Source organism: Pomacea canaliculata, linkage group LG2 (genome assembly GCF_003073045.1).
Source record: "Pomacea canaliculata isolate SZHN2017 linkage group LG2, ASM307304v1, whole genome shotgun sequence".
NCBI lineage: Eukaryota > Metazoa > Mollusca > Gastropoda > Architaenioglossa > Ampullariidae > Pomacea > Pomacea canaliculata.
The window spans coordinates 37,553,916-37,757,817 of NC_037591.1; the positions used below are offsets into that span (position 1 = coordinate 37,553,916).

General features: G+C 40.8%; 6 protein-coding genes and 1 pseudogene across 14 annotated transcripts; 6 read left to right on the forward strand and 1 right to left on the reverse strand.

Annotated features, from left to right (window-relative positions):
- Window positions 1-66,596: 66,596 nt before the first annotated feature.
- LOC112556710 lies at window positions 66,597-118,552 on the forward strand. Its single transcript, XM_025225957.1, has 3 exons — window positions 66,597-68,846; window positions 110,034-110,511; window positions 112,112-118,552. Exons 2-3 carry the CDS (start codon window positions 110,192-110,194, stop codon window positions 113,274-113,276), a joined length of 1,485 nt encoding a protein of 494 aa, XP_025081742.1. The 5' UTR covers window positions 66,597-68,846; window positions 110,034-110,191; the 3' UTR covers window positions 113,277-118,552.
- Window positions 118,553-142,915: 24,363 nt separating this feature from the next.
- Window positions 142,916-153,068, forward strand: LOC112556706 (endoglucanase 4-like). Its single transcript, XM_025225949.1, has 10 exons — window positions 142,916-143,905; window positions 144,238-144,396; window positions 144,923-145,107; window positions 145,910-146,069; window positions 146,577-146,688; window positions 147,979-148,129; window positions 148,614-148,758; window positions 149,590-149,755; window positions 150,261-150,451; window positions 152,347-153,068. The coding sequence occupies exons 1-10, from the start codon at window positions 143,521-143,523 to the stop codon at window positions 152,829-152,831; spliced, it is 2,139 nt and encodes a 712-aa protein (XP_025081734.1). The 5' UTR covers window positions 142,916-143,520; the 3' UTR covers window positions 152,832-153,068.
- A 1,329-nt stretch (window positions 153,069-154,397) lies between these two features.
- On the forward strand, window positions 154,398-162,765 carry LOC112556711. The gene is made up of 10 exons (XM_025225958.1): window positions 154,398-154,551; window positions 154,924-155,074; window positions 155,694-155,823; window positions 156,850-156,926; window positions 157,353-157,463; window positions 157,804-157,929; window positions 158,339-158,430; window positions 159,129-159,271; window positions 159,435-159,524; window positions 159,853-162,765. The coding sequence occupies exons 1-10, from the start codon at window positions 154,546-154,548 to the stop codon at window positions 160,262-160,264; spliced, it is 1,338 nt and encodes a 445-aa protein (XP_025081743.1). The 5' UTR covers window positions 154,398-154,545; the 3' UTR covers window positions 160,265-162,765.
- A 794-nt stretch (window positions 162,766-163,559) lies between these two features.
- On the forward strand, window positions 163,560-166,486 carry LOC112556716 (m7GpppX diphosphatase-like). Its single transcript, XM_025225973.1, has 4 exons — window positions 163,560-163,912; window positions 164,473-164,618; window positions 165,616-165,840; window positions 166,200-166,486. The coding sequence occupies exons 1-4, from the start codon at window positions 163,585-163,587 to the stop codon at window positions 166,467-166,469; spliced, it is 969 nt and encodes a 322-aa protein (XP_025081758.1). The 5' UTR covers window positions 163,560-163,584; the 3' UTR covers window positions 166,470-166,486.
- Window positions 166,487-167,067: 581 nt separating this feature from the next.
- LOC112556717 lies at window positions 167,068-171,558 on the reverse strand (annotated as a pseudogene).
- Window positions 171,559-171,634: 76 nt separating this feature from the next.
- On the forward strand, window positions 171,635-179,770 carry LOC112556714 (GDP-fucose transporter-like). Of its 9 annotated transcripts, XR_003097808.1 has the most exons (4): window positions 174,355-174,542; window positions 175,356-175,529; window positions 175,836-178,015; window positions 178,751-179,770. XR_003097808.1 is itself a non-coding variant. In XM_025225970.1 (3 exons), exons 2-3 carry the CDS (start codon window positions 175,412-175,414, stop codon window positions 176,708-176,710), a joined length of 993 nt encoding a protein of 330 aa, XP_025081755.1. In that variant the 5' UTR covers window positions 171,635-171,760; window positions 175,356-175,411; the 3' UTR covers window positions 176,711-179,770. The 9 variants fall into 9 exon arrangements, 8 of the variants coding, with proteins under 8 accessions (XP_025081755.1, XP_025081751.1, XP_025081757.1 ...); XM_025225970.1 differs by lacking the exon at window positions 174,355-174,542 and adding an exon at window positions 171,635-171,760 and having other exon boundaries at window positions 175,836-179,770; XM_025225966.1 differs by lacking the exon at window positions 174,355-174,542 and adding an exon at window positions 171,768-171,911 and having other exon boundaries at window positions 175,836-179,770.
- A 10,556-nt stretch (window positions 179,771-190,326) lies between these two features.
- LOC112556718 (caspase-2-like) lies at window positions 190,327-199,906 on the forward strand. The gene is made up of 2 exons (XM_025225975.1): window positions 190,327-192,642; window positions 199,050-199,906. The coding sequence occupies exons 1-2, from the start codon at window positions 192,448-192,450 to the stop codon at window positions 199,281-199,283; spliced, it is 429 nt and encodes a 142-aa protein (XP_025081760.1). The 5' UTR covers window positions 190,327-192,447; the 3' UTR covers window positions 199,284-199,906.
- The last annotated feature ends 3,996 nt before the right edge of the window (window positions 199,907-203,902 follow it).

Below are 203,902 nucleotides of genomic sequence, written 5' to 3' on the forward strand. Positions count from 1 at the left end.
TGTTCGTCAAAACGCTGGCATCCTGGTTTTGAACAATTTCAAACCAGAGAACACTGATGAAAAGTTGAGACAATTTGATAACTTTGGTATGTCCGTGGATAAGGTTACAAACAGTAACAAGCAATTTAAAATATTTATTCATGCATGCTACAAGATGGCAATCTTTATGGAAGAGTAATTCATATTAACATACAATCATTTATTACCCAGAAAAAATACTGTTTTAGTGACTGATCCTTTATAAGAGTCGTGGAGAGTTTGAATACAAGTGGAATGAGCCGGATTTGTGATGGTAATGGTGGCTAAGATGTAATGAAGGACGGTGCCAGAGATTGATGGTGGAGCTACGGAGCGCACACAGTGTCTGGCAGAGATGAAGCACGAGCGAACAATACACTGAGTGCGCCCTCATGGAGTGTATACACACTGTCCCATGAAAGATTCACTGTGCCTGGACACTGGACATAAAGCTCGGGGGAAGGTAGCAGAACCACTTAATGCAGACGACAGACGCACAACGGTCGCCAAGTGTCTCTGGTTGTCAAGAACAGATCGTGTGTTCTGAGCTCCTCCCGTTACACATTCCAGAGATTGACGATGTGTCCTCGGCGTCGTCTGATGAAGCTGGCCCGCGGTAGATTAACAGAAGAGACAGTTCGTATTTGATCGCTGGTATTTTATTCTGAGTCAGCAAACTGAGGCAAAGACAGGACGAGGTAGTCCAGGGACTAAATCTTGAAAAAAATTATGTGCGGCGGTGAGATACGAACCAGCAACCCATCATCGCCAGTCTTTTGACGAGAGCTTTTCAGGTTTACCCATCCTAGTGACAAGAAAAACACGTCTAGCCACGCAACCAGACAGACAGACAGACAGACAGAAGAACAAAGGAAGACAAAGACCTCCTCCGTAATCGATATCAACAAGGAGGATGCACAGAGATCGGACACTCGAGACCTTCCGTACCTTACCACTGGTTTTTTCCCTCCTCTGAATTGTATCTACTCCCATCCTTTTTTACGATGTTTGATTTTTTGTTAAGGAGTGGGTTGAGGATGGGCATGCTTGCCAAAGGACTGTATCAAAAGAATGGTCAAGCGTGAACAAAGTGATCGTCATCGCTTCTGTCATCGCTGTCCTCGCTGCCACCGACCTCTCGTCCCGGCCTTCTCCCTGACTGGAGGGTTGTTGTCGCGGTGGCGAGAGGTGGTCTGAGGGCCTTGCGTTCACTTCACTTCTCTAGGGGAGCATTCTTCTTTGATGCGCAGACATCCAAAGCTGGGTGCTTTTTTAATAGTCGTTACACTGACCTCCCTGTGTGTCCCGGTCTATTTTTCGCTCCCTGGAGTTCGGTAAGACAAGCCGCCACTTTGATGCTTCTGTTCCCCCCAGGCTTCTTCTTCTCCTCCTACCATGCTTCCCCACCCCGTCTATCATCTCTACCAAACCATTCCCCTTCCACCTCCTTTGGTGTAAAGTACAACAAGCATGGAGGAAATTGCTCTTCTCAAGGGTGAGTCGCTCGCTGTTGGCATCCCACCGACCTGAAGAACCGGTCCTTTCAGTTGGACTGCTCTCCAAAGAATATTCTGTCTCTTATCACACTGTCTTGTAGATTATTTGCTTTGTGATGAGCTCTTTACTCAGTTCTGTTGCTGTTATGTGTGCTTTATTGACGATCAACACTGTTGTTTGCTCCCTCTATGCTTTCTAACTCTGACAATCAGAAACTGAATAGCGGAAACCGAATGGAGGATATTATTTTTACGCGGTCGTCGATATTGTCAGGTGCCGTTTCGAGCCTTTTATCTCCCTTCCATTGCATTCTCTTTGTGAAAAATCTGAATTTCCTCTCGCGTTCCAGACAAAACACAGGTTAAAACCAATGCCAAGCTTTCTTTCGGTTCACCTGGGGTCCAGGGTGAAGACGGAAGGAAAGAGCAACGCCATCCCGTCAGCCCTGACCCAAAGAACAGCAACACCACACAAGGGAGACAGCATCCGTGCCCCAAGAGTGGTCTGCGCCTGATACAATGGCGGACACTAACAGTCCTTCGTGCAGCTGATACCAACACTGGCAGCTGAGAGTCTCAGCCGTTCCACGAGAAAGAAGTGCAAATAATTTGTAGTTTTGTGGTTAATTTGCGATGGTGTAAGAATTTCTGCCTTGTGCTCGGGAGCGTAGGTCGCCCGGTAAGGGAGACGATGACAGGAGACACAGGAAACGGGTAAAGAAGAGACACAGACAGGCAGATGGTCAGTTCAGAAAGAAAATGGAGATGAAACAGTCCTAACGAAAAATCCACAGGGGCGTCAAGACATCGACTTTCCTGTTTACTCTCTGTAATTCTGTACACTTCCCTCCCCTTCTGTTTCCACCGCCATCTCACGATATCTGATCAGAAAAATGAAAGATGGAAAAAGGTTAATGAAGACTTTTTCGTGTCATCATCAGATCGATGGCGAAACAAATCCAGCGGCGTCTGGACAGCAAGTGATTCTCCGTATGTAATCGATCTAGGATTAAAGTTAGCCCCGAACTCTAGACCATAATATTCAGACCGTCTCACAGAGGACGTGTCAAATGTTGCTCCAGACGTTCTGATGACCAATTATGACAGTAGTATATTTTTCAAACGAGACCTTATTGAGGTTTCCGGATTAGGAAGGATACAATAAAAATGTGAAACATCTTTGTGAATCCTTTTCAGGATATTGTCTGCTAATGTTAATATTACATAATACATCAGATATTACATATCTCAAATAATGCATTACATATAAAAATAGATAGAAAGAAAAACCAAGAAAGAAAGGGAGTTCCGGGAGCCAGCTGTGTCAGAACCTTCACTCAAAGACTCCTCTCAACTTTTCTCTTTTAAGACAATATTAATAATCTCTCTCCGTTAATTTCTATCCTCTGTAAAATCCTCGTGGTCAAAGCGAGAAAAGAAAGTATTTACTTTATATGTGTACTCCTTGTTCTCTGTTTTCTTATCCAATTTACCACCTTGTTTACCCTGGTGACTACTCATTAGTTTGATCCCTTCCCACATTTTCCTCCTAGTTTGCTTTTGAAGAAAATGCTTTGTCAGAAGAGGTTATTGAGGAGGAGGACTAAGGACAGAATGGTTTGTCAGGAGAAGTAGCTTCTGAATGCAAACGACGGCGACACCAGCAGCGCAGCTACTGCACGCGCCCGCCCGCGGCTACCTGGGATGTCGTGGTCAGTAATCAGGATGTCTTGAAGGTCTGTGTAAATACCCGCTAAAAATACACCAGGACGTGGACATTGATAAGTGCCCAGGGTACCACAGGACACAGACGGGGTCGATGTTCTGTTGTGTGTGTGTGTTTGGGGGCAGGGGGAGGTAGAAATCGAGAAAAAGAGAGGGGATACAATCCTGTGTGTGTGAACCATGCATTTCACTCACCACAAAATACACCAGCACATCATTTACTTTGGTTCTTGTTTCCATATTACAAACCTTCTTTCCATCCCAGCAGAAAGCTGTCTCGAGGTATGCAGCAGCACGTGCGCAAGTCGATATGTCAGATCACAGACAAGCAAAGAAACAGATTTATGTCTTCATCTCATCTTAGCTCCAGCCTCCTGTGACATCCATAACAAACTCGTAAACGCCAAATACATTTTTATTATCGAACTATTACTTTTTGTAAGCTCAGGAGGTGATGGCATTTTGTGACAAACTCTGTTATTCTTCAATGGCTAAAGCACAGACTTGCACAGACCGCGCATTCAGCGCAAAGGTCTATGGCCGCCATGGCGAATCCTGACTTCCGGTACATTGATAAACGATACAAAAACATTCAGGTACTGGTTACATAAACACACAATCTAAGCTCTTTTTGCTGTAGTGTAAACTCCCCTTGCCGAGAAAATCTTCAGTCCAGAGATCATAGAAGTCTGTGCTCACTTCTCATCCTCAACAGAAGCTTAGATGTGCCGAGCGAGAAAGGGAGCAAACCAAGATTTTAATTTTGTATTTAAATGTTTTCTTTTTCCACCTACCGCAATAATCGCATGGACATCTGTAGTACGCCTGTGGATATTTATATGATCACTGAAAAGGAAATTACTTCCTTGCTAAACTATTTCTTTAGAAGATTATTCCAGCGACTACCTCCGGGCGCAAGGGAAGCAACAGAAAAAAGTTGACCGGAAGTGTATAGCTACTGAGCACACAAAAGTAAGGACGACTGGACTCCAGGCATTGCATCATCAAAAATAAATATATTTGAGAGTTTTAATCTTTCGTTTTCTTTTCATCTTACAAGGGTTTTAAACGCCAATGTTAAAATTAGCAGAAGTGTTATTATTTACTAATATATGATTGTGTTTCCTGGTTACAGACGTCCCACCGACACTCAGCAACTGTGGCGAAATATCACAGAATAAACAAAAAAATACTCATTATTTCTTTGTAAGAGATGCATTTGAAGATGCATCGGTCAAACTGCTCAACAGGGGGTTCTTTGCAAAACAAGATAACACGTGCACCATATGCCTACCACGTGACCTGCATTTACTACATATAAATATATATGAGCCTGTCTCTATCTCAGCCAAAATCTTTCGATTGGAGCCGTAAACATTCATTCAGGTTGCTACATTTTATTTTCATTTTATTCTGTTCAGACAATTACTTGTAATAATAATAATAATTTTTTGTGCTGCTGATATATAATTGGATGAGTCGTTAATTTAATCAAGTGTTGAAAAATTGTGTAGTGTACATCTGTCTTGGATCTCTCCTAATCAAAGTTTTTTTTAATCGACTTGAGTTGTCAGCAATTGTCCCAATAGAAGCGGCTAACTAGCAAACATGGAAAGTCTAGTGGAGTGAATGCTGCTGAAAAAAACCCAAATGGAGTTGAAATCTTTGGGTGGTGTGGGGGAATCCAATCACAACAAATTTAAAAAAACAGCTATAGAAACTCATTTCATTGCATTTTCAACACTCTCAGAAACCGACAGCTGTGACTACCTTTCTCATTATCAGATTGATTTCTGATTCGCTGGAATAAAGGTCCATCTTTTGGGGTAATGATGCCAGTAATCGGGAGGCACTGATACTAGAGGTAGGGAGGCACAGCATCCATGGCCTGTGAAGCACCGCTCACTTCAGTCTTCAGCATCATGCAAGTGGCCTGTCATGGGGCCCCAGTCAGTGTATGATTGTCTTGCTTGCTGTTCACTAAAAGTGTCTGCAATGTTTCTTCCTTATGAGAAAGGGAAAGGGGAATGTATGCAGTTTTCTTGTGTGTGTGTGTGAATGCAGGAGGGAAGTGATGACTCCATGACTCAGTGGTTTCTTTGCGCTGCATAACATTGTCCTCTCATATAATAATAATAATAATAATAATAATAATAATAATAGAATTTATAACGCCTGTCATCACGCCAGTAAGAACTGGTTGTTGTATTCAGGCTCCAACAAAAGTCCCTCCTCCTCCTCATCATCATCATTTAAATTTCCAATTCATTTGAGAACACCCAAGATTTGAGTTTTGTCTCGATGGGTTTCTCCCAGATGTGTTCTTTGGTCTAATTCAATGCAGTACGAGCAGTAATTCCCATCTTGAGAGATATTTCACAGTGATATATGCATTAACTCTTTCTCATTTTGCTTTCCATTTTGGTCTCCGGAATGGACATTTCTAGAATAAAAAATAGAAGAACTAAACAGAGAGTAAAGTCCAATTTTTCTTCTGGACGCCATGTGTAAGGTAAGCAGGAGGAAAGTGCTGCGTGTCCATGTCCCATCGGGTGGTGTCAAAGGCCACGGCTCACCCTGTCGTTTGTCTCAATCTGGGAGGACAGGGGCGTTGCGACTGGGCCGTTCCTGTCGTCTGCAACCCCCGCTGGGTGGAGGAAGTTAAGTCACCTGATATTTCTGAATACCATGCAGTTGTAGGCGTTTGGAGAAAGTAAAGTTTTTTTTTTTCTTTGACATGCGCATTTCCAGGCACTTGAAAGTCAACTTAGAATTTCCTGTTGGCTTCCCACCAAAAGCCAATAATCTGTTTTTGTCAATACTTTGATGTAAGCGGATATTAGAAAGTTCTACTTTAGTTTCTAGTTCTTCTTCTTGTTTGCATAAAGTGGCCATGTTTTTCACCATTGTCCTTTCAGACTATAAACCTCTTATTTTTTAACCCGCTGTCCTCACGTGTCAGGCTGTGTGCTCATCCGTATATTTTCTGTTCTGTTTTCTTGTCCTTTTCTCATTTCTTTCTCTACCACCTTAACTTTTTTGGTATTTCTTTTCTTCCTTTAATTTAATATTTACACTTCTTGATTTCTCTTCTTCCCTTTATTCATTCTTTTTCTCGAGAAATTAGTTAAATCTTCGGCTTTAAAAAGATGGTGATTACATTTTTTAAAATGTTTGAAACAAGTATTGTGAACCTGAGGGTGATGTCATTACTGGAATCAAATTAAATCATCCAAAAATAATTCAACTCTCTTGTACACCTTTAAAGACCAGAAGATTGGAAGCCTGCTTTTATTTATTTATTTTTTTTTGCAGTCATTAACTGCTTCAGCTTGCGAAGCAGACTTTTTTGAATATTCTTGAAGAAAGCATTGACTTCAACATCCGAGTACAGGGTCCCCCCTACCCTTGCACTTGAGTTCGTTTACTACGGGTCCAGATTTAGAATTTTTATAACACTTGTTTTCAAATAGTTCATTAGCCGAGACCAGTGCTGGTGGGCTGTTACTATAGCTGCGGGACCGAGTGTAAATTATTTCAAGTGTGGGCAGACCGGTCTCCGCCCACCCGAAAGAAAAGTTTGCAGTTCTGAACTGCAGCCTCTCGGGTGACTTTTGAAGTAGCACGTGGCGATTCCTTTTAATCTGCCAACTTCATAGAGGTTGTTTGTTCGCTCGATTTACAGAGGTTGTAAACAGTCAAACTGCAGTCTGGACCTCACAAAATCTTTTGACGAACATCTTATATGTTGGTCACATGCTGCTGGGGGTCGTTGTGACCGAGAATTCTGCTTCATTCCCGTCACGAGGGCGTTGGCAATAGTTTTCCCAGGCACACAGCCTTGAATAAGCAGGTAGGACAGGTAGGACAGGTGTGCTTCAATATTTAGCTGGTGGAGTTAAAGGACAAAGCAAGTAAGAAGTTTGGCTTAAAGAATGAAAATCAATGTTCATAATCAGTTCCGCTAGAATATAATAAAATAAAATTATCTTTTACATGCAGCTCTGAGATGTTTCGAAAAAGTCATCATGGTGTGCTCTTAAGTGACATCATTAAGTCATCAGGCGCGAGAACAAGTAGTCCATACCCTACGTGTGAATCGTCCCGAGAAAAAACAGTCAAAGCAAACTGGAGAATACTGGCATGTAAAAAGATAAGATCACATACAGTAATACAAAGTCGCTACTGGGCCAAGGATTTCTCCGTGCGAAAAATACACAAATACCATTGCAAACGTGGAATCACTTGAGACCAGGTGTACCGGAAGTATAATTTTTACCTAACCTCTCCCACAAACGAAACAACTGCTGTTAGGAAGCAACCAAGACATGTGTGTTTTACATCCGTTTCCCCAAATTGTAAACTTTCCTGCTTCTCGCACAGTGCAAGATGTAAATCAAGTTGGCGCTGGCCAGTCGACAAACAGTTAACAGTATTGCAGCATCGTTTGACACCTTTTGTTATCAAATAGCTTCATCGCTAAACGGCTGACTATTTCAGCATCGCGAGACACTTTCTTATCAGTGGATTCGCCTACATTACGCGGTTTAGTCAGTTTGCGAGAGAGTATGCGAAAGAGTAGAGTATGCGAAAGAGTATGCGAAAGAGTATGCGAAAGAGTGCGCAAAGATGGCGAACTTCGTGACTCGTCCCAAAGCTATGTTTTACGCAGGGTTGTAAGTAAGGGATTCATTTGCATCCCAAAATCTTGACAGGATACAATTCAGGATCAATATTTATCACTAAGGCTGAACTTGCTTTTCCCTTTAACCTATACTGATCGAGAAAATTCTGCACACCTGCAGACGTGCACCAAACCAAGGAGACCAATGAGTACACTCTTATTACACTTGCGAGTTATATTAACAAAATAGTAAAAAAGGGGTAAAAACTTGCCAACGAGAAGTTCTCTCCACGTGACCTTTAACTTCAAAATCATTGGTTGAACGAGTCTCGTTGAGCTCATGTCTCTGTCCCTCTCTGTATCTTCTTGTCTCTGTTTCTAAGAAGAAAGTCATGCATTCATGACCATAGACAAATGGCAGTCACATATTTATGGGGCACTGTGATGGGAGGCTTTACTGAGTGCAATTTATGAATAATTTTTACATTTTCGTCGTAGGCTCACACACTTCCGCTCCTATAGCCCTGTGACCCAGTGGATTTCCTCCTTTGACCCAGCTATTAAATCAGCATCGGAACCCCTGAAAGGCCTGGGGACAAGAAGGACACGAGGGAGAGGGAGAAATAAGTGCAGTTTCTGACATCTTGCTTCTTACGACTGAAAGGTTACGGGGTACACTATATAGTTGTTTAATTTTGTTTTCAGTTTACCATATTTAGGTAAATCTTATTGAGCTTTAGGTAGCCAATGTGTTCAACGGTCAAGTTGATTTACTCTATGTTTCTACCTCTTCCCCTCTGCCTACTCTTTGTCATCTAAGCAAGTACACTTGTTTATACCTCCCTGAATAAACCGAGCATTCCCGACTGATTCTGACAGAATTCCGCCAATAAAACTCTTACCGCCATTGGCACCGAGCAGACGCCAGACGCTCGGGTGTTGCTGGTGCGTACACACACGCGTGCAATGCGGGTGGATGCATCATTGGCAGGTCCACCAGTGTGTGGTTCTGGCACAACAGCCCCCAGAACTCTCAACCCCCGGCGTGGGATAGTAGACACCGGGCCTCCTGCCGAGCAGAATTAAAAGACAAGCTCCCTGAGGCGATCTGTCAGCGCCAGCACTTAAGAACAAAGGAAATAATTAGCTTCAAAAGGATTTTGAAATTGTTTCTTAAGAGAACAGCTGCAGGTAGTTAAATCGCCATTTTATCCGATTCATCAGCCCGTCTCATTATTGGTGTTCGGTCACAGATGCAAGCTGATCCAGCACCTGAAGAGTTTTCATTGATGATGTTTCGATTTTGGACTCAGTGTATGTGTGTCTGCCTGCGCGCGTGCGTGGGTTGGAAATAGCTATTAGCATAATATGTATGTTTGTATCTATGTATGTGTGATATCAATGTGTAAGTTAGAATTGTATTTTTATTACTGTTATGATGATGATGAGGAGGAGGAAGATGAGGAGGAGGAGGCGGACTAACATCACCATGAACTAAAAAAGGTCAACACCAATGATTTTATGATACGTTTCTGTTTTCAAATCATCAGCCAATGAGACAGATGAAACCACAATTATTTCAATTAACGGCATCTGCGTGCAAGTGTGACGTCACGAGCTTAGCCTCTGTCTGCGCATGGCTCTGTTTGTATCTCGAGATCAAGGGGTTGTTGGCCCTGATTTGGGATATAGCATGTTGGGCTGTGTTTCTACCCAGTCATGAGAAAAATGCACCCGACTAGTACTTGGGTAATGGCCCGTCCGCAAACAGCTTCCTAATCTCTATTCCAGTCTTGCGACCTCGTCTCTTACAAAGTAAACGAAGCCTTAATGATATTTATTAATTCCACCAGCCTCGTGCGACAGGCTGCCGCCTGTGATATAGGGAGGGTGTAGGGGGAGCCAGGGTCACTACGGATGAAGTAGAGGCCAGCCTTAAGTCCAGCCTAAGCATTTTGTGGTCATAAATCGGACTTAGAGCCGTGAGCCGCGTTACATGCAAAATCCATAGCAGACGTCACACACGTCAATAGATCCTCAGCACACAACCGTCCATGTAACGGCAATAAGCTACAAACGTTACAGGTGACGTCACACTGTAACAAGAGCAGTGGAGTCAAGGTTTAGTTCAAAGGAGAAAAGTTGAACTACCTCTACTACAACCACAACTACCCAACGGGGACAAAATAATAGCCATACTTTGACCCTTAGTCCCACGTACAAGGTGATGGGGTGGACAAGAAAGACTAATAAATCCTCCCCCGTGTCATGTTGGTAAGTTTTTTTCAGCCAGGTGCGAGAGAGCCATCAGGTGTTTCTCTCTGGCTAGCCGTTTGGGAAGGTCCATCGGCCACAAACGTCGTTAACACCTCCGTTGGCCAACTGGGGATGCTTGGCTGGCTCTAACCACTTAAGGTCGTCTACCTCACATAGTTCATCTCTAAATCCCGGAACAATAACCCCTTCCCCTTACTTACTTGAGTGGTCTGTGGCTTGTGGGTGGGTTGAGAGTTCCAGACTAACTTTACTTGTGGGCGATTTTATGTCCAGCTTAAGGTTAGCAAATGACTCATGACCCATGCCTACAAGTCCAGTTGGGCGAACAAGTAAGGAAACTTAAGCGTTCACTGGATAGTAGGAGAAGAACGAAGATGCGATCATTCTGAATGAACAAAACTAGGAATCCAAAGACTGTTGGAGATCCTGAAAGCCAGAGCAGACGGCTCCGGGCAAATAACTCAGAGGGCGAAGTTGACTATGTAGTGTAATCTTTAAACAATCAGACAGCTTTATGTGCGGTTATTTCCCGAACAAGAGGGCAATTGCCTCGGTGTCTCAGTCATCCATTTCCTGAAAATGATGGTGACTCTTGCTCCTCTTTGTCCTAACTAATTACGGCTTCGCTTTTCTATTTGTTTGTATTTTTTGCTGCTTTATATATCATAAACATCTCATTTCGTGACACTTTTCGACTCCTATATTATTTAAAGCTGTATTTTACTATTTTACACCGAAAAAAAATATTAATTTTTACATCTTCAGAATGCACGTACAATCAGGGTTATAAAATCTGTTAATCGAAAATCAACAAACCTTTCTTTCTTCCCCTTCACGTGTCCATTACAAATGTAAACATTTACGAATGATTTAAACAATTTAATTTCGATTGATTAATAGGATTGTTCTGGTGAAGAAATAATTAAAAGCTAAAATGTCCACATGATCATTTGCGAGTCTGCACACAACATGTGGTTGTTAGCCACGAGGTTGGATGTTCCAACCTCGGACAACAAGTGCAGACCTCAATACACCACGTCCCGATGACGACCACCACTTTGCTCAGGTGTACTTTAGACAATCTGCACTGCGCATGCGCGCTCCATTTGCACGGCAGTTACGGTTTACGCAGTCGCCAACCATTAGCCAATGCACACAGACGGGTCTGCGATTCCAGACCAGCAAAACCCTGCATCTGTCTCGCCCTGCTGGTTTGTTGGTTCTGAGCTCAGGAATTTCTAGTAAATGATTAGGTACGTACGATAAGACATTCAAACTTGTGGCCGCGGGGCTGAGGGAGAAAAGCACTCAACAAACACCAGCATCCTCAATCAGTGCAGTCCGGGTATACCTCCAAGTGGCATGCTTATACATTTTCTTTGTGGTTCATTAGCACCACTTTCATTTTACTCGCTCGTTGGGCTTGTTTGTGTTCTAGACAAACCTTGTTGTTTGTTGTGTGTTCCCAGTGGAACCGAAAAGCGCTGGTCTAATTTTTGTTGCCAGAGTGTTTGATAATACATTCCAATGAAAGTTTACCTTTATAAAGGTCTTTATTAGTCTGGTCAAACTATGTATCTGTGTCTCTGGGAATGACAACACCTGGAATTCTATCTGCGAAGACTGTACCATCCTTCTTCTCTCCCTGAAAAGTTGAATCATTTTGTACACTTACGAAATGCTGAATTTAAATGCTTTGCATTTGATATAAAAGTCATCAAAGATGCTGTAAAAAGAAAACATCACTATAACTTAAATTCTTTATTCTCCATATCCATATTTGTATTCACTTTCTCATCCGCCATTTTCTGGATTTGCACTTTCTGCGATTCAGTTGACCCCAGAGAAAAAAAAATGTCGGTAATCATTCAAACTAATTTTTGGGTTTTAAGGAACGGTCTCTTTTATTGAAACACTGTTAACACTGTTTTTATTATGTTGTTTTCTTTCTAAAGACTCATTAAGCCTATACCAAGGTGCTCAACTGACTTTACACTTCTGTCAGCAAACACTATTAGAGATCAGAACAAGAATTCTATTTTTAGCTCGCAAAATTTCCGGCCCTCTTCGCCTCGTTTTAAGCTTTTTTGCTTTTGATTTTGTGAACTTCCCAAACATCATACATTTGAAAGTGTGAGAAAAAAGAGCACTGTTAGAGGCGCACACACATTCTGTGCCAATTGCCTCAATTTACTTCCGCGCCTACTGTGGACATTTGAAGAGCGGCGCCGTTTGAAGTCTCTTTAGCGGCTGTGGCAGCAGCAGGACATGGTTAATGGTTAATGCAGGACATGGTTAATGCAATATCGACTCCGTGGTCGGCCACGTAGCTGCGTTTTTCAGCGCCGAAGTTCGAACCCCGCCCTTTCAAAGAAGGTGCACCTTGATCTGAATGTTAATTCAGTTTCCGAACACAGTGAAAGACTTTTCATTTGGCTACAAACGTGGGCATACATGGCATGGCAACATTCGCTCTTTGGCATGTCCATGGCCGCATGAAAGAATGCAGGCAAAGCAAAAGAACCATACCCAACATAAATTAAAAAAACAAGGACAATAAGAAAAAAGTTAAACTAATTTGTAGAACCAATAGTTTGCATGAAAAATAGTCAATAAACTTTCTAAAAAATAAAAATAAATTACACACTATTGAGTGATTCGTAGATTTTTTTAAAATAGATATTTCACATTTCCTCACCAAATAAAAAGTTATCCTTTGGTCCCAACATCACCCCATCTCCTCTCGCACTCCGGATTGCTTTAATTCACAATACTGCACAAACTAGTGACAGACTCTGATGTCAATCTTCTTTATCTTAATTTTGTGAAAAATTTATTTATTTCTTTTTTCTCTAGACATCGAAATAATTCAGAACAAGTGTAGTATCAGGAATGTCTAGCCATAGTTCTAACAACAAACAAACAAAAAAATATGACAAAGTTGGCAAATTCAGCCAAGGTGTGGTCAGTCAATAACTTTCTTAAAACAATAGACGGAGGGAGATGGCGTCCGGAGGCCAAGTGCACGGCTTCCTCAGCTGGATGCTGAAGCCAAGCAGTCAGTTATTGTACTAATATTTGATGATAATCTCCACTGACTGCCTGGCGGTAGCTCGACTGTGCACCCGGCCCCTGAACTGAGTCATTTACCCGACAACATTCATCATACTAAAACTGGGTGCGCGAGTCGCGGGTTTGTTTAGTGTCCATCGTTTTCAATTACCCGCCCGATCACTCAAGTGATAATCGGAATTTGGCAAACACTCCTGTCATAATTTAAACTAAGTCGCTCTAACATTCTTTTTTAACTGTCGAGGAAACACGTAAAGGAAAAAAATTAAATCTGTCAACACAGAGAGAGAGAGGAAGGGAGAGCCATTGAAGCCTTTTATCCAACTTCTAGAACTCAGGAACTGGTTTTGCTTATGCAATTAAAAATCCTCACATAAGATAGATAAAAGATATTCAGGCACCGATGATAGATAATAAAACTACCTAGAAAGCAAGCGGGATTGATTGTTACCTGAAATATTGCATGGATGCCTTCCCATTTCGAGAGTGAACCCTGGAAACCAATTGATATTAAACTTCGAATGAATGTCAAAATACATTCAGATGTCCCTCCATGGAACAACATTTCATTTCTTCTCCTTCCTGTTTTGGAATTCGTACACCAGCATCACAAACCGTAAAAAATGTACAAATATTTATATCTTTAATCCCTTCTCATTCCATGGCTGCAATGAGCTCCTGAAAAGCAGGGTCAGAAGACAGGACCACTCTATCGTTTCTGAGAGATGGAACCTCAATTGCTGTGGACAGAAATGTTACAGCGCCTTATTTAGAGGATGAAGCCCAGCGAAATATATTCGTTTTGTTCTCTAAGAAAGAAACAGAGCCGGAAGTAACGCCAGGGGGAATAACTGTGACACACTTCAAGGGGTTCATTGCACAACATGTGTTTTTAAAACTTAAACCTGTTCTGAAGAAACAAATATAGAAACTGTCTTTTTTATTTAAAAAACTCGCTCCAACACCATTTAGATACATTAAAAATTATTATGACTGAAAACAAAGTCTGGCTTAAGTAGTTTTATCTAATTTAAAACAGTTTTAGCTGCTGAAAATTGTAAAAATGTGTTTGAACTTTGTTTTTATCCAAATAATATTTCAAAAGATTGACGCCCTAAAGGTGCTTCAATCAGAAATGTGTTGTGCAACTGGCCACGAAATGTCACTGAATAAAAGGTTGTTTTTCGGGTGAGATGCAATGAGCTTAAACGAATTATACCCGAACTTTGCTAGAACCGGACTAAACCGACCCCAGAGCTATTATTAGTTTCATAAAAGTACATCGTGAATTTGTAATTAATTAATAGGAAAGCCTGGTCTAAATTCGTTTTCTGATGTTACTGAGGGCCGCAGTCGGTGTGAGGAATTCGATGATGGACTGAGTTACCCAATCAGCACACAGACATTTGTGACGTCAGGGAGGTCATGACCTTTGATCGAAACCCTGGGAAGGGCAGCGGTGTTCTTGTGAATGGAATTTTTCTCTCAGATTTTGGAAATCGTTACAAAAAATCGGTTGATTTTCCCCCCTCGGCTTAACCTTTTTATGTGGTTCTAGAAAAATGGTGTCCTTGTAACTGTGAAGAAAATACCTCACTGATTACCTAGGTAGGTGAAGATGCATGACTGCACTGACATGTTTAAACGTGTTCCAATATTTACAAAGCATATAGCTACAATATCTTACTTGTTGAAGATGTAATATTTCTCTATTCATATTTTTCATAATGATATTTTTCATTACTTTATTGCTAAATCTTGCTTTCCCCTCCTAAAGATATCTTACCAACCACATTCGTAAACAGCTAGCCATTATTGGAAAATGGAATCTAGGTGATTGCCGGAAGTAGAAACATTCCAGCACGTGACTTTCAGATGCGATGTACCCTGTCATTTTCGATTTACGAGTTCACAAACCGCCGCTACTGATATCAATGGTGTCATGGGAATGGAGCGATAGGCCTGCCCTCTGACCTCAACACTCGTAAATCATTTTAAACAACGGAGGTCGAAATCCCCAGCCCGTCTGCTGCTGCAGCATCTTTCAACGGACAGGGTAAGGGTACTTCCTCTTCGTCTTCCTCAGCCATTCAAATCATCAGTCAGACATACCAACATAAGTAGGGCCACATTGTCAGAATTTTTCACTCTGATTCTGTTCCTGAAATAAGTTCATTAATTCCGGGAAAAATTCCGCTTGTATCTGTTCACTTTAAGCTTGATTTGGTGATCATTTTCAAAGATAGATATAATCACAATAAACTTTTTATGATAGAGCAGATACATCTGTTTTTGCTGAAACACTTCAAATAAGGGAGTAAGCTGTAGACAAAAAAAGCCCCATAGCCTAGTAGATGTTGTAAACGTAAGTGGTTCATCGTGTTTAGATAATGGCATATGTGAAGAGAAACTAATCCTCTCCTTAATTTCACCTTCCATGAAAAAGTCAGCTACTTAGTTTCAAGTCACAGGATCAGGAAAACTTTAACAAAAAACTATTATAAGTTGTTTGCACTTCTCACCGGGATTAATCGTCTCTCCTTTCAACTCTATACTGTTGTGTCGCTCATGGATTATCAGAAAACCCTATTTACTCTGCGAATGGGCAAGAATCTGTCATCCGTACAGAGACACTTGAACAAGATAATCTTTTCCCCGCACTCTTGTGACTATAAATACACTCTTGATCCTTGTGGGTCAAGCCCTGTCTTGCCATAAATGCACATCCATATATACATACAGATGAACACTGCTGTACTTTTCTCTAAAGCATCTCTGGAGTTCATTAAAAGTCCAGCATTCGTTACTCTTTACAATTAAAGGATAATCCAACAAACAAACACAACATTAAGCTAAAGGCTGTCAGGAAATCAACAAAGCCAACAGCTATTTCTAATTTTTTTCCGAAAGTTCATTGAGATTATTTTTTAAAAGAAACTTTTTTGACGATTGACTTTTTACACGAGATTTCTGTCGTGCAATATTTTTTGTGTCTCGAGAGGCAGACAGACAGTGGAAGATTTTTTATCATAAAAAAAAACAAAAAACAACAACAAACTCAACAACCAGTGTTTTGCATCTTATTTCTGTTTATTCGCGGTTCATTCCAAGTCGATGTCTCAGAACGATGACTCAAGTAAGGGTTGAGTTGTTATGGTTAGGGTCAGTATTAGAGTAAGGATTTTATTTTGGACAAAATGGCAACAGAATGACTACAAGATCGTTGTTTTTAACAAACGCCTGCATAAAACTGGTCAGTTGCCGAACTCAATGCAATTAAAAAAAAAAGGTGATTATCATAATGAACATAATGATAGCGTCGCATTTTTACAATTTAAAAAAATACTTCTACAATTTACATTTTTAAACAGGGAATAATGAGAATTAAGCACACTTTGCTTCCTTATCACCTCTCTAAGAATCTCTCTAAATTAATTAACCTTTTTAATAATTAAAAAAAAAACCTGAACGAAAGGAGGAAAGTAAAATCTGTTTTCCAATTCGCCAGGACCGAGATTTGCTGACGGACAGATAATGACATCGATCCCGAACTAAAAGGTGCATTGCGCAGGCTGAAATGAGAAGGCCGGTTGTTTGTGTGGAAACGGGTGAAGAGTTAAAGGCACTAAACAATACAAGAAAAAAAACCAACCCGAAAAAAGAACTAGGGGAGTGAAATCAATGATCGTAAGGGGAGACAACGTCAGGCCGTATTTCGCTGTGGAGGACAAGTTCTGAACGCGAAGATCCCTCTTGTCGTGAGAGCTTTAACATCATGAAACAGCTGCCTGGAATCATTCAGACAATGTTAAGGAGTAAAAAAATTACACGCAGATTCCAATAAAATTAGGGGAAAATCCCTCGTCTTGTCTCATCAGAGTTCTACTCACGAAACCGTTCATTTTTTTGTCATCGTGTTTCTGGTTGGTTTTCTTTCCATTCAAAATTTTGCTATTTCCATTCTCTTTGTGGCTGGCTTATGGCAGGTCTGGAAAGTATGATGATGAGCGAGATGTATATGTAACATTGACATCCAGGGTATGTTTTCATATATACGATTCAAGATTTTTTTATGTATCCGACTCGAGATTTTTTCATTTACACGCGTTGAAGATATATTCTCTTTGTTCGGTGTTTTTCAGACACTATTTCTAGACTGAAGCTTATGAGTGTATACATTCTGTCTTTGATGCTATGGACTGGCACAAGGGCGTTCAACTCTTGGGTTTTTTGTTTTGTTTTGTTTTGTTTTGTTTTGTTTTTGTTTGGTTTTTTTTTTTGTTTTTGGAGGGGAGGTTGTTTTTAAGGTCGTGGAATTGAGGGACACTCCACTCATTATCGTATCTGCCCACCCCGCTATCCGCCATTTTGCGTGTAGAGAGCTTCGATTCGCCTCGGGTCTCTCAATACCTCAGAGGTAGTCCTCATTAATTCAATCCATACATTTGTAAATGGACTTGGTTTTTACATGGTGGCATGTGAGTTTTCACTCTTGGCTGTAGGTAAGCGATGCCTATATACAGGACCAATCGTCACCGCAACTCATTCATTCCATGCCATTCACTCGATAAACTCTACTGGCAGCCATCTTGTCCTAGCCTGAGTTCATCGAAGATCATCAAATGTATCTACTGTTGCTTGTACTTTAATCTGTTCACCTTGAAGACAGCGATATGTGACAAGAAAATTTCCCTCCTGGTTGTTCTAGTCCATGCTGGTTGAGAAATGTTACCGAGTTCTTTAGACAAGCCCAGTGTTATCCAACCGCTGGTCTACTTGGGACTCTCGGGACTTGGAGTGGTGCTTGACTGCCGGGTCCCGTTGTACCCACCCCGGGTGTAATCGATGTTGCTGTGTTTGTAACGGACAAGCGCTTTTTTCCGTCTGCTTCCTTCAAACAGTTCTCCCTGGAGTCTTTCTTTCGCACCTGCACTCTCCAACAACGTATGTTTACTTTAAAAAGAAGAATTATTGGGAGTAAACACACTTTTATCAGGAATAAATACCACGAAGACCTTATTTTGAGGATGAGATGCATCAAGGACAGACATCTTTTTAACAAAACTGCTTTACATGCTCCCTTCTGTTTAACTTTCTCACACTCTTTGCTGATGATAAACACAGCCTTGACACAAACCGGTTTTGCTAGTTTGAATTTTTTTAAACCTAGTGAGGTATGTAGACAAGGGTCGCCTCACTGATACGCAAACAAATAAACTTATATATAACATTTGTTTGAATCCAGTTAAATTGTCTTTAGATAGATGCAAAAGTCGGTTATGAGGTCTTGCAGACAAACAGGTGAGATATACTAATTTTCGCTATCTTTAATGTTTCATTAAATCATTTTCATTAATTTTTATGAGGATTAAATGGATTAGACAGGTGTCTGGACAGACAACAAACCTTACCTATCACACACCCAGGTGAAGACAGAACATTTCGTGTGCCAGCCTCTCCACTTAGTTGTCAGCTGGCTGCACAGAGGAAGTGGCACACCCAAGAAAGAAGTGGGTGGTCACAAATAATTGTCGTTCCTATCCAGCTGCTGGCTAATCACATTACCTCCCCCTGCTGTGTAAGTGATCACAGCGCCATCTCATGCGTGACTTCAAGGAAACGCCATGCAAAGTGTTCTGACATCCTTCAACTAAGCAGTGAGAAAAAAATAAGTCATTCCAGATTTTTGTCTTTATTTCCTCCTTTCAGCATCCTAGCAGGATTGAAAGAAAAATTGTTAGATGCCACGACGATGACGAATACGATAAAAAAAAGGGAGGAAGATAGTGTAGATGTACGAAGAAGTCGTGTTGCTAAGATAAACTTTACGATTCCTCGATGTCAACTAATACTGTAAACTATACATCAAGCTGTTTATTTGTCAGGGAATTATGTGAAGAAACCTTCCTCTACTCGGGGCTTTTCCCGGAAACAATAAACTTGGTGTCTGTCAAATTTTCAAGTGCTACACACCAACGGTCCCGGGTCTCAGAATTTTAAAACTACATTTCTCATGTCTGGTCACATCCAAAGCTTTCTAATACTGCTGAGAAAGTGTCGGCTTACTCATTCATCCACATCGTTTTCAAGCTCAAAGTGCAGAAAAGCATTGAATTCCGCACCTTACTCGTCAACATTTTGAGTTATGCTGATTCGCAAACATTGAAAGCATTTCTAAAGTTCTTCTTCACACATCATTAACATATATCTTAAGGGAATACAGTTTACTTAATTTAAAAAAAAGATTATGATCTTCTAGCATTACATAGAATGCTTTAAACAGATGCTATCCATCTATGCGGGTGGAAGTTTCCTCTCAATGTAAAAAATTACCCCAGGAATATGTTCTCAGTGTTTACATCATGACTTGTAAACTTCTAATTGTCTTGCGAGCATCGCACCTCAACATTTAATTTTCCTCCCAACCAACCATATACTCTTACAGCTTCAAGCACATTTCTAAATCACACATTACTGACTGGTCCTTTAAAACAATAAAGCCATGAGTTTAGAAAATAAATGAATAAATAAACATAAATGAAAAACCTGTAATCAAAGGAGAGAGCTAAGAAATTGTCAAATAACCCGCTCTCAAGAGACAGACATGCAGAGAGATAGAGAGATTGAGAATAGAATTGCATAATAAAATAACACAAATAAAAAATATATGAACACATTCAGTTTCATTTCACATCTTAAGACGAATCACATAAAATAAAACAAGAAGAGATATAGAGTAAATAAAGGAAAAATGTAGAAAAAAAAGATGGACAGGGTGGTAACTATCTCTAGGACCGCTAACATCCAAGACTCGTTCTTGCCCTCTGACCTCTACTTCGCAAAGCAAATTTCTTTTGTAGCGGCTGACCTCTCTTTATTTGTGGAGGAGGAGATTTACACAGTGTAATTAATTGTGTGGGGGAGGTGGAGAATTACACAGTGTAATTAATTGTGAGGGGGAGGGGGAGAGAATTACACAGTGTAATTAATTGTGTGAGGGAGGGGGAGAGAATTACACAGTGTAATTGTGTGGGGTAGAGTCTTTTTCTCTAATGAAACTTAACTCTGAAGAAAAGTAGCTTCACTAGAGATGGAAAAGTGATGGTCAGTAGACAGCTTGGTCAACACTCGGATGGTGTGGAGGACTAGGGATGTGAAGCCACAGTCTCCACGAGAATCGATGATGAAGCATCTTGTGTACGGGCGGCACTGGGATGCTTGCCAGGCGCGGCCACTTCTTATCTCGTAAAGAGCAGTTTCAACGGAATAACGTCCACCAGGCCACAATGTTGGGGAGAGAGAGAAAGAGACACAGAGAGAGAGACAGAGAGAGAGAGAAAGCAAATCTACCACGAAAGAATTTATTTGAACAAGAATTAGTAAAAACGAAAACATTTTAAAAGCAAACAATGTTATAAAGTTATAGAAGCGTCTGACTGAAATAATTTTTGTAATAACTTTTTTGGTTTCTTGAAGAAACGACAGAGACATTTGACTGACATTTTCTTATGAATATATCTCCTCCTCTTACCTTCGTCACTCGCTCCCTCTCTTATCCTCTTTTTCTTCACGAGATTGCAGTTATCTTTCTTTTTTCCCTACAGTACATAAGTGATTCCAGTTGATTCGGTATTCAAGAAATATTCCTCAATATCTTTAGCTTGAAGGTTTTAAGGCCGTGTTATTTCCTTCAATCACTCGTTATTATCATTCAATTTTCGAAGTCTTCTCAAACAAGCGAAGAAGAATGACAGTGAACATGTAAAAATATCTCCAAGTGGGATTCCAGTTCAAGAATTTTGATAAGATATTACGAAACCGAAAACAATAACTTTTTTCAGTAATGATCTTGGACAATATTAAAATATTCTCCATCTGTTTGCATCACTTTCTATCACTGTCACCCTTAAAGCAATGAAAAATAAGTCAGAAGACAACGAGGAGTGAAGGTGGATGAAGTAGACAATAGCTTTCTTGTCTTCATATCTTTGTATATTTTGTAGGTTCTCAAGGTGTAAAAGCGAGCCAGGTGTGTTTAGCACACGTACGTCCAAAATTTCGAGACTTAATTAGCCATGTTGTTGCATTTATAATTGTGGATTTTTTTTTCGAATATTTGTCTGCCACAAAATGTGAGTTTTATAGGTTATTTAGATGAATACTTTACACCTGTCTAAACAAGACATACTGTTTGCCCAGCTTGAAAAGAGTTTACAGCTAAGTCTGTTTACTCATCTGGAAACTAGTTTAAGGTGATTTTGTCAGCAGGTCTTGTCTTCAAGGATTTTTTCGCATAATTAACACCATTGTTTTTTTCCATCTCATGCCTCCTGCTTGAAAATTTGTTTCGCATCCAACTCTTTTTCTTGACTTTTCCAGTGGACTGTGGGTGAAGAATAATTTTGGGAGAAGAATAATAGAATAATTAGGCACACTTTCAAGGGCTCTGCTGGAATCTGCATCAAAATACAGCAAATTTGACCACCGAGGTTTGGTGGCCAAAGAAGACAAAAGATGTTTAAGCTGTTTTCCTTCTCTAAGTCTTCTAAACGTCCTGCAAAACTTGGCACTGAATACTCCAGGAAGAGCACATTGGCAAGAATATGCACAGACTGAATGAGAAATTCAGTTCACTGCAGGAGGTTAAGCCAGGAATTCCGATCGCGCTCTCTTTGGATTTGCAGGTGCCGGTCTGCAACTCAATCATAAACGGGATGTTGGAAAAATTTATACTTATTTCATAACTTTAGAATTCTGCACGAGTCCCAGCCCCAATCAGAAGAAGAAATAGTTGCTAGACACCGGTCCCCGGGGTAAGCTGAGGCTTTGCCTTGCGGACTTAATGGAGCCATCCAGCAATAATAGCGAGAAAAATGTAGATGTTTAGTGTCCGCTGCTGCCAAAGACATCCACTCGAGAACTTTCACCTGGAAGCAGATGGCCGCGTGATTAGAACACTAGCGTCTGAAACCGGAGGCGAGACGGTTCGACACCTGCATGGCGCAGTGAGCTTCGTCATTGTCGATCTAGTAGTATGAAACGAGTATCTTCCGTTGTATGAACCAGATCCTTTATATTGCTCGGGTGCAGACCCACCGAGGTCAGCACACAATGTAGATATTGAAATTTTGTGTTTTGAAGCTACTGCTTGAGGACGGTCTCAGGCCTCTGAGGCAGCTCCATACTCCAAGTTTATATTTCATTGGTTTTCAATTTTTTTCTGGGTCGGGGGTAATTTTTTTTTTTTTTTTTTTTTTTTTTTTTGCCCAGTAATTGTGTTCCGCTTACACCCACACGTGTTCAGTTATTAATCGAGACCGTGGAGGTTCTCACGAAGTGTGCAGCAATGGCGGCATGACAGTCCTGCAAGATGAACTGCGAGGGCAGATAAGGCGCTAGTTACCTGACACCTGCCTTCTGACCTGTCTCACGATACCCGGATTAAAAGCTGCTTCATAAAGCAAGTGCTGGTGTATCCTGGCAACCAAGTAGCGTGTCAGACGCTGTTTTAACCCTCGACCCTTGAGTTCACTCTTTGTTTAGTCTCACTAACAGCGCAGGCATCGGGATGTAAGGTGTGGCTCGTTTTGCACCTGAGTTGAGGTCAGAGCACCGAGCAGCCATAGATGAATTGAACTTTAAATGGTGTATCTTCTCTATGATATGCCATGTAGAGGCGAGGCCCGCCTCCTTTCACCTTACCTCTAACCTTTAAACTAAATTAATTAATATTCCAAACAGGCTTTTTTCCGTTAGCTTGTCCAAGCAAGACCCTAACTAGAGACATTTTTGCTCCTAAGTCGAGAACCCTACACCTCTGGTGCTTCTTGCTCACGTGATGTACAGTTTAGAGAAAGAGGACAAGGACCCCATAACCCTTGACCTGCTCAGATGAGTTCAAACTAAGACCACAAGCTTTGAATTTTTGGATGAAACATTTGCCAGGGTGAACAACGGGGCGAGATCCAAACTGCCGATGCCAGGTCCAAGACATACAATCATTCTAATGGTCTCGTGCCTGGCGTCCCGCTCGAAATTGCAGCTCCGTGCATCTTGTTGAAAGGCCTGGCTATGAACTTGAGTTACTTGGGCTCTAGTGTCTTTCTTTCAAAGGTGTCTGTAAACTCCCCAATACCTGTATTTGTACCTGGCGACTTTGGAAGTACCTGCTGCAAATTGCCCGATGAGCAATTATTCAAGAAGATAGCATCACAAAAAACCACCGCGTCCTCCCTGTACCTCCAGACATTGTCATGAAGGGTTCTTCTTGTGATAAAAATAATAAATAATAAATAATAAATGTTTGTTTAACATGCTTTGAATTTAATTTTATGACATTATTCCATATCCATTTATAACCAAACCACAAAAACCATCTAGGTATAAATACTCAAAGTGGAGAGTAAGAGTGAACACTTCTCACGTGTTTCTATTGACACGTGCTTGTACTCAGTCCTTACCTATGTCAGTGTGAGTTATAGTCTATAGAGATTGATGCCTTGTGAGTGCAGTATCGACAATAAGCTCACTACAGGCCTACAAATGATACGCCTGCTGCGAGCGGATACATTAACGCCATTTGTATTTCTCCCGTCATGCATTCCTCCAAATGGTTCAATCGATGGATGCAGGCTGTCAGCTCTCCATCTCACGCGCTCACGTAATGGCTGGACAAAATACTATTGCTGCTATTTTGAAAACAAAATACTGATTAGGGAGCGATGGGGCAAGGTGTTCTGATCTTTTTGTGGATGCTTGATTTTTTTGTGTGCTTTCATCTCCAGCACGCTAACATGAGAAAGGTAAAGGTAGCCCCTGACCTTTAGCTCGTTGACGGTAAGATGTTATAAGATTGCAGTTTTTTTTCTGTCCAGATATTTTGAGGGCTTCAGCTATTTTGGAAAGGCGATGGCCAACTATTTGGGGAAATTTTGAGGGTCATGTCTAGTTATTTTATTAGGGCGAGGCCCAACTATTTTGGGAGGTTGTATTTTGTCGAAGCACTGTCCAGGTATTTTGTCTAACAACTACTACTAGCAATAATAATAATAATAATTAAAAACAATAACAACAACAAACAACAACAACAACTCCACATACTATCGTCCTTATTTTATGCCTTTTGTGGCCGACGGGCTTCGGATGGTAGAAAAGTGACTGCATTTCTTGGAAGTGGTATTAATATGTCTACATGTCATGGCGACTGCTGCCAAGTTTAGGAGGATCCCAGACTGCTTCTGTGGGAATTTGGAGAATGGTCTGTGCCCGACCGACACGATTATCGGAATGGAACAAACGAGTGTCGGCGGTCGTGTATCAATCAAACCTCGGTCCAGAAGACTCTCACTTTTCAATTTATCTTTGCTTTCCTTAGTCTTACTAAGTCCCTTACAGATAAAAAAAAAAAAAAAAACAAAAAAAGACAAACAAATTACACGCTAAAGCTCTATAAAAGTAGACAGTCGCATTTGCATGATAAAAAGATTCAAAGCTTCGTGCTTGACTTTTTCCCGAATGTGTTATGGAGATGAGTTAATATTTAGTTAGCGATCGTGATAAAAATAATAATATTTGCAAATTAATTTTTATGTGAAATAAATACAGTAAATTTAATTGTTCGTAGTTCATTTAAAGTCAATCTTCCCTCGCACTCACTCACTTTCTCCACTCAACCCACCTTTTTCATCCTCCCTCCACGGTGTTTCCGTTTCCAAACGAAACATCCTCCTGCCCTCAAAACCCTCAAAAAAGTAAAATAATCAGTAGACTAGTTTACCCATGCCATAACCATGTTGGCTAATTGCAGGAATGTCAGTCAATGTTCTTTAATTAAATGCTGTTTGTTGTGCCATTTAACAAATGTAAACTCGTCAGGAACTCGTGAAATGACGGCGCCATCTATGTTGTTATTTAACTTGCCTACAGTATCTCCATGAGAGTCTTTGGCTCAACTCCTGACACTTACTCCTATTCCTTGCACTCACATGGCATCGACTGTGTGAGGGAGGGACACCATGTAACTAGTAGCAACACATGTTGTTACAGCAGATGCCATCGTTGTGGCCGTTTGAGGAAATGGATCTGGCCAAATGCTGGAATTCAATTTTGTTTCTCTAGGAGATAAGAATTTATGTGTAAATTTCAAACAGTTTTGGTTCCATTGCGTTCAGAAGGTGGAAATTAAGTATTAGAGGTAAAAACGAATTCGAAGATTAAATAAACGAAGCGCTGGAGGACGAGATTTAGCTAACAGGAAGTGGCAGAGAAAGAAAGAAAGATAATAGAAGAAGAAGATTCTAGCAACGGAGGAATTAAAAATAACCAACACGACAGGTTTAGAATGTTGGACAACTGACTAGATATAAGACAAGGTCGTGCTCTGGAATTGGTCTCTGTAGATAATCAGAATCCAAGGCCCGACTGTCTTGTTGTGATATAAGCATAATTTACTCAGTTATGAGAAAACCACATCCCATTAGACATTTCAGATTTTTTTTACTAATCACATGTTAATGCCTATGTGATTGTGTAAAGCTTATTATGACGGTCATCTAAACATTTGCTAAATATTGGTACATATTTGAGAAAATGCCTACAGTGTAGAGGACCCTTACAGTTTCCCAAGGAAATATTTAATATTTTCTGGCATAGCCACTTTTCATGGACATCCATTTGACACTTGTAAATCGAAGTAAACTCATCCAAATATTCTCCAGGTTTTCTCTAATCTTACATGTGGCATCGACTGAAGTTTAATAACCACGTCCACTAACAAATATGTTAACATGTGTTGCGTGCTCGGAAAGTATTTTCATCAGAAGATTCTTTTGCATTTTCTGGACGAAGAGAGACAGAACACAATACAAAACAAACACAGGAAGTCATGCTGGAGACTTAAGGTCCTTAGGCATCTGCGGATTCATTTTACTGTCTTCTTAAGAAACCTGTTGGAGAAAGCAAACGACCATTTCTATCTAAGAGTGCGCAGAAACAGCGGATGTTTTAAAGCATCTTGTGGAAAAAAAGAATAATCAGACTTCCACGAGAAAAGAAGTTTTCTTTGTTTTGTCTTGCGCTGTGCTCTGTTGCCCTCGTCACCAAACAGGGTCCTTATGTTCTCCAAGCAAAGTCTTTGAACTCACCAAGCAGAGAGGTATTTATCTTTTGCTTTAAACTACGCTAGCTATTCGAAAAGTCGAACATCTACATTCATCTCTCACTCCACCCCCACCACCACTACACCTAAACACGACAACCCGAACCCGAAAGCGATCTTCAGTATTCATTAAGAATTCAGCACAAATGCTGTCTTCCGTTAACAGTGTGTCCATAGAAGAAGAAGGAAGAAAAAAATTTACGCGAATGCTGATTGGCTGGATAAGATGTGGGTCGGGTTCTCAGTGACCTTCTGAAAGTGTTTGCCAACAGCGGCATCGGTTTGACATCAGGCGATAGGAGCGCGCACACGCCGGCCAGCTTATCCCCAGGTTCCGACCCACCTACCCTCCATCCCACCACCACCACCACCTCCTCCCCTGCTGGAGGAAAGTTGCCGTCGTTAATGTCGGTGTGAGAGAGGCTGGAGAAGGAACATTAGTCACCGACAACTCAAGTGATGACAACGATTAAGCTGTTTCGTATTACAGCAGTTTGTAGTCAGGCATGGAATGGTGGCCTGGTCTTCTCCTGCCAGTCCATTAGCACACTTTGCTGCTGTGGTAGCTGCCAGGACATCAGGGATCGAAACACAGACATAATCCACTGGGTGCGCCTGGTGCAGCCCGATTTGTTTTCTCTAGAGATAATTTTTGTCGAACTTCGTGATCGAGATTTTTTTTTTTTTTTGGCAGTTAAGCAAAGTTAACCTTTAAACGTTTACTACCATAAAGCAAAAGCAAATTTAAAAAACAACAAAAGTAAATCAAACCTAAACAAAGCAAAACAAAACAAAGCACAATATAACACAAATTACAAAACAGAGCAAAATAAAACCAAAAAAATCAAAATAAACAAATACAAAAACACAACATAAAAACAAAAATAGAACATAAAATCAAAACAAAACAACGCAAAAGCGAAAGCAAACCAAACCTAAGTAAAACAAACAAAGCAAACCAATACAGACATCAAAACGCAAACCAAACATAAAACAGAGAAAAATTCAATACAAAACACAATATAAGCCAGCTAAAAAGGCAAAAGATCAAGCAAAAAAAAAAAAAACAAAAAAAAAAAAAAACCTCAAACAAACCTCAAACCTCAAAACAAACTCAAAAGGGACAACATCCATCTATTTATGACAGTCATCACCAAGTTTTATGTTAGAGAAACTATACCACACCTACAGAAAATATCATCGCCATTGTCCGCCAGAATAACTGCCACCTCATTAATGTCTCTAATGTGATTTAGTGCTTATAAACAGTCTCGGTCACAGTTATATTTTGCTCAAAAATTCGATTGGAAAATGTCAATAGTTTACAGTAAAAATCTGAATTATTTTTAGAAATAAAACAAGTCTGAAGTTAGAATTGTTCCTACTGCTTGAGACAGACATGTGCCGTTAGGTTGGGAGCTTTTTAAGTGGCACTTGAGGGTGTCTAAAATCTCTACACTACCCATAGAACACTTTCAGTGAGAATACAGCTTGATACAATATTTGACATGAAAGTATCTCAGGAAGACCCTAAATTAGAAATAAATGTGGGGTATAGCAGACGACAGAGGACGATGAAGACTCCGGCCTCTTGTGTCCACCCCGACCATTCCGCGACCATCGAGGTCAAGAGACCAGCCACGTGAATCTGTAGAAATGTAAAAGGAGGTTTGGTAGCCTTGTGGCCATTCAGGAAGTGAGCTGTAAGTGGCTTACCTTGTCTAGAGTACGGTAAGTGGAAAGCGAAGCTCAACCCTTTTCCTTCCGCAGCCATTTACCTTTCCCGATAAATGAGAAGCCATCGCTGCTGCCAGAGAGTTTCCCAGTCACTACCCCAACTTTGACTGAGAGACTTTAACCACACAGGAAGTGGTGGCATGAAGAAGCCATATGTAAAGTGAGGGACACAATAAGAATACTTTCAGGCAAGAAACAAAAAAAAACCCCTGAAATTAAAGTCGTTTCCTGACTCTTTTCAGTCATTGTGGGTGGAGTGTTCGAGCTTTGCCAGTCTCAACTCTTTCTCTCACTTTCTTGCTTCCAGAACTCTGTGTGGAGTCAGATAACCATTCTCCATAGCTATATCGACTGCATCATTTCATTTTTCCTACTTTTGATTAGTGGTTTATTGGCTTCAGGCAAATCTGGTTATTTCGGCAGCAGAGATAACTTTAAGAAATAGACGAAAGCAAGAAATGTTAAGCGAACTGAGTATTGAGTTCAGAAACCGAAGAAAAGGAAGAGGGTATGTTAATGAGATTGGATGTAATCGTGAAGGCTTTGCTTGAGATAGGTTTGAACTGTGACCACTAACAGACAAAACTTAGCACAGAACATCAGTCAAGTTAAAGACGATGGTCATCTCTGGATATGGTTGAGGTGGTCATCTTGCAAAATAGATGAAAAGAGACAAAGAGAAACGTAGTGTAGACAGTTTTGAAAATCAAATAATTTTGAGAGATTTGAGATCGTTTTCAAGGTGTTTACCAACAGGAACAAATATAATTTTCATGAGCAATTAAATAAATGTTCAGACCCGACCCTTAGTGGCGAGAGTCCAGAGCCTAAGTTGCAGTCTGTGTGAGTGAGCACCTGTTGACCCTCTGGCTTTGGTGAAACTCCCGAGGAAAACAAAATAAACAATAGACAAACAACTCCTCCCCAAAGAGGGACCAAAGGGAAAACATAAGAAATGGAAAGAATGACAAAAAGTAAAGCATAAAATAGTGATAAACAAACAAGAACAGAACATCAAGAGAACAATCTCACAGCCACCACAAAGATAAAATCGCAGACTTTGAAAAATTGCGGAGTGATTATTCTGTGGTTGGGTGGAGACGACCGAGCACAAAAATATGTGAAAATTCTGACATTTTTAGTAATTTAGTTAAATTGATCCATAAGTCATCGTTTCAGCCACCTCCCGTGACCCAATGAACACTATTCAGCCGAAACGACTTTTGATATGTGCTCTGGGGTCAAAGATCAACCCGTATCAGCGCTCTTAATGACAGGCTAATCAAATAATATGTTAATCACTCAGCTTCGGGACCTGACACTCGACAGGAGGGCAACAAATGCAACCGATCCAATATTTTTCTCGTTGCCTGCTCCTCTCTCGTCATCATGGAGCCGTGTCTTGCGAGACGGGGTCGCCGCCAGTTGTGGCCGGCTGGATGTCCGAGCTGCAAACGATGATAAATGCCGATGTCAACTCATCTCTTCATCCCTCTCGATGGGAAAACCGTGTTTAAGGCTGCTGATATCGACTAAATGTGTGTCCCGGCAGAAAGGGGGCTTGAGGTTTGTTTGGATTTCTGTCGAGCTTTGTTGAGGAAGGGTGTGGAGTAAAATAAAAGCACTCACGTGTGGAGTAACTTACCTGTGTGCAGGTAGCTAATGCTTAGTCTTTAGTTAAGCCAATGATTTTCTTATTATCTCTTTGTATAAAGACATTTCAAGTACCTACGCTGTTTGTAACAGGACTGGGACAAGTAAGGGGCACCTCAGTAGTTGGTATCATGTGATCTTCACACAACTTTTTGTAAAACATGGTCCAACTTTCAGTATTTTTTCGATTTCCTTGTCAATGAACCTCGCGAGGCTCACCTTTCAGATGTTTTAGACATGGACAAGTTCCTGTTGGATTTCTGGAACTGAACAAAAATTATCGGAAGGAAATCGAAAATCTTCTGGTCAGACAAAGACTTCTGAAGCGCTGTACAATTTCCGGAGTACAACTCTTTTTTTTCTCTTTTTTTTTTCTCTTTTTTTTTTTTTTTTTTTTTGGATGGTGGGGGACGTGGAGATAGGAGAGAGTAACACGAAAGTGAAATTGTGGGAAGATAATGGGAAAATCGAGTCAAACAATTTTTAAAGGTCTAGTAGGAAGCGCTTTTTTTCTTGACGGTGACACCTCCGATATGGATGTATAAAACCATCTCAACATCTAGACAAGTGCAAGAGGTTTTAATCTCATCACAACATCGATGTGTTTCAATATTATTCCCTACCTGTTGCTCCCTGTAGCTCTACCCTCTCTACACTGGTCCACCTCTGACCTCCTGGTGAAGCAGGTCCGCTGTGAGGCTGATAGTCTCCTGGGGTTTCCCCCATCAGCAGCTACATCTGTTCTTTGAAACTGTAACTGATTTATCAGCCGGTCAAACCGATAATTTCTGGAAGTGAAGCTATGATCAATATTCCTGTAAATTCTCTCTCAGTGAGACTCACTCTTTAAGACATCGTTCATCCGGGGAACTCTTCTGCTAATGTCTGAATTTTCTCTTCTTTATTCCTGCACTTTGTTTATATCGTCATCATCATCATTTGTTCTTGCTGCCATTTCTACTACCACAGAGATCGTCCTCACCAGCGGTGAACATTTCAAAGAGCAAAAAATAAACCTGTTTATTTCCTTATCTCATTACACTTTCCAATTTACTATCAAAGATATTTATCATCACTCAAAGGCTCACACGACGCCGCGTTTATCATTGAAATAAATGTAAAACATCAAACATCCACATAAACAACACAGACATGCTATCTCTTTGAAAAATAAGTTTGTGAAGTCTTTTCCTCGATTGTAGATAACTGGTGAAGTGCATGATCATTGAGGCGATGCCAAAACAAAACATGGCGAGACTGAGAGCTGAGTTCTACAGTTCTAGCTTTTTGAAAAGGGAAGCCACTCACAGGGGGAGACTTTCTCGTCTTCTTGCTATCATGGAAAGGTAAGTGTAGATACCAGATAAATCTGACAATAATTTAAAGCCATCAACTTTTTTTATTTTTATCTTTTTTTTATTTATTTTTTTTTATTTTGTGGTATTCAACTTGTCCCGTATTTGTAAACTTTTATATTTTTTGTTCAGTTTTCTTTTCTCTCTCTTTCTTGAACGTCCTTAACCAGTAAAGAAGGAGCTAGGAGGTTATGCCCCTTCTCTGACTTCTTTCCCTCGCTGTTCTCGTGTCGGTAAAGCATCTTCTCATCCACATCACCAAGGAGACGATTGCTTGTTTGTATGCAGAGGTCCTCGGTTGCTCGAGCGATGCCAGGCCGATCTCCTTAATGCCCGCCAAATGAGCTGGCGGCGTCCCGCTGGCCCTCGGATACATCCTCGTCCAGACTTCTTCAAGAGGTGAGGCGGCTGGTAGGTAGTCCAGACGAACCTTGCTTTTCACTTTGGGCTTTCTCCATTTATGATGGTCGTTTAAATATTTTACTGCGGTATGGTCCGCTGGCAGGCCCCGGTTACTGCTCGCTCTTTTGTTCCGGCGGGACCCTTGCTTGCTGATTAGCACTGATCTACAGGGCCAGGGTGTTTAAGCAGCCAGACATCCTTAAACAGAAAGTCTTGAAGGAGGGGCCGCAATCAGCCGACTGTTTGCTGGTCGTCGACCTGGGTCACCCGGCCGTCCATCAGGCCCGCGAGGAGAGTATTGAAACCTGTCTCAGTCTATCCCGGGGAGAGTGGTACCCGTATACTCACGTCCTCAGACGGTGATAGTCTCGATAGACTGTCTCACAAAAGCTTGTCACAAAGGGCTCTAATATACATGACAGACTTGCAGCATCTTACGCTTGGAGAGCTGTAGCTATGGTGACACTACTTGGGAGGATGGAGCGAAAGGGAGAGAACTCGAGAGGATATCAAACAGACCACCCTGTGGGGGACAAACTCTAAAAGTTTTGTGAGATTTAGAAATATGATGTCTTCTTTCATGGCGGCTAAATTAAAAGAGATGAGCTGATGGTCGTTTTCTTTCATTTTTACTTTTGTCCCTCAAGCCATCTCTTAGGCGACTCCTGATTTCTCTTATCATTACTGTTTTTTCGAGTGCATTATCAAGCTTCGGTAGAAAGAACGAAAGAAAAAGAAGAGAAGGAAAGAAAGAAAGAACGAAAGAAAACGAAACGAACGAAACGAACGAACGAACGAACGAAAGAACGAACGAACGAACGAACGAACGAAACGAACGAAAGAAGAAAGAAAGAAAGAAAGAAAGAAAGAAAACGAACGAACGAAACGAACGAACGAACGAAAGAAAGAAAGAAAGAAAGAAAGAAAGAAAGAAAGAAAGAAAGAAAGAAAGAAAGAAAGAACGAACGAACGAAACGAAAGAAAGAAAGAAAGAAAAGAAAGAAAGAAAGAAAGAAAGAAAGAAAGAAAGAAAAAGAAAGAAAGAAAGAACAACGAACGAAAGAACGAACGAACGAACGAAAGAAAAAACGAAAGAAAGAAAGAAATGGAAATTAAAAATGGCTGTTTGGTGGTTGCAGTACCGGGCAACGTCCTCCAGTTGTCAGGCTCTGTGCAATATTTTTCCCTGACCTCCGATGGTGATGGTGGCGAAACCTGCCCTGCTTCTTGTTTTATTGAGCGGATGAAGATTTACACGGACGACGCTGCAGTCAAGGGCTGGGGGCTGGGGGTGGGGTGAGGTGAGCCGAGGGCGTTATCTCCCCTCGGTGCCGTAGACCTTCTCGCTGCTCGCCATCTTTAACATGCGGAGGAATGTGACGAATCTTACGAAAGCGATATTGCTGGCGCCCGTAAATCCCAGGAAAATGGATAATTTCGATGCAGGCAAGTTTTCATGTGCGATATGCGACACGTGCAAGCAATAGTAAAAACTCTTTTGGTGTTTTTTTCTTTTTTTTTTTTTTTTTTTTTTTTTTTTTTTGTCATCTGCTTATTTTTCGATGAAGACGAGTGCGGTAGCTGCCTCTATGCTTCTCTCAAAGTAATTTTTTGGTAGGTTCCATTCGGTAGCAAAATTAAAACAGAAAGGCGAGCGCACGCACACACACACACACACGCGCATGTTTCAGCACACCTTTTAAAGGGTGTCACATTATTTATTGTCATTTATACACCATCTATCAAAATCTATAATTATCATGCTGATTGAATATATTTATGCTTGATGTCTTTTTCAAACCCAGACTGCTTAAAGTCGGCAGAAATCAAAGTAAGTATAACTTTGATAGCGGTTTTATTATAGAACGGTTAAAGCAACATCCACTACCAAGATGGCTTCTCTAGCTGTCTTCCTGCTGAAGATGGTTGAAAGGAACAGCTGGGATTGGTGCATTTTTATGTGGCAGAGATACATTGTCAGTCTATGCACACTTTCACCAATTTTCCCCAGCAGTAACTTAAGTATTTAATTGATTAAAAAAAACTGAAACAAAGAAAATCGGGAAAGGGGATGATTTATCTGTGGGAGGAAAAAAATGCAAATCTTTGCATTACTCACATCTGTCTTTTGTGTTAATTTGTTTATTTTCTTTCCTTTGTGGAATTTGTGTAGCTTTTGTTTTATTATTTGCTGTTTTTTTGTTCTTTCTGTCAGGATTAAGCTCCGGAGATGAAGTCCTTCATGACAACAGAATTAAACTAACTATTCAAATAACTATTCAACACGGGCGTCTAGATGTATACCTTCCTTTTCATGGACTGTCCACTTAAAAATTAGAGTGTAAAAAGTTTTTTTCAAATGACTGAGTTGAAGTCAACACATTCTATTATTTCTGCAAATTTAAAGGAAACACCCAGCCATCTACTTACCCGCCCGCCACACACACACATAAACATCAGCATAGTCAACTCTGTGACCTCACAAAAGTCGACTGATACAAATATCTTTCCACTTGTCGCACTTGTCCCTTATCAGCAAAAATAAGTAAACAAATAAATAAAACCTGTTTCAGTTTCGTTCAAAGTAGGTAGCAGCCCTCCAGCTAACGGCCTGTTGTGTGACCGGTCCCTGGGGCCAGAGTCATGAAAGTCGGTGGTCGTCCCGAGTAAATCAAAGGAAGTGTGGAGTTCAGTTTCAGATGTTCCTTTTCTCCTTTGACCACAGTTACAAATCAGGGTGAAAGGTTCCCTGGGGGCAAAGAAAAGTAAAGCAGTCTGGTAGTCTGGAGTCTGGATAACTACGGCGACAAGACTTTTTTCTTTAATTTCCACATTTTGCCCAGGAGTAGGGACTTACCCTCGCTTAATGAATGTGGCCCCTAGTTAGTGACATGGGAAGAGGGTACTGATGGAATGATAAGGACTTCCGGACGATGTCTCTCTTTTTTAAAACTTTCCTGGGAAAAAAAAAGAGCTGAGGTATGAAGACAGCCGGAACATTGATGTTTCCTTTTTTCCCCCTCTCGAGAGTAACTTTTTCAGAATAAGTCGGGTAACCGTCTAATTGAGCATCAAAATTTACTTTCCACTACTTTTTTTTTCAAGTTTGTATGACAAACTATTTTTCATGTTGAAGGTAAGACATTAAACTATTGAAAACCAAAGAAGTTCAAAGGAAGACAAAACAGCATCTGAAAAAAAAATCAGGAAGGAAATAATATCACGAGAATTGAGATCTTCACAAACCTCAGAACTGAACGCGACTCATCACATTTAAATACGTTTCAGATACCTGCAACAAGTTGACTGGTTTATCACCAAACCAGCCCGGGATTTATTTCATGAGGTTTACATCGAAGCCCCTCAACACGCAAATAATAAAAACAAATACTTCTCAAAGGCGCCTGCTCGCTAGACTAAACGAAAACAAGCGTCCATAAATACAGGAAGAGCAAGCGCTGGGCGACTGACCCACAGATTAAGAGCGGGCATAGAGATACAGTGATGGGCCCAGACCACTGTTAACTCACACAGACTTGCTGTCGTTGGCAATAGCTCGCCTTCGTCCTGATAAAGACATCAGATAGGTCTGCAAGCCGCCACGTCGCATCCCGGCTTGCCGTTCTCATCATCCTGATGATTGATAAGATGGCCGTCCTGCGGCGACTGCCGGACTCTTCCAAGACAACTTCAGCGACCAGCGGCAATTACAGGTATTGTCCAGGGTACGTCTAACTCGGGAATGGGTGAGTCTGGGACTGAAGGACTTTTGCATATTTCTTTATATTTTTTATTTTTCGCTCATTTGTTTGTTACCCCAAGGAAGGACCATCTAGGAAACCTTTGCAGTAATGTCCAAAAAACTGGCTTTTATTTGTTTATTTTTGTTGCTGATGTTTCTTTCTGTAGTTTTTTTTAATTTGTTTACTTATTTCTTTTGTGGCTTTTTTCGGTCATTAATTAGCTGGATGGATGGCTAGCTTCTTGGTGTGATGGCAAAAAAGGAAAATAACATCTACGTTTCATGACTCGAATCATACGAATGAACGAATGAACAAATGAGTTTATTAAGGTGTATACCGTTGTTTGAATCCTAACACTACATTTAAGGACTAATTACAGAACCATTTCATCGCTTGTATCATTCTGGATTCATAAACCACGGAGAACCTACCCAAGTTGGGTAAATCTGTTACCCAAAAACCATTGCCTGCGGATAAGCTTCCCCAGCCCTTCTTTCCAACGGGTAATTTATCAGTAAAGTGTCTTACCTATAAACTGAAAATTGCAGTGGGACGATTAGCATGATCCCTTGTATAAAAGTTTGCTGAATAAATCGGTCAGGCTAACATCCAAAAGCTCTCTTTAACCAGAGTAAAACGTGGACGAGCGGTTGACCAAGTATGCCAAAGTTTTCATAAAACCATCATGTCAAAACTGATGTTAAAACTTTGGCAAACTTGGTCAAACGATCTTCTACATTTGCCCAGTTAAGACCGACCTTTGGATGTGGGGTGTGGACATTCTATGTCGAGCTTCAGGGAACCCTAGACCCATGATGTAGGATTACTTCTCGAGGGACAGAGGATTTCACGTGTCTAATCCTTTCCTTGCAAGACACGGAAATGACTTTGGTAAGATCATACTTTGACAAATGTTCTCATGTAACAGACTTAAATAAAACCTACCATAAATATGCCTCGCTTTCTCACATTTCCCCTTCAATAAGTCCTGTTGAAAAGCTGGCCATAGCGAGAAAGCTCAAGAAGAAAGCCAAATGGAAGCCATCTTAGGTTCGTGGACTTGAAGTTTCCTTTTATTGATTCGGTTCTTGGGTTGTATATTGTGCTCCTCCATTTTACTTTTATTTTGCTTTTGTGTTTCTGTTTTTGTGCTGTTAATAGATCTTTTTCAGTACTTTTCATTCGTTTAATTTATCTATCTACACACAGAGAGACAAAAAGTAAAACTTTCCACGAAGACTCGCTAAAATCCACAAAAGTCGGGTCGTAACTCAGTGGAGTCGTGGAGTCTGCTTTCATTCCACGACCCATGTCTTCAAGGGCCTAGAAATTCATTTAGTCAAATGTTCAAGTAAACCATGTAAAAAATATAAGAATGTCGATGTCACTCCGGGATGTAGACATGAATGGAGCGATATGATTTGGGTCGAAATGACCGATGACCTTATAAACAGTCTTGTTTTTGTTGACAAAGCTCCCCAGATACGTGAAGTGGTCTGTTTCAGGATGTTCTCTCTTGAAGTTGGATTGGGAGTTCTGCTTCTTGTTGATTCTCATCACTTCGGTCTTCTTTTTGTTGACCTTTAAGCCAGTCTTTTCTGTTAGCTTTAGTCGGTTTGGTTTGTGCATGTTGTTGCCGATGAGATATGAGACTGATGTCATCTGCAAAGTCCAGGTCCTCTAGCTGTTTGGTGAAGGTCCACTGGATACCGGTGTTGTTCTCTTGTGTTGTCTTGTCCATAATCCAGTCTATGACCATCAGGAAGATTGTTGGTGATAATATGCAACCCTGTCTTACGCCGGTCTTCATTAGGAAAGGTTTAGTGAGTTTGTCACAAAAGATTGTTACAGACCACGAGGAAGACCACTGAAAGGTAATGACAACACCGCTGCAAAAGGATTACCTTCAGAAAGCAAAATAAGAATCAAAGGAGTTTTTCTTTTTTTAAAAAAAGACAATTAAAGGCAATAGAATACAGAAATCCTTGAAGTTGTTTTTTTTTTAAAAATTAAATGTTGATTTGTAGCTTTTATGGCTTTTGTTTCTCAATTTCTGTTTCTCAAATGGAATTCTGTGCTCAAAACGAGTCGGTTATCTTCAACAGAAGCTATCAAGTTCATCAGTTGACAAAAGGATTTCTTTTGAAGTCGACGAATGCTGCCAGGCTTGCATTAAATACCTAATGGTCTTAAACATGCGAAATGTTACATCGTAAACTCAGTTGATGTGGACCCGTGTGGACAAGAAATCGTTGTAAATGTCCAAAGCAAACCAGTCAGTTATCAGCTAAATATTTATATACATTTATTTGCATTTTAGACACATTGTCGGCACCAGCTGACGCTTAGGGACCTGCTGTGACCTCGCCCCGGGATTTTTTTAGCCCTTCTCTAGGTTAATGTGATGAAAACTAGTCACAAAGTGAAAACAAGAACGAACAAGGGATCGAAAGCTGATGTAGGTTTGTAGTTTCATATGCAAACAGCAGCTTAGGTGTTCACCTCACACCAACGGAAAAAAATATTCAGCCCTCGCAGCTGGCACTCTTTTCCCACATCGTCTGAACTGCTGCATCTGATGACAGTTGATTTCTCTTCTCTTTCATTGTATCCTTCCCCACCTCCCATGTCCCCTTCGCTTTCTTGAAGAAACCGACTGACCGACACGACCAGAAATAAATTCAAATGCAGGGATATCCGCTCCACATCCATCTAGCGGGCACCAGCGAAAATGTGTGTGATATAAGGCTATTTAGGCTTATCCTGGGGCATGGCAGGTATATAAGTCATTGCCAACATCGCTCGTCATTTCGTCGCTGACGATTGAGGGCGGTTGGTAGTCCCGTCACGTGCTGCAGGTCAAACGAGTTTTCGGGATGGCAAATCTCTGTGACATTAACTTTCTCTTCCTCTTGACCCTTGGGTTGTCAAACTGTAATAGAAATGCCTTTTACTGCGCATGCGCATGCATATAAATATTGTTTTGTGCACATGTTTGTGTGCGTGTTTGTGTGCCTGTTTGCTTGCACTTATTGAACTCACGGAAAAAAACCTCACATGTATTGTGAAGCTAAGATTCTCGACTTTACAAAAAGACAGAAAAGAGTACTTTCATCTAGAGCCACATAATATAGGAGTTTAAATAAACAATAAAATAGAGATGTGCCAGAGAAAAATGCACGAACCAAAACAGTCTTTCGGACTTCCTGCTGACAAAACTAAAAATCCTGCAGAAATGGGTAAAGATCCGATAAATCTTGTGGTTTTGCATAGCACTTAAACATAATCTTTCTTACACACACACACACACACACGCACACACGTACGCACCACCCACATCATCATTCGCTCTATCCATAAATTTTTCCTACGCTGATCATGAATCATGTCGTACCTACTTTTTTCATGATCTTCGCAATCTAAAGGCCGTTAACTACAGAATAGATATATATATACCTTGAGCTGAGTTTCCAATCTGAAGGTAGAGCCCCACAACCAAGGAATCAGGAGGTTTTCGATCCAACACATCGCTACACAGCAGGAAATGATGACCAGACATAGTATGTACCACGATCACTCATAGCAACTAAACAATTAATTCATACTCAGGGTTTCGAACACGAAACTGTTTGATGCCTGTGTGACAACTTGTTTAATGGTGGTGTAGGCCATGGACAAGGAAAACTTTGTTGAAGATGTGCATAAACTTCGATTGCATGTGAAGTTCAAATTTGATCACGTGATTGCACGTCACAGTCCGGTGAAATGCGGTTGCGGCCCTTGTTATTACCCATGATATCACTTTCTGGAAAATAAGAGTAGAATATAAAACCCGCCCAATCTTATATTAATCATTAAGACGAATTTTTAAAAAAAATTTACGTTATTTGCAAGCACTCGTATTTCTCTGTAGGAAATGCTGCATGTTACACTTGTGCCGAGAGTGAAATCACAGATCATCGAAATTACACTCATTTGGTGTAATTAAACATAAAAAACTTGTGATTCAAACTTCTTACTTCAATGAAAACAAACACTTCAGTATTCCCTGCAGTTCCCATTCTTCAAATACGATGACCACGATGTTGCGAGGTATTGTCTGTATTAGATATGTCTAGACATGACACCAAAGGTATTTCAAGAAATAAAACTTACATGCGAGTAGCCGACCGATGGATTCAAATCATTGAAGAAACAATACTTTTGACAGGGGATATACATCGTGAGATCGTGGTCCTTGATGTTAAATGTTACTGTTGCGATATAAAGAATTTACATAACAACATCCACAAAGAACACAATATGTAATACTGTGTAAGAGATTTTTACACGTTAGTTTTAGGAGAGGAGGGCAACAGTGAGGACCACAAACGAGCGACGATCGCTACCTTCTCCAGGGAGTGGAGACTCGGGTCTCGTAAAACTGAAGCCAGTGGTTGTAAATCAGCCATCAGCCTCCTACACACTCATAAATCATTGCAGTGGCTATATCTTTGCCCTTTACTAAATCTGCTTTCTGCCACACCCCACATTGCCAGCAACACTGCTGGTACCCGGGTACCCCTTCCCTCAACTACTATTTTAATCTCTTGAGGCTCGGTGCAGGCTCAGTGAGGCTCCAGCAGCTGCAACTGGACAACCTTCACACGGCCATAGCAAGAAGCTACCCGCAATGGTAAACATCGGTGTGTACGTGTATGTGTATGTCTGTGTCTAAGTGTATGCATGTGTAGGTGTATGTAGTTGTGATTGTGTATGTGTATGTGTGTGTGTGTGCGCCTGCATGTGTGGGAAAGTGTATGTGACAGACAAAACATAGAATTGTGTGAGAGAGAGATCTTCAAACTGCAAAACATGTGAAGATAAAAGTTGATTATTGCATGTGGCTGCACAAAAAGTTTGGATGATAAGACTGAACCAAGTGATTTCAATTTTCCCTTATAAGATTAGAGTTCATCAACCTAACAGCAGGAAGGGGTTTAATTCTAATAATATAATAAAAATTGTAATAATATCAGCCTCGGCTTAGCACCTCCGGCTTTTAGAGATGTCAGTTTTGTGTGCAGGCAACAATCCTGTAAATTATACAAGAACTCAGAGGTCCCCTTTCTTCTCTAGCATCATATGTGGCATGAAGCACACGACCATCGCTATGAGAATTGACTGAATTTTCACGACAGTGATAATCGTATTCATGGCATACCTACTCTGATATAGCAACCCCATAATAATCACTACCACATGCTGCATCGTGTTGGGGAATTCCTTTGTTCATACCCTCGATGTCTATACTCTCCAAACCCCGGTGAGTCAAGGCTGTAAAGGGTTTTTGTTTGTTTGTTTGTTTTGGAAAGTTTTTCTCTTTTGCCATTTCCGTGAAGTGGATGAGCGAGATTTGTTATGCGGTGCATGGGTCACGTGACACTATCGATTTTAGATCACAGCTGATCAAATACACCAGGAGTGCCTCCAGATGAAAGGGAGGTAAGCCGCTTGCAGAAATGTGACCAGCAGCATGTCACGTGTTTTTGCCACGTTCGTATTACGTGGTCGCGCGGTGTGCCAAGAGGACAGTTTCTAAATGTAGGGAAGGAAAAGAGAAAAACGAGACTCGAGGGCTTTATGCTTCCTTCTTATGAAAGCTTCATTTACAACTTATTTTTCAGGTCTACAGTTTCCTCCTGCCCCCTTCTCACCCGTTTCTACCCCTTCTGCAGCTTTACAGGGGTACAGTGAGTTGGGATGCCAAGGGCAGGACTGCAAACATTTTTTAACACGAACAGTTGCCAGTGGTTAAGTTCATGTTGGTAACCATAAGCAGACAATTGTGAGTAGCGTTCAATCTGTTAATCCATAGACAGATAGATGATTAATGTTCAAGCTGAATTAACGGATGAAATATACAGCGAAGTATTTGTGTGTGTGAAAGACAGGCCTAAGTTTGATGGAAAAATAAAGATTTCCTTTTTTTGTAGTACACTCTTCCCCAACTCTCTTCATAAGTTTGGCGGATCCTGTCTTCTTTCCAAGTCTTTCTCTTTTCACCTCCCTCTAGAACCACCCCATCTCTATCACAGCATACACACACATGCACACGCCTTCTTTGATGTGATTTTCTTTTTATTGGAGGGCCACAAGTTCACACATTGAAGCTAAATATCTTGTTGTATATCTTGGTGTGTTTCACTCATACACCTACACCGGTCCTTCCCTTTTTTTGCAACATAGAAACACTGAAAATGAGATTAGGGGTCTTTTATGTCTGGAAGAGATGGTTGTTTTGAGCTCTTTGGCAAGAACTACACAGCACTGGCATGGAATCTTTTTGTCATTAGAAATTCCTGTATTTATTTTATTCTATGTGCAAAGGCCGCTGCCATCACATTAAATTCTATGAGTTCGGCGCTCTCTCCCTCCCTCACCTCAAACAGACACGGTGAAGGTTCACCATTTTGCCCGCAAAACACTTCTGGAAGTTTCTGTGAGAGTATCATACAACTAATGCAAGGTAATCATATTTACAAACCTTCTATTTCACATTGCAAAAACGCAAATTCCTAGGTAAATGCACAGGAAGGGGGAGTGGTACTTCGGAGAAAATTTGAATTGCTTCAGAGGTGATGCTGTTGATTAGTTTATTAACTTCATTAAATTAATTATATTTAAAAGTTTGATCAACGATACTTTTTGTATTTTATTTCATGCTATCATTAAAATAAAATTCAGGTATATACAGTTTACATGTTTTTACCTCATCTGCGTAGACATATGTGTGTATGCCTGTGTGTTTTTACATTTTAAATCCGTTTTTTAGTCCGAAAAGTTCACCATACTAGAATAATATTTAATTTTTTCTCAAAACACATCCATAATTTACTTCATGGCGCTTTTCACAAGGATTTACATCTGCCCCGGTGAGATCAAGTTTGCTTTGTACACAAGCTCATGGTGTGATTGATATGTAACGACTGTCAAATACCCGCCATGAAGATCGAGTACTCGTTTTATTTCTTGTAAAGCTCCCTAAAGAACTGGTCCCTGACTCCATGATTGAAAATAACCATAAATATTTTATACTTACTCCCAGCAGTCAAGACACTTGTTATTAAAGATGTGACTTATTTTGTGGAGAAACAAGGGATTGGAAGAGTCGTGCAGAACATTAATGTGTCAAGAAAGCTCCACCTTCTGGATTTGCAATTTAGAAGTTTTTTTAATGGAGCATTTGATGGTTATCTTATGGAATTAGCAAGGACGAATGTTGCTCATGATAGTAAAGTTTAATGAGTTGACAAATCCTTGCATCATTTCTTGTAAAAGTGCTGGCAAAATGGAGGGGAGCAGACATAACAACGAGAACCTGTAAGTGCTGGTGTGATTTGTTGTTACACATTCGCCGCCTGAGTTTATTTTCAATGGCGGCGAATACCGCCGAGTGTTATCACTCCCAAGCCTCAGCTTTTGCCGGAACCTGGAGGTCGACCCCGAGAGAAGAAAAGCTTGGCCCTCTTGATGCTCGAGAGACAAGATAGTGAGGAAGGCGGGAGTGAGGTTCCAGCTCTGCACACAGTCTGTGAACTGTGTCAACGCCGAGTCTTTGATGCCGGCAACCGCTGGCGTCGGTCTGGCGGGACGAGTGGCTCAGGACCCTCCCCTTGGCCACCCACGGCACCCGACCTCACCCAATTTTTTTATTTTTTTTGTGGAAGAAGCGAAGAAATAAATAACCTGAAGAACAGTGGGTGTGAAAAGTCTCTTCCCCATCAAAACCGTTACGAAGGTGAACGTAAGGACCGGATACATTGCCCGGATGTGGTGAGGGATGTGTTTGTCTATCTGTCCGCACGTGTGTGAGTTTGTGTGCGGGTGCACGAGTAAATTTCGATATGAAAAATTGTGTTACTTGAAGGAGGACATCTGTAAAAATTGGTAATGTTTGAGAATCTCACACACACACAGACACACACACGCTCACACACACACATATATTTTGCACAGAGATGTTTGAACTACCCTTTCCCTTTCCGAGACGGGTAAATACAAGAAAGTAAAGAAAGAATATTAAATTATTCTTTCAGTCGTCTGGGCGGCAATCAGTCTAAAACAAAAGAGAGTTACGCAATCTTCGAACAAAAAACAAACTGACAAACACTTCGGTCTAATTACCCAAGGCCCCCTGTTGTGAGGATGGGAGGGGTTTATTCCTTCTTCTATCGTGTAGTGTTCTGTGAATAAGATATTTTAAGTGCAGCTCCCAAAGCTCACGTGAAAGATCGAATGTAGTAAATATTTGTTACCTCTAGGGTCCGCAGTGAGTGAGTGAATGAATACTGCACCATTCCCGCCACCCGGCCTGTATTTGCCCTGCAGGGCAACCCTACCCAGGGCAACAGATCCTTTAGGGTTGTCTTCCTACCTTCAGTGTTCTCCTTTGTACATGCGGAAAAGACCCTGTGCTTTGCCTCCGATTGATTTGTTTCCGTGATACCGGTACCTCGGAGGTAGTTTTATTTACTTCCTTCTACCTCCTTGTCTTACAGCTTTCCACTACAGTTGTTAAGGTTTCTGCCTCCTTCCTCGGAAATAAAACGCCCTGTGGCTAAATAAACGGTAATAGGATAATTTTAAAATAAAAATAAATAACGCTTTTTCCCTTCATCGTCGCTGAGATCTGAACCCACGACACCTGATTCTCATTGTCGAATAACAGGCACTTAAGCCACACCCACAGTATATTGCTCTAGTCATCCTCACAATCTTTCTCAAAACACTACAAAGAAAATATTTGTGATCTTGTTTCTCTGATCGAAGTGCATCTGTGCGATATCATGGCAGCTTTTTAAAACATTTGTGAACACTTCACACTTTGCCTAGTATGTCTACAGCTCCCAAGGGCCTTTGAGGAAGGGACTCTGGTGTTTCAATCCAGTTTTTTGAAAATTTTCTGGATGTTTTACCTAGATATTTTACTGGACTAGTCAGCCCTAACTATGACTATTATTTTCTCGTTCAAACCCTTTACCCCTTCTTTCCTTTATTCATTTGTGCGTTCAATTTCTTCTTTTATAATGTCCAATCCTTTAGTTCCTGCTTCTGCCTTTTTTTTTCTTTTGTTTATTTCATCTTTCAGTCATTCTTTAAGTGTAATTTTCGTTCTCTCTCGGTTCATTATATTTTCAAAAATTCAATCTTTTCTTTTCTTCATTTCTTAAATTTGTTCTTCATTTTTCTATCTGATATTTTATTCTTTCCTTCTTAAAAGTTTATACAAGTGAAGTGTCTAAACAAGTTTTTGTTGACTGTTGTTCGTGGGTGTGCAAACTTACTTGAAATTCCAGGACTGACTGGTGTTTCGCCGTTTGATATCCAGCCAACGAGAAGTCTGGTCAACAGTGAAACGAGGCCAAGAAACTTCCTGTCGAGACTCTAGAGACTCCAGGTAAACTCCACTTCCGCTCTGAAGCATCCACGGAGCAAACCGTAACGCCGACTGCAATGCTGAGTCAGCAAGAATTCAAAAAACCCAACAGCATCTACTTTCTAACGGCTGTTTGACATCTTCCCTCCACAGAAAACTGAGACAAGTAACCAGCAACTGAGGTACATAAACTGCAGATGTTTGCTAAAAAGGTGAACAGAGAGAAAATATTTTTTATCGTATGAGAAATTTTAATGACATTGTCCATGTGTACTATCTTACAAGAAATGTGAGTAAACAAGCTGTAAATAAGTACTGCCTCAGGAGAACTGTCAATGTTATTTTTTTTCTCTCCTACTGCGTTGTTGACTTCTTTTATTGTTATTTAAAGCCGGGCTTTGCTTTGAGCAGCCACCCGGTGCGATTGGTCGGGTGCGCCGCGTGGGTGGACAAGGCAGCAATCAAGCAAGCGAGACCGGGGCGACAGGAACACAGAGTCAATCCATATCCTGGACTCCCAGCTACGCTCCACATCTTTGTTTGAAAATCTCTCAAATGCTCCCCTCCAAGGCATGTTCAACTTTTTAACATGAGAATTAATCATTCTCGATTGGCAGAACAGTTGGCACTACTGTCATTCACAAAGAACACAGTTACAGTTGGGCTCAGAGCTGAGAGGTACTGCTTTATCATCCAGCAACTCGCTCGTAAATGTTCCCAGCAATTTCTCTAGTGGAGAAAATTAGTCCCGCTTTTATTTGAAATAGACTTTCACAACAAGAAAAGAAAAAAAAAACCAACAACAACAAAAATTATGCTTATTGCTTAGTGAATTATAAAATTTGGAAAATGTTTTACAGCAAAAATCTCAACAAGTGCACTTAAGGGTAGACACCGGTCAAAAAAAAAAAGTTTTTTGTTTCATGGGATAGCGCGGATTTTTTTGTATCAGCTTGTGTACCAGAATGAAGGGACCCCCCAAAACAATACACAAACTGTATTAAAGTCCAGACAATGTTGAATGTTACCATTATAAAAATTATAAATAATCTGTTCCTCAAGAAAGTCCAAAAAAAATAAAATAAAATAAATAACACACCATGCCTAAGGCCTTTCCCTTCGTTCGTATTAAAGCAGAAGATTAACTTAAATTAACATCAGGATAAAAACTGAGCACTTGATCCACTCCCTGATCCGACTTGCATGTTGTTGACGATGAACATCACTGACGAGTATTTTACAGGACAATCGGTCCTTAACCTTGTAATGAAGATAGCCAACAGATGTAAGAAACTCGCCGAGAGCTATCACGTGATAATAAGGCTGAACAAAGTAGGAAACGAAAATAAATCCTACTCACGCAATGCACTTTGACCCTATTTCTATTCAGTACCGCCCACAGATCGCTTGAGGCAAGCAGAAAGGTATAATCTTTCCACATTCGTCCTGACTTTTTCACTCGGAATAGGATTCAATTTCTTCCTTACCTTGTTTCTGTTATTCTCCATTAATCACACCACAACCTTCATTCTTTATGCTGCCACGTCCTCAAGATGCACTTTTCACCCCCTCAAAAATTGTAGTCGGTTTCCAGAAGGTTCTCAGGTCGCCACCTAAGCGCACTCTACATTTGAAGGAAGGAGGTGCAAGATAAATAAATGGGAAACTAGAAAATAGAGACAGTGAGAGTGAAAGAGAAGAGAAAAATCCTCTTGGCACGAAGTTGCCAGGCGTTGTTTAACTTCTTGGATTGAAGACAAATTTATGACAGTTTCCATGGAGATCATATATAGTTACCAACATACGAACTGTAAGGTTGCCATCTTGTTTGACCAGACCATCGTCAGCATCTGTAATGTTTTGAATGTAACATCTAAAGAGAACAGCGAGGAGTTTAATACAAATGTTGTGGATTACTGACCAGCTACACTATGTTGTTATTCTTGAGTCCATCTTGTAATCCTCAGCATCAAGTGTAAACAGGAAGACACGCACATATCGGAAGAACCTTGTCCTCAGTCCTTTTGGAATCTTCTTTATTCCTTGTTCCCTCTTTCATGCCAACTTTGCTTTTATTTGCTGTAATTGTCTCTCCATTGCGAAGAGGGTTCGCAGGTATCTTTGAAGAGCTCATCTACACAGCTCAAAATTCTACAATAAGTTACATCCTTAAAAATTGAACATAAAAGTAAGAAGAGAAGGACAGCTTCAATCTGGCCAAGATGTTGTCTTCAACATCGCTCGTCTAGGTTGTATCAACAAGCACTTGAGTATACCTTGAGACCGAGCCGTTATGTTGTTTTTGATATGGCTGAGAGCTAAAGATAGATGCATATGTTGATCTTTCTGGGCATCTGCCAGCTCGAGAATGTTTTTCTCCAGTGTCGAGTCTGTCTCGTGGTATTTCACGCAAACATTTATATTGTCATATTATCAAGCAGTAAGTTGTAGTTCAGCACGGACATCCAAGTTTTTTTTAACGATAAGTTTTTTTTTTTTCTGGCAGCTTTATTCCATATAATTATATAGTTTGTCTTTTGAATGACGATTGATTTTAGTGTACTACAATACTAAACCCGGTGCAATACACAGGACTTACTCTTCCTTCTCTCTCTCTCTTTCATTTTTACGCCCTCTGTAGGCTTGCTAGACTCTCGAAAGCAACCCTCAGGGTTACACTTTACTCCTGCCCTCTTGCAGCAACATGTTAGGAAAAGAAATTCAAAGCCAAAGGAATTGAGAATAAGATGGAGATTATTTTTCAAATATCACAGAATCGTCACCATTGTGGTCTGCAAAAACATCCTGTATATGTTTTGATAGGGTGGGGAGCGACCACAGATGTAATGTTCACCCTCATCACGTTTACCTCTACAATAGATGTTTCAGACATCGGAGGTTGATGAACGATTCCAGTCCTGCTCCAAGTTTTTCATTCGCGTAAAACCTGGGCTACCTGCACATTATTACACTCTCCATCCTTCAAGCCTTTCGCTCTACTTAACCCAACCCCCGTCTTCTCACCGCCTCCAAAGATTATCTTTGGACATTTCATAATCATTAAGGCGTAAAAATAGGCAATATTCTGTAATTTTAAAAAGCAGTTGGGCAGAATGTAGCACGAACATCGTGGACAAAACACGAGGACGAGAAAATCCGGGAAAGGATTGAGGACCGTCACGCAAACGGAAACAAAAAGTTGCGCACGGCACTGAATACCACAGACATCTCGTGCACTGCGATGAACTGCGAGAGCACGCAGTCCTATGTTTGTATGTGTGTGTGTATGCATGTGTGAGTATATTTTTGCATGCGTTCGCACATGTGTATGTCTGTGTATGAGACGCTAAGCAGAAGTTTCTAGTGGCAAGTCGTGTTTCCTACTGCAACCCAAGAGTACTACACCCTACTCCAGTCTCGCGATTAGTGCTGCCATAAAACTGCTATGAAAGGGTTAAAATAGGATCAGTCTGTGTGAATGTTAAAGCGAAAGTTAGGAAGATTTATTGTAGTCGACATCCGAGGCAAACTCGCCGCTGCAAACGAGGAAGACGACAGAGCCAAGTGTTCAGGGTGGGTACCACCGCTTTCCCCTCCACCACCCCTGTCATTTGTTTACCAATACTTTACTCCACAGTTTCAAGCTCTGATAAGGTTTGCCACACTTGACTTAAACTTGACTGGCCACCCAATACTTCCTAGACGAGAAATTTATACCGATACACAGTCATCATCGATACACACTGATACCCATGCCAATGTAAATAATTACCAATATAAAATCTAACACTGCATTTATATTTTTTTTTATTAAGTTATTTCCATTTTTTCCAAATAATTTAAAACTTAAGTTAGAGATAAGTTATAAAAAAAAATAAGATAAGTTATAAAAAAAAATGCGACATTCTGGAGTATGATCCACAAGTGCGGCGGACAAGAGTTATTTAGCTCGTTTCTCTTACACAGTCAAATCTGTGACTTAATTTTATTTAATTATTTTTAAATTTTCATGTAATGCCCCGCCTGTGGTCCGGGTACATTTCAAACGCAAAAACTGTCAGTTGGCTCTCAAGCCAAAGTTCGCTAAAAGACAACATTGTGGCTCGTACCAAATGGCTACAGAAACCTAAGAAAATAGGGAAAAAAAGGAGGGTGGGCAGGAAATGCAGTGGGCAACACATTTCCTTTTCCACACCCTCAAAAGATGCGAGCAATCTGTTGTCCAGACATCGCGCCCTTCGTAGACAATCCGCTTGTCACCCACCTGCTGGAAGCTCCGGTCCTCCGGGAGACCTTCTGGTCACGCGTGAAGATGCGTCATGAAGGACCAATCAGCGCCCGGCTGATTTAGAAAGATCATTAAATGCTTTTCCTCTTAAGGTGGGAGAAGAAACGGCGGGTCTGTCGCTAGTATCACTGATTAATGTGACCGCAAACCGCAAAAAAAAAAAAAAAAAAAGAATAGGGGAGAGAAATCCTCTGTTTCACCCGAGCTTCAGGAAACGAAATGCTTCTTTTGGCCGAGGGAGCAGAAAAAAGCGGTCTGGAGACTTTACACAAAGACATATTTCGTCTTGTGCTTCCTGTTCGGGTGCAGACAACGAGACCTTAGCTCCCGGAAAATCGTGGAGAGCTTAAGAGGGTAGAGAACAGCCAGTGTGATTTTAATTTAAGATCTTTACAGTTTCATTATGTTGACAACTTTCCTTTCTTGTTACTTTTTATGTCCTATAAGCTGAGGTTATTTAGTCTACAAAAGGGGTTTAATCACACAGGATGAGAATATTCTAATGCTTACTGCGACACCTTAAAGACTTAAAACTCTGAGCACAAAAAGTTTCGTTTCTTATAAAAAAAATTGACACTGCAGAATGATATTTTTACAATATAATAATAATAATCATCATCATCATCATCATCATCATCATCACCATCATCATCATCATCATCATAAGAAAAAAAAACGAGAACAAGAAGAACAAAGATAACAAGATCAAGAAGAACAAGAAAAACAAGAACAACAAGAACAAGACCATGAACAAGAAAAAATAAGGACAAGAACAACAAGAAGAACAACAGCAAGAACGAGAACAAGAACAACAAGAACAACAACAGCAACAACGAGAACAAGAAGAACAAGAACAAGAAGAACAAGGCAAAGAATAAGAAGAAAAAGAACAAGAAGAACAAGAACAAGAAGAACAAGAACAAGACCATGAACAAGAAGAAAAAATAAGAACAACAAGAACAACAACAAGAACAAGAACAAGAACAACAAAAAGAACAAGAACAAGAAGCACAAGAATAACAAGACAAAGAACAAGAAGAACAGAAATAAGAAGATTAAGAAAAAGAAGAACAAGACCACGAACAAGAAGAAAAATATAAGAACAAGAACAAGAAGAACAACAACAAGAACAAGAAGAAGAACAACAGAAAGAACAACAAGAAGAACAATAACAAAAAGAAGTGAAGGTAGTATAACAACAAGAAGAGAAAAAAGATTACTGTTGTAGGTAAACTAAGTGAAAACAAAGGACTATGTGAAGTAATGTTGACTTATTAGACTGGCTACCATTCAACAATATTTGCTACCCACCCCGTGTTTCACGAGTTTGTCATCACAAAACTCTTGCCACTCCATTCAATGAGAATTCTGGGTATTTTCCAGAAACTGAGAACTTATTTAACACCAGACGTAATAGCTTTGTCATATCTGATGTACCCACAACTTTTTTAAACTTATATGAGGCGATAAAACAACGCTGAAATCTTTCATCTGACATTTGCAGAAAAATGGAAGAACGAAGGAAGACAAAATATTTCTTTATCTCAAACATAACATTATTCGGGAGGCTTTAGTGAAGTTAGAAGATGGCGTTTGGAAGTAAATTTCAGACTTGCACTAGCAGGTGCGCTTGATTTACAATTCTAAATTTCGAAGAGGCTGGAATAGGTTAACCTGAGTACAGAAAGGAAAACAAAACTAAAATTGTGTCTAGAAGTGTTTTTAAAGTTGCATCAAGCTTATCTTTTATGGCCTGGGGAGCACCCACTCGTGTGTGGATGGAGACTGAGGGTGGAAGAAGCAGTGGAGCGGTACATGTAGCTGTCTTTTAGTTTAAAGATCGACAGATAATCTTTTAAACCTAGTGACACTGAATCTTCCACAAATTGGTTGAAATTGCATGTTGTTTGGTTCTAGAGGAGGTACACGAGTAGCAAGGGTCAACGGAAACTAATCTCTTTCACGAAAAGTCGGGGACTAATGAAATTGAAGTAACTTATCCTACATAAGGGAGAGCCAGGAAAACTACAGCGCTGGAGGGAACATTTTGAGTCGGTTCTGAACAGACCAGATCCCCCTCAGCTTGCAGACATCCAGCCAGCAGTTATAGACCTTGACATCTGCACAGAACCACCAAGCCTGGAAGAAGTGACAGCAGCAGTCAAGACAATGAAGAGCGGCAAAGCACCAGGGGCAGATGGAATAACAGCAGAGATGTTGAAAGCAGATATAAATGTGACAGCTCCCAAGCTGACTGAAATCTTCAGGCAAGTTTGGGAATCAGGGCAGGTCCCTGTTGCGTGGAAGACAGGGCTCATCTTCAAGTTACCCAAGAAAGGAGATCTTGGAGACTGCAATAATTGGAGGGGCATAACACTTCTTTCCCTCACCAGCAAGGTCTTCAGCAAGATTGTTTTGTCAAGACTGACGGCAACTCTTGAGAAAGACCTCCGACCACAGCAAGCAGGATTTCGTCCTGGGCGATCCTGCTCTGAACACATCTTCATTCTGCGACAGATTCTGGAGCAGAGCAACGAATGGAACACACCGCTGTACATCAATTTCATCGACCTGGAGAAGGCTTTTGACAGCATCCACCGCGAATCCTTATGGAAGATCCTGAGGCATTATGGAGTCCCTGCAAAACTTGTTCAGGTCATTGCAATGCTGTACAGCGATTTCAAATCCCAGGTTGTCTGTGACACGGAGCTCACAGACCCCTTCAACGTCAGTACCGGGGTGAAGCAGGGCTGCATTCTGTCGCCGTTCCTCTTCATCCTGGCCATGGACTGGATCATGAAGACTTCCACCGACAGTGAGAGGAGAGGGATCAGATGGACCATGACTATGACAGCAACAACAGCGCTGGAAGACTTAGACTTTGCTGATGACATTGCCCTGCTGTCACATCGCCACCAAGACATGCAGGAAAAAACAAATGCCTTCTCAGAAACAGCTGGAAACCTTGGCTTGAAGGTCAGCACAAAGAAAACGAAAAGTATGAGAGTGAACGCCAGAGTCCAAGACAGCATCAAACTAAATGGAGAAGAGATTGAGGAAGTTGACAGTTTCACCTATCTTGGGTCCAAAATGTCAAACACTGGGGATGCGGAGGTGGAGATTCGAGCCCGACTGGCGAAAGCCAGCCAGGCCTTCGCCTCACTCAGGAGCACATGGAAGGCAAAAAACATCAGCCAGAAGATCAAGCTGAGAATCTTCAAGTCAAATGTGATCAGCACCCTCCTTTACGGATCAGAATCTTGGAAGATGACCAAAACCATCAGTAATAAGCTTGACGTCTTCCAAAACAGATGCCTCAGGCGCATACTTAACATCTTTTGGCCAAACACCATCACCAACGAAGAACTCCACCGAAGAACTGAAACCGAGTCCATCACCACGCAGGTTCAACGAAGGCGTTGGCGATGGATTGGACATGTGCTCCGCCAGCAGACAGCAGACCTTTCCAGAGTCGCCCTACGATGGACTCCAGACGGCCGAAGAAAACGAGGCCGCCCAAAGGAAACTTGGAGAAGAACAGTGGAAAGGGAGATGAAAGGAAAGGGCTGGACATGGGGTCACCTAGAGCGGGTTTCAGCCGATCGACATCGGTGGCGGACTCTGGTTGAGGCCTTATGTGCAACCTGATGCACGAAGAGGAATAGATAGATAGAGATCCTACATAAGTGCTCACTTATCTCACAACCAGACTCTCTGTAACTTCGCCCAAGAGACATCGGCGTTTATGTCGGAGGGAGAAATGAGGAGCGAGATGTAAGCCTTTCCTCCAGGCGACCCTCGTGAAAGTGGACCGACACGAATTTCAACTGTCTGAGGGTTCAGGACCCGACCTGCTGTTACAAAAGAGTTCATGCTGAAAGCTCTTCATCTGCTTCTCCTTCTTTTATACATTTCTCTCTCCATCACTTGTTTTGTTTTTTGTCCCTCACTTTGTTTCTTTTTTCCTCCGCGTCTCAGTCCTCCTCCTCTCTATGTTTTCAGTCTACACATGATCTGATTTTAAATTTATCATCACCCTCTTACCATCCTATACCCCACTAACACATCCACCCATCCAAGAAAGGTCAAGATGGACATTTTAAACAGGGGTGAATGAGTCGTTTCCTTCAATGGTCTGTGCAAGATTAATGTAACAATGGAAGGAGTGTCATTAGGAAGTGATCTGGTCTGGAGGCGAGGCTCTTCAGCGGCGAGCTTTTCTTCCTCCATAATAATCCCTCCCATGCGCCGCGAGTCGCTCCTCTCCGCTGGGCAGGCAATTGAATTTTCTAGACCTTGGCGCCAATACCAATACATCAAACCAGTCTCGGCGCTTCCACCAATAAACTTTGATGGACCTCGATGGCTAAAATACGCCAATGGAGTTGTCTGGTCTCCCGGTTCTCTGAATGAGATAGGGAGAAAATGTGAGCGAGCAGTGAGTGGCTCAGCGTGGGACGAGCCAGAGAACGGTCCGATCCTATATCCTGGCAAGGCAAGAGGTCTGCTTAACAAAAGGAGGCGACCAGCTGACTTTCCCCCTTCCTGCTATGTCAGGTAGAAATTACCGTCTCCAAGGAGGAACTAGACTCTGCCACCCTTTCTCCTTCATTCCCCGGACTACCTCGTGACTGTGTTTTTTTCAACAGGGAATCATGCTGAATAACTGTTGTTGGTTTATCAGGTTTGAAAGACCTTTTCTTTACAAACATTTGCTAGCTTTGATGGTCCTTCTGCTTGTCCTCCCGTCATCAACTGTTTTCCTATATGTCGTTGGTCTTGTCCTGTGTTATTTGCTTCAAAGTCACGTGAGTCACGTGCAGATGCATTGTAAACAAACATATTTCATGAACAATTTATCGAAAGCAAATTCACCCCAAATGTCAAAACTGTTCTACCACGCCATATTCTTAAAGGCCTAGTAGCGGGCAATTTATTGGTATGGTCAGTTCAAGGGACTATTTCCCAAAAATCTGTCGATGCCTGATGTCGATGGATGTGTACAGGTGGACTGCTGTCTGTCTGCCAAGACCAACACTTAGCCTTTGCGAAGTTCTTCACTGTTAGTCTCGGCGAGCCTAAACAATGAATGTGACTAAACCGGAAGCTTTGTAGTTTCATGCCTCGTTTTAGTAGTTAACTGGAAAAATTCGTCTGCCAGCAGTCCAGTAATACAAGTTCGTGCTCTGACTATCTTCGTACTTCTTTGTCGTGACAGTTGTTTAGCATACGCTAAAGACACTAGCCTCTTTCTACGACGATAACAAAAGCTAATGCTCCTTCCTCGCGTGGACAACAGCAACGAATGGCAAGACGATATCGGCGATGAGCTGGAGGACGTGCAGACGGAGGGCAACTGTCAGCTCGCTGTCGCTGACGCTGGCGATGTTGTGTGCGGCAGTGCAGCGGGCGTCGTCGGGCGATGAAGTTCCTGTCAACACACCTTTCTACTCCTCCGCCCGCATCCTCCGTGTTTTGCGCGTGTCAGGCACGTGTCTAAACAAATCTCTGCGCCACAGTCCACAGAGGCACGTGCCAGAACATGATTTGTCCACGATCTACGCTCCACAGGCTTCTTCTCTTTCTGTCTGTAGACTGTGAGTAAGCCATAGTGCCAGCCTACAGTACTTTCACTATGGTTAATAACAATAATAAGACGATGGTGGTCATGAAAAAGAGAGAAATATATATAAGGAAAAAAGAAGAGATAAAGACACAGGGTTGTCCATGGGACATATTTTTCTATCCCGTCCCATCCCGTCCCATGGCAATTTATGCCTGTCCCATCCCGTCCCATCCCACGGGGCATTTCCCATGGGATTCCCATGGTATTAACAATCCTATGGACAACACTGAAAACCACTTTTCGGCTTTTGTTCTATAATTCCTGCTACTTCACATACAATAGATGATTCAGAGGAAAGATTTAAATCCTTGATGAATGAAATAACAGTAAATTTATTTTGCAATATCAAGTATCGACTACCATGGGAAATACAAATGTGTGCTGTCCCGTCCCATCCCATCCCATGGGACGTTTCCCATGGGATTCCCATGGGATTCCCATTCCTATGGACAACACTGTAAAGACAAGAACTGTGAATAAAAATATGAATAACTAACCGGAGGATGTAGGCGCTTCCAACAAACCCATTCACATTAGTCAGGGCAGACACAAGAAACCTAAAAGTAACACGCAACAACAATACTGACAAGACTGCAAATATTGTCGGCAGAATATTGGATATTGAACACTGAGTTTAAGGTAGAATGTCTGATGGAAGGAAAGACAATTCGAGAATGAGGTTCATAATATAACTAAATTAGGATTTGGAAAATTTATTTTAGAATATTTCAGAATACTAATAACGAGAAGATTAATTGCTGACCAAACTGAGTGAAAATCTTAAAACAGTTTGACCACATTTTACCACCTTTTGCTTTTCCTTTCTTATTTTCTTGCCTTTGTTTTTTCCCACTTTGTTTTCTCTACTCTGTTGAAAGTGCTCTCTTACACAGATGATATTATCAGATAATCATTCAGCAACAAGTGGACACCAATGGTAGAAACATAAGATATCAAATACCTTGAAACTGTCTTCCTAGTAAGAAAGTCAACAGCTTGGGTTGTGAGTTTATTATGTAGGACACCCAGAAAGGCGCATACCCTCTTTGCCAGGACATCAGGGTATGCGCGGAATTTCCATTTCTTGGACTTTTATAATTTTTACTAACCATATACTTAGCACCCTAGATTACATTCATCAGAGCGGACCTGCTGAACTCTGCAGGAGTTGATATATGTAGACCAACTCATGGCCTCTCTTTATAGAAATGAAAATAATTTTGCACGAGCATCACGAAACAGGAAGAAAAGTGGATCAAGGCCTTGTTAAAAAAATTCATCTTGTACTCTACACCAACAGGAGCTTTTACACTGCCTCTGCCACTGCAGTGAACTCCTGGATCTTGTGAAACAAGCAGGATGAGTTATTGCCCTCCAATCTCTGACAGACATGTAGACAGTTGTTGTTCAGATTGCATGTCTAGAAACAACGAGCTAAGTACAACACAAGATATCCCGACATTACTTTTCAAGCCCGCAGCATGTACACTTGAGGAGCTTTGTCGGTGAGATAAGACTAGACATGTTACACTGGGTTGGAGAAAGGCAAGAAAAAGGACTAAAGGATGAGAAGGAGGAGAAAAAAAAAAAACAGGCAAAGATGGAGCGAGACAGATCTTCTTTGTCTCCGACATCCACCAGCACCGAGCAGCTGAGTCTTGACGATGATCTGAGGTGGTGTCGGGATTACAGCTCAACCCTTCCAGTGGCTAGACACCCTTTGGTTCTCCACTTTAAGCATTTCTACAACTGAAAGCCAAGATTTTACTTTAATTCTTCTACCAGTAGCCTGTCAGTATGTGTCTAATACTCTACAAACTTTAAACAAAAAACACTTTGTGATTTTTTAAATTTTTAGTTCTGCCTTTTTCTCTCCTTTTTTAATTATAAATGAGCATTACTAATGGAGGTGAACATACATTCAAGGACATGAAAAAAGAAAAAAAAATCCCATATTCAATGGAGTTTATTGAGATTTCTCAGACTTTGAGAAATGCGCGATTTTTCTTCAAACGAATCAGGCGATAATAAGAAGGATGTTAAGGTGTCTTCTCGATGGCAATTGATGGACAAATGTTCTTTTTATCGTCGCAATGATTGTCTTGCGGACTCTAAATAACAGGACGGCGGACAGGAACACAAAAGACATCTTGAGAACGGGGACTGAAAAAATGCCTTACAACGAGCCAAACTGTTCCCTGACCCAGACTTAAAAATGGCGCCCACAGAGCAAGACAAAGCACAGGATGACTACCAGGGGCAAGAGGAGGCCCGCACAATGGGTTCTAAGGAAGTGTGTGGGGGAGAGGGGAAGAGGGGAGGAGGAGAGGAGGGAATGGTTTCCTCTGTAGCTGAGTTGACAATCTCGCAAGCGCTCGTGAAACTTCTACAGTCTCGAGTTCACAACGCTCACGAGAGTCACGCGAGACTCTAAACAGTGGGTAACAACAGGATGTTGTGCAGGACATTCTATGAAAACAGAACTGTAAAGTAAACAGTTGGAGAGATGGAAAACTCTTTCGAAAGGAAGATTAATGTTTGGTACATTTGGCTCTGAAGATGTCAACCACATCATTCAAATCTTTGTGTCTGGCAAGTTGCTTAGTTAATCAGTTGGTTTATTCGATATTGAAAGCGCTTTCGCCTAAAGATGACTTTGCGCTAGAAAGAGGGATGGATGGGGCGCACCAGAAATTAAAGAAAAAGAAACTCGGAATACATCAAGAAAACCCCAGACGGCCATATATCCTGCAGATATGTAGACGGCCAGGTGTGCAGGTGTGCCCCGAGACAAGACCTGAGCCCAGGACTTTACGATCTGTGTTGCTGCTGATGACAAGCAAATGTTTTATGCTCTGGATTCTCGTACCACCATCCAGCCTTATGGTAGACAACGATTTTTTCCTATAGATACATGAGAAACAAAGCAAAACTGAATTCTTTTCTTTTGAAAAGAGGCTGGTAACATAAAGCAAAAAAAAAAAAACAACAACAAATTCCATGCCATACAAGAAGGGCAGTCATCCTTAAACCACCTTTCAACTTCAATAACCCTGTCGCTGTCAGTAAACAGTCTCTCTTTTGACATTCTCTCTGGTGTACACATTTACTGGTTTATGTGTCAGTTAATCAAATCCATATTGTAACCTTTCTTGTATACTGACATAGCTGTTGTTACCTATTGATATTGGCTGATAATATTTCAAATTACTAAACTGCTAGTTTGTTATGGTCCTGCACGTACAATCGGCAGTTTCACTCTCTCTCGTAGGTCCAGTCAAAGCTCTTTCAAGAATAAATAATTGATTGTCAACGTATTCAAAGCCCACAATGCAACTCTCCCTCGCCGGCTGCCACGCTTGGTTGCTTGCGCGGATTCACTGAACCGTAACATCGTCTGGCGTGAGTTCCTTTCAACATGGCAGACATCCACACAGTTGCTGTACCTCGGATAATCATTCACCAAGCTTCGCCATGCATCCTGTTCACACGCTCCTTCACACAGCTTCACCAAGCACCTGCTCTTCCGCACGAGAACTCGATGGTGATCGGAACAATGTCCAGACTTCTGGCAGCTCCTGAAAGTTGAATGAAGTCGTTCCTGTTATTCTGGACTTGGTTAATCGTGAACAGAGTTCACTACAACTGTAACCTCGTCTTCATTAACAATACACTAACTGGATGTTGTTTTAAAGTTACCTGTTTCATTATTTGTTGTCTTTACAATAAAGAGTTTCAGCAATCTTTCCCATAAATGATCGAGTGTGGGAAAGAAGGGGAATCCTACTTCATTAATCCACATTTGACAACGAGTTCACTCACCGATTATTTTAGCTCTTCGATTATTTAAATTAATTTAACTTTAAACGTAATATATTAAAAATATTTTTTTCTATTTTAGTTTGATGTTTTTGTCTTAATTACTATTTCCACCAAGTCAGCTTATGCAACATTTGTAAAAAAAAAAAAAAGTTGGCTAATTACCTTTTTAAAGAAATGGCAATGTCAAGAAATTTAAATTGTTTTAAATCACTGAAATCTACAAAATTGGTGAAGTTAGATGGATTTGCCTTAAAACTGTAAAAAAAACCCTTGAATATTCAAGACACTCTATCAGCAATGTATATAAAATATGAAAATTGAGTGGGATGACTTAAAGCTCTCAGGTCGTATGCTATTTGGATATTGTTAATGCTCTAGCAAGGCTGATGAATAATTTATATGCGGTCATTAATTATCAGATTTTCTACTCAAAGCACCACTGATGTTTGTCACGAACATCATTTCAGTGTTTTCAAGGATATAACTGTCAAGGGTACTCTCGTGCGCCTAATTCACTCACGCATTCATCCAGACATTTGTGGGTTTTTGCTGGGTTTTTTTATTCGTACATAAATACAGATTTGTCTCCTAGGTCTTGTCCAGCTTTAAATACATGACACAGATTCCAAAAGGGGAAAAAAATCACACCTGTTGACCCATTTCCAAACCAAAAATAACCTTATTCTCCTGTAGACACGTTTGGTAACAGTGGCTCCCGCCAACTAAGAATCTTTCTTAACCAGCTCACTGACTCATTGACTCATTCACTGACTCATTAATTCCAAAGAACAGAATTGCCGTCTGTAGTTGACGAAACTGGCGCTGGTTTCCACAGGTAGGCATCATCTCTGGGAACGAAGGACTCTCTGCAAGGCTTTAAGCCTCTGTTGTTGTCTTCTCTGACTTACCAGATACATGATATTCCTATTTAACAATTTTGAAATAGATTCATGTGTGTCTTTAAAAAAAGTAAATAGTTTTTACGACTCGAATTACAGTTCTTTCACTGAGCAGGTGGCTAATTTCGAACAATATCCATCAATAAATTAACAAAAAACTTTTACCGAAGTTTGGTGGGAATGCAGGGCTCCACTCCTAACACACAGCTAGTCTGGGCAGCTGCCATGTCTCCTGGTAAGATGCTGGCTGGCATCAGTTGTATATATACACACACACACGCTCGTTACCCCTTCTAGAAACCTCCTAAATATTGTATCAGCTCAAACCAAGTCCACTATGTCACCTGTGCGTGACAGTAATAAGCTTCTATACACAGTTCATTGTCAGAGAATTAATTGCCGCCGTCAGTTGCTAATTAACTATCAACATCATATGGTAACAGCAAAGCGATGCAAGCCTGTCTGGTCTGGCCAAAGAAAATAGCAAACACTCTGAACCAGACTGTCCGACTGGAGGGTCAAACACTGGACTGGACCTAACATCCGGGACTTGCTTACCGCCTCTCAAAACAGGTTCTAAAGGTGAGATTGTCTGCCGCTTCATCTGTCCAGTTCGCCCAGAAAACATCTTGTATTTGTCAACAGCTAATTCCGACAATGAGTCAATAAATGAATAATGAAGCAACGGATGTTTAATTCATTCTGAGCACCAGGTATTCTAAGAAAACTTTGATAATGTAATTCTAGTTTTTCTTCAAACTGTCCAGATCATTTCTTTAGGAAAAACCCTGATAATTTGGATATCTTACTTATTCTGTATTCACATTTTTTAAAATTAGAAATTAGAATCCATATCCATGTTTGGTGTTATCGTCTGTCTTCAGTTGAAAGTTGAACAGGTCTGTAACATTTAGTCTATGAGTTGAACACAGCAATGCTCTCTGTCAGAAGGTGACCAATACTTTCTTTGAATGTCGCCTGTCGGCTTTCTTCAAATCATCCCTTTGGAGCTTCGACCCAGTTCTCCCTAGATGCCTTCATTCATTTCGTGACGGTTCAATTCTTCGCACTTGCTTCGGGTTTCCTTTTCCTTTCTTTCTTTAACGTCCTCCTTTTGTTGCAGAGATCTAGGTTGTTATTCGTGACCCAGGGTTGTTTCTTCTTCCGTTGATGTTCTAACACTTTCTGGGGTTTCGACAATATAAGCCCCTTTCATGTTTCCAGAAAGGGTGTCTATATTAAATCCATTATGGTAAGTTCGGAGATTTGACCTCCATCTTTTGTCTTAGATATTTCTGCAATGTTTGGGCCTCTCAACCTCTCCAAATCAAAGCGAATTCTGGGGATGGTTGACCAGCGCTTCATCCACATCCAGGGTCTTTAAGACAAAGGTCATGGCCGCTGCCTTTGTCAACGCCTGGATATATCCTCGTCTTGGGCTTGCTGAACTGAATTTGAATCGTCTAGACATCAAGATGAAGTCGATTCGGTTATAACTATCCGTCCACTCGAAATACTGAACCGGCCACCACCAACAACCACTTTGGACATTGCCCCAGCCGCTAACAGCTCCAAGTGAACATCAACCCACCAACAAGGCAGAAATCATCAAAGCCATCAAGTCTTTGAATTCTGGCAGGGTGGCAGGCCCAGAGGCTTTCTTGAGTACTGCCTTGATAGCCTTGTCTATCTGTTGGTAACACTTCTGCTCTTCATTGTCTTCGTGCGTGGAAGTCGGAACATATACGAGGACAATGACCTTTTTTACCACCTGGACAATAAATGTTCTTCTTCTTATGAAAAAAACATGCAGCCAGGTCGTCATATTACAGACCTTTTATCCCAATAAAAACCTCGATGCACACTTTTTGAAATGTAGAAGACAAGCGGCTTCACAATTTGCGTCAGCGATCGAACTTGATACAAAATACCCGAGCTGGGCTCAGCCTGTGGGTCTCCAGTCTCGGGTGGCGTGAGTCTGGCCAGAACTTAGAGTCGATTTAAGACCATGAAGCCACTGACTTGTGGCCTTTTTTTTTTTTTTGCCTCCCAGTAGTAGTTAAATGGCATTCCTGTCCATCAAGCATTTCTTTTCTTTTGTCTAGGACCGACTGCTTTTAGCGCACACCTGCAGGCTGATTTTTTTGTTCGGGGCCTGGTGGGATTTATGTGTGTTTAAAGTTTACCTGACTCGTGTCGAGAAGACTGCAACAAGGCTTTCGTCCATTTTTATTACCTAGCGACTTGGTCTTGTTTCAATGACCTACAACTAACAGCAACTAAAATAGTTTTTACCTGCAAACAATATTATTAATTAATCATGATTAGCGCTGCTAAGTCTACCCATACCTAGTGTGGTTACTGCTGTTGACCCTGTCTACAGGGTGTGAACTATAGTCAGAGTTCAATCTGTCCAAACACTTTGTCGAGTAAGTGCTGTTCAATCTATGTCTTGTGATTAGTGAGGTAAGTGGATAACTTTGTGGTCAGTTCAGGTAGATACCCGTGTGACGGAGTGTAGTATTTTCCGTGCTTGTAGACAAAGTACACAGTCTTTCTCACTTTCCAAACACTGGTTAAGAGGAGAAGCATCAGTGATGGTAGTGAGATTAAATGCTAGACAACAACCTTCTGATTGTAAATAAACAATTGTTAAATCGGATATGATCCAGAATGTCGCAATCTATCATTTGAGTTAAAATTACCATTTCACTGACTTTTTTCTTTAACCATGCGCCAAGTTTCGCATGAAAATCTCTTTTAGAAAACACCCGAAAGCCAAGGAGCATCACCCAAATGTCACCCACCCAGCCGCGCACGTGCAGCCAGGCAGCGCCGAGCCAAGGTGATTGGATCTGGAGGGTCATTAGCAGGGCGAGGGTAGAGGGTGGCGGAGCGCGCAAGGGATGGACGACAGCCATGTTCCTCCGCGCCGCGCGTGCGTGTAATGCGTTTTAAAGATCACAATGTCACGAGGTCACAAGACAGGAACCGCGCAGGCGCAACATGGCGGCGACTCATCACGTCCCTGAACACGTGCGGTCATGCGCACCATGCAGTCTCCCACCCCACCGCCCCGCCTTCCCCACCCTGTTTATCGAGGGTAAGCAGCGCCACCTAGCAGCAAGGATGCGGCTAATCCCCGGCCATCACTCGGGTCCCTGCCTCGTGTTCTTGAAAAAAAAGTTGCGGAGAATTTGGACGAGGGTGTGGGAGTCGGGAGGTGCGAGCGAAGCAGAAAAGGGACTTGCAGTAATGTCTTGAAAATGAAAGAGAATCATCCAATTTTTGCTGCTGCCTGAGGCCAATTACACCAGCAATGGCGTGTTCCCTTTGCAGGACAAGGCTATATTTTACGATTGTAACATGCCACCACCAACTTTTTCCCTCCCCAACATGCTGTGGGAGTTAGCTCGGTTATTCATCATCTTAACACTTTTCCCCACAAACATGCTTCAAAGTCGAAACTTTCATGTCAGCTTCATGTACATCACTAAACATTCATGAATGACATGACAAAGGCGATAATAAGTGGAGTGGTTTGGATTCTTTTACACGCAGTTCAAGTCTCGCAATGATCTTCAATTTTTTTTAAAAAAAACGACTTATTTGCTGTCAGAATGTTTTAGTGTTTTTTAAGATCAAACAATGTGAGAAAGAGATAAACTATGGCAAACCAACTCCCTATAAGCTATTAATCAATGCAAACTCTAATTAAATACTAGAGACACGTAAACAAAATTTTTATCAGAAACAACACAGAAATGCATTATAAAGTATAAAAGGATTAGCATAGGAAACCCTGGAACTACAAGTCCTAAAAGAAATACCAAATTTTCAAAAATAATTTTCCAAGGCCTAAACCCATTTATGTGTCATGTCACCTTCATAAAATTTTCAACCTCGTCTCTCGTTTGTGAGTTTTCAAATTACATTTCCTGTGAAGTTTATTTTCTGCTAACTCATACAATAACTTACAATATGGAAGTCATATAGTCGAGTAATGTTTGAAACCTTTTCGGTCGAAAACATCACCGGACGAAAAAAAGGAATAAACTTTTCACTCCACTACCATAAAACCTGAAAAAAAGCGATTCTTACAAACTTTAAGCTCCTGAGAAAAGTTCCAAAGAGGAAAAGCAAAAAAAGAAAAGTGTGGAGGGAACATAAATCATGGAAGCTTGATGTGTAGGTGAAGTGAACTACCAGACATATTGGTGAAGGATGGTGGCTAAGGTGTAAGTCTAGGGATTTAGGGGTTTACCCACCTTCTCTACAAGATGCTAGGAATGCATGTGATTGTCTGTACACATCCACACGACTTCTCTCCCTCTACTTTCTGATATTTCAACAACCTGGCTTTTACTGCCATCTTTTTTTTCTTGCCATTTTAATTAATTTTTTTAAGTGGTTACATTTTCTCTGCCTCTAGCATCCAGTTCTAGTTTTGGCATTGATCCGCTCCAGTTGTTGTTTTTTTTTTCCAACTGGAACTCGTTTTTCCAGGGAGCTCTTGGCTTTGGAAGATGTGTATGGTAATTGCAACTTTGCGAAGTTATCGCCTTTTCCATTAAACCATTCAGCAGTTATTTTGGAAAATGTTAGTGCTTGCCTTATCTGAAATTGTTGTCTTTTTGTGTACACTACAGGGCCCTCAACGAGCATGTACCCGGCCTCGTGCCCATTGTCTAATGAGAGGGACACGGCCCTCGTGCTCTCCCTGACGTTTACGACGAGAGAATAAAGACAGACCAGAGCGAAGTCGTCTGCAGCTTCATTGGCAGAATCATCTTTGAAGAGCCAAAGTTTGCTAACAAACCCTCTGGCTTTTCACTGTTGTCCAATGGTTGCGGTGGCGAGGCTCTGCCGATCCCCTGAGAATTCCAGGTCGAGGCTTGTTTCCCCCGAGTGTACGTACTGTGTCCTACGATTTCCTGTTATGTTGGTTTCCTGATGTTTGTTGTTGTTTTCCCCGTACCTCACACGCAATAAACGGTCGGCGCATGAGAGGAAACGGGCCCGGCATCGGCAATAAAGTCTCTCAGATGTGACTCCATGGCAGAGAGCCACGTGAGGGGCTGGCGGGTCCTGAACATGAATAACATCAAAAAATGGAGACGGGCGTCGTCGGCTCTGTGTTTTTTTTTTAATTTTTACTTTTTTTTAAATGCTCAAAACATCGTTACAGTGAAGAGAGTGCGAGAGAGCGGAACTGCGTGGAGAAGATTATAGATCATGCATGTGCATGTGGACATGTGGGGGAGACAAGCAGTGAAGACGGATTGCTTGATGCGCATGTCTCGCAACGCCGCGCGTGCACAATTGGAGGAAAGAGAGGTAGAGAGATAGTGTGAATGAAAGCCAAGGAATGATCTTGATTAAATCGTGCTTGTAGCCTAGAGAGCTTCTGAGGTAAAGATGAGCAGATTGGAATCTTTACACCTGAACATGGAGGTGTGCGTGCAGGTAGTGAGCTCCTCGAAATCAGCATCTTGTCTGAGTGCAAACAGAAGGCAGACGACGGCCAATAAAAGCCACATGCTGAAGAAATAAAATCTCTCGTACGAATAAGATTATGAAGAAAATCTCCCCCCAACACACACACACACACATAAACACAGAGAGAGAGAGCTCAACAGAAAGGAAACCACAGCCACTGATTTCACAAGGCGGGTACCGCTATTTTGGAATATACTTCAAAGCTTTGAAACGAGAGTTAAAAGAAAAAGCGAGGGAAATAATTTCCACCTTGGGGAGATACAAGACCACAGCGGGTGTGAGGTAAAAATATACACATTCTTCCACACATTCGTACATAATTTCCATTCAGGATTATTGAAATATCTGCAAGGCGCAGTCCAGAAGGATAAATATACTTTCACACCTTCAGGGGTCATAATCACGAAGAAGAGATACATTCGTACACCTAGGGTTTGCTGTACTTTCGCTCAGTACCTACAGTCGCTAGGACCATACACAAGACAGGGTCAGCACCTCGTAGGTCTCAACCTCGCAGGTCTCTGCCAACATCTGAGGGTGACTGCCAACCCCCGGGATAACTTTGCGGTCCTGGGAGTTCCAACCCCAGGAAAACAAGGTTGCTTTCGGTTGATGACTGCCGCAGCGGATGTCATTTAAAATGTCGCTAAAGAGTTTTGATCGTGCTTTGATTTTAAAATTCTTCATTCTGCGACTGTGACAGATCTCTGTCCTGTAAAAAAACTGGTTGGCTTGGCCTGTGTCATCAGTCTCAATGAAGAAAGCTCTCGTGACTGTCACTGACGCCATGCGCCGTAAATGGTGGCAACATCCGATTCTGCTGAAACGGCCATCATTCAAATTCTGCGCCTTCCAGAACTTTCACAACTGGGTGCGGCACGCTGCTGCCAAATTTCCGTTGGCTCTACAAAACAGCGCCCTCTACAGTCGAGAGACGCATGGCTCCTATCGCCCTGAGAGATAATCAACTTTACAAAGGGGGAGCTATCCTCCTCCCAGTTTAGCATCTCACCCAAAATCGAAAGATCACTCCGCGAAGCCTTCATCGACGCATGCGCATTGAGGCCTTGAAGCCGAACAAGCGTGGTAATAGATCGACAGCGGTGAGACACGAACCCGCGGCCTTTTGTTCACCGCGCTACACGTTCAGCGTGCAAAGCCAGTCTCTCTATTTCTTCAACGTTTCTTTCTCTTTCTGTCTTTCATCACTTCAGATTTTTCACAGTTTTCAGCAGCACTGAATGTGACATTGGTTTATCTAAGATTTATTCTTTCGTCTCTTTTTCTTTTTTTGTTTCTCACCCCTGGCAACTTCACATCTCCACTCGAATTTAACTTCAAGAAAACACCTTGCGACATGATGGATTCTCTACGAAAAGGGAGCAGATGGAGCATCCTCCTACAGGGGTCAGAGATCAAGTGTTACCTGTATGTTCTTACTTTCCCGCAAGCGCAAGTGTCCATTGACATACATTTCTTTAAGTTGAACAGAAAGTAAGTTCCTATTCTGTATTATAATTAGGCGACGAAATGATGTACACAAGTTTCAAATGTGAGATTATCTAAAGTATTTTTTATTCTAAATAGTACAGCTTTTCTCTTTCCTTCTAAAAGAATTCCTGATTCTTTTATTTTAATATTTCACACGATTCTACACGATTCTAAACATTTCTGCGATTATAATTCACGTATGAACTTGCCTGGTATTAATCACAAAAAATTAAGGGCCACAATTATATTAATCATGATCATTTCAGAAACATTAAGGTTTATTCTAGGGGCTGAAAACGTGAAGTGGTCAGGTCAGGTCAGGTCAAGTCAGGTCAGGTTCAACAGCTGGGTCAGCTAGAGGACATCCCTTCACAGAATACATCATCATCATCATAGTGTGTTCGGTGTATCCCAGGTTGACTGGCAACATGCTCCTTTGAGAAACTTGCGCATATTCAAGAAATCAATCTCCCCTATCCTTTGAGATGACAAAAGATCAAAGACTCACGCTTGTCTGCCCTTTCTCTCTCTCTCTCTTCTTTTTCTTTTCTCTCTCACATCAATGCAGACAGATACCAGGAAGCAAGTGCAGACGATCTACCCATAATTGTCTCAAAACATCCCCGACTGATATTAGCTGAGAAAGACAAAATGTCGCGGGTAGACGTCAACCTTAGCGTCTAGGGGTATGTCATGCAGCTGACCACAGGCCACAAACTGCAGGTTGTTTTTTTTTTTTTTTTAAAAGCGAACTGCCATACTTTCCCAACATATGTGCTCAAGGAAAAGCCATTTATTTATCAATTGTTTTACAAAGCTTTTCCGGCGCCGTCTAGAAACAAAGAACGTGTGGTCCTCTCTCCCCCAACCCCGGCTCTCCAAATATTTACCTAGCTACAGAATGTAGCTCGTGGGATCGGTTATTGCACCGACAGAAATAGGAATGAAGTCCCCCAGTCCCATGCAGGACCCAGTGCAAGTTTGTGGTTACGAGGCTAGTTTCCCAGAAGGATGATGTCGAGCCCCCAACCACAGACAGGGAGGATGTCCCTACGACTTGATCCTTGCTCATGAAGAGCTCGACACTCACAGGACACGGAGGTAACGATGTCCTGGCCACGACCGTCAACCTGATCTCTAGTCTTTAAGTACGTGGGGAGGGACACCTCAGAAAGGAAAAGGTCGACTAATAAAACCTCGACCGCCGGCCACAGCCCCTGACTACGATTCTGTCTGTCTGCTCGCGCGCTCTCAAGCTGCAGCTGTCATGGTGGTGGTGGAGGTGGTGGTGGTGGTGATGGTGGTGGAGGCGGTGATCGGCGCCGACGTGGGGCTCGAGGTTTATAACAGCCACTGAGCGCAGGCCCTGGTTGACAGACCTTCCTCCCCATCCCCTCCAACCTCCGTGAACACACGGCGTGCATCAGACCCGCTGCAGCAGGCGGCGCACAGCACCGCAACGCCACGCAAGCGCAACGCCTTCCACGTCGTGTCCGTATCAGCTGCTGTTGCTGCTGCTGTAGCTGCGGCGGACTCCAGGACCGTTATAACCATCAGTATCGGCACTACCTGCCGGCTCTCCCCAATCCATCCTTTCTCACCGCTCATCGTCGCCTCGTTCTGGCTTCGGTGCCGAGTCGGCGAACTGTCTCCTGCTAGGACTTGAAGTGTATGTCGCGAAGTTACACAGTTCTTTCTTCTTACTTTTCTAGGGGAAAAACTTCGTTCGTCAGATGTTCGTGGAGAATTGTCTTGGAAAGTTATGCACGCTCAGTCTATCTGACAGAAAGTAAATGTGAGAAAATTGGATGATGAGACAAAACAGGTTTCCGTCAACAAAAGACGACATTCGACTCCATGCAGTGACCAGAGAATGAAAATTTCACCTTAGCAAGTATAAATTTCATTTAAGAACATCTTCAGTTAAAAAAACTGTGTGAAAAAACTTTATTTTTTTTAAAATTCCTCTTCAAAACCTGCTGACTGATTTAATTCCTTTTATACTTTATTCTCGCGGAGGTTCTTCGTGGCATTGTGGTAAAGACTCAGGATCAGATATTTCCTACAACAGAAATTTTAAATATTTCCCAATAAAGTTTCCCCAAACTGCAGATTCGACCAGAACAGTGATGCTGCTGGACCTGGCCTCCCAGTGATTTACTTGTAACCCCTCGACAACTGGTGCCAACGGCTTCTTTCACGTCCTCCATCTTCCAACGGCATGTCTTCTTGCTAACCACGTGACTCTCGACTTTCACGAACTTTCTGATGTACTTCCCTGAGCCTCGAGCTGCTCTACAGCCATAGGACAAGAAGTTTTTTGTGACTCCGGACTTTTTTTTCCCCCATTCTGTCAGATTAACTTGGTTGTGCACGAATGAGGGAAAGGTTTGCGCCAGGGAAAAGAAAGAACAACAGGTCTATGACAAATCTCATTACGGTGGCCATTCTTTTCCCACGAGCGCGGAAAGAAACTTTGTGCGAGGAGCCCTGGAGACATCCGAGGGTCAGAGGTCGTCCTTCTGAGATTCAGGCAACAGCGACGGTAAGAAAATTCAATCTGTTGCTCAAGTCTGTCCTCCCCTTTTTCCTTCGTTTTCTCCTATTTTTCATAAAAGTTTATTTTGTGTCCTTTTCTTAGCTTTCAGAAAATTTTAGACTGATTGAAATGAGTTTTACTGACGGATGGTAAGTGTTGGTAGATTGGGTTACATTTTTCTTGATTGTGATGTCGCAGTTTGGTGTAATGATTTAATTAATAAAATATTGAGCCACAAGAAAGTAAGCGGCAAATAAGCTTGTTCTTGTCTCAAACCCGATGGCTGGAAGATTTCCCAGCAGGACATACAGGGAAAAGTTGACAGCAATCGACTCGGCGGGTCCCCTGGCACTTTCAGCCTGTTTTTATTCCACATGACTGGGTTTCACTCAGTTCATTAAGACGAAGCAGCTCATCTATTCCCCAAGCGTCTAGGGGGAGGAAAAAACATCTGACGGTTAAAATTAGGCAGGACTCATAAAAAATTGGTGGTCCTTCCCTCTGATAGACAGAAAATGCCTGTCAACTGTCACCAGACGCACAGAGCGAGTAAGGGGCGGTCTGGAGGAGATAATCGGGTAGATAATCAAGTGACACCTACCCTGTCTGAAATCTTATATGAGGAAGACCCTGAGGGTTCTACTGACTGAGAATTGGCCGTTGGGAAGTGCGTGTCTACTAACAGAATAAGTTAGAACAAGTGACAGTAAATAGGTGTCACGGAGACAGTAAAGAGACCTCAGAGAGGTCCCATCCTAATATAAGCATTTCGAAACTCAGACCTCCACCTACCCTTAATGTTTCGGTCCTATAAATATTTTTTAAATATATACCCGCTTCACACAGGAAAAAATTCGTTGTTCTTCTTTGACTCCAAGCTGCTATTTCCATGGTTGACCATTTATCAAATTTTTGGCTTGCAGAGAATAGAGAAAAGCTTTCCACGCTTGTCTTAAGGGTATTCATCAGACCGGGTGCTTGGTAACGAGCGGTTTACCTATGTCCACAATACAGACATAAATTGTTCTTTATTGGGTGCTTACATAAGTGACAAGCTAAAACAAAATACAGTCACACCTCATAGTTCTACCCACACTCGGTGGTCAGGTGCACACCATGATAAATGTTAGTGCCACACACACACGTGCTGAGCATAATCACAAAGTAAGTATTTACTAGGATATCATCACAAGTCAAATACACACCACAAGATATAGATTACTCATATCGATGAGACATAAAAAGGTGAACGTGGGAGTCGTGTAATGGGTGCAGAGGAATGTCGCATACCCGCCTGAGTGTTTGAATTGTTTATAACACCGGAGTTGTTTATGGCATCTGATGAAACATGCGGCGACCCTCGCGCCAATAAACTGGAACAGCGGGTCCGAGGATCAATCGTCATCGGTATGCTGCTCTCGCTAACGGTTAGCACTTTTTAAAATATTTTTAGTGGGGTGGGAGATGTTACAAACCACACCTTTCTCGGGACTATTTTTAGTGTGAGATTGCTTCTCGTGTCACTCTCGTTGCTTCACAGTTTTCCCAATTCACTATGGAGTCAGGTGACCAGTCCAGACAGGTGTGTTGGCTGCATCACACAGGTAGCAAACCGGAGTGCTTTTTGGTGCTCTAGTATTCTAACCAAATAGTCCATTGCTGCTCTTATTATTGTCCAACAACTTAAGACTGCTCTCTTAGTCTGCCTTTCTTTGGGTGAAAGGCTTGCTGGACGTTCGTCTGTTGGTTCCCCGGTTGGCTGGCTTGTCGAATAGTTTTGTCGTTTGCCGTTTGTTCATTTGTTTACTGGGCTCCATCGCTGGGTTTTATTTTTTGTTTGTTTTGTTTCTTGTTTGAGGGGGATAGTAGCTTGTTTTGGTTAATTCTCTGTTTTCTACCTTCCATCATTTAAATAATTGCGTTGTTGTACTTCTAAAAGTGCGGTTATCTCCTTGGTGAACATTCTTGCAAAGGAAGAAAGAAATCGGTGAGGCTTGCATAAAGGACCAGCGAGAGTTAAACAGGAAGTCGGCATGTCATCTTAACATCTTATCAAACTCTGTTAACTGCCTTAAGTACACACACGATGCTCTCAGTTCATGTTCCTCTTTGCCAAACATTTTCTCTGGAAGCTGATGTTGGCCTGCCTGTGTCGGATGTACCGCAGTCAGCGGGCGTCAAGGATTTTGTTCCTGTTCACGGAAGAGGCCCGTCGTGGAGACAAAGTGAGATGTCAAACATGAGAAGGCTTTACAGTCTAGAACATTCTTTTGAAAGAACTTTTTAAGAGGCCGATGAGCTCAGTGTGTTTATTCTTAATGTATTGGGTCCTTTAGACATCTTCCATGATACAAAAAGTAATAAAATAGTTTTTTTTAGATTGACAGTGATTGAACTGCGTATCTCCAATATCTCTTGTTCCTATAAAAGGGGTAAAAACATATTCCTGTACTTGAAAATAGCTGGGAAGGAGATATCTTCACGAAAGCAGCAGTTCCGGACCTTTAACGGCTGGTCCAAGACCAGAAGATGACAGGGTAGATATCCTCGGTAAGCACAACATCCTCGTCTAGACCGAAGCCGTGTCTCAACTGGCGACCTTCAACACTAAACCTTGATAGAGATGCGAGGATTTTGTTGTTTCCCTTTCCCGAAGTAACAAGGTGCGCCAGAGACAGTGTATAGGGCCGGGTTTGCAGAAACAAGCTTATGGCCTGAGCAAGCTTTCTTAGGGCCGGGAGGGTCTTATCGTCCTCCCACCTCCGCCGATCGTCTTCTCCACAAGCGCCCTGAGCTCTTGTCACAGGCTGTTGTTTCTGTCAACAGTCAAACCACCACCACCACTTCCCAACCGCCTACGTAGGTGGGGGAGTCGGAGGATCAGAGCTTGGTGCAGCTTCCAATGTCTCTAAGAACTCGTTGTTTCCCTTTTCTTTTGATGGTGGTGTTAGGAGAGCAACTCGTCTGGAGATCGTGTGTTCGTGAGCGCGTGCACGCTCGTGTGTCAACTTCATAAATGGAGTGTTGCAATCCTGTGTAATTATCATTATCATATTCTATTTATGCTTGTGTGTGCAGCCTTCTAGTTCATACATCAGTTCAAACACCAATTCAGAAACAGATTCACTCAACATTTTGTAGAATAATAATAACAACAATAACAACAATAATAACAACAATAACAAATACAACACTGTTTCCCAACCAAAGTAAGGCTCGAAGAGCTCCACAGAAATATCCTGCACAAGATAGATATGGTTAGGGTTATGGGTGCTGCCTGGTGTAATAACCACTCCCTCCACTACAGACACATCTCTACTGTCTAAGGAAAAAATAGCATAGCAAGCCACACACAGACACAGTAAGTGCTCGGTGGAAAAGAGTTATCGTTTTCATGGTCTGATAATTAGGGATAAAGAGAGAGAAACAGAGAGGAAAAGAAACAAGACAGGGTCTGTTGAAATTTTATGCATGGAATCACAATGGACGATGAAGCTGTTTGGACTCAGTGTCCCTCCCTTCATGGCTGCTTGGCAAAGTAAAGATGAGAGGCTTGTGTCCTGTAGATGTTCACACCTGGAAATGACTTCATTAAGATAACTGGTGGTCACGAACAGTAAAGTTCTGTGTCAGATGGTGTTCAGAGAGGAAATGATCAACCCCTTGACAGTGAACACCACAATTCTAGTTTCAAGAATTCCAGGTACCACCTTCTACTGGAGTCAGCAACGAATCCCTGCAGAGTTTGTTCTTTTTCATTTGTTTTTTTAAGCCTTGAAGCACTCAGCCGAGACGATCTCAAAGTGGAAATCTCTCTACATGGTTTTCAAACGACAGACAGCCGCTCGTTCTTTGTGGTTTAAATGGGCTTCTTGTTATTTGGTTTTGTTTTACATTATTTCTGCTACTATCAACTATTGACGAGAGAAGAGAGAGAATTGTATGTGTGTTTTTTTCCTTCACCAGGGGGTTCATTCCATGCCTCTTGATCCTGTGAACCCACCTTTATGTGTTCTGATTCCACCACACATGCAAAAGAGTAGATAGTGGAGTGAAGCAGATGAACGAACACACCAGGGAGAAGGATATATATACAGATACAGCCACACACGCGGACAAACATGTAGTATTAGTCTCACCCACAAGGATGGAAGCTGTAATGAGACAGTATTTCACGCTGTCAGCTTGGTTATTAATCTCATTTCCCTGAGCCAAATGGAGGTCGTTTGCTGAAGACACTGTTTGCCGAAATTAAGCAATTCTATCCTCTTGTTTATCACCGCCGCGTGCGCTCACGTGCCGCGTGCATGCTTTTGCGTTCTGTGTGAGCATGCGTGCGTGCGCTTGTGTGGATATGTGAGGGTGTGTCTGATTGTGTGTGTGTGTGAGGTCAGGCAGCTTCATATATCTATGCCATCACTGATGCTAGGACTACTTTGTGAGGAGGTTTCTCTGGCAACAGCAAGTAAACCATGGAAATGTCTCAAACAATCACTTCCTCAACCACGCTTTGAAATCACAAGCAAAGGCCATATACGGGTGGAGGAGGTGGGAGGGAAACCGTAGACTTCAATGGCGAATAGGAGGAGAATGTAGCTCGTGTTTACTTTTTTTTTTCCTCACTAACCAAAACATCTATCGTCTGCTCATGAACAGAGCTAGAATCTTCCACAAACAATAAAATGTGGTGTAGCCTTCTCGAGCTACTTTACCAGACAGTTTTTTTTAAATATGTTTCCTTTTCTCTTTACCGATTTTCCTTTAAAGTTTTTCTTCATAATGGCTAGAAATCTTGCAAAAATTCGTCTCGCTCATCAATTAATGTCATGTAGTTTGTCGATGAGCAGGTGAATATTTTCGCCAGTAGCATCCCTCGAAATGTATCAGACTTTCTCTTCCTCAGACTTAGAGAGCGATTTTTTATTTATTTATTTTTTTTTTTTTTTACTCTCCCTGACTAACTTTCTCGATGATAATGTTTGGATCTTCTCCTCTGCTCCTTCAAATATATTCATCTTCAACAGATCTCACTTTGAGAGAAGGAAGCAACAGCAGTGACAGAGACAAATCGCTTTTGTCAATAATTTCACATTGGATGAGACTGGTCACACCCTCATATGTCTGTTATCGGGATTTCTTCCCTTTTTTAAATATAGAAAGGCAACACGACCCCGTGGTGTCTTGCCAGGCGAACTCGACCCGAAAACCTTTGCGCCGGCGTTGGTGACCTTTCTGCCCTGATGCTCTCCGTAATGGCTGCCTTCTCTCTGTTGTCTGCCAGCTTGGCTTCTCTCATGTTACAAGTGGATGTCTTGCTTTGAAGCACGGTATCTGACTTTTTTTATTAAGTTAAAGACTAACCCTGTCAAACAGGAACCTGAGCTCAAACTTGTTGACAAGAATTGTCATTAGGTTGTTGCAAAGTGTGAATTTTCATTATTCACTATTCTCACTTTCAAAAAAATAAATATGCGTTTATCTGTATGACAATTTCCAAGGTCCACAAACAATTCGTAAGTTTAAAGCACCGAGTAATGAGGAGCTGTTCAGTCAACCAACCAACATTGCGGAAAATGATATTTTGACTCAAATCCAGATAAGAACTGTGATGTTTAAAGTTTTTTTCAACCTCTTACTCGAAACTCTTTTCCACTTAGAGTTTGATAATCAATGCTTTTAGTAAATTTAACACTTGGTTTGAAAATGATTTTGGGCTTGGGTTAGCCTTTAAAACACCTCATAGACAGTTATCTCCCTTTCCTGAGTCCCAGATACTGGCATCTCCTCCCGCTCTAATGAGGCATAAAAATGTTGTTTTCTTTTATGAAAAATATCACCTCTGCTTTTATCAGTGTTTCGCACTGCCTGAGATTTTTTAGATACTTCAAGGATATTAATTTTCTTAACGACTAATCAGTACAATTACAATTACACAAAAATGGGGTTTGGTCCGATGGTTGAACATGATTCATTACATGAGATGATAAAATGGACTGTTGACTTCATCAAAGTTTTATTCTCCATATTAATGATATAATATGAATGTGTTGTGACTATTATCACTATTAGCAAGAGGTTGCTAATACATAAAACAGAGATCTCACGAGGAAACAGCAACTGAGGGAGTTGTTAGCGACTTCATGATGCTGCCGGAGGTGAAGTGTTCCAGCTGCTAACGACGACAGCGATGACAGATAAGGTGGGATCAATGGCTGGTGGACTATGTTTATCACATCTAACATCTCGAAAGCACTGTAACCATGATATGCACGCTGGCGTCTTGACAACAGCAATGAACATTAAGCAAACAAGCTTACATTCCGAGAACTACTACAACAATATCTAAATGTTCAGACCACAAGCCAGTAGGATGTTTCCAGATAGTGTCAAATATTTTTGGCTTTGTGTTGAGCGATAAAAGATACAGCAGGAGAAATGTTTGAATGAAATGGGACAAAAATAACAGGAAGGTGGGAGCGGGTGCAAACTCGGGTGGCAAGGGATGTATGGGGTATGAACGTCAGATGCTGACCAAAGTCTGGGAGCTGATGCCAAGCAGGTTGTGCAGGGACTTGGCACGCCTTACCGCTCCAACTGAACACTCCACCTGGTGGCTTACACCTACCTACCGACCTCCATACTGCCACCCGGCACCCACATGAAAGGAAGGGTAATCAAGGTTCTGGTCTGAAGGTTGTAAATCATCACCGCTGGTTGTAAAAATATGTTTAGCACAGCTGAACTTCACCTTTCTTTTTTTAACAGTGTAGACATATCTAATTTTTAGAAAAAAAAATTTCCAGATACCGTGTCGTTAGGAGGCAGAAAAAAAACATTTACTCAATGTAAATTTTTCTCTTAAGAAAGATTTTGTGTGCTTTGTGTTTTCAAATTAAATGTTCATGTGAATGCTTTCTTTCTATATTAAAATGACATTTAAATATTCTGACAGACATCAACTTGATGTTTCAAGGAAACAATATAAAAAATACGGCGCCATAAAAGATTTTGCGAAGGAAATATCATCTGAAAGAATGTTGATGGCAGAAATGCATCGTGTGTCACACATCCCGGAGAGTAACTACATATATTGATGTAAGCCCTGCCAAAACCCATTCAATTCGTTGCCAGTGTTACCTTAGCCTGCACAGTGCAAGTGGTGAGCTGTCTGCTGAAGGCAGGTCTGGGCGGCCGCTAGAGCAGTCGAGCCACTTTAAGGGAACATGGCGGCGCTTACACGTCCTTGCTAAAACGTCTTCCCGACGTGGACGTGTTTCAGATTTATATTTAAAAAGAAGTAAATAAAACGAGAGTTTATCTAGGTATATTCAACCTTTATGTAATAATATAACACACACACACACACACACACACACACACACACACACACACACACACACACACACACACACACACACACACACACACACGCGCGCGCGCGCGCGCGCCCTAAAATGCAAGAATAATCTACTATCGCGAACCTTGTGGAGTACGCAACAAATTTTCTAACATGTATCGCCTTCCTCGACTCAGGACCTCTTCGTAAATAAAACACGAAACTGCACTCGCAGATCTCGAGAGTAACCTGAGTAACCTGATTAGGAATGCTAATTAGCTTCTATATTCGTCACCTGTCCGTTCTGACTGTATACCATACACCTTGTCCAAAACAAATCATTGCAACAAAAAAAATCTGTAAAAAATTTACGAGTTCCATTCTTAGTATTCTTTCTTTTTATAAAGTTATATTGACTCTGGAAAGCAGTTTTATTTCAGAGGTAGCTATAATCCGCTAGTAGCTTTGTCAGGGAGGATATCTCCGGTTCATTCTTCACTTGAACTTCCCTGGTTGACTCTCGGTGAACATCGTAGCTGACATAAGTCTTCACCAGCGATACCTGGTGTCGATCTACCTCGTTGTCGCCAATATTATGAACCTCCACCATCTAGAACACGGAATGGCTCGAGATGTGAATCAGTAACTCAACCTCAACATTTGATACTTTTAAAAGAAAAAAAAACAACCAACAGACTGCAAACCGAGAGAGGAAAACAGTCCATGGGGCCGCCATGACAGCAACGCTTCTGCCTCTGGAACTTTCGTCTGCTGCTCTTGACATCCGGAAGTCTTTTGTTGGGCGGTTTCATCAGCAACTATTTGCTTTCAGCGCCTCTTCAGCAGCAAATGCTTCGTACTCCAACCATCCACCACCGCGAGTAAGAGCACCGCCAGTGGCAAAGCTGCAGCCAAGAGTTTGTGAAGCTCTTGCACTGATTTTTAGCTTCTCTACTTGGCTTCTTCCTCTTATTTCTACCTTCTTTGTATTCTCGAGAGATTTCTTCTTGTGCGTCTCGAATACCGCGGATAAAGTTTGAGAAGTCAAAGGTCACAACAAAAATGACGATGGTGCGATTTGTCCGGTCCTTGTCGGATGTTGTTGTGTCTGTTTTATCGATGCTCTGAACTCGAGAGTATGAATTATGCTGGTGAACATATGTGTCACTGTAGTAACAGTGATCGATAGGTGATCGCTGGGTAATGTTTCAAGTAGACAATGAAACTGTGCACACGTGTGTGCGAGTGTGAATTATTGCATGTGTACATGTCTTGCTTATCTCTCTTTGCAATGATTTACATGTCTTAGGTATGCTGCTACTCTTTACTGATTGTTAATACACTGATGATAATACACTTTCCCTCCTTCCCTTATTACATCTTCTTCCCCTTACCCCTTTTCCTTTAGTGAAAAAACACTTATCTATTATATAAACCATATATCCATCCAGCAATCAACTCACGAACTCACTGACCGTCAAGTGTATAACAGTGCTAAAGAATTGAATCCTTTTCTTTCCTCGACAATCTCAAAGTTCTTGAGCTTCAACGAGGGAAAAAGCTTCCGCGCGAGCATTATAGGCACAAAAGAAAAAGCTTTTATAACTGTATCGTCTGCAATTTTACTTTACTATTATAGTTTTATAGAAGGTAAGTCTGTCTGCAATGTGTTTCATTTAAAATGCACAAAGAGAAACAATTACTTGCATTGACAGACATTAGCTTGACAATACTGCGCGGTCTACGACAGACGAATGCAAATTATAATTTTTAAATTGAAACAGAGGGAGTTATTAAAATTGTCCTCAGCTAAGTCTGATTTAATAAGGAAGCAAAATGCAAGCTGCATGATGAAAGAATTCAGGACAGCATTGACGATGGAGGGAGCAAGTCAGAACAAGTCAAGCCGAGGCTCCCCTATGTACACTTGTAATCAATCGGTCGAGAGCTTTGAAGTTTGAATGATCGATGGTAGTAAAGTTTCGCTATTTGCCACCAAGTCTTAGAGAGCAACTTAAACACTCCACAGGTCCCTCTACCGCACGTACCTCCCCATCTTGGTCAGATGTGACAGCCAACAGAGCAGCCAAGTCTGAGTTAAACAGACTTGAACCACTCTCTTCTTTCTCTCGAATGAGTATCTGATCTCTTGATCCGTCCAAATGTACTTAAAGGAAAAGAAGTTTCAAAGTCTTAACCAGAGTACAGGAAAAAATTATCGAAAATCATTCTTTTCCGGTCTTTTCAACAAAAGCCGCTCTACGATGTGGACTGGAGTTTTAGTTCAAGACCAATAAGTCCTCAGGTAGTGAAATTGCTGCAATCGTTAACCTCAATTTTTTTATTTTCAAATCTCTCTTTGATGAACTCTCTCTCTCTCTCTTTCTTCCCTCCCTCCCTTTTATCTTACTTTCCACCCTCCCCTACTCCACCCTCCTCTGTGTGTTGGAGCTCTTCACAGAAATCGCTGTCTAAATAAGTCGCTGCTCGCATAATCAAAGCCCATTATAAAGGCAGAACAACAATAATTATGCAGAAACCGGAAGCTAATTGTCCTTATTAATGCTCAATAATGGGGGACACTGCTCTGAGACCCACAAAAGGTCCGTGTTAAGAAACAGGGCAGAAAGAATCATTCGCAAGACCTTATCTCTGTTACCTTGGTGTGACCCATTCTGGGGAACTCTTTGGCGCCATTCGACTGAAGTGCAAGAAGACATGGCGACATTTGGAGAGAACATTTATACAAAGTCAATGTTCTTGTCCTTTGACACATCTGTTCCAAATATATTTCAGACATTAACAAAGTTGTAAAATCACAAATATTTAATTCTTATTATAATTTATTCTTCTTTGAGCAGCGTGGACAGTTTCAAATTTGTGTCAAGGCTTTGTTAATGTCGCTCACTCTTATCAGTAAGAAATCTGAAAGTTGTCGACGAAATGGACCTTTATGGTTTTTTAAGCTAGCATATATAATAACATCTGACGATAATACTGAAATACTTCGTAGATAATAAAAAGAAAATTTAGTTTCCATGACAGATTAAACGCTAAATAGACTTGAGGAAATATTGTACGAGTTAACTTCTGGTACATCATTGATTACACAGAAGAACCTTCTCGAAAGAAAGTTCTCCTTTCCCTGGCCTCTTACAAAGTGAATCAGACCGCTTGTCGCGGGATGTGTGTGAATTCTCGGGTATTCAGCAGCTGACTCCAGTCTGTTTTTCCTAGGCAAGCTTTTCACAGGCTGACATAACTCTCGGCTATACAGACATCAATTTGACGATTTTTATAAGCTTTCAGGGTTTTTACATCTTTCGTACTTTACAGAAAAAAGTCCCCACAGAACTCATATTAGAAGTCGTAACATAAAAAAGTGTGTGACGGGGATTCAGAAAATGCATTTAATATTTAAAAATTCCATTGAACAAGAAAAGTTCTCCAGACCACCATTACCAGTAACTCCAATTTTAAAGTCGCCCTTAATGAAACTTGGTAAAGCTGATTCCTGTCGTCCTCAAAGCTGGCAGTCTGAGGTACTTTTCCTTATATTTCTCCAGTTCTCAACAGAGAGGTGAGGTCCTTATGGCCAAAGTCTTATTTCAAAGCCAGTCGGAGTCACTGGGACTTTCCTGAACCTGCCTGACCTCCTGGAAAGTGCGAGTGTTGCTACTAATTGCATGACCTTTGCACCGCAGCCAATATTGGCCCAGTGACTTCTGGGATGTCTTCTGTCTCCATGGATTATCGTAAGGTGACAGGACAGTCAGTTGTCTCTCAGGTTTACTTACATAAAAGCAATTATATGTCCACAACCTCCCCCTGACAACACACACACACAGTCACGTGGATGAATGGGTGACATTAGTTTTTGTTAACCAATAGAATTCAACATTCAATAAACCCTGATTTTTCTTCGAACTAGGTTAGGATTATTGTTTCGCTGTTGATAGGGGTAGTGTGCATTGGTAGTGTAAAATGTATATGTTAACTAGCATTCAAGTGTGAATTGTAATGAAAATTCTTTTTTATGTTCCCCACTTGCCTTGTTTCTTCTTGCCTCTTCTCCATAGTTTATATAGATAAATTTGTTTTAATGATAATCTATACATTTTTTCAAACTATGATGCAATGGTGAATTGCAGAATACTGACTTTCTTGAGCTTGCTTTCTTTCTTTCTTTCTTTCTTTCTTTCTAAATAACCACACTGTTAACTATTGAACTAAGGGAAGATGAATTTGGCAGCGGATGCGGGGGATCAATTTATAGTTTTCAGGAGATCAATAAATAATTTATTGCTTTGCACACTTGAAGGCCAATGGAAGTCCAGATTGAATTTCCATTTCTCCCTTTCCTCGTGTGTCTCTCATTCTCTTTCTTTCTATCTCTCTTTCTTTCTTTCCTTCCTTATCATATTTGGATTCTTAGGTCCCGGACCAGCAAACATACAGCATCTGGCAATGTGTTCGGCCTATAATGAAGTTTACGTTAGCCTGGTCATCTTAGCTTTCATCTTCCTTAAGAAGAAAGCAGCATTTTAATTAGCCACAATTAAAATAGTTTGATGAAAGAGGACCTTTGATGACACTAATGGGTCGCACGAGAGACTAAACTGTAATACTTCGTAAAGTGTTCAGTTTTGTGGCACAAAATGAAATAAAGACATTTTCTTAACCTAGCACAACTTTGAGAATTGTCCCGCCTGTCCTGTAGCCCTTCTACTTCCCGAAATGAACCCTGACTACATGCCTGTGACCCCTGGTGGCCTTACCCTAACCCTGCTTGCATGGCTGTAATAACTCTGACTACTTGCCTGTAATTAACCCCGATTGCTTTCTTGTAACTAACCCTGACTGCGTCCCTCTAATTTCCCTTGGCAACGTCTCCATAATTAACCCCGTCTGCGGTCACTGTAATTAGGACTAATTAGCACTTGAGTAGTTCCCTCTATTTTTGTTTGTCCTCCTGACTTGACCTGCGTCAGGTCACAGCTTGGCTGGGGATTTAGTCATCTGCCTTTTGGTCAGTCTCTTACATGCTTTCATTGCATGTTAAATGTTGATGGTATGAAAGATGTAGACGACAACCTAATCTCAGATTTCTCGGCCTCTGAGAACAGGAGAATCGAACTCTGCATGTTGTTCCTTTAATTGCATTTTTCGTACCGTCGCTACGAAAGCCATTTTAGGGTTTGTAGGAAAACAAACAATTGTTATCAAGCCTGCAACTGTTTGAATTTAAAAAGGTAAAAGTAGTCCTGTGCCTTTAATGGTGTATCGCGATTTTTCCTGAAAGCTGTATCTTTGTATTACCTAGGGTATGCTACAAGGCAGAGTGTTACCATCCCATTTCTTTCTTTGTGTAGCGAACTGCAATAAAATTTCTCTCGAAGATAATTGTAACACGCCTCACTACCATACCTTGATTCCTTTAAAAGTGTTCATTTCCTCGGACTTCCTTTTGTGTGGTAGAAGTATTTGGTCCTGCTATCCCCACCAACTATCAAGAGTCGTCGTAGGGATTTTCTGTAATTGGCTTGCAGAAGTTTTACATCATCCAGAAAATGACAATCCAATTACAAGCGCCATCTTTGACACCAAGGTGACGTTGAATCTCGGAATTGCTGCGTGATGTGGTGAGATTTTCTCTTTCTTTCTTTTTGGATGTCTTGACGTCTTCAATCGCAATTTTTTTTCAAATTGTGGCGCCCAAGCTGGTCCTTGGCGCTGTGGAGATTAAGTGCGAATCTGAGCATACCAGGCCATTTCCTCGCTTGTGCCGCAGGGCGTCCCTTTGTTGACTCTGCGTGTAATTTAACATCCACAGTTTACTCTCTCCACCGACTGTTGAAAAAAAATCCCGATAATGCTACGTCAGTTTTTCCTGGGAACCAGCTTGTTCTAAGGGTCGAAAGGGTTATATCAAATCGCAGATGGGATAATTTTTTCGGTAGAGCAAAACAAAAGAAATCCTTCACGAATGATTAGCATATTCATGACCTATGGTGAGAGCAATTTCCGCTCCGCGGGGCTGACTTCTCTCCTCTTCTCATATTGCGAATATCCGACAAATGCAGTGTGTAGGATGTGAGCTGTGTGTATCGTCAGTTCACGCGCCTAATAGTCAGGGTTAGGCTGAAGATGGATTGGAAGGTAGGAAAGGGGAAGGGAGGAGAGAGAAAGAGAGGACGGAGGAAACAGTTTACCCAGGATCGTTCAGTCTGGTTTTGATGGTTTGAGTTAGCTGGATGCAACATGTGGTAAAGAACTACCGTCTGGTAAGTCCGGATCGTCTGAACAAAAGATGGATTTAATTTTATCGAAATTGGATGAAATCTTGTGTGCCGACGGAGATTTCCTCTGCAGACGCGTTGAGGAGAAGTCGCTAGGGAAATCTTGGTGTACGAAATTGGATAAGTGTCACACTAGTTCTTCGCCACGAGTTTCATTCCACTCAGATTAACCCTGTGAACCCACCTTTATGTTCTGATTCCACCACACGGAGAAAGTGTAGGTAGCTATCTAGAGAGCTGATTTCTTTATTTCATAAGTAAGCACACAGTTTTAATTTAATTCTTTATGGTAAGAGATGAAAAAGATTGGACAGGAGACATAGCATGAGGAAGGAATCAGTAGCATTGTGAACAGGTGAGAAACATACCTTATCATAATTAATCTTTATCTTCCACCAAAGATCTTGCCTCACCCTCATGTTCATCCCTAGTCACCGCTCCATGTAGATAGTAGGGAAGTCCTTCTTACTTATAATGATTTCTGACTACAAATTTATCTTCCTTTAGCATGCACTGTCTATACAAGGTTACTCTTCACGTTTGAACTTACTGCAATCTTCAAAACTAGAGGATAGGTGATTTATTAACCGAGGGGCTAGCAGGACGAAGCGAGTGAGATAAACCTGTCAACTCTGTTTACAACCAGGCGGATGCTAGTATCGCACAACAGCAACTTCCCATCGCTAGGAAACTGCAGAACCTGTTGATTTATGTCCCCCCCTTGGGATGCTACACCCACGCCACTGATGGCCCGCTGATAGGAGCTCACCATTCATTGGGAGTTAACTCACGCATGCGCACTCGCGCGAGTCCTATAGCGAGGCGTAGGGTGCGGAAGAAAAAAGAGCAGGCAGGACAAGGAAGGGAGAAAAAGATAAGGTTCACTACAGAAGACTAAAATCAATTCCTCAAATGTTTAAACATCGATTTAAAAACTCTGGCTGTTATTCTGCCCGAGGCGATGTTCTCGCGCTAAATCTCGCTGCAAATCACTGAAGTTAACCCTGAAATGGAAAGCCGAAAAAAGGTCATGGCCGTTCTCGTCAAATAGTAGCTCAATTTTGTAAGAAAAATGAGAAAAATTGTTTATTTACTAATTTTCTTTCAGCCTGAAACGGCACTGACGACGAGTTTGTGCACGCATGGGAAACTGACCAATCAGTAAACGTGTCATGATCACGTGATCTTGACGAGAGCGGAAAAACAGAGAAATAACGGAGCTAGAGGCGGAGATATAAACCTTCACCAAATGAGATTTAAAAAAAAAAAACTCAATAAGAAATATCACAGTATTAAGCCGATCACAACTCTGTTCAATAATCTAATATGTTTATTGGTCTACGCATACAATATTCTTTATGACAAAACTCTATGGTTGGATGAAAACTGTGTATGTCAGTCCTTTGGATGACTTAGTGTTTTTGAAGTGCCGCACGCGCACATTTAAATTAAGGGCACTCGACATGGAGAAAGCTCGTGTAATGGTCCTGGCTTGCACGTCATCAAAATTCTACTGCTGTTGCCAAGGTAAGAACACCGCCAGCCATAAACCATCGCCTTTCGTTATAAACCATCAACCCCCGGGGCCGGAATAATTTGCTAGCAGTCGATATGACAAACGCTTCTCGCGTGACACACAAGTTGAGAACCGTGATATTGGGGTATGATAAATGTTGAAAATAGTTGCAAAGATTACTTCCATGGTGTTAAATATTGAGCGAATGAAAGATGATTTTGCCGGCGGTTGCGTGGGATTAATTTATAGTTTTAAGGAGATCGATAACTTATTTATTGCTTGGCACACTCCTAGGAAAATGGGAAGCAGGGCTGAATTTACATCTTCATCTCCATCTCTCTCTTCCCATCTCTCTCCGCCTTCTCTTTCTATTTTTAATCTCCTGGAGTTGGAAAATGTTGTCAACATTTGTTTATAACTCTGAATTAATGAATCGTTTATCAACTTCTTTTAGAATCTTGGTTTGGAAGTATGTTAGAATTTTAAGCTAAATTTTATTTAGTGTAGCTATACAATAGCCACACTCTCTCCCATGTATCTCTCTTCATCTTTATCTCCCTGTGCTAGAATCCTGGTGTCTAAACATCCCCTTCTGTGGCCCTTGTTTTATCAGACAACAGTGGAAATGCCACTCATCAATCACCCCGAAGAAACCAGTCGCACTCACCCGATCATCGCCATCTACACGGGTATTCTCTAATGACAATGGACACGTAATCAATTGATGATTGCCACTGAAAGCCTCCTTTTGACAACAATGCTTTAGTTCGACATCTGCTTCACACTGGAGCCCTAAAACAACCCTGTCAACCATCCTGTCCATGCTGACAGAAGGCATCAGGAGCAGTTAGCACTTACATCCGGTCCCACAGGCCGTTCATCTTGTCCTGAATGTTGACATTTGTCTTTTAGAACATCATACTCCTCCTGATGTTATTTTATCGCCTGGGGGGCGGTTGGCTCGGAGAAGCAACTGTCAGAGTCTGCGATATAACAATGAACATGTCCGAGACAATTTATACATGAGGGTAGCAGGCAATCATAGCATCTAGCTCTGTGGATGAGTGAGATCGAAGTCCAATCGAAGGCTTGGAGTTTGATTGCCTCTTTCATTGTCGCAGTCTGTGGGTAAATCCTGGGATCTCATCTTCATACAAGATGAGTTGGGGAGGAGGAGGGTAAGAGAGAGAGAGGACAAGGATGCTGATGGACCCACATCGGGGACTTTCATGACAACCGATCAGAAATAAAACAGGAGAATTTTCGGGTACTTTTAGTGCATAGCAAGTACTTGCTGGCTACTGATCCATACTGCTGATGTTTCTTGACATGGCTGAACATTTGCGAATATTTGTTTAGACAAACAAATTGGAAGAAGGAGAAAAATGCTTATATAGATCCATCCGCTCAAATATAATTATGAAGAATACTCGGAATTGTTTTTCTTTAATTTTTTCCCCACATTTTTTCAGCATATGCATGGTTACATAAACATTACATTGATGTGGTAACATGGATTATTCCCACTTTCCTTCTTTCTTTGTTTTTCTCTTTTTTATTTTTTTTCCGTTTTTCAAATCTTTTGTTGCCGTTTTTTTTTTAACATTTAACTTTATTTACTGCTTAAATTTAGTTAGTATTAGGAAATTAACTGGTGAACTGCTATTAATCCCCTTAAACGGTTTAGTTCAGCTTCAAGGCAATTTAAAAATTAATGTCAATAAAACGTTGGCTGTAAGAAAATTTTTCTCCTTTGTAGTTGTGAGGTCTTCTATTTTTACACAACTAAATTTTTAATTCCTTCATCCACTCCCTTCCCCAACTCTCGTCGGTTTTTGTACAAAGATAAAGCAGGAGGACAGGGTCACATGTCTGTCAAATGCCATCGATGTTTCCTGCAGAATGTGCAGACCACACGACCAGCAGTTTCTTTGTTCTTCTTACATTCAACATCGGCTCCACTCCAGGTCCAGCTGAAGCTGCCATCTTCCAGACATGGCGACTGGTTCACTGGGTCAGTTGGGTGTAAACATCTTGGACAAAGTTCAAGAAACAAGAGACAAAGTAGGCCTCCGGTGGAAAGAACAATGCTCGGAGATGGACATGACTTGATTAGCCAAAGACATCGATCTGCGAGGCGCCACCTACCGACGGTTTCTAGCATCGTTGATTCTCGGGAAACCATCTGCGTCTAGCCGTGAGCAGGGAAGCAGGGGTTTGTCTGTTGGACCATTTTCTCTCCTTTCCATCCAGATTTGACGATTTCTACTTTAATGGTGGCATTAGCGGTGATGAGGAGGGCTGCAAACAAGGTGTGGCTTTCGGATGAACCCTATTCTTCTGATTGGCCTGTGAAGTGACCCCGAGGTATCTACCAGGTTCACAGCACACGGAAAATTGCTTTTATTGTACTGTACTTTAGAGGTTACTGTGTTTCAGAAGGTTCCTAGGTCGAGACCCTCTTGGGTGAGCAGCTGAAAATTACTTCCTACAAGAAAAATACGGATGGCAGAAGGAATGAATTGGGTTTCACCTTCAATAATCGTGCTAGTGTGTGTGTATATATAGTGAGTAGCTTCTACTTGATATTATTATTATTCCACGTGTGTATTACTATTCTTCTACGTGTCATGCTCTAGACACAGTGAACCACTTATATTTACTACCTCCACTTTTCCTTCTTTGCGGTACGCCCATTTCAGAACATTTTAGTCCTCCTTTAAGTACTTCCGCCACCTGTGGATAAGATTATCGCCCTTTCCCACCGGACATGATGCAACAGTGTGGACTGGGGTGGTGTGTAGGGAAGGTTTGACACGTGTGCACCTTAAACAGGACATGGTTGTGGTTTTAGTTGATGTCTTGCAGTGCTTGAAAGCTTTCTTTCAAACTTTCATCTACATCTTTAACAGATCCTGCGATCCATCCTTCCTAAAGTGCTTCTGAGAAGAACAAAAACTTAAATCAGATCAATGGCAGATGCAGCAGTTGTTGAAATATTTGTCGAGCGGAAAATGGATTTCACCCGACCCCAATTCGAGGTTAGTTTACTTTCAACACATGTTCACTGTATGCCACACAGACTGTCCTCCCCCATCTTTACGGTCTATGCACTTACAGAAGAGGATAGTCTGTCCACAGTTTCACAAAATGTCCATTATATTTAGCCCATATCATTTTATCTGTAAGCATTCGCAAAGAACCAAGCCAGGTATCCCTACATTAATCATTTCTGACATCTGGAATAGCTGCAGGTCCAGATTCGAAGAATCTGTTTCGGAATTTTAGTAGAAGAAATCCATTTTCCAATTATACGATTAAAGTAGTAAATGGAAGATATGCAGTTAACACTATCCTCCGTCCTTTTTCCACTCGTCAAAATTCGCTCGATTCCAAAAGTAGCGATCCATTTGTGAGTCCACTTGCTCGCCCCTTCCCGTCAGCCCTCGCTCCACTGACGTCACATCCGCTTTCCGGCATCTGCCATGCATGTACTCGTCGGGAGCATTAAGCTGGGGCCGTAAAGTGAAACGCTCTCCGGCAGCAATTCTGTTGAGCCGAGCCGGTGAAAAGGTGCCTGTGAAGTTCTTGTCTCCTCCCACGCTCCCCTCCGCGCAAACTCTTGCCTGTAAATAGTCCCCTCGGAGAACTGCCGCCTGCCAACCGAAGCCGTAAATAATTTGCTCGATGAGATGGCCACAAATTAGAACTCGCAGGCCAAGCTCCTGTGAAAACACAGTGTAGAGGGACGCCATGTATATCTTATTGCTGGTTAACCCCGCGGAGGTGGTGGTGGGGAGGATTTTTATTATCTATAAGAAACTCATGAAAGTGATATTTCTCTTTCATCTGGATGTTGCTTGCTATGAAAGACTGGATTAGTTTTAGTTGGATGTCTTCGCAGGTTTATCTTTTTTTTTTTCAAACATTATTGGCATAGGTGCGTTTGATGGCATGTGAGGTGTGAAAAAAATAGGATTTTAGAAACTAGTCCTGAAATTTGGAGATTATTTCGTCCTTCTAACAACCTTCCCTGTCTGCTGGCTTCTCCACGAATTCTGTTGATGTTTCAGTTTGTTGGCATGTTGTCACATAATCATATTACTTCACTGGCAGACTGTTTTCATTCTTCGGATTCTTCACCTGACTTTCCTCGCGATCTTGTCTTTTATGTATATTTTCCAGTCGGCTGATGGCGAGCTTTCCCATAATATTGGTGTTGTGTTTCGTGCTTGCTTATATTGTTTGTTCGTCTGTTTATTGGAGTGGAGGCTAGAGTTCCAAAAATATTGTTTTAATGTTTTAAGCTCGTTTGTATTGTTTGCTCTCACTCTTCCTACCCTGTACACACATCCTTTATTGAAATTTATTGGTTCATAAATTTTTGTTTGTAAGTGTATATTTTGCATTGTCAACCTACTGTAAGTCATGTAACCTGATTTCAGAGATATTTCTCGTCAAACAGCTTTTATATTCTTCCCTCCCACTCCTTTACCCTCTTCCTTCCAATGTCTTGTCCTTGTCAATGTCTCTAAATTCGTCGTGTGTGTGTGTGTACATGAGAGAGAAATGAGAAAGTGAGACAAAATACTGTTGCCTAGCTTTTGAAACTTTCGAAGTTTTTTAAACATTATATCAATCTCTGAAAACATTTTAAACCGTTCTTGGGAGGAACGTTATATGGATTTTTTTTATCTTGATGTTTCCCGTTTGTTGCAATGTAAGACTTGTTCCAATCATCCTCAGCATTTTTAAGATGTCTTCACGAGGTATCGCCAACCACTTTGTTTTTGAGACGTCTTCACGAGGTTTTTAACACTCGGTGTTTTTAAGACATTAATTGCATCTGTCTTTCAGAGGGCTGGGTGTTTAACATGCCGGGACTCCTTGTTTTAACACATTCTCTGAAGTTTTAAGACATGTTTCTAGAAAGTAGCAAACACTGGCATTTCTGCCAAATATTCCAGGAAGGTTTTATGTACGTGCGCGTGTGTGTGTGATCGCGTGCCTTCGTGAGATCTGTTATTACTTCTGCAACTTTTCACCCACTTAATCATATTCTTCAGCTCATATTTTATTCAATCAGCTGTTCTTTTTCTCACAAAATAGGAAGCAGCAATAAATTTTCCTCCACACTGAACTAACAAAACAAACTAATTTAAACACTAACAACAAAATTAATACCACAGAAATAGCATTTATGACAACAACACTGTAATATAACATCTCAGTAAAACATGGCAATGATCTCAATGTTTGCTGAAGGCAATAAAGGAGTTAATGAAATCCCAGTAAGTAATGTTGGGACACCAATTTATTTTATTCACTCTTCTCCTTTTCGGTTTACTTTCTTCCCTCTCGCTGTTTTCATTCATTGCCTGATCCCTGGCACTCCCTCGCCCATCATCCCACCCCGCTAATTTAGTCCTGAAACACAAAAATAATTAATAGTTTTTGAATATTATTACGTCCAGATACATCAGTCCTTGGAGATAAACTCTACAAACGACTGTCAGCAACGGAAGCTAGCCGCGAGGTTGTGATTGGACTATGTTCTGCTTTCCAGTCCACGTTGTTGGCCAATTGAAGATCAAGGGTCTGAGGGACTCTGTCGCCGGCTGTGATTGTCTGCACGAAAGTCTGTCATGGCGTGGCCTGCAGCAAACTGTGGGGCTCCTAGGGACTATTTCCATCACCCTAACACCAGGGCGCTGTCCCAACCTCCTTCCTCCCGACTCTCCTCCTCCCGACTCCTCTTCCCTCCATCCATCCAACTCTTCTTCTCACCAACCCCACTTTGCTTATAGCCTAAGGTACTGATCGTCGAGACAAGACGTTTTCTTGTTTTCTGACGTCAGTAACGAAACGGTTCTGAGTAAAGGCCACGTGCAATCTCACGTGACGTGCAGGCATCTGAAAGGCGAGCTTTTTTACCGAGAGTCATACGAGGGCTACTTTGCGTCACTAGGGTTTTTTTTTTCTTTCCACTTGACGCAGTCTTGTGACTTCAAACTGAAGATCGAGATGACGTAGTGTGCTTGCGTCAGTCTGTCAAAAACTGGGCCACGTGATTAATATGGCGCCTGAAGATGGGCTGTAATCACGGTTGTCCTGCATCGTCTGGCTCTTGGTGTCTCAATGTTATAACCATGCATGACGATAGATTAAAGTATTTTTAAAAATTTAGTAATAATGGCCTGGACTTCTGGAAATTGTATGGCGTGCCTGCTGGGTCCCATCTCCTCCTTTGAGAACATAAAGTTATTGCAGAACTATGAACATGGCGGTTCATTGAACGTAAAACTATTGAGGCTTTATGAACATAAAACTAAATCATTGAGCAGATGTAGTCTGTTATTGTGTCTCGTTTCCAAACACCATGGTAAAATAATTTTAATTTGAGATATGATCAGACTGTGGCTAATTGCGCCTTGTCCAGATATTCCTTGTGTTGTGATAGACAATTTAATCTTCTCTAAAGAATGCTCAATCGCTTCTGAGTCTTAATATTCAAGATTTTTCTGTCTACCATGTACACTCAGCGTGAAGTCTTAATATGTCTAAAGTCGAACATTTAACATTGCTTTCGTTTTAAAGTGATCAGAAAATCCTACAGGTAGATCAGCGGGTTCTTTTGATGAAGATCAAACCACACAACCCTTAATCCTTTCATCATCTGCTTTATTTAATCGTCTTGAAAGTTTAAAAATATCATCATCGTCATCAGTACAGTACAATAACAAACAAAAAGACAAAAGAATAGAAAATTGAACAAAAAGAAGACTAGTAGTATGCAGAATATGAAGGTTGGTAACATATATGAACATAACCATGGCTTTTCCTACGTAAATATTGAGAAACATCAAATTAAATATAAATCTTTATGAGTATCCATTATGCAAGTTTACGTACAATGTGTATCCATTTGCAACAATGTCCTGCATTCGGTCCTACTAAGCTTCAGTACCCCTTCTTCCTCCCCTCCTCCTTCCTTCAAACAGAACTCGATCAACATGTCGGATAGGGGCGTGGGTGCTGGAGGGCGTAACCCCGTCTACATCAAGAGTAGTATCTCTTTAACACGCGAGGGTAAAGAAATCTTCAAATGACAATTATAAGATGATGCTCGTACGACCCACAGCAATTTCTTGGCTGCTGGACATGTAGATGCCAAGTGGAACCTTTTTTTCCCGATTGCAGCAGCTGATATCAGTTTCTGTGTGTCTCATGGCGCATCTCTCCTGACAGCACTCAGTCGCTGGCTTCTCCGGTCCATCCACTGTCTCGCCTCCCATCCCATCCCCCGTGATGCTGCTGGTCGCTGAGGGCGATTTGACCGCCTTCCGTGCAGACACCCACTTCCGCCGGATGTGCTTGGCATTTACCCGTAAAGTGTTTGATATGGGAAAACAAAACGAGTCGTTAGAGTCAATGAAGGGGTAAGTGAAGACCTAGAAAAGGCAAATGAAACCGAGGTTAAGATGCAAGGAGGATTTCTTTTTTTTTTCTTCTTTTTTTTTTTTTCTTTTTTTTTTTTTTTTTGTAACTATTTTTTAATTTGCATTTGTAGGCCTCTTAAAACTTTTACTTGCCTAATAAGATACTTCAATTCGCTTTGGGTTCGTAGAGACTGTCAGCTCCACCGGCCTTATCCCATGGCCTGCCAGTAGTCCCTGACAACGGATGGCAGTGATAGATACGAAATGGTTGATAAAACGACGTTGAAGAGAATGAAAAGGCTGAGCTTGGGTGGAAGAAAAAGGGAAGAAAATGTCTACAGAGGGATAAAACTTATTTTTGAGAAACAAATGCTGGACTGTACTCCGAGATGGAGAAAGGTGGTAGTGTGAGGGGTTTGATTAACTAATGAACATTTGAAGAATCAGGGCATAATACTCCAAGTAGAACTCTGTGAAGATCAGTGCTACGAAAAGATTGACTCACGGGAAGTAAATTTCCTTCTTGTTGTGTCTTCATACATAAGAAATGTTCTCTATTTACATACCTTGATGCTTCCCACTTATTGAATTTATATTTTTTCTTCCATTATATGTCAACGCTGAGGAGCGGTGGTTCTGAGCAGACACCCATCTTACATCATTGCTAGAGTTTCAGCAACTGCATGAAACATAATGTGATCTCGTGGGAAGGCCATCAGGATGTGGAGTCTGCTGAACTCATGACATTTATCTATCAAGCTATTTAAACGATTTACCACCAAAGCTAGTTTCGAGAAAAAGGCATGCCGATAGTGTGACAGGCATCCAGGTCGACAAGAGGTGGATCTCTGATCTTTTCCACGATCCTTGCTGACGAGCATTTCACGGGGTCGTAGTTCACTGTTCAAGTGTTCAGAGCGGAAACAGTGCACTCATTGTGTTGGAGGAGAAAAACAGATAATTTCCTAGATTATGAATCCACGTGAGGACTAATGCTTCATTGCTCTTTTGGTTCATGTAGGAAAGGTTGACAATTTCTTCCCAGGTGGCGCAAACACATGGGAGCGTGAACAAACAAAACCTCTTATCACGTGACCATAATTGTATTTTCAAAGGGAGATAATTTGTGTTGTTTTCGTTAAAATGGATTATACATGGATATTCTTTTTACCCATCAGTGTATTGAGAATCGACCTCTGTATCCTTTCTTTCAAACTACCTTCAGCTCAGGACATAAACTACTTTTCCCATGACGGGGGAGTGGATGCGTCTCTCTTTTTGCCAAAGGTTGAGATCAGCTGCTTTCTTTGAAAAGCCTGGGAGACTTGGAGTAATCTCTGCTTGTCATTCCCATCAGCGTTTTATACCAGAGTTGATTTCTGGGCTTGTTTTTCTTTCAAGTTCCTGCTGAAAGTGAATGTGGTTGTGTCGATGGGATTAATGTGCATTGGCTGGCAAGTGGGTCCTCAAAGGACTTTTACTCTAAGCATCCCCTTTATTGAATTTGTTGTAAACTTACAGCTGGACTTACACTGGGAAAATCCAAACCGTACAGGTCTGTACTCATATTTATAGTTTATGTACATGTATGCATGTGTATGTGTGTCCTAGCAAGAGAAGCAAATACTGAAACATAGCAGGATATAAACTTAAATAAACAATATAAAGAAGAAAGAGAGAAACTGTTTCCCCCTTCAAGAGCTGAAGAGCCCATCAGATGATTATGTCTGCTGCATTAGAGCTGCTCTTTTCATGCTAAACGTCAACAGCAACCCGTGGGCGGCGGTGGGGGGGCGAAGAAATGTTCTTGGGAGGACGACTGAGACACGGTGCGGCCGGTTGTCAGATCGAGATCAAAAGCCTTCTCGAAGGGAATTCCGTTTCTTAGACGGTGAAGAAACAAGCTGGACATGAGCCAGCACATAGATTGGAAAAAAAGGGCAAGAGAAACTTTTGAGATGAATTCCAGAGCAGTTTGGAGTGCGGCTGCTTAGCCTGATTGTTATCTCGATGACACTTGAGGATGACGAAGAAGACCAAATGACCACAGAGACATGAAGGGTTCGTCACACGGACCAGACCTGCCACTCTGTGTCTATAGTTATTCCCATAATACTCACGGAGAACATTAACCACAACCTTTCCAGATTGAAGCACTCATCGGTGAATCTGAAAAATTGACTGAGTGGTTCCTGGTCCAGTTACAGTTCTGCTCTAGTGGAGAAAATGTGGGACAGTGTGTTGACCATTATTCTTTTATTTATACGTGGTCTACCTCTCCTTCTGTCTGTTTATCAGTCTTTTTTGTCAATCTGTTTTTAGTTTATCTGTGTGTCAGTTAGTCTTTTTGTTTGTCTACTGTTATTCAGACTAGCTGAGTAGGTAGTCAGACAAGTCAGTAGGTATTAATGGAGGTAATAAGGTAGGTTTTATACATCCATGCGAGGGTCAGCAAGCAAATTTTGTGATCTTTCCCTTATTTCACGGCAGCTGTGAGCATTCATTGTCATTCGTAATCACCTGAAAGTCTACATCCTCGCAGACATTGGCAGGAGACTGATAAAGAAAGTGTTTGAAGACAGACTTTCAAGTTTCCATCATCTTCAGTAAACACTTCACTACAAGCTACCTGAGACAGGAAACACCTCACGTGATTCGATGATAATTCACGAGCTTTGAACATTACCTACCTGTGAATATTTCTATGAAACTAAAACCGCCAAGTTCGCATCGTCTCCAAACTTTATTTTCTCCTGTTTCCCATGACTTCAGACGGCCGGTCCCATACAGTGGGTGGTCATCAGCATTTGTTATCTAGCAAGAACAGCAGCATCCACTTTGGGTCCAACGCCTAACAACTGTCCTCCAGATTGCAGACTGTCGACGATAAGAGAATTAGTTTTCCAGCTTGGTATTTTACCTCCGAGTAGAGTTTCAAACCTTTATACCAGATGATCAGGAAAAGGTCAAGAAAAGGGAAAGGACTTTGTGTTGACTATTACAAAGTTCTGCACACCGAGCTACACACACACAGACTTTCTCTCGTGTTCACACACGTACACACGCATTTACCTAAGCACACAGGTATTTACACAGACCAACAAAGTTACTACAGGTGAAAGCTTTTTGGTGGAGGACTGGCTGACAGACTGTTGCCACACACCAGATACCAAAGTACAGATAAATGCTTTTAAACTGGCAAAGTGATTAAGTGTATCATCCACAGAATTCCACAAATTCTTTGCCATCCCTGTATTTCTCCCCGCGCACAGCCGACAGGTTTGCCTGTTGGTAGATGGGATTTCACGCCTGAACTACCTGGAACCTTACCCATAGAAAAAAAACACACAGACACACAGACTCTCACACACATACACACAAACTATCTCTGGCTCCAAGGTGCGTAAATTTCATCATGGAAAACTAACCAAGATCGTTTTAACTGCTTCGAGAATTTATTATTATCACACGTGAACAATAAACGCCCTAAAATTAAAGTCATAATTTATTGGCGACACAATAGTCCTGTAAGTCTTCATTTACATTTTTCTATCTCTTTCTTCCTCATTCCACTCCCCTCGCTTGCTCACTAATTTTTCATTCATTTGCTTTTTTTTCATTTTCTTTCCTCCTCTCTCTCTCTCTCACCTCCCCTCGTAATTCTTAGGTGTGCTGAGAACTACAGGTCAAGTCAAAATATTCTCGGACATTTGTCGCGACCTGAGGAATGAATAGTCCGTGATGAACAAGACAGACAGATGTAATGCAAGCAAATGTCCATGGCCGGCGGGCAAAGACACAAACTCAACATCCTGCAAAACTCATTCCTCAATGTCCCACCCGAGCACAGAATGCGAACCTGGACTTCGAATAAACGAGATGAAGAAGATAAGGAGTTCAAATCCCTTTTTTGACTAAAGTCCTCTCAAGAAAACTTACTTTTTTCTATTCATTAATTTCTTTCTTTTCGTCATCATCTTCTTTCATTCATTCTCTTTCTTTCCGTATCATCGTCGTCATCGTCATTTTTTCTTTTCTCCATTCTTTCTGACATTTTTAGCACAACATTTTTTTTAGTCTTTTTTGCTATTTTCTTCTCCCTCATTGAGCTACTGGAAATAATTTTATTTGCTACCGCTCTAGTCGGGATATGTTTATAAGCATATTATCCTATTCTGGTGTAATATGATCGCACCGTCCCTTCTGAATTCAGTGATCTGTTCTCTAACGGTCGTGGTTTCAGTGATTCGACGGTTAGTTTCATTCAGTTATTTCAGGGGTAATTCAATATTTGCGAGCGCTGTCTCCAGGTAAAATTTATAACCCCCGGGATCTCTCGTCATAAACCTAACTACAACCGTTCTTCTCTTTCTCCTGCCGAAGAAAATCAGGACCTTGGAGTCCATCGCCTCCATCTGAACCCTGGCTGACCTCAGCGGCAAACTTGTTTAGTGTCACGAGGCTTCTTTTGTGTCGGGAGGAGAGAAATCTTGGCCGTCAGTCCACATCCTGCATCCATGATAAGAAGGACAATTTTTGTCACATGACTTCTCAAGTGATATGTTTGTGTATCTGGTCAAGTTGTGTGTGTGTGTCAGTATGCCCATGTGTTCACGCCTTGCTCATCTGTTTCTTCTTCCCCTGAGCGTGGGTTGGGATGTGTTTGTTAATTCTGTGTCCTCGCTTCCAATAATCTTCTTACATACGCCGCCCACATCCTCCAGGTGCCCTTCCGGCTGTGATGATCAATGTGTCCCATGATCAATATATTCTTCTGCTCCACGAGACTGTGGGCAGTCGCCATGCAGGCTAACATGACGAACCATGGCCAGCACATGCGTGATAGCGGTGGTTTCCCTTTGTGTCCCCACTTCCTGCATGTTCACTCTTCCGGAAACACAATTTCTTTCACTGTATTCCCCAGTCGGCTCGGTAAGAAAAAAGTACGGCATGCCGCTCAAATTATATTTTCTTTTTTTTTTCTTTTTTTCTAATCCTCTCCTCAGACCCTCTGTGTCAAAACGTCATCATCCTTCCAAAAGTTTTGTCTCGACATTTTCCGCAAAGGTAAACCGCGTTCATGCAAAGCTGTCATCCCATATAGTGCCTGGGTTCCCATTTCCACCCGAGGCCCAGCACACAAAGAAGCTAAATCAGCCCCACGGCTGAGCGACCTCACTGTATTACGGTTCGTGGACAAGTTTCATCTGGGATGCTGGGACCTGGCCCCGGTCAATTTCGTCTGATCGCTCATCTCCCTCCACGTCCTTCCCTAACCTCGCTTGAAAGAAATTTCTGACTTGGCGCGAGGACAGCGGCCTCTGCATTACCGTTGTCAGCATTATCTTCCTGCAGGAGCCTGCCAGCTCGGGAAGAGGGAGCAGATTTGGGTCAAACGAGTGTCAAAGCAAATTCAGAGGGAGTCTGGGTAACTTCCGCAGGACCATCCACAATCTCCCTCCTGAGGACAATGGTGCACTCAGGACCTTCAAGACTTGTTAGTTCGGTGCTACATAACGGTTGAAGGTAACTTATCTACATTTGATGACCCACCCACCACCACCACCACCTCCATCTACTTCATCTGAAACACCAAATCCATGATGAAACATCACATCTTGAACTAATGCCAATGACAATGATTTTTTTCGACTACATCTCCATGATTCGCTTAAGATTTCCTTTCTTCGATTCTCTCTTCTGTGAGATTAGAACAATTTTAAGCCCTAGCAGGTAGAAATTTTCTTTTAAACCGAGTTCTTTACACGATACTGCTTTGATCTTTTTGGTTGCATTGTGGTGTTTGCATGCTTTGATCTTGAGAACGGAAGGAGTTAACTCCGGGGCCGGTGCCAGTGCGTGTTGCGCCCCGGGGGTAGACATGATGCTCCCCTCCCTAATGACAGGCACTTATAACACATTCAGCAATTAGTTTAAATGTTCTGGTCATCGACTTCAGTCTTAGCATCTTTCTTAGGTTTTTATTTCTGTTTTTATTTTAGTTTTAGTTTTTGTGTGTAAAAAGTTATTCTTTCCGATCTGTTAAATTTCCAAGTCGTGCTTGATAGAGTCAATGGCCAGCCCATGCAATCTTTATGTTAGTTTTCGTCGCTTTAAACATCAAAGACCATCTCTGCACCTTCCCCCTCTCAGTCTTTGCCCCCTAATCTTTATTATGTCGTTAGGGGTGATAGGGGTAAGTGTTAGATGCTACATTGTTCTCAACTCCAGTTTTGTTTTAGGGCAATGCCCATTTTCTTTCCTTCTTACTACTTTAACTTTCCCCAAGCCCTCTATGGAGCCAGGTATCATACCCAGGTGTGTCGACTTAGGGAAGTTCGCTGCGCCACACGAGTATCGAACCGCACACCTCTGCTTTCGAACGCTGCGCTCTATTCCCTCTAAAAGAATCATGTACACAATGTCCTAACATCATTCGTCTCCTTAGAAAAACTCGGACTTTCTATGTCTTCTCACCTACTTTGCTTAATTGTAGAACTGAAGCTGTTACTTTCTCAACTTCGTGAAAGTCACTTCAATGGAGAGAGCCTCAGTTATTTATATAAAGAAATTAATAAATGATTTTTAATAAATATTTTGCACCTGGTAAATAAATCTTTAAGCCCAGCAACTGATGTTTGATCACACCTGATTGCAAAGCTTTTCACATCTCAGCTGCTCACAACTATGCTTCAGGGAGCATTACAGGTTGGAAATGTTCAGTGAACTAATTAACCCTCGACAATTCGAGACTTTGACCGGCAGTTGAAAAACTTTCTAGAGGAAACAGTTTGCTGTATTTACATATCTGGAATCTTCCTTTTTGTAGCCTTCACACTAGTTTTTGACGAATTATTTCAAAAATGTATAACATCACTAGCACTCATAATCTTAAAAACTAATCTGAGATGAAAACCAGAATGACACAAGGATGCTGATGTTGGGAGTAAGGAGGTCAAAAATCTCTCAGCATGCAGCTCCACCTATCTCAATAATGCATCCACTTTTTGTGGAAGGAAGAAGGAGAGAATGGATGGAGGAAACCTGATTGCTCTTGCCTTCGATATATGAAACCAACAATTTCAAAACTTTGTTCCGATGCCTTTCAGAAATAATAAAAGAATGTGATAAATGATTCCTGAAATAACCGTCATGAGGAACGAATGAGTGAAGCATGATTCATAATTTACATTCCAATATTCTCGGCGCATTGGGATTGCCTCGTAAAAACGAAGATGGTGTTATTATGTGTGAAACTAAATACTAGGAATATTTTAATTTTCTTAACTACTTAGAGACTTTGCGATACAAATTTATTTTTTTATTTTCTTCATTCTCTTCTTTATCTCGATCACACTGCTCTTTGTCCTTCGCTCATCTCTCTTTCTGTGTTTTTCATCTTCACACATGAACTTATTATAAGATACACTTGTCGCTACAAAATGTAAGATCTTAATGTAAGACCTCTCCAAATCCAGGTGAGAATTGCGATGTTTAAGCCTGATTGTATTGGGACTTTTTGCTGAAACATAGGGAAACTTTAGCAACGAATTCTACCCATTCTTGAAACGAAATTTGCACTCGGGTAGGCCTTTAAGCAATGATAGTTTATTCTAAGAAACACCCGTGAACAGAGCGTGTAATCCATCACAAACCAGCTCCTTCCTGTGATGGTGGTCCACCCACCCCATCCATTGCCCTGGCGTGTGACACGATGCCACGTGATGGCGGTGCAGCTCATCCGAGTTGTTTCTCAATGCACCACTCACTCCCTGGCGATGGTGGCGTGCTGCAGGTGATCAGACGTCCGGAACACGGAACCTACTTTGTTTGGAGGCCGTCACGACTTCCGCTCCAAGTGATGCAAGATTCATTCATGTCCATGGTTTTCATGAACCTGCTTGGTGAATATAACAAATTGTATGTAGTCTGGTTACGGGGCCCGCTCTGTACAATTCAGAAAGGTGAACTAAAGCCGACATCTGTCGGCTGGACTCTAAGGACCAGTTCAAACAAAAGGAATAATGGAGATGATGGAGGTGAGGACTGCAGAGGAAACGTCATGGGCAATGGATTCCAATGGCTTATCTTCTACCTTCATTTGCTTCAACCAGCTACAGGGAGTTGTCCACCACAGCGGAAGTTTTTTTCTTTACAAAAGTATTACAATATGATGTAGAAAAAAGTCAAGCAAAAGACTAAAAAAATCTCCTGAAAATGCTCGAAAAACAAGTTAACAAAAACAAGAAGTATAAACAAATAAAAAAAAACAGAGGCTAATAACCAAACAACATATGGACACAGAAAATAAACAAAAATATCAACTCAAAATAAATACTACTATTTCTATTTCTCGGAAGCGAATATTGTCCACTTGACTCTTGGTCCACAGACTGTTTGAATACGAGCTCATATCTCCTGTTTCTTTGGCAACAAGAATTACAAATCACCTGTATGCCCTTTCAAACTAACGCCCTCTTTTAGGGGAATGGATCGTCAATGAGAACACTTCAATAGCTTGCCAAGGTCCAGCAGACTCCATCAACGATATCAATCACACGAGGCGAGAAAAACAGTCCGCGTTAATTAATTTTATTAATTTTTCTGATCACTTCGATTGCTGGCCTTCCAGGACCAGTACAGCCACACTGCTGTTTACTGTCGATTTGTGCCAGGTGGGGCGTGACGCGACATCACGTGTGATTAAAATGTCCATGATGTGAAATGTTATATCCTGCTACCCGGAGAGTGGTTATCGGCGACTCGGGTGGCAGTTAGCACGGGCCCAGTGAAGAAATAATGGACCACGTGGACGTGTTTCATCATTGCCAGTCAAGATGGACGCCGATAATAACTTGCCTCTTGCATTGCAGCTTGTGAAACTTTATCGTTTGACAGGTCCTTGTGATGTTGACACATCTAGCGAGAAATTAGAATACAAGCCCTCAAATGTACCCACCAAAGGCAAGAGGAGGTGGGTCGGAGCAAGAAATCAATGTTCTTACATGTTCTGGATTTATTGCACGCTGGTGGTGTGTACATCTGGAAATAGAAACATTTTCGAGGTTTAATCCGATGGAAAGTTCAGCTGATCAAGACCTTGACGAAGGAAATAGAATGTTTCATTGGCTGCAGGTCATTTCCTTTCCCATGTCTGTCAAAGTACTCCCCCTTGTGGGATATTCTCTTTAAAAAATGGATTACTGAAAACTAGATTAGAGGGCTATGTCATGACCTGTGTCGCTGACCTTTCTCAAAAAAACTGTGTTGAGTGGAAAATAAATGAGGGTAAGGGGGAGGAGAACACCAAGTCCCTGATGTCAACATGAGAATGACTTTGCTCGATTGAGTTGCTTAATAGATTGGAAGAGACTGTTGTCTGCAAGAGGGAGGGATGGAGAGAGAGAAATACAGAAAAACAGGGTTGACTGAAGAAGTGTGGGATAAGTGTCGTCTGCGTCTGTCGCATGCTAACATCTGCCTGACGATCTGTTTGGAATATCTTTCTTGTTTTTGAAAATGTGAAAAAAGTGAAAAATGTGAGAAAACAGGAGTGTTTTGACAGTGGCCTGCTGGTCAATATGTGTTCTGGGTAAATGCATCTGTAGTTGGCGGTCTTTGCAGCGCTGTACAGAGACCACGAAATCCATACTGGACGCAGCCTCCAACATGGCGACCAGATTTGCCTGATTGGCTTCACACACGAGTGAAAATTCCTTTTGGCGGATTCTTGATGAAAGTTTCAGCACTTGCGTGTGTTCGCACACATGTCACGTACATTTCTTGTCTTCTTCGTCAAGCAGCGTTAATCACGTGATGCAAGAACTTGAATCTCCTTTTGTGAGGATACAATCACGTGATACAAGTACTTGAACGTAGCTAAGGTGATTTTTTTGTTTTGTTTTTATTTTATTTCTTTATTTGTTTTTTTTTGTTTGGTTGTTTTCTTTTGCTTTTGTTTTGTTTCTTTTTTTGTTTGTTTGTTTGGTTGGTTGGTTGTTTTGTTTTGTTTTGTTTTTGTTGTTTTTTCTTGTTTATTTTTTTCGATGTTTTTGTTTTGGCTATTCCACTCAAATAAATAACAATGAATGATCATTAAAAAGTAAGAAAATATTTTTTTAAACTGTGTTAGTGAAGTGCATGCGTGTGTTCTTATGTTTGTATATCATAACGAAGGGGACATGATAGTGTTGGTCTCAATATGCTTGTCTTTACACTAATCGTTACTCGGGATGAAAACCGTAAGGTTCTACAAAACTTATTTATACTAGAAACTTTGTTTTGCTTTGCCTCGAGAATAAAAATAAGTTATTAGGCTTCCTGTTATGATACAGAACTTATGAAAGCACGTGCAAACATACGCGAGACTATAAATATACTCTACCTTACAGTGACTATAATGTACAAGTTATCTCTATCAGTTTAATTATTTTCTTTATTAATTACATTCTCTTTCTTTATTCCCCAAAATACCAAATGCATACTTCTAATCTGGAGTATTAGTTCTCTGTTTCTCACTTTCTCTCCATTATTCATTCATTATATTTCGCTCTCACCCATCTTCTCTTTCTCTCTCCATCCATCATTCTTCTTTCATTTACTCTTTTTTTGTCCTCGTGCTTTTGAAAGTGTAATTTACAATCCTCTGGTTTGCTAATTGTGTTACTTCCAAGGGCCGGCATCGTTAGCTTGCAGGCGGGTACACGAACGTGCGTGCATGCTGGGACCGCGCGTGCAGGGAATGCTGGGGCTGGTGATGACTCTCGTATTTACAGGAGGGACGGAAGTTCGCGTGTAGCTTTTCCACTTTCTCTCTCTCTCTCCCCATCGACATGAGAGTTTCGCATGATGCACTTCACATGCACATGTTTTGAACATCATCCGTTTGAAAAATAAGCTCTGTAATGAACGTCTGATGGCTCTGACATTTTCTTTGGAATAAACAAAAAGGAGAAACACCTTAAAAAGGTTCTTCCTAATCCTGGATATATTAATAAAAAAAACCTGTAGTCTTGTTGTCCTTTATTTCAGAAAAGCTTTTACAGTTTGCTTTGATGTTTGAAGGGTGAACAAGCTTTATTCCTTCTACTTCTTCCTCTCTGCGGGATGTGTGTGAGAGAGAGAGATTGACAAAGGAAGAAAGTGAAATCCTAGACATTCAATTTTTTTTCTGTTAGTCGCGATGTGGTACAATGTGTCGTATGCAACAACTTTTATGTACAAACATATAAAACATATCTGTCATCATAAGTGCTCCGCCTGCTTGCATGAGGACTACAATTATGTTCACTCTGTGGCAAGGACTTCAACAGCCGGGAATTAGTTTGTTAAAAAAAATCTTAGAGCTCAAGGTTTTTGCCCTTCGTTCCTTCCTCACTAATTTTCTCTGGTGTTTGTGCAACGGTTCTTACAGAAGCACCCGGCACTCGCTCTGTGAAAATTTATAATCATCCTCTCCAAGTAGTCTTTATTGATGGCCAACGTTTTAATGTCAGTTATCTCTTTTGCTTTCAACTCTTATAGTCGTTATCTTTGCTCACCTCTCTCTCCCTCCCTCTTACATATATATAAGGAGAGAGAGATGGACATAAACACATCCATACACACATTGTGTGTTTGTGTGTCACTGTCGTCTCTGTCCTCTGCTCTCGATAATTATTCTTGTATTCCCTTTCATTTCCCTGTAGGATACAGGCTGCCATAAGAAGGGAGGGTAGACTCCGCTCGCGGCTACATTCCTCCGCCTCATCAAATTAGTGGCAAGGAATCAATAGCACGTCACTCCGGCCTCCCCATGTCACCCTCCACACGGACCTTCTTTTTAATCATCATCCATGGCCCTCATGCCCTGGGGAATCTTATTCTTTTGTCTTTCTTGCTTATTCGCTGTGCCTTTTACCAGTCGAGATTCTGATTTTGGAGGAAAGCTCAGAAGGTTCCTCATTGAATTTCGCTTACAGACCAGCGTCCCGGCGATGCTTCTAGAAAGGTTAAGTGGACATGTTTGAAGGGGAGATTTAGAGTTTACCATATAAATCGAATGAAACGCTGAAATAAACGTTTCGGACTGAAGTGATCTGCTCTTCACTTTGTGTAGAAGCCATCGGGGAGACTGTTGTCACCTGTACACTCTCCTCACCTGTAAGGTCGATGACGTCACAGCCAACCTTTATTTACACTCGTCGCTCAATTGGAATAACGGTTTTTTAAAAGTGTTCCTCTCCTATTTTGTTTCCGGAATTTTAGTTTATTTCTAATCCATTCAAAGGACATCGACCACAACCCTCTCTCGTCTTCATTTTCTTCCTCTGGGCGAGAACTGAGAAAGAAAATTGTTTAATCTTTTTTACAGGTGCACTGAAAAGTTATTAATGTAAATGTCTCTGTCTTTTCAACCACACATTTTATTTTACCCGACATGAAAATATGAATGTGGTTATCTCGGAAGAAGTCACGGCTTTTTTCTATTGAGAACTTCAAAACATTATTACTATAATTATTTGTAAACGTGTACATGTATTCATAAAAGATAATTTAAAACTTACTATGGCCTGATTTTTCTAAAAATATTTTAACCTACTGTATTTGTAGACAACATATCACATTTACTTTACCAGCATGCCCTATAACAAACGGATCTGCTATTTTTTTCTCTAGTTTCTTTCGTTATTCAGGGTATGTTATATCAGGGTACGTACCCACCAGACATTTAAAGTATCAACCCTCTTCAAAAAATAAAATAGTAAGAAAACATGATTTTCGCCATCCTTAAGGCAAGTATAAAAAATATAGTGAGACGGAAGTGACTTTTTTGTTGTCTGCTCTTGCCTGGCAAACATCCCCTTCTTCCCTAGCATCCATTGTTTAATGTCGCAGATGCCGTCAGGATTCATTACTGTTTGGCAAACACCGGCATATGCTTTATCGCCTTTTGCGATCCGATCGCTGGACTACACAGTAGTTGTAAAGCTTTCCATCTGCCAGACCTCCTTCAGGTTTTCTACAGCGACCATTGTTTAGTTTTTCTCCCCTTACTTGTCAGTCCCAATCTTGCCGGTCACTTCTCACCTCATCGTTTGCGCCTCGTATTCCGTAAGAGCATTTACTTTTGGTGGGTCCTCCTTCTTCTTCCTTTCTTTCTTGAAACCTGGAGTTGCTTCCACTTGCTGTTCAGCTACCTTTTCTCGACTAAAAAACATCGTTAGGAAAAATCACAAACATTAAAAGGTAATGAGCAAGGGTGAATAGAAATTTTACTGGATGGATGGATCCTGGCTGACATGTCTTAACGTCTTCCGCCGCCATGTTCCAACTGACACAGGACGATATTTCATGGTTTTCTTGTTGTTAACTATTACCTTTATTTATTTAAATCTCCGCCTTACTCGTTCACTCACTCATGTACATGTTTACACACGCAAGCTCTGGAAAACTCTTCTTTTCAGACTTTTCTTACACTTGTAACAGCTCCGCACTTTACGAGGTCAAACCGTTTTAAGTTTGTATGTGTTCTTCTTACCTTCGCAATCTCCAGACAGACAAGGTCCATTTTTCTTGAAGTAACACGAAACTCGAACGGGCCTGCTTCTTCGTCGTGCAATCGTAGATACACACACACGTCCGTCGGGGGGGGGGGGGGGCCCGTGAGATGGCCGCGGAGCACAAGTGGCCTATTACCGTGTTTTCCTGACTGGTTTATAATCCAATTTCGTTTGAGTGTAATGGGGCCTCCACCCGGCATCCTGCTCTAGGGCAACCCCCGGCACAGGCCGTGTTTGCAAGCCGGATGGAGCCTGGATCCGAGATTGTTTACCGTTTCTCAGTCTGCTTGCTGTAGTCAGCGCCTCGTCTCGCTTTTCCTGGCGCTGGAGCCGGCGGATGAATTCGGTGATGGTGTTTCCTGAGCTTGTGGTCCGACATGTTTCTCAAACTACGGCAGTATCTCCATTAGTCGAGCTTCCTTCACCTGACCTGTTACTGGAGTTTGGATCTTCAGTTTCCGATGTTGTTGCTCTAATTGTTGTTGGTGGCGGTGGTAGTGATTGTGGTGTTTTCTTTCATGGTTTCCTGCATTTCTTTTTGGAGTAAGAAAGGGGAAATCTGTTTAAGAAGGATTCTAGAATATTTGTTGCTTCCTTCCTTACAGGTCATCTAGGACTAATCACATGCTTTGAGATGTCGACAAAAAGGGTTAGGGTGAGATACCTGCTCAGAAACCTTTCAAGTGGGAGATGGCTACTGACTATAGCCACAGGTGAGGCTGGCCAGACGGCGTCCACACCTTATCATACATTACTTAGTTTGTCTTCCACCTGCCGTGTCTTGACTACTCGAACCTCGACATGGCCTTTGACCCTGTCCTGACTGCCACGTGAGTCCTGTGGCAAGAAACAGGCAAGATAGAGTCTTCTTCTTTTTGTTCCTAATTACCCCCAAGTGGAGCATAGGGCCGCAACTACACTCCACCATCCAGTTGGGACCATGTCATGCCAGCTGCCTCCACCTCTCTGTGGACTGATCTCCTCCATGTCTGTCTGGGTCTCCCAACCCTGCTCCTCCCCTGTGGGTTCCATCCCAGAGCTTGTCTTGTTAAATTGTCGGCTGGCTTTCGCAAGGTGTGACCAATCAACCACCACTTCCGCTTCTCAAAACATCACCTTGCAGATAAAGTGGTCACCAACACACACTTGAGAATCGTACATTGATACGAAAGGCTTTAAAAAATGGAAAAGCTGGACCATATGCTAATTAGTCGTACCTGTGTACAGATTTTGACCTCTCTGTGTAAGCATGACAAGACGTGCATCTCATAAATAGCAGACGGGTTACCCGTATGTTGAGAAATAGTATCGTGCACCGAGCTTTACCTATTTGCTCGCGTGTGTATATATATATGTGTGTGTGATAATAAATGTTTGTTAAGCCATTTTCTTCTTACCTATCGCTTCCTCTGATCATTTCTTCCATCGGCTCGTCGCCCCTCTCTCCAGACAAAAATCAGTCCCCGTCGCCGTCGCCGCCACCGAAGAAGACATCGATTTTCAATTACCAAAGGATCATTAAAGCCCTCGGTCAGGGTGAGGACGAGAGCCCAGCCTGCAATACTTCTCACGGATGTCTCCGGATTTTAGAGTTAAAATAAATCAGGGCATTGTGACTATTAATCAGCGTGGTATACACGGCAATTTAAAAATCAAGTATTTCATGGGAATCCTAAAAATCAGGAGAAAAAGAAAGGAGGAGACGAAAAATAGTCGTCATCATTGGCATCGTCAAAAACCAAGAGAACTTGGGCGTTCGAAAAAAAAATTCTTGAATGAAAAAATGACATTTTCTGCTGTGTCTATACTCTGTGAAAAGATAAAAGAGGGGAAGGAAATAATATTTTACACTGTCCCAGCGTCTAAGGTTATATCACAGCAAGGCAGCCAGTCCTGTCAACAGATACTACATACAGAGAAAGAATGGCGTGCCCGAGACGAGAACTGAACCCAGGACAGCCAACCCCGACTGAAAGAGAGAGTGTGTGTGTGAATACTTGTGTTGGCACTTGTCAAGAAACTTTATGATCGAGATTGTGATTACCTGATGGAGAAGGTTGATACTTGTTACTAAGGAGCTTGCTGCCTGCATCCCTAAAGTCTGATTTAGGGCTTCTTGCTGCCTCTGGTGCTGAAACCTTTTGGAGCGCGCAGTGCAACAAAACAAAATAATAAGTTGAGGAACCGAAGATAAAAACATGATATGGAAGCAAATAATGTTTTGATTAACAAATATTGATAACAAGCCAGTCCTGTTATGACACGTCAGCGTTCATAAGACGGAAATAATGTTTAGAGAATTGAGCGATGGTAAAACAGAAAATAATTGCTTTGCAAAAGCAAAATCATGAAATATTACATTATATATGTATACACACATAATCTGTGTGCACGCATGCGCACATGAATACATACACTGTACAGCTTTGAGGTAGTATTTAACACCAAAATATAAAGAATAAAAGAACAAGATTCTAATGGCACAAACTTCTCAAATGCCTCAAGACTCAACGACAACTTTCTGCATCAACAATCGCAACAGTTTTACACAAAAACAAAAATCACACCACTGATAGCAGACTGAAATAGCATCAACTGTTTTGTTTTCAGTGTTTAATGCCAACATTAATATATCAGGGACCATCTGAAGCTAAAATAATAACCTACAGCTTACTACCTGACGAAACTGCCTCGACATTTAGCATTACTCACTCCACATGTTTACATTGTCGGCTGAAAAGATTTCAGAATGATGATGATCTAACCTGTCCTCTGTAAGTGCCAGACAACTAAAAGTGATCCGTTTCACGAGCTTTCTCGTCTTTACACTCACATCTCATTTCTTTACCGCGTAGTAAGAAGAGAGAATTATTTCTAGAATGATTATTACATAGCCAGAGATGATCATGCTTTGTGCGCATGCGTCATATTTTCTTGTTTCTTCATTACATTTTCAAGAATTTTCAGGATGGAACGAGGCAAATGACTGCACTTTCGAATTAGAAAAGTGGAAGGGACAACAATTTTTAAAATATGCAAGAAGAGTGACTTGGGGAACTAAGACCCCATGGAAACTAAGCCCTCGTTAAAACGAGGTTTTGCACGTGGTAAACAACTTTGTATCGGCGACACATCAGCCAAGATGTTGATGTTCTACCGCCATTGACTTCTTAGCTCGGTCCCAGAAGTTTGTGTTAGGTCTGGCAACATGTCCCGCATGCACGAGACTTTGCCCTCTCCGCCAAGGCAGCTGAAGCGTTTTCATTAGGTTGTATTATCATTCCATTCCCTTTTTAGAGTTTCTCAGCTTTTTTATGAGCCGTTTCTTTACACGGAGAAGGAAGGTTGTTTCCAGCTTAACACTAACATTTTAATCCAGCTGCACTCTGAATAAATACCTGGAGTTCGTGCAAGTGCCCGGATGATAGTCTTCAAAGGGTTTTAGTATTATTTATTCTGCAAATGTCAACTACCTGTTCTCAATAAGATATTTTTCAATTGGCAGACAATTGAATGAAGGCTGACTTTGATTTTTGCGGGTAATGCATATACCTATCCCACCACTTGTCAATCTGAAGACATGAGATTAGGTGTGACACCTTTTGGAACTGGATTCAGTCTATCCCGTCTTCACAAACATCTGCGCCTTTTCCTGGTTAAAAACAATTACTGGAGTTTAACAAATCAGCAATATCAATTATTTCTTTCCTGAATGCCAGCCTGTGCTGAAGTTCAAGCTACCACTTCTCCAACAACAAAAAACATGATTATTTCCTCTGTTATCTAGTTTGACATTTAAAACAGTTTAATTCCGAAAATATTTTTTTCTATTATCCAGCAACCGATTTAATTTCTGCGCAGATGTATTTCATCTGGCAGACTGTTCGAATCTTAAACACCATCGTCTGCCACTACCCCTTCCTCCCAGCAACCTGAGATGGCCCGCTCAGTCTTTCCTTTTGCTTTGCTCCTTCCTTCCCGGTTCTTCGCGACTTCGGGAGATTAATGTCGCCAAACGCTGTCACGACCGGCGAGAGAAAAAAATCCCAAGAAGCTTGTTGCCTTTTCAGGACCACCATCAAGAAGGTTTAGAAGCACTTGGCTTGACAACTGCTTCGACTCAGTCACAGCTGGTCCTGTTATTCTGTTGGTTACAGAAAGCTCCTCCGCATGTTGGCTGAGATCAAAGTGTAGCAAATGGTTTCTAGAAAGGAAAGAGTTTGTTTCTGGAAATTCTCCATGTCCCTTCTCTCCATCTCTCTCTCCTCATTCCTCTCTTTGACATAAATGCACGCAAGCTCTCTCTCTCGTTTGTTTCTTTGAATTTTTATGTTTAAACATTTGCTTTATACACATTCTCCACCGGGTATAAACAGGGTGGACTTGTTTATAGTGCCATGCTTTACATCTTATTTTTAGGTGCTGTCTACGCCTTCTCACAAAGTAATATTAGGGCAAAGAAAAGGAAGTAAAGTGAAATGTAAAAGGAACAGATCGGGTGGGAGATCACGGGGTTGCTCGGAGCCGGCCTCGGCAGGAAGTGAGCAATTAAAGAGTAGTGGCAGAGAATGATGTTGAAGATTCGAACACTCCGCGAGATTAAATACACCCAGGAGCAGATGTTTGTCAAGACGGTTAGAGTGGTTTCCTGAACCCAGTTTAAAAAAAAAAATGATTCCATGCCTAATCTGACTAATGTCTTTAGAATCGACAGCAAGAGGCGTGTGGATGGAGAGATATTTCTTTCTGCGAAGGTTAGGCCATAGCAACAATGGTTGGGAATTGAGCTTTTGTGGTTTTAGCTACTTTTCGAAGCAGAATTTTATTGGCTTATCGAAGATTTCCTGTTCGAGAAACCTATTCCGATGTCATTAACCTTCTTCTCAACATGAGTGGCACGCATTCGCCACATCGTTTCGAAGACCAGCTTACAGTAGTAGTACCAGCAGTAGTAGTAGTCATCCATTAGGGAAAGGATGAAAGTGTGGATAAAGTGCTAACGAACATTTGAAACAATCATTAGCTCATTAGCTCCTATGACTAAATTCTCGTTCCTTTGCAGATGCTGCAACCACAATGAGAAGAGACTAACAGCTATTGGCTGAAACGCGAATACAAACACACCCATACCCACGATTCCAGCAGAGATACATCGTCAACAACAGTCACAACATCAGACCAACGTCAGACGGTGAACAGCGTCGAGCGACATCAACAACAATGAACGTCTCCACCATCCTCATCTCCTTCTCCACCACCCCGGCCGAAGGACCTCCTCTCCCCGCCAGGGACGGTTCTTCAGACACGCCATCAGAAGAAGAAGAGGATGGAGCGCTGCCCTCGCTGGAACTGATCATCCTGTACATCATGCTGGGGCTGTTCTTGGTGCTGGGCGTGGTGGGCAACGCCCTGGCCTTCTACATCTACTACCAGAAGAGGGACAAGACGACCTCCACCCTCTTCATTCTCTCCCTTGCCGCCACGGACTTCATCACCTGTCTCATTTCCATCCCCTACACGATCATCACAGAGGTCGTCCAGTAAGTGTCTCGTGCAGTCCATTTATTTCCAACGACTCGTCTTCTCTTGATTTTGCATGAAAACCTTTCATTGGCCCTTTAAACACTCTTATTCCGTTCCTCCTAGGTCACAAAGTATGTTGAAATGGAGCTGATATGATCAAACAGGTAAGGGCTAAAAAGATTTGCCTAACAAATAATCCAAAAAAATATTAACCATTTAAAGGCATATCATCTTTCCTCCATTTTTTAAAGAATTCTTTCTTTTGAAACCAAACTCCGTGTAATATTTTCTTTACAACCCAGATACCTTGAATGCAAATCATATCAGGCAAATGAAGCAAAACTAATTCAAGTCAGGTTTCATCAAAACTTTGAATTCCAATGCAAAAACATGGCACTTCCGCAAATCGGTTCTCGCGACATGACGAGAATGTGATCGAGATGTGACGTCACGAGCTGTGTCCCATTGGCTAATTGCGTGTCTCTATGGATCCCTCGTTAATAATGTTCGCACGCGGCGCTTGGCGGCATTTTACTTTTATTGTGTATTAAATTGTCTTTCATTGCGGCTCGTCTATCATCGGAGTGTTTTTTTCGTCTTTCAATAGCTATTTGATTTTTATTATCTCGCGTGCAAAGCGCCCAAGGTCGTCTAGTGGCCATGGTAACGCCTCTTCGTGATTAGTGGCCACGAATCTGCTCTGGCAGCACGCGAGCTTGCCTGAGATTGTCGCATGGGGGACTCTGTGACCGTTGTGTCATTGTTGTCCAAGCGCACGAGTGCTCTCCACGTGAAATATTTCTTGTGGGATTTTTTTTTCACAATTTACTATTTTTAGCGTCTTTTTTCTGGAATAAAGACAAATAACAATAAAAGGAAACATAAAGTCATGTCTTCATCCTTCTGATAGGTGACAAGCCGTTTATGCCAAGAATAAGTTTATTTTAAAAACAAGCATTCTACATTAACACATGTGCGCTGTACTTCACCTCGATTGAGCCACCACTAACCTATGCCTCAAAGGTTAACCCGAATTCAACAATTGTTTCTTTATCATTGGGTTAAGTTTATTTTAAAATATGAAATCCAAAATTTACGAGTACATAATTATGCTTAATTTTCAAGATATAAGCCTTCAAATATCGCCATTCTCAGCGGCCATTAGGAAAGAAAATTAACCGCTATACAGGAGAGCTCCATTATGTGTAAGTGGTATTTTCATGTGACACCTCTTGGAACCTAAAAAAATATACTTACTTGCATTCCACTTTATTTTATGGCATTACCCAACTCATTTCTTCCATGACAAGTTTTAAAAATATCCACAACTTTGGTAAATTATTATCCTGTTTCGCTTTCTGCATCGTTGCTCTTCTACCCATTGACTTCATCTCATGGCACAACGAAACTATTTTAGCAAATTTCTTGTCATGATCAAAACTTTTTGGTGTATTTAATAACATAAATAAAACCTTTATTTCAGCATACTTCGTATCAGATCCAAAATATTATTCTCTTTTTCGTTTAATTTACGACCCCTTCTTTTATTTTCTTAGTGTCATTAATGAAAACCTGTTGATTGCTGTAAAATCGTTTTCTTCCAACTCTTTGTCATAGGTATCATCTTGTTTACGACTTCATCTGCAAAGCCTACCTGTTCTCTCTCACATTCAACGTCCCTCTCTCGGCCTTCATCATGGTGGCCGTGGGGTTCGATCGCTACTTCTGCATCTGCCACCCATTCCTGCACGCCATGACAGTTAAGCGGGCCAAGATCTGCTTGGTGTGTCTGACGTTCATCGCCTGTGTCCTCGGCGTCATCACCTCGCTTTCATACGGGGTCTACCAAGAGGAGCAAGTGGAAGTAGTTATTCAAGAGCTCGTCACAAACTCCTCCATGCTCAACTTTTCCTCTGCGCCTACCGATTCCGAGGCTTCTGACGACACCGGAAGTACGCTGTCTACCTCTTTCCTGGGCACCGGAAGCGTGTGGGGCGGCGCTGGAAGTAGCGGCAGTGTGACGGATGGCGACGGGGGCAGTCGTTCCTCTGACGCGACTCTCTACTCCGTTCTCAACGGCAGCTCCCCCTTTCGTCAGTACACCACAGTGCACGTGGGTGGCGGGGAGACAAACCTGCCGCTGGACGTCACCACAAGACTGACGGCCGGCGGGTCGGACCTCCAGGGCGTCCTAGTGAACAAGACTGTGAACATCAGCATGGCTGTGTACTATGGAATCTGCGGTACCAGCACGCTGATCGTCAGCCACAAGTTCATCAACATCTACCAAAAAATCTACGCCGGAACATTTCTTTTTTCTTTCATCATCATTGCTCTCCTCTACGCCCTCATCTACCGCTCTATCCTGCTCCGCAGGGCATGGAGAGCCAAGCGCAAGAGGATGAGCTGCTATGCCAGTGTCACCGGGCCTGACACGGCTCTAGAGGAAACCCAACTGACCAACCTCAACAACGGCAACACCAACGCCGACATCACTTCCTGCCGGGTGGCCTCCCGCACCTCGTCGGCTCTCCGAGACCGCATGCTGTACGCCAACATCAAGACGGCGGCCATGCTCTTCGTTGTCACAGTCGTCTTCATCATCTCTTTCCTGCCTTCATGGCTGTCCGGGCTTCAAGTCATCCCCTTCAACATCATCCTCTTCAACTTTTACTTCTTCAACAACGTGGCCAACCCTTTCATCTACGCTTTCATGAACCGCACCTTTCGAGACGACCTGAAGCAGCTCTTGAGGCGAATCCGTAACCGACTCTCCAGTTAATGAAATAACGAAAAATGTCATCTGAACAGAATGACAAAGGTCACGGCTGTATCTCTTGTCGATAATCAGCTCTCGTGTTTTGCTTATTCAAAAGACGGTTGCTGTCTTTCTTTAAAGAAAACAAAGAGTCCTTCACCCAGAACTAAAGCTAACAAACCGATTAACAGTTGAGGCAACCGGTAAAAACTGCGATAATTCTTACACCGATCAAACTTGCAATGCTGGATAATGGTGCATCATTTTTATATCATTCGTCATATCAAATATCGTTTCTTGAGAGATTCGTGGGCGTTTCCTTAGTTTCAAGTGCCGTGGACATGATGAAAGGGAACTGGAAACATTTGTATCCATGCTGCAGGCAGGTTCGCTTCCAAGAAAGACATCACACAAGGAGTTAACAACACCCGTGTATTATCTTCATATCATAGATTGTTTAATTTTCACCAAGGATTAGAAGACTGTGTTTGTGAAAGTAATTATGAGAATGAGAGTTGTTCAGCGACAAGCGCTTAAAATTAACTTGAAAAAGTGTCAGTCTTAAATTAAACACTGCTGCTTTACAGAAATCGCCATTTCATAAATTTTCTATCGCTGTATCCCAAATGGACTGGAAGTACATCCTCCTCAGAGGTAGGCACAATGGAAGAACTTTCTGGACCAGACTTCTATGGTCTGGAAACAGCTCATCGGTCCTAATCATCTTCCACAGTGTGATTTGGTGTCCAGTCTATTGCATTTCGTGGAGGGCTGACAGATGCATTGTGTGTGTTGGTGATAAAAGAATAAACACTCCGGTGATGTCAAGATGTTTACAGGATAATTAATGGTACATAGCTACCTTTGCTTACCGAAGTGATCACAAAGGGCTCAAAAAAAAGAACATCAAAGAATAAAGAGAGACTGTGAACTGCTGAAAACGAAAACACGAGTTACAAAACATTAATATTGAAAATCATAACAATAGACGATTAACCCTGTTTTTTTAAACCGAGAACACAAATAAAACCCTTTTTTTTATCCACAACAGGATATAACTGTGTTTAGAGGGGGGATGTCACAAATATATGAACGAGAATTTTATAATTGTATATCGTCTCAATATTTAAACCACAGTGTTCATCCAAATATAATCTTCGTTACAATGACTTTTGTGAAGCAGTGGTTGTAGCATTGATCATCGACATTTAGCTTCACTTTATCATTTAACGACAATTAAGGTTTGTGTGACATTTGTTCAGCTTCTTTTGGCCAATGGAACAGTCTGTTTGATGAATAATTTAACTTTTGTTCATAAACTATAATTTTCAAGTTTAGAATAGGTATGAACCACAAAATATCTGTATGCGTTAGTGTGTGTGTTAGTGTGTGTGTGTGTGATATCCATACTGACTGTATGCCAAGATAGATCAAGTACAAGTAATAATAATAATATAATAACAAGATATATTTGCTGTTTGTGATAGTTTTTCTTGGTCTTGGTCTTGTTGCTGAGAATTATGACTTATTAGTGTGAATTAACATGTTTTGTATCTTGCACTTCAAGATTACATGAGCAAGTCAGTGTGTACCGATGGTTGCATGAAGTTAGCAGTAGCTGACAAGAGTTCGATACAAGGAAGCAAAAACGGGGAATAATATTTGCATCACCGAGGTCTTGTTTGTTTGTTTTGTTTTTTGTGGGTTTTTTGTTTGTTTGTTTGTTTGTTTGTTTGTTTGTTTTTGACGAATTCCGAAACAGGATTGATAGTAACCTTGTTATAATTTGCATTGATTTCATCATGTGGAAACCTCTTTTTGAATCTTCAAGTCCTGGACTGTTTTGAAATCGTGTCTCCGTCCAATTGCATTTATTGAAAATTATTTGAGCTTCAGAACCTTGTGGTGTTGTAGGACTTTGTAACTCTGTAACTCGCCATTACTCGGTCATTACCCTATTACACCGTTACAGTCAGGTGTATGAACTGTGTTTTACTGGCAGTGATTGCTGTGCTTTATTCTCACATTTAAAAAAGCATTTATCGCAACTTTGATCAAGAAATTAAAATTTTTCGTATTAAAAATATCTTCGGAATGCAAAATCATCTGATATTCAATAAAGTACAATTTGAGGTATTCAGTATTTGTAGAAGAATCTCTGACAAAGATTTCTCGGTCCAGATATCAATCGATGCTTTCGAGAAAATATCGAACACCACGAAATTACCAAAACCATTATTGCGATAATAAGAAATGATCATAGAGAAAACGAGATTTAGAAGTTGTTTTGTGTCGTTGTATATGATGATAGAAGATGTGCAGGCTTCTGTAGCACACGTCGTCAAGTCAAGCGTGGCATCATTTGATTGGATGGTTGACTGATTTGATTGGAAATACTTCCACGTAGCGGTGATTTCACATTATGGGAGAAGGAGAAGAAAAATATAATGCTGGAAGAAACCCCTGCCCGCAAGGCTTGTGAACCTTTGCTTTATCCAATGAGAAGGCCCGAGACAAGATCTGAACCAGGAACGACGAATCTTCGATAGTTTAAAAAAATGGTTTCAAACATTTCAGGAGTAGTTCCTCTGTTTTAGAAGTGTGATTTTCTCGTTGGTTTAGTCTGCAAATATATAAAAGATACTGAAACACGGGAGACAACAGCTAGTGCAGGAATTTATGAAAAGTTAGTCCGTGACCGATATTTCTCATAGCTGAGGGCACAGGTTGCTGGAAGGGTCTTTATTTCTCTCGTCGAGGTCGTTTTAATCTGAGAAATACAGAGAAACATTTAACTTAGTTTGGCAAAGATTTCACACCACAGAACTTGCTAGTCTTTATCAAAACTTTCCCCATATTTGTCCTAAGAAAAAAGAACCGACATGAGTGATCACGTGGGTTGACAGCATCAGAAGGTTGTGAAAACAAATCACGGCTAGAATTCACATCCAACCTGTGACCTGCTCCACTCGCAGGCGGGTCAAGCCGATAACCTTTCATCGTCCGTACCGCAATGCCTGCGCTCGTCAGGAAAGTGAGGGGAGATACAGGCCGATGTTGTTACGTAATCAGGTCAAAGGTTATCAGCTTGCCCAGCCTGCAGACTGTTTATCGTTCGATGTGACGTGTGGTAAAGGTCGTATCCAACTGTCATGGCTGGCAACAGCCAGTAAGTAAATTGTGACTGCTTCCTACTTCTCCCTGCTCAGTGTTTTCCCACTTCCTGTTAAAAGACCAGTAGGGTGTGAAATATTTTGTGGTGATTAAATAAAGCTTGGTTCAAGACGCCATATCTGAGCACCAGAAAGAAATCAACCACACTGACGTCATGATTGTACATGGATACATTTGTGTTGTGAAGGTGTCCACCAAATGGAGATCAGACATTGTACGTTGCTTAGGAACACCGTGTTGTCCCGATTTTTACGATTTTAGTCGCTCTCTCTCTCTGTGATGATATTTGCTGGGTGTATATTTCGAAATCGAAAGAAAGGTATTCATCCAGATTTGGGAAAATAGTATCGTGTACTGAGCTTTACCTAATCATCAGCAAAAGTTTTGCGCCCCACTAATGTTTTAATGTTATGAGGGATTTTTCTTTGAACACAATGTGTCGGTAATAACCGAAAGGTCGTTCGTTTTCATTTCCAGGTAGTTTAGCTCCGACACTTCTTTAACATGACAGTAAGCATCCGTCAAAAGTCTCCTGTCACCTGTGCTGTTCAACATCACAAACTGATTTGTAAAGTACACTTTGCAGACGACATGGATGTGATAGCAGGCACTAACAAAGAACTGCAAGACTGACCAACAGAAAGACAGTTCGAACAGGTAAAGAATGGAGACCAGCCCTGGCATTGGCAACGGTGATGCAATGTAGATATCTACATGAACAGAATACGGTTAGAAGACGTAAACAGGTTTAGTTACTTGGGAGTAGCAATGGCGAGAGAAAGAATAGGTTTACCAACCTGACAAAGTGTCCTGATCGTCCTGTGCAGGACCTGCTCACATCCACCCGAGACAGGAGTGAGTGGCGGGCCTCTCACCTGCCCATGTGCTCCCCCCGGCTCCAGTCAAGGGAAGAATAACTGACAGAGCTCAGATACAGAAAATTTTCCATTATTTTACTAATATGATCACGTATAGGTGTTTTAAATATTTTATATCGATATATAAATAATTATCACCTATAGAGTAACCGGATCTACAGTACAATTATTTTAAAGTGCACTAAAAATGTGCCATCAGCAGTCACTGCCGGTAAACTTACCTTTCGGTGAGAAAAACAAAAATCGTTTGCCACTTGTACAAGTTTAAACTTGATGTGTGAAGCAGACGATACACGTTGTTGCTTGGGATTGTCGGTTTTGGATCCGATGGTCCTGAGGTCCGGTGTCATTATGTTTTCGTGACAGTCACCCTTGTGCTAGTCTCTATACTATTCGTCTCGTGCTGTTGTTCGTGACTGCAGTGGATGTTAACTTGTGTAACAAAGTCGTCGATTGTTTTAGTGACATTCACTGTAGGACAGCAAATAATCGGCAGTACATCTGTACATATATATCTTTGCTGGAACAGCAATTGTGACCTGTATAGTGATGACTTCTACAGTCGTGAGTTATACAATGATGATGATGTCAACCGTGGTTGACATTTTGTAAAGGTAAAGCGATCTGTCAAATGTTTATTTCCATTTATCCTATGCTCACAAAGTTGTTTACAACTGCTTACATAAACACACATACACACACCTGCATGCATTTCTCATTCACAAAATAAGCTTTGCTCAGTGTTTTAAAAAAATCCATGCCTTCTTGATGTTCTGTCAGTTCGATTTGCACGTGTACAAACGACACTATTTTCAAATGTTTTGCACTTTGCTTTGAGGTAGGATGGAAAGACATGGAGAAAGAGAGATGAAGATATTAATTAAGTTTTTTCCAGTGTGCGAGCATGTATATGTGCATTTGTTTGCGTTTGAGTGTGTGCCTAAAATTGTAAATGAAGGAGCGGATAAAATTATTACTACCCGTACCGTCCCATAATTCTTTAATCTTGTCAGTTTGTTTTCTCGTCCCGTTCAGTCACACATTCAATCCACCCTACACACTGCCTGTTATCGACATCTACCCCGGCCTTACTATGACGTCATCGCCGACCACCCCGACCACCCAGCTCTTTCTTCCCATCAGACCACACCCATCTGTAGTGGAATTAACAAATGCTTCTATGTAGTCCTTGTTCGTTCGTGTGACAATAAAGAAAATGTGAAAACGGTTTCTTTCTTTGTGGTTTCTATCAGGCGGATGACAATTTTCTAGGGTCTTGTGATGCACGTGGGTGTGAGTGTACCCATGAGTGGCAGTGACCCTTGACTGAGTTCATGGAGAGACCAACTCTGTTGTCAATCCTTTCTTGGAGGACAAGAAGGTTAAATAAGCTCGACCACCATCTCTGGTTCGGAAACACATGACTGAACACAGGTAAACCTTCGTCTTGTCCGGTTGTCCTTAAGACAGTGCATCACAGAGTTACATTGGTAATTATTTTGTAAGATGTCATTGTGTGATTGCGAGCTGCCCTTTATTTAATGGTCGACAAAGGTTTGTCATACGAAGACCAAAACATGAAGACTCGGCCAAAGTTCTTGTGAGAGTCGTGAACAGCTCTCTAGCTTCAAACATGGAAGTTAAATCAGATGGACTGCAATCTCTCATGTGGCAGAGACGAAAAAATAGAGAATCAGAGTAGACTTGTGATCTGTTTCATTAATTTTTATGCATTCCTTTCCTGTTATAAACTCCACTAGAAACGTTTTGCCTGCAACATATTCTTACGAAGGGCCTATAATCTTTACTAGATGACAAGAAGCTTATAAACATAAGCTATTGTTAATGTTTTGTGTTTAAACGTTTTATTTCAAAACAATTTCCAATGACAATGATAATAATGACAAGGGCTAACTTTATTAATCCCAACTGGCAATTGAAACATTGGAATTCTCAGTTACTATGTATAAAAAGTTCTAATTACAAAATAAGTTCTTGTTGCAAAGTAAAAAAATTATGAGCAAGGGACACAATCTTAAAAAAAAAAGAAAAAAAAGTTTCATGTGCTTTGGAACATTTATATGCACACCTACAACATTACACACACACACACACAATTAATTTGTGATTAAGCACCTGGATTGCAGACGGCACGAACGATTTCAGCTGCCTACTGCTTCTCCATGCAGGCAAAGCATAAAGTTTACCTGAACTTAATAATAAAATCTCCCGTTAGCACTTTCTCTTTACAGTCAATATGTCCAGGAAGAGCTTACAAAAAAAAACGAAAAAAAAAAAGAAAATCGTCACAAAATAATCAGATTTATTAACATCAAAGGAAGCTTTAAAAAAAAATACATTAAATTCTTATCGCTCCTTTTTTTCGGCCCGCAAATGGTGTCTTCAAAATGTCATCACAAACTCGATACATGTTGATGAATGGATAAAATTCGTACCAGCCTTCGTGTGAACTAAATTCAGCAGTGGAATCGTGACAATCTGTCGTCAACACACTAGGGTGTGAAGGGTTAATTGATGTGTTCACCGCTGAAAACTTTCACACAACTCACGAAATATTTGTCAGAATTACTGTTTTTTATTGTCTATTTCTATTATCTCTGCTGAACATTAAATACCAAATTGCAAAGGTTAATTATAATGATTTGGCAGCAATGTGTGAAGGTAGGCAAGAGTTTAGCGGAAATAACGCGAGAAGATTGAGGTTAATACGCGAAGATTAGCAATAATTTGCTGGTGGTTGCCAATGACAACGCTGGGAAGCTTAGCAACAGTCTGCAAACATATGCGAGAATAAAGAACTGATAATGATTATGGTGTGCAGGCATGTTATCTCAAGAACAGTAACAGTACCCAGTGACCTCAGACTCACCCATGGAAAGTTTAGACACTTGATTGGAGTTTACTTGCAGCCATCAGACCAACGGTTACATCACGAGGCCAACAGGATAAGGTCAAAGGTTAACAGAAAAAACTCATTGCTTATTTGTTCGCGAAAACCATGAATAACATGTGAAACAAGCACTTGATGGTTGCTGCGAGCGCCAAGCTCGGCAGTAATTCTTTTTTTAAATCTCGGGACGAAAAAAATATAAAAACGGAATTAAAAGTTTGACACCCTGCATTTACTGTAACAATAAATAAGTGCTGGTGCGTGACTCGCCAGATGCTCGGGCATGAAAAAAATGCAGCAGAGAAATTCTAGGCAGTGTTTATCGACTGGAAAAACCTCCCCCGTTCCTCCCCTTCTCAAGCTGCCAGCCTGTGAATAATAAACAATTCAGGCTCACATTGTAGACAAGTTCGATAACGCCGGACTGACTTCATTTTGCGATTGTTCACAGACACGGAAGATGCCCCAAGTATCCCAGACCCATGTATCAGTATTTTTATATAAAAACGACTCTGGCTGGGTTCTGTCGGGGTACAACAAGCTCTCGCCTCTGGCCGAGGACACGGAAGCACTTTTCACAGATCGTCAACCCAGGAACTGATTCAGTTGGACGAGGTGTATAATGTGATGTGTGCTAAGCCGTAGTAGGTGAGGACAGTACACAATACATCATCATGAAAGGACTTTGGGGAACTGAGACCTAAGTTTACAGAAGATACTCCCAACCCTAACAGTAACTGAAAAAATCTTTAAAAATGCAAGAAAATTGCAGACACGAGATGTTTCTCACCAGACCGATTGGCGAGCATGGACATCACGACTGACCAACCTAGTAGCATGTTTCCTAAAGTACCAACCTAGAATTCCTGTCTCAATTAGGGTCTCCTCAACATTCATACCCCGTTTTCAGGCTTTTTCAATGGCTACCAGGTCCAGTGACAATCTTGCCTCACGGAGGACAATTTGCCTCTGGCCTACAATTCTTCCGTTGCTCCTGTTTGCACTCCTTCCTGCAGTCTGTCCTCTGTGAGACCGACGAGCACAGGTCCACACCGGAGACGGAAGCTTGTAATTAGTGGGCACCAAACCCAAATTCCAAAGAGAGAAAAAGTAGCAGCAGCTCAGACTAATACAATAAGAAAGAATTGCTGGTGACGGAAACCTTATTAGGCTCCAACCGATGTTCAGGCTGGGAGGTCTAATTTGCATTCTTTTCCAAACTAACCAGTCAAAGCAGATTTTCTTTCTTGCATGCGCCTGTGGGTAAGGAGGGAAGGTGATGAGTTTTCCGATGCTTTCAGTTGTAACCTTAGACTGGTAACCTTCTCTGTTGTGAGTATGTAAGTAGGATTCATCAAGGTTCCATCAACAAGTCCAAATGCAAATGATTCTGGAAAACATTTCTTCTAAAACTAGTTTTTTCTGTTCATTGGCAAACTAGAGATAGTGTCTGCCATTAAATGTCAAAGAAGTGAGAGAAAAGATTAGGAGATGTTAGCATAATGTCGACTACTGTTGTGAGTAGTTCTGATAGAAGGGTGTATCATACATCATAGAAGATGATCAGTTAGAGGATTGAATGCTGGGTAAGTGATGGACATGGGGGAAACAACAAACTGAACAATTGCACTCTGCTGGCGACATTCAGACTTTATTAAGGAACGACATTTCCTGAATTTGTAAGACCTCCAGGTCCGACAGCCTCCCCCGCAACTTGCTGTGAGTGGTTGATTGTCGAGAGCCGCTCACAAGGAAAAGATGATGTGACTGTCAACAACATTTAGTGAGAATGTCGACCGCTTCATTCTCCCCACTCCACCCCACACACACACCCCACATCTCACGCGCATACACACACGCGCGCACACACACACACGCCTACACACACCTCTCCTCCCATGCAAATCTCAGAAGTTGTTCAGGAGATGGGGGAGAAATGAGGCAAGTGTACTTGTGGGACCAACAACATGATTTGCAGTTGTCGTATTTCTTGGTGTCACAACACTACCGGGTGCACCCGGACGCAGAATGAAATCTTGAAGCCGTCCACAGCAACCTGCATCCATTTCTCTTCTTTAATGTTTTCCTTGTCTATGTATCTCTGTGTCTTGCTCTCTTTATATCCTTCTTTCAATCTTTATTCCCTGTCTGTCTGTCCATCTATCTCTTTCTGTCTTTATCTCTAGTTTCAGTCTCCCCGTCTCTTCATTCGTCTGGCTGTCTCTCTCACATAAGTATTTTTGCTTCTCTCTCAAATTTTCTTTGTACCTCTCTGTCTTTCTCCAAGTCAATCTCTAACTCTGTACCCTACCTCCTAGTCAATATAGAATTATCATCATCTCTATCACTCCTAACATCTCTCCTTTGGCCCCTCTCTCTCTCATACATGAACAAGTGAAATATTTGTTTTCTAGTTTAAGGGCTATTTATAGCCGGCGAGATATTTATATACTAAGTATACTTTGTTTCAGAAAAAAACATATTAAGTCTTGGAATGTCGCTCATCAAAGTGCACCAGCACCGTTACAAACATGTCTTATCTCATCGTCAGTTCTTTTGCCCTCGATGCAAGCATGAGACTGAAGATGAAGTACACGTGTTGTTTGACTTTCCTGTGACAGAGATAAATAGGAAATTGATGTGTTAACTTCTTTAAGAACATTTGTTCAGGGCACAGATGAGTCACGCGCATCTTTCTAGATACTTCCGAAGCTACCACCAAAGTTCTAGATTTTCGTATCAAGTATTCAAAAGCAAAACTGAAATGTAAACATTAGTATGGACAAGGGAAAATTTTGGCATGTAAAATGTAATATCATTATAAATATTGCTTTTATTTGTTATATATAATTTCCCCCTTGAAACAAACCAAAGAGTTTGTTCAATAAAAAAGTCTTTCTCTCCATCTCTGACTCTCTGATATCCTCGTCAATAAGGAATCGACATTGTTATCACTGTTAACATCTATCTTTCTTTCTCTGTATATCGTTTCACTCTTTCTTTTCACTTTCCCATCTTTCTTCTGTACCTTTCACATCTCTCTGGACCTAATTAACAAAGCGAGCATTAATTATTTTCCCTCCTGTATGTTTCTTGAGAGTATACCTGCTTTGAACTGGCGTGTCTGTACATGCAGGATGATGATGCTAATGGATGTTGGATGAAGCCGCCTTTGACAAAAAAGAGAAAAGCGGAGGGTAGGGCAGCTTCCGCCAGAGGTTGTCGGTCCCCACCCTGCAGTCTGCATGCGCATGCGTCATGCACAGGAAGTAGGAGCTTCATCGAGCCTTGAAAGGCAGCCAAGCAAAGTGAAGTCTTCCTGCAGCTCCTCAAGCATCCCAACCAGTGCCGTGGTACTCCCAAAACCTCCTGAGGTGGAATGAACCCTTCCCCGACCTAACTGCACCTCTCAGACACTAGGCAAGGTATTCTTTGCGGAACGAACCATAGAGCGCCAAGCTAGGTTGTGACGTCAGAGACTCAGGGGTTGGTTTCATGGGAGGTTTTAAGTCCGACTTAACGCTAAGCTCAAGATTTTCTGCTTGACTTTTAAAACTCCTTTGTCTTGTGAGGTCTTGAAAATAAGTCTGAAGTCGCCTGTCTCTAGTGGAAATAGCAAGAAGAGGAGCATTAGGAAGGCGATAAGAAAGAAGTAGACGATGAATACGATGAAGATGATAAGGACGAAGAAGAGGAAGAAAAAGTGAGAAGAAAGAAGTGGGAGGAGGAGTACTAGGGGGTAGAAGGGAGCCGTCTTGTCGGCATGGCTGATGCGATGATCTATCTGACAGGAGGTGGACGCGGAGGGATCAAACTGGCTGCTGCGGTCTCATGGGAATTTTCTGGTCGATAGGCCAAGAAATGCCGCGTGGCGGGTAATAGCGATGTTTAGTTTGACAGTTGGACTGCACCCTGGGAGATGGATGGAAAATGACGGTCGCCATCGACGCGGATGCTGACTGAGCGACCACCACCATGCTTCGTACAGAAAGAAAGAACGCAAAAGTTACCTCCCTTAGTTCGACTTTATCGATTCACATCACGTTCGACATGTCTGCTGCTCGATCATTTATTTTTCTTAATTCAGCAAGAACTAGAAACCCATTCAGTGAAGTCCACATCATTGTAATGAATCAATCGACAGCTTGGAGTGACTATCACTTTAGATGACTTACATTATCAGTTGCGGAGGATGTCAGGGAGGATGGTGTCCTCGCGCTAAGGGGACGCCATCAACCGGAAGTGATCTCCCCCTTCCATCCTCCGCGGTCTCCGAATTATCAAATGAGCCAGGTCGCAGCCTAATCTTCTCGGTAAATTGGAGTGGCCCAGAGTATCACAAGACCTTTCACGGGGTCAATAAGGACCAGACATTATCTGTCGTTTTTCACCAGTGTTCACAAGCTGGGAATACCAAAAATTGAGGAGACCTGCAGCTTTTTCCTGGCGTAAATCAACAAAAATCGTGACTGCACCACGAAAAATGTGTTTTCCAGAATATCGGAAAACTATTTTCTGTACATTTAAAATAAAATGGCAACTGAACTTTTTGTATGTAATGTAGATAATGTAGTTTCCGACTTTATGAAAGCACAAAAAGCTCAGTAACAGTATTAGAATGTCTTCTTAAAAACTCAGTAAAAGCATCAGTAATGTCTGCCTTGTAGTGTAAATGGCCAGGTTCGTACCGAAGCAAGAGAAATAAATTTCATATTCTTGCCAAGGTTATGGCATTCTTATAAACTGCCTTGTGTGAACTGTACTTATGTTCTCGAAAAATGGTTTGCAATAATACTGTTGGTTGTTTCTCGGTTGTTTCGCCTTCAGAGTCGGAACACAAAATAGTGTGACTGAGAATTTGTACTTGTTTAATTCCAAATACTAATTCTTAGTCCCTGAGTATAAGAATTTCAATATCGGACAAAATAAAAATGTTTAACTTTTTGTAAACATATAGCATATATCAAAACTTTGAAAATCAGTTACAACAGTTTGGGTACTGTTAAACTCTGCGAACTGGACAAAAGCGTTGGCAGGTCTTCTGAATTAACAGACTTGAATCATGGACAGTTTGTACTGGATGCAAGAAAGGATGGGTACACAGTGTAGAAGAAGAAGAAGGAGAGTGGCGTGGTCCCGTTTCTCTAAGCACCAGACTACATTTATAATCTCGTCAAGCACTTATCCTCAAAAAACTCCGGTACGCCCCATAAAACCACAAAAAAAAATCACATTCCAGCGAGAAACCTAGTCTGTAAAGATTTAATGTTCTTCAAGTTCGAAACTTAAATTCCTTGCTAAGCTGTGTTGGGAAACTTTTTGAAGATACATTTACACTCAGATTTATGTTTTTTGTACGGATAATAGCTTTCTCTCACGAGTTCATTCATGTTTTATTCAGGGTGATTCCACCATTTTTTTAATTAACTTATAATGACCTTGTCTCCTTTTGCGATTAAAAAGGTCAGTGTACAAGCTTTATTTTTTTAGTTCCAAGATGTTTGACTGAGTCTGCCATAAAGGTCTTAAACTTAGAAGCCGCTGGTATACGAGAGAAACTGTTAAACTTTCTATGTAGATACCATCTCACCGTCTCCTAGCAGTTCAAATGAAGGGAGTGGGGTCAGTATATGTTACAGTACCTGCAGGTGTCCCTATGGGTTCAGTTTTAAGTCCTTTTTATGGTATTGGCACTGAAACAGAGTCAAATATCAAATTATTTGCTGATGATTCGTTTCTTCATAGTGTAACTGGAATCTTATACATGAATGTCTACAATCTCACTTTAGAAAAATACATGGATGGGCTGAACTGTGGAAAATAAATTTAAATAAAGGAAAAGCTGAATTACTGACCTTTAATCGAGGCTCTATACAAGACCTCCTACACTTTGGAAGTAGTGTGTCAGAACAATCCTCCTCCCACAAACACCTTGGTCTTTTACTTCAGAACAATTGTAGATGGGACGAGCACACTAACACACTAAGGTTCCTCTGTTGTTTTATACCTTTATGCTTATGTATCGTTAACTTTTCGTGTTGATTTTGATTTCATTGCTTCCTACCCTTCCCACATTATATTTTCCTTTTGTTAGTTCTAATAATCTGATCTTGTGATTCCATAATTTGTTGTTTTGTGGTATTGTCTTGATAAATATGTTAATTGTTATTACCCAATTAAGTGGAAATTTGTTTTTGTGGGATGACCACATACTATTAGGTCACACTTTTAGTGACATCCCCTCTATTCTTTTTTTCCAAATTAATAAACTGTTCTATGGAAACGAAATACTGTGTACATGACACTCACCACTTATTTCAATCCCTCTTTAAAGACACTAGTGAATGTTACTCACCCTTTTCGTCCTAATTTCTTCCTCTCTTTCATTATAACTTTGCATTTCTCTGTTCTGTTTTCTCCAGGTCTTCTAGAACAAAAAAAGGCACCAAAGGGCATCCTCAACCTTTCTTTCATCCCCTTTAGACTCCTTTTCCAACTTGTTAGTTGTTACAACATCTTCTTCACGCGCCCCTCCTCCAGGGAGCTTCCACTCCTCGCCTGTGAAACTGGCCTCGGACAAGACAAGGTGACATTTTCCTCTCCCCCCCTACACACACCCTCTTATTCATCTCCTTTTCCATCTTCCTCCAGGCATCGTCTTTGTTAAACACTAATCGAGTGCTAGGGAGCTTGCGGACTTTAATGAGCTGAAAGAATAGAAATTAGCTTCGGTGAAAAACGCTCAGAGCTACGCAGCGAGACCATTTAGTTCTGAAGGAGATATACCTAATGATGTTACGAGTTTCAGCTTAGTTTGGACCAAACTTTTCTACATTTTGTTGTTTTTTTCAAGCTTCTCTTTTCGTCCTTTGTAGTTGTCTTTCTTGCACTCCGGTGTCTATGCCTGACTGGTCAGACGAAGCTCATTAAGAGTTGAGAATGTTTGATTATACTTAACCCCTCGATCGAAGAGAATTCTATTAAAGAAAACAAACGGGGTACTCTGTGTATACTTACATGTCACTCGTTGGCTGGCCCACAAGCACTCGATTAAACAAAGCAAACACATCCAGGAGTGGACTCACAGACCAAAGAGACAAAAAAAGCTGAGGGTAACAACAGGTCTTAAGTCTTGATTTAAAAGATTCTGTCAAATGTCGAATGTCTAGTCAGAAACTCTGATTAAAGACTGCAGATGTAAACATTTTGAATTTCAGTAGCCATGTTGTGCAAACTTTCTGTTCTGAATAAACTTGAAGGAGCAGACGAAAAAAAGCTCTCAGCCAAACAAAACGTGCTCACTCATTTTCATGATGCCAGTCGGGTTTTTATCATCCTGGGATGTTTACATGGTGTCTCACAAAAACCTCACAGGGAATCGGCATTTCTCGCTGCAGCTTCTCCTTTTTTTTCTAGTAGTCAATCTTCAATAGGAAGATAGATTTCCAATCGAAATATCAATGTCTTTAAGCCATCGCCGTTTTCTTCCCCCTACAGGGTACAGCGGAGTATCTCGACTTTTTTCGCTATACAGACAAATGGTGTGGAGTCTTCCCCAGCCCCTTTTTTTCTTTTTCTTTTTTTTAATCTTACCTCTCTGTGTCTCGTATCAGTCCTGGCGTGAGCTTCCATTACTGGGACTCATTTCTACTCGAAGCCATTCCGACATATGCATTTGGTTACGAGAGGACCGCCAGATCTTGTTAGACAAACAGACCCTTGGGAGAAAGAGATAGTGTCAAGTCCTGGCCCTTCCTTCCCTCATTCCTCCTTCCAGGAGTCGCAGCTCAGGTGGTGTCTGTGATGAACAGCTCCTCCGAGGATCTGGTCCGCAAAGATGTCCTATGTCGTTGTCGACGAGATTACCGCTCTTCAATGATAATCAAGCTGTTTTCCTTCGAAAGACCTGTCCAGAAACTTTCGATAGCGAGGCATCGTCAAGCTAAAGATCCTGGAATCTGCTTGCTTCGATGAGCAGCAACTCCCAAAAAAAAAGATTATCGCAAAGTCCATCGTTCGCCCGCCTACTCTCCACGCCGAGACGACTTAATACAAATGCAAATGAGCAGGCGAAAATGGTGCGATCAGAGTTTAGCTGCACCATACCAAATGAGTAAACGAAAACAATGAATCGAGAATCAGTCCGCCCAAAAATAGACATTCTCATAGGAATTTACATATTAAATGTATGACCCAGCAAACTTATTTTATACGTGTGTCATGCATGTGTGATTCTAATATGACAGTGACAGTGTGGGAAGCGGTATTTTGTTTGAGTTTTCTTGTTTGAACTGTACAGTTAAAATATTGCTTGCTAGCATTTCTCGTGCACTAAATATTTTATTCATTGATTTAACCCCCTCAGTTGGGCCCATGTGGTTCCGATGTCCTTTGCCTCAATCTCTACTTTTCCAAGTCTGCTTTGGTCTCCCAACTCTCCTCTTCCTCTGTAAAATTGTTGCTGTTGTTTCTGGGTTTGCCTTTAATGCTTCTGGGGGCATGCCATCTGGGCCTGTTGCTTTGCTACTTTTCATGCTTTTGATAGCTTTGATGATTTCTGTCTTAGTGGGAGGGCTGGTGTTGACATGAAGTTGTGTGGTTGTTGGTGGTACGTCAGGTAAAGATGGTGGACGAGGTCGCTTCAGGCTGTCTTCGAATCTTCTATCCAGCGGTTTCTTTGTTCTGCATCGTTTGTTATGGTCTTATCGTCGTTGTTTTTCCCTGACTTGTTTGGGTTAATGTTCCTGCCTGAGAGAGTTCTTGTTATTTCGTCTAGTTGCTTCTTGTTTCTCTGTATAGATGCTGTCTGCTTCCTCTGTCAGTTCGTGGGTGAAGCGTCTCTTGTCCTCCCTGACAGACCTCTTCACTTGGAGGTTGGCTTACCCACACTCAGCTCTGAGATCTTCCTTCTCTTGTTTATCTTGACACTGGTTGAGGTTCTGTTTCATTCCCTTTCTTGATTCAATCTTTGCCCAGGTCTCTGTACTCATCCATTCATTGTTTTCTTTTCCCTCTTCCCTAGAACATCTGTACAGGTTGTCTTCCAATACTCTTAAATGTTGACCAGTGTTCTTCCCCTGATTCTTCTGTCAGTCCTGAAGGGCTTCATACTTATTCTTGACTTCGCAGTTATAAATTTCCCTTGTTTCCTTGTTCTTAAAGTATTGAGTATTGAACTTGTGGTGTGGTCTGTCTGCTGGATCAATGAAGGACTTCAGCTTCATCTTGAAGACTGCCACTAGGAGCTGATGGTCTGAAGCAACATCTGCACCTCTTCTCACTCGGACTTCTCCACTTGCAAGCAACTGTTATATGGTCAATTTGGTTTTCCGTCTGGCCATCAGGGGAAGTCCAAGTTGCCTTGTGTATACTTTTGTGTGGGAACACAGCGCCACCTATGACATGGTCATTGAAAGCGCAGAAGTCTGTGAAGAGCTCCCCGTTTTCGCTGCAGGTGCCAACACAATGTCTTCTCATCATGAGTCCCCTGTTGGTGTTGTCATCTCCCTCTTTAGCATTTATGTCTCCCATAATTATCTTCAGATATCTTCCTGGTGTGCAGTCAAGCATAGACTGCAGGGAAATATAGAAATCTTCTTTTTCTTCTTCATCTGCTGCATTTGTTGGTGCATAGCATTGGATGATGGTGATCCTCTTTCCTTTAGCGTTAAATCTTGCTGACATGAGCCGTGGTAAGCCACCACACCACTACAAGGTAAGTTGCACCAACTGGTGGTGGCCACATTATTTACTCCTCCGAACAAAAAAACAAACATAAAAAGTATCTGAAACGATGACAGTATCTAACTTTCCTACTTATTCAAACGTGTATATCTAGGAGCAGCTTTTATATTCTTCAGTAATGCGTGCAACAGCAAAAGATGTTTGTAACAAAGATGAATTTAAAAAAACTTAGCATCTTTAAGTAGAAAGTTCAAAGTGTGATGCCACACTGACACATGTGTCTTCTGTCTCACCCTATGTCCCCTCCATCACACGCACATGCGTGGCCGCATAAACCTCTTTCGTTCATTGACAAGGAAAGAGAAAAAAAGACATATAATAAGAGATGGAAGGTAGAAGGAGAAAGAAAGTGAAAAAATACATAAATGCCAACCACTGTTATTACCACTGCAATGCCGCTTGTCGTGCAAAATTACTTGCTGCAACCAGTAGGATCAAAGCTTCAACATTTCTTGCCGGCACCTGTCGCGAAAGCAGCTTTTAAGAGAAATGGCAGGTGTCCTCCATCACTGGAAGTAGGAAATCTACTCCTAAAATCGACAACAAAGACAATATTGCCTGTTTCCACTGGGCGCGATACGATCCACAGGCCCGGACAACCAGACCACATCAATGAAAACGCAAATTACTTCTCTTACCTCTGATGGTATCTCGCCTTCTCAACAACATTTCTCGCTTTCTATCCTCCTCGCATCATCAGACTACTATGTGATTCCTATCCTTCTTCAAACCTGTCATCATTCCAATGGCCAGCGAATGGTTTGTGTTTGTGTGTGTGACAATGATGTTGCTGTGCCAGCAATTTCTCCGTGCTGTTATTACAATTAGAGCCCGAGAAGACTAATTTTCGGGAAAGTACGGCTTTTTCTGGAATCGTCTGCTTGACATTCGAAGCTACGAGCCGAGCTTTTCAAATGCACACGTGGTGAGAGCTGAGACCGGAAGTCAGGGGCAAAGTCTGAAAAACGCTGTTGTGGAAATTGCAGCACCTGGCTTTGCTGTTAGGAACTCTCGTTGGCGGCCTCTCGCTGGCGAGAAAATGATGTGCAGAGTGAAAGTTATTACAGAGTCTTTTTAGCCTCATATTCTAGAGAGCTCCATGCTGGATGTACAACCTTGACTAACCGGGTTATTGTTGACATACAATGTGCGCCATGCAACCTTTTTACATTTTCTGTTCAGAAAATGTCAAAAACACTTTCTTTAGTTTGTTGGTTCGTGTTTTTCGTCCATTTATTTAATTTTTTTATCTTTTATTCGTTGGTTGTTTGGTCTTGTTCTTTTTGTTTGATTGCTCGTGTGTTCGTTCGTTCATATTTTTTTTTTTTTTTTTTGAGTGAGCGGGTGGGTGAGTGAGTGAGTAGGTCGATAGGTAGGTGAATGGTAGCACTTTTAAAGCTTGGACATATAAGAAACGCAAAATCTTTGTCCAGTTTCCTGTTCGCCGTATGACCTACAGTACCAACATTCATCAAACGGTTTTTGCAGACATGTTTCACTTTCGTTTGCCGCATGTTTGCTGTTTTACAATCCGTTCTAAAATTTCACGTCTGTTTTCAGTTTTTCAAGGTAGTTCGCAAATTTGACAGAGCATCACACCATTCACTTTCATGAATTGTTTATAAAGTTGTTCATGATTTATGGGTCCCGTGAATTTTTTTCTACCAAAAAAATCTTTTAAGACGAGATGTAAACAGGTTTCAAAAGTATATCATCTGTACAATAAAACAAGCTGAGGACATTTCCTGTGAAGATGATATACTCAGTGTTACTGAACTTTGTCTTTAAACTCATGACTTCACACAGCAGGTATAACATATCCCAGCTCACCCATTGGCGTATATGTATCTATGTACAATCGTGACGTCAGTGTTGTTGATTTGTTTCTGTGCATGCTGTAAATCTCTAGAACCAAACAGGCGTGTTCCCCTAATCTGTTGGAACAATGTCCTGCACTGAACTTTACCCAGAAATTAGAAAAAAAACTGCACCCTTGTTGATATTTAAACTCTATTGAGATGTTCCAAGTATGTCGACTATTTGGCAAACGGTCACAACCACGTGGTTTAGTTGTGTGTGCATGTCCCCAATATTGATCAAATACATATTTTTCTCATCACAAATGTCTGTGAACAATTTGAGTTGATAAAATGAAGCTATAGATTTCTACAGCATGCACTAACGAAAACAACGGTGGGTGGTATCTCCGGAACTAACACTCTAATGTGAGTTGACTGTAGGTTCCTGATTCATCACTCATCCATCCGCCATTTAAGATCACAGGTCAGTGTTAAATTAATCCATTCCCCTGCCACCAGGTTCATTATTTTATAAATATGGAGGGCGGCTTAGCCTGCAGAGAACTTTTCTTCTTTTTCCGAAGATCTTTTGCCTCGGCCTTCCTTGACGAGAAATGCATACCACCCAGGGAGAATTCTGCAGCTGCTGAAATGACAAATAATAAAAACAGCAACGGATTACAGCATATTTCCGCTTGGGAAAACTGCTTCTGTTTTCTGAGGGAAGCAGGTGCTCCTTTGGTTACCATCGGGAAAAGTGGCTAAAAAACACTGTGCCTTACCCTCTGGAAAAATTTGATTCCGTGTATTTTTAAGCTAGCCTAATCAGAAAATATTACATGAAAACCCAGTCTACTAACGGTTCGAGAAGACGGTTAAAATTGCCACAATTTCCATGGCAAAAGTTTAATTCTTAAAATAAATGCGTCTTGATGCTTTCTTGTCCTTTTAATCGCAAAAATAATAAATAAATAAAAAAAAACACGCTGGCATCTCCGAGACTCTGGAAGCGTTCAAGTAGTCAATTGAAAAAGAACAACCCGATTATTCCAGGCATCTGCAAGTTTGTGAGGGTCAAAGTTCGAGCTGCAAACAGCATTGGAACCGTTGGCTGTGCTGGAGCATGACACACGAGATTAGGTAAGAAACAGAAAACAACAGATTACCGAGTCTTTTGCAGTTTGCCAAGCCAGTGAAAAGCAGAAAATTGAGTTACTTTGAGCCAAACCATGGTCAGATTACGAGAGCAGACTTTTTCAGAGAGGAGTGGAGGGGATGTACAGGAAGTTCGCTGACCGCGGACTTGAACACCCCTGGAATTTCCAATTCTCGACCATATCTCTATCTTATGACATTATTTCCACAACAGTTTAGTACCCGTTATGACAGACTGACCTGCACTTGCCGACAGATGACAACAGGTGAGAAGCGAAAACAACATGTTTGTCTCGCTTGCTTGTTGTGGAAATAAGCGAGACAAACATGTTGTTTTCGCTTCTCACCTGTTGTCATCTGTCGGCAAGTGCAGGTCAGTCTGTCATAACGGGTACTAAACTCTTCACTTTTGACATCTTTTCGACTTAAAATGTCTAGCAGTTCGCATCCTTTGTCTCTATCTCTCAGCACAAGATATTAATTTCTCAAATCCGGTTGAATATCTTCCATCCTTCTGTTCTCAAGATCCCCCTGCAGAAACATGTCCACAACAAAGATTTTACGATTGTGCATGGATAAGTTTACGATTTCAAGACCTCATCCAATGGGAGTGTGTGGATCATATTTAGGCCTAGTGTACAAAGGTGACGTCTCCATTTTGACCTCTTTCTGTGCATGTCAATGTTTATAGGCGTGTATCTCGGGAACAGAAATGGGACATCACTCAGATTTTGGGAAATAGTATTTTGCAACGAGCTTTATCCAGTAATTGAAAAAAAAGGTTTACTCCACTAGATTTCTTTAAGTTCTCTCTTAATCAGATAAATATTGTCCAAAATGGGACTGTACACATTTTTACTTTACGAAAACAATAGTGCAAAGATAACTACATATTCAACAATATTTGTCTGATTTAAAACTTAGTTTCAATAAGATTGAAGAGTCAAGTATTAAGTTACTTTATTACCACATTTTAAATGACTAATACTCAAAATTATATTGATTATTCTGTATGGGTGCATTGTTTTGTTCAATGATTGATAGAACCAAGCAAGTTACTTCTGTAGGGAGGGAGAGGAAGGGAGGTTATTGTTGACGTTGAGCTATGCAAGTGTTTTGAATGATCAGTAATAACTGAAGAAACTTATAATTATCTATGGGACAAATAAAGTTGTAGTGTAGCCGTAGGACTTCGTCCTTTGCTCCGTCAAGTCTTCCATGTTGAGCAGTTCATTGTCCGCCATCTAGTTCTTGTTCCCGTTCTGGTCCTCGTTCTGAGAGAAAGGCGGTTGAGAGGAGGAGGGGATGTAATCTGGTGATTGACAAGACGACAGGTTGGAGCGCGATGTCTGAGATGGTGACAGGCAAAATGGGGGGCTAGCGACAAGTGAGCGAGTCGCCACAAGAGCTCGTTAGCTGGGGGAAAAAAATTTCACCAAGAGAAAAATACAGCCGTTTCTTGTCCATCCTGTCGCCACTTACTGTCGCCGTGTCTTTCACACCAGTCGTCACCGACATCTATCTCGGGCGCCGATCAAAGAAGGACCTTCTACCCCCGAGACTACACAAGGTGTGGGAGGTCCGAGACTACACTGTGTGAGGACCTTGAGACTACACTGTGAGGACCTTGATACTTCACAAGCTGTGAGAATCTTGAGACTACAATGTGAGGACCTTGAGAATACTGAATTTGTGATAGCCTCACCGGGAGAAACCGACCCTCCGATGAAAGATCGATCTTTTCCCCTCCCTCTTCCCTCAGGACATCACATCATCATGATGAGAGAGACTGACACCAGCTCTGATCTACCTGCCTTTACATGGTGCAGGTGAGCACGCAGCGTAAAAGACTTACAGAAAACCTAGAGGTCAAGGGTCAAGTCTGCGTGGCGCCAGAAATACGTTGAGGGCGACTAGCTCTTGTAAACTGCTTCAGGGATGACCTGTCTGAGATGTAGAATTGCAGGCTGCCACCGGTCCCTGCCAGAATCAACCTCTTTCCAAATAACTCTTAATTACAGGGTGAGCAGTTTTCAGTTCGTCTGAAGTTGTAGACAAGCGTATATTAGCAGCCGCACGCGCTCCTCGTGACTTCCCTCCTTGGATCAGCCTCTTTGGGGAGGGAATCAATGGCACCTTCGATGTATTTTGTATGTCTACACTCGCTTTAGGTCTGGAAAATAATCGCTCTAACATCTATAATCACTTGAAGTTTCCTCTGGAGTTTTATCTTTTAACTTTAAAGCTTCGGTAAATCGCGTGAATGTAAAACGATAAAACGCGCTTGTGTGTGTGTGTGTGAGTGTGTGTGTTTGTGTGTTTGTGTGTGGGTGTGTGTGTGGGTGTGTGTGAGTGTGTGAGAGAGTGTGTGTGTGAGAGAGTGTGTGTGTGTGAGTGTGTGTGAGTGTGTGTGTGTGTGTTCAGATTTGCAAGAGAACTCCAATGAAAACTGAAATTTCATTACCTCCATTCTTTTAATGAATGAACAAATATCGTCTGTCCTCGGCTAAGAAAAGAAGAGGATGTTCAGGACAGGATACGACGGAAAAAAAATGAAGACACCGACAACAAACACGACGAAGTGTGTGACGAGGAAGATGAATATAAAAGACAACAAAATGGATAACAGAGTGATAAGATAACTCGCCAAGGATTCTCGTAGTGTAAACCATGGACCAGCTTAAGGGGGCCATAACTCTGACATGTACTGATGGGTCTTCACACCCAGTCAATCATATTTCACATGCGCACTTCAATTTTTTAACATCCGGGGAAAGTGTGTTTGAAATGACAAACGACAGATCTGAGCATTAACTTCAAAATAAAAAAGGAAAAAGAACTTAAAGTGCTCCTTTGTGAAAGAATGAAGAATGCAGAAGGAATTCATGAAAAATAAATTGAAAGATAAATATTTTGCGAACAAAATTTATTTCTGGATCGAGTAAATGACTGAGTAAAAAAATAAGCTAATCACAACTCGCTTGACAATGTTACGTAACAGCGAAAGGAAATGGATCATTTCTATTATTACTTTTGAGTCTGTTATTTCAAACTTACAGAACTAATATTTCTGTACTTGCCCCATTCTTTTATAGTGTATGATGGCGATGAGTGCATCACCGGCTGCCCTGACACTGCTCCCAGTGCAATGGTCAAACCCAGACAAACGGCTTTTTGCTGATACTTTCAAACGGAAATTTAATATCTGTTTCATGGCTTCAGAACCAGACCTGCCGACAAGACCAGAAATGTATAAAGGATTCGCAGACAGTCTATGAAGTATTTTTGTAAAATAAACCTTAAAGAAAACCATTAAACAGCGATACCATAACCTAATTTAGATAAATGCTTTTCAACTCCGCCAGTGTCCATCTTCATAATTTGATTTTCTTAGTGGTATTCAATTCAAAGATGTTATAGAATATTTATAGACGTAAAAACACACTTCAATATTTTCCCCACAGGTCGGCAATATTCTGGAGGTCTGAAGAGCAACCAAAGATTGCAAGATGATGCAATGTCTACATTTGGGGGAAATCAGTTGGACCTTCGGTAAACACCCGACACTTTCGTTCCATTCGTCTCTGCCGTCCTCCAGTTCTCCTGAGTTTGGGTTAACTTATCCCTGAGTAATAACCAGCTCATGGCAAGAGAAACTAACCTTCTGGTCCACAATGGAAGGTGGAGGGACAATCTTCGTGGCATCTGTTGACGAGCTGGTCGCCAGACGATGGAGCTTCTGCTTGACCGCGGTCGAGATCCGGCTCTCACACCCGAACAGGAAGCTATTTTCGTCCGCTCCAGATGTCCGGGGGACAGGCGGCTGCGCGATACTTTCGCTTCCATTCAAACTGACTTAATGTAGCCTTTTACAACCGGCCTCAGCCATCACCTTCTCGCCAACATTCACCCCGCCACCCTGATCACCGTCCGCTCCCTCTCGAGACCCTATCTACAGCAAAAAATGTGAGTTTAAGTTTCGCGACACACACACAACTGGAAAGATGGACGAACGAAGTGATGGAGAACTGAAGTGTGCGGGGATAGAGGAAAAAAGAGTTTTTATGTTTTTCCATTTGGTCGTAGTCTCTGTTGGCTAATTGTCAGCTCATCTTGTCACAACTGACGATACACTCTAATCAGTTTGCTAGTCGCCAAGACCCAAAAGATCTCAAAGAAAACCAACTATGGAGCTAACCCTCCGTGCAAACGAATGTTGATGCTACAGACGGCATCGGCGGCAGACGCCGGACATTCAGTGACCACTGGTCTCTTGAAGGGAGGAGAAAACAATACATTTAGTTAATGAGAGCCACGCCTTTTTTAACAATTTCAAAATGGATGGATATACGGACAGCCAGTCTGACTGACTGACCAATGAATGAATGAATTTCATCTATACAGGACACGTTTTTGTTGGTTTTTTTTTAACCCTCCCGGGTATACGTGCGTGCTGAGGTCGCAGGAGTGCATCTGAATTGATAGCCGTCTGTAAGTGACAGCATTCAGAGATTTATATGTATCTCATCTTGATCCGTGTCCAAGTGTTGTCTGCAACAGCTGTGTGTCTAGTAATTTACAAGGAATCAAGACTGTAGAGGACGTGTGAAGGGGTAGATAATACAAGTACTTTGAAACAAAATGTAATGGTGGGGACACAGAATGCACTTGATAGTCTTCCTGTTTACGGAAGAGACGAAAAAAGAAATGACTAGTGCGGTGATTACCTGCGTCTTACAAAAATTCCCTCCCTCACCCTCCAAAACAAAGCAAAAAATTTAATAAATAAAATAAGAAGAAGAGCTGTAAGCATACCAAGAAAACCTTGATACAGTTTGTTTTGACATCTATGCATGTCCCTGGTATTTTATTTCCTCGTCCTCATCATCCTCCTGACTGGGTTTTTCTCTGCCTCCCGCGTCGACAGCTCGCCACGGTTCTGCGTTTATAATTTGTTCGTGTTTCCCAGGTTCTCCAAAAGCTCAGAAGCAACTGAGCATGAGACCAGGTAGGAGCTATTAAGTTTGTGTGCACTGGTAGATAACGAGTGTGCTGTAGACCGACAGACGGAAGATCCGGTAATGAACAAAGAAAGATTGTTTACATCGGTGTTATCGTTTTCTTATTGACCTCCATACTTTGAAACCTTGTCCATGTTTTACTATCCAAGCAACAACTGTTATCTTAACTCTAAAGAACATCCCATTATAATTTGAATCAAAAAAAGATTAATATTCATTATTTCATAAAATATAAAACAAAGTGGGGGCAAGAGTTCCAGAAACTTTTGACCGCTGGGCAAGAGAATATAAGTGGTCCATTGTTTTTAAACTACGCCATCGAGAAGACAGGTCACAGCCCTCTCCTTCTGCCTTCTAACCCTGATAAATCCAAGTGCTTATTTCTGCTTCGCAGCGTTTGGGTGAGTGAAGGTGAATATTTTTCACAGGTCTGGGCCGGGCTCGAACCAATGGACTTGTGATGTAGAGTGTGATCACTGACCACCAGGCGATGGAACCTCCCCGGACCGCGTATCTGCTGTATCTGCGTGTCTGGAATCGACCTGTAGCAGGAACTATCGCTGTCAACGTGGACTCTGACTCACACACAGTTCAGTGGTCAGTAGAGAAGGCTAATGAATGGAAATCTTTGCCCCTCGACCATTTCATCCCTTTTCTTACCACATTGAGCGGCTACTGAAGCGCACACCCTTCTCTAGGAAAACAGAACGGTAGGCGTCCTCATCAAGAATTTGGTCTCTGGCATTGAGATAACTGTAGAGAGCGAGGAGGCAAGCAAAGAACCAGGTCGACAACTCATTAAGATTCATTGTATCCTGGAGAATCAAGAGTTATTAAGGAAGATAAAAGCAGCGGAAGGAGAAGTCTGCTGGGCTCCACCTTCTCAGTGTCGCATCCTTGCCACTGGACTGTACGACCTTTGATCTTTGGTCCGTTTCTGTGCTCCTTGTCTGTACATTCAAGATTATTCCCTTGTTGATTGGGTTTTATTATGTATATTGATCAGATGAGTAAGTGGTATTCAGGAGTGCGACTTTCGCAAACAGGTTGCCAATTTTCTAATCCAAGCAACAACAAAAATAATCCGAAGGTGATCCGACGACAATTGGGGGATCGATTATAACTTCTCAAGCGTCTCTCAACCCCAGAACAGATCTGATGGATTCGAACTCGAACTCTTTATTTACATCTGGCCATTACTGCCAGTATCACAAGGTGAGCCTCGTTTCATTAAATTCACACATACTCATGGTTTCATTGACATGCACGCATAAACATTCAAATATATATATACTTAAAATAAAATCGGGTTATATAAGTAATACATTGGACGATAGATGTTTCATATTCTCAATAGTCGTTCTAGCCCTTCTTAAACTAAAACACTTCAGAGAAACCAAGCAATTAGCTTGGTATTGTTGACATTATTGTATGCCAGAATTTCAATGAGGAGTTGATTTTCGCTGTATGGTGGAACATTTTGAAGGAACCTAGAGCGGAAATTACTCTACTGTTGGCAATAAAACAAAAGGTGGGCTTCATCTTCAGTGGATCCTACACAAAATAGACATTCATGTATAGTATGAGTGTTACATTTACATGTTCAAAGTTCTGGTGTGATGATATTTTTATAGACACATTACAAGTAGAAACGGTCACTGTGCCTCTGAGCAATCCCTTCTTGCTGATCAATGCCAGTTATTCTTTGCTTCATGTATAACAAAAGGACTTTGTGACTACCCATGCCCTGGTTTAACTATACATGGTGGAAACCCATAGATCCCAGCATTACCCGTACTTTTGTAACCCAGTTCGTTTCACCTGCTGCAAAGTCGTCAGAAGGGAGAGAATCCAATGATTACTTCCGCTGCTAGAGTTAATGACTTCATGGACCCTGCAGGCTGTCCATTGAGGTCAGTCCTTTGCCCTTTCACACCCCCGGTTCTTGCCTCCAGTTCCTACTGACATCTACCACCAGTCTTCCTATTTAAGTGAAGAAGTCTGAGGTCACACGAAGACTTGCACAAAGGCTAAATGTATTTACACAACTGATACAAGTCTGCTTGGTATTTCTGCCACTTTTTTACTTTGAAAGAAAAGAAGAAAGGCAGAATGATTGAGAGACAGGGGGAGACCAAAACTATTAACGTATTTGCACGCGAGTGTGAAGTCGAACCCGCTAGGTATTCGCTAAGCTACTTTTTGCCTCGTCCTGTGCGTAGTAGAACCACAAAAAAACACCAAACCTCAACAACACATGACATTTTGTGAATCTCACCTTTTCCTCTCCCTCCTCTCTCCCCCACACCACACTAACCCATCCCACCGACGCGCAGGAGGCCATGTTTGACCCAGCGATGCTGACCGGTGGCGGAGGGTTTTTGTTGTTGACAAGCTGGCCTGCACGAGGTGATGTCACGTTCGCCCTTTGCTCACCAGTCCATCTCCCCGGGACACGTGGCCTGCCCACAGCGCTCAGCTTGTTTGCGCGAGCTGCCATGACAGGGGCTGAGCTGTCAGGTGTAACGCGACCTTTATTTGACCAAACCCCAGCCACTCCTTTCATCATCGATTAGCCGTCCAATCTCAGTGGACTGCTTTTTGTGGTGTGATTTTTCTTTCTTTCTTTCTTTTTCAGTTTTGTTGATATTAACATTTTATGTTCCTTGCATGACATTTGAAAAAATAATGTAAATTTTGAAATTTTCTTGTTTACTCAAATTTTGCATGATCATATTTATTCTATTCTAACGAGGGTGAGCTTCCTCTTTATTATAAACTATGGTTAGCACAGTACATCAAAGCTTTACAGTCTTCTGCTTCTTTTTTAATTATTTGTGTGTGTGCTTTGGGGACAGGGTACGAGGTCTTTGCTTTTGTATTTTTCTCTTGTTATGATGGGAGGTGAGTTTTTTTGGTTAAAGAAAATAATTAAATACAAGACTGTGTGTTTAATATTAAAGCAGGAATATTTGTTCAGATCCTGGAAAGTGTTTTACAATGGAGTAAATGTAATTATTATAAAGAAATATACATCCATGCGATCTTTCATACATATTATAAACAGTTATGTTTGACATCGACAGAACACTCCGTCTCAGAAAAACCCCGCTTGTAACAAAAATGTCATCATGTTGATCTTATCTATTATTTATATTAAACAGTAAAGGAGACTGGAGGCTGAGGCTGAAGATCAAGAGACTAGTTTATAATTCTACACTTCATTGATGTAGACAAATGTTTTATTTTTCTCTTATTATGTTGCTAAATACGTTTGAAGAGATATTTTTTTATTTGAGTTGTTTGTGAGTGTTTTGTTTTTAGTGGGTCTGTGTATATCACTCCTGCATACAAGAGAATCTACGAATCTACTTGTCAGAAAGCGAAGTTTAATAACCAAAACTCAAGAAATAAAAGAAGAAATAAAGAAGGGTCAGTGCTGCCAACAAGATGTGTGACCCAACAAAGTGACCTTGTGACCTTTCCGCCGCCTGCACGTCAGCGGCTCATAACATCGATCAACATCTATTCTCTCAAGCGAGTTGTCCACATTTATCGTCTTTCATTTCTTCAAATAAATTTCCGCTAATCGGTCATGCGTACAACAGCAGGACATTTTATGATATATTTTATCACACACATAGCCATGAAAATATAAATTTTGCGCACATCATTCTGTGACCATCCCACCCTGTGAGACAACTTGGGGCTGCAGTATTACCTCCCCTTTACAAACTCTTTTGTCTGACTAACGTGTCGGAACCATTCACCCTTTGCTTCGACTCACATGATGAAGGCTGGGGTGCTGCCCTCCGCCTGTCGGTGTTGTGGAGAGTGGAATATATAGAATATATTATAGAATGGATTGCTGGTTCAGGTCACGTGATGCAGCCAGCCCCAGCGCCTGCGCACGAGTCAGCTTTCGTTGGAGCATGCGCGATGACAGATCTGCACCACGCTGATGGAATGCACACCTTTTCTTTCACCTGAATTTGTTTTATATCAATTGTTTGTTTGACACTACGATAGCCCGAACAGAGGTCCCTAGCGACCGGGTGAAATGTCAAAATGTCAAAACTCCGAACTGAAGACATGGCAAAACTCCGAGGGTCCAAAATGTCAAAACTCCAAAGTGCCAGAATGTTCGAATTCCGAAGTGAAGAAATGTCAAAGCTGTAAATGACCGACATGTCAAAATTCAGAACCCGAAAGTCCTATTGTATCGGCAAATGTATTAGCAAACAATCTTGGAGTGGTGCTGCATGTTGACAAAAGTGTCAATGTTCCGAACGCTCGCCACAGAACCTTTAATTTCCTGCGACCTTCACACACAACTTTGCCAAACCTCGTCAAACGTTCCACGACATTCATCAAAGGCCTCTAGCTTTCGTGTCAAGCACTTGCTCGCTGACCATGACCAAGAGAGAGCCAGGGGAAATGCGAAGGTGTAGGAATATTTGTTCTCCCCATTCCCCCCGAAAAAAGTATGCAGAGGACACGGTCAACTGATCACTGTTATGCTGTGTGGAAAAAGTCTTAACAAATCTGTTTTTAAATAAGTCAGTCATACCGAAGAAAGGCAAGAGGAAAGAAAGGGTTAAAATTTGTCAGCGTTTATCGAGACTCCTGGGGTTAATTAAACACAGAGAAGACATGTTCTTGTTTTACTTGTAGAGAGACAAGATAGACTCCCATCAGAGCAGACGACACTTGCACCAGCAGAAAAACGAGACAGGACTCTCGTGATAGCAGTTGTATACCTACAGAACTGAGAGACTAAAGTGTTGTAAATGTTATTATTGGTTGAATGTTTATATTTATTTTTTCATATTTTATATTTGGCCTAAGTTTGATTGTCCTAAAGTAATTTCGCTTCAATCTTGATTTTGCATTTAATTAAATTCTATTCAAAAGAAGTAACAGTTTTTCTTTTCTCGCATCTTTCTTCTATAGGTGAGAACTTTTCTCTGGGGGCTATCAGTAAACAATCAACAACAACGAATTAGTTCACGAGTTCCCAGTGACAGTTCTACCAATGTCAGCTCTTGGAGACTGAGAACGAGAGATGGTGTACATGCACTGCCTCAAACCTCTGCCATGGAAAATTCCGCAGCGGCCAGGTGTACTGCAGCCGCCGTGTGTTGTTCACGGAAACACCTGTACAAAGGCCGTGTTGTGGCCAACAGCTTAAAGGATTTAGCGGCGTGGATGCGCCTTTGATCCGGTGGCTGGGATTTTCTACTTAGGTCGCCCCCTGAGCTGTCCTTTTTTGCAGTCATGCTCTGTGTTTGTAATACATGGTGAGACTGTTTATGACCGAGGGATCTCAGGACACAAACCAACCTCGGCAATTCAGAAAACTGGAATTCGTATTTCGGAAAACTTGACTGCTGTGTACATCTTTGAAGATCGCTTGAAATGTCTGTTAACTCGGGAAGACAAAAAAAGTATCTATGAGCAGTTACGACCAAGTGAGGCTTTGTTGGTCAAACTCTGTTCTCTCAAAGTCTCGTGGTAAATGAGATAGTACGGTGTTTAGTCGTTTTTCGTGGTGGTGTTCGCACGCGAGACGTTCCAGGTACAGTTATGGTGCGGCTGTTCCAGCCTGTGACGCTGTTCCTTTATTTGTGCACACCCCCCGCTCTAACCATCTTCCTGGTGCGTCCTTTTCTCAAAGGACCAATGCGAGTGGATGTCCCCAGACACAATTTCTGGCCGTGGATTCCGGTGGCTACCCCGCTGGATGCAAATAACGACACACAGTTCTTCCAGACGCCAGATCACAACTTCTGGCCATTTATTCCAGTGAACAGCACGGAACAAAGGAACTCGACTTACTTTGGCCTACCTGACCATAACTTCTGGCCGTTTATACCCGTCGCGCCTCCTCCCAAAAACAAGACACGGCCTGCGCCGCCTGAACCACCGGTCCAGACAACTCCTTCTCCAGTTCTTCCGAAACCTAAGCATGGTCAGTTTTGTCTAGTTTCTATCGTTCTTCTTCCTCGTCTTTTTCTTCCTCTTTCTGTATTCTTCCTAGTTCTTGTCGCGGACTGAACGAGACAGCTGATGTAACACTTACTTGATACTTTCCTCCCATTGTCTTCCCCCTTCACATAAATCACTCCAATATTATGACTTTCAAATATACATAATAGATAAAATGTAAATAGATAAGCATATGCTGTGTTTCCAATATTAGATATAATTATAATCCTTTTGTGTTTTTAATACACGTTCGTATTAAGCTGTTAAATAAAGTGCTTTATCGTGTTCCGATAAATCGTGAAACGAACTAACCAGGGTACAACTATGCCGAGGTTCTTTCCAAATCCATTCTCTTCTATGAGGCACAGCGGTCCGGGTGGCTCCCGGAGAACCGGAAGTTGAGGTGGCGGGGTCATTCCGCGATCAGCGACAAGGGAGAATTCGGTGAGGACCTCTCAGGCGGATGGTATGATGGTAAGTCTTGTAAGCATGTCACTGTTTTCCACAGAAATGACAGGATGAGGGAAAGCTATTGAGATAAAGATAAACTGAAGAGAATAGAAGAGGGTTGCAAGATTAGTCAATCATTATCATGCAGAGTTTGATCGTTTATAATGGGATATGAATGGATTGATTCGCAAACTGATTAGTTCCACAAATCTCAAACTGACTAAAGCTAGCTAAAGTTTGCTTGTGGTACGTGATTATTTAATCTTTGTCTTCGTGTTCTATACCCCGCTGATTCCTTTCTTCGATTGTCTGAGTTCGGATAGTCTGGTAGTCTTGTCAAATATTGATATCGCTAACAGCATCTGTATTTCTGTAAGTTTTGTCCATGAACCGAACTAACAAATGACGGGTGGGAAAAATGGATGTCCAAAGATGAACAATTTATTCTGAGAATCATAAAAATCTTTTCTCTTGAATCAGAAACTTCGTGTGATGACAAAAACTTGCTTTTTTGGAAAATCAATGTCATTTATATTCCTCTGTCCTTCAGCCGGTGATTATGTTAAATTCGGGTTTCCCATGGCCGGTGCCACCAGCATGTTATTGTTCGGTCTCGTGGAGTTTAGAGACGCCTACGAAAAAGCTGGACTTTTGCCGGACATGTTGGACTGTGTTAAGTGGCCCTTGGACTATTTCATCAAAGCCCACCCGGCTAAATTCGTCTTCTACGCTCAGGTATCATCCATGTATGTGTAAGCGTTCCTGCGTGTGGGTGTCTATTTGTGTGTTTGTGTGTGTGTGTGTTTGCATCTAGTTTTCCTGTTTGAACCCCAAACCATAACCCTTCTTTTCACTCCTGTAACAGCTTTGTTGAAATAATGAAGATCTGTGAGCTTTAGGAAGGTATTTTTGTCAATAGCCAAATTTCGGCGCCTTGACTCAGTAAATGTGAAATCTGTGTAATTTCAAATAGTTCTCTAATGTAGCGGAAACTGTAACAAGAGCAGACATGGGTTTTTACTTTGCCTATTAGCTTGTGAGCGTTTGGCCGAAAAGAACTGGTTTAGCAGTTAAGCCCTCCGATAAATCTGTCCACCTGTGAACAGAATTACACAAACCCCTTTACATTCTCTCGCTTCTTTACCCTTCTCCCTTTTTCTTCTACATAATATTTTCACAAATTTCTCCTCCCTCCTCCCTCACTTTTTTTAAGGTTCACGAGTGATATTGCTATTGACTGCATACATAAATGTCTTGGAAACGATCCGCCTTAAAACCATTAACCAGTATGAAACAGAAGTTTTTACTGGACCCAAATGGGAGACTTGAAAAATATTTTACTCAAAAAATCGTTTTGCGATAATTAGCTACGTGGGTTTATAGTTGGGTGGGCAATTAAATACGCTCCTACGTGTGTTCCTACATCCATACATTTAATGATATAAAGATGATTACAAGATAACAAAATGTTTTGGCTGACCGAAAGATATTTTAAAGGAGTAGCCATGTCAGGCTGATGTGATCTTTTCTAACTTAGGTAGCCGATCCTTATGTGGACCACAGTTACTGGGGCAGACCTGAGGATATGGAGATGTACCGGCCTGCCTACAAACTGACTCCTGATGATCCTGGAAGTGACATCATTGGTGAAACAGCGGCGGCAATGGCAGCGGGCTCTATCGTATTTAAAAGTACAGGTTTGTAAGAAAAGTCTGTTTTGTGAAGAAATTAATGTGTAACATCTGGCTGGACGGAAGAAATAAGGGGTTTTAGGCAATGCTTACCAACAGTAAAGAGTTTTTGGTTTAAAAGCAGCAATAAGCTTTTGTTCATCTCACACTGACGCTTAGACTCATAAAGAAGAGGAGAGAACAGGCATTGTTAAAAAATTTATCAGGTACTTTAAAAACTTTGAACCATAAGGGAACCGTTCAAACTGTCAGTGTAAGTTAAAAGTTGAATACACAAAAAAGAGTAACCTCTGTTGGGTTCTTTTTTACAAATTAAAGACAGGAACAAAAAGGAGCTAAAGTATGAACAGAAAAAAATACATGTAGGCATGTGCTTGGTGTGTCATTTTTAGGTTTTGAGGTGGTGAAAGAGGCTGCTGTTAGAAGTTTTTTTATTGCATAGCACTAATGAAACTAAGTCGCTTTTCTCTGGCTAAAAATGGATTAAAAATCGCTTTCATGGTTTCTCCGCAGACAAAAAGTACTCAGACCTGCTTCTCAGACACGCACAAGAACTCTTTGAGTTTGCAGACCATCACCGTGGACTCTACAGCGACTCTTTGCCTATTGTTCAAGAATTTTACAGGTCTGTACTACCATATTTGTCCAGTCGTGTAACAGTAGAATATGTATACGTTTCAAGTTTGGACTAAGTGTGCACGTATACCTTTCATTAAAGTGTAGAGGCTTTCTCCTCTCTTGTTTTTTCTCTTTCTCCATGTTTTTCTCTCCCCAGTCATAGGTTCTTATTTGTAATGAGGTGCTGTTTAAGATATTTGTTTATTTAGTTTTCATTTGTATTATTTCTATTTAATCGTTCGTTCAGTCTCCATTATGCAAGAAAAGCGCTCAGTTCTTTCAAAAATGTTTATTTTGTTGTTCAATTTCCAGAGTATTTCTAGCTAAACAAGGTCATCGTGTTATTATTGTCTGAGTTGTCTCTGTCCCGACGTATTCGCGCCATTCTTTTGTCGTCGCACCTTATTTCTTAATACTGTATGGGAATGAGTCACCACTTTCTGATTGTAGTCACAAGACTCCATAATTGTCTTCATAGAATATCTAATAGTGTTTCTCTCCGCCATCAGGGGTTGTTTGCTGAGCTCAGATAAGTAGAAGCAGCTCTGGAATGGACAGAAGACCTTGTCTTCTGGTGCACGCGCTGTGTATGCGTCTTTCTCTGCCACTCCCCTTCCCACTCCAAGCTCTTCCACCTCTGTCCCAACCTTTCCTTTACGGCGAAATTGATTTCTTTATTCTCGTCATTTGCGCGGCGCCGGTGCCGTGAAAAAGGTTTTGTGCATAAAAATCAGGGAGATCGATGACGTGTCTATCGCAATAATCTCCTGCTGCTCACAGTCTTCCAGGATCGCAACTCTTTTCACCGATCCTCCTCCCGTTTCAAAGCACTGTCCTGCCTCCAGCGCCGTCCTTGAAACGACTACTGTCATCTTTTCTTTCAACAGTAGAAAGTTTGACAAAGTCATTCTACCTTTCCTTTTCTTGTCAGGTGGTAGAAATGCAGACCCTTTGACACGTTAACTAGGCTGTTACCGTTCAAAATAGAAAAAAATGTCTTGGTCTTCTGCGTATTAATTTGCTGCTTAGAGTAGTTTTCATGCAATCAAGACGAAAAACCAACAGAAATATTGTAGTAGAGAGAGAGAACAAAGGACGACTTTGAAAGTTTTTTATCAGACACGTATGCTTCTCACCAAAGATGATGAAGGTACAAGAACAAAAAAAGGAAAAGAAACAAATAACTTAAGCGCCCATGAATGGAAAAAACTGGATGCGCTGTAATTAAATATTTGCTGCATGTACAGTTTGTGTTCATTTCGCTTAATTCTGCGATTGATGAAAAATGATTTGTCAGTTCTTCAGGCTACGACGATGAGCTGTCGTGGGCGGCTGCCTGGCTGTACAAAGCCACGAGGAACGAGCGATACTTGGTGCGTGCAGAAGAAACCTACCACAGCACCGAATGCTGGGCGGTGTCTTGGGACGCCAAGGATTGTCTGGCAGCAGTGAGGCTTGTTGAAGTAGTCGTGTAACAATAAGTTTTCAGAAATGTTTCTATCCAAACTGAACGTACGAATTTAGTTAAAACCAGATTTTTAAAATGAATATCCTCGCATTTTTTTATTTTTGTTCTTAGCGGTACAGCTGGTAATTAATCACCTGTCCGGGTGTACTTCAAAGCTACGTCTGTTGAATTTCTCGGGTTTTAACCAAAGATTGATGTTCTACAATGTTATTGTGTCTTGTCAAATTAGGCAATGCATTGAGCTTCAGTCGTGGAGAGAAGAGGTTGAATTCTAGACAGAGTGTTTGATTACAATGTTTTAGTACTATCTCACAGTTTAAACAGATAATGATTTAAATATATGCTCTTTGGCTTTTTATGGTTCTTCTCTTTTTGTCATTCAATTGTTAGTCTCTATTCATCACTTGGTACTTAAAGAAACCTAACAATACTCCTTGCAAACTTGAAAATGTTCTGTTGTGTAGATGTTGCTTTTCCAACTAACCAAGAGAGAGAAGTATCGATATGATATAGAGAGAACGATGGCGGCCTGGATGCCTGGTGGTTCTGTCCCCTACACCCCCGAAGGCTTGGCGTTCCGAAGTCAGTGGGGCCCTCTGAGATACACAGGTTGTCTTCTCACTCTCTGGTGAAGTAAATAGAAAGGTCTGGAGTGCGTGAAGGTGTGTCAACTATTTGATTGAGAGGTTTATTTTTCTAACGAAGCTCAAGACCATCTAGCTGCAGTCTCCACATTTGCTTACGTCATGCCGCTGGTGCGGACGGAAGATCAGTTAGGGATCCCAGGTGCATTTAATCAAGATTCCTCTTGCTGACAGCGAGAATTAACACTGTTGGCTGAGAAGATTTACAAAGACGTGTCTGGGTGAAGGAGTTGGTGGAGTTGAGCGACAATGGCGGCGGTGTGTCGGCTGCCGAGACCAATGACGTCAAACATGAATTTTTGATGACGTCTTAGCACAAAGTACGCGTAGTGTTAAAAATAGACGAAGGCGAAGAAGTTCTACAGACCACGTCCGGCAGTTCTATACACCACGCGAGAACTAGGGATTGTGGGAACCTCGTATATCTCAGGGGGTAGTAACACCTTGGTCTAAATGGTGGCATGTATCTTTTTACTTTTCTCTCATCTGCCTCTTCTATCGTCTACCTGGTCTATCCCTCTTTTGTATTTTTCCCTTTCTCGTTTCTAAGAACGAAGGAGATGCGTGGCGTGGTCCCGTTTCCTGGCTCTAAGCACCAGACGTATATTATTAACAAAATAATAAAGACCGACTGACATACTGAAAACGACTAAAGTGCATTTAAAACACAAACATTTACCAAATTAGACTAATAATGTTCTTGAAATGAGCTGACATACGGTGTCTTTTCGTCATAAAAATAAATCATATTGAAATATTTGTTTATGTTACAATATTTTTTTTTCTCCAATTCTAGCAAACATGGCAGCCATGGCGCTAGCTGCGGCTAACGCAGGAATCAAGCCTCTAGAGTACAGGCTGTGGGCCAGACAGCAAGTTCATTACATGCTTGGAGATGCGGGACGAAGCTATGTCATTGGGTTTGGCGAAGACTACCCGAGACGACCCCACCATGCCTCCAGGTAAACACGACAATCATGGGTAGCCTCCAGCCAGACAAAGCCTGGTAATCGCAGTTCCGGCGATCTGGGTTCGTTTTAAGGTTCGGACCCCATTAACATTAATATCGCCACGACTGTGCTTTTTTTAAGGCCTAGGGGGCGGTGAAGCCGAACTTTCTCTTCAAAGACGAACGGTGGCCGTCAGAAGCGAAGGGAAGACCTCTGTACTTAAGCGATGCCAATTTACTGAATTTTTTTTCAGCACCACGAAAACAATGTTTATTTGTGAGAATTGTCAAGGCCAATGCTAACATGACCTCCGAGCGACACAGAAATAAAAAGAAGTGAAACAAAGGTCTTGTGCATGAGCCATTTTACATCAATTTCCACTCGTAGTGTTGATGACTATCATTCTTCTTGCGAAATGAGGTTTGTAATTCGTATGCTTTCAGCCACTTATTCATGTTCGGCGGTGTTTGTCCCTATGTTTTTCAGTTTTATTTCTTTTTTCCCCTTTATTTCTCAGCTCATGTTACCCGCAGCCTGCCGACTGTTCCTGGTCAGCGTTCACCAGCTCCGACCCTAACCCGATCACTCTGTACGGCGCGCTGGTTGGTGGCCCCAGTATGGACGACAGCTTCTCTGATTCCCGCAGCGACTACTACCAGAATGAAGTCACGTGTGACTACAACGCGGGCTTCCAGTCGGCTGTAGCAGGTGATCCTTTATTCGAATGGGTATACACCTGTCTAAATCCCTCCTTCTATTTAAAAATCTCACGTCGGTCAAGTGCTTGGGCGAGGGCACAACGATGATCTGAAACTTATGAATAAACTGGATAGATAATGACTGGTTGTGCTTTAAGCCGACTAGCCACCATATTGGAAGTCGTGAGCTGATATCCTCTCTGTATTTCGGATGCGATGCGATTCTATTTTCATGTTTTTCAATGTTGTATGCTTTTCGTTTTCTTGAACTGCTTTAATTCTTTGATTTCAAAACTGAGAAGATAGGTGTCAACCTGTGTTCATATCCAGTGCTGCTTTGCATGACATTGGGGATAGTAAAATGGCTGTGTGGTGGCTCCAGCAAGTTCTGTTTCAGTTGGGCTCCTTAGATTTTCTAAAGTATGTCTCCGCTTATAATATGCAGTGATCACCCTTTACTGCTGCTCGTGGCTGAAGTTCTTCGTTTTATATCATGATTGTGATTGTGGTCAATTACTGTGACATGTACAGCTCAGTGAGCTTGCCAGTTGACTGAATATTGCGCTATACAAATGATCTTTGACAGTAGCAGTAGTATGGATGCAGCGGGTTTTTAGGTTTAACACACGGTGAATGGGTCGAACTGATATTTTCATGCATGTGAATGAAATACGAAGGCTGACACATCGACACCTTCAAATGGCGGTGTCAAGGTCTTCGTCGACTTTCTGAAAACTTCTGCTCCTCCTCTCTCATCTTTTTCGCTTGCTGAATTCCAATTATTCGTGTAGCCAGCATATTCGCTTGCGCCGTGGGCATGCCCAGTGCGTATTATACTGTACTTCACTTCCTCTCCTTGCCATGACCAGGAATCTGTACTTAACAGCCGTTGCTGCCCTCGGGACCAGAAAGTCCTCGTCGTTATAAAACTTTGTCGTAAATGTTCTGAACCACTTGAAACTGTTCAGCAGAACGTGGAATGTCTCGAAACTAACTATATAAAAATTTAGGACTGCTATAATTAGATTTATCTGTCAACATCTTTTTATGAAAGCCACCTTGTTTGAAATCTCAGTGCACCCGTATGAAAGTATCCAGGTCCATAATTAACATGGACAGGAGGAACAAAGTAAATACCTTGAACACAGTGCTGACTCCTTGTTCAAGCTCCTTGGTATAGCTCAAATAAATCTCATCTCTAACTGATCTTTAACTGTGGACACCAGACCTCGAATATAGACATCGAATGTGATTTCATAATTAAAAATTTTTATTAGAAAAGGCGGACAAAGTGCTATTCGTTAATTTTCATTATAGATAAGTTCTGACTTAAACTGCCCGGAGAATCACATCAACACGAACACAAATTCCGATTGTTCCTCACAACTGCAGGACGACTCTGTGGTCAGCAATCACGATCGGGGCATCAGATAAAGGGCATCGGAAGAAAGGGGTTGAGCTCTGACTTAAGCCGTAGGCTATTTCATCTCTGTTTCATTGGGTAGATGATGCCAGGTGGAGTGATTTGACCCTGAATATTTCTTTCTAACGACATATAATATCGAAGACTATAAAACAGTGAAGTCAACGGTTAGATAACTTTAAATATCTCCCTCAAGGACTGCGAGATATCAAAGAATTTCTTCTTGCATTAGGCCACAGCCTGATGGTCACCTTTCTCGACTTCGGACCAGAAGTAGAGGGTTGCACTCCGTCTTCTTCCCTATGAACCACTTACAGTTCACAATAGTAATAAAAAGGTTACACAGTTTCTCTGTAATGCTGAGCCTCCATGCAGCTGATCTCACAAATGAGCATTTTCACTCTCTCACACCCACCCTTTTGATTAGAACACACTCTTGTCTTCCACCCTAGAAAATCAACTGCTTTTATTTATTTTAACAGGTTTGATGCAGCTGCAGATACGTGAAAACAACCTGCAGACTTTTCCTGGACTACGGTCAGCAGCGCACGAGACATCAGTGCAGAGTGGTCACCGGAACACATCCTTCGGTAAAATCGCGACCGACGTGGAGAAACGCGTGCAACCGGGATCCACTCTTCAAAGGTTGCTAAATCATCACCTGATGTCGGACAAACTGCGAAACAGCTACGCCCAGCCCAGAGGCCGCAGACCAAAGATCCTGAAGCGAGAAAGTGTTTCTCGTGAAAGTCGACAAGGAGAAAAGCATCTGCATCCTCAGCGAGGTTATTCACCTCATCAGTCACAGCAGCAAGATCCTCTGCATAATGAAAGCGCGAAACTTGAACTCGGCAGTGATCACGTGATCCAACACTGGCATGAGCATACAAATACTACGATTCCGCGAAAAACTACCGGGAGATCATTATCAGGATCACAATCCTCCACAGCGAAGACTGTACATTGAGCGAATTCATTGCCTGCATAAGGAGTTTCTAATAAAATAACTGTGATCGAACATTCTGATGAATATGCATAACAGATCAGCCCCTTTATGCACATAAAGACAAATCTTCCCACCGAAAGCGGCCTCATTTTGAGTTAAGCTTTTGGAAGCAATGCAAAGCATTCAGTGCGTGTTATTATGTGGCGTATGCTTCGACAGATGATGTTTAATAGTTGAAGGAAGGAAATAAATGTTGCGTTCAAGCCATGTTTTTTTATACCTTCTGTTCCTTCTTTGTTGTGGCAATGATGATCAGACAAGCACAGTACCTATGATCGTCTTGATTCTCAATCTTTAGATAGACTAGTACCAAACAATTTAACAAAATCATAGATCAGCACTCTGTACTTAGTTAAAGTCCAAACTACAGTGTGGACATGATTTTTAAACTGCCTGTCATTCTATTCTTGCATAACACAGTTCTGCGTAGTACTTCTGTAGAAAACACAAATTTGGTTAGTTGGCAATGCTGCTCTCCAATGGAAATTTTTGTCTGCGAAAAAGGGAAAGCTGATCAATTCACTGAAAGATTTGGCGCAAATCGACAGTAGCAACAAGCAAAGGGAAGTAATAACATGTATAGCACATTTTATGAATACAGGAGTTATTTCTCTTATATGAGGCACCTCGTACATTTACAGCATCCCTGTTAAATGCTTGTTTTGTTAGTTCGTTTAGGGTTAGGGTTTTCTAACTAAAAATGGCAATAACATGTAGTATAATCTTTAGTTCTGAATGCATTTTAAGGCACATGCGCGATTATCAATTATTGATAATGATAATGAAAATTTTGTAAAGTGCACTTCACGGCCCCGTGTGGATGTAAGCTCAATGTATTAAAGGTTTCAGATGTAGACACAGTTCAAATAGAAAGGGACAGAGAATTCCAAACAGCGAGACATGAAAAGGAAAAGGAGTACTGTATATGCCGAATTTATCCCATCTGATGCATGTCACAGAGAGGAAGGCAGCACAAACAGACCGAAGAGACCAACTCGAGTGGTAAGGCGGTCAGTAGCTCAGACAGGTCTGTTGAGGCCAGAAAATGGACTTGTCTACTAAACTGACGTGAGATTCTAGGGATAATGTGTCGATGAAAGATTCTGGACAGTCAAAACCGACAAAAGTAAAGGCAACAGTCTTTCACAAGTGGGGTTTAGTACATGTTGACAATAAGTGATTAATGATGCGTGTGATAAATGGAATCACCAGGTTCAGGTTTTAATCATACTACAGTCACTCATTACAAGTGATTACAGGTCTCGTTTTCGGCTTTCTGAAATACTCAAAACCACAGGTAAACCACGATAAATTGCCATATGTCGATCGTTCTTGCGATTGCATGCTGTCTGCGAGAAGATCGAAACACCTCTAATCTAAATGTAGTTTCTTTAATTTACTTTGGTTCTTTTACTTTTTGACTGTGCGACGTAATGACGTTAAATTATCTCGCTGATCCGACACATTTAAAACTAGTTTCAGTTCAGCGCCCCGACAATTAACATCGAGAGGATGTGACGAGCTTAGAGTAGATAACTCTCGATGATATCTAAAAGTGCTGTCCCCTTTGTTTGTGTGTATACGGCGACAGACTTGAACCACCAATTAAGTTCGTGCTTGAACTGAACTACGCGCTAGAAAATCCTGAAATCGACAACGACTTCAAGCTGGCTTCATGATGGTACTTTTTCATGACATTTTTGTTGATATTGTTTATTTTTAATGGTAGTAAATGTGCTGGATCAACGCTCAAGTCACTGTGATGAAAAAATGTCTTGTCCGGAGAGGGAGTACTCATAGCTGTTGCCGATTTCGCATGCCTGCGTGCCAGAAAAACTGGAGGAGGAGGATGTATCGCGTGTGATGCGCTTGGGGGTGTAAGTGGATCATGGAGGTGTTAAGCTGTGAAATGAACAGAAGTGTATAGTGGTCTAGTGTACATACCAGCGTATATGTTGATGTTTATAAGTGTTATTGAAATGAAACTTAAAACCGGCTGTAAGCGCAATAAATTACACACTGAAATTCTCTCTCATTTTCTTCAAACTTTCAGATTCGTTCGGGAATATCTACTAATCAGGGAGATAATTTCAGTGACTCTGAATCTGACTGGGATACCAGTGTTGACATCGATCCCACAGGACAAAGCAGCCGTAGAGAGCAAGAAGAGGAGCCTCAACCTAAATCACGCCATAATATAAATCGTAAGGTTTCTTTCAAAAGATTCTAAACAAACTAAAAATGTTTTAATTTTGAGTGCCGAATTGAACAACTTAAATAAAATTTGTCACTTTTTGATTATATACTAAATGTATTTAAAACTCATCAAGCACAATCTGAAGTTTTTATTAGTTATTTAATGATTTTGGTCTCTGTACTTTGCTTGATTATCATTATCATCATTATAAAACCTGTAATCCTTGCATCATAGTGATTCCTGTAATGATTCTTTCACAATATCCCTTTAAGTTGTTCTCCCACCCCATTCCAGCTTTTTTTAATACAAGAAAATATCACTTATATATTGTTTATCAGATTTAGATATCCAAAGACCTTTTTTTCAAAATGCATGTTGTCTTCATTCAAAAGTTTCATTTTTTAATATTTTGTATTTTTTAGTTCTGATAAACTTTATATTTTGGGACTTTTCTATCTTTTGTGACATAATACATTTACTAATAATCTCAGCAGTTTTAATTGATATGAAAGAAGGATCAGAATTTACTCAAGTTTTCAGGAATGGGGGAGGGTTGGTTTGATTTTGCTATGGGGAGTTTTTCATGCTTTTATAAATTTCATTACCCTCTTTTCTTCTTTGACTAGGAAAATTTGAAGAAGCCCCAGTTGGCATGAAAAGGCAACAGGTCAATGACAGAGGTGATGAAGTTGGAGAGGCTCAGTCAAATCCTGGTGTTTTTAATGCTGCTAATGCAAATAAAATGCTGGCTCCAAAGTGAGTTTGTCTTACAGACACAAAAATGATTTTGTCCTTAGGCACACACACCCACACACATTTGTTTTTACAAGGACATACATATACATGCACATGGATCAGGTTGGAGATCATTGGTAAGAGGATACAACTAAAAGATCATCACCAATATACATTTCCATATAGAAGAAAAAGAAATTAGTGGACTTGTTTTTTTCTTCACTTTCATTTATTTATTCTTTCTTCATTCATTATTTTTCACCCTATTTTTAGTTTTGTCATACTGTTATGTTGAACAAAGGGATACACAAACCATGTTCAAACAAAATTAACTGCACTAAAATGAATACTTTCAACAAATATATTGGTTTTTTTCTAACTTAAGAGGTACTCTGAACATTTGTACAAATGAACAGGAAATCCATAGACCTCTGTCATTACTTGTACAGTAATAGTATTACCATTTATCCTTCTTTACAGTCAACGACTGGTTATTTTTAATTTTCTGCAAGGGTACAGGCTGAAAAAAATAGATGAATATCTCTGAACTGCTGGCGCTCTGCCCAGACCAATTTTTAGTCTTTCACAAAGTTGCTGTCTCAGCAAACCATATGATAATTTAATACACAAAACTGCAGTTAAATTCTTTACAGTCAACAATATACTTGCAATAATGTTACTTGGTTACTTTTTATTTACTTAGTTACATTTTAGGCAAAAGTTGTTGGCCTTTACTTTGCACAACTCTGAGCCAGTGAACTAAAAACAAAACAGACCTTAAAGATTGAGCTCCATCTGCAGGAGGTCTTGAATTGTCTGTTCTTCTTTATCATGTTGACAGTTTAACTGGAAGTAAATTTTATTAATTCCCTTGTTCTAGAAGTTAATGCAGAATATTTATCTAGAGATATGCATCCATGATCATAGAATGGAATGGTTACTTGTGTGCAGCTGCATGTGGGTTAATTTTGGCATTTTTTCAACTGCTATACTTTGTTGACAATTTTGCTGTTCACTGTAGCTAACTTTGTTGGTTGCTTATTCCAGTGATAGAGTTTCGCATGGCTTACACAGCTCTAGTCCTGTTCCCCCTTATACTTCAGGATTCCAAGAGATTATTATAGGTTTGTGATTCACAAATCTTTCTCACATTCACTGACTACTTTTATTTTCCTTTTTTTCTAATTAATCCCTCCTTCATTTTGCTTTTATCACCTCATCGCTCAGCCCAACTGCTGTACTTTTGTGTTCATCATTGTTTTACCTAATATTTTAAACACACGTTGCAAATTTCTTGAACTTGATTATTTTTCTTATGCTGAAAATAAGATATAAGTAAACTTTCAGTTTTTACAAATAACATTTTTAAAACATTAACGCAATGGGCATTTTTATTCAGTAAAAATAGACATAAACTTAGTATTTGAGGTCACATTTTTTGAGAGACAAAGTATCTTTAATATGATGATAATTTTGTTTTAATCCAAGTTAATGCCAGCAAATATATTTCAAATGTTTTAAGTCTACTTCATGATGCTAATCATATGCAGATGAAGATGATAAAGATGTGAGCTCCACCTATGCTGTACCAGACAAAACACAGAAAAGCAGTAAATACATGCCTACACCTACACAACGTTTCATCCATAAGCCTAATGCAGGTATTGTGTCATTTTTGCTCACTTTTGATGAACATGTAATTGTCTTCTAAATAAAAACTGAGCTTTGTCTTGATAGTATCTTTGCCTATATGTTACAACCTTTTAGAGGCTGTACTCTTCAATTTTTGAGAACATTTCTTGGTACATTTACAAAGCAGCACCTGCAAACATCATTAAAGAAACAATGTGTAGAAATCTGTGTTCACTGGAGCAATGTTTAACAAACTGTAGGAACTGAACTGTCTGGACAGGCATCTTCTCCTGCATGGCAACATGAACTGACATATATAAGAACTTGAAAGATATGCATAGAATAATGCTTGCTTTCTTTTCTTCAAAGATGTGGAATTGTGGGAAGACTCAGATGCAGAACAGAGAACATTACAAGAGCTGCACACAAACCTGCGCAAGGAGAAGACTCGAGAAATGGAAAATGAAGCTGCTCGCTTACAAACTCAAGCAAGAGGTAATTTAGTGATTGTTTTTCCTTCAAAAAGATATTGCTGGACTGAAGGAACTTGTTTAATAACTACAGGAACTCATAGACAAAAGCTTGGTTTCTGCAATCTTTGTGATGTTTTCATCTGTACATTGTGTTTAACTTGTGAAATACTGTCGAGAAAGGGACATGTGACCATGTGAGTATTGTATCTTCTTATTATTAGAACATGGTTTATGGTTGATCACAGACATTTGAGCATCCAAAGAAAGAGACTTGCATCATAAGAAAGAGCTATCTGTACATCTACAGACACACTTTATGCAGATGTACTTTTATACTTGATGTGGTTGTAGAAATATAATAAAACAGCATGACAAGAAGAGAAAAGAAAATAAATTTATATGGTTTGGTTTTTTTTTTCTGCCTCCTTCAGAAAACAACATGCGTACTCCAGTAGCTCCTCAATCTGTCTCACTCTTTGAAAGATGGACACGCAGTCAGGAGGACAGACAGAGGCAGAAAGAAGTATGAGTTATGATCACTTTTCTGAACTGGATTAGCTGGGCCTGTAGGGCACATTAATTACTTTCTCATCAGCATATTACACATTTTATTTCAGTCTGCCTTCTACATGTGGCCATAATAATGTGTGCATGAATAATTGTTTTCAATTATGCATTTCATTTTTATAAATGTTTCCCATGACCTACAGCTTGTTGTAATACAAAACATTTACAGTCTCAAGTGAAGGCCTCTACAGCAGTGGTTCTCAAAGTTTTTCGGACCGCGGACCACTTTACTTAAGTAAGAGCTACGGCGGACCACCAAGGCCTAAGTAAAAAATTATGGCGGACCACCAAGGCCTAAAAATCACTCTGTACTATGTATTTCAAATTTAAATTGCAGCATTTGTTTCATTAAAATTCAAAACTAAATTTCCTTTTGTAAAAGTAATATAGTAATAAGTTGACATAAAACTACTTATACCTCGTTATTTGTAATTAAAATGTTAATGCGAGGAATGCATCAATTTAAACATCACTTTGATGTCAGCCGCGGACCACCTGACTTATGCCCGCGGACCACTAGTGGTCCGCGGACCACACTTTGAGAACCACTGCTCTACAGCATCAGTATCAAGAAAAAAAAATCTAGTCTCTTATCTCCCTTATTTTCTCACCTTTTTAATGTGAATAACACTGAATAGAAAAAATCTTTATCAGGAGCAAGGCCCACAACGCAAGAAAAGCATCAGTAGTCCTCCAGAAAACTGGTCTCCTGACACAGGCATGAATGGAAGTGCACTTACAAGAGCGTTAAATACACCTCCTCAGCCACTGTTTGTCAGTGATGCTGGAAGCAAAAGGTTTAATGCTTTTCAACATTTATTAACAGTTAATTTCTTGCCATTTTGTTTTTGTAACTGTATATTTTTCTGCATTCCCAATTCCCTTTTTTGGGTGGATTTCATTAGTGTTCTTTTTTTAAATTTAATCCCATGAAAATTTCAATTATTTTACTATCTCCAGGCATATATATTTCTTGAACAAGGGTCATGTTGAGTACTATGATGTTGATGAAGAAGAGACGGACGCAGTTATGCCAAAAGTTGCAGAAAGGTATATTACATATTTTTAAATGTGCTAGCTCTTGATGCTAATACATGTTTCTTAAGTACAGAGACATGGTAATTACTTATATATTTGTCATCTTCTGCATATATTTATTCTGTAGATGTTGCCCATATTATTGATGGTGGAAGAAAACACGAAAACAAGAGATGACACATTAAATCTAGCTACTGAATACCAACATTATCATAATTTTCACCATTTTGCTTCCATTATTAGATTTTTTTTTTATTTTTTTTTTGCTTTTCACATTATCTGCCACTTACAAGTTTTGTTATAAGTTATAAGTGATTATTAGCATGCCTTTGAATTTCAGGGTGGAAAGATATGTCCGACGGATGTGGCAAGAGATCTTTAGTGTTCTTCGCATACTTGCATCCTTCATTGTTGTTTTTACAACAGAGTTGATTCATTTTGGCACCAGTTTTGTATTACGTCCTCTCTTGGTTGGCATTATTGCTTCTTTTGGAAACCAACTTATTAAGCCAGTTCTAGCCAGTGTATTCAGCATGATCATTCAGCCCATTTTCATCTTCATGTGGAACATTATGTCAGCCATTAAACATCTTCTTATGCCAGCGATTGATATTCTTGGATCCATCACTTCCAGACTGTCCATTTTATTTGCCTCTTTACGACTAGTAGAAGTAAATCTTGCTGGAACCTCTAGAGGACATAATCCAGACAAGGAGTATCTACAGAGGAGAGATGGAGGGGAGGTGGTTTAAAAGAGGTTAGTATCGGCTACATGTCTCATGGTCTGGAATACCTTCCTGCTGTGATAGCGTATGCATCAGGAAGGGTGTTTTTTTGCTTTAATTTCTACATTTGTATCTTTCTGAAACATCATAGATTTGAGTGACCAATTTCTCCTGAACTTTTTAATGGTTTTGAGTTTGGTTAACATTTTTCATCATTTTTTTTTAACCTATTTTATGGCAATAGATTCTAATTCCATGTTTTCCTTACGACTTGGTTTCCTCCATACTTTGAGTTAACATAGATCTGCTAGAAATGCTGCCACCTTGTTAAATGGGAAGAAGAAATAACCAGAAGACTTATTTGAGAAAAGCAAAGGCAGCAACCTGTGTCCTCCCCGCACACCTCCTAAACTTTTGCGCCTTTACTTTTGTTTGCTGATCTGATTTCTTCTGAGACATCGAAATATAGCAGTTAAAAGTGACTTTAAATATCAGGACTCATAAAGTTGATTAATTTTAGAGTGCACAGATTTTTAGAAGATGTCCTGACTATTAACACAGTGAAAACTCAGTTTTGAACTGCATGTTTTAGACTGATAAAATGTAATTCATCATCACAGGAGAATTGTGAGTTAAGTCACTTTGGCTGTGGTTTATTTTGCTACGAAAATGTTGTGATTAGACTCCTTATTTTAATCAATTAACATGTAAAAATCTTGCTTACTATATGTTAAACCATTTGAATGGAAAACTGGCATGTCTAAGCTGTAATCTGTGAAATTTATGCAAAGAAAAGTGCAAAGAAAACTACTAAATCAGTTTTTGAATGTTGTCTGCAGACATTTCTTGTATTTTAAAATTAAAGTAACTGTTTTCTATATATTTGAGAATGTTTACATATGTTGGAGCGTTCATTAATTTTTTTGTATTTCTGTTCCTGCTGCATGGAAAAAATTGTTAGCAGAATGCTGCTTGATTCAATCACCACACACTTTTGCTGCTAATCAGTTGGTGGTTTTACACTCATTTTATTTGAACCCTAGAGCTGTCGATGACTCTAGATGAGAAACAGCTGCATTCATTGAATTAATTCTCCCCAGAGTTACATACTTTGAAATTTCTTTAGTTACATGGTATTATACATCTACATTTTGTTGTGGATTCTTTTATTTCACCTGGGGCCTCTTCGGGCACAACTGTGTCATGTCTCATGTGTTCGAGACAAGACATCAGAACCTGACTCCAGATGAGTCAGATGTGTACAATCACGGACATGTGAATAAACTGGAAGCTAATTTGTACACACCTGCCTCATTTTAGTAGTTAACTGAAAAAAAATCATCTGCCAGCAGTCCAGTAATACAAGTTCGTGGTACAGTAGACCTGGACGGTGCAGAAAGGTTCACAGAGCACCTCATGCATGCTTTAAGGTTGTTCATTGTCTGTGAAAATTATTTTAGGGCATATATCTTATCATCATCTATTTTATAAAATATATCACTGTCTTGCATACAGAAAATATGCTCAGTATTTTGTTCTCAACCAAGAGCTTTTTAACTGTGATACGATTTATGATTTTGGATGATGCATTTTTTCCTCCCATTTTGTACTGTTGAAAGATATTCCTGATTATTTTCACTTTCTTTGCCTGTTTTAAAATCATCTGGATTGTTGGGTGGGAGGTTTGTGCCATTTAAAGGACATATTATTCAATCACTTTTAATATTAAAAAAAAACTAATGATGAGGTAGAGATAATGAACACACGTTTTATTTTGCCTATCAATGCCTGTAATAAAAGCAGCAAAGAAGTAATATTATTGTAGCATTCTTTACACATGAAAGAATACTCACATTGAACAGATTCCTTAAATATGGAGTTACTACGCCTGTAATGAATATTTGTCTCATAAGAACCTGTTTCCAGAGAAATATCCGTCCAGTGCATGTCTGAGGTGTACAATATATATCATGTTTAAACAAAATATTTGTTGTTAGCAACCCTTTGTGTTGCAAGGCTCAACCTTTAACTGAATTTTCTTTACTTGCAATGTGTCTTTACATGTATAAATTTGTAAGATGTTATTTTATGTGTTTATACATACAATTATACATTTTATTTTGGCACCAGTTTTGTATTCCATCCTCTCTTGATGAAGCGCAATTATTATAAGAAATATAATAAAGCAATTAGTATTTATAATTAGGGGCCTGATCTCATGCAACAATTCCTATACTTGGGTACATTAGAGACTGGTTGTGCATTATTTCATTAAATGTGATTGCAATTTGTGCCGGTCTACTGATATATAAGTATATAGTGAATGTACTTAAATTACTTCTGTTTTAATGTCCTTTCTCTTCCCCCACCCTTCCATCTCCCACAACCCATCGATACTCCGATCCTGTTCCTTTCTACCATCTTGTCTTTGGTCTCTGTTTTCCAGTGTATGGATCATTATTAAGTGTAATAAGTAATCGATTATAATATTCATGTGTTGCATTCAATAAAATAAAATATACTCTTTTTAACTGGTGTCCTCTTTTTTAACTCAACCACCAGCCCAAGAACAGCTAGGTTTGGGTGCATGGATAATAATGATAAATGTTCACACCCTTGTTAAAATGTTCCACCCAGTTTTTGCTGATGCTTGTACTTTTAAATTTATGTACATCTAAATCTAATCTTTTTTTATTGTCTCTGCTACCTTGTCACCCTTTTTTTCAATTATCCACATCGATTAACACCATAAAATAGACTTCTAATTTTGGCATTAACGCCCTGCGATATACACTCATGCACAAAATAATCAGAAACTTGAAGAAGAGTTGCATTTTATTTTTGCATTCATCATAGTTACCATTATCACTGGGGCTACTGCTAAGCCATAGTCAGACGGTCTTTCCAGTTATTACTCAATGTGTAAGTGTTGTAGAGCACAATTTTATCATTAATTTGTTCACTCGATAAGTGCACATATCCTTAGGAAATATTAATAATTTGTAATTGAATGTTTCTATAATATGTGATAATTTTTTCGGAGCATTATGCATTGTTATAACTTTAGGTATTTTCAATCAAGCCAACAATTCTAAACAGTTAAAGAAAAGTATGTCCGTCTCCAACTGATAAGTTCCGCATATATCTAGCATATTACTGAACATATTAGTTATGACAGGGTCATACTTTATACAGCCTGTATGCTCAAAGAAATCTCAAAATTGAGATGCCACACAATTTAGCTCAACAAGTTGAGCAAATATGGACATTGGTATATAAATGCCCGTAAAGGTGAGGTTTTATTATTGGAGTTGTAACTTAAGGGAGATAACTTTCGCGAAACCAAAATGGCGACCACTTCTGAAGATCACCAAGACACCAAGAAGAGGAAGCATGATGTGGAAATAATAAACGAGAAAGATTCAGATACATGCGTCTTTCGTGATTTCCAGATTTGCAGGATTTTGCGAGAAGATGCTCGAAATAAAATGGTTATTCTTCATGGTAATTTTGAGGGCGACCCTTCCAAAGATGCGGTTGTCATCTTGGAAAAGCTTCCTTTTGTCCGTGAGAAGCTTCAGAATACCTTGCGTTCAAAGGAAAGCAAAACTGAGACGACTCTGAGTAACGATATCTACAGCACGCATCAAGTGTTTTCTGCGCGAATTGTTCCGGGTATTTTTTTTTTTTTTTTTTTTGAAAGTAGAAATACTCTAAAGTATCCCGTGATCTTTCAGTAGTCTTGTTATATTGCTTTAGTTCGCTATGTCATTAACAATAAATTAATAGAGCAGGCTCATCGTCTGACAACAAAGCAAGTTCTTCAGGAGTAGTTTGTTTTTTTTTTTTTTTTTTATTTCCAGGTTATCGCAGACACGGTAAGGAAAACAAAACCGTCCCTGCTGCGATCTTTTATTTCGATTTTTCTAGTCTCTACCCAACCCCCACAAAAAAAAGCCCAGCAGATTAAAATTGTTATTAATTATATCATTTAAGATTCGCTTCTACATAAAACTTTTTTTATATCTTGTAATGCGACAAAAGCCACAGTCGTCTGCTGTCAAGAAAGTGTACCCTCTCTAGCTGAAGTATTGACACTATCACATTCCCACCCTTTCTATTTCTTGTACTATTGTTCTCTTCTTCACAATCTAGATATTTTTCCTTTGAGTTATCTGACCATTACAAAACCCTCACTCGTGTAATTGTGGTTTAGTTGTTATTTAATTTTTCAGACTCAAAAGCTACAATGATTTACCCAGCAACTAACAAACATATCGATAAATATAGTGAACATCCAGCCTTTATTGTGCGAGAAACTCCAGAGCTGTATGCAACAGTCACTCTACCATGTCTCCAGGCCAGCAAATTCAGCACTCAGGTAAAAGTAATATAGATACCGTTTATCCATTAGATATACATCCATACAGGTCATCTTTGGGTCTTGAATAGTTGTTTAACAAAGACATCATCATTAACATTAGCATGCACCATTTTTCATATTTCATCAGACTGGGCCATTCATCATCTTTAAATGATCCCTCATGACCACATCAAGATAATGAACGAGAAATAGCAATGAATGAATTTACATGGTATTTTGATTTTGCATCATTTTCCCCAAAACTTTTAGCATGTTTGATTATTTGCTAAATGTGTGCATTCCTTCCTAACGTTTAAAGTTTTTCTCCAGATGTCCTGGTTTTCACTTTTCATGAACACTCAAGCATAAATTATTCGTTATTGTGCACCCAAAACAGTAAAGCTTCTTTTTTCTATTTATTGCCAGTGGAGGCAAAAAACGTGCTAAAAATGGTCTCTTTCAAATAGTTCAGTTTCTAATTGTATAGAAATCTTTTCTGATTAGAAAAGAAAAAAACATTACATGTTGCTGAGAGCCATGCTGAGACCACGAACTTGTATTACTGGACTGCTGGCAGATGATTTTTTTTTCCAGTTAACTGTTAAAACTAGGCAGTTGTGTACAAAGCTTCTGGTTCATTCGCATTCATTGTTTAGGCTCAGGGTTAGGGTGAGACGCAAGAGGCTAAGCGTTAGTCTTGGCAAACAGCAATCTACCTATACATGTCTGCGCTGAGACCTTTTGCATACTTTATATTCATGAATTGTAACATTTTTTTCTTTGAGTGAGAGGTCAATTGGTAAGAGAATTACATTATATTTCTTGCTTTTATCTGTTCTGTGGTGTCCAGTGACTTTTGCTTACTCATTCAAGAATAAATGAACTGTGTAAAAGTATTCCCTAGTGTGTAACAATATTTTTTTCAGGTCTTTGTTGGCATGCAGGAAGTACTGTTGTTTGATGATTTTAGCTTAAAATCGTTTATTTGATGTTCATGTTTTCTTTCTTTCTTTAGTGGGTAAGCAATATATTGGAGAAGAAGTCTGAGGCTGATCGCATAGTATTTGAAGATCCTGATCCAGAAACTGGTTTCATTTTATTGCCAGACATGAAATGGAACCGCACAGACTTGGATTCTTTGTATCTGGTTGCAATTATTCACAAGCATGGAATTCACTCTATAAGAAATTTAACAGCTCAACAGTTACCATTGCTGCAAAATATCTTGGACAAGGGAAAAGTGAGTACTTTGTCCATGAAAAACTACTAACAATCTAGCTCTTCAATTATGCACAAGAAAGAGTAATACTTTAGAGAGATGTCTGTGCTGAATGTTACTTTTCCCTTGGATGAATCTACAGTCACTGTAGGCAATATTGTGATCATTGTTTACAGTGCATCGTTGCATTATAAATACAGTGCAAATGTTTGACTTGTAGCAAGTGTTACAATGTCCACAGAAATGCTACTACTATGACAGCTGTCTTTTTCACTGAATGCAGCATTATCGCTCATATGATTAATTTTGATGATCTTATTTGTTGTAATGCCTGATCTGCATATAAAGTGACAGATTTCGTTTTTTCTGATTACTTCCAGGCTGCCATTTTCGATCAGTTTCAAGTTCCTGCATCAAAACTGCGCATCTATTTTCATTATCAACCATCTTATGCCCACTTGCATGTGCACTTCACTCATGTGAAATTTGATGCACCTGGTTCAGACTGCCTCAGAGCTCACCTTGTAGAAGATGTTATCAGCAACCTACAGATAGATGGTGATTTTTACAAGAAGAAGCTGTTGATGTTTGTTGTCCGTGAGCATGAAGACCTATACAAATCTTATAAGGCAGCTGGGCATTTTGAATAAAGGGATTGTTGAGTGAATATTCTGTTTGTCTTATAAGCTCTCTTGTATAGAAAATCTTTGCTTATTGTCATCAATAGGTTCTTGGAAAAGGCAACTTTCAAACAGGCTGGTTTCTGTATTTCTGGCAAAGATGTAAAACGTGGGAGGAAACTTGAGTACCCAGAGAAGACACACAGCCATGGTAAACTCCATACAGCAGTCCTGACCTAAAACTTTTTCTAAAACCTTAAATCACCTCATAAAATGAGGGCTTGCAAATATCTTTGTGCATTACATTTTGACAGCTTCATTTCAGCATTTAATTCAACAATCATGGGACCTTTCAAAATCATAGGTAGTCATGTTAAGCTTTATACTGACTTTGTATATCTCACTTTGCAGTTGTGGTAAAGAAAACATGCCATCTTTTTCCCAGGAAAGTCTGATTCCCTAACCAACAGAATTTCTGTAGTCTAGAGAGGAAGAAATTTTAGATATAATGACACTGAATATTTTTAAACATCATACAAAATCATTCCACGCAAAACATTCTGGCCCATGCACACAACACCCCTCCTACCCACACAAACGAACTACATAAGACATTGAAACTATCCTGAATGACATGCCAATTAGATTTATTCAAGCTTTTGAAAATTTCTACACATTAATCAACAGTTTCATCACTTAAGTTTTAGACACCTTGCTGGCCATCAGAAATACTACAAGGTGAAAAAAAAAAAATGCAATGTCTGAAACAGGCATTTGAACAGCATTCAGCAGAACTGTGCAACTGAGAACACTACAAACCTTAAATAGTAAAATCGGTACATTAGTACTAACAAGACTGCCAAAATCAGTTTGTCTAGCAGCAAAACAAAAGAAATGGTGTCAGAGCAAGATGATCTCTACATTTACAGTAGCACTAACATTTGCTAACAATTTGATCGAACTTTCTGACATTAGGCATCACATTTCACGTTTTTCGCTTCAAGAATAGGAGGGGGGAGCACAAAAAAGGGACATTTAACAATATACAATACCAATCTGCACACTTGCGCTCAACAACTCTTCACATCATTCTCTTGGAAGTCCAAGCAAAACGCATCACAGCTAAAATCTCTCCTTTAAGGTCTCAAATGCTTTCTTTGAAAAACAAAAAACTTAAAGTTTTTTTTTTTTTTTTAAAAAGGGTTTAAGTGGCCATTAACAGCACACACTTGTTTTAAATTTACTTGTGTTTCTTGATCTTGAAGCCTTGTAACAAACATTTTCAAATTAAATGTCATGGTAAGTACGCAAGGATTTTAACATTTTTATTTTGCCAAGATTATGAACAACTTTCCCAGAATTTTTATTTGAGTCCCACACAAGCAATGTGTGTGTATGGTGTTAATTTACTGAACTTCCTAGATTATCTACTTGCTACTTTGGAGGCATAACAATCCACATTTTTCTTCAATTCTTTGGTTCTACTGCTTTATTCAATTTGTTCACTTTTAAAAATTCAAGTTTTTATAAAGAAATTATTTTTAAGACAACAGCAAAAACTAGTGCAAATCTTTCTATTTTACGTTTTGTTAAATCCAAATCCACAGAACAATTTTCCTTGGCAGGTTTACCATTTTTATCTCAAAATTTTATAATGCACAGGATACATAAACCATCGCTCATGCATGTGTGAAAATGATCTGTTCTATAGTATAAATATGCACACAAAAGTCTGCATGTTAAAATTGTTCACTATATTAGCCTCCATACACGATATTGTTCTGCACATTTATACTTTCAAAATGTCTCTTCTTAGAAAAGCTGTGTTCTGCAAGTATGTCTGGTGGACAAAAACCGTTTTCGCAGAAGCTGGGATTCTAAAGCACAGTAGCAAGTCTGTTAATAAGAAAAAAATACCGCAAATTTCCTATTTTGAAACTGAATGCTGTCAAATTTTCTCTCATCTAGCACAGTAGCTCTGAAAGTTACACATTTGGATTACTAGCTTCTAGGTCCCTACAGTGTCTCAAAATGACATGGTTAGTTCCTAGGTGGTAAAACAATGGTAGCTAAAACAATCCAAATTATGCTTCAAATTACAACTACCTTGGGCAGACAAAAACAAGGCAACATAATGAAGCTGAAAATTTCATATATCTATTAAGGTCTAAGTTATTAGCCCACCTCAAATTCACAATGGTAGGTGCACAATCGGAAAGGTGAAAAGGTTGTCTTACCAATATCTAAATTTTGCCTTTTCATGATGCTGCATGTACTAACAAGTGTGTAGTGAACAAGAATTCAAGTGCGCAAGTTATCTAAAACTTTTCTTGTTGTACCATCATCTACATCTTTACTTCTCTTACAATCAATCTGTGGGACTGGTAAAGTTATTATTGTGAAAAGGAAACTACGGAAGCCAATTCGAATATGAACAGACATGATTCACAATGACAATAAATACACTATGCCTCATTGCCTGTGCATGAATTTGGTTACACAGCAGTTAGTACTGAAGACCAAACTTAGGAGGAATGAGCATTTGAATCACCACACATAAAGTGCTTATAAAATTCAAAGGATAAAAACGCTCTACTTGCATTAGTATACATAGAGCAAGAGATATTAACTCTGCCAAAATGTGCAGCCTTACAGGTTTTAGTCACTATGTTTGGTAAAGTCAATGTACCAACACACACTCTAAAGCAAAAAAACTGTTAACACATTTTCACATTCACTAAATTGACTATACACAACTGTTTACAAGCTTAAATCACATAGTTTAATGACTTATATATCTTTGTATTTAACTGTATTACAGATGACACCCTAGACTTTTCATTACTTTTCCTTCTCTAAAATTCGTGTGCTGAATAGTTCTCAATGCAAGGGAAAAGCTTAAGCACTAAAAAAAAAAAAACATACATAATTCACTATGCACTCACTCATGGCTACCAAATCGATCTATACTTTGTTTTGTACCAAAAATGAAGCACAACATACTGAAGCTCATTAATCATAAAATGTTGCTGAAAGAAATTCCTTAACCACGTTATTTAAAGTAAGCCTGTTTTCTTGAACATTTAACAGGCCTCTCACTCAGTGATACAATGCAAATTAAAAAAATACATGGTGCACAGTGAAATGCGAAGAACAATCGCACAATCCTGCTGAGCAGTTTATTTATCACCTAACAAATTCTTTAATCTCTGACAAAGGGTGTCAAAATGGGAATGGGGGTTGAGATGCATGACTCCAGACAAATGTAGCACTCTTCACCTGAAAGCTTAGTGAAACAAAAATCATAGTATATAATCAACTGAAAAAAATGTGTTGCCATTAGAGACATCACAAAAAACACAGCCAAATAACTGCCCTAAAGACTATATATATGGTTAACAAGACCATTAAAATATCTGTTAATGAGCTGGTCCTAGGTATTCTTCACTAATGCCATCACAGCAAAAAAATGTGAATATTTTTAAATTAACTTTAATTTCTGCCACATATATCACACAATATAAAAGGACAGAAATGCTTCCACTGGTTAGTATAATTACTGCTAAATGAAAAAGCAAAGGTTATCAATGCATTTTACATGCCTACCAATACATTTCTGATATGCTCTCTGTGGTTTACTGTGGTGGAGAAAAAGATTCTTAATTCTCAAAATGAAATTACTTCCAAAATATAAATTTTCTTTTCCTGGAATACCACCATATAAAAGTCTACATTCAGTTCCTGCTGGAATAGAAGTCAGATGCAGAAGCCCTTTCTATAAAAGTTTGCTGTCAGAATAATCAATGCTAGTATCTTCAAGTTAAAAAGATAAATGTTCATCAAGTGCAGCTGAGCAGAGTCCATATAATGCATCTCCATCTCCCTGGTTTCTGCTGGTGGTGTACAATGGTAAATCTCAAGAGTTCAACAAGTTTGTGCTGTTTATTTTGTTGTAAAATTATCCGGCTTCATAGAACTCACTCTGACACACTGTCGTACTTAAGCACTTGGCCAACAGAACACATCACTCCCTTTCTATCAGAACACATAGCAAATTTAGGTAATATTCGGTTGCAAAAAAGAATGTAAATTTTAAAATGAAACTAAACTTCACACTGAATGATGATGATAGTGCACTTGCTCTTTTGATGGATATGTGCTTACGTTTTGTTCCAGCAAATAAATGACGTTATGCTGACAGTTCTGAACAGTTTGTTATTGAAGATCCGATGCTCAATCTTGAAGTTCACCACCATTTTCTGCTGAGGTGTCTGAGGTCCAGAGCGTAAGGTTGTCACGAAGGAGCTGCATTATTAGTGTACTGTCTTTGCACTCTTGATCTCTTACGTTGTCCAGCTCGTTAATTGCGGCATCAAAGGCTTCTTTTGCCAACTGGCATGCCTTCTCCGGTGAATTCAAGATCTCGTAGAAAAACACTGAATAATTCAGAGCAAGTCCTAAACGATTAGGGTGAGTAGGTGCCAACGAATTTTTGGCTACTTCCATGGCTTCGTTATAGGCTTCCTGTGCAGACTGGATGGCCTCTCCGCGGGCATCTTCGTCATCTTTATATTCAGCCATGTAACGCCAATAATCACCTTTCATTTTGAGGTAGAACACTTTCTCTTCGTCGGCGTCGGCGCTCTTAATAAGATGGTCCCGAAGAAGGCCAAGTACTTCATTACACGTGCTGTCCAGCTCTTGTTCCACTTTCTTACGGAACTCTCTCGCTGAATTTTTCTTGCTTTCGGTCTCGGCCTTTTGCTCGATCATGCTTATTACTCTCCACGATGACCGCCTTGCGCCAACAACATTCTTATAGGCTACAGAGAGCAGGTTCCGCATATCACAGGTAAGTTTTCCCTCTCGTTCGGTTACCTTCTTCATTGCTTTCGCCATGTCGTCATAGCGCTCTGCGTGTTCCGCCATAGTGGCGAACTGAACGAGACACGTAGTGTCTTTAAGGTTTTCCACCATTTTATTCACTGTATCTGCCATGGCGGCGTGCTCAACGGCTTCCAGCTAGCACGAATATGAGTGGACCTCCCACTCAATAATTTGTTTCAAAGGACTGCACACAAAATGGCGGCTGTCGGTTCGATTGTTGTCGTGCTGTTGGGCAAAACTTCCGTATGGATGTCAAAGGTCAAAGTTCATTGACGTATGTTGAACTTCAAGGGTTAACGACTCCTAAAAATATGGAACCACACATACCTTAAATGCTTAATCCTTTGTTTAAAATGACACATCAACTTCATTTTTGAAGGAGAAAGGTGAAGGATTCAGGCAAAAATTGCATATACAGAATTTGGGTCATCGCGGTGAGTTGTTTAGAATGTAAGAACAACTGCAGCCGCACACAGGAATGTACTCGCTATTCAAACTTTTACCTCCGTCACAAACGATATGTGACGAACGACCAGCATATGTTTGCTTAAGTTAATTCAGCCAAGACACTGCTGCGGAAAAAACGTACGTTGAACTAATTTTTTCGCATTTTATAAGATCACCATGCACTTACATAAAATCATAAAGATTGTATTGTTTCTTAATTCGACGAAACCTCGATCGTCTGTTTGCACGTGCCCTCCTCAAGGGGGATTTTTTTTTAAAAAAGAATGCGTGATTACAGTATGTAACATAGCAAAGTTTCTAATGTGGTGGGGTATCTACGTCGCAGCAGTATCGCTTTGGCGATTCTTTAATTTCCCCTCTCTCTCTGCACATGCACAGTCCAAATGGGCGGCATCTTAATTATAATTGCTAGTGTTGGGTGTTGGTCTACTTCAGTGATGCCCAACCTTTTTTGGCCTGCGGGCCATATCCCTTTTCGGACAGCCGTGTCGCGGGCCACTTCACCGCAAAAATACCAAAAAGAAAAAAAATAGAGCAGATACCATATTTTTATTAGAACAAGGTGTACTTACCATTAATTATGTAGTAATTAGTGGGATATTTGAAGTTGTTTTCCCGAAACCAACTTCTGAACGTCCGGCCTCATCGTAGAGACACCAAGTCGGAGCACTGAATCGAAATGTTCGTCCATTGAAAAAAAGATCGGGAAACGCCCCTAAGTGGGGATAAATACTTCTTCTTCCCTTTTTTCGTTTTTTTTTTTTTTATTACTAACATGCCGATTTCCTGCATTGTGGGCAAAAGTTTCTCGGGCCGGATGGCACCGCGTCGCGGGCCGGATATGGCCCGCGGGCCGTAGGTTGGGCATCCCTAGTCTACTTGATTGTATCCATGAACTTCGTATGTTCATATAAGTACCCTAATGTACGTACGTACTTTCGTGACATCACTTGTCCCTTTCAGTCCACAACCACGTCTTGCACCGTATTTCTCCAAAAATCTCAATCATAGCTGTACGAGACAATATGTATCAGACGAGACACGTGTGGGGGCCACTTCTTTTCCTTTTCTAGCCCCACATATGTACACTACCCAAATCGCTTCGTGCAGCGATCACCTTTCTAAGCTGTCAAATCTCGCGGAAGACATACCTCTTTCGTAATACTTCCAGTAGCCGGTGGTATATCCTTTTGCCACCATGCTCCCCACTCCACATACGCACTCTCTCGCACAACTCCCACCCCCCTTTGCTTTTGTAGTTTGCAACTGTGCTGCGTATATTTAGTTTCTCCTCATGCTTTTCTGTCCACGCGCACTGATTGAATTGCATTGTATATATGATTATCATCATTATTAAGGATCTTAGTCAAGAATCTTCTGCTAACTTTTTATAATTGTATTTTAGATATTGTAATTCATTATTATTATGTCTTTTAACTTCAAAACGTCTATCTGCATTCCGAGTGTTTCTCACGATATCTGTGGTTTCCCATCTTTTCCACTTGTATTGCACACACACACACCTCGATCATGTCAGAGTGGCGAGGTACTGACCATCATGATCATGCATTTGACTGTTGGATCTCTGACGTCACAACCTTTGCGATCCCAACCCTCGCCCTACGTCCATTCGAGTTGGGCAGGCTATCACTGGAGAATGCCTTGGTGCACAGCACATTAGATGTCCTCTTTATTAAATCTTAATTTTTTTAAATGTCTGCAATCACTTTTAATTGTTACCCTGCGGTTTCCGCTGCATAAATAGGCAGACACAGCTGTCGCCTCTGGGTGTCACACTGACAGAGAAACTCTTGGGCACAAAACAAACCTGGAAAAAACATTCCAGTTCATACTAACATCAAAAGTAGAAGCCTAGCAGGCACGTTATATAGAATGCACCAGGCGAAAACTTTTGTGAATATTTTTAGAAAGATATTTGAAAAGAATTTGACGGCGATCATCCGAGAAACGCCACAGCCAGCCACAACCCTTTTTAAAATTATTAATTTTTTTAGGGATGGGGCCTTATTAACGAGCCGCAAGAGTGAGGTCATATCCAGGTTTAATGTGAATGCAACTTATTCTTAACTCACACTGCGAAAGCCGAGTGAACCTCAGGTGTGAGCGCAGTGTAGCGTAACTGCAGCTTGCATTGACTCTGATCCTACGTACGTGAATGTAAGTTTTTACTTAATCGTACTGGTCGTTTTTATTCGTGTGCACTTAAATCATTTAAACCAAACACTTTTGGATTTTAAAAATATTAGGTCAGCAATGTTGAGCTGACCATGTTGCATTTACGCGAATATTGTAGTTACAGTGTCATGTGTAAAAATAGTGCAAAATTTGAACCTGGAACTATATAACGTTTGATCGAGATGAAATCGCATTTAATAAAGTAATCCATCATTAAAAACAAGCACAAAGCATAACATCCTATCAAAGCAATAGCAAAAAAGAAAATCAAGTTACTATAACTGCGACTAATCTGTCACGATTTTTTTTTTTTTAATGGAGATGGGGGTCCCTGACCATAAAAGTTGCGTCCCTTATAATGTAAAAGCAGTTTTGTCGTGTAGCACGACGCGTACCTCATGATTATCCACACTGTGACTCACTAATGTTTTACTTAGGCACGCGAGAGTTCCAAAGCTCGCAGGGTGCAGTTTTGCGAATGTGCGTGAGTCGTCTGCTAGACAGTCTAAATAACTGAATCATGGGAAATGATTTCTGTGAAAAATAAAACTGGTGAGACTTGAGCGGTCCCTTGCAAAGAAAATCTGGCTTCATATCTAAAACGTTATTTTTAGCATCTAAAATATTGTGACATGATGACGAATTCCTCTTCTTTTCGTTTCCATCCTTTTTTTTTTATTTTTCAAGGGCGATTCAGACGACGTCATCGTCATTAGTAGTTGGTGTACTGTACCTTGGGTTCTCAGTTTCAAACGTGTTTTAGTTTCAGTTCCCTTTAACGAAAAATTTCTCGTCGTGAAGTCGAATGTTGGTTACCTGCGTAGTGTCTACCGCTGGTAGTACTACACTATGACACGAAGATGAATTTGATGTTGCTTAAATCTTTTGTAGCTGATTTAAACACTTTTAGGGTGTGAGAATATATTGAAGGAAAGCAAAAGTTAGTAAAATTAATACCAGAAAATTGAGAAACGCGGAAAACTAATACACAACCCTCTTAAAACTGTATCAGACAATCACGTAAACAAGCATAACAGTAACACGTGCACACAGCACACTCATAAGTCATGAGCAAAGTAACAGAAATTACTTTTCAAAATTTTGAGGCATTCAATTAAAATTCTACAGAGCATATATTGAAAATTTAAACTTTAGGCCATGGAAGGAGACATGGTTCAAGTGCGTTAGAATAGTGGTTTCTGGTCACAGCCCTCATTTTAGATGGTTACTTATAAGTAATTTATTGTCATTAAAAATCTGAAGTCATGAATCATGGTCAATGTAAATATGTCAGCTTCAGGAGATTAAAGGAGTCACATTTGTTCTAGGTTTGACACCCCCACATAATTTTTTGAATATTTTCAGAAATCTTCCAACAATGACTGAGGCTTGAAATTGGATTGTCCTTAAAATACATCATCATGGGAAAAAGAGATGGACTTCAGCAACTGCATATTCTTTTTGTTATTGCTTGTCACTGGGCAATGTCTATTACACTTGTATTTGTCAACAAACATATGGTTAGCAGCAGCACTTTAGGTAAAAACCTTTTCCTAGTTTTAAATGCTAAATATTTTTAAGAGTTTCTAGGAAGATTCTAGAAATGAAATAACATAATGATGTTTTAATTTTATGTTGCGCCTTTCACATTAGCTACTACTGTAGTTGTTTTTTTTCGATAAGATTCATTTTTTATTAGGGTTTCAAGCCAGTGTCCTACTATGATGTGAATCCCCAAAATAATTATATCATAGGATCCAGTTTATTAGCTGCACACATACACACTCTTACCCCTTTTCTATTTAAATAGAAGTTTTACTAAACATTGGTATACTTTATTTTCAGGTCATGATCTCACTGTTGTCATCGCATGGTCTCAGAGTTTTGTCTCAGTCTTGGCTATTCTCATCGGAGCATCAGTCCAGATGCTGCTGGACCCATCAGCACGCTGGATAGCATCAAGCCCATCCCTGCTGTTGAACAGTGATGTCCTTGCTATGTCTTTTGCCTTTGTTGCAGTTCTTGTTCTGAATAATCTGTTACTGAAGCACATTGGTGTGGCATTTTACCAAGTTGCACGGTCTTCCACTCTTGTGTTTTCTGTAATGTTTTCAAGACTTTTTCTGCATGTTCCTATAACCGGCAAAATTGGATTTTCTTGCTTTCTTATCATATGTGGGTTTTTAATAAGTGCAGATGAAGAAAGAGCACTCAACAGTATAACTTTTGCTGGAATTACCTATGGTGTCCTAGCTAGCATGGTGGCTGCACTTTGTGGTATTTACTGCAAGAGGGTGGACAAAGTTGTGGATGGTGACTCCTTGAAAATAGCACTTTTAAACAATGGTAGCAGCATAATACTGCTTTTCCCTCTCATTTTTAGTACTGGTCAGTTTCACACAGCTTGGATGACAGGGCAGCTGTGGAAGGTAACGTTGTGGTGGCAACTGATAGTTACTGGGGTCATTAGCATGATGGTCGGATGGACTAGCAACAAGGTAATTAGCTTGACATCCCCTGTGACACACAATGTGAGCATCAATGCCAAATCACTCCTGCAGACAATACTGGCTGTGATTTTCCATGAAGAAAAAAAAACATTCCTTTGGTGGGTAGGAAATCTCCTTGTGATGCTTGGCATAATGTTGTATGCTACAAATAAATCTTCAACATCCAATGAAATAATCATAACAATACCTGAAAAAAAAGAAACAAGGTGACAAGGACATTTGGATGATCAAAACTGTCTTCTGTTGATGTTTCTTAAAGAAGGATTGGAAGAATATTTGAAATGTTTGTAATGAAAATTTTGTAATTGAGATCATCCTTTATAGGGATTAGAGCATATGTGCATTAATTTTTATACTTTTGCATATAATGTATATCTGTATTCATTGTATCACTATAAAAAAAAACTAGCTACAATGAAAATAGGCAGAACTGTTACAGCTTATTAAAGCTGCATGAAGAGCTTTTGAAAGCATACATTGCTGGAGAACCTTCTTGGTTTTATCTTATACATCACTGATGCCTGCAGTTACCATCATGGCTTCTGTGTGTATGATCTCCAAAGGCACTGCAAATATAAGAGTAACTCTTGTTATCCTAATATTCCTGAAGATACCTATCATCAGATGTAAAGCTTCCTAGGATTTGCGGGTTCAAACACAAACAGACCCTGGAGGTAAGAATTAAAAGGAATATGATCCTTGTTCATTCCAAGTATATTCTATAACTATGGCCTTTACTGTTTGGTTTTTTAAAAACTGTAATCAGCTTTCCTTTTGCATGATGTGGTAGAGCTGTAGTTTTATATAGCCTTTGTGTTCTGAACAGGTACATTTTAAAAGTTTAAAACTCAGACATACTGACAAGTGACAATACATTCTTGTATAAATAGGGTTAATTTTATTGATGCTTTTTTCATTTTGGTAGCTCATTAGAGATCTCGTGTTGCACTTAATACTATACATTACATAATTCAAGGATAATCTGTGTGCAAACACTTTCTTACAACTGAATCTAGTGAATTACAATGATAAAATTTTAATTTCAACCGTCGTCGTAAGTTTATTTCGTTTGTGAGTTAAAATCTTTTATCCCAGTTCCTGCAACATCACTTGATAGTGTTGTGGCAATATTAACATGGGCTTCAACCCTCTCCCTGTGACAACAAGCAGCTAACATGTTTATTTCATATGGTCAGCCTTTGTGTGCTTTAACACAAAGAAGACACCTCTAAGCTATGACTACACGCACAAAATAGAATGCTCACTCTTTCTGACAGGTAGGATAACTGAAGCTATAAAAAAGTATTTAAAAACTTTGACAACTTGTCTTTTAACCAGTCATCAAGTTTCAGCTTAGCTCTAAGTTACAGTTAGAACACAATTTACCAATTTAATTATTGAGCTCATTTTTTTATCTATATGTATATATTGAACTGTACATTGTGTAGTAACCCAATTTACCTTACAGTGGGGAGAACACGACAGAAAAGGCAGTCCACAGGGCTCTATATCTCGGTTTGTGTCCCTCCTTTCATGTTTCTTATTAAGCTGCACGTGTATAAACTGTCCTTTTTACATCAAGCATACCTTGCAGGATAGCCATGGCAAAACTGTTGTGATATATAACATAGCTATAGTGTGACATCCTCCTCTTTAGCTGCAGGCAGCATTGTTCCTGGACCAGCCAAAGTGTGCATGTTAAGAGTTTAATTATGCTCATTCCATTAATTGTTTAGAAACCTCTGTGACTATAAGTACTTTATTTCAGAAAATCTCCTTGTCTCAGAGGTTTCAGAAGCATTTTTCAAAGGACATCAATCTTCAATTGGATGAAAGCTTACAATAGTCAAGCTTACATAATCCTGCAAGCATAAGAAGATTGTGATAATTATTGGTTATCATTACTAACCTTTCTTCATAGATATTTCAATTTTTGATTACTTCTAAATCAGCAGCTTCGGGATTCGCAATTATTTTTACTATGTGCTATATCTGCAACTTATTTTTCAAACTTCATAGGATAGAAATATTAGTAAATATTACTTCTTGCAAGCAAATAAATAATTAGACTTAATAAGACCCTACACAGTCTTTAGGCTTCTTGATCTTGCTTTTTATGATCTTCATTCGTATAAGGCTTTGAATCACAACCTGAGATGACATGCAATATTTCAACACAGTTTAAAACTAAAAGGTCGCATATATACATGTGCTGGCAAGTGAGTTCTCACTTCTGAGGTCTGGTCGCAGATACGCTGTACCTGTATGTCGAACGAACCGTTACCGAAACTCGTTCATTCCGCGTGCCATTCACTTCTTCAATTCCACTAGCTGTGATGATGTGTCAGCCTGAGGTGACCTTGTGCGGGGTGCCAACTGAACCTCCTGTTGCTGTGTTACTATATGAGTGGGTGTGTGCGCACATGTGTGTGTATGTTGCCAGAATCTATTCCCTTTAATCTCCTACATATAATCTTCACTTTAGTGTGCTGGCGTGTCATCATACCTGTAATTGCCCTTGCGGATTAATAAAATTGTATTGTATTGCATTGTATTGTATATCCATTTCTCCCTGCTGTTGTCACAAATTTTAAGGGTTAACTTGCAAGGTTTGCCTGTGTTCTGTTTTGCGATTTTATAAATTTAGCTCCACAATTCATTTGCATGCACACATTTGCCAAGTCTTTGATATGCAGCTGCATCCATGACATTACAAATTCTTACCCTCATCCTTGTGATAAAACAGATCTTTAAAACATTTTATGGTCTTTATAAAGTATTTCATTTGCTTAACATTTTGTGAAACAATGAAGTTGTATTTTTTTCTAATAATTCTCACACCAAGATTAAATTCAGTAAGTGTTGAGATTTGTTTGGGATTTTAGAAAATAGATATTTAGCTGAAGAAAGTGAGTTGACAACATTTTCAGATTACAGTAATACATTATGCTGGTACATTAGATGAACAATTCGTCAAGTGGATTATTACCTTAAGTAATTGAAAGTGCATTTGTATATAGAGCCTTTTTCATTTTGTCAATTCATTTTGGGCAAATACAAGATCTGAAGAAATACTCTAAATGCTTGTACATCATATTCTCCATCTTTTATGCTGGGTTTTTTTCGCTCCTTAAATGTGTGAAATAATAAAGTATCTAACCCAGCTAGTTGTGTTATAATTGTTGGTAAATATATGTAAGGAATGCAGGATATTTAAAATGCCTCTAAAGATTGTGTATATTCTTGACCGTTAAAAAATTGTCATCAAAATACATTCACACTTGAAGTAAATGCATTTTATTTTAATTTCTGTTCTTCAGTTGTCTGTACACAATTAAATTCCTTGTTGAATTCCTACTGCAGTGTGTTCAGTTACTTTTATCCAATGACAATGCAGGACATTAAATCAATTTGGATAGGTATTTTCCTTGGGTACAGGTTACAACATATTTTTGAAAATAAAATTTTTGATTCTTCTTACAATGTTTAAATCCTTATTTATCCCATGTGTTCACTAAGCAAACACATTGAACAGATCACTAAATTGAAGATCCTATAAAGTGGGGAGACTACTACGCCTGGAAGCCCCATGGTAATCTGCCAGTCCCAAGCCCGGATGAAGGAGGAAGGTACTATATAGGGACCTGAAACATCAGAACCCTGTACGAGAGAGGAAAATCAGTTCAGGTAGCCCAGGCACCAAGCTCCTTCGGCCTTTGCGAGACATGGTGGAATGGCAACGGTCAGACCAGACTTTCGTCAGGGGAGACTATCATCTACTCCGGACATCAAGACCCTGACCATGACCACACACAAGGAGTAGCAGTACTGGTGACACCAGAGGCTGCAAGAGCACTAATAGCATGGAAACCAGTTTCCCCACGACTTGTGTCAGCCATGCTCAACTTTAACGGAACAAAGATCACCATTATCCAGTGCTATATATGCACCTACCTATATGCTAAAGAAGAGAAAAAGGAACACTTTTACAACTCCCTACAAGCACTGGCTGATCGTACTCCCCAACGAGACCTAAAGATCATAATTGGTAACTTGAAGGCCAAAGTTGGAAATGACAACACAAAGGACACATAATGGGAAAGCATGGTGTGGGCATCTGCAATAAAAATGGTAAGCTGCTCACAGACATCTGCTTGTTCAATGTTCGGAGGCACAGTTTTTCCACACAAAACCATTCACCAGATGGACATACAGAAAATCAGATTGATCACATCACCATCAATCGCAGTTTAAAGGAGTCTGCCGAATGTCAGGGTAATGCGAGGCGCAGATACACCCACAGACCACCATGCACCTGCTTGTGGCAACCATGAAAATAAAGCTAAGGTCTCTCCGTGACTCATCAGACAGACCACACCACAAATTAAAATTACAGTTTCTTAGAGACCGCAGAAAGCAAGAAGAGTTCAACTACGAAATTCAAAACAGGTTTGCGGCGCTGGAGGGACTCCTGGAAGAAACAGTGGCCAACTACTGGACAGGATTACAAGAGACGTGGAAGACTGCCTGCACACACTTTTGAGACATGGCGTGTGACAAACACCATTCCCAACAAAATTCAAACATTCATCAACAGATGTCTGCGCCACATCCTTAACATCAGATGGCCCGAGAAGATCTCCAATACAGACCTGTAGGAGAGAACTAACCAAACACCTGCCAGCCAAGACATCAAGAAGTGGAAGTGGGGCTGGATCGGTCACACCTTGCGAAAGCCAGCCGACAATTTAACAAGACAAGCTCTGGGCTGGAACCCACATGGGAGGCGCAGGGTTGGGAGACCCAGACAGATATGAGGAGATCAGTCCACAGAGAGATAGCTGGCAAGTTATTGTCCCAACTGGAAAGGAACGCCCAGAACCAGGTCCGATGGCGGGATGTATTTGCGGCCCTATGCTCCACGGGGGAGGGGGGGCGACTAGGAACAAGTAGAAGAAAAGTGGGGAGACGCCATAGTTGTCCACCTTGTGAGTGCCGTTCTTTCATTACTCACGCTCTTCAAGCATCTTTGAAATATATACATTTTTTTTTTTTTGGAAAGATACTGTGAGCAAACTAAGGGCAGCTAATCTGTGATAATGGTACGCACACCAATCCTAAAAGTTCAGTGTCACAAATGGACCAAATCTAAAACCTCAATCGAGCACAAGAAAAAAATAACTAATCAGTTTTCATACTTTTAAAAACAGCAAATTATTAAATTCTAAATGCAGTCAAATCTCCCTACTATGCCACCTACCGGGACCGAGAAAAAGTGGCATAGTAGCGAGAGTGGCATAGTAGAGAGGGTTCGTAAAAACGGCTTTATTTGCTCAAGTTACCCGTCAGTCCAAAGCAGGGGTGGGCAATTAATTTTCCCAAGGGGCCGCATGAGAAATTGGGTTGGTTTTAGAGGGCCGGACTAAATAGTTAACTCAGTTTTACCCAAATGTATAGTATATATACTGGTGGGCGGGCCGGTCAGAGACAGGAGGCCTTTGCCCAGGTCTGGTCCAAAGCTCTCAAGAATCGTCGGCTTCGCTAGCTGTCTCTTCTCATTCTCCCCCTCACCTCTTCATCCTCCACCCCTCCAACCACATCCGCGCACCTGCATCCTGTCGCTAGTCGACCCCCTCACACCTTCCCTCTGTCACGTGGCTGTCACCCGGCAGCGACCACCCCCCCCCCCATCGCCAGCCTCCACCCTCCCTGTGTGCGGTCTATGTTCCATCCACTAACTGCGATGTCCCACACTACCATACAGTATAGTAATCGAGCACTGCGTGGAATTTCACAACTTGTGTCTTTTAACAGTCACAAAAAATTGGCATAGTAGGGAGGGTCTGGGGTGGCATAGTAATTTTTTTTTTACATTGAATTTATAGTCGGGACCGAGCAAAAGTGGCAAAATACCGAGAGTGGCATAGTAGCGGGGTGGCATAGTAGGGAGATTTGACTGTGGATGGGAAGTACTGGCTGTTTTACCGCAATCTGCTAAAATGTGTGGTCACCGTGAAAACTAAACTAGAGCCACATGACCCAACCGTTTCGATCTCTCTCGACCTCTGCAAAGACAGACTGAATTTACCTAGTAGAACTCCCTTATATAAATTGTTCGCTTAAGAATTTAAGAAGAGCTGGAGTATTACTTTAGCAGTTCTCCAATTATCATATTTGGACCACCAACTTAATTTTCCCTAAAGGCAAAAGCATGTCATATGTCAAGTATATGCAGGAAAGGTCTTAGACATGTGAAAATTGTGCATCTGAATAGGGCTGCCATGCCAATATATTTTGAATATAAAATAGAAATAGAAAATTAAATTTACTAATGTTGCTAGAATAGGAGCAGTTAATTATTATGTAGTATTATAATGTTCTGCCATAATAAGAATATCATGGGCCTCCACTTCGTTTTATTGACATTGGCGGGCAAAAGGGCCACCAATTCTTTCTCTGCTCAGGGCCATCACGAGCCTAGAGCTGCCCCTGGTTTATGGGATTCGATTATTAACATACTGACGTATCATGTTCGAGCAACATTTTGGGTATTAAAACGATCGTCAAATGCTTTTGAAACATGGGTCTGAGGCGGTTCAAGAAGGCCGTTGTGTTCTTGAGTGATGTCTCTGAACTTGTGTGCGCTCGAGAGCCGACTGTTAGTCTTCGAAGAGCTGGCATCCAGGATTTAGATATCGTGCATTGATGTAAAATAACAGTGATTAAAGGTGAAACGAATTGGAGGATACTGGTGTAACAGATGAGAGTTGTTGCAAAATGTTTCAATGTAGCTATTAAATGCTCTGATTATTTTTAAAAGGAATAGTCTATTAGGCCTGACCACACAGTTGCTTAGCTTTTAAGACAGTAGTTTTTTCTTCAGTTTATGTTTTCTTGCTTGAAATGTTTCATTAACATTTTTAAAATGTGTGATTCAACGATTTATAGTGACTGTGCCTGGCTATCTGGTTTCTTTCTTGAGCAATCCCTCCATTCATTCATTCAGTGATGTTTTGTTAAAATTCTTAAATTGTAATTAGTTCTCTGTACCATTTAGTCCTATCTTTCCCAACTACATTTACGTTTATCACGAAAAGACGACACAGTTATAAAGTGCTAAAAACATCACCAGTTGATGATTGTAATAAAATAATAAAATCTTATTATTTATGTAGTACTTTATTTCCCAACAGGTTGTAAGCGCTTTGCGTAACACACACACATGTACCAGCACATAATACAGGAATCAAATGTACCTTTCATCATTCATTCACACCGAGATTCACACACACAGGGTAGAGGAATATGGAGTACTAGGAGACAAGCACTGTCAATCAGCTCTGCGAACAAGATTCTCATCCAAAGAGGGGAGTATTGGAGTTGATATCTAAACAAACGGCATCCAGTTTTCATTGTCGTGATAACACTTAGTGAGAGCGAGTTGAAAATTCAGTTCAATATATTCTATCACACACCATCAGCTAGTGCCAGCCAATGGATGATTGATGATGATGACTCTGCAATTGAGTGCAGAATGTTTTCTCGATAATACGCACTATGTCCCTGCTGGGTATGGTCGGTTCTTCGCTGTCCACATTTGCTAATCGTTACACGTACGCACCAATGTCAAGGTTGACAAAGAAAAACATAACAAACGTAAAGGAAAAAAACCAGTCGGTCGTTCCATGAAGGACCTACTGACACCACCGCTCAAGACAGGCCTGAATGGAGAGTCTTGTCCAGTTCTCGATCCCCACGATGACCGTTCGTCAACTGGTACCAGTTACGGGAATGATGAATAACTTTCGTTGAACAGTCCCGTGTCGTTGGAAGATGCTCGACAAAGCTGCCCCCTCTTGCCTCCCCTGGTTCCGGTTCCTACATCATTTGAAGAATGTCTTCAGCTGAAAGTTGCACAGGTCTTTGCAATATTCAGTCTATCGGTTGAGTACAGTAATGCTTTGTAAGAAAATGGCCATTGCTATCAACGATGTCTCGTGTTGATCTTTAAGTGTGTTCCATTTGCATGCAATATGCCCAGATTTTTTTCTTTTTTGTCTTCTACATGCGACCACGAACTAATATCCCTGGACTGCTGGCAGACGATTTTTTCCAGTTAACTGCTAAGACGAGGCATTAGACGACATAGCTTTCGGTTTATTCACATTTCAGATTAACTTCTAAAACAAGGCATTAGACGACATAACTTCCGGTTTATTCACATTCTTTGTTACTGCTCGCCGAGACTAATAGCAGATCACTTCGCAAGAGGCCAAGAGTGAGTCTCGGCATACAGACATCAGTCCATACATATACGTCCATGGTGCGACATACTTGGTCAGAAATCAGCTATACAGGCAACTCTTCACACATCCCAGTTTAAATATAGCTTCTAATTCATTTAAGCAATTGCTCCGCAAACTCCATATATTTAACTATATGCAGTACAGTTTTGCAAATCATTACAAATTGTGCTAACAATAACAGACCACGTTTATGGCCATGAGCCGTATAGCTGTAAGTTAGCGAATGCTTTCCTATGTACGTACATCACGAGACTAATTTGTATTGAAAATAAAAATCAGTTTTGTTTTGCTTATTTTCAACGACGTCTCATTACACTGAACAGTAATTCCTTTTTTTTTTTAATATATATAAACATTTATTTTCCATTAGCCCATTAAACATATTACAGGCTTAACACATTCTATGCTTAAACAATTCATATCGTTGCAATATAACATATTTAACAATGTAACAGACATATAAGGTAATGCATGTCAAAATATATGTGTAAAAGTCGAATCACTGCTGAAATTCTGGTTGACAAGTTGCATATAAGGTAGCCGATGTTTATACATTTTTCTTCTTTCATTTCAAAATCAAAATCAAAATCAAAACAGACTTTATTGTCTGCCCAGGAGGACAGAAATTTGTCTTTGCTCACATACCCATACAGACATTTAACACACAGTTAGAAGTAAAGTGAGGAGTAAAATAGTGTTGATTGCACAGTCCATCAAAGCAGTGTATGTTTATCCTAACAACAAACTTGGGTGACCAAGGGCCTAAAAGCACTGCTTAACAAAAAGAAACATTTGTTCATCACGGGCAGAAGCCCACGACAGAAGATTAGTACATAGAGAGGACCATGATGCTATCCGTTGGGTGGGCAGAGGCTCTACGAGCATACTAGTTTAGTCCGCTTTCAGTAGTTTGCCGGTGGACCAACGAGTGTCGACGAGATTGAAACAGAGGTCGAGTTAGCTTTCGCCCTAAACCCGATGTGTCAGAATGCGGCTCGTGGTTACATCTTGAGCTCGCTGGAGGGACCTGCCAGACGTCGAGTTATGATGCTTCCGCATGACGCAAGAGATACGCCGAGAAAGATCTTGGGTGTCCTAGTGGAGGCGTACGGCGAACGGAAAGAAAAAAATTCAGTGCCACAGCAACGTGATGAGGTGGTTGACGAATACGCCGCGAAGCTCCAGAATTTAAGCAGGCGAGGTAGAAGGCGGCGCAGAGCGTCGAAGTGGCGGCGATTGACACCATCTCGGAGGACTGCAGCCCGACCGGTCAGGGAAAGTGACTGCCTCGTTTTCCGTAACAGGATGACAGGGAAATAAAGTGTAGCTGGCCTGACTGGAAAGTGTCCGACGGCGGAGGTTGTCATTTATGGCATTAGAGTGATGGCGTTGCTCGACACCGGCAGTGAGGTAACGACGGTCACTGACGAGTGGGCACCAGGGCACATACAGGACTTACAGCTAAAACAAACTCAGGAGTGGCGGTGGTGGACATGTTTACGGCCAGCGTCTGAGGACGTTCCTATCCTGGTGGTCAAGGACCTGGTCGATGTGGTCACAAGTGAGCGCAGGAGGCGCGTGTCGCTTCTACTAGGGAAGAACGTTCTTGATCGGATAATGGACTCTACCGCAGATGTGGCGCAGGCAGTACAGGCAGCCGTGCATGAAGCTCATCTTGAGAAGACATTGTCAACAAAAGGACTGGCTAGGGCCGCTGGCAACACGCCCGTTCCAGGATGCCAATGGGTCTGACGTCCACACCAGCCACTTTCCAGAGGTTAATGCAGACCACCATGCCGAACTTTTTAATTTCAGTCCTTCTTGTGTACCTAGACGATCATTTGGTATACTCCAAGATAAAGGACATTCAACTGCGGGAGGCGCCATACCTTCAGGATGACGACAGTGAAGAGGAAACGCCAGGGTGGTATGCTACTCTTCCAAACCATCACCACAGAACTCTTGTGACAATGCCTGTGGTGCCAGAAGTAACAGTGTCTGTGGTGTCAGATGACAGTACCAGAAATGACAGTCCCTATCGTGTCCGAACCGTGCAGATCGCAGCGACTTACCGCGAGACAGGCAGCAAACTCGCACAAAGTGTAGGATGAAACAGTTCGTGCGACGCTATGCCATGGCAATATGAATACCATGGATATATTTTTTAGTTGCGGTGATCGGTGACACCGTAGATGACCCGTAAGCATTGATCAGTTGTTTATTTTGGCTAATTGTTCATTTTTCTTCAACTTTACCGCGGCTGCGTCCAGAAAATGTCATTGACAAGAATGACACACGAGGTGATGGCTGACAACAGATGTCAGCACTCACTCTTCTTCAGTCTCTGTTTGATTCCTCTGAGTCCTTGTGCCTTTATTTAGGATGGTGATGGCTGCTGGCACGAAGGACCTCTGGTAGGCAGCTTTCCTTATGCGTGGTACCTTATAGCGCCTGCCTGAGGGCAACAGCTGGAAGCTGGTGTGGAGAGGGTGTTTCAGGTCCGAATGATGTTATGTGCCATCCTTCTGACTGCATGAAGGTACAGTCAGAAAGTGGCAGCTGTGCTTGACCAATAATTTTATTTGCCTGGTGGATGATTCTGGCCAGCCTTGCCTTGTCTTTGACTAGTAGGTGACCATACCAGGCAGCGATGTTGAATGAGAGGATGCTCTCAACGAGAGACCTGTACACAGTCTCCAGCACCCCAGAGCTGACGTCGAAGCTGCGAAGTCTCCTCAGAAGGTACAGCCGTTGCTGGGCCTTTTTGTACACTTGGTTCACGTGATCACTAAATGAGAGCCTCCGTCGATCACTGTACCAAGGTACCTAAACACAGCAGCCTCTGAACCTGCTGTCCCTTGATTTGGAGTGGTGGGGAGAGAGGGGTTGTGCCATCTCTTCCTTCGTAGGCTCTTCCAAAGGCCATCTCCTCCGTTTTGTCAACGTTCAGATCCAGAAAGCTGCGGTCAAACCACTCCTCCAGCTCCCCCACACAGGCCAGGTACTGTGACAGGGACTGCTCGTCTTTCAGGCAGCCCACAAGGGCCATGTCATCTGCATATTTAACAAGTTTGAGAATAGCACTGTTAATAGTAATCCATTTGTATATACAGAGAACAGGATGGGGGAAGCACACATCCCTGAGGGGTACCGTGTTGAGGATCTGCCTCATCTGACAGAATCATTCCATCACTGACAAATAAACTCCGTCAGACGAGCTGCTGGACCTATAGTACCTGTCGGTGGAACTCTGAAACCACCTCTGTGGTCGGTCCTTCAGGAATGATCTGATCCATAGAACTAGGCCAGTGTTGACATCCAGGTCTAGTAGGCGCTGTACAAGAAGGTGTGGCTGGACCGTGTTGAAGGCGCTGGAAAAGTCATGAACAGGACCCGAACATAGGTGCCAGAAGTGTCCAAGTGTTGTAGGATAGTATTTTAAAAGCGTGAGAGTTGCATCAGACACCCCCTGCGTGGCTTGTAGGCAAACTGCAAAGGATCCAGGCGATCAGCCATGGTGGGGATTAACAATCTTCCACAACTCTCTCCAAACACTTGGCCACAACAGACGTGAGAGCCACAGGTCGAAAGTCTTTCAAGTTGGTAGCATGAGGCTTCTTTGGCACTGGTATTATTGTGGATGTTCTCCACACGCGGGGGACACTATGAGAGTCAAGGGAGAGCTGAAAAAGTCTGGTAAAAACACCACTCAGCTGACTAGCACACTCTTTGAGTACTTTTGCCTCTCAACGTGGTCAGGTCCAGGAGCTTTACGTGGGTTCACATGAGAGAGAATTCTGACAACATCTCCCTCACAGATGGTGACAGTGGCTGCCGACAGTGAAGAACAGATATTTTCTGCTTCATTGCTGAAGTCTCTCACATCAAACCGCGCGTAGAAAGTGTTGAGCTCATTAACAAATGACACTGGGTCATCACACTTTACTCTCTGTGTCTTGCGTTCTCTACCCATCATGGTGTCCAGGCCCTTCCAAGCATCTCTTGCGTTGCCCTCAATTAATTGCTTTTCTACCTTCTTTCTGTATTCACTCTAGCCGTTCTTGCCTTTGCCCTGAACTCCTTCTCCTTTTCTTTCACTTTCTGTTTGTCTCCTTGCATAAAAGCTATCTTCTTTTCATTGAGACAGTGCTTCAGTCCTTTACCTAGCCATGGTTTGTTATTTGGATAGCTGCAGATCTGCTTGGTAGGGATGACAGACTCTTCACAGAAGGTAATGTAAGAGGTGATTGTGTCTGCCAGACAGTCCAGGTCGTCTCCACAGGTAGTGAAGAACAGATCTCCAGTCAGTGACCTCTAGGCAGTCTCTGAGCAGCTCAGTTGCTTCATTTGTCCAGGTCCTAATACATAGTGTTGTCGGCTTTTCACGTTTAAGGAGCTGTCTGTATGTGGGTAGCAGATGAACAATGTTGTGGTCCGATCTGCCCAGCGGCGGCCGGCACTTGGAAACATAAGCGGCCGGCACATTACCGAAACACCTGTCTAGCGTTCTGTCGAGGCGGGTGGGACACGTGACGTATTGATGGAGACAGGGGAGCAGCTTACAGACATCACAGCGGTTGAAGTCACCGAGCAAAAAACACAGGCTGATCAACTGATCTTGTTGTCGCTCGATTATATGTGTCTGCAATGTGCTCAGCTGCAAGGTTGAAGTCTGGGCCGGGCACATAGACGAGGACCACAGTGATTTGGCCGAATTCACGAGGTAAATAATGCGGCCTGAAGGACACTGTCAGTATCTCATAATGGGGGGTACTAGTCTGTTCTCGTACTGTGTAGTTCGTGGCCCATTTCTCATTTGCAAGCATACACAAGCTCCCCCTACATGCTTGTTTGTCGCTTGTGCATTCCTGTCAAATCGAAATCGTTGTGTATCCTTCAAGTCCGAATGTCTCCTCCTCTGTTAGCCATGTTTCAGTGAAACAGAAGAGATCACAACGTCGGTAGTCTCCATCGAATTTAATGAGCGCAGAGAGCTCATCCTGTTTGTTGTGGAGAGAGCGCACATTCGACAGGGTGATGGCTGGCAGTGGATGTCGGCACCCTCTCCTCTTCAGTCTGTGTCTGACTCCTCCTCTAGATCCTCTCAGTTTCTTTTTTCTTTGCCCGCCCTGTGTCGGAATGTCACTGAAATTCACATCAGGGGCCTGTGTGGCCTTCTGCCGCAGCGATAGCAGAAAGTTTCGACTGTAGATCATCATGACTGTGTCGCCACTCTAACCCATCGAAGTGTGAAAGTCTGCCGTACAGGCACACACGCATAGACTACACTGCTCATAGCACGATCATGGCAGATCTATCGCCGATTCAACTAGGTATTGGGATTGTAATAGATCTGCTTGGTAGGGACGATACTCAGTCACTGAAGGGAGTGTTGTAAACAGCCAGATAGTCCCGATTGGCCGCACATGTAGTCCGTTTCAGTCCGTTTCTGACTATCTATAGATCTAACCAACGTCACAAAATGGACGCGGTTTGGTAAAAAGAAATTTATCCGTACAGGGACACTCACACGCAGCAATACGGTGCTCCTCACAGTCAGACGTATTGAAGTAACACTTATAACCATTCATGCACAAGCTGGAGGAAGCGAAATTCCCGTAGAATTCAAACACGTCAAAAAACGTAGAGAATGATTGTGAGCCGGGGTCAAGCCACAGAGTAGCGCCCCCATTTGCATGCGTGCATTAAAATTTTCAAGTTTATATCTATGCTGCAGTATCCAAATAAATGGTTGTAACTGGGGTGTTTTTTTGTTGTTTTTTTTAATATGCAGGAGTATGTGTATGATTTAGCGTAGCAAGCTGTAAGATTTAATCCAGTACCGCGTCTGGCTTAAAGTTATTACTGCATCCCAATAAAACAAGATGTTCACTTAAAATCATTCCACAGTTGTTTGAACATTAATTTCTGTACTCGGTGGTCAAATCGACTAAGGCCAATAGTTAAATCGAGTCATGATCGCTGTGTAACCGTTGCGCCGACCGGACGACCATGTACAGCCAGTCGATTCGACTATGGGCCTAAGTCGATTGATTCGACCTCATCATCTTTATGACGGCCGCAAAATAAGTGACCTGATGCAAATAATCTAATCAACCAGCCTACGCTTATGCAGTTGCAAAGAAATATAATCCTTTACCCTGTATCATTTTCCTGTAAAATTAAGCGATTTGTAAATAAATTAATCAGAAAACTGCGTATTACCTTACATATTTGCAAACTGGACGCTAAAATTTGCGCTTAAAGCTTCGACTACGAAGATGCTTAAAAAATGAATAAGTATTTTTTGAAAACAAACTAGCATTCCTGGTTTGTCGTAGTTTTGGTTTTATTTGTATACACTTAACCCGCACGTGAGTCCCTGGTGGCTGTAGAGATACGGAGCCAATTCGTGATTCCCTGGAAAAGCAGGCAACATTCCCCAAACTATACCGCTACGTGCGGCACGTTGAACACTTGTCACCAAAGGATAATTCGCCTAATAATAAAGTAGTGAACTTCGACAATTTGCCAAAACCGAAATCGCTGTGGTGACTTGCGGTCAGCTTGAGCATTGTAGACGGTGAGGCTTTGAAAGTTACTTTCATTGATATTAGGAGAGATTTTATGGCAATAAGCAGATTAAGTCTAAGTGGTGTAAGGACTTACCTATAAAATATGGTCAGATGAAATTTTATTTTCAACGTCGTATTCTCCACAATCGAAGTGTAACTACGGAATCCAGTGCCCCGATGGGCTTTGAAATGTACACATAGTGATCAAGTTTGACGCTAGTTATAGAGCAAACCCAGTATTATCGTTAGTTCAAGAAATACGTGCAATCATTTCTGGACACATTCCTTAGTCTTCGATTGCTTACTTGGCTATCTAAAAAGTATCATACTATTTTTCCAAAGTTCAGTTTTACAAATCGGAAACATAGAGGTCTTAAAAATGTAAATGATTTGGCATGGAGAGCCTTAACAACTAAGAATTTAGGGAGAAAGTCTCCTTGCACACGACATTTTATGACACAAAATTATTTAGTCATTGTTATCAAATGCAAGTGACAGTTATACCTAATGGTAGACAAACGGAATAATTGTTTTATAAGGCCCCACATAATTTGTTATGGATGCTATACGGCACCCCCTGAAATTATTTAAAAAATATATATTATATATCCTTAATCCTAAACCATACTAACAATTCTAGCCTCCTTTGCCAGTTTGTGAAAAGTGTTACAACGTAGTCCCTCCTAAACTGGAGTTGTACCACATAAAATAAGGTACTAATAACCAATCATATTCTTGAGATAAAAAGTCAGTCATAACAGAATTAATGCTTTACATTGATGTGTACTAATCCTGAAATTTGCACAATGCCCAGTAGGACATTGATATGAATGCTTAGCCTGACTGACATAAGGGAAAAACAGAAAAGACAGACAGATTCAGTGTGATTGATAGTCTCACATCATAATGATTGGTTCTAGTGTACTTTGTGTCATCGTGCACTTTCTTAGTAGTTCACAGGATCAATTATGATTGAAGCAATAAGAACAAAGATGTTAAAAAAGGACGCATATCAACAATTGTCTTCCTGTGAATATGGTACTTAGCAGAGAGACATTGTAAAATAATGAACAATTGTTGTGCTTTTTTCATAAACCATAACACATCCAAACGTCAGAAGCAGAGAATGGAAAAGGCTCATAAAGATATGCTCATCGAACACCGTACAAAACTGGTAAAAACCATCGACATCGCTAATGGCCTGTTCAGTGAGCTTATTCAGCGTAAAGTGCTCACACCAAGAATGGTCCGGGAGATCAAAGTAAGTGTTTAAATTCATCATTTATGTGTCTCATTGTATGATGAAAGAAGGTGTATGTCTTCATGCAGTATATTACACAACCCTAGTAGCAGAGGAAGATGGGGGACATCTGGGTCACAACCTTTAAAAATAGATGAAGATTTAATAACTTTTTTAACTAAAAAAAGGAAACCATCAAACACATTTGATGTATAATTATGTTCAAGAATTGTAAAAGGTATTGGAAAAGAACTGTAAACATAAATAATTTTGAATTTACTACAACACATTTTTTATTGGATAGAGTGAAAATACCCTCACTGATAAATTAATGGGTAAGGGTAAGTAATAATCATAGCAAAGTTTTATATAATTATATAAATCCAGACTTAGTGCAAAGACTTTATATAAACAGGTTTATGTACAAGAATTCTACAGACAAATGTAAGTAGAAAGCTGTACAGCTTTACTCGTCCTCCACTCCTTCCTCCACCCCAGAACAATTTACTGAACTGAATTGCACAGGCTGTAGTCAGCCCTTTCCCTTATGGCAGGGATGCCCAACCTACGGCCCGCGGGCCGGATACTTCTGCCCACAGCTCAGGAAATCGGCATGTTGGTAATTTTAAAAAAAAAAACGAAAAAAGGGAAGAAAAAGTATTTATCCCTACGTAGGGGCGTCTCCCAATCTTTTTTTCGATGGACGAACATTTCGATTCGTTCCGACTTGGTGTCTCTACAATGAGGCCGGACATTCAGAAGTTGGTTTCGGAAAAACAACTTCAAATATCCCAGTAATTACTACATAATTAATGGTAAGTACAACTTGTTTCTAATAAAAAATGGTATCTGCTCTATTTTTTTTTTTTTTTTTTTTTGTATTTTTGCGGTGAAGTGGCCCGCGACACGGCTGTCCGAAATGGATATGGCCCGCAGACCGAAAAAGGTTGGGCATCACTGCCTTATGGAATTCTCTTGATTCCTAGCACCAGTTAACATATAGTTGATATATGCACCCGCATGTCAACATCTATAGCTTCAGGATAACTTTTTCTTGAAGCATCTAAAAATACAACAAATATAAGAATATGAAGTCTGCATAAACTTTTTCTTGAAGCATCTAAAAATACAACAAATATAAGAATATGAAGTCACTGACCCTAAAATCCAGAATACAATGTGAAATAAAGAAAGGTACTACAAGCAAATTATATAGATAGGTAAAGTGGATTAAACATTTAAAGCGTTATAAACAGAAAGAAACTACAAGTGGAACTACATTTGAATTTCAGTTAGAATTTCTTTAGGCAGGAAAACTCTGGAAATACTGATTTCAAAAACAATCCCAATACATGGGTACTGTAAAGATGTCTATAAACTGTCGTGTTAATTCCTTTCTACACAATGTTAACCAGCTGATTAAAGGACTAGACATTGCATAAACATGTGTCCATATTTTTTTTTTTTTTGCAATGTAATTGGATCACACTGAAATGAGATAGGGACAGTTCTCTTGGCTTGATTTATCTTCCTGTCAGGTTTTTAATGACTCATGAAAACTCTTGTCTGCACCTAGTATCATAGTCAAAGGTTAATGTTCATAACCAATAGATTAAGAAACAATCTGAATAGTCCTATTTAATCACAGGCTTGTATTTATGTGCTGCACACACACACTTACACAAACAGAGTCAAATATTTAAATCCTTACCCTGAACTGTTTGTAAAATAAAGGGGTGGTTCTTGAGTCTTCCCTCAGGCCATCGAAGTTGTAAGACCAGGCTAACAGTTGAAAATAGCACAGAAAGAATGCTTTAATGTGAACATGCTTTAATGTGAATCCCCCATGCATCACCAAATGGCATTCCTGGAATCGGATAATAATAAACATACATCTTTTTTTTTTTAACTTGCTGTGGGCAGTATTATAATACATGTTATGAGAACTAGTATTTAAAGATAAGAAAAAAAGGATGGAAACCATTCAGGAAATGTCCTACTTTTCTTTTTAACCAAGCTAAGGTGGTTACAGAAAATTTATTATCAACTGTAATCAATGCCACCATAACAATGCCTATATTATGATTTAGTACTGCAGACATGTCATTTGTTTTGTACAATAAAATGGTATGGAAACCTTTAAAGGGACTCACAAAAATAGATTTGATTCCTACTAACAAAGCACATACCAAGCGTGTCCTTTTTTCTGGGTCTGTCTTCAGATCCCACTCAAGACGCTCTGCATCTTCTGCAGATTGCAGATTGTAAGGGAAACTGAAACCCCTCTGGCAGTTTTTCCCATGTTACTTGCCTTTCCTGGTCTCGTCCCTCCATCCACGCAAACCTCCTTTTAAGGTCTTTTATATCATTCTTCATCTCTTCCAGAAGAGACAGTTGTTGCATCACAACTTTCTCTAGCTTAGCTGGAATCAACAAACACAATAGCAAAATAGTGATCTTTGCTAGCTTTGCTATGATTCACAATGCCTGGAAAATATCACTAATTTTGGTTATTCTTTCCCATTTGTCATATCTGTTTGATATTTGGTCCATATTTGTTTCAAAACTTTTTCACTATGGCAAAAGAAGACTGGGATTTTCCACTTCCAGTTATATCTCACAAAAACACTGTTCATAACTCTTGGCCGAGGGTAAGAAAAAATGCTGGCATACTTCTCTCCTTTGCTGTCTGTTAGCAGTGCATCCCTGTGTCAAATGAATACATTTGCATAAACTTATTCAGCTAAGTAAATTTCAAACTATAAGCTGCTGATGGGTTGTTTAAAAATTTTTTAAAAGAACATTTTATTGTTATTGTACAAAATTTGTTTATCAATGTATGTTATTTTACCAGGAAGATGACACAGCCTTGTGTCCTTACATGATATCCACAAAAAAAATTCCCTAAAATTAAGTACAGGAAATGAAAACAGACTGAAATCTAATAGGAGTTATCCGTGGCCTTTTTGGTTGAATGGGAGTATTTTTGTCATCACTCTCCACCTCCAACATTTTGTGTCTCTTGCACATTCAGCTAGATTCTTGGTAGTTACCTGTATGGAAATAAATATTTAAAGAAGTAGCCAAAAAGATTTCACAAATCAAGATCAAAAGCAAAGCATAAATTTCCCTTTAATATTAATACACTCTTATAGTGCAGCATCACAACCAAAGTTACACTATCTGTGGTGTAAGGACACATTATAGTGTTCAAACAGTGCAGGTATTATCTTTTTCTCCTTATTTCCTCCTGCAGCACACAATGACATATCAGTCATTTTGACCATTAATGCTCACATGCTTCATAAATTTTCTTTCTGAATTTATTTATGAATATTATAAATCAAAAAATAAATTGCACTAACTTAATGACTTGTGCGAAATTACAAGAATTCTGTCAGGAAGGAAAAACACCAATGCATGCAGACCAATAAAGAATAAGAATGGCAGCGTCATCACCGGGGATGCAGAACAAAGATCACGATGGGTGGAACATTTTGATGAAATACTTAACTGACCACCACCAACAAACACTTTGGACATTCCCCCAGCTGCAGAACTGCTCCAAGTAAATACCAACCCGCCAACCAAGACAGAAATCATCGAAGCCATCAAGTCCTTGAATTCTGGCAAGGCGGCAGCCCAGATGGCATTCCTGCAGAAGCACTCAAGGCAGACCCAACAGCCGCAGCAGAAATGCTACATCCCCTGCTGAAGAAAATTTGGGAACAGGAGCAAGTTCCAGCAGACTGGAAGCTTGGCTACCTAGTCAAGTAACCCAAAAAAGGTGACCTGACATAGTGCAGCGATTGGCGAGGGATTATGCTGTGGTCCATTCCAAGCAAGGTGTTGACCAAAATCATCCTGGAGCGACTGAAAACTGCCCTAGATAGGAGACTTAGGCTTTCGGCAGGGAAAATCATATACCGACCAAATCGCTACTCTGAGAATTATTATCGAACAGTCCATCGAATGGCAGTCACCACTATACATAACCTTTGTAGATTTTCAGAAGGCCTTTGACTCCGTAGACAGAGAAACCATCTGGAAACTGATGCAGCACTACGGATTTCCACCAAAGTTCATTGCCATCATCCAGCAGTTGTATGAGAACTCGACATGCCGGGTGATACACAAGGGAAAGCTGTCTGACCCCTTTGCAGTGAGGATTGGAGGGAGGCAAGGTTGTCTGCTCTCACCGACAATCTTCCTGATCGTCATAGACTGGATCATGAGAAAAACAGCCTCTAACAGCAACACGGGCGTTCAGTGGACCTTCGCCAGGCAGCTTGAGGATCTTGACTTTGCGGATGACATCAGCCTGTTGTCCCACAAGCAAGAACACGCACAGACAAAGCTCACTCGGCTCGCAGAAGAAGCGGCAATGACTGGCCTAACCATCAGCATCAAGAAGACGGAGGTAATGCGGGTCAACACCAAGCAAGAAGCCCCACTCCAACTACATGGAGAATGTATTACAGAGTGTGACCGTTTCACCTACCTTGGCAGTATAGTCAGCAGCAAAGACGGAGGTACAGATGACGATGTCAGAAGCCGAATTAACAAAGCCAGGCTTGCATTCCACACCCTAAGACCTATCTGGAACTCCAAGGCTTTGTCTCTACACACCAAGATCCGCATCTATAATACCAATGTAAAGTCCGTCCTTCTGTATGGATCTGAGACATGGCGGGTGACAAATGCCATCACCAACAAGATACAGACATTCATCAACAAATGTCTGCGCCGCATCCTTAACATCCGATGGCCTGAGAAGATCTCCAATGCGGACCTGTGGGAGAGAGCCAACCAGAACCCTGCCAGCCAAGACATCAAGAAGCGGAAGGGGGGCTGGATTGGCCACACTCTACGAAAGCCAGCCGACAATTTAACGTGACAGGCTCTGGGCTGAAACCCACAGGGAAGGCGCAAGGTTGGGAGACCCAGACAGTCGTGGAGGAGATCAGTCCACAGAAAGGCAGAGACTGCTGGCATGACGTGGTGCCAACTGAAAAGAGATGCCCAGGACCGAATTTGATGGCGGGGTGTGGTTGCGGCCCTATGCTCCACTGGGGGCATATAGGAAAGAAGAAGAAGAATGACTTGTGCAAGAGAACTGGAAGCATAGGACATGAGGAATCTCGCTTTATAGCTCTAATAATGAAGCTTGCATCTGGTTCAACAGATTTTGGTGGCCAGTTGCACATCCTGCGACCACTGTCATCTTTAAATGCCCACAGCCAGCTATCCAGAATAACAGTAAAATAAACTATTGATCATTATACAGTTATTACCATTTGTTGTAGAAAATAAGACCATTCAAATTAATTTGTCTGAATTGATACTTCCAGTCACAATCAGTTGTCAATGGGTTATCTCTGAGGCATTTTTGGTTCACCACTAGGAACAGAATCCTTATGCTGCACTTTATCAAATATTCTTAATTACCTGCTGCAGGGGACAGTTTGGTGTTTGAACAAGTCTGTTTAAGCTGGCCTAAAAAGTTATAAAATTGAGAGGCAGAGTACTATGAAAGATTATGAGCCTAATCAGCATAGCTCACACAGCCCTGGACTTGCAAGATGACAACAACAAAACAATAGCAATAACTAAGAGAAGAAAATTATTAAACTGCCTATAAGAAACCTGGCCTTTAAACGCTACCATACCAGTAAACAGAAGGAACTGTCGAAATTCTGTTATTTTCCAACAATCATGTTCACACCATGACCTACACTTTACTGCTGAGCCCAATTTCTACTTCTGTCTGGAAAACTTTTACATTTATTGCGTTCATGTGTTTCTTAACTTGTACTCTAATCTTTCTTCTCATAGCATGATATTCTGCATTGAATCTGGACATTGCTGGAATCAAAGTCTCAATAACTATGCTACTTTAGAGTATATAAATTATATGTACTGTTATGGAAGAGTCGAACACATGCATAGCAATTGATCAGTGGAAAAGCTTTTCTGTTGCGAAAAAACTAGAAACAAAAATGGCGGCCATGCAATGTAAAGTGCGCTGCCGGTCGCTCTGTAGTATGCCATTGGCTAAAAGTCATTGTTATTATAAGGAGTCATGGCCGTTCAGGTGGGCGACAGCTGCCATAGCCAGCATTAGCTCAGCTCACACGGATTCCTTGGCTGGTGTCACAGCTATTGCCCACACACGCAGTGCCTATCCTGAAAAATCGAATGATGTCACAAATAGAATCTGGCTTTCCAAGTCTATCTCAGTAAACTTTGTGAGACCCTTGAATTTTCAGCTTTCGATGCTGCTAGGGACATTTAAACTGAAATTTATTCTTGCAGTTACCCTCACAATCCAAACCTTGTATTGATTTTTCCTGCTGTGTTTCTTTCAAAACTGATAAGTCTCTTAAAAATTTTTATAAACAGATTGCATAAAATAATTCTTGTTTCAGGTCAACAAAGACATCGACTCACAAATAGAGGATCTGCTGGACTTACTTCCAAGTTGTGGCCCTGAAGCTTATGACCAGTTCTGTGCAGCACTGGTAGCATCAGACCAGAAGTACATAGTGGATTTTTTTCTCGACATGAGTCCTTCTAAACCAACATCAGAAAAGGCTCCATCACCATGTACAGTAGCTTCAATAAAATCAGATTCTTCGACCTTGAGTGCAATCCACAAATAAACAATGAATGACTGACCTAACTATGTATACTCTAAATATTAAATGCAGGATACAGCTGGCAGGTATAACATACCTTTACTTCAGACTCTGAGTGCAAGCAATTTCTAAACAGATTGTTTTCAAAGTGTTTATCAGTTAGAAATGGGGATAAAAGGTTTTGCTCAATATATTTGGTGTCTCAAGACAGGAAAAAAAAAATTCTACAGGAATAAGATGGCGTGCAACAAACTGGTGCTGAGTCCTATCAATATCAAATAGCTCAATACTTGTTTGATATCACAAACTGGTGGTATGAAAGACATCATAGTCATAGACTGTCATACTTTTTGGCAAACATCTCTCACAAATGTTCGTCAATAATTTAAAGTTTTTCAAAGTGTGCAATCAATAATCTATTCTGCATAAGGTACACAGTGACAGAATGTTAATCATAAATTATTTCCCAGAATATGGAAAATTTTATGGTTCATTTGAATGATTCCAGTCTATATATTTACATATGAGATTTGAGGACTCATTTTCCATGGTGATCACTACAGAAATGTCAGAGAATTTGTGGCCCAGAGAAAGCTCAATATCAAATTTAGAAACGGTCAATGTTCATAAAGAATATTCAGTCAACTGACTCTCAGTGCTGTAAGATCACCTGTATTGAATCAAGAACAATATTTGGTGATGACGAAAAAACAACATAAATATTTGGTGGGTCTGTATCATCAACAACAGAATCTGTAAGAGCATTAGGCTGTCTGTGGTCCAAAGGTGGAGGTCTCTTGAGACCCCTTTCTCCCTTTGCATAGCCCAGCATGAACATGTAGCAATAACCCCAGTCATCAGCTGTGGAATAGTTATCAGAGATTTTGGTCTCAACAGCAAAATAAGCTCCCTTCCCCCAAACAGCTGCGCTTTTTTTGCCAGCTAGAAGAGGGTCAATATTTTGATGTTGGATTGCTTCAACAGCTTTTGCAGAGGTTCCATGAAAGAGTATATGTTCATTGGCAGCTACAATTCCGTATATTCGGTCCATTGTCTGCTTTGCACTGAAACATTTACAATAGTATCTGATGTACAAATAGTTCCTAACACCAGTTAACAAATACACATTTCAGAAATCCAATCAGATAAGCATTAGTTTTCCCTTCTGTGTGAACTGATTTTGTCTTTGTCTTTGTCAATTGGTCTGTCTGCCTTCTTGTTCTCCCTCCCTCCCTCTCTTTGCCACAATCACCACCAATCTGCATGTTATCAAAGCTACCTGTATAGCATGTGGGTTTCTCATCATTCTCTGATCTTCTCTCTCATTCACTCTTTTATTTTTATGGGATGTATGTAGTGGCCATTCACACTGACAACTATGTGCCTAATGTCAGCAGTGCAAGGAAGCATAGGAGATCTGTATCACTGAAAGCATTGGTGGAGGTCATTAAATATTTTGAATTTGTGTTAGAACTAAAAAAAAAAAGAAAACAAGTGGCAGTATCACACTATCAAAACCAGTGCAAAACTTACGCTTTGTATACGGTCCATAAAGCACGGTTCTGAATGTGCTTAATAGAAAAAATCTCTACATTAGCCATGGTTTTCAGGAACTTGTATCTGCCATTTTTGTATTCCTCTGCTGTCAGTGCATTGCTGGTGGCACCACAAAGAGTTCTGTCTCTGCCATAGGGCTCCAGTGAGGGGGTACATCCTCTTTATGTCTAGCTTTGACTTCAGCAAGAAGTAATATTGAAATATGCAACGTGAAACCATGAAATAGCGCAGAGTTGAGAGCTTTTAGTCTATACTAGCTTTAATTGGTAGCCAATGAAGAAGTGGCGTGACGTGTTCAGATTTGCAAGTCCGAATTTGCAAAGCAGTAGTTTACAGTTTGATAAAAAAGGCTTGCAATATGGATTTTGTTTTGTATTTGTTTATTGCACATGCTAAACTAGTACCATTGATACCGCTTGGCAGAAAATATTTACACCTAAACAACATTCTATTTGGAATTTACATAATGACAGGGCCTGCTATTTCAAGTAATGCTAGTACTAATGATTTTGTTATTTGAAATGAATGAAAAATAACATTTTCAAACAGATTTGAGTTCTTCAGGTTTTAATTAAAATCCATTTATAACTAAAATAACTAGCCACAATTTAACTTAATTGGTCTCGTGTTGCACTTAATACTATACGTGACATAACTTCAAGGATAATGTTTGCAAACACTTTCTTATGGCTGAATTAAGTGAATTACAATGATAAAATTATAATTTCAACAGTCTAAGTAAGATTGTTACGTTTGTGAGACACAAGCTTTTATCCCAGTTCCTACAACATGCTTGGTAATGTTGTCATAGTAATGCCTCATTAACATGGGCTTCACACTCTCACTGTGGCAACACAGCAGCTAACATGCTTATTTCATAGGGTCAGTCTTTATGTGCTTTAACACAAAGAAGACACCTCTAAGCTATGACTACATGCACAAAATAGAATGCCCACTCTTTCTGGCAGGTAGGTTAACTGAAACTATTGTTTCAAAGCACTCAATGTTAAAAAAGTATTTTAAAATTTTGACAATTTGCTTTTTAACCAGTCATCAAGTTTCAGCTGAGCTCTAAATTAAAGTTTGAACACAAATTAGCATTTTCATTATTGAGTTCATATATATAGGTAGTGAATCGTACATGGTGTAGTCACCCAAGCTACCAGTGGGAAGAACATGACAGAAAAGGCAGTCCACAGGGCTCTTTTTCTTGGTTTGTGTCCCTCCTTTCATGTTTCTTATTAAGCTGCACATTTAGACACTGTTCCCTTTTTTTACATCCTCCCAGCATGCCTTGCAAGAAAGCCATGGCAAAACTAGTGATATGTAACATAGCTATAGTGACAACCTCTTCTTTAGCTGCAGGCAGCAGTTGTTGGTGGACCTGCCAAAGTGTGCATGTGAAGAGTTTAATTATGCTCATCCCATTTAATGTTTAGAAACCCCAATGATTATAAGTACTTCATTTCAGAAAATCTCTTTGTCTCAAAGATTTCAGAAGCATTTTCTTCAATTTGGTGAAAGCTTACTACAAGAGTCCAGCTTACATTATCCTGCGAGTCTACGTTAAGATTGTGCTGATCATTGGTTATCATTACTAACCTTTGTTCATCAGTATTTCAATATTTGATTACTTCTAAATCAGCAGCTCAAGAATTCACAATTATTTTTACTTTTTTACTATGTGCTATGTCTACAACTTTTTTTCAAACTTTATAGGCTAGAAATATTTGTAACTGTTACTTCTTGCAGGCAAATTAGACTTACGAAGACCCTACACAGTCTTTAGGCTCCTTGATCTTGCTTTTTATGATTTTAATTCCTATAAGGCTTTGAATCACAACCTGAGAGAACATGCAATATTTCAACACAGTTTAAAACTGTAAAAAGTCTCATTTGGCATATCCATTTCTTCCTGCTGTTGTTGAGAATTTTAAGGGTTAACTTGCAACTTTTGCCTGTGCTTCTGTGTTGTGATTTTATAAATTTAGCTTCACAATTAATTTGCTTGCACACATCTGCCAAATCTTTGATATGCAGCTGGATCCATGACATTAAAAGTTCTAACCCTCTTATCATTCTTGTGATAAAGGAGATCTTTTGAACTATTTTGTGGTCTTTATAAACTATTTCACTTTTTTAATATTTCGTGGAACAATGAAATTGGGTTTTTTTTTCAAATAATTCTCACACCAAGATTAAATTCTGCAAGTGTTGAGATTTTAGAAAATAGATATTTAGCTGATTAAAGTGGAATTGACAACATTTTTCAGATTATAGTAATACATTATGCTGGTATATTAGATGAACAATTCTTCATGTGGTTTATTACTGAGAGCCTTTTTCATTATGTAAAATTCATTGTGGGCAAATACAATATCTGAATACTCTAAATGCTGGTACATCATATTCTCCATCTGTAATGCTGTTTTCTTTTCCTTAAAATGTGTGAAATAATAAACTATCTAACCTAGCTAGTTGTGTAATAATTGTTAGTTAATATTTGTAAAGAATGCATATTTAAAATGTGTACCAAATATATTCATCAAAATATAGTCACATTTTTTAAGTACATGCATTTTATTTACTTACTATTCTGTAGTTTTCTGTACACAATTGAATTCGTAAGGCCAGGGCGCCTCAGGAAAATAGCGGTTTTGGGGTGTCGTGGTCAAATTCAAGTTAACACCGTATTTGCATTCTTCAACATATAATAAAACAGATTCCATGGTGCTTTAAAAAATGCATGTTTTGATGCTGTATACAATCATTTCTCACACCTACCCTAACTAATTCTATCTCCAAGCCTCGCAATGATACCGAAAATGGTTCGTGTTTGAGCCTTGGTTACCCATGCGCTGATCGCGCGAAGGCCTACATGCTGTGTATACCACGAACTATTATCCCCGGACAAGTGGCCGACGATTTTGTTCACTTAACTGCTAGAACGGGGCTGGGAACCACAAAATTTCCGGTTTTTTCACATTTCAGATTAACTACTAAAGAGGAGGGGGCACGACTCTCGTCGAACCGACCCTGTACGTCCCTGTTGAGAGAGCTCCCACTTTTCGTTTGCTTTCTCCTAT

Coding starts and splice junctions, on each gene's coding strand:
- LOC112556711 (XM_025225958.1), top strand. Junction 156,927..157,352: donor ATTCCAAGAGATTATTATAG/GTTTGTGATTCA, acceptor AATCATATGCAG/ATGAAGATGATAAAGATGTG. Junction 157,930..158,338: donor CTTACAAACTCAAGCAAGAG/GTAATTTAGTGA, acceptor TGCCTCCTTCAG/AAAACAACATGCGTACTCCA.
- LOC112556716 (XM_025225973.1), top strand. CDS start 163,585: ATGGCGACCACTTCTGAAGATCACCAAGACACCAAGAAGAGGAAGCAT. Junction 163,913..164,472: donor TTCTGCGCGAATTGTTCCGG/GTATTTTTTTTT, acceptor TTAATTTTTCAG/ACTCAAAAGCTACAATGATT. Junction 164,619..165,615: donor CCAGCAAATTCAGCACTCAG/GTAAAAGTAATA, acceptor TTCTTTCTTTAG/TGGGTAAGCAATATATTGGA.
- LOC112556710 (XM_025225957.1), top strand. CDS start 110,192: ATGAACGTCTCCACCATCCTCATCTCCTTCTCCACCACCCCGGCCGAA. Junction 110,512..112,111: donor ATCATCACAGAGGTCGTCCA/GTAAGTGTCTCG, acceptor TCTTTGTCATAG/GTATCATCTTGTTTACGACT.
- LOC112556718 (XM_025225975.1), top strand. CDS start 192,448: ATGAACAATTGTTGTGCTTTTTTCATAAACCATAACACATCCAAACGT. Junction 192,643..199,049: donor GAATGGTCCGGGAGATCAAA/GTAAGTGTTTAA, acceptor TTCTTGTTTCAG/GTCAACAAAGACATCGACTC.
- LOC112556706 (XM_025225949.1), top strand. CDS start 143,521: ATGGTGCGGCTGTTCCAGCCTGTGACGCTGTTCCTTTATTTGTGCACA. Junction 146,070..146,576: donor TATCGTATTTAAAAGTACAG/GTTTGTAAGAAA, acceptor GTTTCTCCGCAG/ACAAAAAGTACTCAGACCTG. Junction 148,130..148,613: donor CCAAGGATTGTCTGGCAGCA/GTGAGGCTTGTT, acceptor TCTGTTGTGTAG/ATGTTGCTTTTCCAACTAAC.
- LOC112556714 (XM_025225970.1), top strand. CDS start 175,412: ATGGGAAAAAGAGATGGACTTCAGCAACTGCATATTCTTTTTGTTATT. Junction 175,530..175,835: donor GGTTAGCAGCAGCACTTTAG/GTAAAAACCTTT, acceptor CTTTATTTTCAG/GTCATGATCTCACTGTTGTC.